This window comes from Onthophagus taurus, chromosome 3, assembly GCF_036711975.1.
Source record: "Onthophagus taurus isolate NC chromosome 3, IU_Otau_3.0, whole genome shotgun sequence".
Taxonomy (NCBI): domain Eukaryota; kingdom Metazoa; phylum Arthropoda; class Insecta; order Coleoptera; family Scarabaeidae; genus Onthophagus; species Onthophagus taurus.
In genome coordinates, this window is record NC_091968.1 from 6,614,107 (window position 1) to 6,902,464 (window position 288,358).

The window sequence follows — 288,358 nt, forward strand, 5'->3', positions numbered from 1 at the left end:
GTCTTACTTTTAGTAAACACCGCTACTCTAGTTGGTATTCTAATTCCACAATTAAAGTAATTAAGGAAAAATTAAAGTTTCATAAAAAATGGAAAAGTAACATCTTTTCATCTTTCTTTCAAAGTATTACGTATTTCTAAGGCATTAAGCCCGAGTGATTATAAATCATACTTAATCAACATGCAATCTATTTTGATGGATTTTCCATCGCAACTGTGGTACTATGCCATAAAAAACGTTGTGGCAACAGTTTTCCTGCTCCTATGAAACACCATGACAATTTGGTAAAAATATCCAAACTGTTCTTCTTTAGTTCGGTTTGATTGAGGGTGGACTTCAGCAACAACCACGTTCTACTCTAAACTGCAGTTACCAACCTTGGTTCTCAATCGAGGATGTGGCGCAGACCCTCACTCGAATTGATAACAAGATGAGTTCAGGTCCTGACGGGTTGCTCTTCATTATCTTTAGTCGCTCATTGACTCAATCAGTATTACCATTAGAGTGGAAAAAAGCGTATGTACTTCGCATCTATAAGAGTGGAAGTAGAAATTGTGTTTCAAATTACCGCCCTATTTCTATTCTTCCTAGTCTATCTAAGATTTTGGAAAAAAATGTTTATGATAAATTATACCGTTCAATACAACCATTTATTATGCAGCCGCAACATGATTTTCTTCGTGGCCGATCTGATACTAGATAGTATCAGGTTTAGCCATGCGTCTGAAGATTAGCACTATCACTAGAAGTAACACAAGACCTAGAACTAGAATCATTCGGGTTTAGCCGTCTTGAGAGACGTGTGGCTAAATCCGAATGTTTCTCGTTCTCGGTCTAGTGTTGTCCTCCTACCTCCTACACATACCGGAAATAAGGGACACGATCATGCGGACAGGTTGGCGAAACGGGCGGCTAAGAAGTTACTGGTCTCCCCTGAACCGTTTGTACCTCTAACTTTTAATACAGCATCAAAGCTGATCAACTCCATCTCCTATCGAACTTTTTGCGATAAATGGGATGAGACTGCAGAGGAGATCTACTCAGTTCCTGAGAAAATCAAAAAGTGACTTGAGGCTCGTCACCCACTTCCTGACCGGACACTGTAAGTTACGTAAGCACAAGGATATGAAATGGAAGACGAGACGGTAAATCATATTCCACCTCGCGTACTTAAGGGAATCCATTTTTGGCGTACCATGGCCTCAAATTTCGGATATAAAAAACATACCCTTGTGTTCTACATTAACGTTCATTAAGACATTGGGCTGGTTTTCTGACCCCTGAATGAACTGTAAATTGTGAGGATGTACAAGGGCCTAAATGCTGTGAAGGAATTAACCCCCACGCACAGTATTAGAAAGTTATGAATATCTGGCCAAAAATCTAATTACAACTAAATGAAGTTGAAAATGTTTAATTCCATTATAATGTCTCCTTAATGGTTAGCTAGGATTTATTTCATCTATAGTGCTTAGAACAAAATTTAGGATTTTGAAACGAATATTTGAATACAAAAGCGAAACAAAGGTTTTGTTGTGGGTTGGGTTGGATGTTTAAGCTAATGTAACTCCGAAAACATGGCACATTTATTTCATGTACCCTAACAATAAGTAATATATACAGTGTGTCCTAGGATAGATGTTACAAGAGGTATAGTGACTTAAAATTTTTTGAATTAATGAATTTTATTTTAAGGCTGAGTAATTAAGCCCTGCTTGGTGTGGAGAGAATTTTAAGTATATTTTCATATTTTGAAAATCAACTCGGTCTTGATAGTGAAGCAAAAATTATTTTGAGTTCAGGTAAAGTAAGCTTTTTGTTCGTGATATGGCAACATATCATTTAGAAAAGTTGTTCAGAGTGAGAAATCATGGCACTATGCAAAATTTCAGAAAGATCTACCTACATTGATTAAACCACCATATTTTAGATGAGGTCATAGTGAAGAAAAAAAGAACAATGAAAAATGCCATGAAAAAAAAATGACTTAAGTAGTCGCAAATATTGACCAATAAATTGTATTATCCCTCAGTTTTAGTTCACATTTCAATTACTATACAATATTTATGTTATTTAAACTAAAATGTGATGGTTCAACCAAAGTAGATAGATCCTTCTGAAATTTTATATAGGACCATAATTTCTCATTATGCACAACTTTTCTTAATAAAATTTTTCCGTATCATGAACAAAAAGATTACTTCACCTAAACTAAAAGTAGTTTTCGATTCATTGTCAAGGCCGCCTTTGTTTAAAACATTTGTTTAAATATGATAATATTCTTAAAATTCTCTTCACACCAAGCAGGGCTTAATTCCTTAGCCATAAAATAAATTTCAAAAATTTTTAAGTCGCTACCTCTTGTAACATCTATCCTGGGACACACTGTATAGTTCGTTTTTTTTCTATAATACTTTTCAATGTAAATTTTTTGGGGTTTCTGTTGGTATTATCTAGGACCCTTATAAAATTTATGCTGTTTTCCTGGTTTTTAGTAACATTTTCAGTAACTAAATAGTTGAGGTTAAAATACTAATACATTTTTAGATAAATACGATTTTAACGAAGTCCATATTTATTGTAAAAACATGCTGCAAAGTAATTAAATAGAACAGAACACCTTTTCTAGGTAAATAAATAACAAATAAACACTCCACAACATTTTGTATGCACCTTTACTTTTTGAATAACGAAAGCTCAAACGTCAGTGTGACACATCTATTTCAAAACATGATAAAACAAAACTCCCTCTTAATTTTGCCAACTTTACAACAATTTGACACGTATTATAGAAAAAAAATGAACTATACTTATATAATATACTATAATATATACAGGGTGTCTCACGTAACTAGTTCGTTAAAACTTTTTAAGGTTCCACTATTCATAGAGGTTTGAAATTTTGGTAGCATAGGTGGTTCATTTGGAACTTTCGATCTAAAACATTTTCAAGATGGCTGCCACTTCCGGTCTACCGGAAGTAGACCATAATTTCGTTATTTTAAATGGAATGCTACAGTTTTTATTACACTTTTTAATTGTACATAAAAAAATATATTGATGAAAATATGTTAAAAAACAATTAACGACAATTAAAAGAAAAAATTCTTGAATATCTATGTTATATTTTCTAACGCGCATTTTTTTGAGATAAAATTGAAATGTACAGGTGTCCCAAAATTGAGATACCATATGTTGACATTTTAAAATAGGAACCCCCATTTTTTTGTTGTATTTATGGATTCTACGTAACTTCTGAGTATTTTTCATGTAGCTGTCTTCGAGAAAATAGCAGTTAAAAAATACTGTTACTATGTTATTTGCAATAATAGAGTAAACTACGCTATTCTTTGTTCTGTGTTAATTTGTGACAAAAGTTCAATAATGTAATGATAACCATAAATTATGTTTTAACCCATAAGCAAATTTAGTATTGTAACATATTGTTTTAAATTTTTTTTATACCTATATTTATTTTTCTTCGGCGTCACTATGTTTTACAATTTCAATATTAGTTGTAATTGACGATAAAAAATTATTTCTTTCTTCATCATTTTCAAAGCAGAGGAGACTCATAAGTTCTTCAGAAAAATTTGTATTATTCCTTCATTTCTTGCTATGAAATGATGTTATAATTGGGTCTGAAGATAATAATAGTCTGTTTAAAATGTCTCTATTATTGTGTATTCTTGACATTTTTCTGGAAAAGTTCTCTCTATACCTTCTAAGGTCTTTACTTCGAGTTTCTTGCGCATCTTCTGAAAGTGGGCCAATCTGGATACTTAATGATTTTATTATTAAGAATTTTATGCACTACTACAGGCATATAATACCAATTATATAATAGAATTGTGTCGTTTGTAAAATTTTTAAATGCAGCAGTATTCATTTCTTGATAATAATTTTTGTGAAATAGGCATCTGGTTTGGCATTATAACGTGTCATTGATTTTCTTTTTTATTACTGTGTTGGGATAGGTATTTTTTAACTAAAAAAATACTTCGGACTTGTTTGGGAAGAAGGTTACAACATAATATCCGAATCGTGACTCTTTTTTTAAAGACGCACGGTTAAGCCCGAAAGCTTCTAGTTCTAGATCTCATAATAGAGTTAGTACTAATGTTTATTCATAAAAAATATTTATTCTGAAAAATTGTAAACGATTGATAGTTTCAAAACTGACTTTCAGTATTCACAGGCGAACATCCGTAGACACCATCCTGTATATTAGCCATTTTATTGAAAATGCGCAAATATGCGCAATTTATTTTTTTAGGAACGAAAAGTATAGGCTTGAAACTACATAAAAAACAAATTTCAACCTGGGATCTTGTGGGACTTTTTTTGTAGCTTAAATTTAAGTTTAGCATTGCAAATAAAATCTGTTTATGAACAGTGTTAAGAAAAAGATAAATAAATCCAGCATTCAAGAAGGTATTGCAGTGTTACATAAACAACACATACAGTATAAAATTATATAACTTTTAATATGTTTACAATCGTTTCTTAACATTAATCAAATGGTTTTGGAAATTGATATGCAAAATAAGTGTTAACTTTACATGTCATTTTTATCCAGAGTTGAAGTTAATAAAAAGTGGTTATTGCGGAGTAGCGAGTATTACTAGAAAATCAGTAAAATCATGTTCTGGCCGGTAATTTCAAACTTCCTAACACTGTGCCATGTGAAGCTACATACATGCATACAATACTGTGTCGAGTCTGCCACGAAATCTTATATGAACCATTTAATCCCAATTGCTTAGTTGTGGCACATAACAACCAGGAAGGACACTTGATCACCATGTTATAGTATTCATAGTATCTTGTACAGGGTGGTTAAAAGGTGCATTACCTTTTTTTCGCATTCAATGACAAGAAAGTGAACATTTTAAATTGTAAGCTCCATATTTTATTAGCCCACCAGAAAGGGAATTTGCCGGGAAATGCCGGAAACCGGCTATATTTTTATTAGGACATGATATTTTGACAGTTTTTCGTTTAATTTATTTTTACAATTAACTTTGATTGATAATCTTTTAGTTCACTATGTTTTATTTACCAGAAATAACAAATAGAAGAACAAATAAATGGATCAATGAAAACAAAAATTAGGTTTGTATAAAATATTTAATTCTTACCTTAATTTCAATCCTATCAGGGAGGTAGATTAAAAAATATTGGGCGTACCATATAAAATTTTCAGCTTTCTTGCCATTGAATATGGAGAAACGACAATTCAATTTTTGACCACCTGTATAAGATACTCTGATACAACATATGATAATCTATTTGATATCATCTGAAGAGTAATCTTACCAAGTTAGCGCGTTCTTGAATAAATATTGGCTGAGATATGGAGTTTTAAAAGCATGGTAAAATTTACCAAACAAAAACTTTAAATCAAAATAACTCGAAAACGAAAAATGTTAGGTACCAGTAACTTTTATCAAAGTCAACATATTTTTTATTGCAAAGGTGCAATAAAAACTATAGCATTCCATTTAAAATAACCAAGTTGAGGATTACTTCCGGGGGACCGGAAGTGGCCACCATCTTGAAAATACTTTAGAACGAAAGATCGAAAGATCGTTGATGTAATGGAAAGAAATAAAACGGGTGTTGCTGACTTTTTGGCGTACACGACCATAAGTGTTTCAACAACCACCACTGGTCACTAGAAGCTGAAAGTTTGGATGAATTTTATCCAATCACACTGTAGCCGCATCCTAAGCAATATGACACAGTCATAACTCAACTAATGCAGAAAGCCCTAGTACTTACCAGCGCTTGGTGGAGAAGCAATGGGCTCAGCATCAATCTAAACAAAATCGAAATAATCCCTTTTACTCGGAGAAGGAAGCTACAATTGAGAGCACCCTCCATTGAAGGCAGAATTATTAACCTCAAAATAGAAGTTAAATACCTAGCGTAGTAACACTAGACAATAAATTAAACTGGAACTCCCACATAGACAAAGTAAGGAAAAAGCCCATTATGGCTAACTAGATATGCCGCAGGCTCCTCGGAAGTCAAACCACGGTCTTAAATCACGAATGACTGATTGGGCCTACGTAGCAATGGTCGCCTATGCCTCACTGGTTTGGTGGCCAAACACAAATCATAAGACAGCACAACAACAGCTGGTACAAATCCAACGGTTAGCATGTCTTCATATAACAGGTGCAATGAGATCTTATCCGATCTCTGATATGTATATAAAAGGATCCAGCTTTAAGTGCCTTATTATTGGAAATATGCTTTTCACTTAAGCTGATGCAGGGCAGTGTTGCCACACAGAGTATTTTGTGTAAAAATACCGTACTTGTAACAAAAATTGTAGTGACACAAAAGGTTTTGCGAAATAAATGCTATAAAATAAACTGTGCAAACAAATAGGTAAAAACTTATTTTAATTAAAACAAACAATAACATCTTTTATGAAAACAAAATGACAAGTGTTGTACGATTTTAGAATCATGACTAAACAGGCCATCTTTTAGAATTAACTGCAAAGGGTGCTGTATTACTCCTTTTTTTAGAAATGGTGTGTCAAACTTAGTAGACATAAGTTTTTCAACCTCAATCAAACTAATATGTTTTTTTCGCAAAACTACCGACTTTTGTTATTTGATTTGTGACTTCTATACCATGGTATAGCATGGTTAATAAGGATTTCATTATTTGACCGTAGTACATAAAGATTTAACGATTTTTAGCATTTTCAGAAATATGTCTATTATCACTTAACTAAGAGACATGGAATTTTTTTCTTATTTTTGCCAGTTAGCCTCTCGCGTACTACGAGCTTGATCGAGATTCGGGACACCTGTATATGGTCACAAACGGAATATTATAAAATTTTAACACAGAATCAGAATGAACAATAGACAAGAAAATACAAGATATTATACGCCAATATAACAATATTTTTCTCATTGGTTATGTTAAAACAATGTGGTTCCCCGTATACTGATTGAATAGCATTTTACGCCACCTGTCATGACGCCGTCTAACGCTATCCTAAGTACAGTACGTATTTTTAAATTAAATTACAGATTTCTAAATTACCGTACATTTTTGTACGGTATTCACCTTTAGACCGTAACCGTACATTTAGGGGAATTACCGTACGTCTACGGTAATTACCGTACGTATGGGAACACTGATGCAGAGTAACCTCAGAGGACACGTCGAAATTTTCAAGGACCCATGTCTAAATCACTTGATTGAAAATAAAACGGTCCTTATACCCACAGAATACAATTTCGATCAGCCGTATAAGGTCTATATTTAGAAGCAGAGATGATTGGACGAAGGGTGGGCCTCAACTAAAAAGAGGAGAAATAATACAAAATGTTTTTTGTACTTTTAAACTGGTCTTTAATTAGATATAATTAGTTTCGGCTACAAGCCATCTTCAGTGACTAGTTTTTGGACACAATAATAGATTAAAATATCAATTTTACATTTTTTCTAAAGTTACAAATTAAAATAAAATATAAAAGTTTATAGTAAAGTTTACAATCACGTTAACATTTTAAAAACTGACTCTAAAAATACGAAGAACGTATTTAGAATGTATTTTATTTTTAGAGTCTCTGAAGATGGCTTGTAGCCGAAACTAGCAAGACTCAAGTTTATTATCTAATTAAAGACCAGTTTAGGAGTATAAAAAACATTTTATGTTATTTCTCCTCTTTTTGTTGAGGTTTACCCTTCGTCCAATAGATTTCGAATATAATTCTTTAAAAAGAGGTGCCCTTGCCTGGTAGACTTATGCTTCAAAGACAGTTGATTCCGGAGTAGGCATGGGCATTAGTGGACCAAATAGTAGCATTAAATTGCCCCTCAGTTTGGATATAACCATTTTTCAAGCAGAAGTACTTCCTATAAACTTCTGCACCGCTTTGTACCTACAAAAGCTACAGAAAGGTGCGTCCATAAAAATTTTCACAAACAGCCGGGCCGCTCTAAAGGCAATTCAGACCTACAGAGAGTATACCAGCAACTTGACAGAACTTGCTAGGGGCAATGATGTTACTCTATGGCGGGTTGCAGATCACAAAGACATTGAGGGCAATGAGAAGGCGGACAAGCTGGCCGAAGTGGCAGCGAAAACGTCCTTCATTGGACCCCAACTCGGTTGTGGACTGCAAAAAAGCCAGCTAAAACAAGTAATCAACAGTTGGGAGGCTTCAAAGTTACGCTGGAAAGAACTTCCAGGTCACAGACAAGCGAAGAGTGTGATAACTCCGTCGCAAAACAAAATCAAAGAGGTTTTTATGCCTTAGCAAAGGGGATCTAAGGACGCTCTCAGGTTTCCTGACCGGCTATGCGCCCCTAAAATACCACCTGTCCCACATTGGACAAGCTGAGGATCAATCTTGTCGACTGTGCAGTGACGAGTCAGAAACGGCTGAACATATACTGTGTAATTGCCAGAGGCCGCCTAAGACACAAAATTTTCGGTAAAGCTCTTTTGACCAAAGATGGGCGCTGGTTAAATACCCGGCGGGTAGGTATTTCTAAAATGGGTATTCATTCGGGTATTTACCCCGGCCCAGAGTAAATACTCAAACAGGGGATATAAAAGTGATACCAGTAAAAATATATCAGATTGAAGACGAGAATCATTAGACGAATCTGTCGTAATTTAGATTAAATCAAGTTATTATGATTATTATCATCAAGCAGCCCTCTGCGTCCATTGTTTGACATAGACCTCCCCTATTCTGTTCCATTGGATTCTATTCTGTGCTGTCTGAATTCAATTGTTCGTCATTCTTTTGACGTCTACTTCGTCTGTTCGCTCGCGGTCTCCACTCAAGCAACCGTTTTGTCCACTGCTCATACTTCATTCGCGCGACATGGCCCGCCACTTACGCTTTGCCACAATGTTGACCACATCATTTACGCCAGTTCTTCTTCATAGGTCTTCATTTCGTATGTAGTCCCTCAGAGTTAGACCCAGGATCGACCTCTCCATCTAATTTTGTGTTACTTGAACCCTCCTGGCAGTGGCTACCGTTAATGTTAAAGTTTCGGAGCCTTATGTCATAACCGGAAACACGCATTGATTGAAAGCCTTTCTTGGCCTTTTCTCTTGAAGATGTCTCTAAGTTTCTCGTAGGCTGCCCATACGAAGCTCATAGCCAAGATATACATAGCTGTCAACCCTCTCAACCTCATTATCTCCAATGTTGATGTTAGAGCTGGGAACAAGATTTATTATAAATTTTGATTTCTCCTCGTTGATATTTAGCCCGACTCTTGCACACGCTTCCTTTAAGTGGTTCAGCATTAGTTTAATCTCTCCAATTACTTAAGCATTTGCAATCAATGTTTATGCCTTTTTGGGTCCAATCCAGTTGTTTAAATGCACTCTAAGGACTGTGATGATCAATTTCGGTTCAACAGTGTATCGCCTTGTTTTACTCATAACCAGTACTTTAGTACTTCTACTCTCTTCAGTGCTTTCATGCAATTTTACCGTCATTGTAGCATTCTTGTAGATGTTATAAATAAGTTTGGTATATCGATAATCGACTCTGCATTCTTGAAGTGCTTGCAAAATTGCCATCAACTCAATTTAAATTAAATTTTATAAATACCTCTAAATACCCATCTTGGGTATATATCCAGGAAATTTACCCTTGAAAATAAATACCCAGGTATTTAACAACACTGCTTTTAACACCTACCGACATAAAGGAACAAGATCTTGGAGCAATACTAAGGTTTATTAAGGACTTATATTAAGGACTTACATTTGCCCTAAACTTTTGGATGGCTAAAGTCCAATAGTACAATATTACTCCTTTAAAAACTAGGGGATGGAATTCAGAGTGAAACCAATCCTCAACAATTCTCTATAACAATTAGCTCGTTTGTTACATTTGCTTCAATTTGTTCCAAGATTTTCTGTTCAAGGTCAAATGCAGAAGTGCCTTGTAAATTTTCCTAAAGAACATTTTGAGCCTAAATATGTAGCCGTTCTTCTTTACAAGCTTTATGTACAAGGACCTGTTCAGTCCTAATTAAAAAGTCTGCATGTTGGCATGTTTTTTATACATATTATTCTTTCTGCGTCCCTAACCCGAAATTTTCTCTTTTTATTTCGATTGCATAATTTTAACTTCAATATTAAGTGTACCATTATAATCTAATTAAATATTGAATATATCAATCTAATTTCAATTAGAGAACAGCCTAAACTGTGTAACATGTTCAAACATGAACCATACCTTGTACTTACATATATTCCGATTATATTATTCATGTTATATTGATTAACTATACACTAGGTCGTATAATTTAAGTTAGTATAATTATTTGGTAATAAATTCTATTAATAAACAACAAAAATAATTAATAACAATAATTATTTATAGATTTTTATTCTAATTTGAATTTGTCAATAAACTTATTCATCGTGAAGATAGCTTTTATGTCCCTAAGTAAATTTCAATAAGAAATGGTTGTTTTAAAAGTTAATCAATATAATTATTAATGATTCATAATTCTATTATTAATTATTGTAATAAAAAATAGATTTTAATTTATTATGATAAATTTTACATCAATTTGATTTAATTTGTTGTCCATGAAGTTAGTTGCATAACGCTGTGTTTTCCCCTCGTTTAGTTTTCCTAAAAATCGTCAATTTGCCAAGGATATTCGTTCGCGAATTTAATCACATCTAAATAATTCATAAGTCTAAATCAGGATGAAATCTATTTATAAATAATCATTTAAGTTTATCACTTTTTTTACGCCCGCCGGGTTTTGAAGAGACATTGAGGTTATGTATAAACAAAAATTTCGCGATATCTAACCGAAACTTCGTGTACAGATAAATGTAGTGCCGATTACGTTGGTATTATTCGAAAATGAGTTATCAAGAGCCGAAAAGATTTATGTTTCATAAAAAATATACAAATAAAAAATCGCCATTGAAACATAAACCAGAAGTGGTGCCCCAAAGTCTTAATAGTTACATATGTTCAAAATGTAACCAATTCTATGATTTTCAATGTAAGTAAATTAAAAATAATCAATCAATAAACTAATTTTGTTCTCTTTGTTGCAGTATCAAGTAATAATACTTACATTGGTCGAGTGCCATTGTTGCTAAAATGCAAACACACCCTTTGTGAGGAGTGCATTTTATCATCAATGTTAAAAGATAAATTGGAATGTGTAGAATGTAACGATATAACCATTTTTAATGAAAAATACTCGAAGGATACTAAACTCCAAGATATTTTTCCTGTTAATTTTTACGTTTTCGGTATGGTTCTTTATTATCGTCGTTCAAGGGTTTTAAAACCAAGTTTTACATTTCGACCTGTCCAAACAGATAAAATGATCAACAATAGCCTTGAAGATGAGACTTCAATGATTTGTTGTCAACTTAATTGCACCAATTTTGTCGCTTTAAAATGTTTTGATTCTGATTATATGCTGTGTGAAACATGTTTGAAATTATCTCATAATTCTTCAGCTGAAGTAGAACATGATATGGTCGATTTGAAAAATTTCACTCCCGAATTACAAGAAAAGTGTTTAGAACATAAAAGCAATGTTTTAGAATTTGCTTGTAAACAGTGTGATTTAAAACTTTGCTGTTATTGCGTTTTAAATAAACATAGAGATCATGATTATCATCAACTTACCCAAATGGTAAGATTAAAAAATTATTTTTTAAATAAAAATTGTGTAAAAACTTATTATTTTGTATTTTATAGAATAATGAAGATTTGGGGAAAATTGAAGCTCTACTTGGTGAAATTGAAAATTCTTTGGGATATTTAAGAGCAACTGATAAGGTAGGTTTATTTTATTTCGATTTATTTTATAATCTTTTAAGTTAATTTACTAAGTTTCAAGTCAAGTGTGACTAGAAATAATTATACACACATTCTTACTGTCCATTGATACAAAAAAGAAAGAAAAACCGATTCGTCACCTTAAAAATATTAAATTATAAACTTAAGCTATCTTAAAACAATACTGATATATTTATGATGGCTTAGAGCTTTATAATGAATTAAACGATACTTAAAATTGAATAAAGGGGGTACTTAAAGATCTTGCTATCACATCACAATTAAAAAGTAATAAACAGTGTGGCAGAGAAATTATTTTTTTAATAATTTGATTTTAAAATTATAAATGAGTCTGCTCACACTAATTATTTTATTAAAACATTATTTTTCATAATCTACCATTTCTTGTTCTTTATTTTCTTCTTCTTTTAATCGCATATCTTGTTCTTGGTTTTTGAGTCTAAGCTGTTCCGCATCGTCTATTTCGATTTTTTCTGTTGTGGCATCTCCATTTTCCTTATCCATGCGTTCTTTATTTTTTTTGCGTTCTTTTTTCATTTTTTCTTCCATTTCTTGGAATTTCAAAGCTAAATATCTAAAAAGAACAATATCTTATCAGTGACCTTATTCATAAAATTGTTATGTTTTTGATAAAAATGAGTAAGACTCAACAATGCATTTTATACATTGTGTAAGTGGGGTTTCTCAACTTTTATCAAACGCAAACTTTTTCATTATTTTATATTTTATTATAAGAAGGACTATGTCATTGTGCTCTCGCGGTAGACCACACTGATATACTTCAGATTGAATTAATCGCTAAAACGACAGAAACGCTGCAGAATTACTGCATCCACTGTATTAGTTGTGTCAGCGATGGTTATCGCCTAATGATTCACACCGTCAATGGTAAACTCACTCTTTTCTTGATAGGGAATAAGACGACATTAAATTTAGGTCAAAATTGAAACTCGAAATTTGCAAATATTTGAGAAATGAATCAATTTGTATACCGGGTATTTCATATAACTCGCAATATATGAATGCAGTAACCATAGTTACGAAACTACTATGCACTTGCACTGCCCAACATAAAATGCAACATAGCTTAATAGTACAAGCATTGAGTAGTTTTGCAAAGGAAAAGTTTTGCTTGGAAAAAGGTAACGTCCTTATGATAGCCCTGAGTTTTCTGTCGTCTTAAGAGACGCACGACTAAACCCGAATGTTTCTGGTTCTAGGTCTTGTGTTAAGTCAAGTGGTAGTGCTAGTGCAACACTACAACTAACACTAGACCGAGAACTGGTAAAATTCGGGTTTAGCCGTCTTGAGAGACGTGCAGCTAAATCCGAATCTAGTTCTACGTCTTGTGTTGGTTCTAGTGATAGTGCTAGTGCAACACCAGAACTAACCCTAGACCTAGAACTAGAACCATTCGGATTTAGCCGCACGTCTTTCAAGACGGCTAAACCCGAATGATTCTTGTTCTAGGTCTTGTGTTGGTTCTAGTGATAGTGCAAAACTACAACTAACACTAAACCGAGAACTAGAAACATTCGGGTCTAGCCGCACGTCTCTCAAGACAGCTAAACCCGAATGATTCTAGTTCTAGGTCTTGTGTTAGTTCTAGTGATAGTGCTAGTGCAACACTAGAGCTAGAACTAGAACCATTCAGGTTTAACTGCTCGTCTCTCAAGACAGCTAAACCCGAATGATTCTAGTTCTAGGTCTTGTGATGGTTCTAGTGAGAGTGCAAAACTACAACTAATACTAGACCGAGAACTAGAAACATTCGGGTTTAGCCGCACGTCTCTCAAGACGGCTAAACCCAAATGATTCTAGTTCTAGGTCTTGTGTTAGTTCTAGTGATAGGTCTTGTGTTAGTTCTAGTGATAGTGCTAGTGCAATACTAGAGCTAGAACTAGAACCATTCGGGTTTAGCCGTCTTGAGAGACGTGCAGCTAAACCGGTGCTAGTGTAAAACTAGAACTAACACTAGACCTAGAACTAGAATCATTCGGATTTAGCCGCAGGTCTTAAAAGACGGCTAAACCCAATACTTTCTAGTTCTAGGTCTAGTGTTAGTTCTAGTTTTAGTGTAATAAAAATATTCAACATAGTGATATCTTATGCTAACTAGCGCTACCTACCACTGTCACTAGAACTTTAGCCGTCTTAGGAGACACACGGCTAAACGGAATGTTTCTAGTTCTAGTGTTAGTTCTAGTGCTAATGTTTGTCTAGTTTTATTTATTATTCAACGCTAGATTGTTGCATATTTTTATTTTGTTATAACGGCCACTGCGTTCCCCGTATTGAATAGTTATTTATTATACGAGGGAAAAAGTATTAGATTTTAGCTCGAGGATGTATTGTCAAACAAGAGACAAAAACCGACAGCTAAAATTTAATATTTTTCCCGTGTATAATACACTATTTTCTTTTGTGGCAGGAAAAACGACGATTTAATATTGAAAAATATATTAATACAATATATTATTATTAAAGTCAGAAAATGGTTGTACTTGTTGTACTTATAGCGACAATTAGACCTTTGCTAAGGAAATCTTTAAATATCTGTCAATTTAATCCTGTGATTTAATTTAAAAATTAATAACTTAGTGGTTGTTTAGTAGTTATTTTGAATAATATAAAGTTAAAAAATGTCTGATTCCGAGTTTTCTCTGACTCCACCGGAATTAGTACAAGCAGCGAAAGTTGCGTCACAAAAACTATTGCCATTCAAGATATTATTCAAGATTTATGGAATGGAAGATGAAAAAGACATGCAGTTCATTCACAACAACAAAAGCCATCAACAGTGTGGTCTAATTATTCAATGATTAAAAGTATGTTACAATCCAACAATAATGTAGACATTTCAAAATATTTCAAACTAATTACATTTCTGAAACAAAATAGGAAAGGTTACACGCCCAAGAAAGCTGCGATTTTTACGAGTACACAAATTAGTGATTTTTTAAATAATGCTCCCGATGAAGTTTATTTAATGGCCAAGGTTGTTGTTGAATTTCGGATTGCAGGAGCTTGTCGAATGTGTGAAATCAGCCTGGTAACATTAGATGATATTGAAAATTCGGGAACGTTATTAATTGTGAAACTTAAGCAAAGAAAGAATTATGTAAACAGGAGATTTGTAGTTACTGAAGAATACAGGTGCCCATTATGTATGGAATATAGTATATATCTCGGTAAATGTTGACTTTATAAAAAAACTTTTTATACAAAAGCTGTTCAATATGTTATTTGCCATAATAAGACAGCATTCAATTGTTTTTATTTCAGAAAACAAATCAGCACCGAATAACGCTAGAATTTTTTTAAATGGCAATGTACCCTTTCGTTAGGTTCATTTGACAGACATTTTCCTTCTCTCTACGATAACGTAAAATTGTAGTACCCTTACATTAGAAAATTTTTGAAAAAAATGTAAAAATTGTTTATTAAGAAAAATTAATCAATAACATTAATCTAGATATCCGATATCGTCAAGTACCTCGAATTATTACCGTAAATTAAATTTACATACAAAATAAAACAAATAAACGAAAAATTAGTGTACATTTCCAATAATTCGAGGTACTTCGAGGTACTTGACGATCTCGGATATCTAGATTAAACAATTTTACAATTATTGAAAAAAAATTTCTGATGTGAGAATATTAAAATTTTACGTCATTGTAAAGAGAAAAAAAATCTCTATCATATGAGCCTAAGAAAGGGTACATTGCCATTTAAAAAACTTCCAGTGTTATTCGTTGCTCATTTATTTTCTGAAATAAAAACAATTGAATGCTGTCTTATTATGGCCAATAAAATATTAAACAACTTTTGTATAAAATGTTTTTTTATAAAGTTGATACTTACCAAGATATATACTATATTCCATACATAATGGGCACCTGTATATTAAATTTTACCGAATGTACATACATAGCCCTTCGTCCAGCAGCAGCAAAGATGCATATCGCAATGGAAAATGTATCAATCAGGTTGTGGGTAAAAATTTGTTTTATAAGGTACCTTAAACAGTAGCTAATTTTCTTCAACTTGAAGTCTACTTGAACTCATATATACGATTTCGAAGATCGTCTGCTACACTTTTAGTTGAATCTGGGGGAGACTTGATGATACTAAAGAAACATGGCGGTCGCTAAAGGGTATGTAGATGAATCGGTAGCACACAGGGCAGAAATGTTTAGAATGTGTGGCAGTGCTGAAATAACACCCTTTTTGCGACCAGATACATCAACGGCAGTTGTGTCCATGGCAGAAAAAACAATATAATTTCAACACCAGAAACTATTCTACCGAATAGTTCAAGGAAGATATCATTCATGCAACACACATTTAATAATTTTAATAATAACAATGTTTATTGCCTCAAAAACAAATTAAGTATGTACATAAATATATACATTCATAACAAATACAGACAACAAGACAAACGGATCAATTTATCGCAATAAGCGATATTTTCCAAGAGTCCCAACTGGTAGCAGTGTATATGTGATTTTAAATAAATAAATTATGGCTACCAAAAAAGTAATACTAAATGATGTGTTAATAAAATTGAGCGTATGAGCATATTTGAGTTATGTAACGGATCGACAGTCAGTTACTACAAGGAAGGAAATAGACACAAAAAAAAGTGCAGTAAAAGATGAAAGACAGATTAGTAAAAGATCTGTGGTAGATTTCAGTACTATGGACTGGAAACATGAGTGTAGAGTTCGACATTGATCGAGTGGGCAAGTCATGTGATGCTAAAAAGTGAAAGGCATCTGACAAATAAGCAGGAATGCGGGTATGGACAATTTTGTCCAACATAGTAAGCATACGAAATGATGAAAAATTTACCGTATACAATTGTCTTGAATTCTTTCCAATTTCCCCCCTAAAGGCTGCGGACAGATCGGGATACTCAACATCGGCATAATCAATGTGTGGGAAAATGAGAGAATAACAAAGATTACGACCTACAACAGGAGGAAGGTAGCATCAAAGTTTTTTCAAAGTGTGGAAACAGAAGTGAACCCTCTTACAGACTTCCTGAACTTGTGGCCGCCAAGACATCGTCAAATCCATTACCACACCAAGATTTTTGACCGTATTAGAAAACGGAATAACGGTGTCGCCAAACCTCAGTTTCGAAGTTTCGGCGGGTAGTTAAGGAATTAAATTGTGGCAGCAAGGGGCGAGTGCCAAATGCAATGGCTTGCGTTTTACTTGGATTCAGGTTAAATCCATGACGTCTAGACCAGTCAAGTACACTAGAGAGATCGTTGTTAAGATGCAACAAAGCATCTGGGAGGTTGTTAACGGTTGACGAAATATAAAGTTGAAGGTAATCTGCATACAAATGATAGTTACACGAGATACCATCACTAATACTATTTATGAAAATTGAAAAGAGCCCAGTACACTGCCCTGGGGAACTCCACCTTTGATGTCAACAGGAGAAGAGAGTACAGATTCCACGCGGACACGTAAAGACCGATAGGAAAGGTAGGACTAGAACCAAGATACACAAGAAGAGACTTTACTAAAATCAAGTAACACTAGCAAGGTAACACAACGCTTATCACAAGCAGATCTAATATCATCGGTGATCTTAATCAGTGCTGTAGTAGTACCATGCCCCTCACGAAAACCAGACTGTAACTTGTTAATCAGATTAAACTCCTTAAGATATTTCTGAATCTGTAAATAAGCTAAACGTTCAATAGCTTTTGACAACTTAGATAAAATAGAAATGGTTCGAAAGTCACCAACATGGGATGGAGATTTAATTTTTAGGATAGGAATAATTGACGGAAATATAGACTGTTCAAAAGAACAGTTGAAAATATGTGTTAGGGGAGTAATAACTATATCCAGAACGGGCAAGAGGAATCTGAGTCCAATACCATCTGCTCCGACACTAGTGGACTTGGAGTAAGTTAAATAAAAAATTAAAGTTAATTTAATTTATTCTACCTGGTAACTATCCCCCTGATAAAGTTATCGGGAGGATAAATATATTCGCTGTTGTACAAACTGTTTTTGTGTGTAGGATTGCTATCAGCGAAATAAGAGTCGGTTGGTAGTAGTTTTTCCCCATATCTAGTGATTTGTGCCCTAGGCTGGTAACTCTAATGTCTTTCTTTGAAGTTTGAATTGTGATTTCGACAATAATACCAATTGTTTAAAAATTTTTCACGACAGACAACTGACAGTAGGGTTAACGGTTGATGTTATAGGTTAACCTATGCAGTAATCATACAAAGTTTTTATATAAAATCCTTGGTAACAGTAAATATCCGGCAGATAACTGTCTGATCGGCACCACTGAGTACCCGATAAGTTCATCGACATAAATATCCGTACATTGTAATATAGTACAAACTAAGTTATCGGCCAGATAACGCTGTCGGGAACTTTATTAAAATTATTTCATAAAAAGTGTCAACGTTTTTCCCGTTACAGAAAAAACTATATTTTTGTATATTGCATCTTAACTGAAATTCACTGTATATTATGTTATGCACAAAGTAGGTACAGATGTATACATTAACCTATAATTGTGTACACATGCAATATTGTTGGAAAATGTAAGTCTCATTTGTCACTATATGTACGTGTATTACCCAGAAAATGTACTCATTTATCTAAGCATCTTATTAAACGTTAGTACACATTGTCCGAAAAAACTATACAACTCACCAACACAAATTTAATTTGTTAAATAAATAAATTTATTTACCTATCAACTAAAGGTCCACTGTAATCTTCAGGAAATTTCGGAGAAAACGGTAAAATATACTTGTATAGTCTTTCGTTTAAAACATACAATTGTGGTGTTGTAGCACATTTAACGTTATACCACCAATCGCAAGTTAAAGCGACTTGACTGAAAATGGTTCCATTTGGACACAGAAATGATGCTTGCCCACCATTAAAATCGCAATAATGCCAAACCTAAATTAAAAAAAAATATTTAAAAATAGTTTATTTTAAACATTGAGTTTGTAAATAATTTCGTAAAAATGAATTTTGGGTTTTTGTAGTTTAATCAAATTACAAGTAACAAATTAATACGTACATGTTAAACGTATTAAATATTAAATAGCCCTTAAAATTAAAATCGCTTAATTAACTCTACATTCAGCTCGTTTATGAATAGTCCAGTTCTGAATGCGTAATGAACTTGACATTATTTCAAACTCTTTTACTGTCACGTTCTTTGTAACACCATCGCAGTGTTGAAATATTTATTTAAACCACTTTCATTATTTTAATTTTTTTCTAATTAGAGCTTTTTTTTTTACCAACCTGACAATTTGTATCCGGATCTCCAAAAAAACCTTTGTACCGTTGCGTTTTGCAATTAAATCTCGTTTGCGGGATGCTGCTTAGAGCGGGGTAATCAACTCCGGGAGTTCCGGGTGTCCCGCCTTCCGGCGTATTATCGGGGAAGTTTTGCACGATCGTTCCAGGTACTTTTTCAACCACCTGATTGTCATCGTTTTCGGGCAAATCCGGAACGACAATTGGTTTCTTCGAGAGCCTTTGGTGTTTTCTCAACGCATTTAAAATCTTAATTAACGTCTTTATACTGTTATCGATATTTTCGGGTGTTAAATTTTGGGGTAAAGCATTTACTTCTTGTAATTTTCGCAAAATGTAACCTAAATTTGGTTGACTTGTTTGAGGTGAGTGAATGGGTTGTTGAATTTGCTGCGGTTCATAATTTTTTTGTGGTGGTGGTTGTTGAACTTGTTGGAGATTGTGAAGCTCTTGATTTCTTTGTAATTCTTGATTTCTTAGTAATTCTTGATTCCTTTGTAATTCTTGATTTCTTTGTAATTCTTGTATTCGTTGTAATTCTTGATTTCTTTGTAATTCTTGATTTTGTTGATACTCTTGATGTTGTTGATTTGTTAACTTAGGATTGTTATAAACTGTATTATACGAAACATCATCAGTTGGTGGATCAATAATCGTTTTATATTCTGGATTATAAAGTTGATATTGTTGGTTAGTTTCAGGAATTTTTTGAATTACGATTTGCGGCGAATAGTTTTCTTGTTGCGTATCTTGAATCGCTAAATATTGATAATTGGGTTGGTTTTGATATTTTTTCTGTTCGTCTTCGGCGATGCGCTGCTGTTGATAATAAATCCTCTGTTGGTCCTCGTAGATCCTCAATTGCTCCTCAAACGTCCTTTGCTTTTCCAAGTCTTTGTACTGCGGGGCCCTCTGACCTATTATGATGATCGGCTTTCCCTGTCTAATTGGGACTTTTTGGGCAACGTTTTGCAGCTCCTCTCGAGGAAATTCAATGGGCCTTCCTGAATACGCAACTTGCTCTTTGACGTCCGTCGCGTATTGAGGCGTCGCGACGTTGCTGTACGTTTGAACTATCGGTTTCGAAGCTTGTGTCTTCTGTGTTTCTTGTACTGCAGGTACCAGGTACCTAATTAACGGTTGCCTGTCGTATTCGATATTGTCCTGTTGCGACCGCTGAGATTGTTGTTGTTGGTTCCTTTGTCGATTTTCCTGACGGAATTTCAAACGGGATAGTGTATCGTATATATCTGCATAGTTCGGCTGACGTTGATTCAAGTTCATAGGGATAAAAGGACCTGGTAAAGCGTTAGATTCCGTGAATGGATTATTTTGAGAATTTTGTGAATATTGGGATGTAGGTTGTTGTTGGTGAATCTTTGGGAAGGCAACTCGATATTTTTGAGGGGATTTTTGATGATTATTTTGATTAAAACTTTGTTGTAGGTAATAATTCATGTAGGGTAATAATCTTTTTTGTCTTTCTCCAGCTGGAAGGGTAATGTTAAATGTTTCTTTTAATTGTAGGCTTTTCATGGCTTTAGCCATTGGAGCTACGTTGGCATCGTGAGGCTTATCATGATGAATTGTTGTTATACACGAGATTTGTTGAAATAAACCTGAAACAAAGAAATAATAAAGTTGTGTTAACAAAATAATCTTTTTAAATCGAATTAATTGAGGGATATTTTAAATTGCGTAACCTAGGGGACCTAAATGCTCCCCCAAAGGGATGGTTTTTAAGTGAATTAGACTTGCTCGAGGTAACGGCTTCATCCAACACTGTGAAAGTGATAAAGTAAGGTCGTAACCGGACTCGATTGAATGTGTCGGTTTTCCCGGAGTTTTAACGACTCTTTCGCTGCACCGAAATACGGCCTCCTTCCGCACGTTATAAACTCATCTTGTTAGTTAATGGAAAGCGCCTACACGAGGTTCCACTCCAAGAATTACAAACAACAAATAAAACATATTTAAACAAAAATGATCGAATTCTCTTAAAACTTGCCGTTTGAATCAACTTTAATTTGTTCTAACTAGCTCTTCGGCCGTATTGTTTCAGTTAAATACGGAACAAGGTGGAAAGCGCTTAAAATGTTTATTGAGGTAACAGTTTGACGGTTTGCGTCGACCAATCCCCATTAATCAAATCAACACCTGCTGTTGACCGCCATCGTTGCAAATTAATAACAAACCCGGACCTGATCACGATCGTTCAGACCGCGTCCGAGCAAATACGACGACGTGCCTATTCGTCGGTGTACCGTTTCAACGCGTTACATCCGGTCGTGTGCCCAGCAAGCACGAACGGCTGTTGATTTACGAATTTATCTCACCTACAAAATACAGGTACGGGTTCAGATCAAAACATGAAAACCTCAAAAACAAATTTGCGTGTCATTAAAATCTTTTTTATGTTTTACAAATATTTAGACAAGTTTCGAGAATCGTTTTTTATTTTTCAAACCGATTTCATTTACAGTCAAACATCTTCAGGCGATATATTATGACTGATGTCATTTTCATCTAAATTTTGTTATGCTTTAAGATCTAATCTTAGGAATATCTTCCTGTGCTGGAATGTATTCTTGAAACGTTCAACATCTTGAGTGACAGATAGACTTGGTAGCTTAATAAACCTTTTAAAATAAAAATGTTAAAAATATCCATTTAGACATGATTTACAGTAATGACTCGATAATCCGGATCAATTAGAACAAGGTAATTCGGATTAAATGATATTTCGAATTACTGACATCATTCTTGTTATTTGAGGAAAGAAAAGAAAATGCAAAATTTATGCAACTACACGTGTTGTAATACCAATACTGTGATGTTGGTTGCATACTTGCAATGATGACGTCGAGTACGGTAATTAATTAATACACTGTATATACTATAAATAACAAAAATAAATTATAATTTAATGTTAATTTAAAAAATGTTTCTTATAGTAATACAACAAAGTGATGAACACTCGTTTTACAGAAAATCTGTAATTTTTGTTTGTTTCTTTTTTGGCTGTTGACTTCTTAGATAATTATGTAGCAATTATGTTTTGTTTTACTATGGCCAATGGCATCAAATCTTGCATTCTTCATCAGCTTCCCATTCTTCATTGCTATCTAAGCTTTTCCAAGATTTCTTAATTAAGGAAGATGTCGTTTTTTCCATGAAGCTTGAAGTAGGCATATAGATTCGTTAATCTTTAGATAAAATTGTTTTGTTGTTAAAATAGTGCCCTAGTACTATTTTTTTTTTGTTAGATCCTACCAAAATTTTATCTGGAAGAATTTTATAAAATAAAGCTAACTCGTCTGTTTTGTATATTTGATTAGAGCTTTAGTTTTCTTTTCTAATATGTTGAGCCAACTTTTTCTTAGTGTATTATTTGTTTATGAAGTATTTAAATCATTTTAATCGTAAACCACTTGTAGATTGTGCTACAATACACACTGTTGCTACAATTTGTAACATTTTATACCACCTCTGCCGAGATAGATTTCGGCTAAACCTAAAACGATGATTATATGATATTGTTTTATTAATGTGAGTTTGCTTATAACCTAGGAGCTTCAATTAATATCATATCTCCACAAAGTTAGTTGACATATTAAAGCGCCGAGGTCGCTTGCGGACGAGACGTTACAATTTATAACGTATTACATCATATCAGCCGAAATGAACCTCGGTTCAATGTAAGACGATTTATATGATATTGTTTTGTTAAGATGAGGTTGCTTAAAATCTACTCGCTTCAATTAATACTATATCACCGTTAAATTAGTTGATATATTAAAGCGCCGAGGTCGTTTGCGGGCGAGGTGCTACAATTTGTAACATTTTGTATCACCTCAGTCGAGATAGAGCTTGGCTAAACCTAAAACGATGATTATATGATATTGTTTTATTAATGTGAGGTTGCTTGTAACCTAGGAGCTTCAATTAATATCATATCTTCGTAAAATTAGTCGATATATTAAAGCGCCGAGGTCGCTTGCGGACGAGACGTTACAATTTATAACGTATTACATCATCTCACCCGCAATGAACCTCAGTTAAATGTAAAACGATTTGTATGATATTGTTTTATTAACATGAGGTTGCTTAAAATCTTCTCGCTTCAATTAATACTATATCATATTCATATCTTCGCAAAATTAGTCGATATATTAAAGCGCCGAGGTTGCTTGGGGGCGAGGCGGTACAATTTATCTCTATAATCAACAATAATCTACTGTAACGTTGATTATATGATATTGTTTTATTACTGTGGGTATCAAGTCCACAATATACACAATAATATAATTTATTTTGTTAATAACTATATTTTAACAACATTTGTGATTTGTAACAACATTATTTGTGATAATAATAAATTGATTAATAATAATTTCTATTGATATAATACTTTGAATTGATGAATGAATTAATTTGAAAGGACTGATAGATTGATAATAATAATTTTTATAATAATAATAATTTGTATAATAATAATAATTTTATATGGTAACGTGGTTTTGTTTGTACAGGGTGGGCCAATGTGGGTGTTGTTATTATAAACGAATAATGAGGATTTTTTGAAATCGCTAAAATTTGACTTTTTGGCTATAACTTAAAAACAAAAGAAGATAGAGATTTGCTCTTTGCGGGATTGGATTAGTCTCGGAAAAAAAGACCGAGACATGGCACCTACTTTTTTCGTATCTTTTATAGTTTTTGAGATAGCCTATAATAACACCCAAATTTGCCCACCCTGTACATGTCGTGCGCACAGCATGCTACAACCAGGGAATCAATGAATTTGACGTCGACCTCAACACACCTCTCGGAAGATCAAAAACATCGCACCACAACATCACCACACGACGAATTACTAACAATAATCCAAAATCTGACGTGTCAAGCACTTGTGACTACCATTACACAACAACAACAGCAACAAGACAACAGGACAAAAAATTTAGAAAATCAAATAAATTCTTTGACTACCCAATTTCAAAACATACCACCAAATACGTCGAAGAATTGTAATTGTAATTGTTTTCACAATTCTCGAGATAGACATCGTTCTTTATCACGTCACTCGCGGAATAGATCTAATTCTACGAGTTATTGGACTATTTGTTGGTATCACCGTAAATTTGGAGACAACGCAGTTAAATGCGAAGGAACATCTTACAAATTTTATATTCCTTCACCGACAAAAACAAAAATTTTCCATCGACATCAAAAAACTAATAAAGGTTTCAAAAGAAAAACAAGATTTTTCCAAATTCAAAATTTTGGCAAAAAATCAACCTCAATTTATGATAAATTCTGTCTGTTCGCGACTTTTCATTTTTGACACTCAAAATAACCTAAATTTTTTAATTGAGACTGGAGCTGACATTTCGGTTCTACCTCATAAATTATATTCGAAACGTAACCAAGATATAAACTCAAACTTTTCTGCCTCTAATGGTACTACAATTAGTACATACGGTAAAAAAATGCTTACAGTTTCATTAAATCTAAGAAGGAATTTCCCATTCGTATTTACCATAGCTAATGTTAGTAAACCAATGATCGGTGCGGATTTCCTTCATGCATTTGGTATCTTGGTGGATATAAAAAAGAAGCAATTGGTAGATTCGAAAATTAATTTGTTTTCAATCGGTTCCATTGTCAAAAATACTATTCCAACTCCCAAAATATTTTCTTTTGAAACCAAATATACAACCCTTTTGAAAAATTTTCCAAACCGGACTTTACAAAACCAGTTGGACATAACACTCGACACAGAATAGTTACCAACTCACAATTACCGTTTTGTCGTCCCAGACGTTTAAACGTGCACAAATACAACATCGCAAAGAAAGAATTCGAACAAATGGTGGCATTAGGAATCTGCCGACCTTCTTCTTCTTCTACAGCATCGCCAGCGACCATGTAGAGACTACCGACAACTCAACATCACAGTACCAAATCGTTATCCTCTTCCGCACATTCAAGATTTTAACTTACATTTACACAATTGCAAAATTTTTTCAAAATTAGATCTGACAAGAGCTTATCACCAAATTCCTGTAGAAGAAGACGATATTCCTAAAACGTATTCCGTTTCGGATATAATTTGTGAGGTAGAACCGAAATGTCAATAAAATAAAATAAAATAAAAAAAATCATGAAAGATAAACTGGGTTCTCGCAGTACAGGAAGTGAAAATGGTAACGATCAAGAGCGCCCGCCGCCTCCTAAAACGGAGCCTGAACACCCCTTAGTGATTCTGCGACTCACGCGCCCCCGGAAACACAATGGTATCATGGGCGATTGGATAGGTATCAAGCCGAGGAACGCCTTTGGGAGGAGAACCGATTGGGAAGTGATCTTGTAAGAGAAAGTGATCGTAAACCGGGATCGTACGTTTTATTTTATTTGATAAGAACTGGAATAAATCATTTTCAAATAACAGCGGTTTGTGATGATTTTTATATTGGGAGACGTCAATTTGATTCTTTAAATGATTTGATTGGGTATTACACACAATTTAGTGATTTATTAAAAAGGGAAAGATTAATTCATCCAGTTGCACCTCCGGAATCAGTTAACGATAAAAAGAGACTCGTTGCAATTCTTCCTTACACAAAAATTAACCGTACACATTTGTGTATAATAATTTGAATGACTTGAATATAATAATAATTGATTTTGTTTAGCAACACGATCTTGATTTTTTACATGTCGTGTGCACAGCATGCTACAATTACTCTGAGGTTGCATACATCCTAGACACGTTTAGTTTATTAAAAATATATAACAATCTAGTACTGAATAACAATTAAAACTAGAACTAAAAATATGCAATCTAGCGCTACCTAATACTGTCACTAGAACTAACACTCGACCTAGAACTAGAATCATTCGGGTTTAGCCGCACGTCTTAAAAGACGGCTAAACCCGAACGCTTCTAGTTCTAGGTCTAGTGTTAGTTCTAATTTTGGTTCAATGAAAATATGCGACATAGTGATATCTAGTCTAATTAGCGCTACCTAGCACTGTCACTAGAACTAACACTATTCCTAAAATTAAAAACATTCGGGTTTAGCGTCTTGTAAAACTGCTGTGTATTCTTGAAACGTTCAACCTCTTGACTGACAGACAGAATTGGAAAAGCTTTAGAAAGCTAGATAAGGTAGCTTACTAAACCTTATAAAATAAAAATTTTATCTGAAAGAATTTAATAAAATAAAGCTAACTCGTCTGTGTTGTATATTAGAGCTTTAGTTTTGTTTTCTAATATGTTGAGCCAACTTTTTTTTAGTGTATTATTTGTTTATGAAGTATTTAAAAACGTTTTAATAATAAGATTTACATAATAAGTTACGGTTGAATTGAATTAATTTTTTTATACCATCATTATAATCGTAAACCACTTGTAGATTGTGTTCGAAAACGTTAATACGATTCAGCAAGACCACAACGTGCCGGTTGAAACCGCGTGCGGTTTATCCTGCCTCCCCAGCCAAGAACCTCCTATTGAATTAAGGACAATTCCGAACAATTAATAGTTGTAATGAGTCCAAAGGCATGCGTCTGACAGTTAATCTCTCTTCTGGTCAATACCGCAATGCGAGCGTGCACGTGGCAACGGTATACAAATTTAAGATTTTCCAAATTAATTTAAACCGCCAATTAATACGAATTTAAAGTAAAAAAAAGATAAAATTTATTGTTTTTTCGTTAACGTTACGTTTATAACTTACATAACTTATACATGGCACGCATTAACCGTGTTTAAACTGACTTTCACCTACGATTTCGAATGTATCGTCCTTGTTGACGGACGTTTCGGATAAATTGACGCTGCAATAAAAGAACCGGAAGTTGATAAAGAAATTATTATCGAATACTGAAAGCTGATGTTGTGACCAATTCGTGATTGGGCTTTATTATAGAAATTTAGCCGTACTAGAAACCAAAACGTTTAAGTCTTAAATGGTTTCTTATAATAAGTAACAAAGAATTATGACACCATAAAAATATCCTATAAAGTTTTTTGTTACCTGTGAATGATTCTTTTATTATCTTTGTTTATTAACAAAATTAGTAAAAAAAAGTTTTTTAACCTCAAACTTTCGATTTATACAGTTATCATCAATTTTTACATAACTACATTCATGTCGTGCATGCAAACCAGGAATAACATAAAATATGTAGACCGTAACACATAAAGAGAAGTAATAGGCGTTACATCATCTCGGTATTTTTTCTTGGTATGTGTAACATTTCGTTTAAAGTCTAAAGCTTCTCGTTCGCCTAAGTAAATAGTTGATTTTCTGTATAAATTCCAATTAAGATTCTTTGCAATTTCGAAAGTGTTTGGTTTTAATTTTAATCGTGCTACCGCATCAATTTGAAAGAATCCGATTACAATTATTTCTCGTGTTAACATAATGTTGTAAGAATTAATCCTTGAATATGGAAACTATGTGTATTAATGATGTTGTTTCACACGCGTTTTAAACAAAAAAATTAATAATAACGGGTATAGGAGTAAAAGGGAAACCGTTAGTTTTAACGAAAAGTAAAAACGTTAAAAAAACTACCAAGTTTCTCCACCTGACCTTGTTGGAATTTCAAATAACATGTGAAATTGTTATTCGTTGTTGAATACTTCTTTGGCAAGGTACGATGGTGATAAAATCAAAGAAAGCTAAACGTTGAAATCGAAGAAAAGGTAATTATATTAGTAATAAAACATTTGAGGTGATTTAATTGCAAATTAATCGCTAATTACAGCACCATTTAGTTCTGCTAATAATAATATTAGTTTACCTGTTTATTATAATTAATATCCGGGATTTAAATTCGAAATACATTAATAACTAGAATAATGAGAAACAATTTGTTACAAGGTAATAAACCGACAAAGCGAAGGGTAATTAACAAAAGCGTTAAGAAATGTGTGTTACTCTGTGTGCAACCTAATTGCCGAAATTGCGGTGTTGTTAAGGTCAAGTTTTAAGAGTACAATGTTAGAGATTGTGTCAAAACAGAAATATGAACTCATTGTTGTCTTGTAAACAAAAACTTTCATTTCTTGTGTTGTATTTTTTCGCGAGCGAGACAATAACCCTATTAACCCAATGGACAATTCAATTCATATTTCGAAATTCCGTGAAATTACATGGATTAATTTGGGGAAACGTTTTTGATTCACTTCCCATTTTATAAAACTTTCGATTTAAAACTGTGTGGATAAATCATAAAGTTTTAGGTGTTTTTACAGCGAGTTGTAATTGAAATAATTGTTAATTTGATTTCAACATTCAGTTCTGTATCAATTTATCTATAAATTAATAATCTTTCAATTAGGTTGATGTCGGTTTTTTAATTAGGAATTAAAGTTGCTAAGATCTAGCAAGTTATTAACTGGATGAGGAATTTTTTTGTATTTAAAAAGAGCATCGTGCCAGAAAATTGTTTTCAGGATGCAGACACTTTTCATATTAACGAACATTCAGGTTTAGCCGTACATCTCTTAAGACGGCTAAACCTGAATGTTTTTAGTTTTAGATCTAATGTTAGTTCTAATGATAGTGTTACTTCTAGTTTTGTTTGTTATTCAGTGTTAGATTGTTGTATATTTTTCATTTGACTAACACTAAAACTAACACTCGACTTAGAACTAGCGCTATCGAGTGCTTAATAATGTTACCTAATACTGTCACTAGAACTAACACTCGACCTAGAACTAGAATCATTCAGGTTTAACCGCACGTCTCAAAAGACGGCTAAACCCGAATGCTTCTAGTTTTAGGTCTAGTGTTAGTTCTAGTTTTGATTCAATGAAAATATGCGATATGGTGATATCTAGTGCTGACTAGCGCTACCTAGAACTAACACTATTCCTAGAACTAGAACCATTCTGGATTAGACGTGCGTCTCGTAAAACGCTGAAACTCGAATGTTATGATTTATATGATATTGTTTTGTTAATGTGAGATTGGTTGTAACCTAGGAGCTTCAATTAATATCATATCTCCGCAAAATTAGTTGATATATTAAAACGCCGAGGTCGCTTGCGGGCGAGGCGCTACAATTTGTAACATTTTATACCACCTCAGCCGAGATAAAGCTCGGCTAAACCTAAAACGATGATTATATGATATTGTTTTATTAATGTGAGGTTGCTTGTAACCTAGGAGCTTCAATTAATATCATATCTCCACAAAATTAGTTGATATATTAAAGCGCCGAGGTCGTTTGCGGGCGAGGCGGTACAATTTATAACGTATTACATCATCTCAGCCGAAATGAACCTCGGTTAGATGTAAAACGATTTATATGACATTGTTTTGTTAAGATGAGGTTGCTTAAAATCTACTCGCTTCAATTAATACTATATCCCCGTTAAATTAGTTAATATATTAAAGCGCCGAGGCCGTTTGCGGACGAGGCGCTACAATTTGTAACATTTTATACCACTTCAGCCGAGATAAAGCTCTGGTAAACCTAAAACGATAGTTATATGATATTGTTTTATTAATGTGAGGTTGCCTGTAACCTAGGAGCTTCAATTAATATCATATCTCCGACAAATTAGTTGATATACTAAAGCGCCGAGGTCGTTTGCGGGCGAGGCGGTACAATTTATAACGTATTACATCATCTCAGCCGAAATGAACCTCGGTTAAATGTAAAACGATTTATATGATATTGTTTTGTTAAGATGAGGTTGTTTAAAATCTACTTGTTTCAATTAATACTACAGTGTGTCTCTAAAGTAACGGATATAGGTTATAAAATCATTATAAGCGGTTTATGAAAGAAACCCTGAAAGCGGTCTAAAAATTTAAATTTTTTTGCTACTTTTTTTTCAAATGGCAATCCCCCATTTTTATTACGGAGTATGAAAGAGAATTCTTTACTCTAGTACAGTTAATATTAATATTGGTTACATAAGAAAATTTTCGAAAAAAATTACTTTAAAGTTTAATTACTTCAAATTGGTTTGACATAAAAAATAGCAGTAGCCATGAATATCAATCGGTTTAATTATACAGTGCGCGACAAAATTATGGAACATATTCAATAAATTGATAACAAATTTTTTTTGCAAAAATGCCGAAACGGGTCAATTTTGGTTAATCATAACACACATTATGACACCATATTCACTTCCTGATAATCATTTTTTTATGAGTTATGACGTCATCGACATTTTTTTTAAATGGCACCATATGCATTTGTTTACAGAATCTGAAAGGATATTTTTTTTCTGCGACCAACGATGTAAATATCGATATGGGTTACATAAGGAAAATTTTGAGAAAATTAGCTTTAAAGGTACAAGTTTTATTTCTTTTTGTGAACGTAAAAATAGCCTTACACATGGGTAACCATGGAAACGCTTTGTTTGGTTTTAATAATGTCTATTCAAAAACGTCAAAATTAGTTTAGTGAGTGTTTAATTGAATTGAAACAATTTTTATAGCGATTAATTCGTGTATTTTTGGATTGTTTTCTGTGTTGTAATTGTTTGTTTGCATTTTTTTTTTCTGTTTTATGTTGTTTAGTTTTGTATTAGTTATTTTACAAATTTTATTTTTTTTTCGAACAAAAATATAGTATTACCCTTGCGTAACCATGTACGTTGTCATGGTTCTTTAATTTTTTATTCTCTATTAAAAAACACTAATAATTTAAGTTTTAATGTGCAACATTTTAAGTTTTAATATTTAAAGTTATTTAATGTCCGTAGAATATGAATTATGTTATAAAAAAGAAATAAATTCTGATTCTAATCATTTAATCAATTGTTCGAAATGCCCTCCACCCACTTCTTGACAATAAGCAAACCTATTCATACATTCTTTTAAAGTATTATAAATAAATTGCGGACTAATATTACGAATTTCAGCGCTAATACAATTTTTTAATGCGTCTACATTGAGTGGTTTCTCAGCGTACACTTTTGATTTTAGATAACCCCATAGAAAAAAATCAAGGGGTGTAAGATCTGGGGATCTGGGGGGCCATTCTATCGGCCCCCGTCTGCCAATCCACCGCTCAGGGAAACTATTATTCAGAAATTCGCGAACAGGATGTGCAAAGTGCGGAGGTGCACCATCCTGCTGAAACCAAATATTGTCGTCCAGTAAGTTGGGGTTATTATTATTTGGGAATGCTTCTAAAAGGACAGGCATCAGTTCATTCCTCAAAAACTCCAGATATCGTTGACCTGTCAGAATTTGTTCAAAGAAGAAAGGGCCAATGATTTTATTGTGAATTATGCCTGCCCATACATTCACTTTTTGAGGGTATGTACCTCGCTTATCCAATGAGGATTTTCGTTACTCCAGTATCTGCAATTTTGTCGGTTTACTGTGCCATTCAGGCAAAATGTAGCTTCATCCGAAAATAAAACGTTGTAAATAAAGAGTGGATTACGGTCACATCGATTCTGCATAATTTCACAGAATTCCATGCGGCGATCTGTGTCATCTTCATTGAGTTCTTGCACTAACTGCACTTTGTAGGGATGGTACCTCTCTGCTCGTAGCACACGTAGTACAGATCGCTGAGAAACTTGATGATCCGTTGCAATTTGTCTCGAATTACTATGGGGATCATCTTCAACAGCTAACAAAATATTAAGTTTCACATTTTCGTTGATTTTAGGACGCCCAGCATGTGCAATGTGCTTAACATGTCCAGTTTCTCTAAATTTCTTGTCAATTTTGCTAACTGTTGATCTACTAATAACTCTGTCAGGGTACTTTGCATTAAACAAATTGCATACCTCTTGTTGTGTTCGGGTTTTATCTCCACATCCAATAAGAATTAAAATTTCTATGCGTTGGGTTTCACTTAAATGAGCCATAATTATTTTAAAATAAATACGTAACAACAAATGCTCAAAAATAAAAACAAAACAGTAACAAATATTGAACAAAACTGGACTAATGAACACAGAACACGGCAAAAAATAACAACAAATAACAATCTCAATCAGAATATAACGCAAAATAACTAATACAAAACTAAACAATATAAAACAGAAAAAAAATACAAACAAACAATTACAACACAGAAAACAATGCAAAAATACAGGAATTAATCGCTATAAAAATTGTTTCAATTCAATTAAACACTCACAAAACTAATTTTGACGTTTTTGAATAGACATTATTAAAACCAAACAAAGCGTTTCCGTGGTTACCCATGGGTAATGCTATTTTTACGTTCAGAAAAAAAAATAAAATTTGTACCTTTAAAGCTAATTTTCTCAAAATTTTCCTTATGTAACCCATATCGATATTTACATCGTTAGTCGCAGAGAAATATATACTTTCAGATTTTGTAAAGAAATGCATATGGTGCCATTTAAAAAAATTGTCGATGACGTCATAACTCATAAAAAAATGATTATCAGGAAGTGAGTATGGTGTCATAATGTGTGTTATGATTAAAGACCGGATTTATAGAAAATATGCCTATGCTTAAAAATTAAGGCATGGAAAATCTGATTAGAAATCTATACGAATCAGATAAAAAGGAATATAATAACACCAAGCTTTTTACGCATTTTTTGCTTTTTTTGGTTTTTTATGCCTATTATTGTTTTTCATGCCTATTTAAAGCTTTTCTTTTCATTTTTCGGCTTTTTTCCAAAATTTATTTAGTTGCGAAAAAAAAATTTGTGACGCCACTGCATATTTGTTCCCTTATCGAATTCGTGCTATGTAATTCTCCGTGTATGCTGTCTGATGTGGGATTCCCCCTATTATTGATGGAGTCTTTAATTCTTTGTCATAAGTTGTACCCGTGACAAGCCCACCGTAGAAGAATAGATTAAAAATTACAAAGAATTGAAATATGAACGCAACCGCTTGTTTTGCCAAGCGTGTTCAAAAATCGTAAGTTATTTACACTTAAAATTATAATATGTATTGACACTGCATTTGCTTTAAAGATTAAATGTGACAAGAAATACTATATAATTCAACATGTTAAAACTTCATTGCATCAGAACAAACTAAAACTAATTGAAAGTCAAATCAAGAAACAACAATCAGTCCAGCTATGCAATCTGTGCCATCAACTTCCGATTATATTGAACAATCAAAATTCATTTTTGATCTTTGCAAAACTCTGATTAAAGCAAATATTCCTATTTACAAATTAAAAAACGAACATTTCAAAACATTTTTGGAAACATATTGCTCAATGCACGTTCCTGATGAAAGCCATCTCCGCAAAAATTATATTAATTCGGTGTACAAAGAGGTTAGCTAGGAAATAAAAAATATTATCGGAAATAATTATATATGGATATGTGTAGACGAAACAACAGATGTATGTGGACGATGCGTGGCAAATTTAATACTTGGAGTGTTAATACTCCAATCTGCCTGAACTAACCTGTTAATACTTTTGCATCATAGAAATATATATATATATGTCTTTTCAAGTCTTTTCAAAATTTTACAATTTATCAAATATCAACAACGAAATCGAACTATGGAAAAAACTATGGCAAGATAAACCTGACTCAAAAGAATTAAGTGTTGTGGATGTCATAAAAGATGCCGACATTTTTTCCCTGAAACGAGAGAATCCTTTATAATTTTGGTCACTTTACCCTGCACGACATATACTGTTGAACGATCTTTTAGCAGCTTGAGGACAATAAAACCTGGCTTAGAAGCACTATCGCAGAATGTCGTCTCAATGATCTTCCCATGATGAGTGTGTATGGGAAGCATATTTTTGAAAACTTTGAGGGTTTTATTAATAATCTGGTTGACAAATTCGCGAAGAAGCCACGAAAATTATGTTTTAAATAATTTGGTGTTATTTTTCAAATTTTTGTCGTGCCCCCCCCCCCCTGGCCGACTGGCTGGCGACGCCCTTGGCTACAGCTAGTAATGCAATACAAGATTTCCAAGCTGTACTAAAAGAAGTAGAATTACAAAATAATTTGGCATTTATAAAAACCAATTATAGTTATGTAAGTGACTCTATAAAGTCGCTTGAGAAGCAGGATTTGCCTTTAGTTAATGCACTGAACAATTTCGAGACAGCACATCTATTGTACCAGGAGCACTATATTGGCCAAATAATCATAAATAAACAACGTCTTGTGCAAAAATGAAGGATTCAATACATTACAAAAAATTGCATCCATTTTAATGGGTGAAATTGTTGCTAATTTTATTATGAATTCCGCATTAATTTTAAAATACAAATATGCACCAATTACAAGTGTCGACGTAGAGAGAAGTTTTTCGGCTTATAAGAATATGTTAAGTGATAGGAGACGTTTACAATGGAACATTTAGAACATTTAATAATTAGTTGTTTTCGGGATTAGTAGTTTTTTAATAAGAAAACTAGATTTGAAAATATATTTTGAATAGTATATAACAATTTATGTTTTCTAGATTATAAGGTTTAGTAGTTTTTACAAAAATTTGTTCAGAAATGTTTATTTAGTAAAAATAAAATGTTATAACATTATTAGTCTTTATGCTTATTTTATACCTTATTTAAAAAAAAATGCTTTTTAAAGCTTTTATTATAAAAATTGAATGCCTTTTTAGGTGCCTTTTTCTGCGTTTTTGGTGCTTTTTAGTCCGGTCTCTAGTTATGATTAACCAAAATTGACCCGTTTCGGCATTTTTGCAAAAAAAAATTTGTTATCAATTTATTGAATATGTTCCATAATTTTGCCGCGCACTGTATGTAAATAAAAAATAAAATTAATAAATTTAATGAATAAATGAAAAATTTTAATTAAGTTAAGTGTTCAAATTGTGCACCATAGGCAGCTTGACAGTAACCTAAACGGTTTTTAAATTCTTTTTGACTATTCTCTAAGATATTAGGAGTTATTCGCTGAACTTCTTCCCGGATTCTGATTTTTAGTTCATCCCAAAGTATTTGGTCTAGTGGTAGAAACTTTACTCTTCAGATATCCACAAAGGAAGAAGTTCAACAGAGTCAAATCATGTGATCTTGCAGGCTATTCAATTGGCCCTCTTCTCCCAATCCATTGGTTGGGAAATAATTGATTTAAATATGCACGAACAGGAACCGCATAGTGTGGCGGCGCGCCATCTTATTGGAAGAACAATTGCCGTCGAAATCGAGTTGGATCACACTGAGAAAAATGATATGGAAAATTGAACTAAATCACTTTAGTTGTTAGACAAATAGTGATTTTTGCTAGAAAATTTATTCATTTACCTAACGTAATTTAGCTGACGTATACAATTCTAATTAGTCAAATTTATGATAGTTAATTTATCTATTTATTGAGGAGATATAACTAATTTTTAGAAAAAGAAACTACATCGTGGAAGCTGGTTGATAAGTCTAGTTGTTGAGTAGTTTAGTTACCTAAAGTAGTCTAAAGTCTGAATATTTATGTACATTTAACAATGAAATATTTTACCTAAATGGACAAATGTACTATTATTAAATACTTTATTTAATATTTTATTCATCGTTACATCGATCGTTTATAGAAAATATTTCTTAATACAAAAAAATTAGGTAAGACGTCTATATTTAAGTAATAAAGCTATCTACTACCATTAATAATAAAAATAATATTAATAATAAAAACATGTATTAATATTATATAATGAAACTAATTTGATTAGGTATTTATAAAATATATTTTTCGATCATTTATCTATCTTAAATTATCCAAATAGAATTAGTTTTTATAACTAGTAGTAGCAGTTAGCTAATTTTTGACTAAAAATTCTAGGTAATATGACTAAATTTTAGGTAGTTTTCCCACATTATTTTTTTCAGTGCAACATTATCGGGAAATCTGCCCGTTATGGAAGGAATGAGATCTGTTTGTAGAAAATCTAAATATCTTTCTCCAGTTAAGGTTCCTTCAAAAAAAAAGCAAGGGCCTAGGATAGTATGCCATACTATTCCGCAGCACACATTAATCTTTTGCGGATATTGGGTATGCGATTCTCTTGCCTAATGTGGATTTTGGGTAGCCCAATACCGACATTTTTGCCTGTTAACTTGCTCACTCAATGTAAATGTTGCCTCATCGGAAAAAATTATGTTTTTAGCGAAATCTTCGTCGTCGTTGCACAATTGTTGCAACTGCTCACAAAATTGCGATCTTCTATCAAAATCATCTTCATTGAGCTCGTGAATGAGGTTTACCTTATAGGGATGATATTTTGCGGTTTTTAATATTTTGTGAACCGTTGTTTTATTAATGGTTAAATGGTGTTCTTACCCATAACAACGTTATATTGAACCTCATCTGAAACATTTGGTCGGCTAGACTTCGAGAGATCCCGTACATGCCCAAAATTTTTAAATTTAGTGACAATGCGGCTTACCGTATTTTGGCTTATGGGTTCATGATCAGGATATGTTGTATTGAAGAGCTCTACTACTTCTTTTTGAGATCGAGTTCGATCTCCAATTCCCATCAAACACAGAATTTCTATTTTTTTCCGCTCGGTCAAATGTACCATTTTAATAAATTAAAACGAAAACAAATAAAAGTAAACAATAAAAAAAAATTAACTCAAAAATGATGTAAGAACAGTTTAAATCAGTGCTATAAGAAACAACAAGCTTTACCAAATCAGTGTTTGACACTTATAAAACTTAGAGAATTGTTTAAAATGATTGGTTACCATAGTTACTCATGGCTACTGTTATTTTTATCATGTCAAGCAAATTTGAAATAATTAAACTTTCAAATAATTTTTCCCGAAAATTTTCTTATGTAATGAATATTAATATTGACTGTGCTAGATTCAACAAAACATCCTCTTTCATATACCGCAATAAGAAAGGGATTTTTCCATAAACCGTTCATAATGATTTTATCGCCTATATCCGTTACTTTACGGACAGACTGTGTATCTCCGTTAAATTAGTTGATATATTAAAGCGTCGAGGTCGTTCGCGGGCGAGGCGCTACAATTTGTAACATTTTATATCACCTCAGCCGAGATAGAGCTCGGCTAAACCTAAAACGATGATTATATGATATTGTTTTATTAATGTGAGGTTACTTGTAACCTAGGAGCTTCAATTAATATCATATCTCCACAAAATTAGTTGACAAAATAAAGCACCGAGGTCGCTGCCGGGCGAGGCGTTACAATTTATAACGTATTACATCATCTCAGCCGAAATGAACCTCGGTTAAACGTAAAACGACTTATATGATATGGTTTTATTAAGATGAGGTTGCTTAAAATCTACTCGCTGCCATTAATACAATATCTCCATTAAATTAGTTGATATATTAAAGCGCTGAGGTCGTTCGCGGGCGAGGCGCTACAATTTGTAACATTTTATATCACCTCAGCCGAGATAGAGCTCGGCTAAACCTAAAACGATGATTATATGATATTGTTTTATTAATGTGAGGTTGCTTGTAACCTAGGAGCTTCAATTAATATCATATCTTCGCATGATTAGTCGATATATTAAAGAGCCGGGGCGAGGTGCTACAATTTATCTGTATAATCAACAGTAATCTACTATAACGTTAATTGTACGATATTGTTTTATTACTCTGGGGTTGCATATATCCTAGACACTTTTAGTACATTTGGGTTTAGTTACTAAAACCAAATGTTTCTAGTTCTAGGCCTAATGTTAGTTCTAGTTTTAGTTCAATAAAAATATGCAACATAATGATATCTAGTACTAACCAACGCTGCATAACAGTGCCACTAGTACTAACATTATGCCTAGAACTAGAAACACTCGAGTTTAGCCGTGCGTCTCTTAAGACGGCTAAAGCCGAATGTTTCTAGTTCTATGAATAGTGTTAGTTCTAGCCGTCTTTTGAGACGTACGGCTAAACTCAAATGTTTCTAGTTCTAGGCCTAGTGTTAGTTCTAGTTTTAGTTCAATAAAAATATGCAACATAATGATATCTAGTACTAACCAACGCTGCATAACAGTGCCACTAGTACTAACATTATGCCTAGAACTAGAAATACTCGAGTTTAGCCGTGCGTCTCTTAAGACGGCTAAACCCGAATGTTTCTAGTTCTATGAATAGTGTTAGTTCTACTTTTAGTGCAATAAAAATATTCAACAATCTAGCACTGACTAACAACTAATACTAGAAGTAACACTAGACCTAGAACTAGAAACATTCGGGTTTAGCCTTCTTAAGAGACGCTGGGCTAAACCCGAATGTTTCTAGTTCTAGATCTAGTGTTGGTTCTAGTTGTTATTTAGATTGTTGTATATTTTTTATTAAATTCAAACTAGAACTAGCACTAAAAGTTTTGTATTTAGCCGTACATCTTCAGCCATTCGCACAAACCGATTTTTTAAGAAAAAAGTTTTTTGGACAAGTTTTGAAATTTTTGAAATTACATAACATTTAACATTTAATTTAAAATTTAAATTGAAAGTTACATTTAAATCGAACGATGATCTCTCAGTTAAAAATGTCAACCCACATCGTTTAGTAAGAGCCATATGATGGTGTATAAAATTTTACTGCATAGGTGAAAGTTGTTGGGTCTATTCAAGTTTAAGGTTGCGCATAAATTTAAGGATATTTTTTTCTCCTTGTACAATATTTTGTTGATTGGACTATAAACCGAACGATGATGAATCAGAAATGATATTTTCACGCGTCAGTTGGCATACGGGTCTGTATTCCGAGTTTCCCCACGATTTTCCAATCACGTTTTAAACGGCGTACGTTACAAGGCGTGGTCGGAAAGTGGTAGCCGGCAACTAATCTGAAAGTAATTTCTAATTTTTTTGTTTTCTAGATCGCGTTGCAAGTTTCTGATTTTCAAGTTCATTGCCGTTTATGTTTTCCGATGGAAGTTTCTCTTCTAATCGATTATTTAAACCAATTTAAATTCATTCAAGTCGTTATAGTTAATTTCGACCATCGCCGTTTTACTTTCAAAACGTCATCCGGATCGGACCCATAGAATGGAGGCCCTTTCCATTTGGATCACGTTTTAGAATGGTCATAATGGGTCGCATTCACAGTTTGAACGAGTAAATAACGTTCCGGGGATTGTACGGTTGCATAAAAGGTAGTTTTATACAAGGCCGTAAACCCACAGTTGGTTAGTTACATAAATACGATTTTGCGTTCTCTTTTATGGTGTTCCTCAATTTTATTTAGTTTGAGTATAATTCGTCTTTTTCGTGTTATGAATCTTTATCTCGGAGTTTTGTTATGACAACCAAGAATGCGCTTCTTGGGTGGCTGTAACGTGTACCGTCCAATTCTCTTTAAAAGCAATAAAGGGGATTGCTCTCTAGCTGTTACTGTTAGAGTTCGTTTGGAAAATCGTATGTTATTCTAAATTTGTCGGGTTTTATAAAAGGTTTTTGTGTTGTTTGAGTGGAAAAATATATATTTTGAGTGATATGGTTGATTTATTAATGTCTCTTAGATTGGGATTTTAAATTGTAAAAAAAATCTTAATCGCAAAGTTTCTAATAAAAATCATATTGGTACCACGATATATTTGTAACGTATTATGCAGGTCTTGATAGCACATATTAATAATTTCCACATTAACTTCGTTGATTTCACTTTCTGTTACAATTTAAGTCTGTAATTTTTTTCTAGTAACTACTCATCTTCTTAAATCTTAAATCCAGTTCATTATAAATAATGATCATGTAAAACGATTAATATGGGCAGCAGGTGTTTAAAAACTTAACAGATGGCATATACAAAGTTTGTGTACTAAAATTTTGTAGGAGTAGATGGCTAAAAAAGATTTTTATTAAGAACTTTATCGTTTTCGTTGGCCTCTTTTGAAGGCACCTTATTTATTATTTTAAATGTAGGTATTTTTATTTTCCTAAATAAAACTTACCTAATAAAATTACACACAAGGTTAAGACATTAAATAAGTCAGTGTAACACGATCGATTCGTTTTAGTCCACATTTTGAACTCAATAACGCACTAAATAAATCACTCACTTCAACTAGTTACTCGATTCGTTACGTTTTTAATCGGGTCTCATGTTACAGACGAGTTTTATTACAACTGGTACGACATAGTTTTCTCGTTGGTGTTGGTTTTACTTCTCTGGTCGTTGGTACACTGAAGCCACATCAAGGCACCGTCCGGAAGAAGTAGTACCATGTTGAAAGCCACCAACTACCATTTGGTATTTTACTCCTACTACTTAATACATAATTTTTATGAATGTGTAAAGATGTAAATCTTATTTTGACTTAATTTAGACATACAAATTATTTCTTTTCCCATAAAATTAATGTGTTAAACATTTTCCTCTAAATCAGCATATAAAAAAATATATAATAAGTGTCTTTGTTGTTAGAAAGTGATTTTAAAAGTAACTTCCGGTTATACACTGTTAAGTAGAAGACAAAGGAAAACACTTAATAACCTAGTGAAAGATACAATTCCGTGTGAATCCGTAACATTGTCGATTTCATCCTTTCACTTATGCAAAAACTACCGGACGAAAGAATCCCAAAAAAATCCTTTTCTTTCTTTGTTTTGCTTTCATTGCTAAAATCCTTTCAAAACAGATCGGAACAGTTTATCTTCATGTAACTCCTCGTGAATCTATCGTCACGATTTCTAATAAATTGCGCAAATTGCGGAAGAGATTTGATTATTTTTCGGGTTTCTAACTTATATTTTCAATTAGAACAAAGATCTTTGCCGAGAATATAATTTTCGAACTTGAACTGAAACGAGGACAACTCCTCGTCTTAAGTAAACTTGTCGTGTAGAAGGTCGCTTTTCTACTCTTCTTATAAAGAAACTGTTACACGTCTTCTTGCAGAATTACGAGGTAACCGGTTAGCAACTCTGCCAAAAATTATTATCTTCCAACAAATTAGTCTGCTTGAAAAATTACTTTGCAGAAGAAATAGCTTTTTAAATGAAAATTTATTTTCATCGTTATCGTTTCAACTGGAGTGGAACCTGTCGTGTTTGATAAAAAATTATCCATCGGAAATGTAGAAATAGTTTCCCTCAAGTTTACGTAACTTGAATTTACGTTATAATCCAACTGGAACGGGTCTTTTTAAAATTAATGATATTCGCGGTACATCTGTTGGTCGTCAAACTTAACGTTTTCTAAAATGTTTTTTTTCTTCTTGACTAAAGGAATTTTATGACTTCCTTTTATTCGTACATTTACTTTATTTTCCAATTTACAATACTTTAGCGATCATTTTCAATTTATAATATAATACATTTATTTGTTTACTTGCTGTATACTTCACTTGCTCAGAGGTACCGGGTATTTCATATAATTCCCAATATACAGTACGCGCGTAATGTATGGAAGCATGAAGAAATCTTTAATGACTTGATCAATTTGAACAAAAATTTGTGTGTATAGCTTACATAACTTTGCATTTGAATTTAAATTTTCTATAAAATCTTTTTCTTTTAAATGAGACACTGTATATTTTTAAATTTTATAAAAGATATTTTTATTACCTATTCAGTGATATATTTGTATACCTAGGGTTGTAAATGTAATTGCTTAGAAATTACGATTTACAATTACCATGAAAGAACAATAAATCTGAAACAGAAACAAAGTACATGGTATCATAAGTTACATAAACACAATAGAACAAAAAGAACTAAAAACACACTAAAAGAAATTTTCAATATGATTTCCTTGTCTCTGAAAACAGAAACCAATTCAGAGCAAAACCTCACTTAAAACATTTTGAATGGTTCCTGGTGATATAAGCGCTATTTCTTCTGTAATTCGATCCTTTAGTTGTTTTATGTTTTGCGGCCTATTCACGTAAATTTTACCTTTTAAATAATCCAGTGGTGTTAAGCCGGGAGATCTATTTTGCAGTGTCTAGAAAGTCACGGACATCTCGTAAATAATGAGGGGTTCCATCTTGTTGAAACCAAAACAGTCATATCATCTGGAAAGCGTCTGGCTAATTCCGGAATTAATTCTAATTCCAAAAATGCCCAGTACTGTTCCCCAGTTAGGGTAGCCTTTGAAAGAATAAGGTTCAATAATTTTATAATTGGAAATTCTTACCTATACATTAACTTTTTGACGATACTGTGTATGTGTCTCCATCTTCCAGCGAGGATTTTCGTTTGACCAATATCTGCAGTTCTGCCTGTTGACTGTACCATTTCAAAAGAAAGTTGGGTTATCGTTTAATCGATCCAATATTGTCTCGTAAAACTACATACTCCAATCTGGATCATCTTCTTTCAATTTTTGAACAAATTGTACTTTATAAGCCACTATGTTTTCCGCTGATGGGTTGGGTGAATTTGCAGAGTATTTCGTCTCGGTTTTCGTAGATGGTACCATTGACCGTTCAATGGTCTTCGGTGGCCAGGGTGTTTTACCTTGGTTCTCTGCTGACGCAGTCCTTAATGTTTTGACCCATCTTGCTTTTTGAGGAAGTTTGCTGTCGAACTTGTGATCCCACTTTTTCTTATTTTTTCAAAATCCTTACTCGAAGGTAGTTTTCCAAGCGTGTGGAAGACAGCTTTTTTCGTTCCAATATTTAAATCCGGGAATAGACAGTTGGTATCTAATTACTATCCTCTCGTCTATTCTCAAGGTTTTTGAAAAAATCGTTTACGATTACTTTAACCACTCTATTGCTCACTCTCTCATTACTGAACAACGTGGTTTCTTGCCTGGACGATCGGTTGAGTCTAACTTAGTGTCTTATGTTAACTTTATTCATTCTGTGATTCTTAAATGAGGACTCACAGGTTGACGCAATTTATACCGATTACTCTAAAGCCTTCGACAAGATTGACTATGGAATTCTTATACGAAAGCCGTCCTCCTTTAACATTCCTGCCGGCATTGTACGTTGGATAATGTCATATCTATCGGACAGAAGTCAGGCAATTAAGTTGGGTAGCTTTCTACAAGACTATAAACCCATCTCATCTGATGTACCTCAGGGAAGTCACCTTGGGCCTACATTATTTCTAATTTACATAAACGACATTTCTTCTTGCTTTAAATTTTCCAAATTCCTGCTCTATGCGGATGATAATAAAATATTTATCAGAGTCAGCTCTAGTCATGACTGCCTGAAGCTCCTTTATTTGAACTATGACTAATGCCAAAAAAAAGGTTACATGGAAACGCTATCCCATTAATTTTGATTACAACTTTAATGGTAGATCTATTATCTCTACTTAGAGAGTGAAGGATCTTGGCATTATACTTGATGCCAAATTGAGATATCTTAATTAGTGACACTTAATAATGTGAAGCTTCACATTGAATTCAAGGTGGCGAAAGCCCTGTATAACCTAGGGTTTGTTATCGGAATAAGTAGATACTTTACCAATTTTGCAAGTATTAAATCCCTTTATATGACATTTGTTAATAGCGTATTATCCTATGGTTCTATAGTGTGGAATCCTATGTATGCGGTGTATCGTGATCGCCTATCGTATCTGCGATTACGATAGGCGTTGCGTAGTCTTCAACTTATTGTCTCTGCAGCAACGTCGAATTGTTTCTGACTTGATCTTCCTTTTCAAACTTGTTAATGGCATGCTGGATACCCCCCGAACACCAACCTTTATCAAAACTCGCCATTAGTTCGAATTCTTAATTCCTGTAACCAGGGCTTCAACCATGTATATTATGTAACACTTTTTTTTTGTATTAATTTTTCGTTATTATCAGGATGTTTTGTTGAGGATATTCTCCCTATATGCATCCCGAATATGTAATAAATAAATAAGGATGCCATTTTTCTTTCTTAAGGATCTTGCGTAAGGAACTTTGCCTAATTTTATTCTCTATGGCAACTACTCTGCTAGGCTTATGAGGATCTTCAATCACAGACAATAAAACGTTTGCACTTCTTTTGTTTGGTACAAGATGGCGACCACTTTTCGAGCGATCACGTGTATGCCCAATTTCCTCAAATTTTTTTATGATCTTAAATACAGTACCACGTCCTATAGGCGTACTGTCTTCATACTTATTATTAAACATTTCGCAAACCTACTCATGTGTACGAGTTCTGCAACCATGAGATCAGGTTAAAAAATAACAAAATAAATTAAGTTTCTAATTTTACTTGTCACCGTATCCTTTCATTATTACAATTTCAATTCTTTGACGTTCTGTTAAATGTGCCATATCCTTCTTTATCTTGTTTCTGGTTCTAGATCTAGAGTGCTAGTGCAAAACTCGAACTAACACAAGACCGAGAACTAGAAACATTCGGATTTAGCCGCACGTCTCTCAAGACGGCTAAACCCGAATGATTGTAGTTCTAGGTCTTAGGTTAGTTCTAGTGATAGTGCTAGTATAAAACTAGAACTAACACTAGACCTAGAACTAGAAACATTCGGGTTTAGCCGAGCGCTCTGAAGACGCATGGTTAAACTCATGGAAACCGATACTTTCTAGTTTAGTTAGTTCTAGTTTTAGTGCAATAAAAGTATGCAACATAGTGATATCTTATGCTAACTAGCGCTACCTATATTTTTGTACAGGGTGTCCAAATTTCGATGGGTTTGCGGGGTATCTCAGTTATTATGAAAGATAGAAAGTTGCGGCTTTCGCGAACCTGAGCTACTTTTTTGTGAAACTTACAATGGCGCAAACCAAATTTTCATAGCCCTCTTCGTTTTTGATATACAGAGAGTGTTTAAAATTTACGATTTTCAGACACCTCCTGTATCTCTAAGGCTATTGACCTAGGAGACCTGGGGAGCCAATGCAGGAAAGTTTGAACGGCAAAAAGCTGTTTATAATCGTATTTTGTCCTCCTTAGATTTCTTTAACTAACAACCTATTTCCTGCACTGACGCTAAGTCTTAGAGGCCTATTCTGTTTAGAAGAAGTTGAGTTACTTATAGCACACATAAGCCACATAGTCTCAAAAGGTGAATGAAATTTAGTTGCTGCACTGCATAGCTGGAAACATCAGTTGATGTATATTTTAGCTCATTTTTTTCCAAAAAAAGTTTTGAATCAAACATGTCATAAGAAACAGCTGGATTTTCTTTGAAAAAAAAATCATAACTTTTCCGGATCATGAAACTAAATCGCCTTCGAACTCATTTCTTCCTCATTTCTCAATTTCAATAAATTCAATAATGTCCCTTCTTATTGACGTTATGTCATTGTCGCAATGTATCGTTTCTCCATTGTTCTTTAAGCAGTATACACTACTTTTTGAGCTCTTTCTGAACTGCATTTAACTCTACCATAACCCAGATATGTCTTTCACTAGTCCCTCCCCTATTATTATGGAAAATATTAACTTGCGTTCTTCATCCTCCTTTCTTTCCAGTCCACGCATACAAATCGCCGTATTTTGACGTTTATCAGCATACCAAATCCTGATACAATTTAGGAAATCATATAAAAAGTCATATTTTAGTTTTTCGTTCTTGACATAGTCTTAACATAGATTCCCACTTGAAATGGAATTCACATATAGAATACGTTACAAAAAAGTTAGTCACAGCAACCTACCTCATCAGAAGAATAAGGATTATCTCAACCCATGAAGCTGCTAGAACCGCCTACTTTAGTCCCTTTAATTCCATACTTCAATATGGCATTGAGGTGTGGGGATCATCGCCTCAAACTTCCAAGCTCTTAATCCAGCAAAAGAAAGCCCTTACAGCTTTGGCGTGTGCAGGACTGCGAGATAGCTACAGAAGCATATTTAAAGCGATGCAAATATTAACTGTCGCTAGCGTCTACATACTGGCGGCAGTTACCCTTCTGCATAAGAACAAAATGAGATATTCATCTCATAGTGATATCCACCAACATGACACTAGGATCGTCATTCCACAACACCGCATCAAAAGAGCACTAATTATATGTGCATAAAATTATATAATAAATTGCCACCAGCCTATTCTGAGATGCCGTTGGCCATCTTCAGAAGAAAACTGAAGTGATTGTTACTACAATACTCCTTCTACTCAATAAAGGAATAGTTAAATTGCATTTTTTATTGATTATTATTATTTTCTTGTATTGTTGACTATTGTACGCACATTTCTTTGCGACAAATAACCATTATCATTATAGTTTAACTCTAGCAATATTATTTGGCGCAAGAACTTTATGTTGTTCGATGTTTCGAAGTGAATAGCAACTAAGATGTTAGATAAGTTTGCTCCATGTCGTGTTGTTTTGTTTGCTCTGTGATTAAAGTTTTAAGCTTAACTTTAACATTTTAAGAAAATTTCCAAGAAAAAAACTTTAAACTTAAAAATACAAAATTATATAAAATTTTGTATAAAATAAACTCATTGTAAAATAAATGGAGGAAAATTGATTTTATTAAAGAAAACCTTCTTTATTATTAGAAAAGCATTCTGCATAAGAAATTTTATTCTCACCATTTTTTACAGCTTCCTCTTACTTTATCATTTATTTACTTAATTTTCCATTCTAAACCATTTGTATTGGTCGTTTATGAACTTAACTTGAAAATTATGTAGATTGGCAGAGAAAATCCCTTCCGTAGTTAAATGACGTAACATTTGCGGTCTGCAAAGTTTGAAAGGCAACAGGATAAAACGGAATAGTCCTCATATACCAAGTAGTAATCGACATTTAACAATAAATTTTCACTTTCTAAACTAGAATTTACCGCCCGATCGAGCCGTGCACCCGAGATACTCTACAATAAGCGTACAAAAAAACTTTTGCCACGTACCCGCGATGTGCCTTATAATAATTTCTTAAAAAGTTTGATTATAGGGAAAAGTTCAAAGTTGAAAAACTCGCTGGCGTTTTCTTAACTCATTACCTTTTCAATTTAACTTGACAATCTTCTCGTCGGTTGTAATTGAAAAATTGATGAACGATTAACTTAAAAAGGTACTAGATGTAATTAATTGCTTTTATATCAAGATTTTTTTTTAGAAATTGGATGATATCTTTTAAGAAGCTTGCGTTATTTTTATATAAATAAAACTTTCGCAAACGACCTTTATTTTTATTTCTTTTTCTAACCAATTTGAATAAATTTTTACATACATCCTGTTTGTGGAGTGGATATAATCCGGTCTATTTATTATAGTATCGGATTTCGTAAGATTTTTGAATCAACAAAAAGGTGAAGTCGATTAAATTCCGTTTCTAATTTGAATTTATCTGTTAGAAATTACAAAAATAACTGTAAACGAGGTTGCCTATATTCACGTTAATTAATTATTTTTTGAAAAGAATTTTTCCTGTTGAATTGATATCGAAAATATTAATCTAAAATCTCGATTTAAATTACATTAAGAGACGTCGACTATTAACAAGCAAATAACTAGCAATATCCAGCATTCCGGAAAACTTGAAAAAAAGAGGGTTGAGATTTGGAGTTGTACGCTATTGCGGCAGATAATTTGAGTTCGTAAATTAAATTCTTTCTATATTTCCCACGAGGATATTACTATTCTCGTATACATACGATAATATTAATTTTTGAATTCTCATACACACTCCTAACTCACACGTCTTGAATAACTATTGTCTACAAACTCTAACAAGGTCCTGCGAATGGCCTTTGCTTGGACCCAGAACTAGCGTAGTTCGGTGTATTCGTGAAGCTTTAATCAAACTTAATTGTTTGAATTGACGCCCGCCGACGACGGGATATAAACTTCCGCGTGCGAATCCGATCTGTTTGCGATCTGTAATGAGCTCGGGCGGCTCTCTCGTCGGTTTGGTGTTATTTATCTTTGAATAGTAGTAATCATGATTGTTGTTGGTCCACGATATGGTTTCGTTTCCCCTTAAGTGAATAATTGATTAAGTTTACCAATCTGTGAAAATAATTAAAAAGGGGTTTTAATTTACATTGATTTAAATCATGAAAATTTAAACGAAAATTTAATAGGAAAATTATGAGAAACACATTTGTTTTACTTAAATAACATTTCCATTAACTGAAAGATTTTAATCTATTTGGCTAAGTTAACGGTTCGAAATTGAATAAAACCTGATTTAAATGTTTTAATGAAGAAAAAGGTCATTTAGATTAAAATACGTGGAAAAAAAGTGTTTTAAGGATTAACCTTAATAACATTTTTTATAAAAGATTTTAATTTTATTTTCACCTTAATAAATAAATTAACTGACTTTCACACTCATTTATTATAGATTGTGCGGAATTATTATATTATTTTGAAATTGCAGTAAAGCTTCGCTAATCTGAATAAATTAAAACCAGCTCAATTCAGATTATAGAAGCATGCGGATTATTAAAGTCATATTTAAATATTTTCAAAAAAAGTCTTATAATAGTTATTTATATTACAAGTGGGCTAGAAACATAATTACAGTACGAGTGTGGAGAATTGCACGTGTAATCACACGAGTACTGTAATTATGCTCTAGCCCACGTGTGATATACAGCATTTTATCTACGACTGCTAAAAATTACTAAAAATCAATTTCTTTAAAAAAGTCTATTTGACATTTATAAAAATATTTTGAAATGATTGTTGACAATTTTGAATTGTCAGTTTCAACAGCATGTTTACTCATCTGGAATAAGTGTTTTGAAATGTAAAAACATAACAATTAATGTTTATAATAAATAGTATTGTTTCTCTGTAAGTAGATAGCACTTTTTCTTTTGTATTGTTGCTCGTTTCAATAAATTAAGTCTGTTCTGATTAGGTTAAAAATGCGTTACGTAATGAAACCAGTGCGGTAATGAACTTCATTACGTAACTCAAATCGCCTCATATGAGTGCGGTAATGATGACTTATCCAAGCAGTCGTAGATAATAGTATATTAAAAAACAAGTTTCGTAAGACACGCTTGAAATGCACGAATTCAAGTTGAAAAACGACTGGCGAAGCCACGAGTTTTTTAATGAATGAGTGCTTTAAGTCTTATGAAACGTGTTTTTTATGCTACTTTTTGTAATTCGCGTTTTTATACTTTTTTAAACAAAAATAAAGTAAATTTTGGCAATGTAGGGAAATAGGTATGTAGCAGTTGGTAACACCGGAACACTTGAAAATAGAAATTTTGAATTGACAATTAGAAACTGTCAAAACACAAAATATATTCACTTGAAAAAAATGTTTGATGTACACCTCCCAAAATAAGAGAAATTGCTCAGAGTAAATCAGAGTCATCATTGTGGACCTTGCATTCGATGCTAAGAACGTGTTTAAACATCCATAGACAAAAATTGTCACATTGACAACTAGAAAAATTAATGACCCAATGTCACCAACTTGAACTGGTTCCATAAAATGTTACTAAAATCTCATTACAGCATCGGATGCTGTAAGGAGTCTCATTACAGCACCCGTTTGAGTATTGTTATAGCTTCCATTACCGCAGCGAATTACAAAAAATTTATTTATAGATTTATTGTACTAGATAATGTGCGCAATAGATATTTTATATAGTTTATTTAGTTTGTTTGTTGCATGCAGTCTTGTTTAAATTTCATCGCGCGTTGCCGAAGAATTCTAAGGGTTGTTACGGTATTTAAATCAACTGCATTATCCTCCGCTCATTGAATATATGTACTGAAGCTTTTAATAGCTTCCTCATATTTCACTTTTAATTCGTTTTCGTTTGTCCCAGCGTCTTCATGGAGAGAACTGCCGTCGCTGCCGTCACTATCCAGCGGAACATGATCATTATCACCAACAATCTAATCGTTAACTTCTGATTGTGAAGGATGATGATCATTGTTATTTGCTGGAGCATAACACCAATTTCTTTTAATTTTTGTTCATCTTGCTCTGTTTTTTGAACCGACATCCATTTATTTTTTAGAATTGACAATAGAATGTCGTCTTCCTCATCTAATTGTCCAAATACAGTGAAATTCCCCTAATTCGAATCACTAAGGGAGCGGAAAAAAAAATTAGAAATGTCGTACCAGTATGCAACCAATATCACAGTATTGGTATTGCAATACGCGATTTGCGTATTTGGTTGCATACTTGCAATGATGACGTTGATTATGATGATTAATTGACACAGTGTATATTTAAAACAGAAACCTTAATACTATTGTAAGTAGAAAATTAATCAAATTTTTTAAAGTAATCCGTAATTTTCTTTTGGCTTAAAGTGGACAACCGCTCTTTGTCGAAAAAATCTTCTATTAAATGTAAAGAATTATGAATATTATCTGCAACATTCTCTCTTGATAATACAAAGGTTTCAAGCTTTTTAAGAGAGGAATAAGCTTAATTAAAAGTTCGAACCATACAATCACCCAAATAAAAAAAAAAATTACTTACAGAACCGATTCGAATATAAAATATTTTATTCTTTAGTAAATTCGACTTATAGAAGTAAAAGTTGAAGAAATTTCATAGTAGTTCAGTTCGAGTTACAGAGAAATTCGAGTTAATGAAATTCTACTTAGAGAGATAAGAACACATTTGAAACCTAGTCAAACGCTTTAGCTTACGAAAATTATTCAACTTAGAGGATAATTCGAGATATAGAAGTTCGAGTTAGGGGAATTTCACTGTACATTTCTCGAACATTTTGCTATTAAATAACACATCATCCTTAATAGAAATGTTTTTTTAATTCCTTTTAAATATCGTCTTCCTCTATAGATAGAACGTGTTCTAAGAGACTTTTCTGGTAATACACTTTGGTTAAATGAATTGCATTCTGATCCATAGGTTGGATAAGTGGAGTACAATTGGGTGGCAGAAACATTGTTATAATTTCACCATCATCGCTTATTAGTTCGGTTTAAGATGCATGACTTGGCACATTGTCGATTAACAAAATTGGTTTACCACTCAGATTATTTTCTGCTTGGAATTATCTAACTTGTGTAACGAAAGACTCGTGAAACTATTTCACAAAAAGAACTGAGATCATCCAAGCATATTAATTCCGATTAGCGAATCTGTTACCAATTCGGATTACAAAGGACATAATACAAATTTTACGTTTTCTAATTTTGTTTGGATTACAAGGGAATTAGGATTTGGGGATGTTCGAATTAGTGGAGCTTTACTGTAGTTTATTTAAGATCTTTACTCTCTCGTTTTGACATAGAATACATTCCTCATGATACCAGCCTCAACTGACGATTTCGTGTTGATATATCAAATCCAGTCTCTTATAATAAGACATTTATTTCCAACCCGCAGAGGTCGCTTGAGGGCTAGAATCTTCTAAGTAAACGATTTCGTGTTGATATATCAAATCCAGCGCCTCGCCCGCAAACGACCTCGGCGATTTGAGGCGAAATCGTTCCTTATACAGGGTGTTTCATGAGGAATGGTACATACGTTAATATGTTATAGATTTGTTCATTTTAAGCAGGAAAGTTCCTACAAATATGTACTCAATGCTCAAAAGTAACAGATACAGCCAGTTCGAATATCCCACCGCCTAACTCGATGCACTTGGCTGATCTCTTGAGGATATCACGCACTGTGCTGCGTAATTTATCCTGATGTGCCTTGATTCGTGCAGCACTGGCCGTAATACGAGCGATTAGCTCATCACGCGTTTTACTTTTACTTGATAAACATCGCTTTTCAGCCATCCCCACATTCTCCTGGCAAAGTCTGTTGGTTCAATGTGTTGTACTGGTTGAACGCAATGTTCTCCATAGCTCCCTTGCGACTTACAGATTCTACTACTCTATCTTTACCAAACACCAACACCAAACTTTTTTCTGGATTCAAAATTAATGAATGCTTTGTTGCGTAATCTGACAGACGCAGCAGATCCTCGTTAATACTAGCTACTACTGTGCCTAACTGGTCTCTAGGAAAATTAAGGTAGACTTGAGTATCATCGGCGCATTGGTGAACATCAGAAAATTTAAAACACTTGGGTAGCAAGAACGTATAGATACACAAAAGTAATGGTCCTAATACGGAACCCTGGGGAACACTCCTTATCACATCTGAAAAACCAGAATACTCACCATTCAACTTCACACATTGTCTACGATTGGTTGAGTAGCAATACATCATCTCAACAAACGACTCATCACAACCAACATGTCGAAGAACTGCCAACAATACACGATGGTTGACAGTATCAAACGCTTTGCTAAAGTCCAAAAGAACCAATATGCTGAGATCATTGTCAGCTTTTACTCTTATAAGGTCATCCGTAACATGTAATAAAGCAGTTGTACAGCTCCGACCAGGGACGAACCCAGATTGACAATCAGGCAGAATATTATTAAGGTTCAAATGTTCTCTCAACTGATCACCTATAATCTTTTCCAATATTTTACTGAGAGCAGGTAGTATACTTATAGAACGCAGATCTTTATAAGCTGTTGGCGAAGAATTTTTTGGTAGTGGAAGCACGAACTCTATGCAACTGTTCATTATATGTGTGATATAAGGAAGTATACGAGAAAGCATCATCCCAATAATCTCAATGGAAATGCCATCTGACCCAACAGATTTGCTTTTTATACTTTGTATTATTTTTCGCATCATGTATAAACGAATGCCAGCCTAAAGTTCATACCTATATTGTCAAATGCGGTATTATTGTGATTATCAATGAGTTCATCCTCACCATTCTCATCATTATTTATGATAGGGACACCATCAAGAAAAGCGGCATTAATTTCAGAAGCATTCATTAAAGTGATTGGTATTTGACTTTGATTATTTCGCACAGCATTAATGGATCGAATAGCACTCCATAATTTACCACCACTGGTCTGATTGTGAGAGTGCAGATATTCAATATAGGCCTTCTTTTCATTACGTAACGCAAGTGTTGTATAATTCCTTAACTGTTTGTAATAATCCCAATGAGCAGCAATTTTAGTTTTTCTAAACCTCGCCTTAGCTTTATTTCCCAAATTCTGTAATAATCTGATATTATCTGTCAACCACGGCATCCTCGGCCTAGTAATCAGTGCCGTCTTTACCGGTGCATGTAAATTAAACAAATCTAAGACTGTTTGGTTAAAAAAGTTTACTTTATGTTCAACATCAAAGTGTTTATTTAAGTCTTTTATAAAAATACGTTTAGTCTCAAACCGCCGAGGTCGCTTGCGGGCGAGGCGCTACAATCCTCTAAAAGTGACGATTTCGTGATTGATATTGTCTTATTACAATATGTAGATATTATTATGAATTCAAATTTAATTTACAAATTAAAAATTTTATTAATATATTATTAAAAACAAAACAAATTAATAAATATCAATAAAATAATGTTATTTTTTTTGGCAATTGTATTTATTAAATTAATCTATTGAAATATTATGCAGAAAATGTTTAACAATAAAGAGTTGAGATATATTTAGGATACAAAGGGACGTCGGGGAATAATAAATGCCTATTTGTTTTTCCGCATTATAGTAATTATTAGTAAAAGTTGTAAATTATGCAGTGAATACCGTTCGGACAATAGATTTTGCCAAAGTCAACGAGTTTTAGTGCGCCACCAGGATATCCTACTGGATTCGCATTACATGATTAACGATCCGGGCTTTAATTTATGGGTAAGCCTACGCCTAAACAGCAAAACGGGCAGCAACAAGTGGGGATTTTCAGCCTCTATTAAATACGAATTCCGAAAATTTACATGAAAACGTTTTAAATTGCAAATTGATACTGGATATTTATTCATTTTTTTTTCGTTTGCCAAAATAGAAATCCAGTTTTGCGATGATGATCAAAATTCATACCGCATCATCATCATCTGTATTGTATTAATTATCGCCCGGATTGAATCCGTGCCGTTTATGCCGCTAATAAATTATTAATACAGCGGATTAATCGCGACTGATTTCACTGACAATTCGCCAATCAATAATTAACGGTATTGTTATAGTTGTTTATACTCGTGTTATATGTAAATTTTGAATATTTAATTACACGTGTTGATTTAATTATATATGGTTATTAAAATTACATTAGAAAAACATGAAACAATTACAAATAATCAAAAAATCATTACACTAAACTCCTTTTTCTTAAACTCGTTTAAATTATTTAAAACTGTTTTTAAAAGTGGGTTTCAACTCGGTAAATAACAGATTACAGGAGGTTAATAGTTAATTTTGATTTCTAATCGATATCGCAGAAGGGGGGATTTTTCAATTTGAACTTTAACTTTAAAGTTATTAGTTTTAAATATAACAAAGTAAAACACTTAATAATAAGATTTTTTGGTTTAATAGTTATTTATATTACAAGTGGGTTAGAAACATAATCACACGAGTACTGTAATTATGCTCTAACCCACGTGTGATATACAACATTTTATCTACGACTGCTAAAAATTACTTAAAAATCAATTTCTTTAAAAAGGTCTATTTCGACATTAATAAAAATATTTTGAAATGATTGTTGACAATTTTAAATTAATGTCAGTTTCAACAACATGTTTACTCATTTGGAATAAGTGTTTCGAGATGTAAAAAATAAATAGTATTGTTTCTCTTTAAATAGGTAGCACTTTTCTTTTGTATTGTTGCTCGATTCAATAAATTAAGCCTGTTCTGATTGGGCTAAAATGTGTTATGTAATGAAACCAGTGCGGTAATGAACTTCATTACGTAACTCAAATGAGTGTAGTAATGATGACTTATCCAATCAGTCGTAGATAAATATTTTTTTTTGTAATATGAAATTATTATTTGTGATGAAGATAAACTAACTAACAAATCGACCACCTGTGGGTTTTGAAGCATTGTGATTCGGGTTGGAGAGGTCAATATGCGGGTGAGCGCGACTCGAGGGAAATTACATAAAATCTCAAATCGAATTTGTGCAGTGGTGAATTTGTACGAGGGACGTGATCGGCGTCGGATGACGTACCGACGATATTGTAATCACGACGTGCCGAGTGTAAACAGACCAGTAATTATGTCCCACAGGTGAGACCCCCGTCGTCAAGATCGGAATCCGACGACATAATCTATTGGGAGAATTAAAATTCGAATCAACAATAAAAAGTAAATTTTATCTCTGATTAGAAAACATGGTAATTTGAATTGAGAAAAGGAATATAAAGAAATTACACTAATTTTAAAGATATTTAAAATTAAAATTTATTTTTTGCTAAATTAAATTTCTAATTAAAAATTTAATCAAGTACTTCCCGGATAATAAATTGCTTTTTTGTTAATTAATTGTGAGATGCAATAATTATTAAAGGTTGTATGATGTAATTAAAATCTCCATTGAAACTTAATATTGTGTAAAAACTTTCAAAACTTAATAATAATCTTTTTTTTTCCTCCTAAGGTCATATATTTTAATTAATTTTTAACTACAATCAATTTGCGTCCTATAAAATGCCAGAACATGCTATCTATCAGTTAACTGTTTATAAAAAAGAATGTTCATAAATAATAATGTTCAATTTATATTTGGTTATTTAAAGATAATGAAAATATTACTTTAAAAAGTTTCCTAATAAACTTTCAGACAGTTGAATCGTACAAAGCTTTGTAAACCACGCGCACAAAATTTAATAGCAGTGTAAACATTTATAATAAAGTTAAAATTTAGTTACAAAATAATGACGTATTAATTAAAAGTATACAAACATCGATTAATAACTCGAAAATTTTAACGCGAACTACATGATTTCTACTTTACTAGCAAAGTAATGTTTTATGGAAAGTGTACTATTACAGTGTTGTTAATCATCAAATTTTCATCAACTGTAAAAATATCACTCTCACTATTCAAGTACTTACTACTTAAGGCTCTGTTTGTCTCTAATTGTTATTTTTTATTAATAATATATATTATTTCCATAATATGGAAATATTTAACCGTCGAGCGGGCGCGCTGTTATAAAATTTATGATAATTTTTGTTTTTATAATATATCTCCTTATATTATACATTTGAAAGGATTTAACGCTAAAGTATTCATGTAACTATGTACAGTATTGGGAAAAAGTAGAGCAACTTTTAATTTTTTTATATTAAATTTTAAATTTATGTTTTTCGTCAGGTTTTACATTACTATGACGACGTGTATTATGTAGTAATTGTAGCCGAAATTTAACAAAGATAGCTTTATTTTTATAGAAATTAAACAGAATTGTAAAAGTTGAGTTGGAAGAAAATAGAACAACTTAGCAATTTATAGGTAAATAACAGTTAAATTTATTAAAAAGCAAAGATTTTTTTAGTACTTAATACCTTTATACAATCTCTTTTATTATTAATGTCATCGTGATACCCTCGTGACATGAGTGTATTAAATTATTTATTTACACATACGGGGGTAGCAACAGGACACAGTCCCACATAAAAGCTACTCCACTGTAATACATTTTATATACAATAAATTGTATGAACACAAAATTGAAAATTGATCAATTAATTAATTAATGGCCTTAAGCATATGTGATCAAATCAATTCAAGGCAGAACTCAAGCCGCTGCAACGAGATAGTACTCAAAATCACACAAATGGCAGGGCGAGCTCGGCATTACGAATAATTTGATTTAATTTATCAATGGTTTATCCGATATTAATATATCCGATATAATAATAGCGAACAATTCGTCACCATTGCTGTACGATTTAAATTTTGCAATTTCTATGGAGTTTTCTTTCTACTGCTTTTCCCCAGTATCTATATTTCTAAGCCTTGTAGAGCAAAAACAAATGATAGCGATATCATAGAATATTAAATTTTCAACAATTTTTATCCTTGCATATTTTCTGTGCGAGTTATATTTTGCGATTTCTATAGAACGATGTCAACATTTCGTTCTACCAAAATTGGTTTATTAGTTTTTCTACAATATCTATGTTCCTAAGGTTCGCAGAGCAAAAACAAAGAAAGCAATATTATAGAACATTAAATTTGCCATAACTTTTATCATTACATATTTTCTATACGAATCATATTTTCCGACTTCTATGGGACGTTGACAACATCCCGCTCTGTCAAAATTGGCGGAGTACTTTTTCCACAATATGTAGGTTCCTAAGCCTTGTTGAGTAAAGACAAAAGAGAGCGATATTATAGAATATTAAATTTACCACAACTTTTATCAATACATGTTTTTTGTACGAGTTATATTTTGCAATTTCTATGGAGTGTTGTCAACATTCCGTTCTGCCAAAATCGGCTTACTGTTTTTTCCCCAGTATCTATATTTCTAAGCCTTGTAGAGCAAAAACAAATGAGAACGATATGATAGAATATTAAATTTTCAACAATTTTTATACTTGCATATTTTCTGTACGAGTTATATTTTGCGATTTCTATAGTATGTTGTAAACATTTCGTTCTACCAAAATTGGTTTATTAGTTTTTCCACAATATCTACGTACCTAAGGTTCTCAGAGCAAAAACAAAAGAAAGTAATATTTTAAAATATTAAATTTCCCATAAATTTTATCATTACATGTTTTCCATACAAGTCATATTTTCCGACTTCTATGGGACGTTGTCAACATTCCCTTCTGCCAACACTTGTACGTGTTGATACCTCCAAATTGTGTGTTTCTTGTAAGTCCTCAGCCTTAATTTTAGCTGAAGAATAAAATTAATATTTTTTAGCTGTTCTTACAATTATTCTATCAAGGTATTCATTGGTTTTTTTGGGACGTCCAGACATTTTTTCTTCAAGTCTACAAGTTCCGTCTCACGATATTGTTTAATAATTCGCTATAGTACACATTTGTGCAAAGAGAATTTGTGAGCGATATCACATTGTTTAACATGGTTTTTAAAATCATTAATAACCATTTCTTTCACCGTTTTACAAACAGCTCTACAACACGAGGTATGTTTAAGATTGGTCTTATCGAATGTATCTTATCAAAAACTCGTTCTTATTTGCCATATGTTTGTATTTCTTAGCAAAGTTGTTTTACTTTTTTCCAACCCAAGTTTTATAATTTTATTTTATTTCTAATAAAATAAGGCTGGTTTATTGTAGGCTAGCTAAAACTAGAACTAACCCTAGAACTAGAATCATTTGGGTTTAGCCGTTTTGACAGACGTGCGGCTAAATCCGAATGCTTCTAGTTCTAGATCTAGTGTTAGTTCTAGTTTTACACTAGCACTATCACTAGAACTAACACAATACCTAGAACTAGACTCATTAGGATTTAGCCGTCTTGAGAGACGCACTGCTAAACCCGAATGTTTCTAGTTCTAGTGTTAGTTCTAGTTTTAGTTCAATAAAAATACGCAACATAGTGATTTCTTATGCTAACTAGAGCTACCTACCATTGTCACTAGAACTAACACAAGACCTAGAACTAGAATCATTCGGGTTTAGCCGTCTTGAGAGACGCGCGGTTAAATCCGAATGCTTCTAGTTCTAGATCTAGTGTTAGTTCTAGTTTTACACTAGCACTATCACTAGATAGAACTTCATTAGGATTTAGCCGTCTTGAGAGACGCACTGCTAAACCCGAATGTTTCTAGGTGTAGTATTAATACTAGTTTTAATTGTTATTCAGCGTTTGACTGTGGGACATTTTTATTGAACGAAAAGTAGAACAGAGATCCAGAATTAGAAACATTCGGGTTTAGCCGTGCGTATCTTAAGACGGACGAAAACTCAACATTGTCTCAACACCTTTTTCCAAGCAATACTTTTCCAAAACTATTTCCTAAACTCGCAAATATTTTTATAATTTGAAAAAGAACTCTCCACATCACACGATGTAATGGAAGCATACTTCATGGAAGCTATATTTGCAGAATTCATATCATTAAGATCTTCATCCTCTCCTCACAAAACTCCACAAATCTTTTTCATTTTCTTATATCCAGGATTTCGAAGTAGCACGCTTTCCAATTTTGCGTTTATTTTACTACCTATGGCGCTAGGAACTAAATTTTAAACTTTAAATGTTCTGTTACTTCTCCTAATATTTTAAAACTGTCAATTAAAGACATTTGATCAGTTTCTAACTTCTTAATTGTCTTAACTGTCTTAAAATATTCTTATCTGAAACATACTGTTTACACGTTTTTAGTGCTGCATTAATCCATGTGCCCCATCTAGTAATTATTGGCTAAGGCGGTGGAAACCTTTAAAAAAGCTTTTTTGCTATTATTTAGTCTATTGTTAGTTTATTTACTGCTGAATATTCTAAACGTACTAATTCAGCTAAGCTAAAAATACTTCTAAAGCCTGTCCTGCTTTAATCATATACGCTGCAGCATCAGACACCATTAACTTTAATCGTTATCTGAAAACGAACAATTGTCGCGTGATTAGTTTTATCCAAAGACATGGTATTTATTAAATACGATACTGGAGGATCCGAGTTACTTGACATTCCAACTAGCATATTAGCAACATAACGTACACATGCATCTGTCGTTTCATCAACTTGAATATAAATATTTCTATTGCAAAGATTTTCTCTAATGCTTGTTAAACATTCGTGATAACTGATAACATTTACCTAAATAGTTTTTAGGCATAATTTTCCTATTTGTTCCGTGGTATATTTGATTGGGCCATACGCTGCATAAATCGAAAAAAAAAAAACGCATTTCCAGCGATCTATTGTGATGATCCAGGTAGTAATTCATTAACTTTGGTTTAATTTGCCACATGCTCTTTTTTCCGATTCTTGATGGAAAGTTGTTTATAAATGCATATCAATTTAATATTTTTGATTACATGCCACCTTAAATATCAACCAGTTATAGAAAAAAAGCAATATCTTCAAACTTTAATTTGTACGTACTTGTTTGGAATAGGCGTTGCAAAAAACAACTTTCTCGTCAGTCACTAGATAGTTAGATATTTTTATCTACTTCCTAAGCAATTCGGTCTTAGAAGAACCCACTTTTGGCATTATAATTTATTGATTTTTTTAACACTAACTTAACCGATAATGGGTAAAAACTATACACACTAACTTGAAATGATTTAGAGGTTATGTTACGGAAATTGGCTGGGAACCACACAGTTAAAATTATGTTGTAAAGCAGATTACTGCCGCAGTGTTAACCCTGTCTACTAGATACCGCCAGTATCAAATGAACTGCTGTTATTTTATTATTGAAATATGGACAAAACATGCGTTCAAATGAAATTACATGCGATTATATCGAACTGTATGGATAACTAAATTTATGTACGATAAAAATGCAAAATATGAAGTTATATGAAAAGCATATAAATCCGGTCTCTAGTTATAACACGTTTCCTTTCCTTTCTGAAATTGTACTGCAGATTTGACGTCTAAATTCTAACTTTTGTGGATAGGAAGTTGTTAGAACCTCTGCTTGTAATCTTTGATGAACACCAGCACCAAATTTGACAACTTTAAGTTGTGTTTTTGTTATATGTTTGTTATTGTTGTGGCATATTTTAGAATGTCCAACCACTTTTTGGATATGTCTTACTTTTAGTAAACATTAGCAGCTATATCACTGATTTGGTGCTGCATTCGTTTTTTCTAGATATGTATTACTGGCCCAAGGTCTCCTTCTTTTTTTGCCTCCATGTATTTCTCTAGTCTTTTCCTTTTTCATTCGTTTTCTAAAGTTACTTCATACAGTAACATTGCAATAGCTGGCACCGTGAAGCCCATGGAAAGCAAATTTTAGCAGTTGCTCTTTATGGTGGCAATATTCGTTACGAATGGACCAATAATTTTGAAATGGGAAAAAGGCATTTTTTGGTGCAGCAGACTTAAACAACTTCGAGGAGCGGAAACGTGCTTGTATTTCTGCTAGGGATGTTTTGCAAAAGAATATAGACGACATAATAACGTGTAACCCGACTTACTTTTGGCCAGAAGAACTCATAGGATTGACTTGACCATTCGGGATGAATCTGTCTTTTTTGATACATAGTGCCAAAGCTAATATTTGAGAGACATTGGAGATTTGCTTAATCAAAACATAGTGACGATAAGGTCCTCATTTTCCAGCTATGTTTATATCAACTCATCTGCTTTCTATCTTTTTTTTTATATAAGTAGTAATTGACATTCTTAAATATTCTTGAAAATTCCTGAAAGTGAGCGTAAATCTCTGAATAGTCTTGGAATCTTTATAAATGATATAAACATTTTTTATAATAGATTTTTCGTTTCACCTTGCTTTAATTGTTTCTTACAGTAACTAGTGTTGCAGAAAGCATGTTTTTAATTAAGTAAATAATTTGAATTAACACTTTGAGAATGAAAAATATTTTCATTGAGAGTTAAGAGTGTAATATGGGTTGCCTATTCACATAGAAAAAAAATCTCTTTGATTTTGAAATAAATTCTCTTTATTTTCAATAATGAATTAACAAAACATCTTTGTATTTGTGAAAATTTATTAAAATCCTTTTTTAACGTAAACTATTTACAAAAAAGATCTTATGATCAGTTAGTTCTACTTATAATAATGCTCAGCATTAATAAATTATTAACAAAATAAATGTTTACGTCCTTGTGGTATACCAAATAATGTATAAGTAATATAAGAAAAGGAACTAAATACTATTTAATAGAATCTTTTTTATTATATTTTAACTTTGTTGCTAATTTTTTAATTAGTATTCATCATTGAAAATCTCTTCTAAAAGTTGCTTAGTTATTGTTCTATGTGGTCTTGTTGGATCAAGTTTCGGCCTTCCATACAACCTGCTGTTGATCACATACAACCTGAAACGAAAACGAGATCCGTTAAAAACTGGCGTGAATTGGGTCAAAGCCTTGCCTCAAGGCGATTTCTTCATGTACACATACCGCAAGAAATCTTGATACTCTTTATATAAAATAGTGTCAGATTTCGAATTAAATTAATTTCCGATCATTATTATTTAATTAACTTTATAATATGAATACAATTTCATATAAATATAAAAATTTTAGATGTATCAGATGGTTTTTCTATTTTACCTTGGACTTAAATCGCATCTTACATTGAACCACCAATCACAAACAAATACAGCTTGACTGAATTGCGTTCCGTTGGGACACAAAAACGTTGTTTGTCTGCCATCGATGTCGCAGTAATGCCATGTTTGGCAACGAGTGTCCGGATCGGCATAGAATCCGGGATAAGGTTGATCATCGCAATAAAAGCTGGTGTAAGGTACTGTGCCTAAAACTGGATAATCCGTTCCTGGACGACCTGAAAATTAATTAAAATATTGTAATTAATGCGGTGAAAACCTTTAAATGGGTTAAAAAACGACATAAAAAAATGGATGAATGAATGTATGAGTTCATACATAATTAATTTCGATTTTTTACCATTGACGAAAAATTGTGGAAATAAAACTGAATCGTTTGGCGTTTTCAGTAGATGGATGGGTTTGTGTAGATTCGCTTTTTACATTATTTATTGGTCGAAATTTTCCAATATTTTGTAAGCTTTAAGAAGAATTTTTAACAAATAATACTTATTTAAACTTTTAATTAATCGTTAATATTTCTTTATGGATTGAAATAGAAATTTGTGCTTGAATTATTTAAAAAAAAACGTAACTAAAACAAAAAAAAATACTGTGTGAGTTTGAATTGTGTATGTATCGGGTTAATTCCATACGAAATTATTCACACAACCCGAAATTCGGTTCACATTTGACTTGCGTTTATAATTTACGGGGGGGCATAATGCAACAAATAAACCGGACGGGCAGAGGGCCTGGGGCGAAGTTTAGGTTTGAATTTCCGCGAGAGCGCACGATTGTGCAAGCGCGTCGTTCGTTCGGGCGGAAAAATTCGCAAAACCAGCCAAATTACCCGTGAACCGCGCGATTTTTAATGCACTCACCGACTGCTCTCCGCGGAAAATATTCCGATCCAATCCGAATAACTTCAAAGGGGGCGCGCGATGACAACAAAAAAAAGTTGCAGTAATCGAAAAGCGAATTAAACATACCTCGCAATCTCTACAACTAAAATCTGATGCGAAACTCTGCGTCCGTTCGTTCGGTCGCGGGTAATTCGTTCGCACGTGAAACGCGCCGTGGGAATCGTGTGATACACCCTGATTTATGCATCTGTTAGTTTGGTTGGTTTCCGCATCTTTATCCCTCTACAACGTATACAATTCGAATTTCTAACTGTTGCTCATTTTGATTTGATAGACTCGATGTTGAAGTAGGGAAATAATTTTTCAAATGAAAAATTTATCTTTATTGAATGTCATCCTTTTATAATTGGTTAAATTGAGAATTCTAAAACATGTTTTAGAAATAAACATACATAAACAGAGCAACCATGCACGTGCAGAATTTGCATCTTAAAGAAAGCTGTGTAAATGTCTTTTTACAAAAGAGAGAAAACTTTGTTATGAGACGTTTATGAATAACTATGTAGGATATGTCCCTTCCTAACACCGTTCCTCAGTGAACTATTTCCTTTAGCTGGGCATTCTACGGAAGTTGCAGTTTGCAAAACTGACCTTAAGGCAGTTTGCAGTTGAATTCCCAAGATAGATGGCCATTTATTGTCGCCAACAAAAGAAACAACTCTTATAAACTTTTTACAATTTAACAAATCAAAATCATGCTTTAGCAAATTAATATCAAAAATTTAACAAATTAAAATTTCATCTTCGCTCCTTTTTTGTTTTGGTGACTTTTTCGGTGTTAACCGTGGCATTTCCATAATGCGACTGAGTTCGTATGCTCTTGATATTAGTCCGTGTAAAGCCATACTTCCTTGTATATCTCCTTCATTCTCTTCCATTCTTGTCGGTCCAAAGCTACCCTGTGCCATGTTACTCCTCTTAAACTCATCTTCCCAGCTGGCAGTTGGTCTTCCTTTTCTTCTCTTTTTGTCTATTGGGTACCATTCTAAGATTTTCTTGGTCCATCTCTCATCTTGTACTCTTATAATATGACCCGCCCAATTCCATTTTCGATCCAATACTATTCTTCCAATATCCTCGATGTTTGACTTTTCCCTTATCGATTCTTTTGTTTTTTTATCTATCTTCGTAATCAGTGTTGTTAAATACCCGGGTATTTATTTTTAAGGGTAAATATCCTGGATATATACCCGTGGGTATTTACCCAAGATGGGTATTTTGAGGTATTTATAAATTTAATTTAAATTGAGTTGATGGCAGTTTTGCAAGCACTTCAAAAATGCAGAGTCACTTATCGACATACCAAACTTATTTATAACATCTACAAGAATGCTACAATGACTGTAAAATTGCATGAAAGTACTGAAGAGAGTAAAAGTAGTAAAGTACTGATGGTGAGCAAAACAAGGCGGGACACTGTTGAACTCAAATTGTTCATCACAGTTCTCAGAGTGCATTTAAACAACTGGATTGGACCCAAAAAGGCATAAACATTGATTGCAAATGCTTAAATAATTTGCGCTACGCGGACAATATAGTTCTTATATCGGATAGCCTTGGAGAGATTAAACTAATGATGAACGACTTAAAGGAGGTGTGTGCAAGAGTCGTGCTAAATATCAACAAGGAGAAATCAATCAAATAATGAGATTGAGAGGGTTCACAGCTATGTATATCTTGGCTATGAGGTTCGTGTATCGAGAGATAATCAAACAAGCGAACTAAACAGAAGAATCTTAGAGACATCTTCAAGAGAAAAAGCCAAGAAAGGCTTTCAATCAATGCTTGTTTCCGGTTATGACATAAGGCTCCGAAACTTTAACATTAACGGTAACCACAGCCAGGAGGGTCCAAGTAGCGCAAAGATAGATGGAGAGGTCGATCCTGGGTCTAACTCTGAGGGACTACATACGAAATGAAGACCTATGAACAAGAACGGTCATGTGATGCGAATCAAGAATGAGCAGTGGACAAAACGGTTGCTCGAGTTGCAAGACCGCGAGCGAACGGACGAAGTGGACGTCAAAAGAATGACCAACAATTGGATTCAAACAGCATAGAATAGGGAAGGTCTATGTCCAACAATGGACGCAGAGGGCTACTTGGTGATAATAATCATAATAACTTGATCTAATCTAAATTACGGCAGATTCGTCTTTGATTGTTGACAATTCCTCGTCTTCCTCTTCATTTTTATTGGAATCGATATATTTTTACTGGTATTACTTTTATACCCACTGTTTGGGTATTTACCCTGGGCCGGGGTAAATACCCGGATAAATACCCATTTTAGAAATACCTACCCGCCAGGTATCTACCCAGCGCCCATCACTGTTCGTAATGCCAATCATCCTTCTATGCATTGCCCTTGCTGTTACCCTAATCTTTTTAATTGTTTTGTTTGTTAATATCCATGTCTCGCATCCATAAATCATGACGGGGAGGACACACATTTCCCACAATTTTTTCTTTTTCTCCATTTCTATGTTTGATTTCCATATATTTTTGTATTTATTAAACATTTGCCATCCCATTGCCATTCTCCGTGTTATTTCTTCTCCTGTGTTTTTAGTTGTAATCTTTTGTCCTAGATATACGAAATTTTTGTTCACAATTTACGTACATTGCTTTTGTCTTGCTCATATTTATCTCCAGACCAGTTTGCTTCCAGCATTTTTCTTACTTCCGTTTCGTTTCTTCCTATAAGTACATCATCTGCAAACTTTAGCCTGTTCAACCATTGCCCATTTATTTTCATTCCCAGGTCTTTCCATTTTTATTCTACAAACATTGTTTCCAATACTGCATTGAATAGCTTTGCAGAAGTCACATCACCTTGCTTCAGTCCATTTCCTAGAGTTATCGTCCTTTTATTATTGTTCATTTCAACGTTTAGTTTTGAGGTTTTGTATATATAGTTTAATATACGAATATACTGATCTTCCATACCAAACGTTTGTATGACCTGTAAGATTGTTTGTGTTCTTACATTGTCAAACGCTTTCTCAAAGTCTACAAATAATAAGAGCATTGGGAAGTCATAATCATTCGATTTTTTCATCAGTTGCTGCACGACTAATGCTGAATTCCCAAAACAGTTCGAAATAAACTTACATTTTTCCTTGAACATTTTGTTACCTTAGTTATTTATAGAAAATATAATGTATTTTTTGTGCCCCTAAGCTTGTAACTAAGTAACTAACTTGGGTTGTAGCCCAAAACGATTGTAATCTTGGCGAGTTGTTCCAAACTGTCTAAGAATGTGTCTAAATGAAGTCATCCTGAGTAATTCCGAAAAACCTTCGAAGATAAGTAAGATAATCGTCATCACAAGAATACGTCAGCTATCTGTAGTAAGCAGAGTCCCTTATTTAAGTAATCTTCTGCATATCGTTTATTATAAATATTAAATAGGGTTTGGTATATTTTGGTATATATTGTAGAATCAATTTCCTTTTTCATCACATCATTTAAAACTTTTCCATCAGTAAGCCATATACTTAGATCAAGCCAGGTGATTGTTTCTAAAATATTGCACAATTTAGATCACATGCTCTTTGACTTTAGTTACTTCAAGGTCTTTGCAACGCAAATTTAGAAACTGAGCTGAGCATCTATAAGTTATAACAAAACCACTAAAGCATAACCTTCTGATCTATGTCTTCTCATACTTCTCATATTCGCAGCATATCCCTCACAAATGACGTTACATTACGATCATATTTCGCTTTATAAACTGAAATTATTCCATAAGCAATTTTTGTTAAGTAATCGCACTATAGGGTTATTACGTACATTAGACAAACCATCAACTGATATGTTTACGTTACATCTAAAAAGACTTCCAAAACACTTTATTTTTTCTTCCTCATAAATGACCCTGAATGATGCGTTCGTATTTACGTGAAAATGTCAAAACCAAAGTTAAAGATATTTGAAAAACTCAAAAAAATCAAAGATTTTTGATAAAAATAAATAAATCGTGATTTTTGCCCACTCTGGTTGTAGCCCAAAAAGATTAGATACAGATAGTCTTGGAGAGTTGTTCCAACAATTTAACAATAAGAACGGTTCCAAGTGTTGATAGCGTAAAATGTGTCTAAATGAGCTCATCCTGAGTAATTCCAAGAAACCTTCGAAAATAAGTAATATAATCGTCTTAAAAAGATTACGTCAACTATCTGGAGTAAGCAGAGTCCTTTAAACTCAATCGGAGATAATGACAAAATGACAGGTCTCGATTTAATGTCTCTAGGTTCGCCAGAGGGATATTCTTTAGTAGTGCAAGTCATTCCCAACAGTTTTGTCCATTTGGCAAGCTCTCCTAGATTGACTCATTCGCTGCTGATTCTTTTCGGCATTCACATCGTGCTGGACACGGTATTAAATATTTGAATCCTCGATTTGGACTTTCCAAACTACAGTGTATTAATGATAACTACCGGTGACCACAGAATATTAATTTTTTGTGGAAGAGATTCTGGGCTATCTTTTCCACAAACATGAAAAATCATTGCGAATTGGGTTGATAACTTTAAAACAACATATCAAGCAATAAGAAAGAAAGGCCAACCTTGAAGATTTGCTCGAGGCTATGGTGTCAGTCTTTTACTTTACAATCAAACAATAAAAAGAATTTTGAAACCTGGGGATTGCGCTGTTCAAATACATATTTGACAAATAAGAAGAGACAAACTCAGACAAATTCGTCTCTCTTTTCCCTCTTCTTGTCCAAACCATATAAATAAAAACAAAAAGAAAACAATACTCAGGAATTATTAAGTTTATAGTAATTTTCTGGCTTTTTCCACTTTTCATTTGTTTTCATTTGCACACATTGGAGTGGACGAACCCAAATGTTGTGAACAAACAATACATAAAAATTGTTTTAAAGTTAGAAGAAATTTCTCATTATCAGGAAGGTTTTTTTTTGTGAAATCCACAATTGTAAAGCAGTAGCAATGGATATAACTTCCTTGCAGAAAATGGTTCCCTTTTCGCCTCTAGCTTAACTATTAGTGGTAGTAATCCAGTATTAGCATACGTTTAACTAAGTGTGTTCATAGCTTCGTCTTTCTCTTCCATCGTCAATTTATATTTTATTTTAGTTACATCAAATTGTAAAATAAATACAATTAAATGGTAAGGCGTAAGTGCCTGTTTATAAAATTTCTGATAAACTTGTATTTGAGACAGTGATAATTACAATTTTTCGTCAAATGAGCTTCCCAATTTTTTCCACTCTTCTATAACATCATATAGAGAAGCACCTTTTTTGCAATTTGTCAAGTCCCCGCCATATTGGCTTTAAGATATTTAAGTAATCTTCTATAGATCGTTTGGGATCAATATTAGATAGTTTTTGGTATATATATATCTTCACATACTTTTGACAGTTTTTTCCATTAACTTACATGTATTTGCAGACAAACTACCATACTGTTCCACTTCACATCGTTTAAAACTTTTCTATCAGGATATACAAGCCATACTTGGATCTAGCCAGGTGATTGTTTCTAAAATATTGCACAATTTGGATCACATGCTCTTTGACTTTAGTTACTTCAAGATCCTCGCAACGCAAATTTAGAAACTGAGCTGAGCATCTATAAGCTTAAGCTTTTGATCTATGTTTTCTCATACTTGTCATATTTGCAGAATATTTTGAAAATCTTGATTTAAAAAAAAAAATCAAAGATTTGTAACAACTCTCCAAGACTACAATATGGTTGTTGCCCAAAATGATTGTAGTCTTGGAGAGTTATTCCAAACTGTCTAAGAACTGTTCCAATTGTTGATATCGTAAAATGTGTCTAAACGAGCTCATCCTGAGTAATTCCGAGAAATCTTCGAAAATAAGTAACATAATCGTCATAAAAAGAATACGTCAGTTATCTGGAGTAAGCAGAGTCCTTTAAACTGAATCGCAGATAATGACAAAATGACAGGTTCGAGTTAATGTCTCTAGGTTCGCCAGGGGGATATTCTTCAGTAGAGCAAGTCATTCCCAACAATTTTATCCATTTGGCAAGCTCTCCTAGATTGACTCATTCGATCCTGATTCTTTTCGGCATTCACATCGTGCTGGACACTTTATTAAATAGTTGAATCCTCGATTTGGACTTTCCAAACTACAGTGTATCAATGATAACTACCGGTGACCAAAGAATATTAACATACAAGATACAGATCGTATAATGAGGAAGAAAGGTCAACCAATAAGAATTTTGAAACTTGAAAATTTAACTGTTTAAATACATTTTTAACAGATAGAAAGAGACAAATTCGTCTCTTTTCCCTCTCCTTGTCCAAACTCTATATATATGTAGTCTATATCTTACTGTAAAAGCCCGAATTACAGTAAATCTTAGGTTTAGCTAATAAATCTTAAGATTTACCAACATGAGAGTTTGGTACATGTTAAGTTTTACCAATAATCGTTCGTAAATGTTGGTTTTTTAAATATACTACTATCATTTATTTTAGTAATTTATTACTAATCAAATCTTCACATTGCTTAAATTATTATCTATCATTCGGTATTTTTTTTAAACATTTTCAAAATACTTTTTACAAGTAAAAATAAATAAACGTAACGCAGTATTATTCTTATTATTTGGTATTTTAAACAAATTAAAAGAGAGCAAATAGTAAATTAACAATTATTAATAGTAAAAAAAACATTTTACTTGTTACAACACGGAGAGGGTTACAATTACAAAGTAGTCCTGATGACTTGCAAGCGCATTACTTTGATACGCATTTTTTGAGGCAGTTAAATTTTTTGAATCTTTGTCCTCCGGTCATAGAGGTTTATCTTCAACAATTTCTTCTATCTTTATAAAGTCTTCAGACCATGTGGTAAACTTCTTAGTATGAAGCTGCTTTAGTACTCTAATTTTCGTACCCAGTTACTAAAGCTAGTTGTTTTTTACATCTACCACATCTGCAATCATGCTTTTTGGGTCAGTTTTAGCTCTGTCAATGTCAGGTACTTTCAGACTTACATTTTAGCTAACTTTCACATTTGGATATTTATTTGCTGGCGTTGCTTTCATTTCTTCACCTTGGTTTTCCAAATTGAATTTTACATTTTTTCTTATTGCCAGGATAGATACTGCTTGATCTTACTAGTTCAAGCATGTCTCTAGGTATTGCTGACGTTGTAATGCCTATTTTCATGGGACTACCAAACATTATTTCGTAGGTGGAACATTTCATACCATCGTGATATGCTCTATTTTTCATTGTCTGGATGAATTTCAAACCCTCTGACCACTTTGTTAACTGGATTGTGTCCATCCATGTGCACAACATATTTTCGATATCTTGATTGTCCCGCTCTACTGATCCTTGAGTCTGACTGTGTCTGGGATTCCCATGTACTATTTTAACGTTCGGCTACATAGAGCATAAACTTTCAATAACTTGGTTACAAAATTCTCCACCATTATCGGAATGAAGGATGTTCGGAGCTCCAAAAGTGAGTTCATTTCACTATGAAGTATAGGCTTGATGACAATGCCCTTTTAAACAGAAGACTTTGACTTATGTTTTTTTTTTGACAAGGTTGGCATAGTTACAAATATATCATCATAGCCTCTATTGCCGCTCTATAGCCTAATTGACGGTAAATTTTTATACTTGCGGTTACATTCCATTTACTTCAGTCCGAGATTTCATCCGTTCCTCCTGTTGGTTCCCTTTGGAAAGGAGCAGACGTTTCGCCAAGATCTCACCGACCACAGCATCACATACTTCTCCATCCATGAAGCACTACGCATTAATATATTTGTTCTTGTATATATAAATATTGTTATCGTTCTTGCTTGCTACAAGCCCGTCCATTATTTCATAAAATATCTTTTTTACACTCGTTTTGATTGATAAGTTACTTTCAGACAGTGAAGACACTCACATCTATCGAATTAATGTCACTTTTGATTCATAAATTACTTTCGGACATCAAAAAGCCTGTAGACTGTCCCCCAGTACTAGAATATGCACCGAACACTTCTACACGTGTCTATTTTTCGACATTTACCGTATATCTGCGGTAAAACCTAAGATTTACCGAATTAATGGTGGTAAAAGTTCGAAATGAATGATGATCACAAAACATTGCGGACTTTTACCATGCAAAGTTGGTAAATGTAACGTTTTACTGGAAAATCTTTGGATTTACCGTAGTTCGTAAGATATACACACATTTAATGTCTACAACAGTGTTAACAAATTTATGTGGTTTTTATTGAAGACTGCTGCAATGTAGGTTCACTCTTCTCAAATCTCTTCATATTGGTTGAAAATAATTTGTATCATTGTTGGTAGCAGGAATCTAGCAAACCAAGAATCTTTTACAAAAGGACAATTTTTATATCCGTGTTTCCCACATATCTAAACATTTATATGTTTGGAATTTTTTGATTAATTCAAAAATCTTCTTATCTTTTTGGCGAATTTTGATTTACAACTTGTAGTTTGTTATCTGTAACTTCCCCAATAATTAAGTCATTAATTACCATTAAAAAAAACTTACTTAACACCAAATAATCCTTTCAACCCAACCCATTATTGCAGTCCAATTTATTATCTATTACAACATCGTTTTATTTTTCTTTCCGTATAGAGAAAGCATTATTAGAGCTATAGAAAGTGTAAATTACAACTTGTCAGTACATTGATATAATCTTGATAAATTCTGAGATAGAACTAATCTCTTAAGAAATACACCAGAAGATAATAAATATAAAAATAAATGGTATTTTTTTAATTTTAGTTTAATTCGTTATTTTTTAATTACTTTTAAAGAAAAGAAAAAAAGTATTTAAGACGTTCTAAAATTTATAATTACACCTGATGAAGTGAAAGTCAGAAATCCTTTCTTGTATAGTGTATAATCATCTCCAATGATTACTTTTTTTCTTTTTTAAAGATTTTAAAGATGCATTATTTATTCAAAGTTATTCGAATGGTCCTAACTGAAGGTTAAGAGTCGAGAGAAGTAATTAAATCCCGCCTCGTCCATCTTTCACCTAACATAACAGGATATAACTTATCTACGCATTCACAGAACGGACGAAGAGAATGTCCGATGTGAAAAAAAAAAAAAACTTAAAGGATTTTCTGTATGCGTACCAAACATTTTACGAGTTAACAATCATTCAACAACCTTGTTCCCAATTTTTATATCACATAATCTTAAACTTTGACTATGTTGTTTTAAGAAATATAAATTTTCTTACCTGGTATTGATTTTCCCAATTCTAAATATTCCACAACCGAAGGACTCAAAAATCCGGGTGGTAGAAAGTTTGTACTTAAAGGATTGTTTCGTTCATCGTATTCATCTTGTTCCACTTCGTTTTCAGGCGGAGGTGGTGCTCTGGGTCTTTTTATCCTTGACTTTTGTTCCAAACCATCTGAAATAAAATTATAAAATTAACTAAACAATAAAAGGATAGATAAGAAACGAACAATAAAATTGTAAAACAATTCATTATCCTTGTCCTTTTACAAAGAAATCACGACTTCAATCCTAAAGAGTTTTAAGATAGATGTTAATAGAAGCACGGAAAAGGGTACCGTGTATGTGTCTTTGAATTTATTTTGCCTTTTATTGCGTTTACAAGTTACCTTCATCTCTATCTCGTATTTCGCCTCTTACCACTTTCTCATATACAACACAACAACCGCAAGTTTTCACCCGTTTGATTACGAGACGCTTTTGAAATTGTTTAATTGACGATGTAAATGGGAATGAAACACAAAGACAATCGCTGAAAAACATTGAAATCTAAGTTTATTTATTAACAATTGGTTTTCTTAATGATTTCAATTTGTTTTGTTCAAGTTTTCATTGAGAATAAAACTTTTTTTATGGTGCGAAACGAGCATTGCTCGATAAATAGCGAGATTATGCAAGCGTTAAATAATTAGCACACACACGTGCTCCACTTGGTTTAATAATAATTTCTACAGACCACAATAGTTTTTTTAAAAGGTAATTCGCTTTTAGATCGCGTGAGAAAACATTTTCTCTTTATCCTTTTTGGGCTTAGGTATTTTCTGCTATGGGTGTTGGTTAATTTGTTTGTTATAATAAAGCCGGTTCTTATTTATGAATTGGGTTCAATGGTAAAATGGACATTGAGGAAATCGAATGGTTTACGGTTGGGTTGGGTTGGGCAGAGAATAGTTCTTCGGACGAGCTACTTTCACCCGAGTGCCATTAGATGCGTGTGAACTTTATAGTCGACATCTTCTTGCGCAACCAGATTTATGTAGTTCGTAAAATAACTCTAACATAAACTTGTTTTTTTCTTTTTCTTAAAAGTTACTTTTAATTTACTTCATTCGTAAAAGTCAAGAAAATGTGTCTTTGACATCAAATTATTTTTGTTGGCATCTTTGGCAATGAAATTATGATTTTGATTATACTGATTTCAATGGATAACCATCATCAGGAATTCACAAGTTCATCATTTTTGCCACAATGATTCTCTGAAAACTTTTCACTCTTTTTTTATGATCCTATTATTCCCAAACGGCGTCAAATCACTTGATTAATTCTGATTGAGGGGTTGAGGTGAGTCATGCTCTAATTCTATGTAGACAAAAACATTCTCTCTTTAAGAAGAACGAATTTCTGTTACTAACATGGCCAAGTTAAAATCACGGCCATGGCAATGAATTTATTGAAAAGATAATTTTTTGCGATTACTGATCAACCATGATTTGTGGTTTGTGAGCCAAGCTCATCGACAATAACTGGGCTGTTAATTTGGTTTCCAAATGGTTCAGAGTATGTTATTTATTACACTATCATAGTTCTATGTCATAGATTTATTATCAAATATTTGTAATATAAAGTGTAATGAAAAAATATTACGGAAAATATGTTGTCGATTTACACTTCGTAATATATTTGATCATATTATTATACAAAATGGATAAACAACAGTTTTTAGATGTTGATACCTGTTTGAGTTCAATAATTACAATATGTTTATTGTTGAAAATGCAACGTAAAAAGAAGGAAAAACGGGTAGGGGAGAGAAACCTAAAAACGAGAGCCTTTGGTAGCAAATCGTAATAATTTGGAAATTGAAAATCATTTATTGAGAGAACTGAAAAGTGAAGACCCAAAACATTACGAGAATTATTTAAGAATGGATGAGAAAAGCTTAAACTACGTGCCAAAAAATTGCAACACGTCGCAAGAGCTCACTCACAAAGCTGAATTATAAGTAATTTGTATATATTTCAATAGTAAATCATAACAATTGAAAACAAAAATACCAACAATTTATGTCAATAAAATGTTACATCGCCACGACTGTTTATGCAGTGTCTAACTCTGCGAGACATGCTATAAATGAAATGTCAATGGTATCTTGCGGAATCTCATCCCAGCCTTCCTGTAGATGACGACGCAGTTACTGCAAGATGTTTGCCGCTTTTAGTAACGCTTTATATAGCGACCCATCATATCCCACACATGCTTGATCGTGTTTAAATCCGGAAAGCGAACGATTCTTCCAGGGGAGAATTTCTACTCCTTCTTCGTGTAGGAAGTTCTGACAGATGCGGGCATTATCCTGCTGGAACATGTTGTCAGGGTGTTAGTTTAGCCCGGGTTTTACAAAGAGTTGTGCAATGAAACTGTTAGAGATGACAACTAAAGCTGACTTATACTCCAACGATATGGCACTCTAGAAAAATCTAAACTGAGCTGGTCGTCACGGAATCTTTTTACCATTACCAGTAGATCATTTTATGACAAACAGAACCACAAACAGAAAGAAGGTCGGTATGAGTGGAGGTTAAAAGAATGATACTTAGATACTTGATTACTAGAATGATAATATGATGAAATTAGTAGGCACACAGTTCTCCGCTACAGTATCTGTCTCAAATCTCTCATCCAGTCAACACCAATTGCAGGCTAAAAACGAAATCTGTTTCTAAGACTTATTTGTCTTCACGTTCCTTAGTCGCTCGATGACGTCTGTTTCCAGGACGACGATCTTGGTTATGTTCTTCAGACCACGTGTCCATGCTCGAAGCACTGTTGAAACCTACCTCAAGATACGCCCTCTTTCAGTCAGATAACTGGTTAAATCGCGGTCTTCTACTAATTCTAGACATTGCTCAATAATCGAAAAAGCAAGGTTCACTCGCCAAATGGCATTTATTTTGTGGTGCAGTTTTTAACTTTTCTGGCACAGCTTGTCTATTTCACAACAAAGACCAAATAATATCTTGCAATTCTTTGCGTATCGATTGATGTTTTTATCACCGACTTTTTACATGCATCCAGTTGTTTTGTTTGTTTTTGGCACGTAGTGTATATAAATTGGTTGCACAGAAAAATACTTATTTAAGAAACAGTATAAGTGTGGAAGGCCATCTTATTGTAACACTTGGATTTTTAGCAACTGGTAAATCTTATCTTAGTCCGTTGTTCTTAGCTTAATCCATTGATTTTTTTCTTTACGTCTGTTCTTGTACAACCTTCAACAATATCATTACTATCAACTATCAGCAATCAAGTGATAAACAAGTAAACGTTTGTTTCTATATTTATTATAGTCATTACTGTTGATATTCGGAAATTAATAATTTAGTGGCAGTACTATCCATCAAAATTTGTCAGACGCTATTTTGGTTCCAAATATTATAAAATGTTCTGCTGGCGAGAACATATGGTCATAGATATATGATCATATTTGATCTATTATAGTATTTGGTACATTACATTGTAATATTTTTCATCAAATATACAGGGTATAGGTTATGAATACAACTAAATTTGAATATGTGGATCCATAATTTTAACCAGTGTGACGAATAAATAAAATCCAAAAGAAATGTTTTATAATTGATTTTATTTTAAATATTAGATCAACCTGACATGTTTCGGTCACTATTGGACGATCATTGAAAAAATGATGACATTTTTTTAACGTAATTACTTCATTTTCTTCGTGGCATTTTAAAGTTTACATATATTTCTGCTAGCAGCAACATTGTTTCATGTTAAGTTTCCTCGTATATCACTTTTATATTTAACGATACCTCCGATGATGGTCCAATAATGACCGAAACATGTCAAGTTGATCTAATATTTAAAATAAAACCAGTTGTAAAACATTTCTTTTGGAAAAGATTTAAAAAAGACCACTTTTTCCTCCGTAAATGTTCTATTTCTATACCTACTCTTGAGGTAAATCTTTTAACATTCGACACCGGTTTTTCTTTTGTGTTTTACGTATAGTTTGCATAGTTTGCGTTTTTCATGGTTTTTGTTGTGGTTTTTTGTAGATATGATTATGATTAAGAGTAACAAAGTTGTTGACTGAAGATGGGAGTTGATCCCGAAACGTTTCTAACCGTTTAATATAGAACATTTACAGAGGAAAAAGTGGTCTTTTTTAAACCTTTTATGTAACAACACCTCTAGTTTAATTTATCGTTTTATTTCTTTTGGATTTTATTTACAACTAAATTTGTTTATCTAACCGTATAAGCTGTAAACTGATTGCGTTAATAGTTCCTGAGATATGTAATTGTTTTTCCAAAATATCTCCGTTACAGGATCTTTTTAAAAACGATGCAAAAGTGACATTTTTACCGATTTTGCCCTTAAATTATGCCAGATAATAGCCAAAGCCAGTAGATAGATGATAGTATCCAAAGATATTAGATACAATTGTTCAAAAAATTTAATAAATTTTGATGTTTTGCAAATGAATTTTTTATAAGATTTTAAATGGAACATTATGTACTGGTTGAATTGCTCATCAAGTTCCCTTTAATTAATGATAAGTATGTTATATGTCTAACTTTAGTAGTTTTTCTGATATTTAAAATTTAAAGAAAAATGTTTAATAAAATATGCCATTATTGACCGTATTATCAGTAATAAAATGTACAATAAAAAAAATAATAAATGAATAAAATGTAATATATTACATTCTGTCTATTTTTATCAATTTTTTTGTTCTTTCTTTTTTGTTTGTCTCTCATTTGTAAAACAGTACTTTAATTAGCAGATTTAACTTTAATTAAACAATAAATTCCTTTCTTATTTAATAAACTATTTAAAGCAAATGCAGAAACAAATTATGAACACTTACTAAACATTGCACAACAAGTAGTTATTAATTAAATTAACAGGCAAACTGACTTTAAGATGAACATAAATAATGAGTTATTAAAATGTTAATTAAATTTTCATAAAACGAATGTTGAAATTTATGCAAAATATTATTTTTGATAAGTAAATAATCAAAAAGTGATAAAAATACAGCGTAAAATTAAATGGCAGAACAGTTGCATATTAGATTACTTATACTTTTTTAAATTCGTAATTTTATGATATTTATTAAGTAATTGTATTAAAATTTGGCAGGTGGTAGCAAAATTCCTTTAAAATATAACATATTAATCAAACAAAAACAGAAAGAACAAAGAAAAACTGACAAGAATAGATAAAATTTAATATTAAGTACAATAGTAACATATTTTATTAAACATTTTTCTTTAAATTGCGAATATCACGAAAACTACTAAAATTGGACATGTGATATACTTAGAACTTGTTGGACAATTCAATTAACATATAATATACAGGCTGTGTATATTGTAATAATGTATCTAATATCTTTGGACACTATCATCTACCTACAAGCTTTGACTATTTTCCGACATAGTTTAATGGCAAGATGAGTAAAAATGTCTTTTTTACATCGTTTTTAAAAACATCCTGCAACGGGCATATTTTGGAAAACCAATTGAATATCTCAGGAAGTATTAACGCTGTTAGTCAGTAACATATACTGTCATATACGGTTGGATAACCAAATTTAATTATATTCATAATATAGTAAAATATACAGCCTGTTTCAGAGTAAGCGCCTTATTTTTTTTAGCCACACTATTGGTACTACTTGCAAAATATTTGGTAGTTATATGTTTTAGGACATTCTCTACACGATGGTGATACCAGATTTTCAATTGGACGAATTATTTCAAAATAAATGGGCGTTCCATTTAAACAAATTTACATACCCGCCGTCACGGCCAAATGCAACAGCCTGTATAAATGAAAATAATTTTACGTTATAGAAGGTGGCGAATCATACAACTTTGGTTTAAAACATGTTTTTCAATACAGGCCTTATATATTTTTTAAGCTTTTAATGGGATGTTGCTTTTGTTTTGAATGGGATACTCATTTAAAAAATCTGAAAATCTGAAAAAATTTTCAGCCAGATACTGACATCTTAATCCATTGATTTTCTTCTTCACATCTGTTGCACAACCTTCAACAATGTCACTTAGAGCCTCAGCAATTGATTGATGAACAAGTAAACGTTTGTTTCTGATTTTATAGTCATTACTTTTGACATTGTACAACATTTTATAACGCTTCATACTCGAAAATTAATTTTGTAGTAGCTACTGTCCACTGAAACTTATTATTTTGGTTCCAAATATCATATCGTTCTGTTGACGAGAACATATGGTCACAGACATATGATCATATTTAAACTATTATACAGGTGCGGCAACATAACTTCCTTTTTTCAAAACTTAATATAATCTATTGTATGAATCAGAAAATTTGTATTTGTTTTTTATAATGTAGGCATATACATAAAATTTGGTTTCACACAGTTTTGAAGATCAAATCAGGTCCCCCACTATCCATACACTCAGTAAACCGATTTCTGAAATTTGTCATTACTCTTGCCAGTATAGCAGGGGTTATTGGCAATTTCATTATTTTATCATCGATGCTCTTGAACTGTGCGCCGTTGCACCGCCTTGTTGGAACCAAATGTCCAACTCATCTAGCCGTGGTGATCGCAACACTAAAGCTCTCACTGCCTCAATGTTCTCAGGTGCTCTAATGAGATTCCAGTACTTCGTCTTGTCGGACTTGCAGTTTATCAACGTAATGACCCACGTAACAATTGATTGCCGATCCGGAACAGGGGCCAACGGGGCTAAATTAAAGCGATTCCGAAAGGTCCACTGGGTTGCGATTACAGAATATCCACTCGAAAAGTAGGCCTCAACGGAAAACGCACGCTCTTCACTGTTCCAACGCATGATGGCGCCTGAACTTTGTCAGAACAAAACTTTATAATCCACCCTCTCGAACGAGACCACAGGCGCTCCGCTACGACATCAACCGACTAAATGGCGCACATTTCGAAAAAGGAAGTTATGTTGCCGCACCCTGTAATATTTGGTATATTACACTGTAATATTTTTCATCAAAGATATATGATAGAATAGATCTATGACATAAAACTATGATAGTGTAATACCGGCCTTATCATGGCACACTTTACCTATGGAAAATAATTCACAGTTGTGATATAACAAGCAACAGCCTCCACAATGGCTTATGGACAACCCCATTTCTCGAAATTATGCACCAAAGTTTTTGAAGCTTTTAAGCTTTAGAAATGGATTATGATCTTCATTGGTCGCAATGTTCTGGATTCATTTTTTAAGAAATATGAAAGATCATAAGATAGGGATGACGGTCATTTTAATAGTGGCTTCAATTGATATATAACCTGCATCTTGTAACCCTCATAAAGTGCATGAACATAATTCCAATAACTTCTCTGGTATTTCAATAAGTTTGCACAATCTCTAAACGTTAGTACGTCTTGAATGATATTGAATTGTCTCATCTTTTTATTTATTTTTCTTTTTTTTTGTAATAAAAAGAAGATTTCAAACAAATCGCTTTTAGTGTCGTGTGAAAAATGTTAAAAGAAGAATTACGTAAAGCTTTATCTACGTATAGGGAGATAGTGGGTCTCTTTCAGATGGACACGTTTCCATTTGGGGATATTCTCAAGCGGTAGAAATCGTTGTAGACAATTTCCAGATGAAAGGCATCAGGGAAACGGGAATAAATGATGATGCATAAATTTCAAACGCGACGACCTCTCATCGCATCTGCTGAAACGTAATTAGTTGGTCGATTCGGATAAAGTTTTATTACACGCGTAGGGATGCTAAATTTTCAAACATCGCCTGAGTCGCTCAACGGGATAATTATGAACTTTTCGTTTGATGATGACAAAAAAATCGAAAATAATTAAACATATTATTAGTAAAAATTTGATATTTACGGATTTATTTGAAAATACAAAAAAAATCGTTGTTGCATAGTCGATAATAAAAAAATAAAAAGAATTGCAGCCGTTAACCCAGATTTCTTTTCCAACGAAATGTACAAAGACCATTGTTTATTTAAAAGTTCACGAGTGCAACTGCGGTGATTCAAGAGAATTTTACACATGATAAACGAGAGAATTGATGCAATTCTAATTTAATTATTAATCCTATTAAAAAAGTAAACTGAAATTTTTATTAAAAAATATTTATTTAAATTTGTTTCAAATTAAGACCAAAAGGACATCATGTTTTCGCTGATTTAGAGCTTAGATTGTACATTTATTAATTACGAATTCTGGTTGGTGGCGGCGATGTTCAAACAGGCGTCGAACGCAGACCGGTGAAAAGCTGGGGGACCTAAAAGGGGGCTCTCCATTTACCAGTAGGAAGAGCGGTCGAACATAATTAAATTTTTAGCCACCTTAGCGCACCAGTGCGTTTGGCGTGTCTTAATTGGCTAACTAATTGTTACCTCAAACCTTTTCCTAAGCGCCGCGGCAGGGGTTTCCGATTTGCAAACGGGGTAACGCAACTAACGGTCACCACCCTTCCCGTGCTTTCAAAAGACCGCCCAAAAAACAAAACTACCCCTACTAATTACCGACGTTACTTACTTGACCCGTTTGATATTATTCCGAGTATTTTTCAATTATCTCTTGTTGCGTGGGATTCTTTTATGTTCTTTTAAGTTAATTAAATTATTTTGTATGGAGAAAAAGTAATTAACTATTTATAGGGGAGTTTTATTTGATTCTTATTGGAATACAATGTGGGAATGAGAATGAAATTTTTGTATTGTAGCTTGCGAAACACCTGGCAAAATGTTGTACACTTTGAAATTAATTGCTGGTTCCTGACTCTGATTCTAGCTCTGCTGGTGATACTGAAATGTTCTCGTTTTTACATCATTCAATTAATTCAAGCTAATGTACTAAAACATCTTTGACGCATCGATGACGACTCTTTTGACGTCCAAGTACTTGTATTGTTTTGCCTGTCATAAAATTATTTACATTGCCAAATTTCTACTTCTATGAATCTATTTGATAATTCTTTAAGATTTGTAAGGATTTCCTGAAATATCTAAAAAAATTTTTTGGGATATATTAGGATATATTTTACCTAAAAAGAAAGTTATTAAAGACATCTGTGGTTTTCTCAAATCTTTTTGCATTAGCAGTGCGCATCTTTTTCACGTGTACAGGGTGTCCAAATTTCGATGGGTTTGCAGGGTATCTCAGTTATTATGAAAGATAGAAAGTTGCGGCTTTCGCGAACCTGAGCTACTTTTTTGTGAAACTTACAATGGCGCAAACCAAATTTTTATAGCCCTCTTCGTTTTTGATATAAAGGGAGTGTTTGAAATTTGCGATTTTCAGACACCTCCTGTCCTGTATCTCGGCTATCTGGAAACTTAGTAGGAAAGTAAAAACGGGTTCTAATAGATTATTTCACGTGGAATCCAATGGTGCACGTAGAATTTTTCTAGTCATCACGGTGTTTGAGTTATAAAGACAACTCAAATACTGAATACTCAACTTCTAAAATACTTAACTCTTTATTTATAACTCAAAAACCGTGATGACTAGAAAAATTCTACGTGCACCATTGGATTCTACGTGAAAAAATCTATTAGAACCTGTTTTTACATTTCCGGGTAGCCGGGACACGGATTTCTGAAAATCGTAAATTTTGAAACACTCCCTGTATATCAAAAACGAAAAGGGCTATGAAAATTTGGTTTGCGCCATTGGAAGTTTCACAAAAAAGTAGCTCAGGTTCGGGAAAGCCGCAACTTTCTATCCTTCATAATAACTGAGATAACCTGCAAACCCATCGAAATTTGGACACCCTGTACACCGCTGGAAATTGCATCATCATTGATGAATGATGGTCCAAACAGCCTCAGTGATTACATGAACTGTGTAAAATTGAATGTTAAGTCGTTTGTACTGTTTTTTACGAATGAATTAAAGATATTTAATACTATAATGCAACTCAATAATAGTCAGTCAGAAGATTATTATGGTATGTTAACGAGCATTTTAAAATTTATTGCTTACATCATTGTTGAACCATTAATCATTGTTATTAACAAATGTGTTCAACAGTTCATTTTCCCTAATGAGCTAAAAATTGCGAGAATATCTCCTATATACAAGAAAGGTGATGTAAATGATTCTAACAATTTTCGGCCAATAGCTACAGTACCGCTCAGAAGTATATAATAATTTGGTTTTTCCCACATAACTTTTCTAATACTGGATGAATCTTCACACAATTTTTAGACTATGCATAACGAGTGAATACAATTATATTATAGTCCAGAGCAGTGGTTCCCAAAGTGGTTCCTACGGACCCCTTGGGGTCCCTGTAAGTTCTCAGGGGGTCCGTAGCAAAATAAAATTAATTCGGGGGTTCGTAGCTAGCGTTGGGGGGTCCGCAAAAAGTCAGTTGTTGTAGTATATGTAAGTCTGTGAAGTGTATTAAGAACTAAATTTGTAAGATAGTATAGCGCGTATATAAGATTTGTAAAGGACAAAAAAATATTTCAAGAATTATGATTTGTGAAATGTTTGGAAACTGATACAAAAGATGAAATTATATTTAAGGAATTAAATATTTTTTTGAAGCAAAAGCTATTCCTTTGTGTAATATCATCTGCGTTGCTACTGATGGTCCTCCGGCAATGGTAGGACGCCATCGAGGTTTTCTTAAAACAAGCAGTACCGAATATATTAACAGTACATTGTGTCATTCATCGACAACATTTAGTAGCAAAAAATCTTACATCGCTCACTGAATTATATGATTAGAGCAGTTAATAAAATCAAAAAGAATGCGAGATTATTTGCTCAACTTTGCCTGGAGAATAATGAAGGTAACACTCGTTTGCTACTGAACACAGAAGTACGTTGGTTGTCTAGAAGTGTATGTTTGAATAGATTTTACTCACTTTTTGATTACGTTTTAGAATTCTTTGAAACTGAAGACAATGATCTGCGACTTAATTTATTTCATTCAAGAAATGATATGTTTACCAAATTTAACGAAATCAATTTGAAGCTGCAAGGCGATTGGTTGAATTAAATAAAAACAAAAAGTGTAATATCTGCATTCGTAAAAAAACTTTTTTTTATAAAGAAAAGTTTGGAAGAGGAGAATTCTCTTAATTTCCAAAACCTTTTTAGTTACAAAATCGTGATGTTGATTTGCTTGTATATTGTCAGCACTTGGGGGCACTTCACTTAGATTTCAAAAAAAGATTTGAAGACATTCTTCATTTGGTTATTACCGATTGGGTGTTGGACCCTTTTACATACAAATCAACTAGCTCTGTGTTTATTCATTAGCAACTTATCGAGCTAAGTACAAACGAAGAATTAAAACCAATGTTTGTTGACGGATATGAAAAATGTTGGTTCCAAAAACAGATACCAACTTTATATCCCGAAGTATAGGACACTGCGGAAAAGTTTTTAGTAGCTTTTTCGTCTTCGTAGTTAATGGAACGTAGATTTAGTGCGGTTATGAACCTGATTACGAAAAAAAGAAACCGACTTGATGTTAGTGCTCGTAGTGACTTGCGGCTATTGCTTACAAATATAGAGCCAAACATAAACAATTTGATCACAACTCATCAGGCTCACCCATTACCATGACCACTGCATTCCGGTAAAAATAGTTTTAGTAGCACGGAACTGACAAGGGGGTCCACGATCACATTTTGGCTCAAGAAGGGGTGCGTAGCCATAATAAGTTTGGGAACCGCTGTTCCAGAGGATACAATATATGCTAAAGCATAGAGGCATGACAAATTTCGGCCTTAGAAATAACTTTTATTTTAATTTTTTGTTTCGCGTTATTTTCACGTGATATTTTCTGAAAGTTATGAAATATTATTCTTAAGAATGAGTAAAAAGAAAGAAGTTCGAGATTTGTCGGAATCGACGCAGAAGGCCATCATATAGGGTGCTCGACAAGGATGCACACAGATCCAGCTTACCACGCAGATATCATCGGTATTAAAGACGTGGTTGATACTTGGTTGCTTCGTGATGAAGAAACTAAAATGATAGACCTCAAATCACCGGCTGGAGGACAAGAACGGTGTAATGCTGTGCAGAGCGAACACACGGCTCACGACGGTGTACATTAGAGGAGAATTGTGATGTTCTGCGCAGCGCCAACCGTCTACATCGACGGTCAAGAGGAGGCTGAAGAATGCAGCACTCATTGGTCGACGTCCGATAAAGAAACCACTCGTTTCAGCTAAGAACAGGAAGGTACGCGTGGAGTAGGCGAATGCACCCCTCAACTGCACCCATCAGCAGTAGGAGAACGTCCCTGTGAAGCGACGAGAGCAAGTTCCTGCTATTCGGAACTTATGGCATAACGCATACGTCATTCTTTGGGCACTCGCTTCGATCCCAAGTACCTGCTTCTCACGATGAAGCATGTCGGTGGTTCCCGTCATGGTGTGGGGGTGCTTCGGCGCTGCTATCACCGGCCCTCTGGTTCGCATCACGGGCACCATGAACCGCCAAAAGTACAGGGACTGTCTGCAAGATGATATGCTTCCTTGGCCACGCAAAAACATGGACCGGTGTTGGCTATTTCAGCAAGACAATGATCCCAAGCACACATCCAAGAATGTCCAACTGGATCGCGCAGCGTTGAGTGGCGGTATTGGACTGGTGCAGCCAGAGCCCGGATCTCAACATCTTCAAACCACTGTGGGACACTCTTTGACACAAGTTGACGGGCATTCGGACCACTTCCGCCGACGAAAAGCTCCAACAGCTGCAGGCGAAGTGGGTGAAGGTCGACCAGTCCACTATCGCTGCATTGATCGATTCCATGCCCAAGAGGATGGGTTATCCAACCAAGTACTAGGTTGCTCTACATGGCTGATTGCCGTTCACGATTGTTATGTTGATATTTCTTGAGTTATGATTTATTTTTGTTAACATCGCTTTATAGCGTATTTTCGTATTTTAATAAAAATAATTTTTTAATAACTCAAAGTTGAAACGGATTCTTCTACACAAATCTATGTCAAAAAAGTTATGTGGGAAAAACCAAATTATCAATTACTTTATTTGGTACTGTATCTTACCAATAATGCCAAAACTTTTTGAGCATGTGTTGAAATCGCGGCTTCTTGATTATTTGTACAAGGAAGATGTTTTCAGTAAGCATCAATATGGCTATGTAAGGAAATCCTCAACAACTAAAGCTCTAATTGATCTACATGACCAAATCATTGATGGTTTTAATGAGTCAAAAAAAAATTCGGCACTAATGTTGGACCTTACAAAGGCATTTGATTGTGTGAATCATAAGATACTGTTAAAGAAACTGGAATATTATGGCATCAGACATCCTACGATAACAGTGTTTCAATCGTACCTAGAAAATCGAAGACAGGTGGTCCAAGTTGGTAATAATAGATCGACCATAAGAAGGGTGGAAATCGGTGTACCGCAGGGATCCATTTTGAGTCCAATTTTATTCCTTTTATATGTGGAAATCTTCCGGAAACTCTGAACATGTGTAAGACGATAATGTATGCAGATGACACAACATTGATAAATATATCTAGTACAGTTGAAGAGCTACACGAAAATAAAGGTCCCAGTCAAAAGGTTGCATCAGATTGGTTTAAAACGAACAAACTTAAGCTGAATGAAAATAAGACACAAAAAATTGATTTTAATACTAAAACAAATAATAACGTCTCGGCAGTTAAGTTACTGGGGCTGTAGTTTGAAAACTCTTTGAAATGGAATCTACAAGTGGATGTAATAGGAAAGAAGCTTAGCTCAGTAGTTTACCAACTTAGAACACTTATAAGCCTAACAGATTTGTAAACAATAATGGTGGTATATTACTCGAGTTTCTAGAGTGTGATGTCATATAACATTCTGTTTTGGGGAAGTTCACCAGGAGCAGAGCGTATACTCTTAATTCAGGAAAAAAGCAGTAAGAACGCTATTCAAAAGTTGTAGGCCACTTCTTATAAAATCAAAAATAATGCCCGTTTACTCGTTGTACATTTATAAATGTTTGATGTTCGTAAAAGAAAATCTGAATGGTATATTATGCCGAGAGGAGTTACATAAGTACAGTACGAGAAATCAAAAATTGTTACAAATCCCTTACCATAGGTTCTCGACATGCCAACAATCTGTTTACTACCAAGAAATACGATTTTATAATAAATTGCGGGAGGACACAAAATCCCTTTCACGAGAACAATTTAAACATGTCCTAAAATTATGAATTCACGGATAAGCCATTTGTAATTGTCACTTATTGAAATTGTAAACGTACTCTTGACGACTGGTAACTTTATGTTTTTTTTTTTTGGAATAAATTATTATTATTATTATAAATAAGATCAAGTTCTCCATTGACAGTAAGCAACATTTCCAAACTACGATTAGTAGTACATAGCTTTCTGCAAAAAGTATTTATTAATCTATAAGCAGATCTAGTACTGTATTAACAGTATCTAGTCTTCATCCAACCTTATTCAGTATATGAGGAGTCTTTTGTGAGCCAACAAATAACGTTCGTGTCAAACTAATTTCAGATTAGGGATTTAGTATGTCTAAAAATGTTTGCTTTTTGACAATTTAAACATGTTCTTGACCACAATTGTACAATGTGTTAATTAATTATCGGAGCCGACGTCATCATTACAAGTATGCAACCAATGTCACAGTATTGGAATTGCAATACGCGATTTGCGTATTTGGTTGCATATTTGCAATGATGACGTACGATAATTAATTAACACAGTGTATGTCTTAATTCATATGTGGATAAAAAATCGAATGGATAGTCTTTTTAACTCCCGGAAGCGCAAATTATGAAATAATATCAAAAATAATTTTTCAACATTTTTCTGGTACATACATTTTTACAATGTTTATAGAAGTTTCGCACAAGCGTTGCGTTTTGAGCTGATTTAAAGTATTTAAAAATTGTTTTTCTAAAAAATGGTTCAATTGTTTGTCCTTGCCTTGTTCGTATTGTAGTGATTGTATATCCGGGAATGAGTCAACGAAATCAACATTTATTCGAGATAGAGTATCCGCTACTTAATATACCTAATATTTGAAGTATATTTTGCAATAAAGTTTAAATAACGCGCTTGATGTGCAGTTTTTTCTGTTTTAGAAAAAATAGCATTTATTAAATGCTTGTGGTCAGTGTAGACCACAAATTTATTTCCGTCCAGATAATGTAAAAAAAATTTAATGGCAGAATAAATCGTTTAGAATTCTTTGTCGAATGTTGAATATTTTATTTGACTTGGACAGAGATTTTTTGAGAAAAAACCTAAAGGTTGCGCTCTGTTGTTTACGGTTTGTGAAAGAACTGCTCCTATAGCTGTGTTAGAAGCGTCTGTAGTTAGTGATAGTGTGGCGTGTGGTGAAGGGTGTCCAAAAATGGTTGATTGAGCTAATTTTTCTTTTAAGGTTATAAAAGCTTTGTCATGTGCAAGTACTGATAAATGTTTCTTTTTTTGTATTAAGAGTATTGGCAAGATAAATCTATGATAAAAATTTATCATTGCCAAAAATCTTTGTAGATCTTTAAGCGTTTTTGGTTTTTGGAAATTTTGAAATTGCTACCTCGTTTATTTTTTCCTGGCATATGTCAAGGACCTTGAATATTATAGCTTTTTCACTACTTCCAGTTTTTGAATCTGATTCTTAGATTTTCTTTATTTTCACTGCCGTTCTTTTGGATCACGTGTTCTATGGTGCGCAGGAGTTCGACGTTTCGGAAAGAAAATCATATGATAATCCACTTCACTCCATGATGCAAAATATTGAATAATTGCAGGATATAAATAAATTTGTTACATGAAAGAAAGAACTTTTAAAATTTTAGTTCCCTTAAAAGATCTTGACTTCTGGTTTTCCAGTCATTGTAAACTTGTTCAGATCTAGTACTCTATTAGCAGTATTTGTTCTTCATCCAACCTTATTCAGTCTTCTATGAGGAGTCTCTTATGAGCCAACGAATAACGTTCGTGTCAGACTAAGTACTTAATTTCAGGTTAGTTTTTACGATTCCTAGTTTTTTTCTATTTGGATTATTTGGGGCTACCTCCTTTATTTTTTCTTGACACATGTCAAGGACCTTGAATATTATAGCTTTTCACTACGTCCAGTTTTTGGATCTGACTCTTAGATTTTCTTTATTTTTACTGCCGTTCTTTTGGATCACATTCTATTTCGACGTTTCGAAAATAAAATCACATGATAATCCACTTCAGTCCATCAGGTAAAATTTTGAAGAATTGTAGGAATTACATGAAACGAAGGACTTAGAAAACTTGAGTTCCCTTAAAAGATCTTGACTTCTGGTTTTCCAGTCATTGTAAGTTTGTTCCAAAGCAGATTTAGTACTGTATTAGCCTTATTCAGTAGTCAGTCTTCTGGCTGAACCTCGCCCTTCATCGATTATGTTACTCTAATTGTGTTTGGTTTAGAGAGAAATACAGACCTTTATTATTCAGTCTTCTATGAGGAGTCTCTTGTGTGCCAACAAATAACGTTCGTGTCAGATTAAGTGGTTAATTACAGGTTAGTTTCCACGATTTCTAGTTTTTTTTTTCTATCTGGATTGTTTAGGACTACCTCCTTTATTTTTTCCTGACATATGTCAAGGACCTTGAATATTATAGCTTTTTCACTACTTCCAGTTTTTGGATGTGCCTCTTAGATTTTCTTTATTTTTATTGCCGTTATTCTGGATCACGTGGTCTATGGTGCACAGAAGTTTCTGGACTGACATTCTATTTCGACGTTTTGGAAAGAAAATCACATGATAATCCACTTCAATCCATTATGCAAAACTTTGAAGAATTGTAAGAATTACATGAAACAAAGGAGTTAGAAAACGTAATTAAAAGATCTTGACTTATAGTTTTGCAGTTATTGTAAATTTGTTCCAATGCAGATTTAGTACTCTAGTACCAGTATCTAGTCTTCATCCAACCTTATTCAGTCTTCTATAAGGAGTGTCTGGTGAACCAACAATTAACATTCGTGTCAGACTAAGTGGTTCATTTCAGGTTAGTTTCTACGATTCCTAGTTTTATTTCTATTTGGATTCTTTGGGGCTACCTCCTTGATGTTTTCTATGGTGTGCAGGAGTTTCTGGACTAACATTCTATTTCGACGTTTTGGAAAGAAAATCACATGATTATCTACTTCACTCCATCATGCAAAATTTTGAATAATTGTAGTAATTATATGAAAAGATCTTGATTTCTGGTTTTCCAGTCATTGTAAACATCCGAATAATTATTTTATGATAACCACTTTCTTTGTTGTACTTGTGATGAGGCGAGTGTTTTTAAAGGCATCTTCCAGAAAAGGTGAGATCATTTGGGGTTGGTGCAGAATCTATTATTCCATTTGGCACAAATGCAAATAAATGAATCACAAATGAATGATGAAATCACTGCTTCGAAGAAGTTCATTAACAATTCTTCTTTGAAACATAGATGTGTTGAATGCGAAGATAAATAGGTATTTCTTGTGAGTGAAATGTATTCTGAAGCTTTTTCAATAAAAATTTAATTTCAAATGTTAATAATTAAAAATTAAATAATATTTTGCAGAAATTATTATGGAACAAGAACCCATAAACACTCAAAATCATCTCCTTTATCTGCCCACTTCGCAGATTACATTTCTTCTTGTAGCAAAAGCTGATTCAGTAAAATTTTTACATCCATTAGCTAATCATAACTCTTGATGCCCCATCTCAACCCAATTTTACAATCATTAAATTTTATTAATAAAAAATTAATTAATTAATTTTAGTTACAATTTTTTAAAGCAAAATTATTTTGTTGAAAATTTTGAAAGGAAATTATTGAAAACTCGTTACAGCTAAATTATAAAACACAGGATAGAAAGGGAATTTAATTAATTTTGTAAAAAGAGTTGTGCTGCCACCATATAGATTTAAATAAAAAAAGGAAAACAAGATTTATGTGATTATTCGACGTTTATTGGATTCTCTAGGTTACCTTAAAAGAATTTTACATTTTTAAATTTCGTAATCAATTTATTGAGAATTCTACGAATTTTATCAAACTTTTTTCCTACCTCATTTGGTTTTCGCAACCAAACCGGAATCATAATCAGGCATAATCATTGCTTCAATGTCAATCTTTTAATCTACATACACAAAAAAATGATCTCAAAGGATTTATGTCAGGGTCTTTTCCGTCTTGATTTCCCACCTACTACACTAACAATTAAAAATTATACCCAAATCGATGGATTGACCTTAGTACTTAACATTTGTAACAATTTAAAGAGATGTAATGATAAAAAATCTACGTCTAGAAAAGATTATCTAGATTTATTTGTATTTTCCTGCTTTTAATTGAGCCAATGTAAGAGATAATTGAGATTAAAAGATCTAATTAAATTCATTGCGCGTAAGCGTTTTCTAATAACTCTTTTTTTGCGTAATGAGTCATTGTTTAATCGCCGGTTCTTGATCAACAAATAATAATCGAAGAATGCATAATAAGAAAATTGCGCTGGTTTACCACAAACAATTTTATTTTGCACGTCACGGACTTGACATTTTCTATTCTTAGATGAGTTAAGATGAATCTAATAACTACTTTCATTCATTAATTTATTTAAAAAAATTTATTAATGAATCTATTTGTTTAGATTAAATTTGAAGATTTTTAAATCAATTTTTTATTTGTGGTTAATTTTATTATTACCTGTACAAAAAATGTATCCTAAGGCAAACATAACACAGCACAAAACGCACACATACTTATCCATTGTTTTCTTATACGACTATGTTCGTGCATCTCGCAGAGAGACTGCGTTTCTTCTTTTCAGCAAAGGTGGGGCTCCCCCTCTAAATCCTTCTCTTCTCGGGTGTCTCTTGAGGTTGTTTGGATGGGGACACCAAGTTGCAACATTATATGACTTTAATTTTTATCTTTAACTTAATTAAATTAAAATAATTAATAAACAATTTTTTTTTTACAGAAAATTACTTCATATCTTAACCGAACATCGAAGGATTTGGATTCGAAATCGAACGAAATTAAAACAAACTTATCAATTGAAATAAGCAGGCATTTTGAAAATTTCCACGCAAAACTTCAAAGAATCGAAACGAATCTTCACGAGCAATTAGAGCAACATAAAACGTCGAAAAAGAAATCGTTAATTATTACTCGAGAGAAGGTCCAGCAAAATTTAACCTTTTTAACCAAATTATCTAATTGTGCCAAACAGTTACTCAACAAAGAAGATGTTAAATACGACGTCGAATTTATTATTAAAAATTTAATGTTGGCTTTAAAAGTGAAGTGCCATTTGATGCAGCAAGAAGTTGACGACCACATAAAAATTGATTTTGGATCTGCCATCCATGACATAGACGACTCTTACCATTTTCAACGCGACCAAAAAAACGAATTCTTTCTTATCCATACTCAAGATTTACCCGAAGAATACAAACTTAACGATGCCATTTCTTTGGATTCTATTTCAAGTCAATCTACATCATTAACAAATGGTAAAAAAGTTAATTTATACAGTAAAACCTCGATATAACGGATTAATACGGGGAAGGGAGTATTCATTCATATACAGGGTGTTTAGAAATCTTAATGTTAAAATGTTGTATAAAACAAATTTTTTTTTTTTCTGTCACCTACAAATTTGGTGTGACAGCTACCTATGATTTTACTGTATTTTTCGCTAATATTACTCGAATTGCATCAAGTTATTCTTTAAAACAGTGTCAAATTGTGAGTTTAACATACATAAGATAATCGTTGTTAGTTTCTCAACATGTAAAGGAAGTGTATTAATCATCTTAACAATTTTTCCCACATATCTGGTGAACTGACTTTGAAAAACCAGCGACGAAATTTCACTGAACTAGTGAAGCAGTGTTATTATTATTATTGAAAAAAAGAGCGCTTCGACGTCATAGGCCATTAGCACTTACAATAATTTCACTCAGGATCACATAGTAGCACATTAAGAGTATTCAAAGTTGGTCGAATAGTTGTATGTCTTTAAAATATTTGATCAGATTCAATGAGTTTTCATAGGCAGACTCTATGCTTGTTATATTATAAATATTTCTTGCTTGTTCACATAATGTACATTCTAAAATGATGTGTTCTAAAGTGAGTTCCCTACTACAATTTGAACAACGATGTATGGCCAATACGCAATCACTTAGTTTCACTTGTTCTGACCTGCTTAATTCCCTTTCGGAACTTATTCTATAGACATGGAGTTTGATTTTTCTCAAGAAACTTATAAATCAAGGATCTTACATGTTTTGCAATATCTTTATGTCTGCAAAAGTTCACATCCATTGTTACTTTGTCTGCAGCCTCGGATGCTGCATAATCAGCACGTTCATTCCCCCCAATTCCAACGTGACTTGGCACCCATATAAAAATAACTTTATGATTTTGTTTTGTAATGCTATCTAGTGTGCCTAAGATTTGTTGTAGCATTGCTTCTTTTGTGTACAGGTTTTGTAAGGATTTAATACTACCAAGCGAATCACTTATTATTAGAAAATTGCGGTTATTGAGGTTCATATTTATGTATAGTAGTGCTTGGAATATTGCATATAACTCTGCAAGAAATATTGAGGAACATGGTTGAAGCGTCCAGGAATGTTCTGTATTATCGACTGATATTGCACTACCAACACCGTTTTCTTTTTTTGATCCATCAGTGTAAACACAAAAGGCATCAGGATAAGTATGCACTATGTCGTGAAAATCAGCAAGAAACATTGCATGGGGGGCGTTTGATTTTGAAAATTTAGTGAGTTCCAACCTAGCTTCAATGGAATTCAACAACCATGTAGGCACTTCAGAATATTGGTAGGTAACTACCTGAGGTGTGAAGCAGTGTTATCGTGTTAATTTTGGTTTCTCTGTGACTCATCAAGATATCATGATTTTGACAGCCTGTAGATCACGTATCTTATTGCTACTTTTGCTCAAAACATACTATGAAATATGCAAATGTACATTCTGCATCACGACCACTTCGTCATAGTGCTGATTTACCTCTACCAAATCAGACAAATGATTCAGAAAATGATGTCATCGATTTACCTTCATTTAGTGCAATTGAAGATGAAATTCATGATCCCACATAGGTTGGATCATGAAGGTAAGGAACATCATTTCCTAATTCAAGCTGATCTTAACAATCTGGTGCGCGACTTAAAATTATCAAAAAAGCAATCTGAATTATTAGGATCCAGATTGCATCCCTATACCAAGGTGTGTCTTTTTCGTAGCTGTGACGAAGAATTAACAAAATAATTCTCACAATAAGAAAATTTTGTGTATTGCAATGACACTACTTCGGTTATGCACTTGCTAGATATTAAATTTGAACCACAAGTAAAGAATCTTACAGGTTGGGCAAAAGGAACGCGATATATGGCTTTTGAAAACCCCATGATTTGGACAGGGCCTGTAGATCACATATCTGATTGCTACTTTTGCTTGACTAATATAAATGGAATGAATACGGCGTTAAAACATACTGTGAAATATGCAAATATACATTCTGCATCACGACCACTTCGTCATAGTGCTGATTTACCTGCAATGCCAAATCAGACAAATCACGCAGAAAATGATGTCATCGATTACTTTCATGTAGTGCAATTGAAGATGAAATTCATTATCCAGCCTATGTGCCTGTAGGTAAGAAACATCAATTCCAAACTCAAGCTGATCTTAACGACTTAAAATTGTCAAAAAAGCAGTCTGAAGTATTAGGATTCAGATTGAAAGAATGGAATTTGCTTCATCCCGATATTAAGGTCTGTTTCGTAGTAGTGACAAAGAACTAACAAAATACTTCTGCAAGAAAAAAATTTAGTGTATTGCAATAATGTTAGTTCGGTCATAAACTTGCTAGATATTGAATTTGAATCACAAGATTGGCGCTTAATTATAGACTCGTCAAAAAGCTGTATTTCTGCAAAATGGAAATAGATTACTCTCTGTTCCGGTAGCGTATGCTTCTGGTATGAAAGAAACTTACGAAAACATGAAATTGCTACTAGAAAAAATTCAGTATAATCATTTTTAATTTAAACTATGTGGTGATTTCAAAGTTATTGCTTTACTTTTCGGATTGCAGAAAGACTGGCTAAAGCCTCCCTCCTAGGAATAAAAATGTTATCCAACCTCCTCTTGTCGAGCCCACCATAGTACTTCTGCCACCACTACATATAAAACTAGGCCTGATAAAAAATTTTTGTCAAAGCCATGGATCGCAACGGTTCAGGTTTTATGTACTTGAAAGAAAAGTTTCCTAAAGTTAGTGACGCTAAAATAAAGGAAGGAATTTTCGTCGGACACCAGATCAGGGGAATTGTTCAAAGATAACATATTCGAAAAAAAGTTGAGTCCGTTAGAGAAATCTGCTTGGAAAAGTTTTAAAAATGTCGTGCAACCAAGATGTTGAGCAACGAAAAGGCAAGTAACAACTACAAAGTTCTGATAGAAGAACTACTTTCGACTTATCAAGCATTGGGTTGTAATATGTCACTCGAAATTCACTTTTTACACTCTCACCTCGACTTCTTTCCCGAAAACCTAAGAGGCGTCAGCGACGAACATGGAGAAAGATTCCATCAGGATATTTCCAGCGTGGAAAAACGATACCAAGCCAAATAGAGTCCTCGCATGTTGAGCGACTTTTGTTAGACGCTTGCAAGAGCCAAATACTCCAGAAAATCATAATTTTTAGTTTTAAAAAACATATTTTCAAGTTGCAGTTCATGAAAAATCTTAGTAACAAGAAAAATATGGGTGCCAAAATTTTTCTACATCTATTTTCCACCTTAGGAAGTTTAAATAAAATCAGCAAAACCTGGTTTCCAGAGAATTACGAATTGACAGAAATGTTTAGTTTCCTAATTTTCTGTTCTAAATAACAAGGAATGCGTTGCAATTCAAATTAAGTTGATCAGAAACACTGTTCAACCCAAAAATTGCAAAAATTCCCCAAAAACTGGTGTCTTCTGCGTCTAAGTTAACTGATGCTGCTTCCTCGATATATTTCGCTACTCTTGTCCGTTGGTGAACCGTGAAGTGTCCCTCTCTAAATCCGTACTGGATGTTTGGGATTATTTTGAGGAGGCTTAACTCTTCTTGTAATCGATGATGGATGACTCGTTCGAATAGCTTAGATAAGGATGAGAGGAAATTGATTGGGCGATAATTAGCTGGATCCGTATTGATTTTGCCTGGCTTTCTGAACATTAAGATTTGCGCTTTTTTCCATACTACCGGAAAGTAGCCAATTTCCAGACAGCGATTAAAAATTCCTGTGATGTGACTCAGCAGTTTCTCCGGAAGGTGTTTTATTACTATATTAGGTATCTGATCTAGGCCTAGGGCTTTTTTAATGTCGAGGTTTGCTATTTCTATCTTTAGTTCTTCTACTGAGATTCTGTCGGTCTCGGTAGTTGCTGAAGTTAGTAGTGCGATTCATTATATTGTTGGATTGTGGTAATGTGACGAATATTCTCATTATTGATATTCGGTCGAAAACATTCTTCCAGATATTTCGCAAAGGTGTTAGCTTTGTCTTCGTCCGAGAATACTGGTGTTTCATTGTCTAATAGGGTAGGTATTTCTTCATATGTCCGCGTATATTGCTTCAAAACTTTCGATGAGTTTTCTATAATTGTTGATTCTATAAGCATCTAGTCTATTCAATGTAGTTTTTATTTCTGGGTTACGCGTCTGTTGCCATTCTCGGCGAACCCTCCGTTTTTCCTTGATTAGTTCTAAGATGTTTTTAGGGGGAAGGTTGTAATTACTTGTGGGATTCCTTTTGAAGGGTTTCGCTGCTTCCTTAATCTTTAAAGTCAGCGAGCGGATTTTTGCGTCTAACTCGTTCGGAGTAGCTGATGTTGGTAAGTTAAATTCTTGATTATTCAGTGAGTCTCCAAACTCTGCTCAGTTGATGAATCCAACGATCAGCTGGAATTTTAGGTCTGTATTCAGGTTGCTTTGCAAGGGTGGTGATTACTGGCAAATGATCCGAGTTTAACTCGCTGATTACACACAGATTTAACTGGCTGGTAAAATTTTTGGTTATTACTATATCTATAATATCGGGTTGATAGTCGCTTCTATATGGAAAGTAGGTAAAATCGATTGGGCAGTGCACTTGAAAAGCGTGCTTAGTTGCTAATAATTTCATGTTCAGTCCCGATGGATTATCTGCTCTGCATCCTCAGAGTTTATTCTTGCTGTTAAGATCTCCTATAAGTAGGGTAGGTATAGAGCTACTCAACATTGAACTTATGTCAAATTCTAGTAGTTTTTTTGCTTAGGTTGTTTGTATCCACATATGATATTAACTGGAGTTGAGTTGTTTGTTTGGATTGCTATTACGTTACTTCAATAGCGGTGGTTTCACAGCTAAATTGATGGTGTTGAATTTGTCTTTTAATTATAATCGCCACCCCTTCGGCAGCTGTGGCGGAAGGCCTATCTGCTCTATATACATTATATCCTGCTATTCGGAAAGTCTCACTTTTAGCTAGGTGTGTTTCCGTGATACAAGCTCCATCAATCTGATAGCGAGCCAAAAACGCAATAAGAAGAGTTCGTTGTTTTTTAATACCATTGGCTCTGAAATTCAGGATGGTTAGGTCGTGTATATTTGTTAGATTAATCGTGAATTAAATGTGGGAGTGAATGGTTAATTACCAATGTTTTGATTTGTGGTATTAGGGATACAAGGAAATCTTTAAGATAGGGGAGGATGGTAGATAGGAGAGGTGCCTGTGATTCTGAGGATTGTTGTTGGTTTGGTTGATTCTCTACTTGACCTGGAGCAGGCGTGCTTTTTACTGTCGATGCGTAGGTCCTGATATTAGCCTTTCTTTGAGATATTGCTTGTGAGCTTTGGGTTCTTTGCGTAAGATGGACTGAAGTTGTTGGACGATGGTGTGTGTTCGGATATTCGATGTGAATTTTACAGCCTCGATAGCTTGCTGGATGATTTTGGCTACAATTGGCACACTTTGGTGGATCAGCTTGACGTTTTTTGCAATTAGTGTCGTGATTTTTTCCGCATTTGACGCACCTGGGGCTCGTTGAGCAGTTATTTTTCGTATGTCCATATCGTTGGCACATATGGCATTGAGGAATCTTTTGGGAATTCCTCCTGGCTTCGACTGTGATGATTGCGTTGGAGATTTCCTTAACTTGATAGATTTCTTTGGCGTTCTCTGTGGTTTCTAGATCTGCTGCGCATAAAGGTATGGGGTATTTCGACTTATTGAGCAATCTCGTGACTCTTATAGCTGGTAGGTTTAGTTGATTCAATTCGGATTTGATTTCTTTATCGGATATTGATATCGAGACATTGCGTAAGATCACAGAAACAGGTTTACTGGCGGGCTCTTGATAGGTATGGAACGGAATTTTGTTTTCTTTCTAGAATTTGGTGACTGCTCTGTAATCATCAGGTATTTGAATTTTTGTATGTAGTAGTGAAACTGTGTTTTGTGTTCGCTTTTAAGTCAATAACTAGTTGCTGGTGGTTTAAGGCACTATGGTTAAAAATAGGGGGAATTTTTTGGTTTTTATTTTCCTCTTTATTATTAAGGTTGTTTGAAGCCGAAGTACTAGGTTCATTGCTCTCATCAGAAACATCCACTAAGGCGGCATATTTATTTTGAGATAGAAGCGTTGTGGGATCCCATGAGTACCTCTTGTTGATTTCCTTGATGGGAGGAGATAAATGATCGGAGGTCCTTTTGTTGTTCATAGAGAATAACGAAGCCTTTAAGAGGCTTCGAAATGTTTATAACTGCAATAAGTTGTTTATCGAAAAATTCCAATGGGAGTATAAAAACCGGTGCATAAACACGTCGCGCTAGACCTGTTCGGAAACGCGTCCGACTGTGATAAATGCCCGGTCGAGACTAGTGTTAGTTCTACATAGTAACAGTGCTAGTGTAAAACTAGAACTGACACTAGACCTAGAACTAAAATCATTCGGATTTAGCCGCACGTCTCTAAAGACGTCTAAACCCGAATGATTTTAGTTCTTGGTATAGTGTCAGTTCCACATAGTAACAAAGCTAGTGTATAACTAGAACTAACACTATACCTAGAACGAGAATCATTCGGGTTTAGCCGCACGTCTCAATAGACTGCTAAACCCGTATGATTCTCGCTCTAGGTATAGTGTTAGTTCTACATAGTAACAGTGCAAGTGTAAAACTAGAACTAACTCTAGACCTACAAAGTTTCTAGTTCTAGGTCTAGTGTTAGTTCTAGTTTTACACTAGCACTGTTACTATCCTTAATTTATACATCATATAGACAACTCGGGGAATACCTCGAATTTATCTATAAACACATAATAGAGCAACTTTTGAAATAACCCTAGTTGGTTTCTATCTATGAACGCTAACATTTATATTTAAATATACTGATGTATTCAATAGATAATATTAATAGTACGACTTAAATATATTTTGTCCGTTCTAACGACGCGACGTCTGTTATATCGAAGTTTTACTGTACTTTAATGACTTAATAATTTTTGAATTTTAATTTAGACGACACCATCGATGAAGAATCCATAAAAAACACATCATTAGGAGAAAACGATTTATCAACTTCCACTAAAAAAAGTGATATTACATCGAAATATGCCATTTTAAAACGAGATCACTCAAACTCCTCAAGTTTGAGCTTTAGCCAAAAGTCGAGAAAATCTAGTGTGAGTTCATTGGAATCAATAGATGATCAAATGAGTTTTAATACAAAGAGTTTATCGATGAGTTGCGAGAAAATTCCAGATTTACTAGCGGGAAATAAAGAACAAGTTACCGTTACCCATATTAACAGTCCAAGTTCGTTTTACGTGCATTTCATTAAGTCGCGAAATACTTTTAACGAATTAACACGCGTTGTTAGCAAGTATGCTAAAGGAACATGTATAAAAGTCGAACCTGAATTGAGTAAGTATAAAAAATGAATTAAGAAATGAATGAAGATTTAATTGATTAATTAATCAATTTTTAAGATGAAATTTATTTGGTAAAATTTTCCGACCCAAATCATACAAAATGGTATCGCGGTCGAATTACGGAAATTGATAAAATCTCCGATAAATACACTGTATTCTTTATTGATTACGGAAACACTTCCGTTGTATCAAAAAAATGGTAAATTAAATTAAATTAAATTAACCGAATTTATTCTTTATAAACAATTTATATTTGCAGGATCAGATATCTTCCACCAAAATTAATGAAATTCCCGCCATTAGCAATTCATTGTAAATTTTCTGAATTATACCCTTTAGAATCATTTTGGAATATAAACGCGCTATCTTTGATGGCCGATATCGTGAATAACGAAATATTATTGATGATTATTATTAAGAACTCTTTGGATGCGTTGGAAGTTGATTTAATTACTTTGGATGGAACCACTTCCGTTCGAGAAGCTTTGATTTTTAGTAGAGAAGCTGTCCCGATTTTAAATTCAAATCATCTTGTTTTAGAAGCGAAAAAGGTAATTATTAAAAATTGCATGAAATGTTTCATAATATTTTTATTCACTCGATTTAATATTATTAATTTGATATTGTACCGGAAATTTCATATATAGCTCGCAATATATGAATGCAGTAACCATAATTATGAAACTACACTTGCACTGTCCCACATAAAACACAACATAGCTTAATAGTACAGGCATTGGGTAGCTTTGCTTGGAAACCCCGAATGTTTCTGGTTCTAGGTCTAGTGTTAGTTCTACTTTTCGTTCAAAATTGGAACTAGCACTAGATATAGAACTAGAATCATTCTGGTTTAGCCGTACGTGACTCAGTATGGCTAAACCTAAATGATTAGTGCTAGGTTTTGTGTTAGTTCTAGTGATAGTGTAAAACTAGAACTAACACTAGACCTAGCACGGCTAAACCCAAAACTTTCTAGTTCTAGGTCTAGTGTTAGTTCTAGTTTTAATTATTATTAAGCGCTAAATTGTTTATTAGTAGAACTAACACTAGACCTAGAACTAGAAACATTCGGATTTAGCCCCACGTTTGTCAAGACGGCTAAACCCGAATGATTCTAGTTCTAGGTCTTCTGTTAGTTCTAGTGATAGTGCTAGTGTAAAATTAGAACTAACACTAGACCGAGAACTAGAAACATTCGGATTTAGCCGCACGTCTCTCAAGATGGCAAAACCCAAATGATTCTAGTTCTAGGTCTTGTGGTACTTCCAGTGATAGTGCTAGTGTAAAAAAGAACTAACACTAGACCGAGAACTAAAAACATTCGAATTTAGCCGCACGTCTCTCAAGACTGCTAAATCCGAATGATTCTAGTTCTAGGTCTTGTGTTAGTTCTAATAATAATAATTTAATCGTCACTAAGATTTACAATAATAATACAAAAATATACATTATTATTAATAATAATAAATGCCTTTATTAGTGACCCTGAATGTATTACAGAATAAATCAAATTAAACTACCCAAAATAAACTAATCCAAAAACTACATCACATTCAAAATTAAATCATTCAAATTTAAAACTATTCAAAACTAAACTATATAAGTTACAATAAGGGCCCAAATGGTGCGATATCAGGCGCGGTGCCTGATTTTCGTATCGAACCACGAGGAAAACAAAAATAAAAATAAAAAAAAATATATATAATAATAAAATATAATAATAATAAACTATTGCGTGAGAAGTAAAAGCTGCCTGTAACGCCGCCAAAGTGATGATTAGGGCCCGGAACTTTTGTAACGGTACGATACGATTTACCCCCTCCACTTGTTCTCCTAGAAAATGATCGGTTGTTATTGACGACCGACGATCGGTTTTTTATTGCGCATCAATGTCAACATTGTCAACTGTCAGTACGATTTCACTGTTGTCCAAATGTGCAGTATTCGACGCTTTTCATCCGCATAATTTCGTCAAATTTGCTATTTATCTTTCTTTAGTTACCTTTAATTGGAAGTTGGAGTTCTGTTTGAGTTCGTATTATTGTTTTTTTTTAAGAATTGTTTTAGTTTCCCTTTGTGGTAAAATTGTTGTTCGGATTTGAGAATTGTTCAACAAATTGCCCAAAACAATATACCTTTAACTCTTAAGGAAAAATATGGTTCAATAGCTCAGTATTTTATTTATGCTCCATTTACAAGTTGTGGTGTTGAAAGATTATTTTCTAGGTACAAACTCATTTTAACGTCAACTAGAACGTCATTTACAGAAGAAAATTTAGGGATGGTTGTTTCAATATGCGTTAACAGCAATTTTTTTATATCCGTATCCGATTTGTGATTGATATTACAAATCGGATCATGTTTTTTTGAATTAAAGTTATAAAATATATTTTTTTTTAATATTTTCAAATCGTACTGACAGTTGACACTGACGTGTAATAAACCGGTCGTCAACAACAACCGATGAGGTGAGTTGACTTGACGCCACCGACTTGTATTCTAGGAGAACAAGTGGTGGGGGTAAATCGTATCGTTCCGTTACAAAAGTTCCGTGCCCTAGTGATGATACTCTTAATTTTTTAAATGCTGATGGAATGTCATTATATACCTGCTGAACCGTATAGGAAAATGATCGCGTATATAGAGTTAACCTATGTTTCGGTATAACAAGACGTGATTTCCTCCTAATGTTCACATTATGAACGTCCGTGCGATGCCTAATTCTGCTATGCAAGTAAGATGGCCTTCCACTGCAGAGCAGTTTGTGTATTAAACAAGCCGTATGTAGTCGCCTCCTGTTAGCCATGTTCAACCAGTTAGCCATAGACAAGGTATTTGAGATCTTCGCGTACTTCCTAACCCCATATATGTATCGCAGACATGAGTTTTAAATTAACTGAACTCTCCTCGATGTTGCTACAGTCAAGCAAGGTCCATAAAGTACATCGCAAAAGTTAAAATTTGATAATATTAATGCTTCACATAACATCTTTTTTATATCGCGCGGCAACAAACCGCGAGCAGGATACAGCGCTTTGAGTCCTACCACAGACTTCCTAATCAGACCGCTGACGTGAGCATCAAATCGCAGAGCAGGATCAAGCACCACTTCCAGACTCTTAGCCTCAGATCCCATCTGGAGCACGGTACTGTTAATGGAGATTTTACCATAGAGGTTATTTGCAATAGCCTCTCTCCTGCCACTAGGCCCGAACAACAAAATTTGAGATTTGCTAGGATTAAGGTTTAAACAATGCTTAAAGGCCCTATCCGTAATTATACGTAGGTTATCATTGAGCATGCCAACCACGCTTGAAGTATCTTTGAGACTGAAAGTATGATATATTTGAGAGTCATCTGCATATAAATGGTAATTACCGGTTATATTCCGGAAAAGTTGAGATGTATATATGATAAAAAGAAGCGGTCCATATATACTCCCCTGAGGTACTCCCCTAGAAACTCCAAATTCACCGTCAAAATCAATTACCGTATTACCACTATAAAAATTCTTTATAACATTAACACTTGGTTGACAAAAAGATCAATTTATCGGCAGAGGCGATGTTTTCAAAAAGACCCAACCGTCAATGTATGTATGAATTAAGATAAATAATTAATATGCCAACTATGGGAAAAAAACAAAAACAAAAAATATAAGTCTGCATACAATTCTGTGGGTATATTATTCCACAGAGTTATAGTTTGCACAGTGAACTTGAGTGAGACATCAGACTGTGCTCTAGTACGGAGACCGCGAGATGCCATGGACTAAAATGCAGTGAACAGGTAAATTGGAGGTTGAGAGGAAAGTATCTTGTATAATGTATGTAATTAAAATGCGTAAGGATTTACGCTTCTCAACGGTAAGCATCTTGAGATAATTACGATATGGTGTAACATGGTCATACTTTCTAAGGTCGAAAATAAAGCGCAGACAATTATTTTGTAACCTCTCTAATTTGTTACGGAGACTAATCGGGAGGTCTGAGTTCACGACATCGGCATAGTCAAATAGAAGAGAATTAAAGAGTAGCAGAGGTTGCGACGAACAATAGGTGGAAGGAAACAGCCAAGTTTGCGTAGGGAGTAGACAGAAATAAACCTTCCTGCAGACAGACTCAACCTGGGGCTGCTAGGACAATGCAGAATCCATCATCACCGCCAAGCTTTTAACTGTTTGGTAGAATTGTATGATGTTACCATCAAGTGTCAGATGGGTGTTATTGATGGAGTAAAATTTGGTTAGCAATGGTCTTGATCCGAAAGCAATAGCTTGAGTCTCTGCTATATTCAAATTCAAGCCATAGCATCTAAACCAGTCTAGAACACTAGTAAGATCCTTATTAAGCCGCATTACCGCTGCTGGAAGTTCATCCACAGCTACAGATGTATAAATTTGGAGGTCGTCTGCATATTGGTGAAAGTTGCACTTAATTATCTTAGTAATGCAATTGATGAAGACAGAAAAAAGAAGTGAACCCAAAACAGTGCCCTGAGACACACCGCAACGGCTTGTAAATACAGACGAGGAAGATGAACGCAAGGCATGATTAGAAAGGTATGATTGAAACCAAGCGATACAGCTCGGCGAAAAACCTACAGAAGATAGAATTGTCATCAACAAGCTATGATCAACAATAAGGTCAAACGCCGGTCATCACAACCAGGTCTAATATCATCAGTCATCAGTAATTTTGATAAGTGCCGGTGTCGTGCTATGACCTGGCCGGAAACCAGATTGAAAATCAGTGATAATCAAAATACCGCTGTGCCTGCATATACACCAAGCGCTCAAGTACCAGCACCAGCACTAGTGGAACGAGAATGTCTAAAAACCTGGCGGACTTGGAATTCGTCAAACAACTCCAAGGAAAACCTGGAACTAATATTAGCGGAGCCAGTAATGGCGAGAATTGTTGATACCTTAATTGAATCGTCGAGTGAGGGAGATTCGGCAAAATAACTAGCCAGAGAATCACTATCAAAACCATGGTAAGAAGGAGATTCAACTACACCAAGAGAACGCATGGTTTTCCAGAAAGCATTGGACGTAGCATTGGAAATTTCCGATAAATATACAATTTTTTTAAATTCTTACAACGGTGGTTGCAGCGGTTACGTAAAGCACGGTAGCTTTCTCAATTAGCATTGATCGGATATTCTTCTCAACCCGAATCTTGCAAAAAAATCAGCAAAACCTGGTTTTCAGAGAATTACAAATTGACAAAGATGTTTTTTTCCCGCTTTGCTGTTCTAAATAATAAGGAATGTGATACAACCCAAATTAAACTGATCAGAAATTCTGTTCAACACAAATCTTGCAAAAAAAATCCTGCAAAACCTGGTTTCCAGAAAAATACAAATTGAAAAAATATTTTTTTTCCTTATTTGCTGATTTAAATAACAAGGAATGCGTTGCAATTCAAATGAAGTTGATCAGAAACACTGTTCAACCCAAAAATTGCAAAAATTCCTCAAAAACCAGTGTCTTCTGCGCCTAAGTTTCCTTATGCTGCTTTGACTATTCATCCAATGAACTTTAGTGTGATTCTTTGTTTTCTGATGTTTGGGATCAATTGTACAAGATAAATAGAGGTTCGTCCAGTGACGTTGTTTTAACGTCAGCGCTGGCTGGTGGTCTAGCAGGATCTGGAACAACACTTTTTGTATGATAAGTTTGTATTCCTGGTCGAGTTTGAACATCAAAGATGTTATTTACTTTTATAATAATAATTAAATAATTTATAACTGTGCTGCAGCTCTTTCCATTCCTCTTATGAAAATTTTTAATTTGTCCATCACTACTGGAGTCTTTCCCTTGGCGTGGAAACGCGCGAATATTGTACCGGTCTACAAATCTGGTCAAGAACTGCCGTCCAATTTCTATTTTGCCCTTAATTGGAAAGGTATTTGAAAGGTTGAAGTAACACGGTATTTATCCTGCCCGCTCTGTCGAGACGAACATGCTCGAGTATGTTGACGTTCTGTACTTTTCCATGGACAACAACATCCAAGTAGACGCGGTATACACGGACTTTAGCAAAGCATTTGACAAGTTAGATCATAACTTGTTATGCGATAAATTGTATCGCGCTGGTGTTACTGCATATTTGCTGGACTGATTTACCTCTTACGTCTCGGGACGGACTCTTGTCGTGCGGTTTGGTGGATTTTGTTCACGTGCCTTGTCAATCTCTTCTGGTGTACCTCAAGGCAGCCACCTGGGGCCTCTGTTGTTCCTTCTTTACATTAACGACATCTTTGGCTCCTTTTCCCATTGCCGCTTGCTCATGTATGCTGACTTAAATTCCTTCTCCCTATTTATAGTATAAATGATTGCGCCAAATTGCAGAGTGACTTTGACGATCTATGCAGGTTCTGTTCTGATGACTGTCTTGTTTTAAATATCTCTAAGACCTAGAACTGGAATCATTCGGGTTTAGCCGTCTTATGAGACGTGCGGCTAAACCCAAATGTTTCTAGTTCTAGGTCTAGTGTTAGTTCTAGTTTTAGTGCAATTAAAATATGCAACATAGTGATATTTTATGCTAACTAGCGTTACCTACCACTATTACTAAAACCAACATTACACCTAGAACTAGAAACATTCCCATTCTAGGTGACACAAATTATATTGACATGTTGCATTTTATGTTGCTCAAAGTAAGTAGGTACGCCCTAGTTTCTATCGAAATATGTTTTTATATATTGCATCTTAAGTGAAATTCATTGTATGTTATCTTAATGTACCATAATTAAATTAAAATACACTAATTTCAATTTTATTTATAGGAAATGGGTATTTCTTTTAAACCGAAAAATGATATTATTTTCCCGCAAGGCAAATTTAACCAATATGAATCTCATAAAGTTATTATTACTCATGTTGAATCTCTTTCCGAAATTTATTTAATTATGGTGAGTTTATTATTAAGTTTATATTCATTTATTAACATTTAGTTTTAGGCGGAATCTCATAGACCGTTTAATGATTTAAAAAAAGAAATGAATAAGACCTATTTAGGTGCTAAAAAGGGATTTGTTTATTCCATGGAAGTTGGTAAGCTTTCATATTTAATTATAAAACGATTACACAATTAATTTTGATTTTTCTTTAGGAATGTACGTTGCGGTGTCGATTATAGAAAAAGAATCAATAGTGAATTGGTACCGAGCAAAAATCACCCAAGCGCCAGAATCTCGTAGCACAGTAATCGTGAAATTGATCGATGTTGGTGTAACCGTAGCGATTCAATGGGAAAACATAAGGAAATTAAATGATACTTTCTACAAAACGAACGCATTGGCTTTTCAAGTTGCGTTAATCGACGTAAACAATTTCACCGATGATAATACGTCGACTGAGAAAATCACCAAGTTCTTCCAACGTTATGTACAAAAAGGAATTGTTTTAGAAATGATTGTCCAGGAAAATGACGTCGTACCTAAAATTGTTTTGGTCGAAACTTCCGATGACACCAAATTTTGCGTTAATGGAAAGCTGGTTGCTGAAGATTGTGCAATAGGAACTGGAAAATAGTAAGTCTATAAATAATAAGATTATAGTACAGGGTCTGTTACGACGAGCTGAGTCTATATGTAGAAAAACACTGGTACTATTTTTGTGAAAATTTGCATATAGGGTTTATATTTTTCAGTTTGTATTTTCAGTTTTCTCCAACTTCCGGTTATACCGGAAATGGACTCCAACTTCGTTATTTTAAATTAAATGTACGAGATCCTCGATAAATTTTAATATAATTTGATAAAAGTCGTCATATGTCTAGAGTGCACCATTTTTGAATTATTTTAGTTTTTTCGAAAATTTTGACAGATGCAGCACTTCACAATGGGCGCGTTCACCAGAGAATTCCGTTTACGTTGGCAAATGCAAACGGGTTACATTTGCGGTGGTGATTTGGTGAACGGCCAATTTTTCTATAGACATATGGTTTGATAACAACAGATGGCGCTTTAATGACATTTATTTATAATTTTAATTAATTTATAGGTACATATCGCTCAATTTATCATGAAATTCTTCATTTTCAAAGATAGTATACACCAACCCATTAAATAAATAATTTCGGGCTTCTGCCATTCTTTTTTGTTGATTTTAAATTTAAGATGACACAAACACCAAACACCATTTGCGATTGCTAACGGAAAAATCATACGATTGATAAAATGGCGTTTGAAGTTAGGGTTGCCAACAGTTTGGTCTCCGTTTGCAAACGTTGACAGTTGGTGAACGCGCCCAATACAAATAAGTTTTCAATTTTTTCATTCACCAGCGTATTGTACGCTGAAAAATAAGGAAACTTTGTCATCCCTATATTTAAAATGTACAGTGTGGTAATTAATTATCGTACTCAACGTCATCATTGCAAGTATGCAACCAATATCACAGTATTGATATTGGCATACTTGCAATGATGACGTCGGGTACGATAATTAATTAATACAGTGTATGGTTTTCGTGGAAATTTAAACAATAGTTATTTGTATTATAAGTAATACAAATAACTATTGTATAAGTAATCATGCCTACTAAACGATAAAACAAAAATGTCTACGTCAGGACAATAACGATTATACGTATTTTTAATACGAGATAACGGCGAATTAAAATACGCATTAGTGCTAGAACTGGGCAATCTAAATAAACACTGAAAGAACAGCATATCAGCGTTCGCAAACCGAAGACGGTGCACCTCTGCTCGTACGAACAGCATGGTAAGTTAAATTTGTGAGCCAAATACCAATATAAATTATTTTATTTCAATTCTTTTCTTCTTTAATGTTAAATATCTTCGAATCTACTAAGTTTTGAAATCAATGTTAATTAGGGAAGTTGTGCTTTTGATACTCTCACATCTAATAAAAAGTTCGTAATGAAGAGAAAGTTTTTTGTGACGCAGCGCCATCTTTATTTCTGTATAATGAATAATAACAATACTTAAGAACTAAAGTCATTTATGTGCTCTAACAACAACGTCTTACAAAACTAAGATATCGCAACCTACTGCAGAGATGCTTTGCCTAGGAGTTTTAAGTGAAGCACTATTGAGTCCGATGCCATACCCCAAAATAGAATGCTTTGGAAATTTGCAAAATAAGCCATCCTCGTTGCTTCGTGAGTTGCAATCATTTTTATTCTCCTAATTGCGTATATTGCAACGGTTAATTTGATAGCTATATCCGATGTACAGGTATCCCGAAACTCAACCTGTTCTGGTAAAAATAAGAAAAAAAAACTATGTCTCTTAGTTAAGTGGTAATAGACATATTTTTGAAAATATTAAAAATCGTTCCCGTACATCATGTATGTATGTATGTATGTAGGAAAGCGGAGGGTATGCTACGCATACAGCACCCAGGTCCCAACGGGCCCCTTGTACGTCCTCCTACACTCTCTCCGGCTACATCAACCAGCTTAATGTCAAAAATGACATTTAAATGACATCTTAAAGGTTAAGTTTATAATTTTCTTACAGTTTGACATTCCAAATGATATGTCAACCTCAATTTTTGCTATCAATTGACGTTCTAACTGTCAAATTTAACGATTTTGCATCACGAAAAGATTTTAATGTCAAAAATGACATTTAAATGACATCTTAAAGATTAAGTTTATAATTTTCTTACAGTTTGACATACTAAATGACATCTATTCCTTCTTTTCTGCAACCAATTGACATTCTAACTGTCAAATTTGATCATTATTCATCACAAAAAAATATTAATGTCAACAATGACATCTTAAAGATTAAGTTTACAATTTTCTTACAGTTTGACATTCCAAATGATATGTCAACCTCAATTTTTGCTACCAATTGACGTTCTAACTGTCAAATTTAATGATTTTGCATCACAAAAAGATTTTAATGTCAAAAATGACATTTAAATGATATCTTAAAGATTAAGTTTATAATTTTCTTACAGTTTGACATACTAAATGACATCTATTCCTTCTTTTCTGCAACCAATTGACATTCTAACTGTCAAATTTGATCATTTTTCATCACAAACAAATATTAATGTCAAAAATGACATCTTAAAGATTAAGTTTACAATTTTCAAACATTTTGACATTCCAAATGATATGTCAACCTCAATTTTTGCTACCAATTGACGTTTTAACTGTCAAATTTAATGATTTTGCATCACGAAAAGATTTTAATGTCAAAACTGACATCTTAAAGATTAAGTTTACAATTTTCTTACAGTTTGACATTCCAAATGATATGTCAACCTCAATTTTTGCTACCAATTGACGTTCTAACTGTCAAATTTAATGATTTTGCATCACAAAAAGATTTTAATGTCAAAAATGACATTTAAATGATATCTTAAAGATTAAGTTTATAATTTTCTCACAGTTTGACATACTAAATGACATCTATTCCTTCTTTTCTGCAACCAATTGACATTCTCACTGTCAAATTTGATCATTTTTCATCACAAACAAATATTAATGTCAAAAATGACATCTTAAAGATTAAGTTTACAATTTTCAAACATTTTGACATTCCAAATGATATGTCAACCTCAATTTTTGCTACCAATTGACGTTTTAACTGTCAAATTTAATGATTTGGCATCACGAAAAGATTTTAATGTCAAAAATGACATTTAAATGACATCTTAAAGATTAAGTTTATAATTTTCTTACAGTTTGACATACTAAATGACATCTATTCCTTCTTTTCTGCAACCAATTGACATTCTAACTGTCAAATTTGATCATTTTTCATCACAAAAAAATATTAATGTCAAAAATGACATCTTAAAGATTAAGTTTACAATTTTCTTACAGTTTGACATTCCAAATGATATGTCAACCTCAATTTTTGCTACCAATTGACGTTCTAATTGTCAAATTTAATGATTTTGCATCACGAAAAGATTTTAATGTCAAAAATGACATTTAAATGACATCTTAAAGATTAAGTTTCTAATTTTTTTACAGTTTGACATACTAAATGACATCTATTCCTCCTTTTCTGCACCCAATTGACATTATAACTGTCAAATTTGATTATTTTTCATCACAAAAAAATATTAATGTCAAAAATGACATCTTAAAGATTAAGTTTACAATTTTCTTACAGTTTGACATTCCAAATGATATGTCAACCTCAATTTTTGCTACCAATTGACGTTCTAACTGTTAAATTTAATGATTTTGCATCACGAAAAGATTTTAATGTCAAAAATGACATTTAAATGACATCTTAAAGATTAAGTTTATAATTTTTTTACAGTTTGACATACTAAATCACATCTATTCCTTCTTTTCTGCAACCAATTGACATTCTAACTGTCAAATTTGATCATTTTTCATCACAAAAAAATATTAATGTCAAAAATGACATCTTAAAGATTAAGTTTACAATTTTCTTACAGTTTGACATTCCTAATGATATGTCAACCTCAATTTTTGCTACCAATTGACGTTCTAACTGTCAAATTTAATGATTTTGCATCACAAGAAGATTTTAATGTCAAAAATGACATTTAAATGACATCTTAAAGATTAAGTTTATAATTTTCTTACAGTTTGACATACTAAATGATATCTATTCCTTCTTTTCTGCAACCAACTGACATTCTAACTGTCAAATTTGATCATTTTTCATCACAAAAAAATATTAATGTCAAAAATGACATCTTAAAAATTAAGTTTACAATTTTCTTACAGTTTGACATTCCAAATGATATGTCAACCTCAATTTTTGCTACCAATTGACGTTCTAACTGTCAAATTTAATGATTTTGATCACGAAAAGATTTTAATGTCAAAAATGACATTTAAATGATATCTTAAAGATTAAGTTTATAATTTTCTTACAATTTGACATACTAAATGACATCTATTCCTTCTTCTCTGCAACCAATTAACATTCTAACTGTCAAATTTGATCATTTTTCATCACAAAAAAATATTAATGTCAAAAATGACATCTTAAAGATTAAGTTTACAATTTTCTTACAGTTTGACATTCCAAATGATATGCCAACCTCAATTTTTGCTACCAATTGACGTTCTAACTGTCAAATTTAATGATTTTGCATCACAAAAAGATTTTAATGTCAAAAATGACATTTAAATGATATCTTAAAGATTAAGTTTATAATTTTCTTACAGTTTGACATACTAAATGACATCTATTCCTTCTTTTCTGCAACCAATTGACATTCTAACTGTCAAATTTGATCATTTTTCATCACAAACAAATATTAATGTCAAAAATAACATCTTAAAGATTAAGTTTACAATTTTCTTACAGTTTGACATTCCAAATGATATGTCAACCTCAATTTTAGCTACCAATTGACGTTCTAACTGTCAAATTTAATGATTTTGCATCACGAAAAGATTTTAATGTCAAAAATGGCATCTGAAAGATTAAGTTTATAATTTTCTTACAGTTTGACATTCCAAATGATATGTCAACCTCAATTTTTGCTACCAATTGACGTTCTAACTGTCAAATTTAATGATTTTGCATCACGAAAAGATTTTAATGTCAAAAATGACATTTAAATGACATCTTAAAGATTAAGTTTATAATTTTTTTACAGTTTGACATACTAAACGACATCTATTCCTTCTTTTCTGCAACCAATTGACATTCTAACTGTCAAATTTGATCATTTTTCATCACAAAAAAATATTAATTGCAAAAATGACATCTTAAAGATTAAGTTTATAATTTTCTTACAGTTTGACATTCCAAATGATATGTCAACCTCAATTTTTGCTACCAATTGACGTTCTAACTAAAAGATTTTAATGACATTTAAATGACATCTTAAAGATTAAGTTTACAATTTTGTTACAATTTGACATACTAAATGACATCTACTCCTTCTTTTCTGTAACCAATTGACGTTCTAACTGTCAAATTTGATCATTTTTCATTACAAAAAGATTTTAATCTCAAAAATGACATGTTAAAAATTAAGTTTACAATTTTGTTACAGTTTGACATACTAAATAACATTTACTCCTTCTTTTCTGTAACCAATTGACGTTCTAACTGTCAAATTTGATCATTTTTCATTACAAAAAGATTTTAATCTCAAAAATGACATTTAAATGACATGTTAAAAATTTACTTTACAGTTTTGTTACAGTTTGACATACTAAATGACATCTACTCCTTCTTTTCTGTAACCAATTGACGTTCTAACTGTCAAATTTGATCATTTTTCATTACAAAAAGATTTTAATGTCAAAAATGACATTTAAATGACATGTTCAAAATTTACTTTACAATTTTGTTACAGTTTGACATTCTAAATGACATCTAGTCCTTCTTTTCTGTAGCCAATTGACATTCTAACTGTCAAATTTGATCATTTTTCATTACAAAAAGATTTTAATCTCAAAAATGACATGTTAAAAATTAAGTTTACAATTTTGTTACAGTTTGACATTCTAAATGACATCTAGTCCTTCTTTTCTGTAGCCAATTGACATTCTAACTGTCAAATTTGATCATTTTTCACCATAAAAAGATTTTAATGTCAAAAATGACATATAAATGACATCTTAAACTTTAAATTTACAATTTTCTTTCAGAACAATATTGTACTGTGCTATTACCGATTTTGAGTAATAAACTCCTAAAATACTTATAGATATGTTATAACCAGTATTTCTAGATATTCTTTGAAGTATTAAGAATTACATAACTGAGTAATTACTTAAAATACTTACAAATTTATTAACGTTATAATTTTAATATATTAGCCAGTAGTTTTCCATATACATATAGACTCGACTCGTCGTGATAGATTCTGTATAAGCTCCCTATTTAATTTTTTATTTCTAGTGGTTATGAAATATCATTTAAAGGAGAAGACCAACAAAATTTCACCGTCGAAATGATGAAAATGATTCAATCGAGTCAATCAAACGATTCCTCGGATTCTCACGATTCAACACTAGACGGTTACAACAATCAAACTTTACAAATTGAAGTCGAAATCGTCTCCGTGGAAACCCCCAGTTTAATTTATCTCAAAATTTTGCAGAACGAACGTAAATTCAAAGAACTTCACGCTGCAATGCAAGCTTGTTACGACAGCAGTACCGCATGGCCCATCGAAAAATGGGCTCCAAAACAATTAGTTGCCGTCAAATACAACGGGGAATATCTCCGCGGGATTGTCCGCGAAGAAGTCGCCGAAAACAAATATTTAGTTTCACTAAAAGATATTCGAAAAGACGTCGAAATCGAAGCTAAAGATATGATGATGTTGTATAAAAACTTTACTAAATGCCCCGAATTAATTACAAGGTGTCATTTAGCTAACATAATCCCCGCGGGGGGTTCAGAAAAGTGGTCCGCGATGGCGTGCGAGTTATTAGAAGAAACTTTAAAAGGGAAATCAAAAATTTATTTGATTAAAGTGGGGAAAATCGATATGAATACGAGATCTTTACCCGTTTTGCTTTGGTACAAACAATATTTTCCTGGGTCTGCTTTAGAAGAATCGAAAACGGTTATGTACTCCATAAACAAAGTTTTATTAAAAAACGGTTTAGCTTTAAAAACGAACACAATCAAAGAAAGTTTACCATCCCCAGAAAAAATAATCCGCACCGACTCCATCGATAAAAAATTTTGGGATTGGCCCTCACCCGTTTTAATCCAAGACGACCACATCGTAGCGATTCCTTCTTGCGTTAACAGCTCAGGTCAAATTTATATTCACGATGTACGCGATGAAACCGCTTTAACCGAGATGTCAAAAAAGTTATTAAATTATTTTAAAGACACCGAAGTCGATAATAAATTAGAAGATTGGAAAGTCGGAGATATCTGCATCGCTAAATACTTCTTAAACGAAGGGTGGTATCGCGCTAAAGTCGTCGCGATCAACCAAAACACCGTGAGCGTTGTCATGGTCGATTATGGAAACGAAGAAGATTTAAACCCCATCGATTTACGAAAAGAAATCTTATTCGATAACGTCCCAATTTACGCCTCAATCGTTTATCTTCAAGATTTAAACCCTTTAAATGACGTTTGGGATAAAGACGATTTAGACATCCTCCACGGTGCAATCGTCGATAAAGAAATTGATGTTTATTTCACGAAAGGACACAACATCAGAAATCCATCCCCCGTTTTAATGTCTTTTAAAGGTATCAACGTTAACGACTTTATGATGACGAAATGCAAACATTTACAAAAATCAACCGTAAATGAAACAGAAATAAATTCGTTTCTTACAAATAGTGATTGCGAATGCGATTCTGATTCGCCATCCGTTGTGCTTCTTCCCAATGATGAAACCGATAAAGAAAGCGAAAAAGACGAAGAAATAATTAAAATTACTCGAGAAATTAATACGTTTGAGGAAACGCTCAAAAAAGAATTCAAAAATAAGGAGGAATTAATTAATGAAACAAATAATGAAATCAAATTTAAAATAGAAAATATTTCAAATAAGTCATCGTTTGAAATTGTAATAATAAATCTTTTCGATTACAACCAAATCATTTTTGAACAAGCGAATTACGAACACACAAATTTGGAACAATTCGAAGCTATGGAAAAAGATATCCAATCTAATTCGCAATCATTAAAACCTTTAGAAAATATCATTTTGGACGCGCCGTGTATCGTAAAATACAGCCAAGATAATCAATATTATCGGTGTAAAATTTTGGGAATCCGTAAAGATGACGTTTTAGTTTGGTTTGTGGATTACGGTAATTTTGAGTACGTCCTAAAAAGTGAATTAAAAGAGATTAAAATGGATTGGTTGGATTATCCGATTCAGCAACATTTCGCGGAAATCGCCGACGTTAAGTTCGAGAATGCGGCTAAAAAGGAAGAATTTAAAGAGTTTTTGGCGAAATTTTATTCCGAAATATTGTTGGCGGAAGTGGCGATGAGGGAGCCGCTTAAAGTGAAACTTTTTGATACGAAAACGCGCGAATTGATTTATCAACAATTTATTAATTGATTTATTTTTTTATTTTAAGCTTTATTTTATTATAAATGTTTTTTTTTAAACAAAAATTGTTTGGTAGGATAGAGTTAGAATTGTATCAGATATTAGTAAAGTCAAATGTTATTGCATAAATTATGCCATAGTAGGACATTTGACAATTAAGTTTAAATTTGATATTTTATTATTAATTTAGGTTTAGATACAGTTAATTTCTTTCGTTTAAGAATGTAAGTAATAATTTGGTTGTTTTAATAAATTGTAAGACTTTTGTTAGAAAATAATTTTGAATTGGTTAATAAATAAAAATTTTAAATAAAAACTCATCTTTATTTATATTAAATTTTAATCTATAACAACTTAGAAAAAAGATGAAAATATTTTACGTATTTAATACATGTTCTCGACCTTAAAAAAATCACAGAAGAAAAAAATTAAAATTAACACACTAGTTTCTTTTATCAACATCATTTTTTTGAACTCAATTTTTATGCCATTTCTAAGTCTTTTATAAAGTTATAAATTCATTTTTGTACATTTTTAACACAACAAAATTAACTAATTTATATTAATTAATTAAATTAATTAATCCCATTTAACCCTCTCAATTTCTTACGTATAAAATACGGCATGAACCTCTCCTCGCGATCTCTTTCACCGACATCCTCTTCTTCCTTAAAACTCGAACTATTCGTCGATTTTAAATGCTCCGGTATTATTCGATCTTTGACGTAAATTAATCTTGTGTCTAAAACTTCACAGTCAATTTGCATTAAAGGAATCGTATTTGAAGCATTCGAATTTGAATCTACAAAAAAAATAAATATTAAATAAATATAAAATCGATATAATGGACTAATACTGCAAAAGGAGTGACAGTTCGAAGGCCCGTTCGTGACGTCACGCATAGATGAGCAACTACTATTTGACACTTTGAATAATTAGCAAATGCTTAATTTGTTAGTTCTAATTTTAATTCAATAAACTAACGCCGAATAACAATTAAAACTGTTATCGGATTCAAAAGTTTTTGCCCCTCACTTTGAACTTGAATAACAAAAAAACTACTTCATAAAAAAAATCGAGCTGGACGCGAAATTTAATTCTTTATAATGTGTGGTAATTTCAAATTTTGTCTCCCACTCGTATAGTAATTATCATAGCTATAATGAAAAAATGTACGCGATTTCGGACGATCGGCGAAAAAGACATTGTGATTTTTTTACACGGGAACGGTTCATTCTAAAAATTCTAAATTTCGACCACACATTGCCTAAAAAGTACTAAATATGGCAGTATTTTTATTTTTTCTGATCAATTTAAAAAAAAAATTACATTATATGAAATAATGACATCTCGATAACGCGTTATTGTACGATATTGACGCTAACATAGTTCTAACCGCCTGATGAAATTGAATAAAATAGAACACTAGACTAGAAAGTTTCGGGTTTAGCCGTGCGTCTGGAGACAACAAGTTGACAGCCTATAAACGATATTACAGGGTTCCAGATGTAGTAGCTCATGCTGCCAACAAGTTGGCAGGCTCTACACTATAGAACAGAAGCTCTGAGATACAATAACTTATACTGCCAACAAGTTGGCAGCCTATAAGTGAAGTTACACGGTTGCAGATGTTTTAGCTCATGCTGCCAACAAGTTGGCAGTCTATAAACGAAGTTACAGGGTTCCAAATATAGTAGCTCATGCTGTCAACAAGTTGTCAGGCTCTACACTATAGAACAGAAGCTCTGAGATACAACAACTTATACTGCCAACAAGTTGGCAGCTTATTAACGAAGTTATAAGCTTTCAGATGTAATAGCTCATGCTGCCAACAAGTTGGCAGTCTATAAGCGAAGTTACAGGGTTCCAAATATAGTAGCTCATGCTGCCAACAAGTTGGCAAGCTCTACACTATAGAACAGAAGCTCTGAGATACAATAACTTATACTGCCAACAAGTTGGCAGCCTATAAATGAAGTTACACGGTTGCAGATGTAGTAGCTCATGCTGCCAACAAGTTGGCAGACTATACACTGTAGAACAGAAGCTTTGAGATGCTATAGCTCATGCTGCCAACAAGTTGGCAGGCTCTACACTGTAGAACAGAAGTTCTGCGATACAATAGCTTATGCTGCCAACAAAATGGCAGCTTATTAACGAAGTTATAAGCTTTCAGATGTAATAGCTCATGCTGCCAACAAGTTGGCAGCCTATAAGCGAAGTTACAGGGTTCCAAATGTAATAGCTCATGCTGCCAACAAGTTGGCAGGCTCTACACTATAGAACAGAAGCTCTGAGATACAATAACTTATACTGCCATTAAGTTGGCAGCCTATAAGTGAAGTTACACGGTTGCAGATGTAGTAGCTCATGCTGCCAACAAGTTGGTAAGCTATACAGTGTAGAACAGAAGCTTTGAGATGCAATAGCTCATGCTGCCAACAAGTTGGCAGGCTCTACACTGTAGAACAGAAGTTCTGCGATACAATAGCTTATGCTGTCAACAAGTTGGCAGCCTATAAATGAAGTTACAAGGTTCCAGATGTAGTAGCTCAAGCTGCCAACAAGTTGGCAGGCTATACACTGTAGCAGAGAAGCTTCTGGTGGTTTTTATGTCTTCATTGCAGTAATATAACGAACAAAGACGAAATTGTAAACAGATAGTTTACCAACCCCAAACTCTGGCGTGAGCTGTTCAGGTCCGCATTAACGGAAATTACAAAAACATAATATTTAAAAACTTAAATACCATTACTTTGTGTGAAAATACAACAATTTATTTAAATCTATCTAAAAAGTACATCTTTTTAAATAATTTATGATTATAATTATACAGGGTGTCACACAAAAAACGCCCCAAGCTGTAACTCTGTCATTTACATTCCGATTTTCATGAGCGGGTTATCAAATGAAATGGTTTCATGAATACTATACTATGATTCATGCTACAAATAAACTTTTTCCAACGCCATCTTCAATTTCTAGCGATTGTCAACATTTGATTTTCAAATTGCTCGGTATGTTTTTCTTCACGCTATTGGATAGAGTTTTTTTTTTCTGAATCCATTAATGTACAATACATCAACATTAATTGTAATTGTAGCATAGAAAAACATTAAAATAGTTTCTGAACATTCTCTTAAAGTCACTTGTGTTATACTGTAGTGTGCCATGGGATAAATGAAAAACCAACTTGTAAGTATCATTTACAACTGCTTGGGCATTGAAATAGCATTTAATGACTGTTATCAGTTTTGCGTGTTATTTTTTTCCATGGCACACTGCAGTATTACAGAAGTGACTAAGACAATGTTCGGAAAATGTTTTAATTGTTTTTCTCTGCTAAAATTACAATTAATGTTAATGTATTGTACATCAATGGGCTCAGAAAACAATTTCTATCCCATAACGTGAAGAAAAACATACCGAGCAATTTGAAAATCAAAAGTTGATAATCGGTTGAAATCGAAGATGGCGTTGGAAAAAGCTTATTTGTAGCATGAATCATAGCATTCATCAAACCATTTCATTTGTTGCCTCGTTCATAAAAATCGGAAGGTAAATGACAGGTGTCTTTTTTCTGCTAAAATTACATTCAAAGTGGATGTATTGCACATCAGTGGATTCAGAAAAACAATCTCTATCTAATGACGTGAAGACAAATATATGGAGCAATTTGAAAAACAAAACTTAATTATCGCTTAAAATTGAAGATGGCCTTGAAAAAAATTTATTACCATAGTATTCATCAAACCATTTCATTTGATGTCTCGGTCATGAAAATCAGAATATAAATGACAGAGTTACAGCTTGGGGCGTTTTTTGTGTGACACCCTGTATAACTTATTATCTTTTCACACTAATTCTAAAATAACTATAAAAAATATATGTTTTCATTTTTATATTATTAATTAATACTTGATTTTTTTTGTAATATCATTTAAGTATAAGTAAATTTATATTCTTTACTACATTTCTGTTTTATTTTGTTGGATTTAAAATAAAATAAAAAAAGAAGTGCGTCCCTGGACCTAGTTCGCTAGGAGGACTTATCATAAATCACGTCCAGGTACTTTTTCAAGGTGATAATTACTGCCATTACTATTTCTGAGGGTCATAAAAACCACCAGAAATATCGAAAACTATACAGGATTTCGCTATACACTGTAGAACAGAAGATCTGTGATGCAATAGCTCATGCTGCCAACAAGTTGGCAGGCTTTACACTATAAAACTGAAGTTCTGAGATATAATAGCTCATGCTGCCAACAAGTTGGAAGCCAATAAGCGAGGTTATAGTCTTCCACAAGGCGATCGGTTTTTATGACTCTGTCACTTTCCTACTGTAGTTGTAAAACGAACAAAGCTGGGGTTGAAACAGGTAGTTTCCCATTGTAGAATGCTGGGATTCCTCACTCAGGGCCGCATTAAAGAACACACTTTATAGTTTCCGATATTTCTGGTGGTTTTTATGTTGTAAACAGGTAGTTTACGAACCCAAAACACTGGCGTGAGTTGTTCAGATCCGCATTAAGGAAAATTACAACAACATAATATTCAAAAACTGAAATACCATTACTTTGTGTGAAAATACAACAATTTAATCAAAATTTGTATTTTTCGAATGTAAACAATAATTAGTACGCTAAATACTGTTTAAGAGTTTTTAATTTAAAATAAAATAAAAAAAGAAGTGCGTCCCTGGATCTAGTTCGCTAGGAGGGCCTATCATAAATCACGTACAGGTACTTTTTCAGGGTGATAATTACTGCCACTACTGTTTCTGAGGGTCATAAAAACCACCAGAAATATCAGAAACTATACTTGCAAATTATAGAAAAAGAATAGGGTGTAAGTACGAAGGCTTTCACGGCCGGTGTGAATTAAACTAAAATTAGAACTAACACTAGAAACTTTCGGAACTAGAAACCCGAAAGTTTCTAGTATTAGTTCTAATTTTAGTTTAAGAATAGGGTGATATACATATACTCATTATTCTCTTATTATATAAATGCCGGGTTTATACAGAATTTAGCAGTAACTTTAAATTTAAAGATTTAGATTTGAGCATTTTATTTAGCTTTAAGAAAAAAATTTATTTTTACAGAGTTTAAGATTTACAGAATCGCAACCTCAAGAAACAAAATATTACTGGTTTTTGTGTTGATATTTTCTACCAATATCTTATCTTTATGTTCAGAACATATTTTATCATAAATATATCGGTAGTTCTCAACAATTTTAGTTAATTTTTCATCGTATTCACTCATTTTGTTGGCACAGAAATAAACAACAGTTGAGGTTAGGTTATAACGCGCTATTTACACCGGCCGATCATTGGATACAGCTGATTGAGGTCGTCTTGCGCATGTATGATGCTGTAAATTTAGAAAAGTTGACCAACTTTATGTTTACAGCTAAATCTTACAGCTTTGTATAAACGATACATGGGGTTTCAATACATTTAACTCTTACAGCTAAATTTTTAAATTGTAATTGGCTTTTGTTGTGTTTCTAATATTAAGTATATATTTTCTCCAAGAAATGTTTTGAGAAAGCATGCATGTCTACTCACAAAAAGGGCAGAGGATAATTAGATTCTTTAAAGTTTTGTTATTCTATTATTTAGACATTCCTTAAAGTAAATTTTTTCCAAGACTTTTTTATTAAATTTTAGTTTAAAAAAATTTGAGTTCGACTGTCTTTGTCTGACTGTCATAAATCTTTTCAGGTACTCGAGCGGGCAAAAATCACCCTGGCTTTTATTTATGATTGTCATAAAAACCGATCTGGATGTGGAAGAGTATACAAGGTTCCAGATGTAGTAGCTCAAGCTGACAAAAAGTTAGCAGGATATACACTGTAGAACAGAAGATCTGAGATGCAATAGCTCATGCTGCCAACAAGTTGGCAGGCTATACACAGCAGAACAGAAGATCTGAGATGCAATAGCTCATGCTGCCAACAAGTTGGCAGGCTATACACAGCAGAACAGAAGATCTGAAATGCAATAGCTCATGCTGCCACCAAGTTGGCAGCCTATAAGCGAAGTTACAAGGTTCCAGATGTAGTAGCTCATGCTGCCAACAAGTTGTCAGGCTATAAACTGTAGAACAGAAGCTCTGAGATGCAATAGCTCCTGCTGCCAACACGTTGGCAGGCTCTACGCTGTAGAACAGCAGTTTTGAGAGACAATAGCTCATGCTGCCAACAAGTTGGCAGCCTATAAGTGAAGTTGCAGGGTTCCAGATGTAGTAGCTCATGCTGCCAACAAGTTCGCAGGCTATGAGTGAAGTTACAGAGTTCCTGATGTAGTAGCTCATGCTGCCAACACGTTGGCAGGCAATACACTGTAAAATAGAAATTCTGAGATGCAATAGCTCGTGCTGTCCACAAGTTGGCAGCCTATAAGCAAAGTTACAAGCTTCAAGATGAAGTAGCTCATGCTGCAAACAAGTTGGCAGGCGGTCAGTAAACTGTTAATTGTAGATTCGGCTGATGATGAGTTCTTAATAAACTCGAAACCGGTACCGTTAAAATAAATTAATAAAAGCAAGTAAAGACTTTTCTCAAAATATTTTCTCACATATTATTATGTTTAACTTGCAACATGGATTCAAACGATTATTATTATTAAATCGATAATATTAATAGTATTTTGTCCATTATATCATGTTAGAGTAATTTATAAATATTTACCATTTGAGATCATCATTGAAGGCATAATAAGCGACATTTTCGGGCGAGAAGTTTTGTTGTAATTCAAAGCAGGTAAAAGCATATGATCGGGGCTGAAAGAAACGACGTAGAAAGTGTCATCTTTTCTATTAATAGCCTCGAAAAATTCCGAGTAAAGCGAATCGATGTTTGGGACGAAAACTTGAAGTTCGCTATCCGTGTTTGGAACTTGTTGCATCTTCCTCGATTTTTTCCCCAAACGGTAATAAATTGGGGATAAAATCGGTGAATTTAATTTTATCGGTTTTTTCGATTTCTTTTCTTTTTCTTTCGTCGTTGGCGGCTTTTCTTTCGTGAAAGCGTCGATTTCTTCCGACATATTGTAAGGTTTTCCTATCCAACTAATTAAATGAAATTAAATTAATTAAATGAAATAAAATTAAAAAGATTTATCTTACCGATGTAATTCTAAAGCTAATCGAACATTTTCACTTTGATTTATGTAGATGGGACACATTGGTAACTCTTGCGAATGATTATTATTATTGCTACTATTATTATTATTGTTGGAAGTGGTGCTGTTTGAAATTTCTTCGTCGGACCATAATAATGATCTTCGATGACGATCAAAAATAGGAGAAACTTCATTATGTGTTTTAATTGAGCTACTTACTGGGTTTCTAAAACAAAAATTTTTTCTTTAACCTTCGAGCGGGCGCACCATTTTCGTTTTTATAATATATCTCCTTATATTGCATTTGAAAGGATTAACGCTAAAGTATTCATGTAACTATGTATTTTGAACATGATGCAAAAAAAAAATGTAAAAGAAATATATTGACGTTGTCTTTATGGCAAAAAAAGTTATAAAAGATTTTTTGAAACACATTTTTGAAAAATACAGGTCCGTAATGACAATTTTGTCGGAATCGAAATTTTTTTTCATCTTTTCAATATTTCAATCTTTTCGGTTTTTCGTGAGTTTATAGAAATATTCAATATATTCAAAGGCTTAAGACGGCTAAACCTGAATGTTTCTAGTTCTAAGTCTAATGTTAGTTCTAATGACAGTGGTAGGTATTTTACATAATGTATTGTGTTATATGATGTAATATTACACAAGAGAACTATTTCTTTTGGTGTGCACATGCATCACCTGCAAACATGGTGCACCTAAGCTTGTAATCGCTGCAACAAATGCACAACTCAAGAGTTCGTTCCAGATTATCCATGCTAACTACTGTGTAACAGCAATTTTGTTATTTTCTTATTATACATTGTGAAAAGGTAAGTTAGTGTGTGCAATTTTGATTTGTACTTTGGTAAGGTTGTTATATTTTATAGAATCATTATATATTTATTATACAGGGTGATTCATTAGCTCTATGACAAACTTTGGCAGATGAAAGGTGATGCGATTCTAAGGAAAAAATGTTATATGAATATGGGTCCGATTCATTTTGGTTAAAGAGTTACAAGCCTTTGAAAATTTTACACAGTTTAATAGGCAAATGAAAATGTAACATAAAAAATAAGTTTAAAAATTACAAAAATTGTTCGAAATGTCCGCCTTCAGCTTAAATGCACTCTTCACATCGACGAAGTAAAGATCGCAACAATAATTATGAAACACAAATACAGAGTTGGCTGTGATAACAAAACTGAGTTCTTTATGTCAAACATTTCAATTTACTCTATTCTGTGTGTTTCAAAGTTTATAATTGTCAGAGTTTTGATCGAAAACGAAAATGCATCATGTATTTACGACTGAAGAATATGCAGATATTATTTTTGTATACGGGCTTTGTAACGGAAACGCTCGGCAAGCAGCAAGAGAATACCTTCGTAGGTTTCCAAATAGACATCAACCTGCCCATACAGTGTTTAGTGCATCATTTCGCAGACTGAGAGAAACAGGTAACCCCGCTCCACTACATTCCGTTCGTCCCCATGATGTGAATATACAAAATGAAGAACGTGTTATTGATTTAGTACTTGACGACCCTTCAATTAGTACTCGGCATATAGCGAGCATGTTACAAGTATCCCAAAGTTGAATCGAGAAATGTTACATCCGTTTCATCGCCAAAATGTTCAAGCATTACATCCTGGAGATACTGAGCAACGCTTAGCATTTTGACACTGGATTATTCAGCAACATGCTCAAAATAATAACTTCATTTCCCAAGTTCTGTGGTCTGATGAAGCGTGTTTCACTAGGGACGGCATAAATAATTATCATAACGAACATGTGTGGTCCTTGCAAAATCCACATGCAATTAGACCAGGAAGATTTCAGCAACGGTTTAGTGTAAACGTTTGGGGTGGCATTTTTAACAATTTTTTGCTACCTGTATGGGTGATAAATGAACGCTTAAATGCAAATATGTACAGAAATTTCTTGGGACATAACCTTTTCGATTTTATCGACGACGTACCACTTAACATCGTTCAAAATATGTGGTATCAGCACGATGGTGCACCACCACATTGAGGAAGAGAAGTCATCGCTTGGGTACATGAACATTTTCCAAACAAATGGATTGGCAATGGAGGTCCAGTAGTCTGGCCACCACGATCCCCAGATCTAAATCCGCTGGATTATTATTTCTGGGGACACATGAAGCAGCTTGTGTACCATGTAGAAATTACTACCCGTCAGCAACTACTGGACAGAATTCAAGATGCAGCTAATAGCATACAGAATGATCCAAATATCATACGTCGTGTGATAGAATCTTTACTTCGTCGATGTGAGGCGTGCATTCAAGCTGAAGGCGGACATTTCGAACAATTTTTGTAATTTTTAAACTTATTTTTTATGTTACATTTTCATTTGCCTATTAAACTGTGTAAAATTTTCAAAGGCTTGTAACTCTTTAACCAAAATGAAGCGGACCTATATTCATATAACATTTTTTCGCATCACCTTTCATCTGCCCAAGTTTGTCATAGAGCTAATGAATCACCCTGTATATGATAAATTTTTAGTGCTATAAAATGGCGTCACGAAGATTTCTTACTGAAAAGGAGTTACAAAAGTATGTAAATGATATTATGACGGAAGAAAATGAAGAAGAAATTTAAAAGATGGCACAATAGATACAGAGAGTTCTGACGAAATTTTCGATGAAGACAGTAACGATAGCGTAAGAGACCATAACTACGTTTTTGGTTCTAAAGGGGTAGCTGATCATCATACTGTACCCGACTCAAGTAGTGAAGAGGAAAATCCTCAAAACAATCAACAGAATGCTGAAGTTGAAGAAGATATTTCAGAGTGGTCTCCGCACGTCAAAATTCTGAAGAGGTTGCCCTTTTCAGGATCAGTTCAAAATCATGCGCGGTCAACTGCTAAATATCATTTACAACAGATTCCTAGAAAGGAAAAGTGAATAATATGCAGGAAGAGGTGTCATAAATGTTATGAAATAAACAAGGAAGGATAGAGCACTGAAATAGCCAGAAAAAAGACAAAACAAGTGTATACCGAATGTTGCATATGCAAAAAACCATACTGCCTGGAATGTTTTAGTAAAACACATTAATTTTCTCTATATGCATTTTTTAGTTTACTTATTTCTTTCGTTTCTTTGAATGTTTTCAGTTACGAGTTTTGTTTTGCGTTAATCGAAATATGTATATATCGACAGGGTGATTTATAACATACGGAGCAGACTAAACGGGTAGGTACTAGAGGTAAAACTGAAAAGATTTTCTTAATAATGTTTTGTTAGAAGCTTAATAGTTACATAGATATCGCATGTTAATTTTTTAAATAATTTAATGTCCATTTTTGAAAACCGCTGATATTCAGTAAAGAATAATTAAAATACTTGTCCGTTGCTAAGTAACCAAATCAACTGGATTGGCAGCAATAAAAACATGGTAGCAGCAGTTCTCAATAAACAAACATCACCGTTTGAGCGTTTTAACAAATTTTTAAATAGCCGTAACTGCTATATTATAAAGATTTTATTATTTTTGTTAATTATGCATTGTTTAAGTAACCCCGAAATATTCGCAGTTTGAATTTAAACGTAGTGTAATACCGTATATGGTAAGAAATGGTCGGCCATTACTTCAACTTTAACGTTCTATATCTTTGTGATTATTAAGTTGTGGTCAAAATTTGATTAGGAAAACATCTTCAATTTGGCTCCTAGTACCTATCCTTTTAGTCTGAAATGATTTATTGATTTATATTTTTTGCGTTATGAAATTTTTGGCCCAATTTCTGGACGCCCAGTGCATCATATGGGATTCACTCACAATTAGTAATATGTTTGATATATATACAGGATGATTCAGTTTTTAATCAGGAAACTTTACTATATAAATATAAGGTCGCAACTCTTTTGTTTTCGAGCTATGAGCTGTCAAAGTTGAGCCACAAATTTACATTTTATTTTTTATTTCGGGTATAAGTAAACCATAGAATTTGAAATTTTGTATGTATGTACAGTAGGTTAATAATTTCAACCGTACATTAAACTTCCCTAGCGCCCTCTAAGGGGATGAAATTCACAACTCCTTTGATTTTTTTAGAACAACTTTTTAACGCCATGGAATATTACCATAAAAAAAATATGGGTTGTAAAGCTTCTTTAGTTTTTGCGTAAAAAAATAAAATATAAAGCCGTACGGCTCTCAAGACGGCTAAACCCGAATGATTCTAGTTCTAGGTCTTGTGTTAGTTCAAGTGATAGTGCTAGTGCAACACTAGAACTAACACTAGGCCTAGAACTAGAAACATTCGTATTTAGCCGCACGTCTCTCAAGACGGCTAAACTCGAATGATTCTAGTTCTAGATCTTGTGTTACTTCTAGTGGTAGTGATAGTGCAATACTAGAACTAACACTAGACTAAGAACTAGAAAGTTAAGACGCACGGCTAAACCCGATATTTTCTAATTCTAGTTAGTAAATCTAGTAACTAACTAATTGTAGATGCGCAGAAATGCTCAAGGATCAACAGATCTTGGGAAAAGAGGAGAGAATTCTTAACATGAACGAGATTCTGTACGAACCGAATATCTTGCAAGCAAAGGTGGAGGAGGTAATAGCATACTTAAAAAAAGGAAAATCTCCAGTATACAACGATTTAACACTTCTATTTTCTTACTCCAAACTTTTGTAAAATCTGAATCAACGTGGTCTCTACTTTCATTTCTATACATAAGAAGGGTGCACAACTATCCTACCATTTCCTTGATTTCGTACCCGAGTAAGATTCTGCTCCGAATTAATCTAGAAGTGTTTTGCTGAAGTTCAGCGACATTTCAAATATTTTGCAAAAGCACATAACCTATTTGTGCCGTAACCCAACCTCATCCTTACTTCTAAAAAATCTCGGTATAACCTCATTATCCATAAAAAAAAACGTTGCAACTCAGCCTGACGTTTTATAAGATTTTCATTTCATACACAATCACGTCACAATATCTCAAATCATCTTTAATTACAGAATGTTTAAATCCAACCTTATAAGCATGAATGTCTCAACCAGATCAGATTTTACTGCATACTGGAATCTCATCTGTACAGTATAGAGGTTACAACTCCGAGAAGAGTTTAGAAAATATGAGAAATAGTGTATTTCCAGATCATTACCAAAAGTAATACGATGAAAAAGCCTTGCTTTAGACCATACCTTATTATAAAAGTAAATATCATCCTTGATGTTCAAACTCGACGAGGAATACAAACTTATTATACTAGAAGTACCATACTTGAACTCGGTATTGTTCCAGATCCTGCTAGACCACCAGCCAGCGCTGACGTAAAAACAACGTCACTGGACTGACCTCTATTTATCTTGCACAACTGATCCCAAACATTAGAAAACAAAGAGTCACATTAAACTTCATTGGATCAATAGTCAAAGAAGCATCAGGAAACTTAGACGCAGACACCAGTTTTTGAGGAATTTTTGAGTTGAACAGTGTTTCTGATCAACGTAATTTGAATTGCAATGCATTCCTTGTTATTTAAATCAGCAAATAAGGAAAGAAAATATTTTTTTCAATTTGCATGTTTTTGAAAACCAAGTTTTGCAGGATTTTTTGGAAGATTTGGGTTGAACAGAATTTCTGATCAGTTTTATTTGGGTTGTATAGCATTCCTTATTATTTAGAACAGCAACCAGGAAACAAAACATTTCTGTCAATTTGTAATTCTGTGGAAACCAGGTTTTGCTGATTTTCTTTTGCAAGATTCGGGTTGAGAAGAATATTTGATCAATTTAATTTGAATCGCATCGCAATCATAGAACTAGTTAACATAGTTCTAGTTTTGCATTACCACTATCACTAGAAGTAACACAAGACCTAAAACTTGAATCATTCCGGTTTAGCCATATTGAGAAATGTGCAAGTTTTAGGTCTAGTGTTAGTTTTACTTTTATTTCTGTAAAAATAGACAACAATTTAGCGATTAATAACAATTAGAACTAGAACTAACACTAAACCTAGAACTACAAAGTGAAGACGCACGGTTAAACCCGATATTTTTGAGTTCTAGTTACTAAAAAATTCTAGATGCACAGAAATGCTCAAGGATCAACAGATCCTGGGGAAGGAGGAGAGAATTCTTAACATGAACTTCTGTACGAACCGGACATCTTGCAAGTAAAGGCAGAGGAGGTAACAGCATACTTAAAAAAAGGAAAATCCAGGATACAACGATATAATACTCCTATTTTTTTTACTCCTAACTTTTGCAAAATCTGAATCAACATGGCCCAAGGATTGGTCTGCCTCTATTTTCATTCCTATACATAAGAAGGGTGCAACTATCGTACTAATTTCTGGATTTCGTACCCGAGTAAGATTCTACTCCGAATTATTAATCTAGTAGTGTTTTGCTGAAGTACAGCGACTTTTAAAATATTTTGCAAAAGCACATAACTTATTTGTGCGGTAACTCAACCTCATCCTTATTTCTAAAAAATCTCGGTTTAACCTCATTATCCACAAAAAAAAGTTGCAACTCAGCCTGACATTTTATAAGATTTTCATTTTATACAAAATCATTCCAATCACGTCACAATGTTTCAAAGCAACTTTAATTCTAGAAAATGAGAGTGTCTCAACCAGATCAGATTTTATTGCATACTGTAATTTGATTTGTACAGTATAGAGGTTACAACTCCGAAGAAGAATTAAGAAATGTATTTTTTTGGAAACTGGGTTTTACAGGATTTTTTTTGCAAGATGTGGGTTGAACAGAATATCTGATCAGTTTACTTTGGGTTGTATCGCATTTCTTATTATTTAGAACAGCAAATCAGGAAACAAAACATTTCTGTCAATTTGTAATTCTCTGGAAACCAGGTTTTTGCTGATTTCTTTTTGCAAGATTCGGGTTGAGAAGAATATCCGATCAATTTAATTCGCATTCATGGAACTAGTTAACATAGTTCTAGTATTAGTTCTAGTTTTGCACTAGCACTATCACTAGAAGTAACACAAGACCTAGAACTTGAATCATTCTGGTTTAGCCATATTGAGAGACATGCGGCAAAATCCGAATGTTTCTAGTTCTTGGTCTAGTCTTAGTTCTAGTTTTGCACTATCACTATAAATAACACAAGACCTAGAACTACAATCATTGGGGTTTAGCCGTCTTGAGAGACGTGCGGCTAAATCCGAATGTTTCTAGTTCTAGGTCTAGTGTTAGTTCTACTTTTACACTAGCACAATCACTAGAACTAACACAATACCTAGATCTAGAATCATTTGGATTAATCCTAGTTTTAATTGTTATTCAGCGTTTGATTGTGGGATTGATTGTGATGACTAGAACTAACACTAGACCCAGAATAGGGTCTAAACATTCGGGTTTAGCCGTGCGTATCTCAAGACGGACGAAAACTTAAGATTGTCATAATGACGTCACCTTTTTCCAAGCAAAACTACCCAATGCCTGTACTATTAAGCTATACAGAGTGTCCCGTATCTTCCGCATCAGAGCATTATACGGTTGTAGGATACATTATTCTGAATACTTTATTTCTCTTTCCGTATCGAATCTATTGGTCAGTACACGTGAGAAACGTGTTATGAGCGGCGCGGAGCACCCATCGAGGGAGAGGCCGATTACGTGAATCTGATTTACGATCTGCTATTGGACGTCATTAAACAGTTCCGGTTATTATAAACATTTCGAAAAGAATTTGTAAGAAAAATTGCTTCAGAATAATGTATCCTACTACCATATAATGCTCTGATGAGGAAGATACGGGACAGCCTGTATTGCATTTTATGTGGGACAGTGCAAGTACACAGTAGTTTCATAACTATGGTTACTGTATTCATATTGCCACTTATATAAAATTTCCGGTATGTAGTTTGTAAATGTTGTTAGATTTCAAAAATTAATCGATTGATTTTATGTTTTTAACAATTATTTAATATAAATTAAATATTTTTACTCTAGCAAAATGTATTTTAACAGTTTTATTAAAAATAACGTAATTAATACGGACCTGATGTCATAAAATTTATGACACGCGCCCGCTCGTGTTATAAAATCGGCTCGAAGGTTAATGAATTAAATAAAAAAAAAATGAATTTGACTTACCGTATATAATCAAGATTAAATCCTAAAGTGAATATAAACGCGCAAAGAACTAATGTTTTAGTAATCGTTTTTTGTTGAACATGTCCATTAATACCATTTAATTTACAAAATTTAATTAATTTTTCTTTCAATTGAGCGTTTTCTTTCTTTAAACTTTCATTTTCACTTGAAAGATCTTGCACCTTTTTCTCCAACGATAACAAATACTCCTTCTTTTTTTTCCTCGACAAATTCGCCGATTCCCGATTTTTAATCATCCTCTGTTGCCTCTTTAACGCCTTACTATCCAAACCGTCATTTATAACGATCGGAAAATACGTGTGATTTCCATTATTTAAATTCGTTAAACCATTTACTTGTTGCATTGGAACGGTTTGGACGTTTTCCAAAACAACCACGTTAACATTTTGAGTTTGATTAACAACTTTCGGTTTCTTAACGGGAACATCGTCAATAATAAACGTAGTTGAAGGTGATTTAATTTTATTTTTAGTAATTTTCGGGATAGGTACTTTTAAAACTGCGTTTGTGTTATCGTTGAATTCGTAGGAATTCGGCGAAATCGGTGGGGTATCAATAATAATCTCTTCTTTAATGTTTCTTTCATTTTGAGATGTTGAGCTGCTACTCGAAGGTGTTGGGCTGTCGGATTTAGGGGAATAAGATGGGTATTCGATTTTCACGTCGGCTTGTAAGTTTGGAAACGAATCTAAACTCCACGTTTTTTGGGTGAAATCGTATTTTTTTAACTCGTCGATTTCATCGTTTATATCGTATTTTGAGACGGGGGGAGTTACTTCGGATAGAATTTCATCGGGCGTTCGATCCAGCAGGGAACTTAATACTCCTAAATCGTCGTTGGGATTTAAAAGCGATGGGATGTCTAATTCTGATGAAAGAGCTTGGAGAAAATCTTCATCTGAATGGAAATCTAAATCTAAAAAATAAAAATAAATATTTTAATGTTTATTTACAAAACTGATTAGAATGTATTTAGAGGTTTAAATACGTGTTTACAGTTGTAAAGTTAAGAATCAAGTTCATGATCTTTTCAAGGTTACTTTTTTATCTGGATTTATTTTTAAATAATTTTTTTACATAAATTAATTTGAAGTTGATTTTTATTGATTTCAGTAATGCTGAAAACTGATGGAAATAACTTGTGAAAATGTTGATAGTTACAATGTAAAGGCTGTCCCAAATTAAGCAATCTCCGAAACTAAAAGAGATATAAAAAAAAGTAGCTGACATGTCATGATTTCGTTTTTCGAGAAGCTGCTAATGTCGAAAACTACAAACAGCTATCGTCTTTTGTTTACATCCCATCGGCAAAAACTGAAAAATTTGACCCGATGCGTATAATTTATTTTGCCTGTTCTACGCAGTTTCAGCAAAGTATCAAAGAATGCGTTTTAACATAGTAAGATTTGAAAAAAATTAGCAATGACTCCAGAAAAAAAGAGTTGAGTTAGGTTAGTTTTATTTACAAATGTCAATCAAATGTCTATTTTCTGACAAAAATATTAGGTAATGTTAGGATAAGTCAATTTTCTTTTGAACCTTTATTATACTGTGAAGAAATTCCAATTTAAAGCGTGAAGGACTGAAAAAATATTGGGTAAGGTTAGTTTTGTTTACGGCTGTCAATCAGTAACAGAACGTTTGATAACGTTAATTTTTCATAATTGTCGAAATTCATAGTTCTATTCAATTTTGTTATACTTTGATACAATTTAACATTGACCTAAGCGTAGTATGAACAAGTTGGCAGCCTATAAACAAAGTTACAGGCTTCCAGGTGTAGCAGCTCATGCTGCCAACAAGTTGGCAGGCGGTGCGCTGCAAAACAAAAGCTCTGAGATGCAATAGGTCATGCTGCTAACAAGTCGGCAGGTTCTACACTGTAGAACAGAAGCTCTGAGATACAATAGCTCATGCTGCCAACAAGTTGGCAGCCTATAAGCGAAGTTATAGGGTTCCAGATGTAGTAGCTCAAGCTGCCAACAAGTTGGCAGGCTCTACACTGTAGAACAGAAGCTCTGAGATACAATAGCTCATGCTGCCAACAAGTTGGCAGCCTATAAGCGAAGTTACAGGATTTCAGATGTAGTAGGTCATGCTGCCAACAAGTTGGCAGCTTATAAACAAAGTTACAAGATTTCAGATGTAATAGCTCATGCTGCCAACAAGTTGGCAGGCTCTACACTGTAGAACAGAAGCTCTGAGATACAATAGCTCATGCTGCCAACAAGTTGGCAGCCTATAAGCGAAGTTACAGGGTTCCAGATGTAGTAGCTCAAGGTGCCAACAAGTTGACAGGCTATACACTATAGAACAGAAGCTCTGAGATGCAATAACTCATACTGCCAACAAGTTGGCAGGCTCTACGCTGTAGAACAGAAGTTCTAAGATACAATAGGTCATACAGCCAACAAGTTGGCAGCCTGTAAACGAAGTTACAGGGTTCTAGATATAGTAACTCATGCTGCCAACAAGTGGGCAGGCGGTACGCTGCAGAACAGAAGCTCTGAAAAATTCCAATTAAAGCGTGAAGGAATGTTACGATAGATCAGGTTTGTTTTGAAACCCTAATTATAGCGTGAAGGACTGAAAAAATATTGGGTAAGGTTAGTTTTGTTTACGGCTGTCAATTAGTAACAGAACATTTGGTAACTTTAATTTTTCATAATTTTCGAAATTTCATAGTTCTATTCAGTTTTGTTATACTTTGAAACAATTTAACATTGACCTAAGCGTAGTATGAACAAGTTGGCAGCCTATAAACAAAGTTACAGGCTTCCAGGTGTAGTAGCTCACGCTGCCAACAAGTTGGCAGGCGGTACTCTGCAGAACAGAAGCTCTGAGATGCAATAGGTCATACTGCTAACAAGTTGGCAGGCTCTACACTGTAGAACAGAAGCTCTGACATACAATAGCTCATGCTGCCAACAAGTTGGCAGCCTATAAGCGAAGTTACAGGGTTCCAGATGTAGTAGCTCAAGCTGCCAACAAGTTGGTAGGCTCTACACTGTAAAACAGAAGCTCTGAGATACAATAGCTCATGCTGCCAACAAGTTGGCAGCCTATAAGCGAAGTTACAGAGTTTCAGATGTAGTAGGTCATGCTGCCAACAAGTTGGCAGCTTATAAACAAAGTTACAAGATTCGAGATGTAATAGCTGATACTGCCAACAAGTTGGCAGGCTCTACACTGTAGAACAGAAGCTCTGAGATAGAATAGCTGATGATACCAACAAGTTGGCAGCCTATAAGCGAAGTTACAGGGTTCCAGATGTAGTAGCTCAAGTTGCCAACAAGTTGGCAGGCTCTACACTGTAGAACAGAAGCTCTGAGATACAATAGCTCATGCTGCCAACAAGTTGGCAGCCTATAAGCCAAGTTACAGGGTTCCAGATGTAGTAGCTCAAGCTGCCAACAAGTTGGCGGGCTCTACACTGTAGAACAGAAGCTCTGGGATACAATAGCTCATGCTGCCAACAAGTTGGCAGCCTATAAGCGAAGTTACAGGGTTTCAGATGTAGTAGGTCATGCTGCCAACAAGTTGGCAGCTTATAAACAAAGTTACAAGATTTCAGATGTAATAGCTCATGCTGCCAACAAGTTGGCAGGCCCTACACTGTAGAATAGAAGCTCTGAGATACAATAGCTCATGCTGCCAACAAGTTGGCAGCCTATAAGCGAAGTACAGGGTTCCAGATGTAGTAGCTCAAGCTGCCAACAAGTTGGCAGGCTATACACTATAGAACAGAAGCTCTGAGATGCAATAACTCATGCTGCCAACAAGTTGGCAGGCTCTACGCTGTAAAACAGAGGTTCTGAAAAATTCCAATTAAAGCGTGAAGGAATGTTACGATAGGTCAGGTTTGTTTTGAAACCCTAATTATAGCGTGAAGGACTGAAAAAATATTGGGTAAGGTTAGTTTTGTTTACGGCTGTCAATTAGTAACAGAACATTTGGTAACTTTAATTTTTCATAATTTTCGAAATTTCATAGTTCTATTCAGTTTTGTTATACTTTGAAACAATTTAACACTGACATAAGCGTAGTATGAACAAGTTGGCAGCCTATAAACAAAGTTATAGGCTTCCAGGTGTAGTAGCTCATGCTGTCAACAAGTTGGCAGGCGGTACGCTGCAGAACAAAAGCTCTGAGATGCAATAGGTCATGCTGCTAACAAGTCGGCAGACTCTACACTGAAGAACAGAAGCTTTGAGATACAATAGCTCATGCTGCCAAGAATTTGGCAGCCTATAAGCGAAGTTACAGGGTTCCAGATGTAGTCGCTCAAGCTGCTAACAAGTTGGCAGGCTCCACACTGTAGAACAGAAGCTCTGAGATACAATAGCTCATGCCGCCAACAAGTTGGCAGCCTATAAGTGAAGTTACAGGGTTTCAGATGTAGTAGGTCATGCTTATAAACAAAGTTACAAGATTCCAGATGTAATAGCTCATGCTGCCAACCAGTTGGCAAGCTCTACACTGTAGAACAGAAGCTCTGAGATACAATAACTTATGCTGCCAACAACTTGTAGCCTTTCACTACATCTTTAACAATCTATGTGTACTAGAATTTACATCAGAACTTGAATACCAAGAGAAATTAAACTTTTTAGCTTTGGAAATAAAAAGAGATCGCAATCACGAATGTCTTAAATTTTTTATTTTTAAATTCTCTTTTAACTGTTTAAGGCTCGTTACTACCATCTTCTGGTTATGCTATCTATGGGATTATTACCAGAGTTACCGCTATTTTACGCGTTTTGATTGGCTAGTAGATGGGTTTATCTATAAGATAAATTTAACTAAAAGATGGTAGTAATGGACCTAAGTCATTAACACGCCAATTTTAGATTCATGTTTAACAGAATGCTAAATATGCCTCTGGAAGAGAAAAGTATTGTAGACGAGATCTATAAAATATTAAAAATAGGTCCAAACAATGACTTCAGTTTAGCTGATATACAAAAAATTTTCGTCAATAAACTTATCTATCGTAATGTAAAGTCCAAAAGTCAATATCTGGCCATACCATACAATCCATTACTGGAATCTGAATTCAAGAACAATTTGAAAAAATACAACATTACGCCTGCGTTCAAATCAGGCAAAAAATCTAAGGTGATGAGAGTTAGAGCACGAAAACATCTTACTAAGGATTCAAACACTTTCTTCAAACACCTGAAAGAACACTCTGCAGACATTGAAAACATAAGATTACTAAAACATGTCAACAAATCCATGAAACTTGACCTACATGAAGAGTTCCTTATACATTTCAATAAAGAAAATACTAAAAAGCCACTATTAAATGACATCAACGGATTTTTTAACAAGAACAGATATTTCTTCAAATACATCAAAAATTAAACTCATTGCTAAAGTTTCTCTTTTCCAAATAAATTTCCACACATCATATTTCCTCCTTAATTTAAAAAAATGTAAATGAAATCTACAATTGCTTTAAGAACAATTTCCAGTTTTCTTTGTTGCCTTTTAACGTTATTTCCCTCTTATTTAATTCTGCTTGACCTTCAAATTTTCAAGTTTTCGTGATAATGAAAACAACAAGTTGGTAGCCTATAAGCGAAGTTACAGGGTTTCAGATGTAGTAGCTCATGCTGCCAACAAGTTGACAGCCTATAAACGAAATTACTGGGTTCCAGATGCTGCAAACAAGTTGACAGGCTATACACTGTAGAACAGAAGCTCTTTGATACAGTAGCACATGCTACCAACAAGTTGGCAGCCTATAAGCGATGTTATAGGGTTCCAGATGAAGTAGGTCATGCTGCCAACTTGTTGGCGGTTTATACACAAAGTTACAAGATTCCAGGTGTAGTAGCTCATGCACCCAACAAGTTGGCAGCTTATAAACAAAGTTACAGGGTTCCAGATGTAGGTAACCCATGCCGCCAACAAGTTGGCGGGCGGTACGCTGCAGAACAGAAGCTCTGAGATACAATAGCTCATGCCACCAACAAGTTGGCAGCCTATAAGCGAAGTTACAGGGTTCCAGATGTACTAGCTCATGCTGCCAATAAGTTAGCAGGATATACATGTGTAAAACAGAAGTTCTGAGATGCAATAGTTCATGCTGCCAACAAGTTGTAGCCCTTCACAACATATTTAACAATCTATGTGTACTAGAATTTACCACAGAACTTGAATTCCAAGGGAAATTAAACTTTTTAGATTTGGAAATAAAATGAGATCCCAATCACGAAAGTCTTAAATTTGATATTTTTTTAAAAAAGACCTACACTGACGTGACCATCCCAAAATTCTCTTTTAACTGAATATGCCTCTGGAAGAGAAAAATATTGTAGACGAGATCTACAGGGTGTTCCGGTGACTCGGAGAATAAAATTAACCTAATATACTAGAGCAAAAATGATGACGATTCGTGAAAAAAAATTATTATAAAAGTCTTCAAATGGCCAAGATATGGGCCATCAAAGTTCAGAAATTTTAACACATTTTTCTAAATACTTTCAATACCATTTATGGTAGAGCGTTGAAATTTAGTACAGGATAAACAAATATCAAGCAAAATCATTGAACCAATTTTGACTTTGATCGGGTGGCGGCAACCATGCTATACAGACTGTCCCTAAAATTTGTTTGTCCAGAACTTTTTTGTTCGCTCGTAACCCTACATTTATTTTTGTACTTTTTAATAGAAAATTTATTTTAGAAACTTTTATCACTCTTTGAAAATTTTGATAACATTGACCGTTTTCAAGTTATACGCGAAAACGATCAAAAGCTTCGATTTCAACGGTCATTTCAAACGGTACATACATCTATCACATCTATCACTGGAATCTAAATTCAAGAACAATTTGAAAAATACAACATTACACCTGCATTCAAATCAGGCAAAAAATCTCAGGTGAACTGAATAATAAACATAGATAGATAAACATGGACACCTGAAAGAACATGAGCACTCTGCAAACATTAAAAACATTAGATTACCAAAACTCAGTAGCTAGTAGCTCATGTTATATATCGCTCCTATAAGCGAAGTTACAGGGTTCCAGATGTAGTACCTTATGCTGCCAACAAGTTGACAGGTGCTACCCTGTAGAACAAAAGCTTTTGGATACAATAGCTCATGCTGCCAACAAGTTGACAGCCTATAAGCGATGTTACAGGGTTCTAGATGTAATAGCTCATGCTGCCAACAAGTTGACAGGCTATACCCTGTAGAATAGAAGCTTTGAGATGCAATAGCTCATGCTGCCAACAATTTGGCAGGTGCTACCCTGTAGAACAGAAGCTTTTGGATACAATAGCTCATGCTGCCAACAAGTTGGCAGCCTATAAGCGATGTTACAGGGTTCTAGCTGTAATAGCTCATGCTGCCAACAAGTTGACAGGCTATACACTGTAGAATAGAAGCTTTGAGATGCAATAGTTCATGCTGCCAACAATTTGGCAGGTGCTACCCTGTAGAACAGAAGCTTTTGGATACAATAGCTCATGCTGCCAACAAGTTGGCAGCCTATAAGCGATGTTACAGGGTTCTAGATGTAATAGCTCATGCTGCCAACAAGTTGACAGGCTATACCCTGTAGAATAGAAGCTTTGAGATGTAGTAGCTCATGCTGCCAACAAGTTGGCAGTCTATAAAAGAAATTACAAACTTCTAGACTAATTAACTCTTTAACAAAACTAGAACTTCTAGATTAGACTTCTTATATAGAAATAAGCTTCTAAAAAATTAACACTTTCAAAAACATTAAGATTGCTAGTAAAACTTCAATAACAGAAAAATATAGGCTTAAAGAATTAAGTTTATTCTATATCGTAGTAAAGTTGTAAACAATTTTTCAACAATTTAAATTATTTACCTTGATCCATATAACTTGCAATATTTCTAAAACATAACTAAAATACTTTTAACATAGATGAGTTAAAATGTGCATAAAACACATTGATTCTTAGATTCTACTTAGATAATTACTACAATTTTAAACAATATTTTATGCTTCAATTTAAGTTCTTTGACTAAAAATTAAAAATGTTTTATTAATTTAAAGTTTTCGCCAAAAATTAACATTCATGAGATGTGGACCAAAATAAAATCAAGTTCATAAACTTTTCAAGGTTATTTTTTTATATCCAAAGTTTATTTTTATTCCTTTTTAAAAACGAATTATTGTTTCCTGAAAAGAAAATCGAAAAAGGATTTATATATTATAATTATATTCCAATCATAACTCATCATTGATGAAATTATCAAAAAGAAGTTAATCATAAATATAAAAAACAACTCATAAATACATTCCTTATCTCATTTCTTAATAAAAATTTGAAATATTTATGGATTTTTTTAACCACCACGTGTTATCTCTCAACTATGTTAATTAAGGTTATAAGCTATAAATTAAAATAGTTGTTTTAACATTTTTTTTTCCTTACCATTCAAAAACTGATTATTTCCATTCTCTAAATCGTAAGCTTTGTAATCATATTCCTCGGTCGTGAGCATTTTTTTAACAAACCATAACCATAAGAGAAGCCGCCACAACTTACACTTTCATCAGAATCACTTTTATTTTGAGGACACACGCGTTTTTCTACCGGTTTGTTGGAGTTATTTGGATGTTAGACAAATCGATGACGTTTGTTTGGGTACACGTCAAAAAATAATGGGGAAATTTCATTTTTTATGGTTGGTTGTATAATTAGTATAGAATTTGGTTAATAGATGGAGGTAATTAATTAAATATTTTAAATTAATTCATAAATTGAAGGAAATCAATAAATTAATAAAAAAAAAGAAACTTAAATAATTTTGTCCGGTTACGGCCATGGATTAATTTTTAGAGCGTAATTGCAGTTAAAAATAAAATTCATTAATAATTGTAGGAATCCATGTTGCAAGCTTATTATACAGAATGTCCGTAAAGTAACGGATATAGGCGATAAAATCATTATAAATGGTTTATGGAAAAATCCTTGAAACGGGTCTAAAGATATAAATTCTTTGCAATTCCGCCACTTTTAAGCGAGTTATGACGTTATTGGTATTTTTATCAAATGGCAATCCTCCATTTTTATTATGGAATAAGAAAGAGGATTTTTTTCTGAATCTACTGATTCTACCAAAGTGTAACTACTTCAGATTTGTTGACATGATGAAAATAGCAGTAGCCCTGAGTAACTATGGTAACCAATTATTTTAAACAATTTCCTAAGTGTCAAAAACTGATTTAGTAAGTAGTTGACCTCTTTAATACAACATATCCTGATCGGCTACTCAATAGCCAAAGTATGGTGAACCTAGCTGTGACTAAATTTAAAAAGCATGGCCATCTCTCGAAGTCTGGCCTGCTAAATGTTTCAGGAGAAGTTCAACAAATCGTGGTTTTAGCTGGGCAAGAAAACCCTCATGTTACTGTAAGGAGTATTGGGTCTACATTGAATGGACAAGCAAATAGACAAAGTTGTCGGTATTGGGTTACCCAAAGTCCAAATTAGTCACGAAAGTCGCACACCCAATATCCGCAAAAGACTTGAGGAAACCTTAACTGGAAAGAGATGTTTATATTTTTTCAAAACGATGTCATTCCTTCCATCCCGATAATGTTGACACAACTCAATTCCAACGGCAGTCATTCCAACAACATGGCACGCTACCATACTTCAAGAAGCTTTACTAAATCAGTTTTTTATATGCTCTTTTTTTTTCTTGTTCTTCCTTAAAGTATCCTCTTAAAGTACTGAGGTATGATCGCCAGTTTCTCATTACATTTTTGCACATATTTAGTAATTTGGAAGGTTGTCGTTCCATCTTTCTCTAGATTTCTCGATGTTCCTTCGTTCTGATGATCAATGTCTCTCATCAATTCATTTCGTACAATCGATGAGCTTATTCCATTTAATATTTCTGTTTAATACCCAGTCATTAATTAACTTTCCTGTATGTTTGGCTGATGTTCTCGCTTTTTTCTCTATCCTGTCTAACTATTTTACACACTATTTTTATTTTCTGCAGTCTCTAGCGTTCTTTTTGTTTTGGATGTTTCGAGCCGGAATTTTGCTGCATAAGTTAAGTTTCTTGACTTCTATACATTTCGATGCCCAGCTATTTAAAGTTCATTCCCTAGTATATGATTTTATCATCGATCATAAACTTGCAACTTTATGCTGCTGATTTTATCAGATTCAATTTTTTGCTGTTTTATTAAACTGGTAACCTTTCGTCATAATCCTCGTTCTCCGCGACCGGCATAAAATATTACAAAAAATGTTTAAAAGTATTACCTTACAACTAACTATTTGAGGGAAGTTATAAATTAAAAACATGATAGGGATAATGATGATATACATGATAGGTATTGTACATGAATTCTGCAATTTGTTGTCTTGACAAAACATTCGATTTCTTAGGTTTATGGTTTTTATATTTTTGTTTTAAAAAAGCTTGCACTTTGCACTTTTCAACATTGAGTAAAATGTCAGGAGAACATCGTCGGAACACATGCCTGTGATTTTCTTAGTTTGAGACCAGTCCATAAGATTTCTGTATTGTTTTTCACACTTGCCCCGCGATTTGGATGGAAGAACACTTTCGGTAGCTGTTTTTTAAGGCTTATAGTAAAAAGTGTACGAATCCTACCCACTCTCCACTATATTGTACAGCCGGCTCTAAACTGTTTTTGTCAGGTGGATAGCTATCGGCTAAATAAGATTAGGTTGGTAGTACTTTTTCCTCATATCTAGTAATTTGTGCCTAATCCGAATGTTTCTAGTTCTTGGTCTAGTGTTAGTACTAGTGTTGCACTAGAACTAACACAAGTCATCATGTAGTCTAATGTTATTTCTACTAACAGTGCTAGTGTAAAACTAGAACTAACACTAGATGTAGAACTTTTATTTCAGTAAAAATAGACAACAATTTAGCGCTTACGATTTAGTACGTGCGGCTAAACCCGAATGTTTCTAGTTCTATGTTTAGTGTTAGTTCTAGTTTTACACTAGCACTATCACTAGAACTAATACAAGACCTAGAATTAGAATCATTCGGGTTTAGCCGTCTTGAGAGACGTGCGGCTAAACCCGAATATTTCTAGTTCTAGATCTGGTGTTAGTTCTAGTTTTACACTAACACTATCACTAGAACTAATACAAGACCTAGAACTAGAATCATTCGGGTTTAGCCGTCTTGAGAGATGTGCGGCTAAACACGAATATTTCTAGTTCTAGGTCTAGCGTTAGTTCTAGTTTTACACTAGCACTATCACTAGAGCTAATACATGACCTAGAACTAGAACCATTCGGGTTTAGCCGTCTTGAAAGACGTGCGGCTAAATCCGAATATTTCTAGTTCTAGGTCTACTGTTAGTTCTAGTTTTACACTAGCACTATCACTAGAGCTAATACATGACCTAGAACTAGAACCATTCGGGTTTAGCCGTCTTGAAAGACGTGCGGCTAAATCCGAATATTTCTAGTTCTAGGTCTACTGTTAGTTCTAGTATTACACTAGCACTATCACTAGAACTAACACTAGACCTAGAACTAGAATCATTCGGGTTTAGCCACCTTGAGAGACGTGGGAGTAAATCCGAATGTTTCTAAATCTAGTGTTAGTTCTAGTATTACACTAGCACTATCACTAGAACTAACCCAAGACCTAGAACTAGAATCATTCGGGTTAAGCCGTCTTGAGAGACGTGCGGCTAAATCCGAATGTTTCTAGTTCTCGGTCTAGTGTTAGTTCTAGTGGCAGTGGTAGGTAGCGCCAGTTAGCATAAGATATTACTATGTTGTATATTTTTATTGAACTAAAACTAGAGCGAGAACTGGAAACATTCGGGTTTAGTCGTAAAAAAAACTGTCAGTTGTCAATGTCAAGTTTAATTTTATTATTATATTCGTAATCTTCATAAAATAACCTTTAAGGTGAGTCCAAACTTGACGCATTTATCTCAAAAAACCAAAAAGTTCGAGCTTTCAACTTTTAATATTGACATATTTGTCAACTTCATAAAAAATCCTTTAAAATAAGTCCAAACTCAACATATTTAACTTTAATATTAACGTAAAAACATTCACTTCTGGTTTGAAACGTCAACGTCAATTTTGACATATTTGTCATCTTTATTAAAAGACGTTTAAAATGAGTCCAAAGATGCCGCACTTATCTCAAAAAACAAAAAAGTTAGAATAAAAAAACAAACTCTAAGTTAGCAAGAATGAAGATAGCAATTTAATTTTTAAATATTAATATCAACCTTAATTTTTAATTTTTTTTTATTATATTTTTGTTTTTGTGATAAATATTAAGACATTTTATAAAAATTAAGAATATGTCCAAATGACATTGACATTTCAAACCGGAAGTTGTTTATATCTCGAGTAATATTGGAATTAAACGTATCATGTTTGGACTCATTTCAAAGGTTTTTCACGACGATTACAAATATCTAAAAATTGATGTTGACATTCTTAACCGAAAGTTGACAATAACTTCATGAATATTGAAGATAAATATGTCGTGTTTGTACTCATTTTAAAGGATTTTTAATGAAGATTACAAATATGTCAAAATTGAGGTTGACATTTTAAACCTGAAGTTAGTTATTATACAGGGTGATTCACATAAGAACCGACACAAAGCAGGGACATGTAGAGGACAATAAATTAAAATGATTTAACGCAACTTATCTCTATACCAAGTTGTACCTCTGAGGAGTTATAGGCTTTCAAAGTTTTATCTTAAATTTTTAAAACATTGAATATCTTCATAATACATTAAGCTAGAAAAACCAAATTTGGTATACGTTATGAGTGTACCGAGGGTATTAATTGGTAGCAAGTTGAGATCAATTGAGGCATTTCAAAGGGTTTATTAAGGGTGATGGTTCCCTAAATTTTGGCAGATTTTTTTAACCTTTTCGTGGATTTAATACATTATTACCTCATTTCATGTGGAATTTAATTCTAAAACTTTTTATACTCTTACTATTTTTTAAAAAACATTGTCGTTTTCATAAAAAACTCAAAAAACTAAAGACGTGTATCTTGTTAATGCTACTTAAAATCATGGAAAATTCAGTAGTCGGCTGTGAAATTGTACGTAATTTGAGGAAAAAACTGTTTATTATGAACTAAAAAGACATCATCCATAAACAAATTTAGTTTAGGCATAATAATTTTCTAGTGATAAAGAGAAAATCCCCAAAATCTCAAAATTAACTACTTTTGGTTTTAAAATCGATCATAACTCAAGAATGAAAGGTAATGACGAAAAGTTTTTTAGGAATAAATTGTTTATTATGAACTAAAAAGATATTATTGATAAACAGATTTTGTTTAGATGTAATGATTTTCTAGTGATAAAGAGAAAATCCTCAAAATGTCAAAATTAAGTACTTTTGGTTTTAAAATCGCTCATAACTCAAGAATGAAAGGTGATGACGAAAAGTTTTTTTTGAAATAAATTGTTTATTATGAACTAAAAAGACATCATTCATAAACAGATTTGGTTTAGTTATAATGATTTTCTACTGATAAAGAAAAAATCACCAAAATGTCAAAATTGAGTACTTTTGGTATTAAAATTGATCATAACTCAAGGATGAAAGGTGATGGAGAAAAGTTTTTTAGAAATAAATTGTTTATTATGAGCTAAAAAAACATCATCCATAAACAAATTTAGTTTAGGTATAATGATTTTCTAGTGATAAAGAAAAAATCACCAAAATGTTAAAATTGAGTACTTTTGGTATTAAAATAGATCATAACTGAAAAATTAAAGGTGATGGTGAAAAGTTTATTTGAAATAAATTGTTTATTATGAACTAAAAGGACATTACTCATAAACAGATTTGGTTTAGTTATAATGATTTTCTAATGATAAAAAGAGAAAATCATCGAAATATCACAATTGAGTACTTTTGGTGTTAAAATCGATCATAACTCAAGAATGAAAGGTGATGGAGAAAAGATGGAGAAAACCTTGTCGTCAAATAACTTTATAACCTATTTGTCAAGTTTGACTTACAATTTCATAGCCGACTACTAAATTTTCTCTTATTTTAAGTAACATTACGAAATACGTGTCTTTAGTTATTTAAGTTTTTTGTGAAAACGACAAAGTTTTTTAAAAAATAATAAGAGTAAGAAAAATTTTAGAATTAAATTCTACATGAAATGAAGTAGTAATGTATTAAATCCGCCAAAAGGTTAAAAGAATTTGTCAAAATTTAGGGTACCATCACCCTTAATCAACCCTATGAAATGCCTCAATTGAGTTCAATTTGCTATCAATTAATACCCTTGGTACACTCATAACGTATACCAAATTTGGTTTTTCTAGCTTAATGTATTACGAAGATATTGAACTTTTTAAAAATTTAAGACTCAACTTTGAAGGCCTATAACTCCTAAGGTGTACAACTTAGTATAGAGGTAAGTTACGTTAAATCATCTTAATTTATTGTCCTCTACATGTTCCTGCTCTGTGTCGATTCTTATGTGAATCACCTGTATAATAGAAGTTTTATAACTGAAGTTAATCTTGTGTTAGTCACTTTTCCGCACTTTCTTTTTATTTTTACCGTGTTTTTGGGTCATTTCACTTTGATTAAAAAGAATCGTCGATGATGATTCTTGATTTTTTCCCAAGTTTCTTAATATTTCTTTTGTTAAAAAAGAGCGTTCTTAAATTTTAACCTATAAACTTGTAACATTTCGTCTTTAATTTCATTTTACAACTTTTTAAAGTTAAATTTTGGAAACTAGTAACTAATAATCTGATTTCGACTTTGATATGTGCTTTTTTTTAACAAAACAAAAAGAAATATTAAGAAACTTGTTTGTAAAATGAATAAGATGTGAGATGTTAATCTATTCGTAGAGTCTCTGAAGATGGCCAAGGGCCGAAACTGGTTAGACTTAAATTCTATATAAAATAAAAACCAGTTTAAAGGTACAAAAAAATCAAACTTGGATTATTTTCTTCAAAAATTTTTACTCGAATCATAATCATTTTGTCTCTAGTTTTAGTGATTAAATTTATGTCACGACTCACGACTTACAAAAACACCTGTATAATGTTTTTCTCAACATTATTCATTTGTCCCTTAGTCAAGTGATGTATAACGTGGTCCAATCCAATTAGCGTTTGCGGTCCCTAACGTGTTATGTCACGCCGCGGGCCATAAACCCCTTCATTACGCCCTTAATACATAAGGTTCGTTTCAACCGCACAAATTTGACTCGTCGTGTACGCGTACACGACTAGTACAGGACTTTTTTCTGCGCATGTTCGTCCGTGGACATGTTCGTGTACGCGTACATTTCGTCAACGCTGTTGGAACGGTTTGAAATTTCTATGTACGTTTTATATCCAACCCTGCCGATAGTTAGCGCTGCAGCTACAATTTACCATTTCAAACGAAATCCATTTACTCATTTTTTTAACAATAATGAACTAAAGTAGCATTAATTAGAAATGTAAAAAAACGTAATAACCCTTATTAGAAAAATGAAATAAAAATATGCATGTTTTTACACTTTTTTGATTAATTTGTCTATGAAACTTATCATAAAACATACATATGAAATAGAAGTTCTTAAAAATTTGTTAAACAAAACACCAGAAACATGTAAAAGAGTAGAGAATAATCCAAATGGACCAAATGGAAATGGACCCCAACTTCGTTATTTTAACAATTTTTATTGAATTTTCGAGATCCCCGCCAAATTTTAATACAATTTGATAAAGTCATCATATGTCTAGAGTACACCATTTTTCAATTATTTCAGTAATTTCGAAAATTTGGGCAGATACAACCCTTCACAATAAAAATAATTTTTCGAAATGACACTCAAGTCCGGCCAAATATTCCCAAAGTTTGCACAGAGACGACCCATAGCTTACATAATAGTTGAAAAGCAACCCCGAAATTAGGGTTGCCATTTAAAAAAATTAAGTTTTCGACTTTTCGAAATTCGGGGAAAATTTCTGACCAATCTGTATATATTTTTAAAAAACTTTTCAAGCGTTATGTAAAGTATGGGTCCTCTCTGTGCAAACCCTGAAAATATTTGGCCGGACTCGAGTGTAATTTCGAAAAATTACTTTTATTGTAAAAGGTTGCATCTGCCATAATTTTCGAAAAAACTGAAATAATCCATAAATGGTGCACTCTAGACATATGATGATTTATATTATTTAGTGGGGATTTCGAAAATTCAATAAAAATTGGTACATTCCATTTAAAATAACGAAGTTGGAGTCCATTTCCGGTATAACCGGAAGTTGGAGAACACTGAAAATATTTTAGCTAAAACGAGCATCTCGGATAAACGCTATATGCAAATTTTCAGAGAAATAGTGCCAGTAGTTTGCCACATAGATATAGACTCAGCTCGTCGTGACAGACCCGCTTGATGGTAAAGATACCCATAAGAGATACAAACAGACCGGCTGCACAATTGGAAATGAGTTATGCTCTGTTATGCGCAAGCGCTAAAGAACGTGACAAACCGTACATCGTAGAAACCAGGTACGCATTTGACTTGTCGCGGACGCGTACAGCTCTGTTCAGATTTAATGCGAATCGGCCGCTGTTAGCTCCGACATGATGCTGGTACTGGAAGAAGACGGAGACATCTTTTGTTTCTATTCAATTCGGTTTCTGAGACTAAAGGAAGAGGGTAAAACCCAGGTAAAACCGTCCCAGTTTGAAGTGGGCCGAAAAATGGATCACCCTTTTATTAAATGTGTTAATTTTATTTTATTTTAAATCTTTTTTGATATTTTTAAGTACAGCAAATACACGATTTTTTATATGTTCCTCTAATAAATGATTTTAGAGTATTTCCATAAATAAAACGTCAGATAAAATTCATTCATGACCGGGCTGTAAAAAACCCCTAATTACGGAGCAATTGGCTACAACACGGTTACGATTTGCCCGTGAATCTCTTGAGTATAATTGGGAACCAGTCATCTTCACAGACGAAAACACCTTCTGTTCGTCGGACGACCAACCGAAATTATAGCGAAGACATGGAACCCGGTATGATGCTAATCATGTTCAACCAAATACAAGAAGTGGACACATTTCCTTGGGTTATTGGAGATGGATGAGCATTCATGGACCGGGAGAACTGACCGAAATTAAAGGAAGATTTAATTCGATTTAATACATTCGAGTACTGGAGGATGTTTTGATACCACCAGTAAGAACCTGTATCCAGAAGGGATCATCACGATAGTCCAAGACAATTCGCCCGTGCATTCTTCAAGAATTGTTCATGATTGGTTAGACGATCATAATGACGTTAGGCGAATACCCTAGCCAGTGTGGTCACCGGATCTAACCGGATCAGTTCAATAAAAATGCCAATTTTCCTTTTCGCAACGTGTATAATCTGCGCCGCAACATTACAGTTGTGTGGGAATTGTTCGCGGCAAGGATGTATGCGAAAGATTAGTAAATTCGATGTCCACCAGATTGCAATGTTGCATAGAGAATAATGGGTATTATACAAAATACTGATATTTGATGGTATAATGGACTGTATGAAATTCTCCCCAATTCGATTATTATAATATTTATTATATTTTATATACAGGGTGGTTCAGTTTTTAATCGGGAAACTTTACTAGGACGTAGTACTTGCCAAAATAACACAAGTTTTTTATATAAACATAGGGTCGCAACTCTTTTGTTTTCGAGCTATGAGCGATCAAAGTTGAGCTAAAAATTTACATTTTATTATTTATTTCGGCTATAAGTAAACCGAAGAATTTGAAATTTGGTATGTATTTACTACTGGTTAACATCTTGTTTTCTAGCATACCTTAAGCTTCCCTAGCGCCCTCTAAGGGGATGAAATTCACCACCCCTTGGTTCTTTTTAGAAGAACTTTTTAACGCCATGGAGTATTAACATAAAAAAATATTGGTTATAAAGCTCATTCTTTAATGGTACTTTTTTGTCTCTTTAGTTTTTTTCCTAAAATTGATAGTTTTTGTGTAAAAAAATGGAATGTCGTGCCATGTACCGCCATGCTTAGCTAAAATTACTCTAAAAGTTGGCTTTGATTTTCAAAAAACAATTTATGTTTGTATTGAGACGAGCTGTTAGTTACGTTAAATCCTGTTAATTGTTGACAATTATTGAAAATATTTCTTGATTGTTATTAAGTAAAAGTATCATTATTTTTTTATTGTTGATCATTGTTTAAAAAACTACGAAAAATTGATCATGCCACGATTATTTTTGACAGAAGAATACGCAGACATTCATTTTATTTATGGTTTTTGTGATGGAAATGCGGAAGCGGCATCTAGAGAATACGCTAGAAGGTTTCCTAATAGAAGATGTCCTGATCCTCAGGTATTTATCAATACACATCAACGTTTTCGACAATATGGTTTAAATACCCAGCAAGTACGAAATAATCAAAATAACAGAAACCAAAGAGCAATTTTAAACCTTTTTGATAATGACAGCACATTAAGCAGTCGCATAGCTGCTAGACTACTTCAAGCTCAAAATTTACGAGTCTCAAGAAGTACAATTTTACGAACTCTGAAGAAGGACCACAGGAAACCCTATCGTTTTCAACCTGTACAAAATTTAAGACCTGAAGATGGTCCTAAAAGAGTAACTTTCTGTAGGTGGTTTGTACAGTCTGTTGAACGTGACCAAAATTTTTGTAAGAAGATTTTGTGGACAGATGAAGCCACGTTTACAAGAAGGGGTGTCGTAAATTACCATAACTTACATAGTTGGGAGCATGAAAATCCCCATGCAATACGTCCAAAAACCTACCAAACAGACTTTAGTTTTAATGTGTGGATGGGTGTCATTAATAATAACCTCTGTGGGCCTTATTTTTTGCCACCTCGTTTGAACGCAACGACGTTTTTAAATTTTTTGCAAAACGATTTGGCGGAATGTTTATCGGACGTTCCTCTAGGTGATCTGGAGCAACATTGGCTTCAGATGGATGGGGCACCATCGCATTACAGCGCTAACGTACGTGCATGGTCATAGACGGATAGGACGACTAGGTCCTGTCAATTATCAAGAGGCAAACCGAGGTCCCGTTGCCTGGCCACCAAGGTCTCCTGATCTTAACGTTTTAGATTTTTTTGTGTGGGGCTATATGAAAAATCTAGTTTACGCCGCTCCAATAAACACTCGGGAAGAACTGTTGGGAAAAATAAAAGACGCTGCTAACACTTTAAGGAACAATCCGTTTCAAATATTAGCAGCAGTTAATTCTGTTGTTACAAGATGCCAAAAATGCATTGATAACAATGGCATGCATTTTGAACAATTTTTAAATTAATTGTGTTTATTTTTGTAATGAGTTTTTTTGATAAATTTGTTTCATTTTGACTCTTAATTAGTTTTCTGTTTGTTTTTTAACATTTTACTCTTGTAATTTCCATTTTTTTAGTATACTATTTAATTTATTATTAAATGTTACTTATCTTTTGAATGATTATTTTAACTTAAATTTAATTAAATTTTTTATTACTTTAATGAGAAAACAAGTCAAGAGACGAAATCGTAAATAATTTGTGTTATTGTGTTAGCCCAAAATCCTGGTAAGTTTACATCTTCCATAGTCAACTTAAAATTTTGTTTTTTATTTGTAGGTAGCGCTTTGCCGCGCAATGTAACATATTTTATTTTTTTACGCAAAAACTATCAATTTTAAGAGAAAAACTAAAGAGACAAAAAAGAACCACTAAAGAATGAGCTGTACAACCCATATTTTTCTATGTTAATATTGCATTGCGTTAAAAAGTTCTTCTAAAAAGAACCAAGGGGGTGGTGAATTTCATCCCCTTAGAGGGCGCTAGGGAAGCTTAAGGTATGCTAGAAAACAAGATGTTAACCAGTAGTAAATACATACCAAATTTCAAATTCTTCGGTTTACTTATAGCCGAAATAAATAATAAAATGTAAATTTTTAGCTCAACTTTGATCGCTCATAGCTCGAAAACAAAAGAGTTGCGATCCTATGTTTATATAAAAAACTTGTGTTATTTTGGCAAGTACTACGTCCTAGTAAAGTTTCCCGATTAAAAACTGAACCACCCTGTATATAATAATATATTATATTTTTTGTTATATAGAAGTATTATATATTTTTTTTTGATTTTATTATATTAAAATGGTTTGCGATATATTTCAATATATGTATAGTTTATATATTACTTATTATCAATATATCATTTTCATTTCTTTTGAGGTTAGTCTCATCCTTCCACTGTATTATCAAAGTAATACAGTAATTATTAGTAATTATTTTCATTTACTACAGGAATTGTGTAAAGTAAATGAATTGCTTATACCTATTTATTTTCTTAATTATTCTTTGTGATTCAGTCATCTTGGCCATAAATCACACCACCCCGCTTGCCTGTTCGGAACTTTTACAAAACTACAGAGCAGGTAAAACCAAATTGAATGCCTCGTCAACGTAGGTCGTTTCTAGCACAATTTTATGCCTCTACGAGCGGCTCTTTTCGCATTATATCTGAACAGAACTGTACATGAACGCGTCCGACGGTCGTTGGAACTCGTGACAACTTGTCGCCGACCAGTCCGCGGCACGTCCACGGATCGGATGGAACAGCACTTTTCAACTGCGCAGGCTGGTGACTGTCAATTGGCAGTCAAAAGTGCGGTTGGAACGAACCTATAAATAACTACAAATTTAGAAATTATTGAATCATTATAAATTGTCATTTGAATCAATAGGAGCTAAGAATATGGATTAAAATCAATGTTATTCAAATTGAATTGATTTTTATGTATTTATTCGATTCCTTTTTTTAATTTTTCATTTCTATTGTACATAAATATCATATATACCATTTTTCTCATAATTAATTAATTATTAAACTTACAGGTTTTTCTTTTTTAACCAATTACATTTCATTACCATTTTCTTTCCTCTTTTAATTTTTAACAAACAAGCGCTATATAAAAAGGGAATTAAACATATACGTCAGTACTTTGAGATCGATCGAAATAGATTTTACAAAAAAAAATTAATATTAAAAACTCATTAAAAAAAGGGATAAGGTCGTTGTCTCTGCCCCTATTTTCATCATTTTTTAATTTAAAAATAGAACACGATTAAGTACTTTTTAAAAAGGGTTTTTTTCGGAAAACACAACGCTTATAATAAAGTTAAAAGATAAGAAAAAATTGCGACGATGCCCTTTTTCTACATTTTTTTTTTGTCAGTATTTTTCTCTACAGCTTTACACACAATAATTACGAGTTGTTTTTATATTTTAATTTATGTGAACACAAAGAAACCTTAAGGACAACCCAAAAAAGAAAAAAAAAAAATATAACAAAGATTAATTTTTAATTTTACGGTGTGATATGTTAATTATAATTAATTAAGATGTTATATTGCACACTTTTTAACTCTAACCTTATTTTATCATCTCATCTTTGTTAAATTTTTTTTATACAAAAAAATCTTAAATTTATTACATTATACGAGCAGAGTTATTACAAAATAATAATTAAATGGTACTTAAATTAGAAGTTTGGGATTTCATTACAACGCACTGGGATTGGTTGCTTTATTTTTCACTTCTATCATTTTTCATTTAATTAATAAATATAAACTCACAAGATTCGTTTATTAACACTAATCACATATTTATAAAGTATTATGTACACTTTTTTCTTTTTCGCCTTATTTATTTTTCTAATCGACGCATTATTATTATTATTTTTTTTTGGTTTTTTTAATATATTTTTAACTTTTCTTTAAGTAGAAAATGTATGAAAAATTTTGAATTCGATTCATCTAAGTTTATTATGCGCTTTTTATGTGTTGAATGTTAATTTTAAATGATTTGATTTAAATTAATTAATTTTGAGTTAATTTACACTAGCTTTGAGTTCATTTATATTAATGTGAGGTTCATAAATTTTGCTGTAACGAAAATAGAAAAAAAATTAAATCACAAAATTAATTAATAAAAATATTCAATGTATGTGATCAATCTTTATTTGTTATATTTAATTATAACGTTAAAAAAATTGCAACCCACTTTTGTGGCTAAAAAAGTTTTTGTAAGAACCTACGAGTTATCTCATAGTTGGCAGTCAACGTGTTAATAAATAAATAGATCTAATTTAAATTTGATGTATCTGATTCAAACGTAAATTTAAGTGATAAATGCTTATTAAACAATGTAAGGTTATGGTTAAATAAGCAAAGATTTGGATATGTTGAGACTTTGTCAGAGATAATTTCGAATAATAGTGTATGCAACCTGGTTGAGTTGGGTTGGTTCAAACCTAGATTAAAGAAACTTTTGTTGCTGCTATCCATCAATCAGATAACACCACTCTAGCTTCCATGGGTATCATCAATCTGATGATATTACTCATGCCACTAACAAATTGGTAGCCTACAAGGGAAGTTACAAGCTTCTATACAGGGTGTATCAGCGAGACCGGTCATTACACGTTCTTGAGGTTCTGGCCAAAACAAAAATTGGAAAATTCAGACTTAAGTATTATCAATTACGTTCTCTTCGACTAAAATATTTTTAGATTTCTAGCACTTCCGGTCATATCAGAAGTCGCCACCTACTTTATTTTTTTAAATGGAACATCCTGTATATTTTTACATATTTGAATTTGTCTGTTTTGAACGTTTATAAATAACTGTACTTTTTGCAATTTGATTCGGTCGTTCTCGAGTTATTCGAATTTTTCTAGAAAAATCTGTTCCAGCGGACATTTGTTCAAAAAATCATAGAACACTCGATTTTTGAGATATCAATTTAGGGTTCAGAACATGCTTAAACAACATGATGGAGTTGAAGACACCGAAGACGACTAAGTAATAAAATATGGGGGTGAAGTTATGGTACTTCCAAATTTCGAAAAGTTAACGTGCCATAGTAAAGTGACCAAACGTTCTAGACAGCCGTTCTCGGCACCAAAACTTACTCCATCATGTTGTTTAAGCATGTTCTGAATCCTAAATTGATATGCCAAAAATCGAGTGTTCTCTGATTTTTTGAACGAATATCTGCTGGAGAAGATTTTTCTAGAAAAATTCGAATAACTCGAGAACGGCCAAATCAAATTGCAAAAAGTAAAGTTATTTATAAACCTTGAAAGCAGACAAATCCAAATATGTAAGAATATACAGGGTGTTCCATTTAAAAAAATAAAGTAGGTGGCGACTTCCGGTATAACCGGAAGTGCAAGAAATCTGAATATATTTTAGTCGTCAGTTACGTTCTCAACTGATAATACTTAAGTCTGAATTCTCAAATTTTTATTTTGGCCCCAGAACATCTAATGACCGGTCTCGTTGAGACACCCTGTATATAGTAACTCATGCTGCCAACAAGTTGGCAGTGTATAAACGATGTTGTAAACTTTCAGAACAGAAGATGTTGGATGTAATAACTCATGCTGCCAACAAGTTGGCAGACTCTGCTTTATAAAACAGAAGCTCTGGGATGTAACAGCTCATACTGCTAACAAGTTGACCGACTCTGCTTTATAGAATAAAATCGCTGAAATACAATAGCTCATACTGCCAACAAGTTAGCAGCCTATAAACGAAGTTGCAAGCTTCTAGATGCAGTAACACATGCTGCCAACAAGTTGGCAGCCTATAAACGAAGTTGTAAGCTTTCAAATGTAGTAGCTCATGTTGCCAACAAGTTGGCAGGCTATAAAAAAAGTTATAAGGTTTAAGATGTAGTATTCTTATTGTTTTTTCTTTTACAATTTTCTTAAGGTGGCAAAATTGGTGAAGATGGAATTGATATAAAGAATTCTAAAGTCTTAGAATTATTAGCTACTATTATTGGTTATTTAAACACTATTCCATGAATGAAAATTTTGGTAAATAAAAAATATGTTCAATGATTCGTTATTAATTTTCCTCTCATTTTGTATTGGTCGCTCGGAAATCTCATCAAGGTCTTATATATCTTTCATCCAAAGTATCCCTTATTAAAATTTATTGCTTCGTTACATATTAACGTTCCTTAATGCCTTCTATGACTACAGCAGAAGCTCTGCGATGGAATAGCACATGCTGCTTTCATGTTCGAAGGCTTTACGATATAGAATAGTATCGCTGAGATACAGTAGGTCATGCTGCCAACAAGTCTATAAGAGATGTTGCAAGCTTCTAGATGTAGTAACTCATTCTGCCTATAAGCGAAGAAGAAGAAGCTCTGGGATGTAATAGCTCATACTGCCAACAAGTTGGTAGCTTAAAAACGAAGTTACAAGCTTCCAGATGTAGTAGCTCATGCTGCCAACAAGTTGGCAGCCTATAAGAAAAGTTATAAGCTTCCAGATGTAGTATTCTTATTGTGTTTTCTTTTACAATTTTCTTAAGGTGGCAAAATTGGTGGTAAAAAGATGGAATTCATATAAAGAATTCTATTGTCTTAGAATTATATACTACTATTATTGGCTACTTAAACACTATTCCATCAATGAAAATTTTGGTAAATAAAAAATATGTTCAATGATACTACAAGTTGGCAGGCTCTTCGTTATAGCACAGAAGCTCTGGGATGTTAATGCTCATACTGCCAACAAGTTGGCAGTCTATTAAGGATGTTGCAAGCTTCTAGATGTAGTAACTCATTCTGCCAACTTGTTGGCAGCCTATAAACGAGGTTATAAGCTTTCAGATGCAGTAGCTCATGCTGCCAACAAGTTGGCAGGCTCTTCGTTATAGAACAGAACTTCTGGAATGCAATAGCTCATGCAGCCAACAAGTTGGCAGCCCACAAGGAAAGTTGTAAGCTTGTAGATGTAGTATTCTTATTGTTTTTTTTACATTTTTCTTAAGGTGGCAAAATTAGTGAAGAGGAAGTTCATGTAAAGAATTTTAAAGTCTTAGAATTATTAGCTACTATTATTGGCTATTTAAACACTATTCCATGAATGAAAATTTTGGTAAATACAAAATATGTTCAATATCTTATTAATTTTCCTCTCAACTTGTATTGGTGGCTTGGATATCTCATCAAGGTTTTATATCTTCCATCCAAAGTATTCATTATTAAAACAAGTTGGCTATCTATAAGGGACGTTGTAAGCTTCTAGATGTAGTAACTCATGCTGTCAACAAGTTGGCAGCCTATAAGTTATAAGCTTCCAGATGTAGTATTCTTATTGTTTTTTTTTTACAATTTTCTTAAGGTGGCAAAATTGGTGAAGATGAATTTTATATAAAGAATTCTAAAGTCTTAGAATTATTAGCCACTATTATTAACAATTTAAACACTATTCCATGAATGAAAATTTTGGTAAATAAAAAATAAGTTCAATGATACCTTATTAATTTTGCTCTCAACTTGTATTGGTGGCTTGGGTTAGGTTAGGTTGGGTTGGATATCTCATCAAGGTCTTATATCTTCCATCCAAAGCATCCATTATTAAAATTTGTTGATCCGTTACATATTAACGTTCGTTAATTTCTTCTATGATTTGAGCAGAAGCTCTGAGATGCAACAGCACATGTTGCTTTCATGTTGGAAGGGTTTACAATATAGAATAGAAACGCTGAAATACAATAACTCATGCTGCCAACAAGTTGGCAGTCTATAAGAGATGTTGCAAGCGTCTAGATATAGTATCTCATGCTGCCAACAAGTTGGCTACCTATAAACGAAGTTATAAGCTTTCAGATGCTCATGCTGCCAACAAGTTGGCAGGCTTTTCGATATAGAACAGAAGCTCAGGGATGTAATAGCTGATGGTGCCAACAAGTTGGTAACTTATAAGGGATGTTGTAGACTTCCAGATGTAGTAGCTCAGGCTGCCAAAAAGTTGGCAGCCGATAAGAAAAGTTATAAGCTTCCAGATATAATATTCTCATTGTTTTTTCTTACAATTTTCTTAAGGTGGCAAAATTGGTGAAGATGCAGCTCATATAAAGAATTCTTACGTCTTAGAATTATTAGCTACTATTATTGGCTGTTTAAACACTATTTCATGAATGAAAATGTTGATAAATAAAAGATATAATTAATAAATGCTTTTTTAAACGAAGTTATAAGCTTTCATATACTAGCTCATGTTATCATCAAGTTGGCAGGCTTTTCGATATAAAACAGAAGCTCTGTGATGTAACAGCTCATGATGCCAACAAGTTGGCAGCCTATTAACGAAATAACAAACTTTCAGATGTAGTAGCTCATGCTGCCAACAAGTTGGCAGCTTATAAGGAATGTTGTAGGCTTCCAGATATATTAGTCCTTTTCGTTATAGAACAAAAGCTCTGGGATGTAATAGCTCATGCTGCCAACAAGTTGGCAGTATATTAACGAAATTACGAGTTTCCAGATGTAGTAGCTCATGTTGCCAATAAATTGGTAGGCTTTTCGTTATAAAACAGAAGTTCTGGGATGTAACAGCTCATGATGCCAACAAGTTGGCAGCCTATTAACGAAATAACAAACTTTCAGATGTAGTAGCTCATGCTGCCAACAAGTTGGCAGCTTATAAGGAATGTTGTAGGCTTCCAGATATATTAGCTCATGCTGCCAACAAGTTGGCAGCCTTTTCGTTATAGAACAAAAGCTCTGGGATGTAATAGCTCATGCTGCCACACGTTGGCAGTTTATTAACGAAATTACGAGTTTCCAGATGTAGTAGCTCATGTTGCCAATAAATTGGTAGGCTTTTCGTTATAAAACAGAAGTTTTGGGATGTAACAGCTCATGATGCCAACAAGTTGGCAGCCTATTAACGAAATAACAAACTTTCAGATTTAGTAGCTCATGCTGCCAACAAGTTGGCAGCTTATAAGGGATGTTGTAGGCTTCCAGATATATTAGCTCATGCTGCCAACAAGTTGGCAGCCTTTTCGTTATGGAACAGAAACTCTGGGATGTAATAGCTCATGCTGCCAACAAGTTGGCAGTTTATTAACGAAATTACAAGCTTCCAGATGTAGTAGCTCATGCTACCAACAAGTTGGCAGGCTTTTCGTTATAGAACAGAAGCTCTGGGATGTAATAGCTCATGCTGCCAACAAGTTGGCAGCCTTTTCGTTATAGAACAGAAGCTCTGGGGTGTAGTAGCTCATGCTGCCAACAAGTTGGCAGTTTATTAACGAAATTACAAGCTTCCAGATGAAGTAGCTCATGCTGCCAACAATTTGGCAGACTTTTCGTTGTAGAACAGAAGCTCTGGGATGTAATAGCTCATGCTGCCAACAAGTTGGCAGCCTATAAAAAAAGTTAATAAGCTTCCAGATGTGGTATTCTTTTCTTTTTTTTTTTTTTACAATTTTCTTAAGGTTTCAAAATTGGTGAAGATGAAGTTCATATAAAGAATTCTAAAATCTTAGAATTATTAGCTACTATTTAAATGGCTATTTAAATTCTATGAATGAAAATTTTGGAAAATAAAAAATACCTTATTAATTTTCCCCTCAACTTGTATTGGTAGCTCAGGAGTCTCATCAAGGTGTTATATTATCCATCAAAACTATCCATTATTAAAATTTGTTGCTTCGTTACATATTAATGGTCGTTAATATCTCAAATCTTGCGTTTAAGTGGAACTATAAGACATACAAACTATAATCAATAAATAAAATATAAAGATTGATCACATATGGTTTACAATAAAAACATTTGTGAATTTTCTTACATAATTATTTTGTTATGACTATAAAGTTATTGTAGAGCTTGATTAATTTTTAACTTTTAAATTTTTCTTTTAGTAATCGTGTAAAAAAATAAAATGTACTTTTGAATATTCTGATGATTATTATTATTATTAATTAATTATTATTAAATTTTTCTTTGTGTATTTTGTTCGTTTATATAATTTTTTACATCCTTGGCCGAGTTTATTTTATAATTTTTAAAATTATCTTCATCATCGCTTTTTTTCCAAAATTTTTTGAAAACGATTGTCAAGAAAATTTCTATTGTTATCAAAAGAAATGTTTTATTTAAAAAATAATTTTGGGAACATGTCCACGACGAACGACACCAAAAATAAAAAAAAAAAATGAAAGGAATATCACAATTAAAAAAGAATATATTAAATATATATCACACATTTGGGGTTGTTGATGAGTTTTTAAATAGTTTATATTAATTAATTACCGCGTATCTCGTTTCCAATAACAAAAAAATAATTATTAAATTAATAAAGTCCCGTTGGTTTTGGTTAGCGTTCGTCGCGAAATTTGCCCCCCGTTTCATCATTTTTTCTAACACATAGAGCAAATAATTATAGTTATTATAGCGTTAAAGACTACAAAAAAAAACACATCATTCATTTACGACTATTTTAAATATAAAAACTAGAAACACTTCACTTTTTGTATGTTTGTTTTTTAATGTGTTTGTAATTTTTTAAATGTGTTTGCAAGTTTTTTCTGGCTGTGTTTTAAATTTATTACTTTCTTAATTATGTTTTTCGATTTCCTAAGTTTCCCAAAAAAAAGAAAAAGAAAATTAAATAAAATGTTTGTTTTCCTGTTTTAATATTCCAATTTTTTTCCCCCGATTTTCCGTAAAACTTCTCAACCATCTCATATTTCAAGAAAAAAACCATTTTAAAATTTATCATTTCAATTTTTAACCAGTTTTTACAAATTATTTAAATCTAAAATCTTATTTCCATTTTTTTTTTCCGTTTCGTTTTAATTTCATTTCCTTAAAACTTTATTATGTTGTTGCACTTTTTGTAGAAAGAATTCGTTTTTTCCGATATTTCAAAAATTAATTATTATTTAATTAATTAATTAATTAACCAAGAGTCCTCTCTCTATTCAGACGACGATCGTTCGCGAAAATGTCAGGTACCACAACTGCTCTGCGATTTCAATCCAAAGCAAGAAGAGAAACGACGACACGACGTATTAAGAATAAGAAGAAGGATTTTTTTAATGGGCTATGGGATCCTACCTTTAATTATTTAGTTGTTACTATTGTTATTTTTTTCCAGCGGCTGCTCCATAGAGAGACGACCTTTCTACTCGATCTATTTTTTTTTACTTATTTAAAAGAAAATCTTAAAACTTGCTGTTTTTTTTTGTTGCTGTTAGAGGTGTTTTTTTTTCTTGCTTGTTGTTTGCACTTTTTGTCACAGTTGCTGTTTGTTGTTAATTAAGAGATATAAGCTGCGCTCGACGTACTTCTCCCCGATTATTTTGGAGACGCTACGAGCCAGGTACGTAGGTTGTTGTTGGTTTTGATGTTGATGACACGACACGGCGAAGGCGATTATGGTTAATAGTAACTAGATTTAGCTGTTTGCTACCTAAGACAAAAATAATAAATTAACTAAAAATGATTAAGTTAGTACTTAATTCTAAAATTAAGAGTAGCCCAGAATATATGCATTGCTATACAGACAGGGTGTCTCGTATCTTCCGCATCAGAGCATTATACGGTTATAGGATACATTATTCTGAAGCGATCTTTCTAATAAAAGTTTTCCGAAATGTTTATAATAACCGCATCGGGAACTATATATCCAATAGCGGATTCACGAAGTCACGGAAAAGTTTATTTCTCTTTCCGTGTCAAATCTATTGGTAAGTACACATGCGAAACTAGTTTAGAACGGCGCGGAGTGCGGGAAGTTAGCCCCCCATTTTTTTATTTTTAAATTTTTTATTGTTGTTCTAGATTGTTCTAGAGTTGTTCTACATTGTTCCAAAGCGGCAAATCGAAAAAATAAAAACTCCGCGAGAAAACCGAAAAAACTGGTTTTTTGGCTAGCCCCCCATTTCTGGAAAAATCAAATTTTCTTTGTTGTTCTGGGTTGTTCTAGTTGTTCTAGTTATTGTTCTAGAAAATCAAAATTGTGGGATACAGCATTACGAAGTTATAACTAAAAATAGGTTTGGCCGCCGAAATGTCTAGTTGATTGCTGTGACCATAGTTTTTCTATTATCAATTCCATATTACAAATATATACTTATTATAGCTAACGAAATCTGGAACAGCTATTATTTTCACTAGAACAACTCTCTAAAGGGCACTTTACTCTTTGCAAATTAAAGTTTTTGGAAGTTTCAGTCAGTAATTCTTGTGTCAGCGGTTTTATATTACACAATAAGAATTAAAAAACATAGAACAATCTAAAATAACTCAAACTTTGCCGATTCAAATTGTTCCAGATGTGTTTTACGTTTAACACGGACATTAATTTTGCAAAATCACATATTTTTTGTTGCTCTAAATTGTTCTTGTTGTTCTAATTACTTAAAATGTTTATTTAATCACTGCGGCATTAGTTCTTTTAAACTTTCATATTAAAAATTAGTACTTACAACAATTAAAACAATTCAGAACAGCTGTTATTTTCACTAGAAAACCCTTAAATTTCAGTTGTTGTGATATCGGACAGGTTTTGTTGAATCAGTGAACCCAATCTTTAATATAATAATAGTTTTAAAAAACTAAAAAAATATGGAATAATCTGACCATCCTAATTTTCTAAAAATCACAAGTTTAACCTTTCTCTTTAAACTTATAATAGTAAAACATAAGATGCGATTTAAAGTGTATTTTATTTTGTATAAACTAAGTAATAAATTAATAAATAAACTAAACTAACAAATAAAACAATAACTATTCGATCAGTATTACTATATCAGTACAATAACTTATTCTAAGGTAAACTATAACTAAATAAACTAAATTATGTAAATAAACTAATATCATGGAATAATACGGTTACATCACTTTGCTCATTTATAAACATATATGCACATTTGTGCATTTATTTCAGCAGTCATTAAATAATATCCAATTGGCATTGTTGGGCACAAATGCCGGGTAGTGTTCTACATCATTCAAAGATTGAGTACCTTCGTAACTGATGATACTATTGATTACTGAAATTGAGTAATAACTCAATTTTGTTTTATTGTTCTCTCCATTCGTTGTTTCTATAAACAACATCTCTCCATATTGAAGGCTAATGCTTCCGTCACAACCACATTTTTTGCAATTGTTGCTTAGAGTTTGCATGTAGTTTTCTATTACTTGCTTTAGCTGTGCATAGCCAAATATTGTTACGGTGTCAATGTCGATTGGTAAAATTATGTTTTTATGGAAAGTAACGTTTAAACAATTATTGCAGTTTTTAGTCCTACAATAACTAAATTCTTCTTTAAATAGTTGTGTGCAAAGAAACGCAATATTTGAAAAAGCATTCACTATTATCACGCCAGCAATATTCTGGTTACCAAAATAATTTATTCCTGTTAATAGTTCAGCTCTTTTTTTATATGTTGCTTTACTAGAACCGGTTTTAAAAAATAATTTTAGGAAACTAAAGCAATCTGTGCAAACATTCCCAACATGATTTTTAAATGAATTGTGTGTACGGGCAAATGCTAAACTATAAAATATACTGTCGAATCTGCAAGTATTTTGAAGAATATATTTTTTATTTTTTATTGAAATAGTTATTAATGAAACTTACTTATGAACTTATGAAAGAATTACTAACTGAAACTTCCAAAAATTTTAATTTTCAAAGAGTAAAGTGTTCTTTATAGAGTTGTTCTAGTGAAAATATTAGCTGTTCCAGATTGCTTAGGTATAATAAGTATATATTTGTGATATGGAACTGAAAATAGAAAAACTATGGTCACAGCAATCAACTAGACATTTTGGCAGCCCAACCTATTTTTAGTTATAACTTCGTAATGCTGTATCCCATAATTTTGATTTTCTAGAACAGTAACTAGAACAACCCAGAACAACAGAGAAAATCTGATTTTTCCAAAAATGGGGGGGTTAGTAAAAAAACCTGTTTTTTTTTGGTTTTTCTCGCAGAGTTTTTATTTTTGCTATTTGCCGCTTTGGAGCAATATATAACAACTCTAGAACAATCTAGAACAACAATGAAAAATTTAAAAATAAAAAAATCGGGAGTTAACTTCCCGCACTCCATTACCCCCGCAATTTACAACTCCAGAACAAAGTCTATATCCTCGCAAGTATCATCAGCTACGAAGTTACTCACTCTTTGAGTGATGTAAGACACTACACGACATTTATGCCCAACAATGCTAATTGGTTATTATTTAATAATTTAAGAAAAAAATCCATACTAGTTGAAGAAGCAACAGAAATAAATGCACAAATGTGCATATATGTGTGCAAATGAGTTCCGTGATATTAGTCTATTTAGATGATTTAATTTATTTAGTTATACTTTACATTAGAATAAGTTCTTGTACAGTTTTTGTGAAAGAATAGTTATTGTTTTGTTAATTTAGTTTATTTATTAATTTATTACTTTGTTTTACAAAATAAAAAACACTTTAAATCGCAACTTATGTTTTATTATTATAAGTTTAAAGAGAAAAGTGATTTTTAGGAAATTAGATGGTCAGATTATTCCATATTTTTTAATTTTTTAAAACTATTATTATATTAAAGGTTGGGTTCACTGATTCAACAAAACCTGTCCGATATCACAACAACTCAAATTTAAGGTTTTTCTAGTAAAAATAACAGCTGTTCTGAATTGTTTTAATTGTTGTAAGTACTAATTTTTAATATGAATCTTTAAAAGAACTAAAGCCGCAGTGATTAAATAAACATTTTAAGTACCTAGAACAACAAGAATAATTTAGAGCAACAAAAAATATGTGATTTTGCAAAATTAATGTCCGTGTTAAACGTAAAACACATCTAGAACAATTTGAATAGGCAAAGTTTGAGTTATTTTAGATTGTTCTATGTTTTTTAATTCTCATTGTGTAATATAAAACCGCTGACACAAGAATTACTGACTGAAACTTCCAAAAACTTTAATTTTCAAAGAGTAAAGTGCCCTTTAGAGAGTTGTTCTAGTGAAAATAATAGCTGTTCCAGATTGCGTTAGCTATAATAAGTATATATTTGTAATATGGAATTGATAATAGAAAAACTATGGTCACAGCAATCAACTAGACATTTCGGCGGCCAAACCTATTTTTAGCTATAACTTCGTAATGCTGTAACCCATAATTTTGAGTTTCTAGAACAATAACTAGAACAACTAGAACATCCCAGAACAACAAAGAAAATTTGATTTTTCCAAAAATGGGGGGCTAGCCAAAAAACAAGTTTTTTTGATTTTCTCGCGGAGTTCTTATTTTTTCGATCTACCGCTTTGGAACAATGTAGAACAACTCTAGAACAATCTAGAACAACAATAAAAAATTTAAAAATCAAAAAATGGGGGGCTAACTTCCCGCACTCAACGGCGCGCCGTTCTAAAGAGGAGTATTTGTACCGAAAACCCGACTTTCTACTATTCATAACCGTTTAGTTCAGCCGCGGAAAACCGCAGATGCAGAAGTTATTTATACTTATGTTTTTGTGTGCGCACATGTTACATAGAACGTAAATACAAACAATTTCGTAGAAGCGTTCGGTTTTACCTGTACCTTAAATAAAATAAAAGTCATTATGAATGCCTGAAGAATTAAATCTATTGTGTACTCAAGTACTGGTTTCGGGAAATTCCCGTCTTCAAGTTATCGCTGTGTGAACAGACAAAAATGTTTTGTACCTTAAATGTTTTGGCATAATGAAAGGAAACTGAGCTTTATTATTGTTATTAAAAATATAGCCGGTTATAAATAAGGCATGGTAGAATTACCTGATTAACAAAAACATAGCCTTGTAACGCAAAAAAACGTAAAATGTTTAAGATTTTAATGAATATGTATATTTCAGAAAATTGTGCTGAACTAGCATATACTAGAAGAGAATTACATGAAATCATGAAAGAATGCCCACAAAACAATTTTGCAAGTAAATTATTGTACCTTGAAAACTTTTTAATGAACAAAACTTCTAAAAAGGACAAGAAATTTAAACAAACATGATCTATATTGAAGGCTAAGTTTAAGACACACATAAAAAAGAAAGCAGTTTTATGAAAATTAATGAAAACTGGCTTAATGGTTTGTTTAAAGTACCTGTTGGAGATACGCGGCGGGGGCGTCCTACAAAACTCTTCAGTGACTGCAGCGAAAGTGTCAAGAGGAGGAAATGTAAACAGTTACGTGAAAAATATGATACGCCCGAGCTAACTTTCGCAGCTCAAATGAAATTTCGTGATGTCGGTAACCTTGCAGCTGCCAAAGTGGTGAAAGATATAGATACGTCACCAACGCGAGGGAGAAAATATGCAACAGCCTACGCGGATAAAGACAGATCAAAAGAAATTTCGCAGTTGTCACATATAAAAGCATTGTCGATGTTTGTAGATGCCGACCTTTCAAAGAGACAATACGAAATCGTTAGAGGAAGCTGTAAAAAATTGTATCCCGGTTATAGCGCACTAGTCAGGGCGAAAAAGGATTGCTATCCCGAAAAAGGTGAAATAATCGTAACAGAGACATCAGCAGAAGTTAAACTGCAGCAGTTGTTGGACCACACCTCAAAACGTCTCTACGTATATCTGCAAGATGTATTTGATAATTTAACCATAGAGGAAAGAGAAAACGTAGAAATAATATATAAATGGAGCTGTGATGGATTCAAACAAGCACAGTACAGGGTGTCCAAATTTCGATGGGTTTGCAGGGTATCTCAGTTATTATGAAAGATAGAAAGTTGCGGCTTTCGCGAACCTGAGCTACTTTTTTGTGAAACATACAATGGGGCAAACCAAATTTTCATAGCCCTCTTCGTTTTTGATATACAGGAAGTGTTTGAAATTTCCGATTTTTAGACACCTCCTGTATCTCGGCTATCCGGAAACTCAGTAAAAAACTAAAAACGGGTTCTAATAGATTTTTTCACGTGGAATCCAATGGTGCACGTAGAATTTTTCTAGTCATCACGGTTTTTGAGTTATAAACACAACCCAAATACTGAATACTCAACTTCTAAAATACTTAACTCTTTATAACTCAAAAACCGGGATGACTAGAAAAATTCTACGTGCACCATTGGATTCTACGTGAAAAAATCTATTAGGGCCCGTTTTTACGTTTTCGGATAGCCGAAATACAGGAGGTGTCTGAAAATCGTAATTTTTGAAACACTCCCTGTATATCAAAAACGAAGAGGGCTATGAAAATTTGGTTTGCGCCATTGTAAGTTTCACAAAAAAGTAGCTCAGGTTCGCGAAAGCCGCAACTTTCTATCTTTCATAATAACTGAGATACCCTGCAAACCCATCGAAATTTGGACACCTGTACAAAAAGATATTTTTGTATCAAGCTAGATAGCTGAGCTACAAATTTTTTTTTATTCGTTTTAAAAAGAATTAAATTTAAAATTTGTTATAAACAGAATTTTTTCACATTTGATTACTCTTAGTACTTTTAGGCCCACTTTTACCACCTCCTGATAAATTTATCCGATAGATAAATCCAGAGCGCGTAAAATAGCCGTAACCGTGGTAATAATCCCTTAGATAGCTTAACCAGAAGATGGTAGTAACAAGCCTTAGCCAATGAGAGCGCTTAAAACCGCCGTAACCATGGCAACTATCCTCTAGATAGTTTATCAGGAGGATGGTAAAAGTGGGCTTTAGGCTCGTTACTACCATCTTCTGGTTAAGCTATCTAAGGGATTATTACTATGGTTACGGCTATTTCACGCGCTCTGATTGGCTAGTAGATGTGTTTATCTATAAGATAAATTTAACTAAAAGATGGTGGTAATGGACCTTAATCATGTAAAGCCGCCGTTAGAGGATACATTGAAGTTTTAAAGCCAATCTAAATAAGCATCAAGAAGTTAATTAAAAAAAACGGTCATTTGAACTTTTGCTTAAAACCACATGCATTCTGCACTTTTTTGGCAATTTCAATTTTACGATTCTGGTCGAGATGAAACACGCATCAATCGATCTGAGCAACATAAAACGCTGTTAAGAAAGCCAGGATTACCAGAACAGAAAAAATTGAGACTCGACAAGATTTCTTCGAAGAAGGAAAATGGTTTGCTGAAAATTTGGTTTGCGCCATTGTAAGTTTCACAAAAAAGTAGCTCAGGTTCGCGAAAGCCGCAACTTTCTATCTTTCATAATAACTGAGATACCCTGCAAACCCATCGAAATTTGGACACCCTGTACAAACAAAAACACGCATTTGTTACAGATTCTGATGCCAACGTCTTTCAAAGTTCTGTGGTACCCTTAAAGATGGTATCCAATGGAAATAAATTAGTGTGGCTCAATCCTACGCATTCATCACCTAGGTACTGTAGACCAATAAGAGTCAGGTTCGTAAAAGAAACACCTGACATTACAAATGAAGAAATCAATTATATTGAAAGCCAAATAAATTGTTTGCAAAATACAGAATTTTATGCACAAAGTGGAAACAAAGTAATAATAAAACATCGTTTGGTGCTTACAATGATCGATGCAAAAGTTTGTAATGCTGTAACACATACAACATCATCTATGCGTTGTTATATATGTGGAGCAACATCCAAGGATTTTAACAACCTTTCACAGAAGAATCCAATACGATCGGAGTCATTAAAGTTCGGCCTATCAGTACTACATGCACGTATTCGATTTTTTGAAACTATACTACACCTGTCATATAAACTGCCATTAAAGAAATGGCAAGCTCGAACTAAAGAAGAAAAGAGCATGGTGAGCGAAAGAAAAAAAAATCTACAGGAAGCCTTTAGAGAACAGATGGGCCTTATTGTCGACGTACCCACACAAGGAAGTGGAAATAGTAATGATGGGAACACAAGCAGGCGGTTCTTTAAAGATTACGAAAAATCTGCAGAAATCACAGGTGTCAGTAAAGACCTTATCCTACGGTTCAAAATAATTTTAGAGGTGATATCCAGTGGACATAAAATTAATGTACCCAAATTCCAAGAATTTGCATTCGAGACAGCACAAATGTACAGGGTGTCCCAATTTCGATGTCCGCATAGGCTATCTCCGAAACTAAAAGAGATAGAAAAAAAGTAGCTTACATGTCATGATCTCGTTTTTTGAGAAAATGTTAATGCCGAAAACTCCGAACAGCTATCGTCTTTTGTTTTCGCCCTATCGGCAAAAACTGAAAATTTTGCAAAAACGACAATCGCGAATATCTCACTTATTATCAAAGATGGAGTATTATAAATAAAACATTATATGGGCAACTTTTTACGAAGAATTCAATGGCGTAGGTAGAATTTTTTTCCCATCTTTTATTTTCGAGATTTTAGGCGTAACTTTATTTTTTTAAATGGAAACCATAGTTGGCTGTGACCTAAAATAATTTGTTATTTTCTTCTGATAACAAATATATATAGTTTGTGGGGTATATTTCTTATGGTTATTGAATAATTAACAAAAATTCATTTTGTTCCATCTAAAACTAATGTATGTATTTAAAAGTTAATGTTGCTATGGTGATAACCATACATACTATGATGGAACATAATGTGTCAAATAATTGCCAAAGTTTGTATTTAAAAATTCGATAACAACTCTGGCATTATGTGCTGATACGATGCACCAGCATGTTAAGTATCAAAGTATAACAAAAGTGAATAAAACTACAATGAATTTCGAAAATTATGAAAAATGTTACATGATAGAATGCTATATGTTATCAGATAAGAATGCGACGTTAGCCGCGGAATTTTATTTCACAAGATATCCAGAAAGAAGACAACCGCACGTAAGAACCTTCAACCGGTTAGCAAAAAATTTAATAGATATTTGGTCCTTCCCCAAACCACATACAAAAACATACCAAAATGACCTGCAAGAGAAATTGCAACAAGACGTCTCACCCAAAAGCCGCTGCTCCCGAATATGAAAGAAAAATAAGTATAAATCATACAAAGCGGGGCTAACTCATCATTTACGTGCCGGAGATGTCAATCGAAGATTAGAATTTTGTAGATGATATGTAAAAAAATTAAATAATCTGCTGTTTGTTCAAAATGTTATCTGGACCGATGAAGTCTCTGAGTGTTCAAAGAAGATTGGGGTTCAATGTATGGTGTGCCCTTTTAGATAATAGAATTTTGGCATATAGTATCTACCATAAAAACTTAAACTCAGGGAAATACCTCAATATATTAAGGCAGCACATTGAGTCTTTGGTCAACAATTTGCCACTAAATATGTCTCAAATGATATATTTTCAATATGACGGAGCACCAGCACATAATGCCAGAGTTGTTAGTGAATTTTTAAATACTACTACAAACTCAAGGACAGTAGAATCTAACAGGACTGCTACATCCATTGTTGTGACAGCCTACCCGCAAACTACGTCACACCATTTTCCACGCCCAGCTGTTGTTATGGTCTATGCGTTTGCTATGTGTTTTTAGAGGTTATATCCTAGACGTATTCATATTAGTTTTGAAGTTTTATGTTTTTAGATGTATTAATGTCTATCACATAACCTCTAAAAATATAGACAGTTACCAGGCGTGGCAAATAGTGTGACGTAGAGTGCGGACAACCAACCCGTAGTCGACTACAAAAATACAATGGACGTAGCAGTCTTGTTAGATTCTACTGACCTTGCTACAAACTTTGGCAATAATTGGAAACAATGCTTTCCCTCATGGTATGGTTATCACCATAACAACATTAAGTTTTAAATACATACTATAGTTTTAGAAAGAACAAAAAAAATTGGTACATTATATTACATCATAGTATGTATGGTTATCACCATAGCAACATTAACTTTTAAATACATACATTAGATTTAGATGGAACAAAATGAATTTTTGTTAATTATTCAATAACTATAAGAAATATACCCCACAAACTATATATATTTGTTATCAGAAGGAAATAACAAATTATTTTAGGTCATAGCCAACTATGGTTTCCATTTAAAAAAATAAAGTTACGTCTAAAATCTCGAAAATAAAAGATGAGAAAAAAATTCTACCTACGCCACTGAATTCTTCGTAAAAAATTGCCCATATAATGTTTTATTTATAATACTCCATCTTTGATAATAAGTGAGATATTCGCGATTGTCGTTTTCGCAAAGTTTTCAGTTTTTGCCGATAGGGCGAAAACAAAAGACGATAGCTGTTCGGAGCTTTCGGCATTAGCATTTTCTCGAAAAACGAGATCATGACATGTAAGCTACTTTTTTTCTATCTCTTTTAGTTTCGGAGGTAGCCTATGCGGACATCGAAATTGGGACACCCTGTACGTCGACTTGTATGGGTGGTATCCGATGACTCCAACAGTGCATAAAATCCTTTTACATGCTCCACAAGTTATAGAACAAGCGCTGTTACCAATAGGTCAACTGTCAGAAGAGGCCGCTGAAGCCCGTAATAAACATTTCCGATTATATCGGGAAAATTACGCTAGGAAATTTTCACGACAGGTTTGCAATGAAGACGTACTCCATCGCCTACTGTTAACACAGGACCCACTAATATCTTCTCTGAGACTAATTCCACGAAAACGGACTGAACCTTTTTTAATGCAAACGTTAGAAATGTTACTTCCACTAGAAGCATATCAGTCAGATGAAGCGAGCGAAGATGAATCGAGCGAAGATGAATCGAGCGAAGATGAATCGAGCGAAGATAAATCGAGCGAAGATGAATCGAGCAAGGATGAAGCGAGCTAGGATAAAGATTGAGTTATATCATTAATTAAACTTACAACGTTACAAAAAAAGACAATAAACGTATTGGTTTTTAAATGTTTAATCTAATTCTTTAATTCAAAAGTATTTAAGTGAAAAGATTTGTAAATATACTTCCACTAAACTTATAATACAAAATATTTACTTTTTATCACTGATTAATAGACAATGTGTTACTTTTTTTGTAAGTCTTTGCATTTTTATAAGTTACTCCACCCCTCAAAGGGGGGTGTGGGTGGAAATGTAAAACTACACTACATATGCTATATATAATATAACAAAACCCAAGGACAGTAGAATCTACCAGGACTGCTACATCCATTGTATTTTTGTAGTCCACTACTGGTTGGTTGCCCGCACTCTACGTCACACTATTTGCCACGCCTGGTAACTGTCTGTCTTTTTAGAGGTTATATGATAGACATTAATACGTCTAAAAACATAAAACTTCAAATATAATATGATTAAGTCTAGGATCTCTAAAAACACAGCAAACGCATAGACCATAACAACAGCTGGGCGTGGAAAATGGTGTGACGTAGTTTGCGGGCAGGGTGTCACAACAATGGATGCAGCAGTCCTGTTAGATTCTACTGTCCTTGAACAAAACCAAATTTTATGAAACCAGATGTGTTAGACCAATGGTGTAATTAAACGCGAGTTTTCGGTACAAATACTCCACTGTGGCGGCGCGGTGTATCGGACGGGGGGTGAGACCGATCGCTTGAGTGTGATTTACGATCTTCGAAGGCGTTTGCCTTAGCTTTTGATTAATCGCTATTTGACGAACTTTAAACAGTTCCTAGTTATTATAAACATTTCGGAAAAATTTTATTAGAAAGATCGCTTCAGAATAATGTATCCTACAACCGTATAATGCTCTGATGCGGAAGATACTGGATGACCAACCTATAAATACTAAGCTGAAAGAGCTGCACAAATCAAGAATGAAGACGTCCGATATCGTACGAACGACTGGTTTCATGAAACAAACCGTTTACGATGACGTCAAATATTACAAAGATACTGGACGGAGTGCGGGGCATCCCCGAAAAGGTTATCCAATCACTGCCATGATTCCGAAGAATGTGCAGAAAGTCTGTTGTCGAGTTTTAAGAGACGTGCTTGTGCCGCGGGTGGCAGAACACTTAGGGCAAGGATGGACGAATTCGACAATCGCCATTTGCGAAGACCTGTTTGCTAGTTTTTGGGGCAGACGTTTGGCCGGATGATTCACACAACCTCATCCTAATGGATTACTGCGTTTGATCCATCTTAGAGCAATAAGTCTCAGGAACACGATACGTTATCACTGTAGAAGCACTCAAAACAGCTCTGATACGCGCTTGGAACGAGATTACAGTATTGGAAGAGTAGATTATAAATGGATACAGTTTTCATCTTCTAATGGCAATATTAATGAAGCGGAGATCCTTTGGCAACTATCAAACAGTTAAAAAATGTGAATTCAGGTCACACACAAAATCTTTGCCTAAATCGGACATCAACCCAGGACACTTATTATTTGTTGAACGAGTGAGTTAAGACTGTGTTAAGACACTGTTACATTGCATTAACCGTAATCTGTAATCAAATAGTGTAATATCATAATACCTCAGCAGGTGCTAAATTGTTAGGTTATGTGGTATTGTATTTAGTGACTTGAGGCTGCAGTTATTTATCGAAAGGAAAAATTTATTTATTGATATCACGGGAAGAAAACAAACAAATAGGTAACTATCTTAAAATGTTTGATTATAACAAAAATACGGACAAATCGGTCTGTAAATCACCCTGAGGCAAAAGAGCGGCAAGCTTACGCCACAGAAGGTAGAACCCGAACCAACACCAGGAATTTCCGGAACCGCCAAGGACCCCAAGAAGGGTACAGGTAAGGTTACCTCCGAAAAAAAGGGTAAAGGCAAAACTGCTGCTCCCAAAATTGCACCCGCCAAACAATAATGGCGGGAGTAGGCTTCATCCAGGCCAACATCCAACACTGTAAAAGCGCCTCCGACGTGCTGGTCAAGGGCTTCCACAGCCCCAACATACATGTTGCGTTGATCCAAGAGCTATATGTATATGGAGGAATAGTCAGAAGACTATCAACAAAGGCAGGTAAGTTAATTTATCACAGAGGAGGTTTAACCCAGTTTATCTCTAGGGGCCTGGTTGCAATGTCAGCGGTACTGCCGACGCCGGGAGGTAAGCAAGAGGCGATTATAGCCTCAGCATACTTCCCTAGTGAATCAGACGATCCACCGCCACAAGAGGTGAAAGACCTCATTGACTACTGCAATAAGAGGGGAAATAACTCCTCCTGGGCTGCGATGCGAACACAGATCATCTCGTATGGAACAGCTCAGACACAAACAAAAGGGGTGAGTACCTTTACCAATACTTACAAAGTACAAATTTAGATATCCTCAACAGAGCTAGACATAAGCCTAGCCACGCCTCGCCGCAGTTCGCAAATCGCAAACTGGCATGCTCACTTTAGCGGATCACAAGCATATTCGCTTTGTCATTGTAGCAGACATGACAAAACAAACAGAATTCAGAATCCCCTCACTCACTGATTGGTGCTCTTTTTGTTGACACATCAGCGAAGAGGTCGATGAAATCAAAACAAACGTTGAAAGCAGAGAAGATCTCGAAATAGCCTCTTTTCAACTAAACAATCTCATACATAGTGCATATGTATCAAGCTGTCCAAAAAAACACAAAAGAGCACAATTCAATGTGTCTTGGTGGAATAAGGCCATTGAAAAACAGCGAGTCATGGTTAGAAGACTATATAATAAAGTCAGGAATTCCAAACTCGAACAAACATGGGACCTCTATAGGAAAGTCCTAACGGAATATAACTTATATTAGCATAAGATTTTGGCAAAAGATCACAACACTGATCTAGGTCACCTATGCAAACAAGATGGTAAATACACTGAGGATGCTAAGGAATTGTTGGAACTCCTACTGAGTACACACTTTCCTTCCTCAAAAGTCTGCCCCCACACAGATGCCGACCCTGAAGTAATCGACATAACCCGTCCATCAGGTAGGGTTCGCAGCACAGCTGGGAACATTTCCACACCCAACAGAGTAAGGTGGGCTATTTCTAATTTCAAGCCCCTAAAATCGCCTGGAGGAGATGGAGTCTGCCTATTTTTCTGCAAAAAAGCTTAGAAGACCTTCTCCCAGTAATAATATCCCTATATATAGCTAGCTACAACTTTAGCTATATACCCACTCTATGGAGGAAAGTAAAGGTGGTTTTCATACCTAAATGGTTCAAACGCAGATCCCAAGACATACAGACCAATTAGCCTAACTTCATTTCTTCGCAAAGGGATGGAAAATGTAATTGATCATTACCTTAGGAATGAAGTGCTTGTCACTAATCCACGCTTTCCGAATCAACATACTTACCAGTAAGTAAAATCAACAATTACTGCTCTCCATGCTTTGACTAGCACTTTAGAGGAGGCAATTACAACCAAAGAGATAGCCCTATGTGCTTTCATAGACATAGAGGGTGCGTTTGATAACACCTCATATGAATCCATAGAGAAGGCTCTAAACGTAAAAGATATATACCCGTCGGCAATCAAGTGGTGTATAGCTATGTTGAAAAGTCGGCAGATCACAGAATAGTATTCCTGATATTTAGAATTTAAAGAAAAATGTATAATAAAATATGCCATTATGGTACTTGATATTATATTTTTCTATTTTTATCAGTTAGGCAAAATCAGCAAAAACGTCATTTTTACATCGGTTTTATAAAGATCCTGCAATAGGCACATTTTGGAAGCACAATTGAATATCTCAGGAACTATGAAGATCTGTGAAATAGTAACATATACGGTTGCATAAACAAATTCAGTTAGTATTCAAAATAGTGTTCATAATATGATAAAATATACAGAATGTTCTTTTTTAAAAAGTTACATACTCTGTGTTACGCTTAAATAGAACATACTATACAGGGTGATTCAAAAAACTGCAGACAGACTTCTAGAGTAGGTAATACAAGAAAAATTGAAATGAATAGTTTTAATATATATCGGGTCGCAAATGTGGTTAAACATTATCTGCAATAAAAAACCCTTTTTTCCTTTTGTTTCTGTCAAACGGGCAGTATTTTTGTGTGAAGTGATCAATTATCTATCAATTGGTCTCTAACAAAACTTTGATCAAAGCAACAGTTTTTAAGAAAAACACGTTTGTAGAAAATTGGGGAATCCAATCAAAAACTGTTGCTTTAATCAAAGTTTGTAAGCAGAGACGGATTTCTAAATAGGCTAGGTAGGCTGTAGCCTACGGCGGCAAATTTTCGAATGCCAGTAAAATTTTACTTTTAGACGGTCAACATAATATAATATCGGAAACTTTAGCATCTTTCAAATTAATTTGGATGATTGTAGAGGTCAGTCGTACGATAATGCTGCGAACATGTCGGGACTTTATACCGGCCTCCAAGCATGAATTAAGAATATAAACAAATATGCGGAATTTATACCCTGTTCAGCTCATTCTCTAAACCTAGTTGGAACGTCGGCAGCTAATTGTTGTAATGAATCAAAAACTTATTTTTTGTAATTCGCTACGGTAATGGAAGCTATAACAGTACTCAAACGGGTGCTGTAATGAGACTCCTTACAGCATCCGATGCTGTAATGAGATTTTAGTAACATTTTATGGAACCAGTTCAAGTTGGTGACATTGGGTCATTAATTTTTCTAGTTGTCAATGTGACAATTTTTGTCTATGGATGTTTAAACACGTTCTTAGCATCGAATACAAGGTCAACAATGATGAGGACATTGACTCAGAGCAATTTCTCTTATTTTGGGAGGTGTACATCAAAATTTTTTTTCAGGTGAATATATTTTGTGTTTTGACAGTTTCTAATTGTCAATTCAAAGTTTCTATTTTCAAGTGTTCCGGTGTTACCAACTGCTATATACCTATTTCCCTACATTGCCAAAATTTACTTTATTTTTGTTAAAAAAAAGTATAAAAACGCGAATTACAAAAAATAGCATAAAAAACACGTTTCATAAGACTTAAAGCACTCATTCATTAAAAAATTCGTGGCTTCGCCACTCGTTTTTCAACTTGAATTCGTGCATTTCAAGCGTGTCTTACGAAACTTGCTTTTTAATATACTATTACGTTTCTACAAGATATCTACAATTTCTTTTCGGCATCTACGGTACGTTGGGAGAAATTGAAGAAGAATGATGTAAAAACAACACCAAAAAGTCTGTCGTCCACGAGACGGTCATGCAGAGATCATGCCTGCAAGGCTTTAATGAAGTCTTGGAAATGTATTTACAATACTCTGGAAACTATTTCCAATGACAGTTTAGAGAAGGGGATTTCGAAGGCAGAAGCAGCGGGACTAATTAAAAAGATGGCCAGATTAGAAATTGCGTTCATGACTGTTTTTTGGAGCACTGTTCTCAATCGTATGAATATAGTAAGTAAAAAACTACAGCAGGAAGACGCAGATATTGGATTGATCATCGATTTGTATAAATCCCTGATTGCATTTATTTCATCTTGCCGCGAAAACTTTAAAATCTATGAAGAGGAGGCCAAAGAAATTAAATGGTACACAGAATTACACCGCAAGCGAAAAACGTGCCAGAAAAAGAAAGTGACATTATGATGAAGACGACGATAATGAAGCAGTTCTGTTCGCTGCTAGGGATGATTTCAAAATAAACGAATTTCTTATAATTGTGGATCGATTAATTTCGGAATTAGACCGTCGAAAATGTATGTACGATAAAGTATTAGAAATTTTTTACGTTCTGTTTAAATTTCGCGAACAAGCAGTTGAAGAAATAAAGAATGAAGCATTAAAATTATGTAAAATTTATTCACAGGATATTTCAGATGATTTTATTGAAGAGATGTTACATGTTAAAGAGTATTTAATACAAGAAGCCAAAAAACATGTAAATATCAACAACATGTGCAACTGCATCAGGAATCAGAATCTGCTTAAGAATTTACAAATCAATGGCAGTAAGCAATTGCTCTTCTGAACGGTCGTTCTCATGCTTGAAACGAATAAAAACATACTTACGTTCAACTATGACCGAAAATAGATTAAACGATGGAGCAATTTTATCAATTCAATCGGAAACTGCAAATTCGATATCATGTGATGATGTAATCAAAATTTTCGTTGAAAACAAATTCAGGCGAAATTTGAGTGAAGTTTTTGTTGTTTTTTTATTTGACTTTAATACATGTTTGCACAACTTTCGCAGTTTTTATTTCATTTCCTACTTTTAGTTCTGTTACGGATATTCATAGGCAGCGAGTTCGTTCAGCCTATGCATATGCCTAGGCGGCACATTTGTAAATCCGCCACTGTTTGTAAGAGACCACTTGATTGATCACTTTACGCGAAAATACTGCCCGTTTGACAAAATTAGCAGTGGCTAATTTGGTTAAAAAAGGGCTTTTCATTGCAGATAATGTTTAATTTTAAAGAAACTTTGACCCGCTATATCTCGTTAAGGAAGCATTTGCGACCCCCATGTATATTAAGACTTTTCATCTTAATTTTTTATGTATTACCTGCCCTAGAAGTCTATCAGCGGTTTTTTGAATCACCCTGTATAAGCCATTGATAGTTTGCGTGTTAATTTTGGTACGTTTGTTCACAGTTTTTTGCCTGTAGAAGAAACGTAGAACTGTAGAAGATCGCTACACCCAATAACCTTATCATAGTTGTCAATTTTTTGCGATCAAAAAACTCCATCTAACGTATTCCATAATTCAACTAGCACACAATATACAGGCTGTTCCATTTAAAAAACTTAAGAAAAAGCCATTTGAAAAACATCAAAAGTAATTGAGCTTTTTAAACACCTTGTATAGTGTATCTTTGAATACTATCATCTACCTACTGGCTTTGACTAATGTCTGTCGTAGTTTCAAGGCAAAATCGGAAAAAATGTTTTTACATCGTTTTCAAAAAGATCCTGTAATAGGAACATTTTGGAAGAACAATTGAATATCTCAGGAACTATGAACGCTGTTAAATAGTAACATATACAGTTGTATAAACAAATTTAGTTGTATTCATAATATGATTAAATATACAGGTGTTCCATTTAAATAAATTTACGTACTCTCCATTATGCTTAAATGCAACATCCTGTATAAGTCAAAACAACTTTTGTATAAAATATTTTTGTTTTTCAAATGGTTTAGTAACTAATAACTCACTCTGTAGATACAGGCTAATTTATTAGCTCACCATCAAAGCTTGACATATGATAGCTAATCCAATAACCAAAACTTTAAAGTGTTATAATTTCGTAAATAATTTGAATAGGACATATATTCATTAACTTTTTTTTTTGGTAATTGGATTAGCTATCATATGTCAAAGTTTGATGGTGAGCTAATAAATCAGCCTGTATAGCTTGTAAGGCAACTGTAAAACTGATCTAGACTTGTGCTTTTAAATCTCGTTATGGTCCACATGAAAATGAACTGTAGAAGCAATGCAATAATTGATAATAATGAGAGATTGCCAGTTCTAGCTGAATATAAGCACATTGACCACATTTTTGTACATAAACCCACAACTGATTCATTAATATTGAAACGCAGCTCTCTTTGGGAAAGGCGAACAACTACGAAATGAGTTCTTAAAACCCCAAGTACTGAGCGAAAATGTGAGACATTCTGTCCAAGCCAACGCAAGATCAAAAGGGTGGTTTTTCTAATAAGAGGATACTAGAAACACAATACCAACACAATTGCAGATTCTTTTAGGTTTTTTGTTTTATTTATCTTTTTACTTGTAGTTTTAGAACCGTACAGAAAAAGAAAATAAGTACTTTTTTGAAAGATCTGTTCGAATTGCCAAACCCTCAAAAATGGTAAATCAGTTAATAATAAGTCATATATTACACAAGATTAATATGACATTATTAATGTATAGGTTAGTGCAAAAATTGAATTATTAATTAATTAATGACTCAAATTAATTTGATTACCTGTGAGTAATAACTCCATTCATTGGCGTAGAGATGGTTGGTATCATTTCGAGTTCAACGAGCAACGGAAAATGATCGGAAAATATATGAGGATGTGGACAGCCAACAATTTTGTGCTCCCTAAGCCACTCGGCCGAGTGTGGACCCAGTAAACCCAACGGAGTCATACTATTCTTCGAATAAAAGATATAATCAATTATACCTTTAAAATCGTACCTAAAAAAATAATTTATAATAAAATAAATCACATCAAAGAAAGTGAAAAAAAATCTTACGTATAATTAGTAAATGGCATAATATCCTCACTATAAGCTGATGCCAATTTAAACGAATGTGTAAATTCGTTTGGTTTGTCACAACTAAGCACCTTTTCCAAACACTGTTTGTAGCTGAAATCTTTAAAGTCTCGATGATCTTGAGATACCCGCCCGGAATTTAAAAATTCGACAACACCCGAATCGGGTAACGAATTAAAATCGCCGCAAAGTACGAGCTGGATATTTTGGGGCTCGACGGTTACGCCCAGGCCGTTCGCCTCTTTCAGCCGGAGCGTCGCCGCCGATTTTTCCAAGATCGTCTTCAGCTCGTTGCTCAACATCATCGTTTGAATTAATTTAACGTCGCAAAATTCCGGGTCCCAATGTATATGAGCCGTACAAACTAAAACTGGTTGTTGAGCTATTATCGAATCAGATGGTGCTAAAAAAAAAACACGAATTTAAAAGAAAATTGGTTTCATAATTAATTCCCTTGATTACCGTTTTCCCAAGCGGCTTCTGTTGTTTGTAATAAAGCCGCTAAACCAATATTATCTTTAGGCATTACCCTATTTAACATATGTTCTAAACCGTCGGCGTTCGCCATTGCTAATTGATTAAACTCAACCAAATGTTCCTTAATAAGTGTAAACTTTGAGGTGCGATAAAACACGGCGCAACCGTCGACGTATTTCCTTTCATTTTCTGCCATGGTTTTAGCACGGGATTTAGGCGAATAAATCCCGGCGTAACCATCTTGCTTCAATTCCGGTAAGAAAAAATTATAAAACTGGTCCATTTCGACTTCTTGTAAATTAATAATATCTGCACTATAATGACGGATCTCTTCCATAATTCCTTTTTTCCTATAATCCCAATTTAAGGCCCAACTTGGACAGTAACTGTACATTTGTCTTGTTGCGTATTTGTCGCATAAAACGTTGTAACACATCACTGTGAATATACCTATAATATAAAACAATTTATAATGTTGAATCCAAACAAAAAAGAGCACTCTTTTATAGTGCTGTTTCTTGTACGCCGTTGGGTTGAAGATAAATCTTAGTTGATAATTCAAGAAAGAGATCTTGAGTACACAACGCGATTTAAACTATTAAATAAATACAACTCAAAATCGTTTGGAGTAAAACCCAGATTAAATCGAACGAAATAAGAAAATAAATTTAATAGAAATATCACGACGACGTTTATAAAATAAAATCATTTTAAAAGCACTTACACGTCGGACGATTTCTCGTTGGTCGTGTAAGCGGTATCCATGGTCGTTGTGGTGGAGCAGGTGTTGTAACTGCAATAAAGAGAAATAACATTAATCAATACATTAGGAAATAAATAAAGAGCGAGGTGTCATCAAGTTATAAATTTACCGAAACCGCAAACGGAGAGTGGCTGATTGAAAATGTTATGATTCGCTTTGTATTAATACAAAGGGACACTCTGTTGTGTTCTTTGCGGGTTCATAAACCTATTCATCGTCAACGCCTTAAAAGAAAACGAGAAAAAAAGGAGTGTAATGCACAACTTGTGCATTGTCATCTACATGGGTCACGCCCTTTTGGGTACGGGGGCCGATTCGAAATGGGGAACACACCTATGGATGATAATCCGTAATCTACATACAATGGGATCGGAGTACGACGACGACGCGTAATTTAATCTTCGTATGATCACTTGACTTCTCTTCCTGAATTAAAATAGGGCGTAATCATAGTGATAAACGATATAGGAAGGAAATGTTGAAATCAATTTCAGCTTTTTTTAACCTTCAAGAGGGCACGCCCGATTTTATAACACGAGCGGGCGCGTGTCATAAATTTGATGACATCAGGTAACACATTTTGATAGAGTAAAAATATTTAATTTATATTAAACAATTGAAGGGTTCAGGGGAAAAACGTGATAAGTCCAATATTTCATTAATTGATCTAAATGATTGAATCTTGTAGTAAAAATTACGACCTACAAGATGATCAATGAGTTTTAGATGAAAACATGTTTAGTCTTGAGATATTCACAAAATAAGTTTAGATGTACAGGGGAAAAACATGGTAAGTCCATCTAAAACAGTATAAAAAACCGTTAAGTCCAAAAAAAAACATAATTCTTTGTGGTTAATAGTATCCCAAGATATGTTAGCAGACTTTTTTAGTCCATTTAAACGAATAAAAAATATACAATGACAACAATATTTAGGTTGGTATTACTTGTCATTTATTAAATTTTTAGTTGACAGTGACAGTCGGTAAACGTAATTCAAAACGATTTAAATACTTTAATAAAATTGTAATAATTGCAGAAAAAATATAATGTGTATTGTTAATATTATTGTTGCAACAAAACGTATTCTTTTTCGCCTTGACGTCGTAATCAACACGTTGTTAGTAACAATATAGTAGTTCTGTGGTTTTTGTGTTGTATAATATCTCAAAATGTCTGAAAGTCCATCTGTAGGTTTGTGAAGATGATAGCGGTGGATGTAAAGAGTTGAAGACAAAGAAAAGAAAAATATTTGGAAGAATTACTGAGGTCGGTAAGAAATTGCGGTTACAAACCCATGGAACAGGAAGAGCCTGCACATGCAAGAAAAAATGTTTTGAACAACTATTATCTAAAAAAAGTACAGAAAAAATTATTAATCATTTCAATAAATTAAAGTCAAATGACGAACAAAATTTGCATTTGGCAGGATTAATATCTATATTGCCAATTCGGCGAAGAAGGAACAGAAAACTGAAAGCAGAAGTGTTATTTCGGGAAGCTAGTTACTGTTATAAAGTCCGCGTAGTCATGGTTGAAAATGTGGAAGAAAAAGTTGTCTGTAAGATAGCATTTATGGCTCTGCATGGTATAGGGAGATCAAAAGTCGATTATATACTAGCATCGTTAAAAAATTACGGAACAGCACCAAAGGATAAGAGAGGCAAACACAAAAATCGCCCCAACAAAATTTCTGAAGAGGTGAAGAGTGCTGTTCATGTGCTCATATTAAATCTCTGAAAGGAAGATCTAGTCACTACAGTTTGCACGATTCCACTAAGACATATCTGCCGAAGAATTAAACATCAAAAAGTTGCTTTTGATGTTTAAAGAAATTCATGGCGAACTGAAGATTTCTTATGAAACATATAGAACAATCTTCAACAATGACTTCAACATAGCGTTTGGTTACCCACGTACCGATACGTGTAGCAACTGTGATGAGTTTGCAGCAAGAAAGTTTACTATTACAAATAAGCAATGAAACGGATAAGGAAAAACATTTAACACTTAAAACTGAAGTCGATCGCATAGCAATAGAAAATAAACTTTATCTTTTAAACGCAGATACCTTTTATAGAAAAAAGCGAAATTCTAGGAAGTCGTGTAAGAAATCTGAAACTAGCAATCTGCTTAGATTTTGGTAAAAATTTGCCAGTCCCCAATATACCGACCAATGATGTTTATTATAAACGACAACTTTCTGTATTTGCTTTCAATATCCATATATTGTCAACTGGTGAAAGCGTGTTTTACGTCTACCCAGAAACTGTTGGTAAAAAAGGTAGCGATGATGTTTGCTCCTTACTTCACCACTTTATATATAACATTTTAGACACTAAAGTGAAAGAGCTTGAGATATTTTGTGACTCTTGTGGTGGCCAAAACAAAAATGTGACAATGTTTCGTTTTTTACATCACGTTAGTACACGAAGAACACAAATTGACATAATTGAAAATGACATTTCCCATAAGGGGACACTCATACCTAGAGTGTGATAAGAACATGGCTCTTGTGAATCAAAAGATTAGGGTGGAACATGCCGATGAAATAGCTGGAAGTATTTAAAAATGCACGGAGGAAGCCATTTCCCTTTCATGTAATTCCAGTTCAGCAAAATTTCTTTCGAAGCTGAACCGTTTACTAGGACGCTCTTTATAAAAAAAATTACCGTTTAAATCAAGACCCGTCAGAATTATAGATATTAACCAGGAAGATTCTGATGTTATACGGTACAAAACTGCCTATAATGGTCCTTGGTTCAGTGAATCACTGAAAACTTCTAAAAGGAAACGTTCTAAATCATCTCAACAATTACGTCCAAACGAATTCTCATTACCACAGCATTTATACGATCGTATGTTTAAATTCACTATAACTTAGAAATTTCTATTCTTCCTTCCAATCTCGGCCGAAAAATATCAAAAGTTACAGTTCCTCAAAAGGTTTTGTGGCGATAAAGCTGCCGAATATTTTTATTCTTTAACACATAAATAAGAACATTTATTTGTTACAGATTTCGTTAATAAAATTGATTTTGATACTTTAAATAATGTAGTTATATTTTTTGTTTGTTTTATAAGCACCTGTGTTTGTTATTGCATTGATCTATCCTCAAATATTAAATTTTTTTCCATTAACTTTTCTTTGGTAAAGAGCAAAAAGATGATAAGTGTGGGACTTACCGTTTTCTTGCATTGCAATTCTATTTGTTACCCTAGTCTGACTTTATTTACGCGTAGAACGCAAATATTTAAGAATTATTGTGTTCACAGAATCAATAAAATAAATTCGAATATTAATTACCATAGCAAAATCGAAGAATTACTCCCATCGGCCCAGAAAAAATCTGGTAACTTTAAAATAGTTCTCTTATGAAATTACGCATTTCTGACTTATCACGTTTTTCCCCTGGACCCTTCAATTATTAAAAACATAAAATGAAAGCAATGGGAATCAATTAATTTTTGAAATCTAACAACATTTACAAACCGGACATTTCATATAAGTCGCAATATATGAATACAATAACCATAGTTATGAAAGTACTGTGCACTTGCACTGTCCCACATAAAATGCAACATAGCTTAATAGTACAGGAAATGGGTAGTTTTGCAAAGGAAAGATTTTGCTTGGAAAACCCGAATGTTTCTGGTTCTAGGTCTAGTGTTAGTTCTACTTTTCGTTCAATAAAAATATCTCACAATCAAACGCTGAATAACAATTAAAACTAGGATTAATACTAGACCTAGAAACATTCGGGTTTAGCAGTGCGTCTCTCAAGACGGCTAAACCCGAATGATTCTAGTTCTAAGTATTGTGTTAGTTCTAGTGATAGTGCTAGTGTAAAACTAGAACTAACACTAGACCTAGAACTAGAAATTATATAGTTCTTATAGTTTTTATATACAACTATATATATAATATACAGTGTGTCCCAGGATAGAAGTTACAAGAGGTATAATGACTTAAACATTTTTGAATTTTATTTTAAGGCTGAGGAATTAAGCCCTGTTTGGTGTGGAGAGAATTTTAAGTATATTTTCATATTTTGAAAATCAACTCGGTCTTGATAGGGAAGCAAAAACTATTTTTAGTTCAGGTAAAGTAAGCTTTTTGTTCATGATACGGCAAAATATCATTAAGAAAACTTGTTCAGAGTGAGAAATTATGGCACTATGCAAAATTTCAGAAAGATCTAGATCATTGATTAAACCACCATATTTTAGATTAGATCAGAGTGAAGAAAAAAAAACAATGAAAACTGCCATGAAAAAAAAATGACTTGAGTAGTCGGAAATATTGACAAATAAATTGTATTATCCCTCAGTTTTAGTTCACATTTCACTTACTAATAATATTTATGTTATTTAAACTAAAATGTAATGGTTCAACCAAAGTAGATAGATCCTTCTGAAATTTTGTATAGGACCATAATTTATCATTTTGAACAACTTTTCTTAATAAAATTTTTCCGTATCATCGATTTACTATCAAAACCGCCTTTGTTTTCAAAATAGGAAAATAATCTTAAAATTCTCTTCACACTAAGCAAGGCTTAATTCCTTACCCTTCAAAAAAATTCAAAAAAAAATTCAAAAATTTTTAAGTGTCTCTGACTCTTGTAGATGACTCTTGTAACATCTATCCTGGGACACACTGTATATAACAATATATATTTATATATAGTTTTTAACTTTTATTGTTCACAATAACATACATCATTATTGTTTGATATATTTCAATATGTATTCTTTTCATAATTTTTGTTTTAATGACGTCGTGGGTTTCTTTTTAACTATTTGACAGTAAGTTAATGATTGTAATATTTTTATTATGTTTCTCATTATATTTAATTGATCGTAATGTAATTATTTTTACGTAGATTCGGATGATGATGGGCTAAGCTCGAAACCGGTTCCGAATAAATTGATATTAAGCAAGTAAGAAGTTTTTTTTATATAGTTTAAATTTTAGAACTAGAAAGTTTCGAGACATTATACTTCATTGGATCAACAGTCAAAGAAGCATCAGGAAACTTAGACGCAGAAGACACCAGTTTTTGAGGAATTTTAGCAATTCTTAAATCAGCAAATAAGAAAAGAAAAAATTTTTTTCAATTTGCATTTTTTTGGAAACCAGGTTTGCAGGATTTTGTTGCAAGATTTGGGTTGAACAGAATTTCTGATCAGTTTAATTTGGGTTGTATAGCATTCTTTATTATTTAGAACAGCAAATCAGGAAACAAAACATTTAATTATCCTAAATATCCGATCAATTTAATTTGGTTCGCATTCGTAGAACTAGTTAACATAGTTCTAGTGTTAGTTCTAGTTTTGCACTAGCACTATGGCCAGAACTAAAACGAGACCTAGAACTAGAATCATTTCCGTTTAGCTTGTTGAGAAATGCTTGCCTTAAGGCCCGTACAGACACGTTTAGTAATTTAGTCGAGTAGCGAGTAGCCACTTACCACTGGAACGTTTAGTAGATTGCAAATGTCCACATTTAATACGCTCAAGACACTTTAGTGGTACTCACGATGAACAGACCACGTCATCGCGCTCAATACAATTGCTAATTCACTAAACTAAATTTATGCGTCCGCACGTGTTTAGTAGTAGTTGTGAATAGTGGGGGTAAGCTACTCGACCGAAAAAATAGAATCAAATGGATCTACTTGACTAAATCGTTTTAGTAAACTACTCGACTAAATAGTACTGTCCGCACATAGCGAGTTACTAAATTACTCGCTACCCGACTAAATTACTAAACGTGTCTATACGGGCCTTTACTTGAGAAATGTGCGGCTAAACCTGAATGTTTCTAGGTCTAGTGTTAGTTCTACTTTTGTTTCAGTAAAAATTGACAACAATTTAGTGTTTAATAACAATTAGAACTAGAACGAAACCCGTTATTTTCTATAGTCTGTTTTTAAACTAGGAGGAATGAATTCGAAAGTCAGATTTACACTAGGAAATATCACCAGAAAATATCACTAGATATTTTAGCGGTAAATTTAAATTAATAATTATTATTATTTATTTTATTACTTATTAGTGTATTTATTTTCGTTTGTTATTGTCAACACTAAACATACAAATTAACATTGAAGTTATGAGTAAATACAAAGAAAATAAAATAAAATTTATATAGAACTAATAAAATATATAAGTACATTGTTATAATGTTTTTTTATAGATACATGTAGCAAAATCAACAGTATACCGTGTGGTGAAGGAATATAAAGAATATAAAGATACCGGAACGTTACGAGTCCCAAACAGCTAGGTGGGAGACTTGGAATTATTACGGAGCTTGATGATACCTAATCGTCAAATTCAAAATCAAAATTGAGTGTTTCTGATCAACTTAATTTGAATTGCAACGCATTCCTTGTCATTTAAATCAGCAAATAAGGAAAGAAAATATATTTTTCAATTTTCCAGTTTTGCAGGATTTTTTTGCAAGATTAGTGTTGAATAGAATTTCTGATCAGTTTAATTTGGCTTGTATAGTATTTCTTATTATTCAGAACAACAAATCAGGAAACAAAACATTTCTGTCAATTTGTAATTCTCTGGAAACCAGATTTTGCTGATCTTTTTTTTGCAACATTCGGGTTGAGAAGAATATCCGATCAATTTAATTTGGGTCACATTCATAGAACTAGTTAACATTTCTAGTTTTGCACTAGCACTATCGCCAGAACCAATGAAGTTTAATGACCCGAAACATTCTTGTTCTAGGTCTAGTGTTAGTTGAAGTGATAATGCTAGTGCAATACTAGAACTAACACTGGACCTAGAACTAGAAACATTCAGGTTTAGCCGCATGGCTCTCAAGAGGACTAAACCCAAATGATTCTAGGTCTTGCGTTAGTTCTAGTGATAGTGCTAGTGTAAAACTAGTGTAAAACTAGTGTAAAACGATCCGAAACCTTCATGTATGACTCAAAACCTTTTTATGATACATTTATATCCCTTAATACATCCCATAATATAAATACGGCCTTATAAATCAGCAATTAATGTATAAATTATTTGTATTTTATAACTTTTTTGCCATAAAGATAGCGTCAATATATTTTTTTTACATCATGTTCAAAATACATAGTTACATGAATACTTTAGCGTTAAATCCTTTCAAATAGAGATGGGTCAACTCGATTTATCAAACCGAGTTAACTCGAGTTGAAGTTATTTCAAGTTAATTCGAGTTAGACTGTTACTAACTCGAGTTAGGTTTACACTTTGCGCGACCACCAGTGATACGGTGCCTGCGGTTCGACATCGTCCTTAAAACAAACTGAAAAGAACATTTTAATCAAACCGCCTTTGTCGCTACCACCGGGTTCTTCTTCATCTCTTGATGTTGGACCTCCAATAAAACGATTCAAGCAAACTCGCTTTAACATACCAGATTTCTTCAAAAAAATTTGCAGAAATCTGGAGATGATGCGTTGATTCAAATGATAGTTCTGGATTGTCGAAAATAAAGGTTTGCGCAAATACACCAAAATATTAAATACCGATCATGAATTGCCTTCGAGGAAAAAATTGACTCAGATGTTGGAAGAAAAGTATAACCAAAAAACTTCTGACTTGATTTATCAAACGAGCAGTGTATATCATAAAACTACAAAATTTTATGTTAACAGTACAAAAAGCTTCAAAATTATCAAGAAATTTAACGAAATAAGAATTTAACTTTCAACACCCTGTGCCTTGAAAACCACCGACATTTGTATAAGAGATGTTAGGTTAAATCCTCATATTTTAGTGTCTAGTGTCTCCGGTATTCGGGTTTCCCATTCTTTCTGGCTCACCCTGTATATTGAATTACCATACATAGACAGAAAACAAGATCCCCTCCAATTCTGGAGTAAAAAAAGTCTATTTCCGAACACTGTTTTCTAAAGCGGGTATTTTTTATTGACTTACACATCCATCAATTCAAACTAGTGCGCGGTTTGCGAATTTACAGATTTTAGATTTTTGCTACCAACTCGGTTTGAACTCGGTTAATTCAGTTTGGCGAAAATCCGAGTTGGCCCATCGCTACTTTCAAATGCATAATATAAGGAAATACAGGGGGTGATTCTCAACCTATACGCATAAATTTGGGGATTTATTCCTCATGACAAATAAGGAGTAATAGGATAAGAAAATTGTAGCAAAAGTTTTTTAGTTTCCTAGATATTCATGAAATTTACTTTCAAATCAAGAATACATATTCTATGTTGTTTCTAATATTTTCTATGCACAATTGGGCTCGCTGAATCCACGATGTCCCACTAGCGTGACCTAAACCAAGCTGTTGGCGGATTGTCTCAATAGCAGTTTGTATCTGATTTCGTAATCCTTGCTCAGTATTAACTTCCTCAGTGTAAATGCCTGTGTTAAAAACTATATGACAACATGCTCAGTATCAGCCAAGAGGGCAGCATCATCTGCATAGCACACAATCTTGATTTTGTAATCGTTCATACTTTACATTACATACCTTGTAATGTTTGCCCTGTCCTAATTCTTTTATTCTTACTTTGTCGAACGTTTTGATTAGATCAGCGAAACAGAGGAAGGCTGCCTGACGTTTTTTCCCCGGAGTTTTATCTGATTCTTTTCGATGTTCTCAACATTTTCCTCAACATTGTGTGATCTGTACTAGGGTTGCGCATCGAACATTCGATGGCCGCTAACATCGATGCCGAGAAAAAAAACACCGATGTTTTGACATCGATATTACTATTACGATGTTTTTCTCATATCGATCTGGATATTTCGATGGTATACATAAATATTAAACTTTATTTCCAAAAATAAATCAGAAAATTAATAAATTAATCCTCAGGGATGTACCACGCCATCTAACTGTCTGTAGCGCTTTTAGCAACGAGTATATCTGTAGTAGAAGTCATAATTTCGGGATTTCCAGGTCTGATGTTCTGGGAATTACCTACGAAACTACGCACCTATTACCTTTGTTCACCCTGCCTTTGTTTCTTTTACAATCTGGCGTTATTGGTTGTAGTGTTCAGATATAAAGTTCAGTTAATTGCCCTCCCTGTGACAGATACATAGTTATATTAATAGTAACAATAAAATATTGTTTCTATTTTATGCTACTAGGGTAAGTAATAGTTCACTATTTCGCTTTATTATAAAAAAATATAATAATAATAATAAATTAATTTTTAAGACAAACATTTTGTAATGGCTCCTAAAAGGAAAAGTGAAGTATGGCAATTTTTTCAAAAAAACCAGGACGGTACCGCCACGTGTCGATTATGTGGAAAACAATTAGCAATATTGTATTGCTACTATATATTAGTAGCAATACTCATCACATCAATCAAGTAGAAATTAATAAGTACTTTGAGATATTAATACTTTTTCGAGCACAAGCGCTAAAGCAGCGAAAGTAACAAACGCGATCATTTTTATGATTTGCAAGGATTGTCAGTCAATATCAATTGTTGATAATGATGGTTTTAAACAAGTCCTCAGAATAATAGCCCCACATTATACCATTCCTCATAGATCCACAATTACAAGAATGATTGATTCAAAATATGAAGTTCTTTCAAAAGTTATTAAAGAACTTGCTAATCTAAAAAATATTACCTTTACCACAGATGTGTGGACTGACACGATGCAAGCAAGAAGCTTTCTAGAGATTACAGTACATTATGTCAAAGGTAATCTCTTAATTCTATAATGTTATGCGTACAACAATTAGAGGAGCGTCACACTGGAGAATACTTATCAAAAATATTGACAGATACCTGTGAAAATTGAGGAATTTACAAAGAACATGTAACAGCCGTTGTTACGGATAATGCAGCAAATGTGGTTTTAGTTGTGGAGTTGGCTTTTACTAAAGCCAAACATATTAATTGCTTTGCACACACTTTAAGTTTAGTAGCAGAGAAATCTGTAAATTCTGTTGCAAAATTTGTCCATATTTTGAATAAAGTCAAACAAATTGTGACGTGGTTCAAACACAACGTAGTTGCCAACGACGATTTACGTAAGATGTCACAAAATACAAAATTAATTCAAGAATGCCCAACTCGTTGGAACTCTAAGTTCTACATTATAGAACGCTTTTTACAACTACATAAAGAAGTCAACGAAATTTTAATACGCCATACATCAGCTCCGCCAATGGTTAGTGCACTCGAAATTTTGCAGCTAAAAGAAACAATGGAAATTTTAAGGCCATTAGAATCAACATCCACAGAGTGTTGTGGTGAAAAATACTTAACCTCCAGTATGGTTATTCCCATGGTACATTGTATGGTAAAAAAGATTTCCTCATTAAATTATGAAGATCCTGTTTCAATTGCTTTGAAATATGCAGTATTAAAGGAATGTACGAAAAGGTTCGGACAAATGGAAAACGTTAATTTTCTCGCATTGTCTACGTTGTTGGATCCTAGATTTAAAAAAATGAAAAAGTTGAAGTTGTACTGTACTTCAAGAGCCCCGTGTGTGAAATAAACAAAAATCCACTCGAAATATGAAGAAACCTAGAATATGCATATCCAACAATTAGCAAGATAGCAAATAAATATCTTTCTACGGTGGCAACATCTGTTCCCTCTGATCGACTTTTTTCCAAGGCTGGTCAAGCACTTACTTAGCAACGAAATAGATTAAAAGGTGCAAGATTGTCTAAATTGTTGTTTCTACAGACTTTAGACAAAAAGATATGGGACTTATAATTATTTTACTATAAGTATTAGATTAGATTATAACTAAGTATTAGATTAGAGTAATATAGTTGGCTTAAGACATGCCAAAAATAGTATCAGATTTAATTGTTTTATGGAATAAATATTTGACAGGTTGCGATTGGTGTAAACCCAATAAATAATTAATTTCTCTACGTCGCCATCTAGAAATCTAATTCTATTCTTTTCATTTTTGTCCCGACCCAACCCGATCCTGTTCGACCAATATTATATATTATACTGCGTTTATAATAATAATTAATATTTATTTTATTTATTTATTTTAACATAAATATACTCCTGTGCATGAACCTTGTGTTTTATTCTCATCTTTGCAATAATGTTTTACTTTGAAACCGATTTTTTCGAAACATCGATGTTTTCTATCCGATCATCGATCATCGATATGACATCGATATCAGATATTCAAACTTAACATGCGTGCTAACATCGATGTTTTTCTTTCGATGCGCAACCCTAATCTGTACATGTGATTCTTGATCTCGTTACTAAATTTCGCCATGCATCATTTGTATACTCAACTCTTGCATTCAGAAGGACGTGAGCAAACGACACACTCAAATGTATGTAAACATTTTTTTGCAAAAGATGAAATAAGTATGCTGGTATCAGTTCTAAACAGTATAGTTTGGTGTTGCGGTGTAGGATGATTTCCGGAAGCAAAGACTACTTTGTACACTTTGGAGATAATATGATAGCGCGGCCTAAACCAGGGTGTTGGCGGATTATCTCGGCAGCAGTTTATATCTGATTTCGCAATTCTTGCCCAGTATTAACTTGGGTAACGTACACTATGTTTTTTAAGTGGCCCCAAAAATAAATATCAAGAGGATTGAGGGCGGGCGATCGAGATGGGACAGGCCAATGGACTACCTCTACCTGTCCTTCTTCCGGGAAGCATCTTATCTAGATGTCGCCGCATATATCAGATACCTATGAAACTAAAAATCTTTTACTACAATTTTTTTCACCTATTACCCATTATTTGTCTCGAGGAACAAATCCCCAAGTTTATGCGTATAGGTTGAGAGTCACCCTGTATATTACAAAAACGAAATTTGTCATAAATTTTATGACAACGTACCCGCTCGAATGTTAATTTACAATTATTTTCTTCAATTACTTGGTCATTTAATCAATAATTAATTTAATTTCAATTAAATGATAATCTTCTAATTCTTTCATTACGTTCTGGTTCTTTTTGTTTTCTTCCGGGTAACGCTTAAGTCCCCTTTGCAACCGCGTCTAATCTAAATCATCGTTGTGTCCATAGCAGAATCAAAAACCCATTGGATTCGATTCGATTAGAAGATTGTGGTATCCAGACCATTACGAATCGCGCTTCGTTTGGTTTTCGATGATGCATTATTAAGAGTGCCTTTTACGGAATACATATCTAAACAACGATCAGGTGTGTTAACTTTTTAATTACATTTTATCATTTTCTCTTTCTTCGTTTTGGTTTTTGGTTCGGCTCGAGAAAATCATCCAATCGTGTATTGGATTAATTTGTGGATAATAAATAAATTACCGAACCCAACCTATATCATAAATAATTCAATGGTGACGACTATTGTGCAACATTTACAGTTACAAGAGTTGGTCTCTGTAAATCTATCCTTTATGCATCTTTTCACGCGGTTTCGGTCGCTCATTGTGTCGCCCACTATGTCACATTATACCGTTAATAAGGGATTGTTCGAGAAAAAAATTTTACAAAATAAATAAAACCCAAAAATTATACGGATGTTATATGAACATAAAAGTCAATGGCAAGGATTTGAATTGTGTAATAATTGCAAATTGAAAATAATAGTTACGGTACATAAGAGGCATTGAAATCGAACGGTTTATTCTAAAAGGTTAAAGTTTTACGCTATTGCATTCTTCGTTCTATCTTTATAAGTTGACGTGTTATTGAGTTAAATGTGTTTAACCGCGTGACGACGATGCAATGGCTGTTGGTTTTTATTTTATGATGGAAGGAGTTTTTAATCTCATTAAGGAGAGATCAGTGTTTTCACTTCCCCTCACTTATACTTATGTACCCATGGGAAAGAAAAATGAAGATTGCGTCTGGATAGAAAGTCAGTCTCCGCTTACTTCTTGGAAACATTCGTGAAAGGCGAGTGTTCTTCAACAGAAACGTCCTTTTTCTTTTTTGAAAATAAAGATTTTCATTTGAATTTATTAAAGTACTTTCAAATAAACACATTTATTTCAAAATTATCACTAATAGTTAACATAAATCTGCAGTAAAATCACCTATTCATGAGGAAATAGATTTAAAAAAGTTAATTCCTTATTTAAGATTCTAAGTAGAAATATTTCATTTTAAAACATGATTAATAACAAATTCAAGTTAAGGAACCCCGGAGGAAGCTTGTATACAAGTTTTAATCCTAATGGCAGAAAGAATCAGAATTGAAAAGAATGGAAGAAATGGTCCTCTAACAAGTCAACAACCCATTTTGATGAAAAGTGTGGTTACGAAACCTGAAATGCAGCTTTGAAGTGGATGCTACCTTGGTAACAAAAACGAAAAAAAAATATGAGATAGATACATCAAAATTCATAAATTATAACTGTTTAACAGGATAATGCAAGGAGCAAGATCTAAGAAAACTCCGAAAGTGAGATGGGAGGATGTGAGGGACAAAAACGCCAAAGATATACTTGGGTACCAGAAACTGAAGAAGGATGACCGTGGACAGAGACAGTTTTACGACTTCTTATGTACTCTTAATTCAAATCTATTTGATACATTTTTATTTTATTTGCTACATTATATGGGGGCGGAAGCATATGACATTTTATGTAACAAAATGGCTCCACAAGACCCTGACACAAAAAATACGATGAAATTGTGGAAATGCTAAATCTTTCTACTCACCGGCCCTACTGGAAGTTGCAGCAATCTTTCGATTTCGATCCCAGAAACAAAAGGAGGGAGAAACGATTCAATAATTTTGCCATGCTCAACAAAAGCTGAGTATAAATTCGGAGTTCGGTGACTACTTGGAAAAAGCAGTACGAAATCAGTTGATGTTTCGTCTTCTTTCAAAGAGAATTTAAGCCCGGCTTATGGAAACCAAGGTCTGTCCCTAGAAATTTTAACAAGTATAGACACTATCGAGAAGCACGTTATCCAACTACACGGCGAAGCTACAATCCTGACAGAAGTCAAAGCAGTGAAGGAACAGAAACAAATTACAAAATCACATAATAAGTTGAAATTCTAAAATAAACACAAATATTGTAAAGTAGATAATACTAATAAATCCAATATTGCATGTTACAGGCGTGGGTGAACATTTGGCAACAAAATGTTCATTTAACTTAAATATATAGTATTCGAAATGTGGTAAGAAAGGTCACCTGCGCAAGGTCTGCAAGGCGAAGGTGAAGCTAGTCGAGGAAGTATGTCAAATTAAAACAGAAGATGTACATTACAGAGATAAATACCGTATCCAGATACCTTTCGGAAAGAAGCTGGTGAATTTCGAGATTGAGTCTCATTTTGCAATACAAGCTTAAAAGTGGTAGGCTATGCAACGGTTAAAGTGAATTATAATAACTTGTATACTTGAATGTCTATCTGACGTAAGACAATAAAGAGCCTTTGCTAGGAAGAGAATGGATTCGCCAACTTAACTTACTACAATTTAGTAATGTCAATAAAGTAGCAAATATACGGGTCAAAAATTAACGGTTTAACAGCAAAGTTACATTTAAAGGAAAATGCCCAAATTACACCCAAATTCATTAAAGCTCGTAGAGTTCCTTCTAAATTCTTACCATTAGTAGAGCAACAATTAGATAGATTGGAACAACAGGATATCCTTGAAAAAGTTAATGGTTCGGAATGGGCTACACCTGTCGTACAGGTGTTGAAAGCTAACCACAAAATTAGGTTGTGTGGGGATTTTAAAGTTATAATTAACCCTAATCTTGTAGTAGATGAACATCCCTTACCCACCATTGACGAATTGTTTTCTGACATGGCTGGTGGTATTTCATTCATAAAAATAGATCTTTATAATGCACCTTTTAACATTAAATACACATAAAGGGATATACAGATGTAACAGATTGCTATACGGTGTGGCAGCGGCCCCAGCTATCTGGTAACGTTCTATGGAAGCCATATTGCAAGGTATTCCAGGAGTTACTGTTTTTTTGGACGACATAAAAATTACTGGGAAAACGCAAGAACAACATTTACAAACTCTACAAGAAGTTTGTAAATGATTAAATCAGTTTTTCAAAGACGTGTATTACAGTTACATTATAACCAAAAGCGGTATAGAGAAATCACTTGAAAAAATTGAGGCAATTAACAAAATGCCTCGACCGACTAATATACAAGAGATTAGAGCCTTTATCGGGTTGATTAATTATTATGGAAGATACATTCCTAATTTAAGTTCAATTCTGTATCCATTATTACAGAAAAATACAGTTTTTAAATGGACTATACAATGTCAACAAAGTTTTGATAATGCAAAGGAAAATTTTCAAAGTCCTAAATTTCTAGTACATTTTAAACCAAAATTGACAATTACAGTAGCAACAGATGCTAGTCCGTATGGTGTGGAGGCAGTACTCTCACATATTTACCCAAACGGCGAAGAAAGAGTAATTCAGTACGGTTCTCAAATCCTTTCAGAGACGCAAAGAAAGTACTCTTAAATAGATAAAAAGGATTATGCAATAATTTTTGCAGTAAAAAAGTTCCATCAATATCTGTATGGAAACACATTTACACTTCAAATGTTTTTACCAACGAAAAGCTTGCCTATTTACTCTGCAATGAGAATGCAACACTATGCACTATATTCACAAGGTTTTAATTACGATATTAAATATAGAAATACTAAAGATCATGTTAATATAGATTGTTTATCACGACTACCTATTAAACAAAATTCGACAGATTGTGATGTCATAGATGTTTTTCAAATTCAGACCATAGAAACTTTACTAGTCATATTAGAAAAACTTGCGCTTACGAAACTTAAAAAGGTAGTCAATTACAAAAAATTATAACAAAATTACACGGAGTTCAGGGTTCAAATATGAGCCGTTTAAGAAACGTGGTAAAAATTGTGACAATAAAAACATTAATAAAGGTTGCTGAGAGTATCTTTACACCCCATACAAACACAACAATTACACTTCGCAATGTTTTTACCACTTGTCAATTAAGAAATGAGTATCTAATGGATTTCAACCGGAAATGGAATTCTCGTTAATTGAGATCAATTATCTTCGCAATGAAACTTTACTGGACGTGTTATACTGCCTCCTCAATAATTTACTTTTATAGCTTTATACTTTCTTGTTATTGGGGGAACTCTGAAAAATACTTAGCATAATGAAATGCTTCAATTTATCAGCTTTTCCTTAAACTTCTTTCTTAAAATCCTACTCTTCCGAGATACTAAGCACTATCTGCATAAACAAAGAGAAACCAAATCATCCTGTATCCTTAACCGTCTTGATTTTACAGTTTTAAATCATACGTAAAGGATGATTCAAATAATTCAAGTTAAATACAAAGAAGTTTACTTTTAGGTATATGAAATTCAGTATATAAAACATTCGGATTTAGCCGCATGTCTCGCAAGACGGCTAAACATCAATGATTCTAATTCTAGGTCTTGTGTTCCTTCTAGTGATAGTGATAGTGTAAAACTAGAACTAACACTAGGCCTAGAACTAGAAACATTCGGATTTAGCCGCACGTCTCTCAAGATGGCTAAACCCGAATGATTCTAGTTATAGATCTTGTGTTGGTTCTAGTGATAGTGCTGGTGTAAAACTAGAACTAACACTAGACCAAGAAGTAGAAACATTCGAGTTTAGCCGCACGTCTCTAAGATGGCTAAACCCGAATGATTCTAGTTCTAGATCTTGTGTTGGTTCTAGTGATAGTGCTGGTGTAAAACTAACACTAGACCAAGAACTAGAAACATTCGAGTTTAGCCGCACGTCTCTCAAGACGGCTAAACCAGAATGATTCTATTTCTAGATCTTGTGTTAATTCTAGTGATAGTGTAAAACTAGAACTAACACTAGACCAAGAACTAGAAACATTCGAGTTTAGCCGCACGTCTCTCAAGACGGCTAAACCCGAATGAGTCTAGTTCCTAGGTCTGGTGATAATTCTAGTTTTAATTCAATACAAATACCACTTGTCAATTAAGAGATGATCGCGAATTTTCCTCAATTTGTTATTATCTAATGGATTTCGACCGGAAATGGAATTCTCGTTAATTGAGAGACGTTACTGGAGGTGTTATACTGCCTCCTCAATTATTTACTTTAGCTTTGTTCGTTCGGACTGCACTACTTCCACTAAACAGTTTAGTGCAGATGTTGTGTATTCGTTGGGCCATGCGCAGTGCAATTTCGTGCAACCGGTGCAAGTTAGTACAGATTTTGTTGCACCTGGTTTCGATTAAGTTCAATAAGTGCAGTGTAATTCAGTGTACCTAAATTGGCGGAATATTTGGAAGCGTGTTTTGTAATAATTAATATTAATATTAAGAAATGAAACCTTATAATAATTAATAGTTGTTGTATTAGAGAACACAGTACATTGAATCCCAGTAGAGGCAGCAGAAAATGCACAAGATAGATTAAATCGGGGCGAACGATATAGATTCGCGTACAGCTTGAAAACGAAAGCAGCTATCGAAATGTGGAAAATGTAAACTGATATTCATTTTTAAAGAGCTTTTCATTGATATATCACACATATCCGAAGGATTCAGGGAATAACTAACTTTTTACCTCAGTGCAATAATTTCTTGTGGTTGTAATCACGTGCTTGACAACGCTATAAAAACATTTATTAAAAAAAACATTCTGCGATGATTTCATTTTCCGCGACTATTTCGCTGACAATCTCCTATTCGTCCATTTCAAATATTATACACTTTTTTTGATAAAAATCTGTTCGTTGCGACCACGCTTTACACACTTTTCTGACCAGCACTCAGTTGACAAGTCATTGCACTTACTTACACTTGATTACACTATGACGTCATACTAGTGCCATGTAGTGCAGAGTAGTGCAGTCCCAACGAACAAAGCTTTTATTAGTTATTATACTTTCTTGTTACTAGAGTAACTCTGAAAAAAACTTTGCATAATGAAATGCTTCAATTTATCACCTTTTCCTTAAACTTCTTTCTTAAAATCCTACTCTCCCAAGCTACTAAGCACCATCTGCCATCTTTTCATTTTGTCCTTAATCTCACGATGATCTCATTTACTCTGTTGTGCAGATTCTGCTTTCTTACTTTGATTTAAGACATATCGATTTAGGCATCTTCAAATCTGATTTACTGACAGTTTTTATGTTTTATAATCATTATAGAAACATTTTTGCCTTTATTTCTTATCATATACGTGTAGTCTTAGACAAAGGAATGGGATAAAACTCTCATTCACGATTTAGAACGGAGAAAGTGACGATCATAGTCATTCAGTGATGTGGTAAGTTGCAATTGGGAAGACATAGAGATTGGATTCAACCACCTTAATCTGTTATTTAGTGTCCAGAGCTAAATTACGCAATCAAGACTGGACTGATCAAAAGTAACGATTGGTCTGCAGTGGCAATTTTCTGCCAAATTCAATAAAATAAAAAAAATTGATTGAGATGGGTAACTCTTTATCCAGAAACCATTTTCGTAAGCCAAAACAAACGAAATGAAACCATCAATGTAATAATTATCTACCATTGGGTACACTGACAAATCGTTTATAATGCGATGATTCAATCTTGTGGTTTCGAACGATCTTGTGAGTAATCCAGGAAGGAGAGTTACGTTACGAGTTTTCGGATAAATGCCTCTAAAATTAATTCCACGTTTTATGGCACGATGATATATAATCCCGTTGTACCGTCAATCAAAAGGTAACAGTAAGGAGAGCGCGTTTTGTTCCGACCGTGATGGAACCGAATTTCGTCGATTTCTCGTATACAGATAAAGACCATGTTACAATTTCAAAATGGTAATAACGTTAGACGGGGTCTTTCGTAACAGTTAAGTTTCGGTACTTCTGGTACTACCGTTTAGCGAAGACGGTAAACGCCATGAACACGGTTTCCACACAGAAAGTGACAGTTCGAATAATAATAACAGTTCTGCCTCGGGGGATATGACTCGGGGCGCTTAATAGAAGAAGCAAAACGGTTCGTTCGCATTATTCGATCAAATGATATAATAGAAAACGATCGAGAAACGATCCGCAAAGAACAGTGGAATTGTATATTGTCGATTTCCGTTATGGGATCGTAAAAAAATTTTATTTGATCTAGAAAAACCGTTTTTGCGTTTAATATCGATGATAAAAGAAATTTAGGAGTTGGAAGAGAAATCAACGGTTACAGGCTAAGAAAGTACAGTATTAGTTTTATGGCCGAAAACCGCACAAGAGAGCAATGCGGAACGAGTCGTCTTCTTCTTCTGCCGTAGATGGAGGAACTTTCTATGCGGTAGAAGTGAAACCAGACTGTTTGGCGTGACTGAACAAGGTTGGAAAAATCCAACTGTAATGAGAAAACGTCTCTTAACACTTTCTACTTTTATCGTTTCCTGTATTGTTTTGTAAGAAACCATTTTGGGTATTGTCTTGCCACCTCTTCATTTTCAAAGTGGCTTTTTCCTCTTTTGGCAAAAACAATTCTATTCATTTCAAAATATTCTTTAATTAATGTTTATTTACAACCGTAATTGAAAGAAGAAACAATAACAACCCGATTAACCGTTAAACAATTAAGTTAAGTATCATTTCTTGTTTACTTCAATTCTAGTCCAAAATAATTTAATAAATTAGCAACAATTGGAGCGTTGATTCTGTGGGATATGCAATGATTTAGAAAGTTTAATAGAAAGAGAAGAAACGGTGTGACTCCGGGTTCCCATGGTACGCTTGACCAGCTGAAAAGAAGAAGCGTATAACAATGTCAAGAAAGAAAAGAAAAGGGACGACTGGGGTAAGCAAGCGTGTAATGCGATAACCGCGAATTAGTCTCGTTTAATATTGATACGAAACGAGGTGGTCGCGTAATGACATAATTCTAGAACGAATTAAGTAGAGCGAGCTTAAAAAATGTTTTCTATAAGACAATCGTATTATTCCGTAACGATGGTGTTGTCATAATCAGTTTTTGTGTTTGTTAAAACAACACAATGCGTTCTAAAAAATCAAAAATTAATTGCCAAATTCGTTCCAAATACAATATCGTTGTTGATATCAGAAATGAAAAATCTTATAAAACTTTTCTTCTCACTGAAAGTCGATAGAAATTTAATTACGCAACTTGAAAACCTTTAGTTACACGTTTAAGCAATCGACAACGGCGACCTTATTAAGTCCAAGAGATTTCTATTAGGAAATAAAAGATGATAGCAACGTACATATCGTGACAACGATACACCAATAACTCAAACGCTCGTTAACTTTTAAATCGCTTGCTTGAATCTGCTGGGATTCGCAGACAACCGGGACGACAACGACCGCACGACGCTTGCCGCTGCGGTTACTTTGCTCAACGTTTTTCCTCAACGTCGTCGAAACATTACGTAACGTCCAACTAACCGACCTAACCGAACACTTTCACCTGCGCGCCCGTCTTTTCAAGGATCCCAACGGCTCGCAGGCTTAACCTGGGCTGGGAGAGCCTAAGCTGCTCCCGCGAGCGAAATTCTTCAACCGTTAACCTTGATGGAACTCTAAAAAAGGAAATTGCAGGTGTTTATTCACAATTATTATGACATATTCGGTTCTTTAATAAAATGATCGGTTTCTATTAATAAAACGTTTTGAACTTGATTAGCAAATGTTATCGTCTTAGGTTGAATACATTTATAGTTTTTCCATAGTATTTAGACATTTACAGTTTTTCCATAGTATTTAGACATTTTTAGACTTTTCAATCCTTCAGTATTAGAAACCAACCAAAATTTTGCTTCAATTCGTTTCAGATATATCATTAAAGCAACGTTAGTTATAAACTTACAAGAATTTATGGAGTCAAAGAGGAGAAGACTCCAGAAATGGACTTCTGCTCCAGAAACGAACTAATAATAAACAACATATTGGTACTTCCTATTGAACTTGATTAGCAAATGTAATCGTCTTAGGTTGAATACATTTATAGTTTTTCCATAGTATTTAGACATTTTTAGACTTTTCAATCCTTCATTATTAGAAACCAACCAAAATTTTGCTTCAATTCGTTTCAGATATATCATTAAAGCAATGTTAGACACAAACTTACAAGAATTTATGAAGTCAAAGAGGAGAGGACTCCAGAAATGGACTTCTGCTCCAGAAACGAACTAATAATAAACAACATATTGGTACTTCCTATTGAACTTGATTAGCAAATGTAATCGTCTTAGGTTGAAGACATTTATAGCTTTTCCATACAGTGAAGTCAAGAAGTTGGCATGTGGAGTGCTGACGATCTTCGGGTCGACATATTCGTTTGAGCAAGCGTTCTCTTGCATTAATATAATAAAAAGTAAAGTTAGAAGTCAACTAACAAATAAAAATCTAGAGTCGTGCTTGAAACTTAAAACAACAAGTTAATCTGCATCAAGAAGATGTGTGTCGTAGTTAGTTTATAATACACGACGTTCTTCCAGGGATGCAGATTCTTTGAGTTTGATAACATATCCGTCACAAGTGTCACAAGTATCAATCCCTGGTTCTTTGAAGGATAAATTAAATTTCGAATTGAAAATTACATTATACAACCACTGCTTGGGAATATCTTTTTTAGAATTAAGAGAGACTTATAGTTTTTCCATAGTATTTAGAATTTTAAATCCTTCAATATTAGAAACCAACCTGAATTTTACTTCAATTAGTTTCAGATATATCATTAAAGCAACGTTAGATACAAACTTACAAGAATTTATGGAGTCAAAGAGGAGAGGACTCCAGAAATGGACTTCTGCTCCAAAAACGAACTAATAATAAACACCATATAGGTACTCCCTCCCATATAAAGAACAACACAAGTATACCTTTAACAACAGCAGAGGCCAGAGATCAATGATATACGACATAATTATAAATCGAGCAATACTGACAACCTTGATAATGTAAGATCTTATTAGAACAACCCCGATAATTCGAAAAGCCCTCCCAACTTATTGGAAAATATAGCCTAAAATCACTGATATCCAAAAGCACAAACAACTATATTAAGAATTAAGTGTGAGGATCAATCTTGCTGGATTTGCAACGATAAGTCAGAGACTACTGAACATATTCTATATGACTGCGTCAGAAAGGTTTGCCTCACACCTACTGACATAAAGGAACGAGTCCTTGCAGCAATAATTTAAAAAATGATCGGTTTGTATTAATAAAACTTGTTGAACTTGATTAGCAAATGTAATCGTCTTAGGTTGAAGAGATTCCATAGTATTTAGAATTTTAAATCCTTCAATATTAGAAACAATCCTGAATTTTACTTCAATTATTCAGATATATCATTAAAGCAACGTTAGATACAAACTTACAAGACTTTATGAAGTCAAAGAGGAGAGGGCTCCAGAAATGGAGCTGCTAAGGAAGGTATTTTACCTTCTAATCGAAGAACTACAAAGTTTGATTCTAATAAGTCTTTATGTATAAATGGCGTTCTTGAGTTATGGTGAAAGGTCATGGTCTGTCCAAGATTTGCTAATGTTTCTCGTAAACTAATCAGTAAAGGATAAGTATCAATACTACTGAACATATTCTATATGACTACGTCAGAAAGGTTTGCCTCACACCTACTGACATAAAGGAACGAGACCTTCCAGCAATAATTTAAAAGATGATCGGTTTCTACTAATAAAACTTGTTGAACTTGATTAGCAAATGTAATCGTCTTAGGTTGAAGAGATTTATAGTTTTTCCGTAGTATTTAGAATACTACTACTATGTGATTTGCTAAAAAATTCATCGGGGAGTCGTAATGGTTGACTAAAAACTAGCTATGCAGGTGAACAACCAAAATTTTCTTTTAAACAAGATCTGAGAGCAAGTAGAACAATTGGAAGATCATGTTTCCAACGATCTAAGCTTCCTCTAGCAATAAGTGCGGTTTTCAAAGTTCTTTCAAAGATGATATGCTTCTGTCAATCTTGTAAAAAGTTCAATTATAGTAAAAATGTACGTTGAAGGGCTTTAAGTCAATATGAATATGTTCAAACCGGCCACTTGGAATGTTGAACTGTTAGAAAGGTGATTTTGTATGTTTGTTTATTCTAGAAGTTTGACATTTGATACAAGATTTTGTCTAGTGATAAATATCAGAATTCGTTCTTAGCCAGAAAAATCCAAATTTTACAACATTTTGCGATAATCGTATTCCAGGATGTGAAATATGAAAATTTGAAAAGATTGTTGAACGTAATGAGATTGGTACATAAATGCGTGGTAGAGGACGAGAAATTTCACACCACAGTTTTATATTTGAAAGTGAAATTTGCTCCTCTGATAAAATAAATTCTGCAGTCTTATTAATTTGCTTGTTTAGGAGAAATTGAAGTTGTGAATCACAATCCTGTTCTGATTTTAAAGTTTCAACATCAGAATAAGGTAAGTTAACAGCATCGATATCTAAACGATATAATGTATCAGCTACAATGTTGGATTTTCCTTTAATGTATCTAATATCAGATGTGAATTGTGCTATTAATTTAAATAACATGATTGTCTAGACGATTTTTTTGTTTGCGAAAATATAGAATGTATTAAAGGTCACCAATTTATAGCCTTTAGAGTATGGCTTAAGCACACTGATAATTCAAAAAGCCCTCCAAATTCATTGTTACTACTGACATAAAGGAACGAGACCTTGGAGCAATATTAAGGTTCATCAAACGTCTAGATTTGCTCTAAACCTTTGGAGTGCGTAAATTACAATATATCTTATAGGTCGTGACGAGAAGGGCTGCTCCCCTCAGCCCGGCAGCAACAAAGAAAAAAGTCTAAGAAGGAACTGAATGTGGAGATAACTTGGCAGACCAAAAATGAATCACGAGGCAGCAAAGGAAGCCATCGGTAAGAAAACGTTGCTAATTTTACGTAATAAGAGATGAATGATGAAGCAGCTTCTGGAATAAAAAGAATCAAAATAAATTCCTAAAAGATTCCTACTTATTATTAAGATTAATAGAACACCAATAAGAAGAAATGTCGATCAATATAATTTTTTTTGTTGAAAAATTAGAATGTTAAGCATATGGAAGACGAAGAATATTCATTCGGAATGATTACTACCTTTTACTGATGAACTACTTTCATCGAAATTGACGCACGTCTTTCGTCAACACATTTGCTGGGAATCGTGCCACATAGCGTGTTCGTAACAATACTCCACCATCGTTAACGAAGACGTTCTCCTATAAGAAGTTCCCCGGATCTAGACTTAATTACGTATTAATCTTTTCCACTCTCTCAATCTCCTCATGTGTGTATCAACACAACAACGCATGTATCAATTACCAAGGTATAAAACACAAAGGGTTTCTCTTCTTTTTCTTCGTGCGCGTGCTACACAAACCGTAACGTATTCATTATCGTCATCCTGGCATGAATAAGTGGGTTGAAATTCGTGAATATAAACAAAGAAAAACCAGATCATCCTGTGTCCTTAACCGTCTTGATTTTACAGTTTTAAATCATGCGTAAGGATGATTCAAATGATTCAAGTTAAATACAAGAAAGTTTATTTTTAGGTATATAAAACATTCGAATTTAGCCGCATGACTCTCAAGATGGCTAAACCCAAATGATTCTAGTTCTAGATCTTGTGTTAGTTCTAGTGATAGTGCTAATGTAAAACTAGAACACTAGACCGAGAACTAGAAACATTCAGCAGTATCGATCGGGCATTTATCACGGTCGGACGCGTCTTTATACTCCCATTGCAATTTTTCAACAAGTGCTTTTCGATAAACAACGTGCAAACTTATTGCAATTATAAACATTTTTAAGCCCCTTAAGGGATTCGTTATTCTCTATAAACAACAAAAGAACCTCCGATCATGTATCTCCTCCCATCAAGGAAACCAACAAGAGGTACTCATGGGATCCTTCTATCTCAAAATAAATATGCCGCCTTAGAGGTTGTTTCTGATGAGAGCAACGAACCTAGTACTTCGGCTTCAAACAACCCTAATAATAAAGAGGAAAATAAAAACCAAAAAATTTCCCCTATTTTTATCCATAGTGCCCTAAACCACCAGCAGCTAATTACTGATTTAAAAGCAAACACAAAACATAGTTTCACTACTACATACAAAAATTCAAATACCAAAGTAAACCTAACCCATGCTGATGATTACAGAGCGGTCACAAAATTCTACAAAGAAAACAAAATCCCTCCGTTCTATACCTATCAAGATCCCTCCAGTAAACTTCTTTCTGTGATCTTTAGCAATGTCCCGATATCAATATCCAATCAAGAAATCAAATCCAAATTGAATCAACTAAACCTACCAGTCATAAGAGTCACGAGATTGCTCAATAAGTCGAAATACCTCATACCTTTATGCGTAGCAGACCTAGAAACCACAGAGAACGCCAAAGAAATCTATCAAGTCAAGGAAATCTCCAACGCAATCGTCACAGTCGAAGCCAGGAGGAATTCCCAAAAGATTCCTCAATACCATAACTGCAAACGATATGGACATGCTTAATGAGCCCTAGGTGCGTCAAATGCGGTGAAAATCACAACCACACTAATTGCAAAAAATTCATCCAGCTCAAAGCACGCTTGCTCCAGCTCAAGCAGGGAATCAACCAAACCAACAACAATTGCAGGCACCTCTCCTATCTTAAAGATTTCCTTGTTTCCCTAATACCACAAATCAAAACATTCGTAATTAACCATTTACTCCCACATTTAATTCACGACTAATCTAACAAACATACATAACCTAATCATCCTGAAATTCTGAGTTAGACGTAAAAATCTGCTCACTGACTTCAAAGATTAAGGAAGCAACGTCTCTCCAACGAAACTCTTCAAAAGGAATCCTACAAGCAATTACAACCTTCCCCCTAAAAACATCTTAGACCTAATCAAGGAAAAACGGAGGGTTCGCCGAGAATGGCAACAGACGCGTAACCCAGAAATAAAAACTACACTGAATAGACTAATTCATACAATTTCTCAGGAACTAGATGCTTATAGAATCAACAATTACAGAAAACTCATCGAAAGATTTGAAGTAAATGATCCGGGCTTGAGGAAGACCACTAGGAAAATAACGCGGACATATCCACCTATCCTATTAGTGAATGAAATATCAGTATTCTCGGACGAAGACAAAGCAAACACCTTTGCGGAATATCTGGAAGAATGTGTTCGACCGAATATGAATAATGAGAATATTCGTCACATTACCACAATCCAACAATATAATGAATCCCATCTACTAACTTCAGCAACTACCGAGACCAACAGAATCTCGACTATTGAGTCACATCACAGGAATTTTGAATCACTGTCTGGAAATTGGCTACTTTCCGGTAGTATGGAAAAAAGCGCAAATCCGAATGTTCAGAAAGCCATGCAAAATCAATACGGACCCAATTATCGCTCAATCAGTCTCCTCTCATCCGTATCTAAGCTATTCGAACGAGTCATCCATCATCGATTACAAGAAGAGTTAAGCCTCCTCAAAATAATCCCAAACATCCAGTACGGATTTAGAGAGGGACACTTCACGGTTCACCAACGGACAAGAGTAGCGAAATATATCGAGGAAGCAGCATCAGTTAACTTAGACGCAGAAGACACCAGTTTTTGGGGAATTTTTGCAATTTTTGGGTTGAACAGTGTTTCTGATCAACTTAATTTGAATTGCAACGCATTCCTTGTTATTTAGAACAGAAAATTAGGAAACTAAACATTTCTGTCAATTCGTAATTCTCTGGAAACCAGGTTTTGCTGATTTTATTTAAACTTCCTAAGGTGGAAAATAGATGTAGAAAAATTTTGGCACCCATATTTTTCTTGTTACTAAGATTTTTCATGAACTGCAACTTGAAAATATGTTTTTTAAAACTAAAAATTATGATTTTCTGGAGTATTTGGCTCTTGCAAGCGTCTAACAAAAGTCGCTCAACATGCGAGGACTCTATTTGGCTTGGTATCGTTTTTCCACGCTGGAAATATCCTGATGGAATCTTTCTCCATGTTCGTCGCTGACGCCTCTTAGGTTTTCAGGAAAGAAGTCGAGGTGAGAGTGTAAAAAGTGAATTTCGAGTGACATATTACAACCCAATGCTTGATAAGTCGAAAGTAGTTCTTCTATCAGAACTTTGTAGTTGTTACTTGCCTTTTCGTTGCTCAACATCTTGGTTGCACGACATTTTTAAAACTTTTCCAAGCAGATTTCTCTAACGGACTCAACTTTTTTTCGAATATGTTATCTTTGAACAATTCCCCTGATCTGGTGTCCAACGAAAATTCCTTCCTTTATTTTAGCGTCACTAACTTTAGGAAACTTTTCTTTCAAGTACATAAAACCTGAACCGTTGCGATCCATGGCTTTGACAAAAATTTTTTATCAGGCCTAGTTTTATATGTAGTGGTGGCAGAAGTACTATGGTGGGCTCGACAAGAGGAGGTTGGATAACATTTTTATTCCTAGGAGGGAGGCTTTAGCCAGTCTTTCTGCAATCCGAAAAGTAAAGCAATAACTTTGAAATCACCACATAGTTTAAATTAAAAATGATTATACTGAATTTTTTCTAGTAGCAATTTCATGTTTTCGTAAGTTTCTTTCATACCAGAAGCATACGCTACCGGAACAGAGAGTAATCTATTTCCATTTTGCAGAAATACAGCTTTTTGACGAGTCTATAATTAAGCGCCAATCTTGTGATTCAAATTCAATATCTAGCAAGTTTATGACCGAACTAACATTATTGCAATACACTAAATTTTTTTCTTGCAGAAGTATTTTGTTAGTTCTTTGTCACTACTACGAAACAGACCTTAATATCGGGATGAAGCAAATTCCATTCTTTCAATCTGAATCCTAATACTTCAGACTGCTTTTTTGACAATCTCGACTATTGAGTCACATCACAGGAATTTTGAATCACTGTCTGGAAATTGGCTACTTTCCGGTAGTATGGAAAAAAGCGCAAATCCGAATGTTCAGAAAGCCATGCAAAATCAATACGGACCCAATTATCGCTCAATCAGTCTCCTCTCATCCGTATCTAAGCTATTCGAACGAGTCATCCATCATCGACTACAAGAAGAGTTAAGCCTCCTCAAAATAATCCCAAACATCCAGTACGAATTTAGAGAGGGACACTCCACGGTTCACCAACTGGCAAGAGTAGCGAAATATATCGAGGAAGGGTTCGAGGCTAAAAAGTTTACATCTGTTGTTTCGCTGGATGTGGCAAGGGCCTTTGATACAGTCTGGATGGAAGGATTAAAAAACAAGCTCAATCAAACGGGGTTAACTATTTACTTGCCATTCCGTCACCATCAATGGATACTTCTCCAGCACTCAAAGAATACTTGCAGGCATCCTACAAGGTAGTAGTTTATCCCCTGCTCTGTTCAACATCTTTATGCATGATATCCCGACCGACGTAAAATTCGAAATGGCTATGTTTGCGGATGACATGTTAATAATGGGACAAAACGGCATCCTTATTGATGCTATTGAGACACGTCAAAGGTCAGTGGACAAAATCCAGAAATAGTTATCAAAATGGGCCAATCTGCTCAATGCCAGACCAAAATTTTTTCGCTAAGTTCTTATCGAAATGCTCCTTACATTATTATAAACGATCAAGAAAAATCAGTGGAAAGCAAAACCGCCTCACTTGGAAACTCCACATAAACTCAAAGGTCAACCAATGATATGCCACGCTTCGCCAGTTATATCCTCTGACCAATAGAAAATCACCACTGCGAACTGAGTGCACTCTACTTCTTTACAAAGCCCTCATCAGGCCACTCAAACTTCACACATCAACTTCAAACATGAGAAAAATTCAAACCCTAGAAAATAATCTTCTGCGGATTTCCGTGAACGCGCCGTGGTTTGTAAAAAACGAGGAGCTCCATGAAGACTTAAATGTCCCAACTATCAGCGAATTTATTAAAAAACAACTAAAAAGTTTTTTGACAATATCAGTAAGTGCTCTATTGCGGTTCAGCATCAAGTTGGTCGCCAACAAATCCACACGCGTTTAAAGAGGAAGACCTAATAGCATCCGATTCGGACTAGCATTTCACAGTTCGGAAGTTACATATTTTGTAATCCATAGTATTTATATGTAATTATTTCTTTTTTGTATCTACGCAACAACGAAAAACATGGTAATTGTTGAACTGGTTTTGACATAAATGAATCGGATTTAGCCGCACGTCTGTCAAGACGGCTAAACCCGAATGATTCTAGTTCTAGGTCTTGTGTTAGTTATAGTGTTAGTTCTAGTTTTAATTCAATACAAATATGCAACATAGTGATATCTTATGTTTACTAGCGCTACCTATGATTGTCACTGGAACCAACATTAGACCTAAAACTGGAAACATTCATACATGTTGCATTTTATGTGGTACGCCTTAGTTTCTATGGAAATATATTTTTATACAGGTGTATCTAAATTGATGCGAAAGATTTTAAGGGGTGATTTTTCAGCGAATATTAAGGGGTGTCTTTCATATAACATTTTGGTCAAAACCACTTCTCCTCCAAGTTACAGCCTTTTCAAATTAGGGGAAAAATAGTTTTTCTTTATTAAATCCACTATGGAGGAATTTGGAAGGATGAAATTTGGCAGATAACTGTTGCTCATAAAATAACATTTTTTATAATACGAAAATGTTGTTAGAAGGAGCTGGAAAAAATCAACCCCTATAATACTTTGCATCAGAACTTTTTAATGCGTCTACATTTTTCTATTTAAAAACTTGATTTAAATAGAGGGAATCATCAATGTGCAACTTTTTTGTCTCTTGTCATTTTCTCTTAAAATTGTTAGTTTGATCACAAAAAATAAAATAATACATAGGCTAAAGTAAATTAATTCAGAGATTGGTTATTATTAGTCAAAAAAATGAACTTATGTCAAATTGAATTCAGTATTATTTTATTTTTTGTGATCAAACTAACAATTTCTCAGGAGAAATATTATTATTAATTTTCGTTAAAAAATCACCCCTTAAAATCTTGCGCATCAATTTAGATACACCCTGTATATAGCATTTTAAGTGAAATTCACTATATAATATATTATGTTACATATCGCAGCGTATTTAAATTGAATAGTATATACCTTAACCTAAATCCTTATTGGATAAAACGACGGGTTGTTAAAGAATAATTTAACAATAGGAAGTTGAGAAATACCGGCGCGAAGATGAGGGACAAGTACATCAGATTTCAAAGTAAGTTTCCCAACAAGGAAAAATCAAACTTCTTTTCCCCTTAAGCAATCTCCTTTCTCGATACCCAACAAAGGAAAAAATAATAAATATTATTAGACTCTACAACTATATAACCTTCGCGATCCATATAATTTCCCGAAGAGGCCTTGAATTTCGTACGATCAGAGAATAATTTCAAGGTTTGCTATTCCTTTTACGGCCAGATAACCAAACCAATCGAGTCATTATATTTGTGTATCACGTATTTTTAACCATCAAACGGATTCCGACAAAGGAATTACTATTCTTCAATATTCAAACGCGGTGATGAAAAGCGAGAGTGGCAGTCCTTTTGATGTTACAGACCTTTAAATGTCAGCTTACGCACTCCAGTCGTCGTACACAGTAAATTATGCAGGAATTCGTTCGGCCGCGTTTAAACGCGCAAGTTTTCCAAACCTAAAACGTGTCTTGAACAAATTGCGTTTACGATAATCGCTCGTGGTACTTTTAACCTAGTTTTAAACTGTTGTTTAACAGTTTGTACTTCCGTTGAAAATAAAAAAAAAATAATAGTAACAAGAAACGTCGTCAACTTGACCTCAGTTAAAAGACCTGTCGCGCAATTTCTGCTCGTCGAGATGTTATTTTTTGCCCGGTGTCGAGTCATTAAGGTGTGCCAGCATTATCGTGTAAGGTGAGCAGCAGCGCCGAGATATACCTTTAAGCCGTCCGCAGCGATAAATTAGCGCATTCTATGCCGTGGGTTTTCGCAATTGAGCAACTAACACCGCGAGTACCTTGGGAACTATTACTTCTCGGTGGTAGTTGTGTGGTTTGTTTCAATACCAGAAGGTATTGAAACTTACTATTGACCAACGTCACAGTTAAAAAGAAAAAAAAGTGTAATTGAAAGAATTAGCTGCAGAAAAACACAAGTTGATTTAAAAAAATAAATAGTTAAGAGTTCGTATGGGTATGGTAGTTGTTAGATCGAGTTTGTTCGAAGTGAAATCGAGAGATTTAGTTTCACTGACGCAGCGAAAACCGCAAGCGTAGCGGAGCTTTTATTATAAAGGAGGAACCCGTTACAGTTACGACCGTTTTCAGGAAAAACGTTAAAGGTGACTCATTGATGGGGGTCAAATCATTTTTACATTTCTGCTAAACGTTCGATTCGGATAACGGAACGTTTCATTTTCGATGTTTGTTTTCATTAATTTTAACGAACACTTTCTATAAAAGGTGCAGTGCCAAGGATATTTTTAAAAAATACCTGTTTTTGGATTGCAGTTCACCTTTTCCTTTGTTAAAATATTTTGGTGTGTGATTCAATAAAAAGCGTTCATTGACCTTTAAATAATAATGTAAGGAATTCTAAGAATATCAATAACATCATAAATTTCTTCTTCCTTCTTCTCTACTTCCTCATTTTAAGGCCTTTGCCTTGTACTCTATAATCTAGAGACGTGGCTGGAATGATGAATTCTAGTCCAGGAAGTTTGTTTGATCTTGCCTTATTATTCCTTGCAATTTTCGGCAATCTGCGCGACGTCTGGACACTGCAGAATCCTCTGATATCTTCGTTTCTCTTATGGTACCCCTGCTATGAATGGTAGGATCCTCATCTCTGCTGTTCGAATAAATTTTACTTTTTATTTAAAAGATCTCACTTTCTATTATTAAAAAAATGAAGAATAGGTCGATTTTCCTTTTTGAGTGAATCTCGAAGAAAGTGTTTAAACAACTCAAACAACGAGAATTCCGTCTATTTTTAAGAACACAATAACACTTAATAACATTATACCAGTTATAATTTCTTTTGGATGAATAAAATTTCTCCACGTTTATTTTAATTTATTTTACTTACACATTTCGATCCTTGTGAGTCATCTTCAGAGGATTCATCAAATTTATGCACATATTAATAGCATGTCAAAGTTTCGCATTTCCGTGCATTAATGAGGTCGAATTGGGAAAGAAATCTAAAAATAAGTTATATTGCGAAAAATTTATGTACTATTGTTATTGCCAATAAATATTTTATTATGAATGATTAAGAAAATGTCTTGTTAATTTTATGGAATATGTTATAACAGCTATAGCTAACCATGTTAGTTCCCACTTATTGTAAAAGTGTTCAAATTCCTCAAAGTTTAAAAACATTTCTATTAAAACAACTTTTTTTCTTGCGACTTATTCATAATCTAGTTTCGTTGCAAAAGCTCCTAAATAATATTTCTAGTTTTTTTTTATCAAGGCACGCAACTCAACAAATTCGTGCTCTTAACATAATTTAACTGAAAGTGTTGTGTCATGAAAACCGAAAACTTTTTGTCCTCAAGCAATTGAAATTGCCTTTACAACCCGGAACACAACCTTTAAAAGTAGGACAATGAATTAAATATTGCAATGGCTTTCCAACAATTATAAATAATGAATGTAATAATATAATAATGTAATAACATCTAACAAAACCTAATGATTATTAATGTTCGGTATCAACATGTTCTTATGATATAGTTTACACAGGAACACTATTTGTGTATGAAATGTCCAAATGATGTGAAAAGCCCAATTCGAAATAGATCAGCATCAACATTATCATCAATAACCTCAATAATAGCTTTGCAGCGTTTGAAACAATTTGTTAACATTACTGATTATTGCACTTTTAGGAAAACTTGAATAGTAAATTGGCTAACGCAATTTTTGCGTCTGGAACATCCTTCTCCATTATAGAGCATCCACTGTGGAAAGGTTTTTTAACACTTTAAGACCAGCTTATACATTACCTTCCCGAAAATGTGTTTCAACAACATATCTAGATCATGACTACGCTTTATTAAAATCAAAATCTGATCTACAACATTCCGACAACCTTAATCTGCAATGTGATGGGTGGAGCAATATTAGGAATGAAGCCATCATAAATTTAATAGTAACAAAGCCAGAATATTTAGCTGATAAATTAAGCGAGGTAATTGAAAAATATGGACCTGAAAAGTTTTTTTTGTGTAATAAGGGATAACGCTGCAACTATGCAAAAATCTTTCAAATATGTCCAAGAAAAATATAGTCATATAATTACATTAGGATATCTAACACATACTTTTCACATAAGTACGAAGGCTTTCACGGCCGGTGTGAATTAAACTAAGATTAGAACTAAAACTAGAACTAACACTAGAAACTTTCGGGTTTTGCCGTGCGTCTTTTAATAAAAGGTTTGACGTTTCGGATGCCATGTTGCAACCTTCTTCAGAAACTGGTTCGAAGTGACGAGATCCAAAATCGGTAACTATATATAAGTCGGAAAACCTAATTAATAATCAGTTAACGCTAATTACAAACTAATTAATAACTAATTGCGTCGCGTCCGGTGTGAAGCGGGAAGAGGTCTTCGTGTTCACCACCATCTTCCATATTCTGCGAAGCTCCCAGCCATCCTCTCTGTTGACATTATTTTTATGTCGGTGGATCTCTATGGCTTCTCTTGTCAGTCTTTGGTAGTATCTGTTGTCCCTAGCCAGCACCTTTGTTCACCATGGACACAGAAACTGCCAAAAAACTACCTTTCCTAGATGTGTTGGTCACCAGGACGACAAATGGAGATATAGAACTTGGTGTATACCGAAAGAAGACCCATACCAACAGGTATTTATAGGCATGTTCACATTATCATCCCCAACAGAACAGAAGAGGTCCGTGATCCGTACATTATTTCAGCGAGCAGCGAGACTATGTGAAGGAGAGAACTTGAAGAAGGAGCAACACTTTCTACGAGGCGTGCTGCAGAAGAATGGGTACACTTCGAGGGACATCAACCAGACCATCAAGCAGCGAAAGCAGAAAGAGGACACGGTAAGTACAAAAACCACTTGGATTTATCTGTCTTCCCTATGTTTCAGGTGTAACGGAACGAATTGCTAGGCACCTCAAGAAGAACGACATCGTAGTGCGGTACGGCACGGTCAACAGAATTCGGAACACACTCCCGATAGCCAAGGACAAACTAACTCCATTAAAAGGAGCAGGAGTCTATAGACTATCGTGTAGTTGCGGGAAGGTTTATGTTGGCCAAACTGGACGCAACGTCGAGTGCCGCATCAAGGAGCATGAGAGGGATGTAAGGCTGAAGAAGATCCAGCAGTCGGCGGTTGCGGAACATTGCCATGCAGAGGAGCACCGAATAGACTTCGAACAAACAAAGGTGCTGGCTAGGGATAACAGATACTACCAAAGACTGACAAGAGAAGCCATAGAGATCCACCGACATAAAAATAACGTCAACAGAGAGGATGGCTGGGAGCTTAGCAGAACATGGAAGATGGTGGTGAACACGAAGACCTCTTCTCGCCTCACACCGGACGCGACGCAATTAGTTATTAATTAGCGTTAACTGATTATTAATTAGTTTTTCCGACTTATATATAGTTACCGATTTTTGATCTCGTCACTTCGAACCAGTTTTTGAAGAAGGTTGCAACATGACATCTGAAACGTCAAACCTTTTATTAAAAGACGCACTGCAAAACCAGAAAGTTTCTAGTTTTAGTTCTAATCTTAGTTTAACATACTTTTCATTTAGTGTGCCGGTATATACTAAAATGTGATTGTATTCAAGAATTCATGAACACTGTGATCGCAATTCGAATCACCGTCCATGTTTCAAATGCCTTATTTATAGAAATTGATAAAGAAAGAAAAGTGCAGTTGGGGTAGTTCTCTCGCCTGCCTCGAATCCTTAAAAAAATCAAAAATGTCATTTCAATACCTAGCTCTAAAAGAAGAATTACTACCTGCACATATGAAAAGAAATTTATTAGATGAGTTAACATTTTGGCCTAAAATTGACACCATTATTCGAATACTGAAACCAATTATGATCTCTATGACAAGCATGCCCCACTGAGATGACGCAGGGTGAGACATCTGCCCGCACCGTCTGCCCGCACTGACATCACTGATGAGGGAGCGTAACCGTGCAAAGTTATTATTTAAACGTATTCCAAACACTATTAATCGTGAAAACTATAGGATCTTGCGTAACCGTTGCAATCACCAATGTAGAAATGCCAAAAAATTTTATGTCTACCGGAGACTATCCAAGAATCCGAGGACGTTTTGGAGGTTAATGCGTTCCTTAGGGGCGGTTGAGTCTCCCTCTGTTCGGGCTGCTTGTGTTGTGGATTCATTGGCGAGGTTTTTTGCTGATCCTCCTCTGCTCATTAGTGGTGGGATTAGGATGACTACTATTTCTGAAATTCTTGCCTCATCTAAATCCTCCTCTTTCTCCTGGTCACAGCGTCAGAAGTCCGCGATGCCTTGAATCACTCGAGGTCTACTAGTGTGGGAGCTGATGGAGTTGGTCTCAAACTTCTTCCTATATTGGATATCGTTCTTACTCCTGTTACCCACATTTTTAACTTCTCCTTTGAACGATCCTCATTCCCTTCAATCTGGAAGGTTGCTCATGTTGTCTTTATAAATAAATCCAAGACTCCCTCAAGTTTAAATAATTTTCGCCCTATCTCCATTTCATCTGTTCTATCCAAAACTCTCGAGCGCCTTGTTTATCTACAAGTTCAAGAGTATTTTACAAGAATTTAACTTGCACAACGAGTTTCAATCGGGTTTTCGTAAGGGTCATAGCACGACAACAGCGCTTATTAAGATTACAGATGACATTAGGTATGCTTGCGACAATCGTTGTGTTACCATCCTTGTACTACTTGATTTCAGCAAGGCGTTCGATTCGGTTAATCACGATCTTTTGTTAGCGTCACTAGCTGCCCTTGGATTTACCTCTTCATGTTTATCTTGGTTTCAATCTTACCTTTCCTGTCGTTCCTTGTGTGTGCGTGCTGATTCTGCGCTCTCATCTGCTTGTGATATTAAATGTGGTGTACCCCAGGGTCCGTTGCTCATTTCGATTTTTATTAATGCCGTCACCCACTGCATTTTTTGTAATTATCACGATGACCTCCAAATTTACACTACGACAACTATTGAAAATTTTCCGGAAGCAATTACACGTCTTAATCATCATCATTCTAATATTTTGTATTGGTCCAAACGTTATGGCCTTAAATTAAATACTGCTAAAACTCAAGCAATTGCGTTTGGCAGTCGACTTTTACTGGCAAAGCTGAATGATTTTTCATCCATTCACTTAATGCTTGACGGAGACATTATTCAGCTGTCAGACACGGTTAGAAACCTTAGAAACCCCTTGGGGTGGTTATGGATTCTACAATGTGTTGGAAACCTCAAATTCAATCCGTCTGCAGAAAGGTCTATCATTGTTTCCACTCATTGAAAAGTCTCCGTTGCTTCCTTCCTCCCATGAACCATCGTAATCTTTGTTTTTCCCTGATTTTCCCTCATATAGATTATGCTGACACGGCATATCCTGATCTTTCGGTAACACTACAAAACAAACTACAAAGACTTCAAAACAACTACATACGGTGTATCTTTGATCTCGAGAGATCTCAACACATAATTCCATACCGTAATTATTTGCAGATATTAAGCTGTCAGAACCGTAGATGTTATAGATGTTATATACTGTTCTTCACAATCAAACACCAAGGTATCTGTATTGTATATTTCAACGCTTGTCGTCGCATGGTTTACCCACTAGATCTTAGACAGATTCTGTGCTTATGTTCCCGACCCATACCGAGATTTACCATAAATCGTTTACTGTGCAGGCGATAACCCTTTGGAATAGTCTGCCTACTGAGATCCGTAATATTCTTCACCTTGTGACATTTAAAAAATGTTGCCAATATTTTGAAATCATTTGTAGAGAGGAAAGAGCGTACTTTGAAGCTACTCTATTTTGCAGCTTCATTACTAGCAATAAAGCATATAGCATTAAAATGTTAGGGCAGATTTAGCAAATTACCGCTCAAAGCACAAATTATGATCCAAAAGCTTCCTCTGGAGTTTTGACTCTACATCTTCAATTTCTTGTGTGGTACAAAGTGTTATCTAAAGTTGCTATAAGAATTTTAACTGCACCAGTTGCATCGGTAGAAACTGAAAGATCATTTAAAACTTTTTCGTGCATTCATCATAAAAGACGAAACAGATTGACAACCGAAAGAGCTGGAAAGATTACGTACATAGCTCACAACTGGAAAATCAAATTCGAATGCAATAAGTCGGAAGAACAACCAAACCCAACCATTTCATATTCTGCTGATTCTGCGCAACTTTCTAGTGATGAAGATGATAGCGTTGATCTAGAAATTCAAAGTTCGATTTCTGAAAGTGATTCAGATACAGATTCATTTCAAAGTGCAAACATCCAGATGGACAAGTTATGGATAAGTTAAGTTACGACATCGACTCGTTGTTTTTGTTTGGATTTATTTTTAAACAGTCTAATTTAACAACAATTTGTATCTTGATAGCCAACTCAACCTAACGTAAATTTGAATATACCGGGCACCCTTACTATGCAGGAAAATGATACTTATGGATAGAATTGTCATTTTTATACTAAACAATGTAAAGATGGTAAATAAAACTGTCAGCTAAAAATATATGAAATATAGAAATCTAAATTACACTTAACCGCAAAATTAATGCACCACTCTGACTTTTGGCTTTATTTCGAGAAATATATATTTCCGATTTATTAATATTAGTTATAATAATTTGTTCATTATTACGCATTTTTTGTATAGGATTTGTCGGTCTTCTTTATTTAATTTTGAAATCATAGCAGCTTTTCAGGGGGGGCTTGTTTTTTAAGTAAATAAGTCTAAAATAAAAGTAGGCATTGCTTTTTAATTGTTTTACCAATTGATAAGATAAATGTCATTCGTGCAATACATAATGGAGCATGCTAGACGAAATTTAAATCGTGATGAATGTGTTCAAATTGTAAGTTTGTCTAATGAAGGACTAACAAATCGCTAACTTGGTAGAAAGTTTAGTATGGCCCATACAACGGTCGGTAGGGTTCTGCAAAGAATTATAGAGACCAACGATTATGCTAGACGACGTGGCCAAGTTAAGCCACGAGTTACAAATGCGGTGGAGGATAGATTTTGGATGCTTAGAGCACTTAGGGAACGGTTCGCTACTGCACGAAGCCTCCAAATACAACTAAGCGAGGTTCATGGCACTGCTGTTATAATAATATCTTTATTTCCGAAAAACAGCCTGTAGTCAGGCATGGAAATACACGTGAATATAAGTTACATCAATAATACTACTCATGTACAGGGTGTCCAAATTTCGATGGGTTTGCAGGGTATCTCAGTTATAATGAAGGATAGAAAGTTGCGGCTTACGCGAACCTGAGCTACTTTTTTGTGAAACTTACAATGACGCAAACCAAATTTTCATAGCCCTTTTCGTTTTTGATATACAAGGAGTGTTTCAAAATTTACGATTTTCAGAAATCCCTGTATCTCGGCTACCCGGAAATGTAAAAACAGGTTCTAATAGATTTTTTCACGTAGAATCCAATGGTGCACGTAGAATTTTTCTAGTCATCACGGTTTTTGAGTTATAAAGAGTTAAGTATTTTAGAAGTTGAGTATTCAGTATTTGAGTTGTGTTTATAACTCAAACACCGTGATGACTAGAAAAATTCTACGTGCACCATTGGATTCCACATGAAATAATCTATTAGAACCCGTTTTTACTTTTTTACTAAGTTTCCGGATAGTCGAGATACAGGAGGTGTCTGAAAATCGCAAATTGCAAACACTCCCTGTATATCAAAAACGAAGAGGGCTATGAAAATTTGGTTTGCGCCATTGTAAGTTTCACAAAAAAGTAGCTCAGGTTCGCGAAAGCCGCAACTTTCTATCTTTCATAATAACTGAGATGCCCTGCAAATAAAGTAAATGTTAGTCAAGATACCATAAGAAGAAGACTTCGTACTCAAAATTTACGACCTCGGGCAGCAGCTACTGGTCCTAGATTATCTGCAAACCACCGAAGAAACAGATTGGGTTTTGCAAGAAGGCACGTGGATTGGGAAATCCATCATTAGGAGCAAATGTTATTTATGGATGAGTCACGGTTTTGCCTTGTAAGTTCTGATCGTCGTCCAAGAGTGTACAATAAACCAAATGAAAGATATTCCACATGTAACATTCAAGAAACCACATTATACGGAGGCGGTTCAGTGATGGTATGGGATGGAATATCTTTAAGAATTCGCACGGAACTTATTATCGTTGATGGTGGACGTCTGAATTCTGAACGATACATAATAGACATTTTAGAACCTTTTGTGATACCTTTTGCACCTTACATTGGCGATGGTTTCATTCTTATGCAGGATAATGCGAGGCCACATGCGGCACATGTTGTTACTGAATATTTAAATTATGTTTGGGAAACCCATCATTAGGAGCAGGTGTTATTTATGGATGAGTCACGGTTTTGCCTTGTAAGTTCTGATCGTCATCCAAGAGTGTACAAAAAACCAAATGCAAGATATTCCACATGTAACATTCAAGAAACCACATTATACGGAGGCGGTTCAGTGATGGTATGGGATGGAATATCTTTAAGAGCTCGCACGGAACTTTTTATCGTTGATGGTGGACGTCTGAATTCTAAACGATACATAACAGACATTTTAGAACCTTTTGCACCTTACATTGGCGATAATACGATTCTTATGCGGGTTAATACGAGGCCACATGCGGCACATATTGTTACTGAATATTTAAATTATATTAATATGCAATGGCCAGCCTGTAGTCCAAACCTAAACCCAATCGAGCATCTTTGGGATATAATGGAACGGAGGATTAGAAGTTAGCATCCACCACCTAACAGCTTAGACGAGCTGCGACAAAGTCTTATTCGCATATGGGAAGATATCCCTCAAGAAACTATCAAATCTCTAATTCAAAGTATGTCACGACGATGTCAGGCTACAATAACAGTCAGAGGAGGTAACACTATACCTTTTACAGTATGATTTCACACTTATGAAATATGATTTCACACTAGCGAAAACAGATTTCATACAAATGAAATTTGATTTCACACTAACGAAAACAGAATTCACACAAATGAAATTTGATTTCACACTAGCGAAAACAGATTTCATACAAATGAAATTTGATTTCACACTAACGAAAACAGAATTCACACAAATAAAATTTGATTTCACACTAGCGAAAACAGATTTCATACAAATGAAATTTGATTTCAAACCAATGAAAACAGATTTCACAATTAATAATTAATAATTAGATATTGGTTTCATTAATATTTAAATAAATATTTGGCAAATATCATTTTTAATTTTGAATGAAAATTATTTGACATTTTGTGACAATCATAAAAATATATCATAAGTTTTGATTTTACATTTGCAATGTCTCGTGTTAAATATAATAAAATATCAATTAGTGATAGAGAAAGAATTATAAAAGCACACGAAGAAGGCAAAGATTGGCGAGCTACAGCTACAGCTTTAGGAGTGAACGTTCGTACTGCTTATGAATGGTTGAAAAAAGATCAATCACTTCCAAAAAAGAAAGGTGGTAATGCTTCTTCCAAAAAGACCGCCGCAATTTCCGATGCATTGGTTAGATGGATTGAGGAAGATTCTACAATAACATTGAAAGGCTTATGTGATCATGTTAGCAATGAATTTCAAGTTAACGTTTGCCAAAACACAATGAAAAACTGGTTGGACGGGCAATTATTTTCACTTAAGGCACTAAGACCACAAATAGTAAATATGAATAATGAGGAAAACAAAGTCAAGCGTAAAGAGTATGTAAACCAAATATTACAAAGTCGAGCAAATGGTAGAACTCTTATTTGGATCGATGAAACAAATTTTAATTTATATTGTCGGCGAAAAGAAGGTAGATCCAAAATAGGTCATAAAGCACACGTAATTCTTCCGGCTTGTAAAGGAAGCAATTTACATTGCATTGGGGCAATGAGTGCGATGCGAATTATCTCATTTGAACATAGAAGAGGATCCTACAAAGCTCACGACTGTAAACAATGGCTGCGTCGCTTAATAGCAACTTGCACTGCGGATGGCATCGAGAAGCCAACATTTATTATTGATAATGCTCCTGTACATTCAAATCTTGAATCTGAACTTGAACCCGAAGAAGATATAGAAATAGTACGCCTTGCTCCATATTCTTATTTACTAAATCCGATTGAGTTGTTATGGAGTAGTTTCAAATCTTCCGTAAAAGTGCAAATGCAAGAAAGAATGCAAGAAATATTGAATTACAGACGCGTTAATAATCAAGGGTTAACACTTCATGAATATAGAATGCGCATCTTAGAAGAAATTTCAGATAGAGCAATTCAAGAAGTTCAACAACAACACTTACTAAGATATTCGAATCATGTAGAACGTTATTATGCAGCAGCACTACAACAAGAAAACATTCAAGAAATATAATTAATAATTTATTGGTTGCTAGATTGGTTGTTAAATTTAATTTAATAATTTTTTGTTATAAATAATGTTCTAATTAAATATTTAAATACTGTGAAATCTGTTTTCATTGGTTTGAAATAAAATTTCATTTGTATGAATTCTGTTTTCGTTAGTGTGAAATCATATTTCATTTGTATGAAATCTGTTTTCGTTAGTGAGAAATCAAATTTCATTTGTATGAAATCTGTTTTCGTTAGTGTGAAATCAAATTTCATTTGCATGTAATCTGTTTTCGCTAGTGCGAAATCAAATTTCATTTGCATGTAATCTGTTTTCGCTAGTGCGAAATCATATTTCATAAGTGTGAAATCATACTGTAAAAGGTATAGTTACTGATAACCTAAATACGGTTCAAAAGAAGTTCTTTGTGTTCGTAATTTTTTTCAAGTTTATTTAATACAATTCATTTAAGTCAAACTTATTGTTATTATCGAAATAATTCTGTTTATGTATTCTATTCTTAATATGTTTTTCAAAATGTATGATAATTTTGACTTTAATTATAATAAATCGAAATATATACCTAATCAACAAAATTTTTGTACTATAATAATATTTTGATGTTTGTTGATTTTTGTGTAAACCACACATACTGCGAAACACGCAGTACACACATCAAAGAAACCGACACGATTTGTACCTACTATCTCTTTCTATTTTTATGGTTTTCAAATTCCAGTCGCTCGTAAAACGTTCTGTCTACTAAACTCTTAAAGATCATTCTGTTTGTGTCTGTTGTTTTACAACATATATATTTAGAATTTATAACAATAACGGTTTTACCATTAAATTTTACGAAGTATGTTGAGAAGTACGCAAATGTAAACTCAGCATTTTGAGGTACACGATAACAATTAAAATGTTGAAGTAATGTTGTCGATTGTTAAGGAAATACAAGGTTGTGTTGTTACTTGAGTTGTAATCTGGTGCGGCTCAAAAACAGAAATAATTAGTTTAAATTAAGTGTAATTATCCTTTTCTAATTTTGCACGAAATTATCTAAAATTTCGATATTGAGAAATGGTAGGAAAAAACGGTATTTTATAAAAACTCAGATTATAATCTACTCTTTAAAGAGATCATTTGTATTTGTGTCCCTTTTTTTCTTATTAATCAGTAATGATATAAATAACATCGAATCTTGTTGTAAAATTTCATATATTCAATATTATTTAGAAGTTGTAGGAGATTAACTTTTCACTTTCAAATATCTTTCCATGTAAAGACATAATTCACATTGTTCCCTTTTAAAAGACATTTTCTTCATTGTAAGCTTCCATAAAAAGTAAACCAGCATTCATCCGCGTACGACAACATTAAAAGATTTTAACAACCTTAATTATATACAATAAAAATTTGAGCAAAAAAGTTTCTTTCAACCTAATTTTTGTTGATGATAGGGCGTCAATTTCAGAAACTCTTAAGATAGGTAAGTAAGCACTCCACAGACCGTATCGTATCATTTCCTTGCTGACCAAGTAATTGGAGAAAGCCGGCAACGCCAAAATTGCCGGTCGCAAAGTCAGTAAGAGCGGAAGAGGGCGCCGCCGACGCGGCTCTTGATTATCGGGACGTGAAGACCGAAATTAGAAAGCGACAAACGAACCGGCCCATTGTCTTTTGCCTCGCTTCTTTTCTCGGACGGCTTCCGAAAAGCGGTCGATTGTTCTCTCCAGTAATTAAACGGTCGTTGAAAATATGCCGTCAACGACGTCGTCGCAGGATGCAATTAACACTTTGTTCTGGTCTGGTGGCGATTTTGTAGGCGTGGTCAATTTTATGTCGTTATACGTTTTCGCATAACTATTTTAGCTTTACCGTCCTACTTCTCAAGAAAACCACTTTCATAGCACACAAGAAATTATCTCATTTAATTTTTAGATTTCTCCAAGTTAGTCTACTAAAACTTGAACTGCACATACGAGATGATGTTGGTAAGTGAAGAGTTATAGATTTCATTATTTGTTAAGGAGCATCAAAGCGGGTGCCAACACGGTTGGACAGCCGTCTCACCTTGTAAAGCGGACGATTCAATAATGCGATTACCTTAATTGGAAACACCCGTATATGGCCATTGTCCTGCCATAAATTACCGCTCCCTCAAAGCGTATTGAGTCTATGTACTGGTCATTTTTACCGAAAAGAGGACATTCCTTACGCGTACAGTAGCAATAAAACAATCATTGAAGGACACTTGTTCATATATTTGTCGTTTAATATACACAAATATTTGATTTATCGTTGTAATTTACAACAATATAAACTTATTGATCTATATACAATGAAGAAAATGAAAATACATAATCAAAAACTAAATATAATAGCGATTAAAACATCTAAAACGATGTTCTAGAAGATTAAAGACACAAAATGGTTTTAAAACGTTTAAAATATAAAGTTTGAGATCAATCGTAGAATAAACATGATCGTATCTGTTTTTAAATTACTAAGATAGCAAAAATAAAGTAGAAAAACGAATAGTGATATGAAAAGATGGTTTTAAATTAAGAGCAAACTACCGCTTGACTCAATTGTCGTGCAGTTAATGATGATTTGATTAAATAATCGGAACCGCCGGAGACCATAATAACCGGCTGACATCGTTAAATACTGACCCAGATTATTAATGACCACATGTGATACGAATCTCGGACGCGCAGAGAACATATCACCTGCCATCAACCGACTATGATGAGCAATTTTACCGTTTGCCATGAAACCGCAGCCTATAAGCTAACTCATTTAATATTCAGTTTCTGGTCTACGTTATTACCTCAAACGATCAAAAAGTAAAAAAAAAAATTAAGAACAAAATAACAGACATTTTTTTAATAAAATAAAACAATATTATTTAATTTCTTGAACGACAGTCGAAAAAAACTTAATCTCCAAGTCTCTGTGTTGCCCATTCATTGACGTCACAATTTCCGTTGACACTTCTAAATCTCTGGAAACTCTTGGACTTGACGATGGCGACGTAACCCCATCATCCAACGAAAGCGACGATAAACTATCAACTAAAGATGATTGCGAATCAACACTTACACTTGATTCTAATCGTCGATAAGAACAGTATTTATCATATTGTTTTTCCCAAACTTCTTTGTTGTCTTTTAATAAATAATCACTTTTATTAAAATCATCAATTTTATTAAAATCATCATTTTTTATTTCACTTCCGAAAAAATCCCAAATCCCAACGGGTTCACAATATTTACATTGACAACATGTGCTTGAAGTCGGTTCCGATTGATTTCCATTCAAATCGAAATCGTCCAAGTCGTCAAAAGAATGTTGAAGATTCGGCACTTCTTCGCGTTCTTCAAAAACGAAGGGAGGACCACCCATGGAAGTGGAATTCTGATGATGATGATGATAAATAGAATAAATAGGTGCTTGAAGAAAATATGGCATTATCCTCGTTTGCGTTGAAACCGGTGTAGATTGAATAAAAGGACCATTAAAAACATGAGGCTTCCTATCTTTTTTACGTCGTTTCCTCGGTTTGATGATCCTCGGAAGACAAGTATTATCCGAACTTGCGTTAACTGATGAGCTTGATGTGGAAGAGGAATCACTCGTTACACTCAAAGAATCCATTCCTCCACTATTATTATTATTATTACTATCCTGCTTAAGACTATTACAGTAATTTTCCTTTCTATTCTTGCGGTAACTTTGTTGGGGGACGTTCGAAGTCGGGTTCGTATTCAAAATAAGTGGTACACCGTGAACAGCTAAAACACTGCTTTTACTCCTGGTGTTGGTGTTTCTACCCGCCGAAGACGTCGGATACACCAAAGGAATCCCTCCGAAAACATCCGGACACCTTTGGTACCTCTCAAAATTCTTTTTTTCACCTCCCGTTGAATACTTTTTTCTTCCCGATCCATGATGGTTATTATTCGAAGAAATCAAACACGCGCCTATATATTTCTCCACTTCTAACACTCCTGAAGAAGCCGGACTCATTTCGAAACAGCACGTGGTGCGCGAAACAAGATTTCGAAACTGCAGGGAAGACTTCGTCGACGGGCTGACGAAGGAAAACTAAACAGAAAGTCTGCGAGGATCGTCTGGTCGTCCACCACCAAGGTATCAAAAGATAGAGAAGAGGAAGAGAGAGTGAGAGCTATGGTGGAGAGAGGTCTATTGCCCCACTGTATACGACGACGATGTCTGGCTCCACGGCTGGTTAGGTACCACTAGTACAGTATAATAGTAACCCAGTTCCGTGCCGGACGGCTCTTTACGTTTCTCTTGGCTGCTTTCTGCTCCTGCTGGTGGCGGGCGATCGAAAGAGACTGGTAGACGCTCGCCTACGCTAAGATGTGGGTCAATATGCCGCGGTTCGATTGTTTTTGTAGAAGACGAGGATTCAAGAATGGAATATGATTATTTAGAAATCCATGGAGATTTTTTTTTCTTCTAATCTAATTAGAATAAGTATGGTATATTGAACATGTACTCATTTTTTATTGAATTATTCGGAGTAATGTCTAATCCTTATATAAATTTGCCATTTTTAAATCAATTCTTAGGAGTCAACAGAATACTACATTTGCTCATGTAGTGGTGTGATTGCTTTTCTTTCATAAAGACTTTATTTAATTGTGACTTTTAGACAATCCTATTCGCAAGAATCTTAAACTCAGAGATATCTTACAAGAGTGGCAAAACTCGGTTGGAATTACAGACATACTTTTGAGTTGCGTTGTAGCCTTCGGCAAATTCTTGTAATAATGCATTTATTTTGCAAAGAGAAAAAGAAATTCTACAAAAAAATTAAATCAATACATTAATTTTCATCACAAAACATATTCTTTCTGGAAAGCGGCGCAGTTCGGTCGATCACCGCTTTTCAACTACACCAAAAAAGAAAATAAAAAACAATAGCAACAAAAAGAAAACAACAGCACTCAAAAACTTAACACCAGAAACCTGCACATACTTCAACACTAACCAAATAATAAACAAATGAAGAGAAAAAGAAAGGTTGTCGTCCTTGTCTTCGATAAGATGAAAATGTGAATGCGATAAACCACTACATCTCAACCTAAGCAAGACAAATGCCTAAAGTATTTCCGTTTAAATGTGTGCAGACGATCTCACATCTAACGGCATATTATTGTTTATTTTAGGAATTTGATATGAAAACGATTTCTTAATGAGCTGAAGACTATGTATCGCCGCTGTCAATAATTAACCCAAAGCTTTTTACTACTTTCTTAAGAGGGACATGTGTATTATCTACACAAATTTTAAGTTGAGCAAGTATATTTTGTTTTTGCCAGTGAGGTGCATAGAGAATCATTTCAGATTTCGCAGGATTCATCCAAAGACTAAGACGTCTAGAGCAATCGGCCACACATTGCAGATATTCATAAACACATTCACAAGCAATTCGCATATCGTTCCGCCGAAATGAATAATACAACTGGGTATCATCAGTATACAAGTGAGATTTACAATATTTTATGTATGTAATAAACTGACTCGTATATATAGTATAAAAGAGGTCCAAGTACCGAACCTTGCGGAAGTCCTGATGACAAATAGAGAGCATCTGAGGATTTATCTTCAACAATTACCAACAAACTTCAAAATAGAAAACAACAAATCGTGGTTAAAGGTATCAAAGGCTTTTGAAAAGCCCAAAAGGCATAATAACGTCGCATTTTCCCGGTTTAGGCCAACAACAATATCATCAACAATATGAAGTAGCGCACTGGTACAGCTATATCCAGGCCGAAAGCCTGATTGTGTCTCTAGCAATTTTTCTGGAATTTTTTCACCTTAGACAAAACTGGAAGAATACTTACAGGCCTTAAATGAGCAAACTCAGTAGGATTGCTAGTTTTCACCAGTGGTTTAACCAAGCACACTTCCATACGTCTGAGAATACGTCATGGTTTATACAAGTATTAAGTATATGTATCAAATAATCTATAGTGTGTAATGCAATATTTAGATTATTTTTATACGTTGCAGGCCGTGAAAACGGTGTCGGCTCTGGTTAATGATTGTAAGAAAACATTAAGCACACTGAGTTGTCATAACAGAGTTTCTCTGATCTGGGTCACTCCGGGGTTGCTGGCAATGAAGCGGCAGATAAGCTAGCAAGAGAGGGTAGCGCTAAGCGTTTGTGGCGCCGGAACCAGCAGTTGGTGTATCATTTGCGATGGCCAAATATAGGATTAGACTGTGGGCTGAAGAGAGACTTCTCCTACTGTGGACCAGTTCTCCTGGAATGGGACATGCTAAGGTGTTTATTAACATCGCCACTGTCAGACCTGGGAATATTTTAGGACTTGCCCGTAGCAACATAAAAGTTCTAATGGGTGCCTTTACTGGGCACTGCGGATTAAAAGCACACCTTAACTTGTTGGGTTTAGTCGACGATGTTGAATGCCGACTATGTGCGGAGGAAACAGAGACGGTTGAGCATGTTTTATGCCACTGCTCCGCCGTTAACCGTATCAGATTCTCGATTTTTGGGTCGCAGTTTATCTCCTCAAAGGATCTGAATGACCTTTCACCGAGTTACCTATTATGTATTAATGTTCGTTAAGAGCATTGGATTGCAAGGTGAAATTTGATAACGATATCTATCGGGGTACAACAGATCCTTAGGGTCGCGGTGCATGGTTGGTTTGTCCTCCTATCCGATATGTAGTCTATGTACTGTAATGCAGATTATCAATATCTGCAGCATTACTTTTAATTGAAGAAATTGTAGTAATAACATCACACTCCGTAACCGAACTAAATGTTGGCTGAAGTATATTATTTAGGTAAAGGAGGTATCACGGTGGATTTTGAATTATGTACACCTAATGACCTTAAGGTTCGCCAAGTGTTTTTGTTTACCTCTTGCATCCGATGCTCCAGAAAGGCCTTTTCTCCCATCTATTGCTGAATTGGTAATGTTCCTCATATCCTTATAGTATTGCCAAGCCACCTTGGACTTAACACGTTAAGCATGGGTGTAGAGTAAATTTTTCATTCACTAAGGACGGCAAACTATTTTGATAGTATTTCATTTGAAAAAAGTTTATAATAAATGTTTTACATACTTTCAAACATTTAAATGCAGTTTTAGTTACTTAAATTATGAGGCATCACGTGTATACCTCACCGTTTATAAACTAAATTTTTTTCAATAAGACGCGTGATACGTCGTGATGTCACGTTTTTCAAGTTTTTATACATATTACTTTGTAAGCTATTTATCGAGCGTTGTGTTATAGAAGTAGTGCCGGTTACGGAATACACATATATTATTTCAACCCTAATCAAAATGAGTAACTTCGAACGCGAACAACTTCGGTTACAAAAATTATGGGACGATTTAATGTCTGATAATGACGATAGTCACAGCGAATTCGGCGATACGTATTTATCGAACGAGTATGAACCCAGTTCTAGTGACACCACTAGTGCCAATGAAATAAGTGTATCAACAAAACGTCGCAAGGTAGATATCGTTCAAGTGAAGCCGTGAACGAAGAAGTGGTAGTAACGGCTTCTGAAAATACCATAAATTGGGACCTGTTGATGGTACTTCATTGAAACAGTTTGATTTTGTAGTAGATCAAACTGGTATCAAACCAGAACTTTACGAACATTATATCAACAAGGAGCCGAATGACTGTTTCAAAATATTTATTACCGATAAAATAATTCATTATATAGCGGAGCAGACGAATCTGTATGCTGAGCACACTTTGTGTAATAAAAGTAAACCATAGGCCATGTGAAAGATTGGGTGCCTACTAATAATAAAGAAATGGAAATTTTTTAGGTATTATCGTGTGGATGAGCCTAATGCAGTTGCTACGTCTAAAGGCTTATGGAGTATCAATATACCATATTCCAATAATGTGAAAAATGTGATGCCAAGAAATCGATTTGAAACAGCTATTGCAGATGTGGCATTTCAACAATAATGAAGATGCAAGTTTTTCTAATGATAGACTAAGAAAGTTGACACCTTTGATGAAAAAATAGCAGAGAGATTTCAAGAAGTTCTTACTCCCGACTCCTTGGGCGTCTAAGGTTCAAACAGTACATTAAAAACAAGAGACTTAAATTTGGCATAAAGGTATACAAGTTATGCATCACACGTGGATATACATATGATTTCCAGGTGTACTGTGGAAAAGATGACCAAGGAGATGGCAATGCTTCTTCAAATGTTGTTTTATCATTACTACAGAACCTTCTAGATTCCGGAAGAACAGTCTATACCGATAACTATTACACCAGCGTTTATTTACCCAGAAGACTGCTTGAAATGCATACACATCTTGTAGGAACCGTAAGAGCAAACAGAAAATTAAATTCAAAAGAAGTTTTGAATAAAAAAACTAAAAAAACATGAAATGATAGCCCAAGAAAGCACTTGTGGTATTGTTACCTTCCAAGATATGTTACCTTCCAAGATTTTAACTATATTATTGAAGTTTTTTAATTTTTTGATATTGTTAAATTTAATTTTTTGTTTGTAAATTAAGTTGAAAGAAATTTAGATCCATTCCTAAACCCCACCTACTAACATAATATTTTTCCATTATATTGTATAATATTCTAAGTACTGAAGATGAAACATTAGTTTCGAAACATGTCTGCTTGAATTGAATTAAACATTTTAGTATTTCTCAAAAAGTTTTTACTTTTACCTACATCATATTTTCTTATATTGACTTATCTACTGATCTACAAGTAACCTGCCTGCGGAGCCTGACGAAACAAACAACTTACATAAATCGGAAGAACACAAGAGAAATCGATGTGTGGTTTGCTATTCTAACAATAGAGAACAGTTCGGTAGAAATGTAGCTCAAAATAAAGCAACCAGAAACAAGTACTGTCCAACTTGTAATAAGAATGACTGTGTTCCATGTTTTTTTCTATTCATAATGCAAAGAAAATTTAAAAATAACATCGCTCGGGTATTGTTCTAGTTTTATTTACAAATTATATTTACTTTTTCTCTCAAAAATAAATAATTATTTTCTAATATTTATTATTTTGCAGTTTTGGCATAAATCCTCATAAAATACACTATAATTATGAAACATGTATAAATATTCGAGAACAGGTAATATAAATTGTTTGTATAGCGGTGGATTTTGAATGTCTATTTATTCAACATTGTAGTGAGGCAAATAGAAAAGTCAAGCCGTCTTTTTGAACTGAGGCTATACCACACCATGCCGAACGTGTTAAAACATCTGGCCAATCTGAGTGCTGCGAGGTTCTATGAGGATCGTTTTAAGAACCAGTTCGATGAAAAAAATGAAATAATGTTTGTAAATGATCTCTAAACATTTCTACGTAATACTTGGATACCTTTCAATGTAAAAAAAAAAGTTTAAAAAACATTACATTTATATATTTTGCACTTTACCAGATTGGAGAAAGGATTTACTCCTTGATAACATCGATGAAAAACATACATGAAACCGCTGAATATAAACGAAAGTATTTTAGCCGACGATTGCAATCAATAAACACCAGACAAACCACCAATAAATTGACGCTATAAGACTTTCTCTTATAACATCCATTCCGATAAGAAACCCGTTGCAACGAGACCATTTCAATCGTCCGATTACAAATAAGCACCAAATCGGACGTTATCTCAACTCTTGTACGAATGGGACAAGAGGAAGAAGGCACTGGAGGCGTTCTCTCGCCTCGATGACCCGGTTGCTTGGCCCTAATGGTTACTGGGTCGCTATCGGGGTCACGCCATCACCTCCGGTAAGGAACAACATCGTCATCGTAGTCAGCAGCAGCATCCGTCTCGACGCTGCTAGCCATAGAACAACGAAGAAGAAACGTGTTCGGTTGTTGAAGAAGCGTGTGCGAACAGCGCTTCTTTCTCAACTCTCCGAGTCGGGACGGAGGTGACGATTGGGGTCTAATGGAGGCGGAAATTAAGCTTCGGGGTCAGATTTCTCGAGCCCGGTTTGGAGTTAACTCTTAAAACAGTGTTTAAGGTCTTAAGCCTGCCGGCTATGACCTCTACTACTCTACGCGAAAACGGAGATCGACCCAGAATCGACATCATAAAATGTTCAATATCCGTATTAGGGAAGCTTTAAAGTCGATCAAGACATGTATAGAAGATGATTATAAAGAATATGTAGATTAAATAAATCCCTTATGTATAATAACTAAACTACAAAAATACATATAATATAGTAGTTATTTATTCTTAAAAAAAGTATGTCACTTTTTACTCACACAAATCTTATTGCACAATTTCCTCTTTTTAGCTGAGTGGGTAGAATACTATTTAACATCCACTAATAATTTTATTCGTGCAACCTTCGCATCCAACGCATTGTACTCTTTTTTAAACAGGTGTTTAAATAATATAACACCTTGGTCTTGGTTAATTTTTTCGCTAAACCATACAGAGTTAAATTCAATATTGGTGTTCGAAAATGTATTATGCGACGAGATGTTTTCTATGTAAACAGGATCTAAAGGAGACGGTATACATGATTCTCGATCCACTTTAACGGCGCGTTTGAAAACGAGGAAAGAAAGAAAGAAACAAAGACGGAACGATTTACAGTGTATAGGTTGTGGTTCGAGACGGTTCGCGTGCGTGTACAAATGTAGGTTAGGAGTCTTGTATTAATCGAATCCTGTCGATTTGTTTTTCGTAGAAATGTCCGGAGACAACGACTTTTTCGTCGTCTGAGCGTAGTCGCTTTCTACTTTATTATGCACGACGCGGCGGCAATAAATGAAATTTCACTCGGAGGAGTTTCGCGGGAAACCGCTTTTGTGGATCGTACAAAAACGCGGACCCAGTTTTTACTTTTCAATCTGTAACGGGCAGGCAAAAGCGTGACCGATGGGGTTTTCAATTGGTTACGGGAGAAATTTTCGGCGTCGTTTCTATTTCACTATCAACGTAACACGGCTTTGTCGTAGATAGACAAAGAAAAAGATCGCTTTTATGAACTTGAACTTGGGTCACTATCTTTTTTTTTAATACGGCTTTCTAAATTGGAAAGTCGCTATCAGAGAATAAGTCTTGGAACAGGTTCTACTAAATAAGAAAGAAAGAACCTCCTATGACCCCCAAGTTTGACATTGACCTATATCTCTTTCAAGACTTCTTTTCTAATTATAAACCTCTACACATACCGTCAATAAGTTAATCGAGAATTCTTAACCAGCTTACCTAAAACAAAAAGAAAAAAATAATTAAAATTACGAAACATGACACTTAAGATTTACAGTTAAGAAATAACATAATCAACAAAAAATGAAGAGATGCAAATTTCCTCAACAGCGCATAATGTCTTTCTGTGACATTAGATACTTAGGAGTTGCGACATGGTAAATTACAGAGGCTGATCGGGGAAGGATTTACGAGGAGGAACTCACTCAACCATTCCGCGCGGGGGCCTTTCACTCCGGGGCCTAAAGGAGAGTCCGTTACACCTCGCGCTGTATGTAATTTTGAACAGCGGTATCTATTTCTTTCAATTTTCAAGACGCGGCACGACGCAAAATTAACGTCTGCTCCGAAACGGGCTCCAACCGTAGATCTCTAATCGTGCAAGAAAATCCTTCTTAACCTATTCGTAAACTCCCTATTGAAAACTGGACGCGGTCTCTCGTCTTTCACGAGAACAATATAATGAATATTATCTAAACGAAACTTGCACGAAATTGATCTTAAAGTTTCAAGCGAAATTGTATGTTATTTTAATAAAGATAATAAGTATAATTTATTTTTCATAAAAATCATCTAGGGTTGCCAACATGATTATGTTCACCTGGAGACTCCTCCACATAGAAAACTCTATCTAGAAACAACTTTGAATTTGTTTCTGATGAAGATTGCAACATGGCATCCGAAACGTCAAACACTTTTTCAAAAGACGCACGGCTTAACCCGAAAGTTTCTAGTTCTAAGTCTAGTGTTACTTCTAGTGATAGTGCTACTATTATTTCTAGTTTTAGTTTAATTAACACCGGCCTTGAAAGCCTTCGTACTTAACTAACATATAATTATGAAGTCATTATAATAATGCAGAAAGTAGTGAGTGTCAGATTTTAGAATTCTTAGTTGCGGATGATGGATAACTAAACTTAGTTAGTAAAGTTCCTAATTCTAACGAAAGCGTGTACAGCAGTATTTTATTGCCGAGTATTACCTCATCCAGTGAAGAAGCTGCTATTTCTTTACATAAAAATCAAACTTCCTTAGCTACCACGACTGCAATGACACCAAAACATTTCAAGAATACTTTACATACAAGAAAAACTAAAGGTAATGCAGCTATTAGGAATTTTGTTGATACTCTGGATACTCATGAAGAAATAGAATTAAATAATTGTTTGGCAAAGTTTATTTTTGGTTGCAATCTTTCAATTAGTATTGTTGAGTCATAACATTTTAAAAATTTTGTGAACAAGTTACGACCCGCTTATAGGCTTTAGAACAACTTTATTTACAGCTTTGCTGGACAATATTTACAAATAGAGCATAACTGAAGCTTCTAAGTTTGTTACAAGTGAATCTGGTGATGAATGTTATTTCTAGTGACAGTGTAAGTGTAAAGCTAGAACTAACACTAGACCTAGAACTAGAAAGTTTCGGGTTTAGCCGTGCGTCTTCAGAGTGTTAGTTCTAGTTTTAATTGTTATACAGCTCTAGATTGTTGTATATTTTTATTGAATTAAAAAGTAGAACGAACACTGGCTACGAACTAGAATCATTCGGTTTTAACCGTCAAATGCCAAATGATTATTGATGGATGCAAAAATATGTCCAGTAATACAAAGCTCATGACCAGAGCCCGGACAGTTTAGGAAAAGTGCGCCCCTCTCCACGAAACGAATTCCATGACAACGACGTAAGTACGTTGTTGTCACTTTTGACACCTTTTAAGTTACTCTTCAAAATTGAATTTCGAAGAGCGATGAGCGTACCAGGAGCGTACCTTAGCGAAGAACTTGCAGTGCAACATTAATTAATGAATTAATAAAAATAATATAAAAATACGCACTGAATTATTCATTTTTGGTTTTATTAAATTTATAATTAATAAATTAATTATAAATTATAATTTATTTTGTGACATAAGGTATGACGTATCCGACAGCTTCGCACACTTCGATTGAATATTGAGACTGGAGTGGGAGGCGTTTTAGGATAATTTTCCTAAACTGTCCGGGCTCTGCTCATGACCTACGTCGAAGTAATACAAAGCAGTTGTTTGCATTTTGCATAATACTAATGGAAACAAAGCCTTCGTTAATACATGGGATATATTAGAGGAGTCGGAAACAGGTGAAAAAATTTCGGAAATAGTAATTTCTGCCATTAAATTAACCGAAGAAACTTTCAATGCAGAAGTAAATGCCATTGTATCAGATAATGCCTCTGAAATGGTGAAAATGAGTGGTATGTTAAAACATGTTGTCTGGCACAGCACTTGCAGCAGTCATACAGCTAACTTACTTGCAAAAAGTGTACTCAATAAAATTCTAACAAATAACGTTACAAGCATTTTACGGGAGTTCAAAAATGTTGATGTGGAAACAAAAATTATTGAAAAAGGTGATCATAAGATGAAATTACCTTGCGATACTCGTTGGTACTCCTATAGGGATGCTTGTTTCATTTTTTTTAAATCTCCCCTATATGAAAGCTGTTGTTGCCGATGTAAAAGGAAAAACTTTAAAATCTGTATTAAATCTATACAACGAAGAATTCATAGAAAACGTTAAAAGTTAAATACAACTACTAGATCCCATCTGCAAATTAATTAACACTTGCCAAAGTGCATCTTGTTCCTGAGGAATATCAAGAGCAATTTCGAGACAAATTAAACAAAAGAAAAGATATGGGTCTTAATATACATGGTGTTTCATAACATATGCGCAGGACTTCAGGATGTGATAGCTTGTCCAAAAATTTGAAAAAAGTTTGTATCAACTTATCCTCTAAAATGCACCATTTTCGAGTTACAGAGTGTTGAAATTTAATTTAAAAAAATCGTTTGTTGCGAATATCTCCGGAACCATTTATAGTACAGAAAACAGCTTTTGTAAGCATTTTCTACTCATAATAAGCTAAGTTTTGGAGAGAAAAAATTGTTTTAAAGTCATAATTGGTGAAGATTTTGAAGGGGTGGTGGTTGTTTTTCTCCTCAACTTCTACGCCACTGAAAAAAGTACACTTTTGTGACCCAATTTTGCCCATTTGAACCGGGGACCAATTTTTGAGACAAACTATTACATCCTGAAGTCCTGCGCATATTTACATCCTGCACCCGGTTACGATAATAAAAAATTGTCAACTGAGCAAGTCCGCAAAATTAATCTATTTTTATTAGAGAATTTGAGTGCTGAATGACTAGAAAGTTTAGATGATTTTACACAACGTCAAAGCATTTTCCAAATTCTTTTGGAAAAGGCAATTTTTAAACCACTTGTGTTTTGGAATATACCAAACGTACACCATCCAGTGCTTTCTAAATTGGAAATCAAGCTGTTGTCAATTTCCGCATCGCCTGCTCAACTTGAAAGAGTTTTTTCTAAATGACCACTCATACACACAATTTTACGCAATAGACTAAGTTTTGAAAGGTCGAAAAAAAATTAATGGCCGTTTATTACAACCTAAACCTTCATACCTACTGCAAAGTTACAACAATTGTAACTATTGTCTAAACGTTGATTAATAAAATTTATTCCGAATTTGCCTACAATCTTGTTTTGATTTTTTTAATTTGGAATATTCTCCAATGATTAAGAAAGTTCCCACTAGATGGTTGTTCCTCTAAAGCTATTGACAGAGTATTGTCATCATGGCCTGCAATCAAGCAGTATTATCTAAATCAGGGACAATTGCGATGTTTTAATTTGGAAATTCATCCAGCCTCAAGAGAATGAATTGGAAGATGATTTAACATCACTATCTTTACTCGAACTTTCCCTCTATTTCATTGCTCATTACCTTGCTTTCATGACTGAATCAATCTTATTAATAGAGGCACGACGAAACTGCAACAGAACGTCATGATATTATGGTGACGGTTACAAATACGTTGAAAACTCGATTACAAGACAATTCTTTTGGCAGTCAGGTACGGTTGTATCAGTCACTTTAAACAAAAAGATCAAAACAAATTTATATTCGGGGCTAGAGAAGTTTATGAACGCACTTTGAAATATATTAAAAATATTATGACTTAAAAAATTCTACTTTTAAATATCTGTCTCCTCTTAATATAAAAAAGAAGAAAATTGCCTCTATTTTAAACATAAACATTAATGAGGAATTGTACGATGAAATTGGTGGAATTGGGCAATATACAGGGCTTCCCAAAACTCCCGGGACGGAGCTTTAAGTTTTAAACGAGTGAAGAAAATAATTTGAAAATTTGGGGATCACTAAAGGGTCATAAAAACTACATTCTTAGATAGTTTAGAACTTCCATGCAATGTGGGATTTTTTAGGGAATCTCCACCCCTACATTTTTAAAGGTAATGAAAAAGAAACCCATGAACCAAAACCCGATATCTTAATTCTTTCAAGAATTATGAGGGGTTGACTACCAAATGGGAATTGAACGAAGGTGACTTCGAAAGAAGGAATTCTGTGAAATAGCACGTGAAAAATGTGATGTTGACAGAAATTTTCTTTTGAACGTTGTTTTTTCTGATGAGGCTACTTTCTCCTTAATGGTAAGATTAATAGGCACAATTGCCGTTATTGGAGTGACGAAAATGCACGTTTAATAAGAGAAGGTCGTACTCAGAGACCGTAGAAAATTAATGTATGGGCTGGTATTATGGGAGAGAATGTAATTAGTCCATTTTTTATTAATGGAAATTTGGACGGAGATAGATATCTGCAACTGTAAGAAAATCAAGTGGTTCCAAGTGTACGTGCCATATGCCCTAATGGTATTGACAATAAGTGACTCCAACAAGAGTGTGGTCCTCCACATTTTAGTCGCGCAATCCGAGACTTTTTAAGCCGTACGTTTCTAAAGCGTTGAATTGGTAGTAGAGGTGAAATTGAGTGGCCACCACGATCTTCTGATCTAACAATACTCGATTTTTTCTTTTGCGGATTTTTGAAAGTAGAGTGTATGCAACAAAACTAGAATCAATCAAGATTGTTGGTAAACCACTGTCTATTCCAATTAGCAACGCTTTTGTGGAACGGATGTTTTCAATAATGGAATCGTTTTAGACACCTGATAGAAATAGAATGAGTTTAAATCTAGTAAATGCAGAAATCGGTATACGTATAAAGTTTGATATGGACTGTAATAAATTCTATCAATATTTAAAACTGCCAGCATGCTGTGCAATCTTACTATTATAAAAATGTAGACCGAGATTTAGTACCCTCACAATCCACTGGATGACGTTGTAAACTGAATTTGCAGCAATCTGCATTATTTACACAAACAAAGCGCTTGTAACCATAGAAAAATTTATGTATAACGTCAAACTCAGAGGTGAAAGCAAACGTCACATTTTTGTTTTGTCGTTTAGTGTGATAATTGGTGATAACCCTATTGTATAAGCAAATTTTCTTCCTTACGTTCTTTTAGCTTAGTGTTTTATATCCTTTAGTTAAGTATTTAAATAAGTTAGGGCCACTTATACCACCAATCCAATAGATAAATTGGCGCTTTTTGCCAATAAGAGCAATATACGTTAAAAATTATGAATATTATCTTGGAAAAACTTTAAATTCATATTTATTTGGAATTATTTATTTGGAAAATGCACTTGACCTCTTCAAAATAAAGTAATAGTATAAACCGGTATAGAAATACCTATATTTAAATTTCGCGCTTTAACCTATTTAGTTCCCTCACAATCCCCTTGGGACCGCTTGTACCGAAAAATAGTGGGGAGATGACCTTCTATATACATAAATTTTTCTATGACTGCCAGAACAAAAACAAATAGTGAAAAGAGCACAAAGTGACAAGAAATATAACTTTAGAAAATTAATACAATTAGTATTATAATTTAAGATTTTTGTCGTTCTTCGTTTTGTAGTATACCTCATTTTTATAATTTAAAAATTGTTTTTGTTATATTTTATAAATAGTTTGTATTTATACAATATGCCATAGTAAATTTTAAGGCACTTCTTTTTCTCGGGTTTGTTTTATTTTTGTAAGTATTTTCTCCGGTTTGCCTATCCAACCATGTTGGTAACCCTAAATTTAATCATCTTCATTATATAGGTGCAAATCTCAGCGCAACACTAGTTTGACTTATGTAACGCACCTTTTTTAAGGCAGCTAATGACAGTCCATGATATTGCATTATGTTAAATAATTCCAAGACTGTTTGTAGCGTGCTGTGGCAGCAGCTCCATTTAAAAACATAAAATTATAATTCATTTGTTATTATTTTTATATTTGCCACACAATTGTTTTTGAAGCAAACATAACAGACGCAAAATAAAAGTCTGCCAAAAGTTAATTTTATAATTATTGTATTATTATGTTGGCTAATACGATTTTACTCGTATGCCCTTTGGCCTCCGTAATGCTGCTCAGACCTTTCAGAGATTCATAAATGAAGTTCAACTTCTCAACTTCTTATTCGTTTATTTAGATGACATTCTCATTGCAAGTCATAACGAAGAAGAACATTATGTACATCTCGAGAAGTTATTTGAACGGTTAAGTACATTCAATATCAACATCCAACCATCTAAATGTGTTTTTGGAGTTACTTCCATTGATTTTCTTGGCCATCATATCACTAGCGATGGTATTCAACCTTCTAAGTCTAGGATTGATGCTATTTCAAAATTTCCCAAACCAAAAACATTGAAGGAACTACAAAGATTTTTGGGCATGATTAATTTTTATCATAGATTTTTACCGAACATTTCTAATATTTTATCACCCCTTCATAATCTTTCATCATCGCTTTATTCAATTAAACAAAAATTAATAACATCTTGGTCAGATGAACATGAAATTTCCTTCGCAACAGCTAAAGATCTTCTAACGAAATCTACCGTTCTGGCTCATCCATCTCCTCACGCTTCGCTGTTACTTACCACAGACGCTTCTAATACAGGTATAGGAGCAGTTCTGAGCCAAATTATTGATGAAACACCGCAACCATTAGCATTTTATTCACATAAACTTTCTCCAAGTCAAGTTAAATATTCAACGTTCGACAGAGAACTATTGGCAATATATTCTGCCATAAAATTTTTTAATCATTTCCTACACGGAAACAATTTTACAGTTTTCACCGACCACAAACCTATAACTACGGCAATATGTTCATCAACAGAAAAAACACCACGACAAACCAGGTACCTAAATTACATAACACAATATACATCCGATGTGAGATACATTAAGGGAAATTCCAATATTGTTGCAGACGCTTTGTCCAGGACAAATATTGAATCCCTAAATTCTCAGTACCCCGACACACTTACACTTTACAAAGCTCAAGTCACAGATATCGAATTGTCGAACCTACTACATAAACAATTTTCTCACACTCACACTACAACACCCTATCAGTTATTGCTACAACCCACAACGCTAATATCAACGGAATCTCCGCGAATCTACATTCCGCAGCAATTTAGAGAAATAGTTATACAAAATTTTCATGGTTTATCTCACCCTGGCATTCGAGCAACCATTCATTTAATAAAAACAAAATTCTTTTGGCCTCATATGTCAAAACAAATTCGTATTTGGACAAAATCATGTTTACAATGCCAGAAAGTTAAGATACAAAGGCACACAAAATCGCCAATTCTCAAAATCAAAGTTCCAAAAGTTCGATTTGAACACATTCACATTGATTTGGTTGGCCCACTTGTTCCATCTCTTGGATGTACTTATCTGCTCACAGTCATTGAGCGTTTCACACGGTGGCCAGAGGCTTTTCCTCTAAAAGATATCTCTGCAGCCTCTATTGCAGATACTCTTTTCAGGCATTACTTCAGCCGTTTCGGTATTCCTACCATGATCACTCACGATCAAGGACGACAATTCGAATCACTATTATTTTCAAAATTCCAATTATTTTTAGGTACTCATCAAATACACACATCTGCTTATCACCCACAAAGTAACGGTATGATTGAACGATTTCACCGTACTTTGAAATCAGCGATTATTGCTCGAGGTAATTCTTCTAGATGGAACAATGACTTGCCTTTGATTCTCCTAGGTCTCAGGTCATCCCTAAAGGAGGATTTAGGTTACTCATCCGCTGAATTGGTTTATGGTCAGCAACTCAGATTACCAGGAGAATTTTTCTTACCTACCGAACCATCAATTGAAACTGAACCATTATTATCACGTTTAAAATCATCTTTTGCTGACATTAAACCAGTTCAGTCAACTATACATTCCAGCCAAAAACCTTTTGTTCACAAAGAATTATTCAGGTCAAACTTTGTATTTGTTAAAATTACTGGAATTAAACCTACGTTGTCTCCTAGGTACGAAGGTCCCTTCAGAGTGTTGAAGAGATTTTCAAAATTTTTCGTGGTATTGAAAGACAGTAAAGAAATAAATGTAAGCCTCGATTTGCTGAAACCGGCTTTCTTTCTGAACGAAAACGTTTCTCCTGAAGTCAACAATTTAATAATTAATAAAACTAAAAAAGTACATTTTAAATTTTAATTCAAATTTTTGACTAAATGTTTTCCCTCTTTCTGTTCTTTCTTTATAGGAGGGGAAGTGGATGTAGCGTGCTGTGGCAGCAGCTCCATTTAAAAACATAAAATTATAATTCATTTGTTATTATTTTTATATTTGCCACACAATTGTTTTTGAAGCAAACATAATAGACGCAAAATAAAAGTCTGCCAAAAGTTAATTTTATAATTATTGTATTATTATGTTGGCTAATACCTCATAGCCACACTGTTGAAGCATTGTTGTTAGAAATTCTTTTTTTCATAGCATTGCATCCCAAAATACTTTTAGTTCTTTTCTCAACATTTGAAAAAGGTTACCTTTCGAACTGAAAAGTCACGAATTTCCTTCATGACACTGATTGTTAGAAAACATCACAGAGTTATAATTAAAAATTAAAATAATTTTCTTGGTTTTACTTCAATGATTTCAGAACAAATTTCTTGTTTGAAATTTATTAAAGATAAAGATATTTGTTTGAACTGTTGATGATGGTCGAGTTTGTGAAACCGTAAATTAGCGGACGTCGCTTGGTATAAAGAGATAACGATCTGGAGCGGTAAGTCGATAGGTTTTGTAACGGTTCGAGGGGCCCCGAACAATAGGAGACTATCGCTCCTCGAAAGACACCGCCTTTTTCGCTTAGTACTCCGCCCCAATCCGCGGCGGCCGGAACGAACGGGACACAATCGGATCCGCAAAAATGCTAATGGCACAAATAACTGGACCGCTTATGCTAATAGGTTATGGTTGTGTTACGGTTCCCATTCTTTTCCGTTACTCCTTTTTTCATCACCTCCTTTAAATCCATCCACACTCTTTTCAACCTCAACCAAAGAAAAAAGTTAAACTTTTTTTGCACTTTTTTCTCTAAGTCTTTGGTTCGATGTCAAAAGGAGTATGAGTGTGTGGTTCTCTCTCGCTTACCGGAGAGTGGAGTGTATGATATTCTTGGTACTCTTCTTGGTCACGGGTCGCTATCGGATGTAGACTACAATGGATCGTTTATAATTTGGACTAAACGGCGCGCGATCGCAAGCGCTATCCCGTGCGCATCTCGTAATTTAAAACGTGCAATTTTAAACGTTAAAAAAATCGGCGAGCGAACAATGTGTCGTTACGCGTGGAAAAATCGGGGACGGTCGTGTTCCCCGGGTCTATTGTTTCTCGACGGTATCCCCATTTATCCTTTTGGGCGTAAATTTTCGTTTTATTACAATACCCGAGCTAAATATAAAATTTACTTTATGGAATTCACATATACACATACAAATAAATCAATAAGACTAACAACTAATAAAACATAATTATCTTAAAAGCAACTCAACAAACAAAATCATCATCCTTGATTTATCATTGGCAGCAATTTATGTGTTGCGATTTCTACCTCGCTTAAAACGTAGTAAATAGAAACAGCATAAAACTCTTTTAGATTCTTGGAGAAAAAGAAACTCTAGTAACTCAAGTCTTGTTAAGATTTTCTCAGAAAGTCGAGACAATCTCTACACAAGAGACAACACAAAATTGACTGTTGTAACACTAAGACCCTTTCCCATTTTTTTCTTCCTCTTTATTAATGCAGTCGGTCCACGTCTCTAAATCCAAAAGATAAGTCTCCGAGAAAGCCTCCTAATAAAAAGGCGACTTCTCGATTCCGCCGGTTCCCGGGGCACACAGCACCGTGGGACCGACCTTCTAAGGTACTTTGTATGAAGAGGCCTTCCTCTTAATCTGATACTTCTATCGCGTCGGTTCGGGGTCGCTATATTAAACCGTCGCTTTGTTTGCGGTTTCTTAGAAATTTTCTCTACTACGACCGTACTTCTTTCTGTCGTAGCCGTCGATAAGTCACCATCGTCACGTCCAAAGTGGTAATATTTCTAACCGTACTAAACTAAGCCATCAATGAAATCTTCATTAGGAGCTGCGCTGTCTTGGACAATTAACTAGACCGACTGTTTAGGGCCCATTAGCGGTCCGACTCGAAAAAACACAATAGGTCTTAACAGTTCTAATTGTGTTACAAGCTCTTAAATTCCCGCAATCCGACCCGGATTACCATCGCTTCAAATCAACCATTTTAAGCTTGTACCATTTAGATGTGTATGTGAATGTTTTAAGAGGAAACGATTATGAATGGTGATTTCTTTAAAATTATAGAAAGGCTAGTAAACGAGCGCGTGCGTGGAAATCGGGCTAAAGCGGCGATCCATCAACGAGATCATCTCGGTTCGACTAACCGAGTTAACGTTCTGAAGAGAAAGTGGCGACAATTTAAAAGGCGCAGCCGCGTGGGTACGCATTCGCGCCGAAGAGGACGCACACGGCACACTTCCCGTGATTTCTACGCCCTCGATTTTTGGAGAAATTCGACCATTTTCTTTCTTTTTACTAACGAACATTATAATAATCATTATTATTATCGTATCACTAAATTACACACTAATAACAAGACTAGAAACTTTAAATAAAGAGAAAACGATGACGTATTCTAATTCTAAAATTGGTAATAATAAGACGCAAAAACACTCCCTTCTCCAAACTTTTCAAGATTTATACAAAATAGCACATACCAGTGCAGGAATCGTTGATGAATCACAACATAGAGTTATACAAGAACCTGGATATTGTGAAATCTGTCATGATCCTAAAACTTCAGTGAGCTATACACGTAGTACGAATGGATGGAAAACTGCCCAAAAACATACTAAAGCGAAGATAGACCTCGCACCTGATAGTAAGATAACATAAAGAGGGATGCTTTGGAATTGCTTGGAGTGAGGAGTTGGCGACCGGCTCTGAGGAGTAGTTCTTGGAGGCAAAAAATGAAGGAAGTAAGTCTGGGTTGTAGCACCACTGGAAGAAGAAGAAGATTATTAAAGCAGGCCAGTACTTATGACTTAGACTAATTGGACCGCGTTATACATCACTTGAGTAAGCGACACTTTATCGTTTTTAGAGATTTACATGCTCTCTGGTAGGTAAAGGTGTAACTTATCTTAGAAAAAATGCAGATACCGAAAGACCTAAAATACCATTTATTTTAAAGGATAAAGCTAAGCGACAATCACGTTATACGATTTCAAGTCCGATTTGCACTATACGTCTAAGAACCGACTTAGATACGACACTTAAATACACCAAGAAATTTTACAATAGAAAAAATAGATGAACCTACAATTTCGGACTAGTATCGTTTTCTAGATTTTAGTATAAAATTAAAAGTTTATCAAACTGCAATAACTTTTGAACGTATTGCTCGATTTGAATAAGGTTTTTTTTATTTGAAAGATCTACCCTTTGTCAATATTTCTGTAGGTGTCTTCCCCATTTTGGCGCTCTTAAATTTCAGCAGTGGTGACTAACGCTAATGCGTGTTTTCCTTCATATACTTTGAAGCTTGATGTGGGGTGCACCGACAAAAGAAAATAATTTTAACCATAAGGAGTTTGTAGTCTCGTCTTTTCTGATCACTTCTGGTTTTTTGTTCAAGTTACTATTGTTGTTAACACCAAAGGTAGAAGCTGTAAAAATAACGCACCTTGTTCGGCAGCGTCATCAGAAATTAAAGTAAGTCATGGATGTCGATGAAATTTAATTTTATTAAACTATGACACGTAAATCAAACAGAATGTTAATAACGGGTATTTTCGCCCCTCGCTTGAACGGTATCCCTCATCAGGTTTTGAATTTCATTTTGGGGAATCTGGTTCCACTCTTCTTCTAGCGCTATTCTCGCATATCCCACATGTGTTCTATGGGGTTTAAATCAGGGCTACGTGCAGGCCATTCCATTCTGCTGATATCAAATCATCCAGGTATTGGGACACTATGCGGGCTGTATAGGAGCGTGCATTATCGTGCATGAACAAGAACTTGTCGCCTTTATTGGTCTTTCCTTATTGGAATTTCTTCAATATACCGATCCGCGTTTAGATTGCCGTTGATAAAGCAAAGCTCCGTACGTAGCTCCTCCCTGGTATTGTACTCTTTCAGAGACGTTGCACTGAGCATAACGCTCTTCTGCTCTTCTCCAAACTCTCTCTCGACCATCTAGAATCTAGAGAGTACAAGCCAAACCTCGACTCATCCGAGAATAGTACGTTTCGTCATTGGTCCACTGAATATGATATCGTGCAAATTGTAATCGAGCAACACGATGTTCTCAAAGCAACTGGACCAGTTGCAGGTCTCTGTGATCTCAACTCCACTTCTTCAAATCTCCTGCTTACTGTGCGTTCACTCACGTTCATCTGACGCACTTGCTCCAAACGATTTCTTATCTCAACTGCTGTGGTATGTCAATTTCGTAATACGGTCGTTACAATATATCGATCATCTCGGGGTTGAGTGGTGCGTCTTCTTCCTGACCCAGGCTGTCTGATAAAGTGCCAGTCTGCTGAAATCTTTGAATGGCGCGAGAAACTGTACTCTGTATCGCGCAAAGAACACGAGCAACATAACGAGTGCTACGTCCATCTTCCACCAAAGCCACTGCCTGAGCAACTTGTGCAAGACGTAAAGGCATTTTTCTTGTTTAGCACCACCTTGTTAACGTCGTATAACGCATTAAACGTCACTGAAATGTTTTCGTCAAATTCAACTTTTAATTTTGACATATTTGTCAACTTCATAAAAAATCCTGTAAAATAAGTCCAAACTCGACATATTTAACTTTAGTATTAATGGAAATACAATCCCTTCGGGTTTGAAACGTCAACGTCAATTTTGACATATTTGTCATCTTCATTAAAAAAACCTTTAAAATGCGTCCAAAGATGACGCACTTATCTCAAAGGACAAAAAAGTTACAATAAAAAACATTAACCCAAAGTTAGCAACAATGAAGTTAGCAATTCAATTCGTAAATATTAATACCAACCTTAATTTTTTATTTTTATTATATTTTTGTTCTTAAAAAATTAAGAATATGTCAAAATGACGTTGACATTTCAAACCGGAAGTCTTAACCGGAAGTTGACCAATATATCTATTAATATTGAAGATAAATGTGACGTGTTTGTACTCATTTTAAAGGATTTTTAATGGAGATTACAAATATGTCAAAATTGAGGTTGGCATTTTAAACCTGAAGTTAGTTATCATATAATAGAAGTTTTATAACTGAAGTTAATCTAGTGTTAAACACTTTTTCGCAATTTTTTTTTGTAAACTTGTTACAATTCGCCCTTAATTTCATTTTACAACTTTTTAAACTTTAATTTTGTAAATTAGTAACTACTAATAATCTGATTTCGACTTTGATATGTGATCTTTTTTAACAAAAGAAAAAGAAACATTCAGAAACTTTCTTGTAAAATGGATAAGATGAGAGTTGTTAATCCAACTAAAGTCCAATCCAACTAACCCAACAATGGACAAGGGCCGAAACTAGTTAGACATAAATTCTATATAAAATAAAAACCAGTTTAAAAGTACAAAATCAAACTCTATATTATTTTCTTCCAAACATTTTGACACGGATCATCATTTTAACTCTAGTATTTGTTGTTAAATTTATGCCACGACTTACAGAAACCCCCTGTATAATCGTAAAACGTACCAAGCGGCTTCTGTGCTTATGATAGCTGTCTCATCAGTGTTCTGTGATAAAAATAGATATACACCAAACAATTTTCAATAGTTTCAGCCTGTCTATTCTGAGAACTCTTATATTTTTAGAGAGATGAAAACGAAAATCTCGTTTTTCTCAACATTGTTCATTTGGCGCTTAGTCAAGTGATGCATATTCAAGATAAAGTTATCCAGGTTTTCTGTTTTACTTGATGCTACAATTAAAGTAATTAAAAGCCTTTCAAACCAACTAAGCTGTATTGGATAGTTTTCTGCTATGCACTGCTGCAGTTGATCCTCAAAGTTCCTTATCCCTTTCTCACACAGGTTGATGTCAATTTCCCTAACTTGTGCTGCGATAGCTTTTTTCAACTCTTGGAGAGTTCTAGGTTTGTCAACGTAGACCTTCGCCTTTAGGTGTCCACATAAAAAACAATCAGGAGCACATCACCGAAACGGAAGATTACTTGTCCAGGAAAAAGGCGACGAACAACTTCCTTGAGGCTCTGGCTGTATATGCTGTGGCACCATATTGTTGGAACCAAACTTTCTTATGTTAATTCTCCCTCGACGCAATTCTGGGATCAAAAAGTTTTCAAACATGAAAACGTATCTCTCGGAAGTTACAGTTACAGTAGCCCCTTGGCATCTTCGAAAAAATAAGGTCCAATCAATCCAAGACGGCTTACAGCACACCAAACGATGACTTTCTCACTGTGAAGAGGGCGTTAATGCACTTCACGAGGGTTTTTTGGTGCCCAATATCGGAAGTTCTGTTTATTAACAGAACAGTTCAAATGAAAATGAACCTCATCAATCATCATTATTACTGATTCATCAGCAGAAATCATTTTCGTTTTTTTCAGCGAACTGCAGCAATTGTGTAAAATCTCCTTCTTTCAGTTGTTGGATAACTATAAGCTTATAGGGGTGAAAACGAAAGTGTTGGTGTAAAATTTTGCGAAGTGTTCGACTTGAACACTTAAATAAGCTGCAGCACTCATTCAGAGTGCTGCAGTTCACTGTAGACATACAATTACTGCTTGTCTAACCCTTTCTACGAAGCCAAGTGTCCCTACATTTCGAGGACTACTACTATAAAAACAAGCTATACTATTAAAAACCAATTGTTTGAATCATTCGATAGTTTGAATCATTCATTTACTATTTATTCGATAATTAAATTAATTTGAAAGTTATTGAGACTAATATACAATGAGACATTGGTAATTAGTCGCTGGGGGAAATATGAATCATTTGGGGGAATTGAAAACTATTAGGACGTGTTGGATATAGTTGAGAGCTATTCAAAGAAATCGCTGAATTTACACTCACCAGTTCTTATTGAATTTGGAGGTGAGATTTAGAGAATATTTTAATTTTTGTAAAGTTATAGCTAAACATAGAGTAGAAATTTGTTGCCATAACTAAGAAACTATTGCGCCTATAGCGTTTACTCAAAATTATACGTTCAATTTCTTACCACTCAAAGCGCTACAGATTCTTAATAGGCCAATCCGCTAGATGGAGGGTTAAAACTATTAAAAACTAATTTTATTGAATGAATCGACCACAGCAATCTAGCGGTACGATCTCCTAAGAAACTGTAGCGCCTTTAGCAAGATTAAGTTAAACTCATAATTTCGCCTTACGCCATTTCTATTTGCTTTGTGATTCGAATACAAGAAAATTGATTTCCTTGTTTAGAATGTATACAAGTCCGGTATTATTCGAAAATTTACAGATAATAAAGTATCTTTTAGAAAAAAGTGAAAAGATAAAAAAATAAAGATTAAGGACAAAAGTGGCACATATTTGTTAAGAATTTGAAAGTAATAAATAAAATAAAACATCCGTTTGGTACAACCTTTGTAACAGAAGCGATCATTTATTTTGCAGGCACAACTGAAAATACCTGTTGTCCCGAACTTGATATAGAGGCGACATAACGAAATTTATGCGCTTTAGATCCACCATATTGGTGCTATTCTTAAATTATTCTTTGACAGCTTTGTATTTGTACCGTTTTTAGTATATTTCAAGTTTCATTGTGATTTATTATTGTAGTTTATTCTAGATTTAACAAATTTTTTTAAGACTCTTATTTAAATCAATTACAAATTTATTTCTATACATTTTCTTGTATCTGAATATCTGATAATGAAAATCGAATAAAACCAAGTTAATATCCACACATACACACCGTCCAAATGGCATTCCCACCTTTGTGTCGCACTCCTGACGCCCTTCCAGATGCTATCCGGACTCGGACAATGCCTGTCTCGTTACCGACCACTTTAATAAGCGTCGATTATGTATGTTCCGAGAAGGGGACGCATTGTGTACAACTCCGGTTTGCATACAATTTTTATTTTGCCACTTCGTACTTTTCACCAACAGAATAAACGGATAAAGAGAATTGAATAAAAATTTAACTAATAAACCTCCAGTCTCTTCCCTCTATGCTTGAATTCTTCATATTCAATCATTCATCATCATTACATTCAATCGTTAAACAACTTTTTCTTTTTCCAACCCCGTATTATACAGTTTATTATACACATAACACGTGATCTATTCCAATTTCCCGTTTACCGTTTTATCTCCGCCCACTTTGGATCGGCGCAGCTGAGTAACTGCGCGGGCGGCCGTGACTCGACAGACGGCAATTAGCTAGTCTTTTGTTTTCAAACCCAACCCCATTACTCCGGTTTTCCTCATCTTTTTTTTTTTGCATCTTCACCTCTTATTATTCACTTCCTCTGCGTGTGTGTTCTCGGTTAACCACGCGAAACCAAGGAAGGGGAGGGAAGGGATGGTTTTTAATTTATTTTCCGATTCGCGCTACTTGGTACCGTGGCGCTCGGGGGCGCCATGCCGTCCCAGCCAAACGTACCAAACAGATGGCCGAAGATTACCGGGACCACGAACGGTAACTGTACCGGAGTCGGACCACGCCGGATTAATTGAGGAAGTCGGCTGTGTAATCGCGTTTTAATACGTTTCACGGTTCGCGGGGAAATTGCGACCCGAAGACTGGGGCGTATTACACGGCAAAGGAGTTGAATTATGGTCAACCACCAATCGCACCTTGTCACGATCTCAACAGATTTAACGGAAAAATTTATTACTTCGTATTTGTTTGTTATTATCAACACTAATAATTAATCCTTTATTGCCTAATTAATTCATACAAGACATATACGGCTCGTCACATTCTAAACATATAATAGGTACAATAATACAATTTAGTACATTTGTATTAAAACCCACCATTCAGTAGCAAACATTTCACTTTTTTTTTAATATCTTCTGTGTCTCATTAGTTTGATATTTTCTGGTAATTTATTACATTATACAGATGAACTCCAATATAGTTGATGTCCATGTTAAGTTGTTGTTAAGTTTTCGGTAAATAATAATAATAATAATGTTTATTAATCGGTTATTAATAATGTACAAATAGAAAAAATAATAATAAAATTATAAAAAGGCAGTTCCGATTAAAGAGGGTCATGTCAGGTCGACCAAGTGACCAAGGCCCCTTTGTCGCACTCAAAAATTAACAAACTTAAAATACACAATAAGAAGCATACTTACATATAACAAGTATATATATACAGGGTGTTTCATGGAGTTCTCCCGGCACTAATGGAGCATGTTGTTTAGGTGATTTGTAATAAAAAAAGTTCATATGAACATATGTCCGATTGAGTATGCTGATATGGTAATAAATTGTGATAGAAACGATACTGCGACGTTATCCAAATCGGCGTGTTCCATCGCCGAAGACTTTTAGTAGTACCTTCCAAGCTCTCTGAGAAACTGGTTTACTTCCGAGCGTTCATATGCAGTATGAACGAGCAACACAACAGAATGTTGCAGAGGAAAAGAACATCCTTGACATTGTCGAGCGCAATGCCTGCATTAGTACGCGACGGATATCCATACGTTTAGGGATTCCCAATACCAGGGTATGGAGACCATTAAAAAGAAATCTGCTGCATGCGTATCATCTACAGGATGTTCAACATCTGAAGCCAGAAGACTTCCCTAGGCGTTTGGCATTTTGTCAGTGGTTAAATAATAATCGGAACTTATACCGTTACATTTTATTTACGGATGAGTCACAATTTACTCGAGATGGCATAAATAACATCCATAATTTGCATAAATGGTCGGACATTAACCCGCATGCTACCATAGAAAGTAATTTTCAAAGCAGATTTAGCATTAATCTGTGGTGCGGAATGTTGTACGATCAACTTATAGGACCATTTATTTTTGAAGATCGTCTTACCGGACAAAGGTACTTGCAATTTTTGGAAGAAAAACCTCCGCGTTTACTGTGGGATGTACCCCTAGCAAGACGATTAAGAATGTATTTGCAACACGACGGAGCTCCTTCTCATTTTTACCGTAGAGTCACCGATCATCTAAATGAACGCTGGATCGGTCGAGGTGGACCGCACGTTTGGCCAGCCAGATCTCCAGATCTCAATCCTCTGGATTATAACATGTGGGGTTGGATGAAAGATTTAGTATATCAAGAAAAAGTAGACATACGTGAGGCTTTAATCCAAAGAATTTTTGACGCTGCAACGCAAATAAAGGAGCATCGTGAAAAGATAAAAAATGCAACGCGAGCCGTTCACAGGCGTGCAGATAAGTGTATTGAAGTAGGAGGTGGAATTTTCGAAAATGTTTAAAATTAATAAATTATTTTTTCAAATTATAACAAAAAGTAACATTATCGCAATTACTCTATTTTTAAATGCATAAGTGTAGCTGAATAAATAAAGTGAATTGTCTTGCTCAATGCTTTTTTTTTGGTCAAACATGACGGTAACCTAAATAAGTACTTTATTTTACTAATGCAGTCATAGCACACTTACCCTTTGAGCCCCGCGTTGGGCCGTAACGCCATAATTTTTAAATATTATTTTCAAATTCATATAACTCAATAAGTGAAGTGAATCGGACATATGTTCATATGAACTTTTTTATTACAAATCACCTAAACAACATACTCCATTAGTGTCGGGAGAACTTCATGAAACACCTGTATACATATACAGTGCTAGCGTAAAGTAACCCCCCCCCCTTTTTAACTTCCGAACAGATTGAGATATCAATATGAGCAAAAAAACGTCAGATTCTATATTTTATCAGCACAAATATTTTCTTATGGAAAATTTTGCTATCACTTTTAGTTTTTCCGGAAAATGCATCCACTTTGTTTTTTTTAAATGGAACACCCAGTATATTATGGTATCTGCCGAAAGATGAAACCAATACGAATCCAACGGTACCTCACAATCAAATATCGGTTTATTAGTTTTTCGCATAAAAATTAAACAAAATGCGGAATTTCGCCGGAAAAACCAACGTATCTTCGTCGACTACCTGTCGAAATGCAATCGGCCAGTTAAATGGTGGACGGTAGGTAAACGGTAGGTATACGCTCGAGCTAAGACGGATTTAAAATTGATAGTTCCCTTACTTATTTTTGAAGTATATTAAATTTATGAATTAATCATATTTTAAACTGAGATTAGAACTAAAACTAGAACTAACACTAGAAACTTTCGGGTTTTGCCGTGCGTCTTTTAATAAAAGGTTTGACGTTTCGGATGCCATGTTGCAACCTTCTTCAGAAACTGGTTCGAAGTGTTTAATTCACACCGGCCGTGAAAGCCTTCGTACTTATATTATTAATCATATTTTATTAAAAAATATTTATAAAGAAAAAAATCAAAGTCAATATAAGAAATGAAATTTTTTTATTAAAGATTTTGACGTATTGGTTGAAAAATTGGCTTAGTGTTGTTATTGAATAATAAAAGAATTTTTTATTTATTAAGAACAAACATTTTTGTAGTGTTTCCTCTCTCACACGGCTTAACATGTGATGATCAATATTTTGGCAGACGTCAATAATTTTTTGTTTTAAATCCTCAATACTGCCCAGCGAAATTTTATATACCTTGGATTTTAAATAACACCATAAAAAGAAATCTAAATGTGTCAGATCTGATGATCTTGCTGGCCATTCAATCGGCCCACGTCGGCCGATCCACCGTCCATTAAAATTTGTATCAAGATAATTTCGTACCATTGCCGCATAATGTGGAGGAGCCATTTCAAAATCGTCAGGATTCTGGTGTACAATTTGCAAAAGACTTGGATTAATATCTTCTTCTTATAATCTTAAATACAATTCCGGTCTAATTTTCGGTTAGGAATATTGGTCCCACGATGTGATTTCCCAATATGCCTGTCCAAACATTTATTTTCTTGGGAAATTGAGTGTTAACTTCACGATATTCATGTGGATTAAAATCACTCTAATAACGTATATTTTGCCGATGCAATTTTCCATCCAAAAAGAAAGTACATTCATCACTGAAACAAATCTAAAAATATTTTCATGCTGTTGTTGGACCCACATCACACGTTGATGCGATAGCAGCAGACGACATCATGCACGCATTCTGTTAACATCTGCACTTGTGTGTCTTCAGAAATCGAACGACGACCAGTTCTTTTGCGGTATTCGAGGCTTCCAGTTTCCAAAAACTTATTTACAAGTTCTCTTAAATATTTTCGACTAATTGGATGTTCAGGAAATCGTTCATTAAATTGTCGCTCTGTTTCATGTACATTTCTGTCAGCACGAGCGAATATTAAAATTCCTCCGATTTTGTGCTCTAAACTCCTTCTAGCCATTTTGATCTCGCCTTTCTTTGGTTATACTTGGTCGGGTAGAATTCCAAGATAGAAATGAAGGACAATATTTGCATGCTGCCTTAAATACAAAATTTCAAGGTACCTAGAAACTTTAAAATTGTTGTTATGACAATTTTTTCTTAGAAGTTTTAAGAAGAAATTTCTTTTTATCCTTTTCTTGCATTGATTGTTTCATAAAAACATTCTAAAAGAATTGCCGATTTCAACCCTGCTTAACCCGAGCGTAGACCGACCTTTAACTGACCGTCCACCATTTATCTGGCCCATTGTATCTCGACAGGTAGTCAACGAAGATACGTTGGTTTTTCCGGCGAAATTTCGCATTTTGTTTAATATTTATGCAAAAAACTAATAAACCGATATTTGATTGTGAGGTATCGTTGGATTCGTATTGTTTTATTCTTTCGGAAGATACCATAATATACTGGGTGTTCCATTTAAAAAAACAAAGTTGATCCATTTTCCGGAAAAACTAAAAGTGATAGCAAAATTTTCCATAAGAAAATATTTGAGCTGATAAAATATAGAAACTGTTCAGAAGTTAAACAGGGGGGGGGGTTACTTTACGCTAGCACTGTATATACAGCCTGATTCAGAGTAAGCGCCTTATTTTTTTTTAGCCACACTATGGGTACTACTTTCAAAATATTTGGCAGTAATATGTTTCAGGACATTCTCTACACGATGGTGATATCACATTTTCAATTGGACGAATTATTTCAAAATGGCGACTGTCAACTTTTTTTTTTAAATGGAATGCCAAAATTTTTTTTTATTATTGAGATCCTAAAAACATTCTTTATACGAATAGTATTATGTTTTTCTTAAAAATTCATTTCTTTCCCCATCAAAAAGCACACATTTTAATCTAGTAGCGCATGAACGTTTTACACTCGATGTTATTTTTGTCCAAATATCAAGTAGCGCTAGACACAAAAGAAACAATTAAACTTTATTTTCTAATAAACATCTACTTAGTTAGTTATAAAAGAAATGTTTCATGCGCTACTTCATTAAAATGTTAGGTTGCTTTTTGATGGGGAAAGAAATGAATTTTTAAGAAAAACTAAATACTATCGTAAAAAGAATGTTTTTAGGATCTCAAAAATAAAAAAAAAATTTTGCATTCCATTTAAAAAAAAAAGTTGACAGTCGCCTTTTTGAAATAATTCGTCCAATTGAAAGTATGATATCACCATCGTTTAGAGAATGTAAAACATATTACTGCCAAATATTTTGAAAGTAGTACCCATAGTGTGGCTAAAAAAAAATAAGGCGCTTACTCTGAATCAGGCTGTATATATCTCAACCTCTGCCAGCCCCCAATCCTCCCCCTAAGCTATGAAACCACTTCAAAATAAACAAAGAAGAAGAGTGCTCAGTCAACTTGCCGCTCACATAAATAAGCCCTAACCCTTGCCTTAAAGGAAATCAGAGAAAGACTCTTGAAGGAATCAGGTAGCCAATTGTATGATTTAGGTATACAATACGAAAACCTGCGTTTGAAAATTTCTAAGCGGTGGTGAGGTATCGTTAGCGTATGTTTATGCCTAATATTAATATTATGGATATCTGTGCGAAATCTAATTTTATCATAAAGGTATGGCGGATTTTTGTGTAAGATAATATTGTGGTAGAGACACAAGCAGTGAAGAGTTCTACGCCGTGTCATGATCAGCCAACCAGCCCATGCCAGCATATGTGAAATACGCCCCCTTCTACGGATACCATATATAAATCGCAGACAAGTGTTTTGTAAGTTTTGAATTTTAGCAGTGATAACGCTGTCAAGGCAGGTGATATATTACGTCACCGTAATTGAAGATGGACAACACCAAGGCATCACACAGATGCGTTCTAAGGTTCTGGTTCAAAATATATCTGTTGTTGTAAAGCAACCTTTGTGTAGGGTAAGCTCTCCGTAGAAGGGATCGAACATGCCCATCAAAGCGAAGGCGCTCATCGAAACAGATACCAAAATTTTTTACATTTTCCCCAAAGCTAAGACGACTTCCACCCATCACAAAACTGCAAGTTATTTTTTACAAACTCAGATGAAGCTCTATCCCCAAAAACCATAACCGATGACTTACTAGAATGAATCCGTAGACAAAGCTTGCCAGCAAGTCCTTCGACTTTAACTAAGTCATGATTAATTTTGCTTTCAGCGTCTTCCATATCACACAGTTTAAAGGAGTAGAGCAGTTGAGTATCATCGGCATAAAGGTACGGCATACAGTGATCCAAAATACTAGCGAACCCAATCGTAGATATCAGCTATAACAGAGGACCCAAAATACAGCCCTGTGGGACACCCGATATAACATCAGCGGTATTGGATGTAAAACCATTAAGTTTAACTAACTGCTTTCGTCCAGACAAATAACTTTGTACTAAATGAATCGAACCTAAAGATAAGCCTATATAATGGAGCGCAGCCACTAGAGTATCATGATGTATTCTATCAAAGCCTTAGAAAATCCAAAAGTGTTAAGATAGTAATCCGTTTGTCGTCAATTGCTTTGAAGATTTCATCTGTCACACCCAGAAGCGTAGTAGCGCTACTAAATCCCGGACGAAAGCCAGACTGACAACTGGGCAACACATTATAATCATCAAGATGACAGCGAAGTCTGACCCTCTCACAAACCTTGGATAATATAGGCTATATACTAATTGGCCCCAAGTCTCCCAATTCATGCGGATTTGGGGTTTTTGGAATTGGGTCACCAGGGCGACCTTCCAAATATCAGGGAGCACAGAACATTCAATGGAATAGTTAATTATATCACACAAGAAGAGCAAAATTACAGGACAACACAATAAAAGCATTTTAACACTTCCGCCATCCATACCAACAGAGTTTGATTTGATTCCACATAGAATATTGAAAATTTCAGTTTCACTTGTAAGAGAAAATATTAGTTTTTCTGTAACTTGTGGAAGTATATTATTCCAATAAAAGTCAATCAACTCAGCACCTCCCGTTGAATTAGTTTGAGTGCTGAGAAGGAAATTATTAATAGTATCAGCATCAAAACCAGTATCAGTCAATACTGGAGTTTTATTTTTGACAACACCCAATTTCTTAAAACTCATCCAAAGATCACGAGATGATCGCTCCTGAAACAATGTGTTTAAGAACACCCGTTTTTCTCTCAGAATGGCCGAGTTAGTGTAATTACGTAGTTGTTTATAATACTGGAAGTGATTGGGACACCTGCTCTGGCGAAATCTACTATAAGCCTGATCACGAAATCTTATAAAGAGCTTGATGTTAGCAGTCACCCAAGGGCAATAATTTTTACGGATGGAAACAGTACGCAAGGGCGCATGACGATTAAAAAGATTATGAATTGAATTAATAAAAAAGGCCACCAGTATCCGGCACCAGGGTACTGACAGCACATCCGCAGAAAACATGTCAAAATTAAGGTGTTTAAAATTACGAAATGTTAGTTTCGGGTATAAATTTTTTAATGTTCCATGCATCCCGAGATCAACGAACACCAAATTATGATCTGCAATATCATGAATAGGTTAAACACCGCTATCTTCAACAACTGCATCCTCAAAAACTATAACATGATCTATTAATGTAGCGGAACTGTGGGTTAATCTTGTCGGATCGGTTATAATTTGACGAAGATTATAAGTGATGTTTAGGTGGTCGAAACACTACTGCGTTTCTAGTTTCTTAATATTGAATCCTTTCTCCCATTGTTCCTTTCTCTCGTGTACGTACATAATACACACAAATACACCGTGTTAATTAATTATCGTACCTGACGTCATCATTGCAAGTATGCAACCAATATCGCGATTTGCGTATTGCAATACCAATACTGTGATATTGGTTGCATACTTGCAATAATGACGTTGGGTACGATAATTAATTAACACACTGTATACAGGTTAGGTTTCTCACCCTATACGCATAAACTTGCGAGATTTATTCTTCATGACAAATAATGACTAATAGGTGAAAAAAATTGTAGCAAACGTTTTTTAGTTTCCTAGATATTCGTGAAATTTACTTTCAATAAAGAATACATAAAACATGTTAAAATAACATCATAGCAAGTGTTCGAAGTTATTGCTATATTTTCTACACACAATTGCGCTTGCCGAATCCGCGATCTTCCAGAAGTGAGTAATATGAGGCTCCAAGGCCCAATAATCCAGTTACATGTGAAAATCGCTTCGTCCGTAACTATTAGTACAGTTTGGCGATTTTTAGGATGATCCACTGGGAGTAGGGCTTGTACACGTTGCACGTGATATGGATAGATTTGGTTGTGCCTCAATATTCGCCAAATTGTAGATTAAAGTTACCCCTTCTAACTAATATTAATTGTCTTAAGACAATTAACAAAATCAAACATATCACCTTAGTAAATAAAGATTTATTACCTACTTTATCCAAGAAAGGGTGAAATGAATATTAACTTAAATTATAAATTGTAGATTGTGATACCCCATGTTGCCCTGCAAGTATCCTAGTACTTAGGTCAGGCTGCTTTTTAACGACATTCAAAATCTCCTCCTCGACATTAACAATGTATAAAGGTTTAATTGCTCCACCATTTTGGACAAGCCTCGGTCGATATGTCTCTGGAAACCTTTCTGCTTAGAGACGAGCCGCAAGCACAGAATTTTGCAGTGATTCCCCGTATGCTAGTATCGTATGACCATGAGTTAACCGTTAGAGAAATTGTGCGCCATAATTGTTATAAGCTTTAAATGTTATTACACAATTTAAATGTCACAATGACAGAAGCGCACTTAAACAATAGTTGTCAAATTGCTAAAAAATATATTTCCACAGCTTTCCTTAGAATTTAATTTGTAAAGAGCTCTTACTGCTTCTTTTTGCTTTATAAATATATTTCGTGCATGAGGAGAAGCACCTTACAGAAGGATTCCGTATGTTGCAGCAGAAAAATAAGCCTGGCGAGCCGCTTCATACGTTGCTAATGATAATTTAATTCACTGGACATATACTGGGACATTGTTTTGAAAGATAAGGGTCATAAGGGTATTATCTAATACAATTCCCAGAAATTTTACGGTTTCTCTTTCTCTTTCAAGTCGCGTACAAAACCTAATAATCTGTGTTTTCTCTCTATTTAGCATAACTTTATTGCTAGTAAACCAAATTTCTGCATCTTGCATTGAGATTACAGTTTTTCTGTCTACACCTTCTTCTGTAATATTGTAATTTAAAAATGATGTGCCATCAGCATATTGTAGTGTAATTGCTGCCTATACGTATCTACCGGAAGTAGACCATAACTTCGTTATTTTAAATGGAATGCTATAGTTTTTATTACACCTTTTAATTGTACGTAAAAAAAAGTTGACTTTCATAAAAGTTAATGGTACCTAGCGTCTTTCGATTTCGAGTTACTTTGATTGTACGTTTTTTTTTGCAAATTTCACCGTGCTCTTTAAAACCCCATATCCCAGCCAACGTTCATTCAAAAAAGCTCTAAATTGGCACGATTACTTTTCAGATGCTGTCAAATAGATTGTCATTTATCGTATCAGAATATCTTATACAGGATCTAAAAGGTAATTGTAATAAAAACTTCTTATTTGCTTACATTATTTTATATGATACTAGTTTCACGCAATGAACCTGCCCATCTTCAGCCAAATCTATACAATATTACATCGAAATTAGCGATCAAGCAGAAACCGAGCACAAATGAACAAAAGAAAACAAAATAAAACAAAACACTTACTGTCAACAACAAACTAAATGTAAGAATATGTTGCTCAAAGTCATAACTACTGAATCAACATTGACAATTAAATACATTAAACCAAAACTGAATACACGTTAATTTATAAAGATAGATTTAGCTGAAGATGAGCAGGTTCATTGCCCGAAACTAGTACCGTATAAAATAATATAAGCAAGTAAGAAGCTTTTATTACAATTACCTTTTACATTGATTGAAAACTTGCAACATGGATACATTTACTAAAACTTATACAGGATGGTCAAAATTTGAATTACCGTTTCTCCATATTCAACCGCAAGAAAGTCGAAAATTTTAAATGGAAATTTTATTAGCCTATCCAAAACGGAATTTAATTCTCTACAATTTATCTATAAACATTCCTATGCCTATTTATTGTAGTTTCTCTCATATTGGGAAATTTATCAAAACATCCAGGAAATGCAGGAAACAGTTTTTCGTTTAATTTATTTCTATTATTTGTACTATTAACTACGATTGATAATCTTTTAGTTTACTAGCTTTTACTTACAAAAAATAAACAAAAGATCAAATAAATGAAAAAATTAATGCCAAAAATTAGATTTAGATAAAAATATGAATTTATAATATAAATTTATTATTAAATTGAATTTGGAAATGCAATAAAATATTTATTTCATTATCACTGGTGACCAGAATTATGCGGTTTCTTTTGGTCTCGATATGTTCAGAACTAAGAAAATCTTTATCAATTTATTGAAATTTTTCCTCTTGATAGGCGTTAGGTTTGTTGTGCATCTCTCATTAAATGTTCGACACGTCCTGTCCAAAAGTTTGTTACATTCGCCATCAATACAAAATAAATATCAAATATCGGCGTTGGAATAATCTACCATCATGTTCAATGACTTACAACAGTCGTCAAATGTAACTAATGACAACAATAATACTAATATGGACCAAAAACTGTCAAAATTCCATGGCTTTCTAATAAAAAAAACTTGCAATCCGTGCATGTTTTGATAAAATCCCCAATATAAGGGAAACTACAATAAATAGGTATAGGAATGTTTATAGATAATTTGTAGAGAATTAAATTCTCTTTCTGGTAGGCTAAAAAAATATGGCGTTCCATTTAAAATTTTCGACTTTCTCGCCATTGAATATGGAGAAACAGTAATTCAATTTTTGACCTTCCTATATAAGATACTCCGATACAACAAATGACAATCTATTTGACAGCATCTGAAGAGTAATCGTGCCAATGTAGATCTTTTGTGAATGAACGTTGGCTGAGATATGGGGTTTTAAAGAGCATGTTGAAATTTACCAAAAAAAGCTTAAAACCAAAATAACTCGAAAACGAAAAACGCTATGTACCAATAACTTTTATCAAAGTCAACCTATTTTTTTACGTACAATTAAACGGTGTTATAAAAACTATAGCATTCCATTTAAAATAACGAAGTTATGGTCTACTTCCGGTAGACAGGAAGTGGCGGCCATCTTGAAAATATTTTAGATCGAAAGTTCTGAATGAACAACCCATGCTACCAAAATTTCAAATCTCTACGAATAGTGGAACCTGAAAAAGTTCTAACGAACCAGTTGCGTGAGACAGCCTGTATAGCAAAGGACCAAGCACTGAATCCTGCGGAACACCCACACACACCACGCTTTCACTGGATCTTTCATTGCTCCACTCAGTATATTCTGTACTATCTGCTAGATATGATTCCATTATTTTATTGGCAACGCCTCTTATTCCATAGTAGCTTAACTTTCCCAACAGTATCTTGTGGTCAACTGTATCGAACGCCTTAGTTTTTATCAAAAAGCTTCTAATATAAATTCGATAATGGTTGCCCCTGTAGTTATCGTCGATCTTTGTCTGAGGAAGCAGTGGTGATTTTCGTTCCACATGCTGTTGCTATCAAAGTATTTTCCCATATCTTTGATAGTGCAGGAAGAACTGAAACAGCTCTATAATTCTTAGAATCGTTTTATACCACTTTTATAGATGGGAGCAATTCTAGCTTTTTTCTAGGATCAGGAAATTTCCATCTAAAAAAGTACTACTAATCATAATGGAAACCGCATCAGCTATAGTATAACTATTTTCAATATTTTCACGGAAAAACCATACGCATCGGGTGTATATTTTTCATTTTATGAGCTATCTACATTACTTCTTCTTTAGTTGTAGGTTGAAGAAATAATGAATGTCGTGTAATGTAGTAAGATATGTTTTGGAGCAAGCTATATGGACAACTTGCCTGACGAATCATTGCTGATCGAAAGAAGTCGTTCAACTCTTCTACCGTGATGTTACCATCTTTCGAGATGATTTGCGTTCTGTCACTTTCTCTTTTATAAGAGTCGTTTCACCTATCCGGGGACACCCTGTATACAGTGCGTTTCAAAAGTAAGGGATAAATTCGATAAAATTATTATAAACAATTTATGAAAAAATCGTTGAAACGGGTCTAAAGATTTAAATTTTTTAAACGAGTTATGACGTCATCGAAGTTTTTTTTTTAAATGGAACACCCCATTTTTTATATCAGAATTTGAAAGAGATTTTTTTTCTGAATTATGTATAATAAATATTAATATCGGTTACATAAGAAAATTTTCGAGAAAAATTAATTTAAAGTTTCATTATTGCCCATTCATTTGATATAAAAAATAGTAGTAGCCGTGCGTAACCATGGCAACCAAATGTTTGTTACCGAATGCATTTGCTTCAAATATTAGAAATATGTTGTATTAATTTTTAGTTATAATTTACAGGAAACTGTAAATTTAATTTCTTTGACGACCTTAAAAAAAAAGTTTATTTTTAGATATATAGACCTGTCAAAGCCTATATTTTTGTAATCACAAAAAAATAACGAATTTAATAAGCGAATAATCAGTGGTTGTTTCTATTTAAAAAAAACGAAAATTGTCATGATATCTCAAAATCTAAAACCGAGAAATTTTTTTTTGGCTACGTCATCAAATTCTCTGTAAAAAAGTGTCCATATAATGTCTTAGTTATAATACTCCACCTATAATAATAACTAAGATAATTGCAATTGTTGGTTTTACGATATTTTCAGTTTTGGCCTGTAGGGGAAAAACAAAGGACGATAGCGCTTTGAGGTTTTCGGCATTAGCAGTTTCTCGAAAAACGAGATCATGATATGTAAGCTACTTTTTTTCTAAGTCTTGTAGTTTCTGAGGTAGAATATTCAGACATCGAATTTGAATCACCCTGTACTTAGTAGAGCTTGTTAGACAGAATGGGAAATGAATCAACATGTTTCCAAATTCTGGAAATAATTTTCTTGAAAACTTTTGAAAGTACTAGCAGAATACTAACAAGTCTGAAATCGTTCAAATTCTTAAAACTGCTCTTCTTAGGTACCGGAATAACCGAAGCTATCTTCCACAAATCAAGATATACACCATGTTCTAGACAAAAATTGAAAATGTGTCATAACTAGGGAAGCACAGCAGATCAGCAACATTTGCCTACTTATATTGCCACAACCAACAGCATTTGGTTTTATACAGTTCAACCAGTGCCGGCGCTAGCAAATGAAGCGCCAGGGTGCGGGAACCGGTGTGGCGCCCCCCCACCAAGCATTGCGGGGGAAAAATTAATTTTAGTTTAATAAAATTAAAAAATGCATTTTAATTAAAAAAAAATATATAAACAAAGAAATATAAATAAACTTAGAAAAGACTGGAATAATCATAATCCATACTTGAGCAAAAATTTAAGAATTACACGGGTGAAAAACCAAACTTAAGGGAATAGTCGGGAATACTCTGGTCAGAAGGTTAATTTGCAAGAAAAAGTCTGAAATTGCAATAGTTATAAACTAGACTAGACAGGAATTACATTGTTCAAAGTCCACATGAAGTCTGAAATTACTGTTCAGAGAAAACAAAATATTGATTATAAACCAAACATGATTTTTCATGGCAATACTTATGTGTTCAATAAAAGAATGCGAAGAATATGAACAAGAAACCAATGGACTTGTCTTGTTATTGCACAGGACAGGAAATCACCAATACGGAAACTTTGCCAATGCAGGATAAGCACAAAAGCAAAGCAACAGCTGCAGAAATGAGGTACCGGGTGGTATAAGATCCGTATAGATAATAAGAGGCTCCCAAAAAGATGATGATAGACACCCAGAAAGAAGTTGCTGTCAGTATCAAGAACAAAACATACATAACGTTGGCAGAAGACTAGATACTGTTTCTAAAAAACTAAATACTGCTCTCTGAAGACTAGATACTGCTCTGGAAGATTAAATACTGCTTTCTGAAGACTAGATACTGCCGACAGGTCGAAATACAGCGTCTGGAACACTAAATACTGCTTTCTAAAGACTAAAATTGCTTTGTGGAGACTAAATACTGCTTTCTGAAGACTAGATACTGCTGACAGGTCTAAGTACTGCAAAAGAAAGATAAGATATTGTTGGAGAAAACATACATAACGTTGGCAGAAGACTAGATACTGCTTCTAGAAGAGTAAATACTGCTTTTTGAAGACTAGATACTTTCAACAGGTCTACTAATACAGCGTCTGGAACACTAAATACTGCCTTCTAAAGACTAAAATTGCTTTGTGGGGACTAAATACTGCTTTCTGAAGACTAGATACTGCTAACAGGTCTAAATACTGCAAAAGAAAGATAAAATATTTTGGAGAAAACATACATAACTTTGGCAGAAGACTAGATACTGCTTCTAGAAGACTAAATACTGCTTTCTGAAGACTAGATACTGCCGACAGGTCTAAATACAGCGTCTGGATCACTAAATACTGCTTTCTAAATACTAAAATTGCTTTGTGGAGACTAAATACTGCTCTCTGAAGACTAGCTACTGCTGACAGGTCTAAATACTGCAAAAGAAAGATAAGATATTGTTGGAGAAAACATTAAAAAGGCGCCGGCGCCCCCTTTTAGGCGGCGCCCGGGTGCAGTGCATCCCTTGCACACCCCGGTAGCGCCGCCTCTGAGTTCAACGAGTTAAGTACCTTTAATTCTGAAGCCATACTGAACGAGAGTTCGTGGTCAATACTTAATCAGCTCCTGATCGCCAATTCTATTATTTTGTGAAGAAACAAAAAAAATTTTTATACTTCAACGTCAGTAGAAACACTTAGGATCTCCTGCGAGCAATGCTAAACTTGTTGAACATATTGCAAAGCTGTTGGGCATTATTCTCTAGTGGTAATTCAATTAGTTGAAACATTTTCGCAATTGCTTGTGTATTGCCTTGCAATATTCAGTGCAAAGAGCAATGAGGAGGTGGCCAATGACCATATTCTATCATATGCTAAATATAACTGCTGTAAATGCATGAGTATTGTACAACAGCACGAATCCAGACGCAATAAAAGATAAAAAAACATGGCAGACGACATTTTATAAGAACTGTAGCTTTCATAGAGGAATACAAACATTACAGGAACCAGTGAAACACAATTTGAAATACCTAGTACATCAAGGTAGTCCAATAGTGCTACTGTTACTCCTAAGAAAAACTGCTGACAAATGTGTTCAGAAAAACTGTAAACAATTTATATGTAGCGATCATAGTGTTATAGTTTTACCCAGTAATCAATCATGCACATTAAGTTTTAACTTATATGTATGTACTCCAAAGGTTAATAAATGAATTTAGTTCCAATTCTCTGCTCCAACCAGCTGCAAAGAACACTTTATCACTTAATTTTATTATAATAAGTTAATTTTTCTACACTTCGCTAATTTCTTCCTGACTTCACTGTTTCATAAATGCACTACATAATCACTTACACTTCACAACTTTGGTTCATAATTTGCTGTTGAAACACACTTTATTGAAACACAAACACAACTTATAAAGCCAATTTTAAAGAATTTATCCGTTTCTGTGTAACAAATTACTTTTTTATATATATAATGCCTTTCAATAATTATTTGAATGTATAGGCAGCCAATTATGCACCATATTATTCTTCTAAATTAAATTAAAAATATTTTTTTAAAGTTGTAATAGCAAATAATTGATGCACCAATGCCAAACAACTGCAAAAATTTGTTAGAGACATTGTTAAACTCGTAAATTGTAAAGAAAAATCTCTTCATTTCTGTTAACTACTAAAATTTAATAAAAATCAAATATCTTACCTTGTAAATTATCCAGCATAAATGTTAATAATTTGGGTATTCCATTAGGTTCCGTATAAAGCGTCATTATATCCTTACTCAAGGGGTTCCCTTGTAAACCAAGTACAATCAGGTTAAACAACTTTCCTAGTTCATACGGCAGGATTCTCAAACAATTGTGATTCAAAAGTAATTCCCTTAAAAATAGAAGAAAAAGAATTTTTTAAGGCAACCCTTAAAATAACTTAAAAAGGAAATAACGTGAAAAACTTGTTTTTAGGATCACTTTAATAAGGATCTTTAACTTACTGTATCTTTGAGAGGATAATAAAAGGAGGTACACAATGCGAGAAGCTCAGGTGGCCGGTAGTAATGGGATAATGCGGGGATCCAGGTACATATGCGGAGGGGCGAGCAGTTTGTTGAATTGGATTTACACTAAAAATATATTTAGGATTGTGATATAATCTTTGCTGATTCATTTATAATTATTAGGAATATTTAAATAGGAAATGATTTACCTTAAATGTATGAGGTCTCCAAGTTCGGCGGGCAACGAGCGCAGTTTATTATGGGATAGGTCGAGCGTACGCAAATTAATTAACTGACATATGGTGGGCGGAAGTCTCTGGAGATGATTATTTTTCAAATAAAGGGCGGTAAGGTACTGGAGATGAAACAGATTGGGACTTAGATTCCTTATGGTGCCTGTTATCTCGAGTTCCGTCCAAAAAGACTTCTTCCCGGCCGCCAGATCCTCCGGGGACATGATAGTGTGCACCCGCCGACCCGATCCATTGTTGTCAAACTTCTCTTTGGGAGTACGGGGCATAATATATCCTAAAACGTTTAGACACGCGGTGAGTTTTTGGTGGTTTTTCATGGTTTAATAAAACACTGGAATTTTGACAGCCAAAAAATGATAAACAACAGACACTAAAGTAAATTAGACAGGCACTAATAGATTTTTGTTTTCCCCTGTATAGTTTTAATTTTTTTAAACGCCCCTCTAGGAACGTTTTGCAGTTCCTACCCTGGGGCCCCGCTCGGCCAACCGATCTATTTTTCTCCTTATTTCATCTTAACCTTTTAAATTAATAATTGTTTACAGACTAAATAAAAGTGCAATATGACTAAAAAAATATTTCGATCGCAATCCTTCAGGACCAGCATTTGATTACGTGATTATAACCGATTCACTTCCTAATTTTAACTCACCTTCATCTACTCCTGAATTCGTGTATTATAGAAGGAGATCAAGCGAAAATTCGTCAATGTCACTGGTTTCGCTGAACTGTCTTGTTCGCCATAAAAAACGCTTTGACGAGGCAGGGAATTTTCGAGAGATAACAAGAAATTCCCTAGAACATTCTCAATTACCTATCAATATTTTAATTTTAACTTTTCCGTTTTAATTAAAATCGTTAGTTTATTCATCCTTATAACGTTTTTCATCTTTATTATTTTATTAAATTAATTTTTAACACGTTTATTTATTCTTAACAACAAAAATAAATTGACATTTCAGACAGCTGTTTCAAGAATACCAACACTAAAATAAAAATTTATCCTAGATTTTTTTTGTTATCTTTTGACAACTAAATATCGGTTGGTATCACTAGAATTTCAATTTGATTCAAAATTAATTTAATATAATTTCATATTTATCACCAAAATTTAATCATTTTAATTAGTTCTTTAGTTTTATATTAATAATGATAGCTCAACTAAGAAATGTAATATTTAAAGAAAATAACCTAATTCTTAATAAATGTCAATTATTTCTTATTCTATTTATTCCTCATGGCAAATAAGGACTAATGGATGAAGAAAATTGTAGCAAAAGCTTTTTGTTTTCTATATATTCCACAAATTTACTTCGAAATCAAGAATACATATGAACATTTAGAGCTAACATCACAACAATGATATCCAAAGTCCTTCAGATGACTGCTTAATGTAATGGAGAGAATCTCTCGATAAACGCGCGAAAGAAAATCGTTGTGCCCTTCACCAGGAGACGAAAGTTGGATGGACTAATCCGCCCAGATGAAGAAATTCCTCTCTTAAAGGAAATCAAATATCCAGGTGTAATCCTAGACAAAACCCTCCCAATTTTGCACAAAGCTAGACTATCCTTGTGGACGTTGTGGAAAAAATTGGGGTCTTACCCCTGAAAAACTCTACTGGTTTTGCTTGGCCTATCTCCTTTGTCTTTACAAATGTATAGAGAAAGTGGCTAGACCTACCATTTACAGATTTAAGAAATATGCTCAAAACTGTCCCGACATGTCCTACCAATAGGCTGAGGAAGACATTATAATCACTGATACTGTGCTATCAATGCCATCAAATTTGGAGGGATCACTATCAGTGATTAATGCTCGATACCAGATTGTACTGCAGCGAGAAATTATTTTCCAACTTTAAAAATAAAAGTCTAATTCTCAATGCAGTAAACGATTTCTCGCAAAACTGTAACTCGTCGCGTAATATACATACAAAGTTGCCGTTTCTTTTCGTTACAGTTTGACGAGTCAACAGATATTGTTAATACTGCACAATTAATTGTTTTTATAAGAATGGTTTTATGCAAATTTTTAACAATACTTCCGATAAAGGGAGCAATGCGAGGTCCAGATATGATGACAACTTTTATGCCAAAAAAACAAATTTGCCTTTGAATAAATTGATTGTGTCTACTGACGGAGCATCTTCAATGATTGGTAGAAATCATGGATTTTAGCCCTTTGCAAACAAAATGAACAGTAGTGTATTGATTACATAATATATCATTTCCTTGTATAATTCATAATAATGCCTTATGTGCAAAAATATTGGATGTTAAATTTTGAAATTTATTTAATTATTTGTTGATACAAAACGAATCGAACAAAACGTCAGACATACATAACATAATATAATACAATGATACAATAACAATATCAGGATTACATCAAGAAAAATTGAGATGCACACAATTTGTATATTCATTCGACTGAATAAAAGCAATGTCTAATATTCATGGCTTTGACATGTTTATAAAATTTTTGTGTGTTTAAAAGTTTTACATGGTTTGGCAGTCTATTGTACAGCTTTGTCCCCGATACTCAATACCCTGCTGTGTGACTTTCAATCTGTGCGCAGCATTTTCTAAAAGTTCTCTCTTTCTCGTATTATACTCATATAACTGAGAGTTGGTTCGAAATTTGCCTTTACATAAACTAAACAAGCTAAAAGGTATGTACCCGGAATGGTAAGTATATTATGATTTATAAAGGAGGGTTTACAACTATCTGTGGATTTCAAACCGTCAAGTGCAGCACACAACGTTTCTGCAGAACATATTCCATGAACATATTTCCTCATTGCAGAGAGTTCCCCACACCGACCGACCGACCTATGTCTTTCAGAGATATATGATTTTATGAGCTTGTGTGGAATTCCTCTCACCCCGTAATATTGCAGCTTGTGCAACAATATGCCATGATCCACAGCGTCGAAAGCTCGGCTTAGGTCACAACAAATCATTTTAAATTTTTCAAATTTATAGTGTGCTTCAATTACATCATTTATTTTTTATTATATTGAGATTATATGAGATTAAAAATATTATGGATGTAGCAGTGAAAATTACTAATTCGATAAGAGCGCGAAGTTTAAGTAGGCGTCTATTCCGTAGTCAACTTGAAAATAGTGACTTGGAATATGAAGAATACTTCTTTTTTGTCATGTTAGGTGGCTCAGTCGGAAGCTTTTTGGAAAGACTTCTAAATCTTTTGCCTTTGAGGCATTATTGCATTTTTGGACACATTGGGAGAAAAACATGAACTATTGGAAAACTATGGGTAAAAAACATTGCATTTCTTACGGATTTTATAGGTCATTACAACTCGCTTAATTTACAATTACAAGGAAAAAGAAAAAATATTATTGAGTTGTTTAGTTCGGTAAATGCTTTTAAAGCAAAATTAAAACTTTTTGCTTCACAATTAAAAAGGCAAAATATAAATATTTTCTATATTTAGAAAACCATATTAAACTTAGTGGTGAATGTAATATTAATGTTTTGTTCAGAACTAGAAAATTTTAATCAAGAATTTGCAAATCTCAATAACCTTCAAGCGATTTTTGAATTTATTTTATTTCCTTTTGAAGAATTCGATAACCAGAATATTTCATCAAATCTAGCTCATACTTTTCAATTGAATTCATCGGCTCTACAGTTAGAAATTTTAACAATACAATTAGATATCATTGTAAAAGCACGTGCAAATGAAAATTATTTTTGGAATTTATTACCAGAAGAAAAATATCCATTATTGAGATCGGTGGCAATCAGGATATTTTAATTTTTTGTTTCCACTTATCTATGTAAAACAGTATTTCTCAAATGAAAAACATCAAACTGAAGGCCACTTAATGGCAAAAAGACATCTTTTCATTTTGCTACACCTATGGTTTGGAGAGAACTTGCAAATCATACTGATAACTGTTACTTTGGTCTTGCTGTGTGCAAGATTTTGTATCCAAACATTCTTTCAGCGTTGTGCCCTGTTCCTCATGGAACTGATTTACCTCTACCTTGTCCTCCACCTATATTTGAAAACATTTTAGATGATGTTGATCAGTTGTTTGTGAAGGTACTTACGAGCCCACCTACAATGAGCCAAAACTCTTCACGCAGTCGGAACTAAACGATTTAGCCTTCCAAAGGATTCGACCAAGGTTGAAAGAAAAGCATTTGTTGGCTCCTGGAACATCTTTCTCTTGGTACAGAAATAGAGAAAAAGAATTTGAGCCTTTTTCTCTCGAGAGAGTGACCTTGCGTTTTGTACTAATGTTCCTGGGTTGATGTTGATGGAGACATTGAATATAAATACGACCCCGGAGAATGGAGTCTTTTCATTGATTCCTCTAAAAGAACCCTGAAACCTGTTCTTCTCCACAATGGCAACCAATATGCATCTGTACCAGTAGGACATTGAGTTCATTTGCAAGAATGTTATGAGAACCTCGAATTGGTACTTAACAAGCTTAAGTACTCTGATCATAAATGGACTATTTGCAGAGATTTGAAAGTGATCTCTATGTTACTAATTGTAAGCCAACAGAGTGGCTACATAAAGTTCCCCTGCGAAACAACACTATGTTAAAAAAGAATGGCCAGGAGGAAAAACTTTGGTTTAAGAACGTTGAGAAAGAGAGTGTAGTAGATCGTAAAAAGATTTTTTTTCCGCCACTTCACATCAAGTTGAGACTGATGAAACAATTCGTCAAAGCATTGCCTAAAGGAGAGTGTTTCAGATATCTCTGTGAGCAGTTCCTGGCCTCTCTGGCAAATCTTAAAGAAGGGGTATTTGTTGGTCCTGATATAAGAAAACTTATGGATGAAAACTTCGAGTTGAAAGTGGAAGACCAGGAAAGGAAAGCATGGAAGTCTTTTAAACAAGTGTTAACTGGTTTCCTAGGAAATAAAAAAGAGCCAAACTACAATATTGTTGCCAATCTATTAAATAAATATAAACTGTTGGGCTGCAACATGAGTACTATGTTCCGGAAAATCTTGGAGCAGTAACTGAGGAACAAGGAGAACGGTTCCACCAAGATATAAAAGGAATGGAACGCAGATATCAAGGGCGCTGGAACGTTAACATCCTCAACCCCACAGCAGGAAAAGTATCAAACGGAGTTTTGAAGGAGAAAGAAAAAGTTACTACAAAGACTTATAAATTTGTTATAGTAAAGCCTTATTAACTTTTCTTCCTCTATTTTTAAGATTTACCCTTGTATAAAGTAATTTTAATAACAGGTAGATAAATAATATCGATTTTATGAGTTTCCCTAAAAGTTTTACCTCATTTTGTAAACAAACCTTACGTGATAGAAACTACATACAAATCAGTTATTAAAACTAAAACATTAAAAAAAAAATGTCTTAAAGTTGCGTAAAACAAAGCGTTTGCCTCCTCCGTGGCTCAATAACAAGATCAGAGATCTTATGCGTAAACGCAACGTGGCTAAGGTCCTTCTTCGCCGAAACGCTTCCTATATTAATAGAGAAAACTACCGCGTTCTACAGAACCTCTGTAACCACCGATGCAGAAATGCCAAAAAACTTACATTTATCAGAAGTTATCTTATACAACACTAAAAACGTTTTGGAAGACCATGCGTTCTCTTGGCGTTATTGAAACTCCTTCCTCCCATAGCTTTAATTGTAATTCTTTTCATTACTCTTGACGAGTCAATCAAGAAATTTACATTGCTCACTATCAGTGGTTCTGCTCTCCCCAATTGTCGGTTTTCCTTCACCATGTTAGATGAGTCTTAGGTTAGGGACGCTCTTGCAAAAACGCGCTCTACAAGTGTCGGTGCTGACGATGTTAGTGTTAGGCAACTCCTTCCCATCTTGCACATAATTACTCCACCATTGCTTCATATCGTTAATTTGTCTAGAGAGTCTTCGACCTTTCCTGCAATTTGGAAACAGACCCAAGATTAAGTGCCCTACTCGCCTAAGTGATTTTCGGCCAATATCGATACTTTCCGTATTATCTAAGGCACTTAAACGCTTAGTGTACAATCAAGCGCAGGATTACCTTGATGAGCATAAACTAATTACAGACTATCAATCTGGTTTCAGACCAGGCCACAGTACCACATCGGCACTCATCAAGGTTACTGATGATATGAAGCGTAACTGTGACGATCCACGAATAACCTTGTTAGTTTACCTGGGCTTTAGCAAAGCATTTGATGCTGTAGACCAGAGGTCGGCAACAGGCGGACCGCGGTCCGTATACGGACCGGGGAAGTTCGAATCTCGGACCGCCAAATATTCTTAAATACAGCTTGTCAAATCTAGGAAGAGACGTGGAAATGTAAGAAATAAGAACCGCCTTGGATGCGCAGTAATCCGTTAAGTCACACTCCTCACACACTTCATTTTTACGAAGTATTTGGAGGTGTTCACTTCGAATGACCTGCATAGGAAAATAATTATTCCATGAGCGTGCAGTCGCTGCGTATGGTCCATCCTCTTTGCTCCGAATGCGATCTCACTCCCCTCAGTGCGCAACTCGCTATCCGTTATCTGGCTAATAAAGGAAGAAGTAACCTCCTTCTTGCAAACCTTGGATACGCAGGGAGCAAAGAAGCACTTAGAGTTCATAACAAACCAGCGTAATATGCTAACTGTGGCTTTTCTGAAGGATATTCTGAAATATTTAAATGCGCTCAACATAGAGTTACAAGGGAATGGGAAATTAATATGTGATCTGATACAAAGCGTGTCTGCTTTTCGTCGTAAGCTAGATATTTTTGAAAAAGATATTGCAAGGCACGAATTTATTCATTTCCCAACAATTCTTGAGTATAAAAAAGAGAACTCTGAAGAAGACGTTGCAGTGTTTGTAAGATTTCTGTCCGATCTAAGGGACGAATTTGCTACAAGATTTCAAGACTTTGCAGAAATTGAAAAGCTGTCTCAATTCCTAAAATTTCCTTATCAAGTTGATGCATCGGCAGAATGGACTGATGTGGCTGCTAAGTTGTTCAGCGTTTCAAAGTCTTCACTTCAAGTGGAGATAATCGACTTGCAAGAAGATATTTCTTTGCAAATGTATAAAACTGTATCCACTGAAGAATTTTGGGGTAAACATGTTTCAGAAAAATATGAAAATTGTAAGAAAGTAGCTATCAATCTGGCCACTATGTTTGGTTCGACATATATATGCGAATCGTCGTTCTCGAAAATGAATTTTTCGAAGAACACATATCGGTCAAGGTTGACGGACGACCACCTCGAAGACATACTTCGCATTTGCTGTACCCCTCGTACACTGAACTTTAAAAAACTGGCCCAAGACCGTCGTTGTAATTTCTCACATTGAATATATTACAATATTAACTGAGAACTACTTGGTTTACCCTTTTTTTGGAAACTAACTCGACTTGAAAACAAAATAAAAAACAGTACCTTTTAATTATTAGCTTTTTTCTGGACCTCCATAAAAAAATTTACACCGAATCCGGACTCCACTGAAAACTACTTGCCGACCCCTGCTGTAGACCATAGCCTACTGGTGCCGTCTCTATTTGCTATGGGCTTTGCCCCTGAGCGCGTTACTTGGTTTAGGTCATACCTTCCTCAACGTTCCTTTTGTGTGCGTGACACATCATCTTCTTCTGTGTTTCAAAGTCATAGTGGGGTGCCTCAGGGGAGTGTATTGGTCCAATACTCTTTTCAATTTTTATAAACAGTGTTACCAAATTCATTTCATGCAACTATCATTTATATGCGGATGATCTTCAAATTAACAAATTACATCAACAACTGTGAATGAGCTCCCGGTATCCATGGTGCGACTTAATGATGATCTGTCCAGGACGAAACGTTTTGGCCTGAGTTTGAATATTGCCAAGACGCAAGCTATGGCATTCGGTTCAAAACCTTTACTTGCAAAATTTTACTCTTTCAATGATACGCAACTGATACTTGGTGGCAATGTTATACATTTCACCAACACGGTCATAAACTTGGGAATGACAATGGACTCAGCGCTGTCAAATTCAGTCTGTCTGTAGGAAGATCTATTTTTGTTTTCATTCTTTGCGTAAACTTGGTTGATTCCTTCCCCTTGCTCTCCGTCGTAATCTTTGTTACTCATCAATACTGCTCCACATAGATTATACTGATGCGGTGTATCCCGACCTGGCAATTACCCTCCGTAACAAATTGGAAAGGTTGCAGAACAATTGTTTACGCTTTATTTTTTACCTAGGTAGCTACGACCATGTTACGCAATATCGTGATTATGTTCGAATGTTGACTGTCGAAAAGTGCAGATCCTTCCGTATACTGACTACACTATATAAGATACTTTCTTCTCGGACCCAAACAAATTTATTTTGTGAAAACGTAATGGTAATAATTGGAAATAATGGAAAAAATCAGACTAGTTGCCGGAAGTGTCCACCTTGTGATTCGACACACGCTTCCACACTCCGAGCTGAAGATCTTATTCTTTCAAAAATCCTGCGCACAACCAGTGGTACTTTATCTAACAAGGTGTTCAAATAATTCATTAAAAAATTAAGCTAAGACTGGCAATTTAGTCTATTTGGTAGTCTAAAAGGACCAATGAAGATTAATTGAAAACTCATGCTAAACATTTATTATTAGAATGGCGTGATAATTTTCATCGCTTCATAAATGATTATTGTGGAAGTTAACTATTCCTCGTCTCGTAAACGAGGCTTCATCTGTGAATATGATATTCGTGAAGAAATTAGTATTCTCTGCAAGTTTGCCAAGCAGTCATCGTGACCATCTAGTCTTGGTGGGTAATCTTGCGGTAGTAAATGTTGAAGACAGTTGACTGATACTTAACATATTATTTTCTATTGCTTTCAGATTCCGCAGTTCTAGTATAACGCCGTCGTCCAGAATTAATTTTGGTTGGTTTTCCTGCTTCTCTTAATCTTCTATCGATATTATCAAACATTTGCCGATTTGGTGTTCTTCATGCAGCAAACATTTCCTTGTATCGCCTAAATGCATCACGTGAAAAGAAATTCGCAACCTCATAACATAAATGCATATTGAAATGAATATTCGTACCTTAATTAATAGTAATTCTTACTGTTATCGAAATACAAGTAATTGCAAAATATCCGTAAAAATGACAAAAAGTATTAAAGAATTGGATTAACAAATTTTCTACAAACGCGTTTTTCTTAAAAACTGCTGCTTTAATCAAAATTTTGTAAGAGACCAATTTGATAGATATTTGATCATTTTACACAAAAATACTGCCCGTTTGACAAAATTAGCAGTGACGTAGAAAGTAGAAGTACGAAGGCTTTCCCGGCCGGTTTGAATTAAACTAAAATTAGAACTAAAACTAGAAACTTTCGGGTTTTGCCGTGCGTCTTTCAAGAAAAGGTTTGACGTTTCAGATGCCATGTTGCAACCTTCTCAAACTGGTTCGAAGTGACGCACAAAACCCGAAAGTTTCTAGTGTTAGTTCTAATTTTAGTTTAACGTAGAAAGTATTAAAAAAAAGGGTTTTTTTTATTGCAGATTAAGAAACTTTGACGCCCTATGCCTAAATATTTAAAAAAAACGGGGTTTTTATTGCAGATTAAGGAACTTCGAGACTATGTATATTAAGACTATTCATCTTAATTTTGCATGTATTACCAGCTCTAGAAGTCTGTCAGCGGTTTTTTGAATCATCCTGTATGTTGCTCTTGTATTAACTATGTGGCAATAAACTTATTATTAATAAAACAATTTAAAAAAAAATTTTTGTTGCAGGCCTGTGTTATTTGTCTTGAGGAATAAATCTCCAAGTTTATGTGTATAGGTTGAGAATCACCTGTAGAATGGATTTTGATAAATTTAGATTAATAAGACGAAAATAAAATTCTTTATACATACGGGGGCCATACATTGAAAAAGAAGTTGATAGTTATTAAACAGTTTGTTAAACTTTGGTATAACTGGTAACAACAGGTTTTTCCAATATTAAACGTCTTCTTATTGATTCCATGAAACATTTCCCTTTAATATTGAAATCAATTCGTACCAATTTTTTTTTTTCATCATTTCATCGCTTTTTTGTCCTTTCTCTTCTTACCATTTATTGTACGATAAATTTTGTTGCAAAATTTTCCTATTTTCCCTAAATGTGAAAAATCAAAATTCAAACTAAAACAAATAAAACCCCAATAATAATTTTTTTGGTATTTTTTATTTTGATTTATTATTTATTGACCTTAAAAATTAAAAGCACATACTCACATAGTTCTTAAAGGGGGGATTTCGAGGGGGGTTACCGCAGCAGGCGGGTCTTAATAAGATTCAGAGAGCGAAATCGCGATTAATTACGGTCAATCGGTTTCGTGCTCATTCACATTCGTTCAATCCTAAAAATTATAATGAATAAAAAAAACAAGGAGAAACGATAAGACGCGTGTCGTCGAGGGGAATAAGACCTCGCCGGTTGCGGCAACAACCGAACGTACCTAAAATTATAGAAATACGAGTTATACAAGAGGTCGAAGGTCGATCGCCGTCCCCCAAATAAAAAATAAATCGTGCGTCGCGGCTATGGGGAGTCCAAACTGGCGAACGTCCTAACATCCCCAAAGTTTCCCCAAATTTACGGGGATTAGATGATGGATATGAACCAATGGTTTGTTTGTTGGTGGTGATAAGACCGAAATTCGGACGAGCGGGTCCGATTGGGTCAAAATAAAACGTGTGTTTTTCTCTTTTTATTCTTAACTAATCGTTTTATAAGACAATAACAAAAAGAAACAAGAAACGATTAAAGGAGTTATGTAAATCACAATGACACGTTTCTTTTAATTCATTTTCGGTTGTTTTAATGCACTGATTATGTATTACGTTATAAGAGGGATAAATTGAAAATAAAATAAAATTAGGTTATTTTTAAGTTAGGTTGTCGATTGCACGTCGAAGAAAAAAATACGATTTTACGAAATGTTAATGACGTGATATCGGTTGCTTATGTTCCAAAGATCCTGTTTTGTATTTTTTATACTGGCCCAACAAAGTCATCATCAAAAAATTAACTAAAAAATATTTATTTTTAATTTGAAAACATAGCCAATATTAAAATACAAAAAAAGAAGAAACAATTAGAAAAATAACATCACAGTTTGTTGCATCAGAAAGCGTCATCTTAACTAAATCTATTTTATTTCTTTTATTATTTAAATACAAGTTGATTCATAATCCTATTCTTTTGAATCCCTGTATATAACAATAAAGATAACGCCATCCCTTTTTTTATTTTACGGACCATAGCAACCGAATTCTCACCAATCTACAACAATAATATTAAACTGCCACTGTTATTTTGGAATGAAAAACTCGTTTAATTTCTTTTTCACTTCTTTATCGACGCGAAAGTCACATGGACTATTTTTTTTTCTAGTTTTTTTTTTAATTTTTTGGATTTCTCAACAAGAGATAGAGACGACGACAAACTGAAAATTAAAAAAAAAAATATTAAAACAGAAGAAACGCAACGAACGGCTATAGAGATTGAGGCACTAAGATACACGAGTTCTTTTTTTAGTGTTTTTTTTTGTTTAAGAGTAGAAAACTCCAACTTTTTCGCTTGTTCGAAAAGATGACGACCAAAAAAAATATATATAATTAACGAACAAAAAAAAAGTACATGCACGCGCATTAGACGTTTTTTTCCTTCCGTGTTCCTTTTAACTTAAAAAAAATAATCAGAATGACTCTTCAAAATTGGCACGTGTGATTAACCGTCCTCTTTTGGGGGTGTGAACCAACCTTAAAACAAAAATAATTTTAATAAGATTTTTGATTACTATTGATTTGCTTTTTTTTAATGTTGGTTTGCTTACCATTTTTTTCGTGAATTTGTACAAGTGACTTAAAGCTCTGTTGGGCCCTCGCCAGACTGTATTGTCCTTGGGAGCACACTTTTGGCGCCCCAAATTGGATTCTCGCTTTTCCTTTGACCAGAGTCGCTGAAATTTGCATTATAACGGCTTCTACTGTGTACGCACTCGACCATCCTTGTTTAGTTAATAATTCCATACATATCGCTCCGCCCACCAATACATAACCACCTTAAATTAGATCAACATATTTAATTGTAATGTTTCTAGTGATTTGATAAACAATTTGTTATTACAATAAAATTTTTCCCAAGAATTATTGAGTATGTATCTTATACAATTGTAAGTTATTGTACAGTAAATTTCACTTAAGGGGTAATGCTACCTTGTAATTTTTTATTGGCTTAAATGCTTCCTTGACTATTCAACAATGATATTTTTGATAGAAAATATCGATTTTTTGAGTAGTCACATAGAAAACAGAACTCGAGTCCTTCTGTTTTCGTTAAGTGTGTAATGTCTAGTTAAGTAGATAGTTTAAATAATAGTAAATGTTAAAGAAGTTTGATAAGTTATTGATTTGTTAATTTTTAAAAATAAAAAAAAAATTTGGCCATTCGGCTGATGATCACCTAATGTAAAGGTCGAAACCGGTACCGAGGAAATTTATAAAATAAAGCAGGAAAGAAGTTTTTTAAAGAAATACCCGCGGATTAGGAGGCAAAGGAAAATTAACAGGAAAATTAATTGATGAACTTTCCTTATATTATGGATTGAGTATTCGCAGAAATTGCGATTCAGTGAAGGACATGAAAAAAGAGATCTGGGCTACTTTGTATCATAAAATTTCAACGTTGGTGCTGACTCGTGGTGTTCCTGGCAAAAAGCGTACGCTTTTTCAAAAATCGATGAGTACACTCACAAGTCAGCAATCGGCAATGTTTTCAACGCAGTGAAACCTGTGTACGAAGAACTATCAAGGGAAGATCTTTTGACAAGATGTTTAGGGCGATATACGCAAAACAGCAATGAAAGTTACAACGCCGCGTTATGGTCTATCGCACCAAAAACTATTCATAGTGGCAAGAAAGTGACATTGCGTCTGATATAGCTGCTTGCAATTTTAATGACGGTCTTACAAGCATTATGGAAATAGTGCAAGCATTGAAATTAACAATTGGAAGATCGTGCTTCGACTTTTGTCATGGAACGGATTTAAATCGCATTGCTCGCGCTGAGCGCTCCATGACTGCTGAGGCTAAAGAAGCTCGTAGAAGCCTACTGTCAGACAGAAAAGCTGCAGAAGATGAAAATAAGCTTCAGGAAGGACAGCAGGAATCGCTAATAGATGTATCTAGAAAAAATATACAATTTTTTACATTCGAAAACTTTAAACGCGTTTTTCTGGAAACTATATTTTTCAAATCTGTGCACACGATAACTTCCACATTTTTCAACGGATTTTCAAAATTTTTTTTTTGTACTCATAGCATCTAGATACCTATTTCCCGCGCAGAGAGGACGTGCGAGAAACGCGTTTTCCCGCACAAATGCTTTTTGTTACCGCAACTAACAGGAATATTTAATGACCAAATGTGCATGTTTATAAGAAAAGGTTAATAAGAACGTTTTATACATTCGTGTACAGATAACACAGTTTTAAAATATTTAAAAAAATCTATAAAAATCAATTTGCAATCAATAAAATCAATATTGACGTTTTGAATTTCGGTTGATTTTTTCCTGTCAAAAACCCCACATGCAACTCATATCGTCACAAAAAAAAATGCGTTTCCCGCACGTCCTCTCTGTGCGGGAAATAGGTATCTAGATGCTATTTGTACAAAAATAACTATTTCAAAACTTTATATTATCTTATTCTAGGTAAGTACGTAGCCGTTTTTCGATATGTCTCAGATTCTCTGTTTTACAACCATTTTTATGTACATTTTTTATCGATAAATACGACATTTCTTGTAAAATCGTCACCATTTCGTCAAAAATGAATATTTTTTGACCCTGTTGACACAGTTTGACCCTGCACGATTTGCAAGCCTAACATTACCGGTATCTAGCGGGTGCAATTTTAATAACTGTTAATAAATAAAATATGTATTTAAAACTAGAAAAGTGGCTTATTCAGACCCTGCTACCCGTTTTTAGAAAACTTCTTTCGTCTGAATGCAAACAAATTTTAAAAATACCTATTATTTTCGGGTCTTCAAGGTGGCATACCCCCTTAATATCTCCTGGACCATTCAACCGATTTGAATATTTTTGGTGTTGTTTGAAAGAGCATTTTATGCTCTTTTAAAAGATAGTTCGGTTCAGTAAGACCGTTTGATTTAACACAAATAAATTAGAGGGCGTTATTTGCAGCGATTACATATATTTGTGATTTTTGAAAAAAAGTTAAATGGAACGGTACTATTTACTTCACAGATCCTTAGTCACCCTAAAATTTACTAAATATTAGTGAAAACCGCATCTCTATATCGCCATCCGTTCTCGAATTATAGAAGAAAATGTTAAAAACTCGAGTGCCATCAATCGGATCCAGTTACTTCATCGAGAAAAACAAATCACATAACCATGGTAACAGTAAACATGTCATTTACTAACGCGGAAGCGTATGATAATTTATTTTCAATGTTTCGAATATGATGCAACTGCATGGCAAAAATGTGCAATGTAATTACGACGAAGACAAAGAAAGACATTTTTCTCTAGAAGTGTTTTTAAAATTGGCTTAGCAATTACGGGAAACTGGCAACGTGTAACATTCACACATCTCTATGAATTCATAAATCACATTGGTGGGCAATGCGATCCCACATAATCTGGGAACCCCGAAAACAATTGTAAACAAGATTCCTCAAGAGAATAATATGTATCTCCATCACATTGTTTTACATCAAACCTTAACAGATACCGATTATGATAAGAGACTCAACTATTATGATTGACATTTAAATATGATTCGGGCAAATCCAAACCATTTATAACAAATGCTATGGATGCATGAAGCATCTTTCAACAAGCTGGTGTAAACTTGCATAGTATACATTCTTTTCTTTATCTATGGGGAAGACTAAACGACCTGACTTTTCAAGAAAAACCAATAACCAGGGAAAATATGACAAAATATTAAATGCTATTAGAAACGTGTCCAGGACTGAGACTTAAACAGCGTGTTTTTTCCGTCGAAACTAGATTAAACAAATGCATCGACGTTTATGGAGGGCATTTTGAACATTTGTGAGCTATTTTTGCCAAAAATTTAAGTAATTCTAATTACTGTGGTTTATTTTGTTTTATTATCATTGTTGATGTTTCATTGATCCGTTTTGTACAAATAGTTTTGAACAAGTTCTCAGCTTGGATAAAGTGTCTTTTAAAGGTTCTAGGTAATAGCATTTTTGTGCTCTCTTATTTGTTTGATAAGGTAACTTCATCCGATTAAGATATACGAATTTTTAACGTTTTCTTCTATAATTCGAGAATGGATGGAGATATCGAGATGCGGTTTTCACTAATATTTAGCAAATTTTATGGTGACTAAGAATCTCTGAAGTAAATAGCACCGTTCCATTTAACTTTTCTTCCAAAATCACAAAAATATGTAATCGCTGCAGATAACGCCATCTAGCTTATTTGTTTTAAACCAAACGGTCTTATTGAAAATATCTTTTAAAAGAGCATAAAATGCTCTTTCAAACAACACCGAAAATATTCAAATCGGTTGAATGGTCCAAGAGATATTAAAATGTAAACATTAGAAAACGCATTGGCCTCCCCCTTCCTTATTATAACAGATATGAAAAATATCGCAAAACAAGAGCGATGCGGTATTATCCAAGGTACTAAATGATGTTGTCAAAGTAATAGCTCGTCGTCTAACTTTCCGAGATAGCGGGAATTTTATGTTTCTCTATGTCAGTTACATCCCAGCGGTCGAATTACGAACTTCAAAATAATTTCCGGCTATTTCTCTTGCCCACATTACCTATAAGGATTTTTTCCGAAACCTCTAGTCCCTACCGTTATCGAGATACAACCGCTCCGTATCCTTAACGGGACATACCGTATGTAAACAGTTGTCCAAAAATTAATAAAAAGGAATAAATGGAAAAAAATTTTACGCTTTCATGGATTTGCCGTTATCCGTGTTTCAAAAGAGTTATGACTGTTTGTTCTTTCTCGATGAAAAATTCTGCTCAGCAAGATGTTGATAATGGCGAAAATAATGGAATCACCGTCTCACTTGATGGATTCTGGCGCTAAAGAGGATTCTCATAACTTTTCGAAATTGTTTCGTTGATAGGATGGTACAGTGGAAAATTACTTGCTGTTATGGTGAAAAGTAAATTTTGTAAGGCATGCTTGACATGGAAAAGTAAGAACAAAATCCAAATGTACAGAGAGGGCAAATTTGGGTGTTATTATAGGCTATCTCAGAAACTATAAGAGATATGAAAAAAGTAGGTGCCATGTCCCGGTCTCCTTTTTCGAGACTAATCCAATCCCGCAAATACCAAACCTCTATCTTCTTTTATTTTTAAGTTATAGCCAAAAACTTGATGATTTTTGAGATATAACACAAAGTTGTATTTTTTTAAATACAAACTATACTTTGTTATACCGTTACTGAAAAGAGCATATTTTTAGCTTTCCAGTGATGTATCGTGTGTATAAATTTAAGCGATTTCAAAAAATGCTTATATTTCGATTATTTTTGAAATTAGAAAAATGGGGTTAATACATTCTTAAGACACTTTTTTGAGTAGAATATACCGCCGTTGAAAAATTTTAAACATAGCTGATAATTTTTTGAGATATAACATAAAGTTGTATTTTTTTAAATACAAACTATAGTTGATTATGATGGTTACTGAAAAGAGCATATTTTTAGCTTTCCAATGATGTATCGCACGCATAGTGTATTTGCAGAAAATAAGCGTTATTTTTCAATTCTAAAATATTAAAAAATTAAAGTTCAAATTTTTAATTATAGTGCGAGGAAAGCGCTAAATGCCACTTAGTTACTCATTTCATTCTTTAGGCTATAACTTAAAAACAAAAGAAGATAGAGGTTTGGTGTTTACGGGATTGGATTAGTCTCGAAAAAAGACATTTTTCATATCTCTTATAGTTTCTGAGATAGCCCATAATAACACACCCAGATATGATTTTAGGGATTGGTGTGTCGTATCACGTTCAGAAAAGAATGGGACACGGTTCCGAAATACAGTGAAGACTAAAAAATTGGGCGGCAGAGGTAAATTAACAGTCAAGTTGATTGATGAACTTACAATTTATAATGGACTTGCCATACGGAGACACTGCAACTCTATTGAGGATATGAAAAAAGCTATTTGGGACACAAGATCGCGGTGTGCTTGGCAATTACGAAAAGTAGTTACAGGAGATAAAATTAATCACGAACATGATGAACACGGCAATGGCAACTGAAGTTTTTGAGGGAATAAAACCTATTTACATAGAGTTGAGCAGCGATGAGTTGCTAACGCGTTGCTTAGGTGGGTTTACTCAAAACTCTAACGAAAGTTTAAACGCAATGGTATGGTCGGTCAATGGCTCCAAAAACTGTTTCCAGTTGCAAAGTTATCCTTGATATTGCTGTAAGTCTATAATAGTCTATAATATGAAGAATAATGAAAGTTATGAATCAACTTGGTATAATAATTGGACTTAATTGATATAACTTTTACTCTGAATCAGATACCACCCGCATCGGGCGATCTAAACGCTGCCTGATTAAAGGGGCAAAAGAAGCTCATAAAGCAGCTGTATCGTCGAAAAAGGATCAGGAACAGAAGGATGTTAATGTTGAATGTCAACTGTACAGGGTGTCCAAATTTCGATGGGTTTGCAGGGTATCTCAGTTATTATGAAAGATAGAAAGTTGCGGCTTTCGCGAACCTGAGCTACATTTTTGTGAAACTTACAATGGCGCAAACCAAATTTTCATAGTCCTCTTCGTTTTTGATATACAGGGAGTGTTTGAAATTTACGATTTTCAGACACCTCCTGTATCTCGGCTATCCGGAAACTTAGTAAAAAAGTAAAAACAGGTTCTAATAGATTTTTTCACGTAGAATCCAATGGTGCACGTAGAATTTTTCTAGTCATCACGGTTTTTGAGTTATAAACACAACTCAAATACTGAATACTCAACTTCTAAAATACTTAACTCTTTATAACTCAAAAACCTTGATGACTAGAAAAATTCTACGTGCACCATTGGATTCTACGTGAAACAATCTATTAGAACCCATTTTTACGTTTCCGGATAGCCGACATACAGGGGTGTCTGAAAATCGTAAATTTTGAAACACTCCCTGTATATCAAAAACGAAGAGGGCTATGAAAATTTGGTTTGCACCATTGTAAGTTTCACAAAAAAGTAGCTCAGGTTCGCGAAAGCCGCAACTTTCTACCTTTCATAATAACTGAGATACCCTGCAAACCCATCGAAATTTGGACACCCTGTACTGCCCAGATGTTGTAGATTGAAGATAAGCAATAAAATTCTTTAAAATTTGAATATTTGGATCTTTTAAGGCGTTTTTCTCAAAATGACGTTTTTCGAAACGGGCGACCAACTAACGGCCAAATTTTTACTACAAATTTCTAATGATATTCCCAAGTGAAGTAGATACGTTGGATTTTTTCAATTGATTCAAATAAAGGGATTTTATAACCTGATTGTTTAATAACTCGATTTTGTTAAAACTTGTTACAACAAAATGTTTTAAAAAATGGATAACTTTAGTCCTAATTAAGTTGGAATAACTTAGACTTCAATTAAAGATCATTTTTTGTGGATTATCAATGATTAATTTCGTTTCTTCAATATTTGTTGCATAACAGATATGATTTTTATAATAAAAGGAACTCAACTCAATTTTGCTAAAACTTGTGACAACAAAGTTTTTTATAAAATTAATAACTTTAGTCCTAATTAAATTGGAATAACCGACTTAGGCTTCAATTATAGATCAAACTCTGTGGATTATCTATGATTAATTTCGCTGCTTCAATATTTGTTGCTCAAGAGATATGATTTTTATAACTAAAAGGAACTCAACTAGATTTTGTTAAAACTTGTTACTATATTTTTAAAAAAATTGAAAACGTTAGTCCTAATTACGATGGAATAACCGACTTAGGCTTCAATTAAAGATCATTCTTTGTGGATTATCTATGATTAATTTCGTTTCTTCAATATTTGTTGCTCAAGAGATATGATTTTTATAACTAAAAGGAACTCAACTCAATTTTGTTAAAACTTGTTACAACAAAATTTTTTAAAACATTGATAACTTTAGTCACACTATTAACAAAATGTTCGGAATTCATTAAATGAAATGTTTTTTAATAGTTGGGTTGGGAGACAAGGACCAATTTCATGGCTTGCAAGAGGTCCTGATTTGATGATCCTTGATTTTTATGTGTGGGGTCACATGAAAGAAAGACGCTAGGATGAATTAATAGAAAAATTAAAAATTAAGCATCTGTTTTAAAAACGCAAATTACAAACAAGATGACAATATCGGAAATCAGGAAATGGGCTTGTATTAGAAATAGAAATTCAGTTTTTGAAGCGAACTTATAGTTTTTTAGATAGAATTAGACGACGCGTTATTACCTTTGTGTACTTTATTTTGTTTATGTTAATGTGACACATAAAATTGCTTAATTTTTATGGTTCTTTGAATAATGGTTCCTTTTAGTTCCAATAAAGTAAGTAGTGGAGTAATCAATTCCTAGTTTTACTAATTTTTACAGCTAGCAAAAATTGTATTCGCTCCAATTTTTATCCTATAAAATATTTGTTTACTCAATGATTGATAGTTATTAATGATATTAAATATCAACCTCAGGATTTATTGTATTCATGATTTAACATTTTTTAGTTATAATAAAAAGTAGGCGTAATCGATTTTGTATTTTATTAACTTTGCGTAAGTGTTCAAAATTATACATGCTTCAATCCTTATCTTATTATTAGCTAATTGGAACAGCATTTAGCCCTAGTTAATACCTCATTTGAAAGGTTATAAAACAGAGTTTTTAAAATGCTTTGTACGCCAAATGTATTATTAAAATTTTGAAATGGTTGCTCATGAAAAACCAAGTTGTTTAAGAATTAACTTAAGTCACGAAACACTTTTCATTGCATTTTTAAACAATCGAAATATTTAAAATATTTTTCAACTTAGAATGTGTATTAGAATGTAGTCTAACCAGAGAAGTCGATATATTTCCAAAGAAACTATTGCTAATCTCTAAATTCCAATATTTGTAGGATTATGTACTAAAAATGTACAAAAACCAAAGGATTGAAATAATTCCTAATCTATTCACCTTTCTATAAGGCATATTTGGCTTAATCAATTGCAAATGAGTTCTATAATAACGCATTTCACCCTGAATATTGCAAGTTATATGAATTTCCCGGTATGTTGTAAAATATGAAGGACTAAAACAACGTCGAGCTCTTAAATATATGATGCTAATCAAGGAACACTTCCTTTCCTCGTATTAATCCGTTATATCGAAGTTTTATTGTATTTCGAATTTATTATTATTTTTATTTACCTGATATGATGGGATGAACAACTCTAACAAACGGTGGTTCGAATGGATAAGTATCCTTGAATAACATATTGAGTAAAATAGCGTCCTTGCCTTCTTTTTCTTTAAGGAGGGCTAAGTCATGGCTCAACGGGCTATCGGGGTCTACGGCGAGTAAACGGACGTTCCACTCATACAGTGAATCGTTAACCAATTCAATTTGATACATTTTATTTTTAAAAGTGTCTGAACGATAAATATCCCTAAGCTCTTTCATTAATCGGTCTGTGGCTTGTACTGAACCGGATACAGATCCCTAAAAAAAATAATTAAATCCATCAATAAATACGTTCAATTACTTTGTTTTTAAACATCCAAAGTTGACTAACATTTACCTGTAAATAATCCCTTCTTTGATTCTGTCTGAGACGTTCAAGCGTCGCCAAATGTTCAACTCCCATTTCGTCCGTTTTCGATCGTCCATCTTCCATTTCCATGGCGAGTTCTTCATCTTCGTCACTTTCTTCTGCTTCTTGGTCACTATCTCCTAATTCTGCGTCTGCTTCACTGTCTAATCCTTCATCTTCCATTTGTTCAACACCACTACTTATTCTATTTAATAAAAGACAAAAATTAAATCACAAAATAAATAATAATGAAGAAATGAAAAATGGGTAGCTTAAAAATAAGGCTGAACAATATTTTAAAAAGTAGTAAGGTTTATTTTTAGATCAGTTTCAATAATTTTAGAGAGATAACTTTAAAACAGGTTTTCATAAAATCAATTTTATGTTTTCGCATAAATCAAAGTTTAATTTAAACTTTGAAATGTTTGAATTTCTTTTACAAAAAATAAATTCCAGGAATACAAAAATCAATTCAATACAAAATTTTCCAAAATTACTTTGATGAATCATACCTTATCACACTAATAAATTTTTTTCAAACGAAACACAAAACTAATCGGTATTTTTAGACAAAACAAATCGTTTACGACACGTAAACACTTTTTAAATACTCAAACCTATTTTTAGGTTATTCTTAAATATTTTGATACCTCCAGCCGAGATTTCAATTAATTCAACAAGGCTCTAATCATTGCTAATAATATTTGATTAATTCGGTTTGTAATGATTAAAAAAAGATTTTTGTATTTCATTCAATTCAAACAATTATCTAAGTAATAATGTTTAAAAATAACAAAGTTTACAATAAATTTTCAAACAATCCACCATTGTTTTGTGAGCACAATCGGTTATTCTTTAATGTAATTCCTATTGCTTGTAGTAATATTTTATCAGTTTTGTAAAAATTTTTGGGACAACAAAAGATAAAAAACATTTCTTTATCTGCTGAGAATAATCAAGAGTGTAGACCACAACTACCATAAAATGTCTCTAAAGGATTTTTATGTACGTTAATTTAAACGAAAATGATAAAACAGAGGTGGAGAAAAAATTCAGATTAAAATATAATTCGATAAATTAATGATATTTATCGTGTTGTTCTTTTAATAACAACCTAGAATGGGAACACGATTTCGTTTTTAAACCGATAGAAAAGAATTTGATACGTGGTGATACATCGAAAAAAAAAATTGGATTGTAAACAATGATACATAAACAATGAAATATACGTGGAATAATTTTATTGGCTTTCACCGAAATTTTAGTGGATTAAAAATTCTTGGTAAAACCACATTAATTGTTTACGATTGCTTTCACAAGTTTGAAGGAACTCTTGATAACCAAAAGTAAAAGTTATAATGATAACTTTTAATGTTCACATTTCCCAGAGCATACTTAATAGTAGCTTAATCCTTAAAATTTTTGTCGTTGCAATTACGTACACAAGCATTCAAAAAATATCCTTGAAAACTTGGGATATCCTGTATTTTGAATAAATTATTCAATAGCAACGAAAAATAAAGTTTTTAATCCCAGAATTAATACAAAAAATCAAATGGAAGAGAATTTCTGATTTTAGAAAGTATGTACTCAAACAACATAAGTGATGGCTCATTCAATAGCACTTGTAAAAATTGGGAAGATTTTCGCAAAACATGTTGATAAACCATCTTTATGACGTTGGAGTCGTTGGCAA

The 288,358-nt window shown here is 33.9% G+C and overlaps 7 protein-coding genes and 1 long non-coding RNA gene across 13 annotated transcripts in view; 2 read left to right on the top strand and 6 right to left on the bottom strand.

Annotated features, from left to right (window-relative positions):
• The first annotated feature begins 10,599 nt into the window (after positions 1-10,599).
• LOC111413462 (tudor domain-containing protein qin) lies at positions 10,600-115,288 on the top strand. The gene is made up of 11 exons (XM_023044447.2): positions 10,600-11,037; positions 11,093-11,685; positions 11,751-11,831; positions 91,188-91,722; positions 98,797-99,201; positions 99,267-99,408; positions 99,469-99,760; positions 106,005-106,130; positions 106,179-106,272; positions 106,331-106,751; positions 113,057-115,288. Exons 1-11 carry the CDS (start codon positions 10,893-10,895, stop codon positions 115,200-115,202), a joined length of 4,980 nt encoding a protein of 1,659 aa, XP_022900215.2. The 5' UTR covers positions 10,600-10,892; the 3' UTR covers positions 115,203-115,288.
• LOC111413463 (transcription factor SPT20 homolog) lies at positions 11,961-40,279 on the bottom strand. Its single transcript, XM_023044449.2, has 4 exons — positions 40,046-40,279; positions 19,167-20,800; positions 18,598-18,812; positions 11,961-12,426 (listed from the first exon to the last, which is right to left on the bottom strand). Exons 1-4 carry the CDS (start codon positions 40,116-40,118, stop codon positions 12,213-12,215), a joined length of 2,136 nt encoding a protein of 711 aa, XP_022900217.2. The 5' UTR covers positions 40,119-40,279; the 3' UTR covers positions 11,961-12,212.
• On the bottom strand, positions 61,594-91,027 carry LOC111413464 (uncharacterized). Its single transcript, XM_023044450.2, has 4 exons — positions 90,911-91,027; positions 72,165-72,341; positions 61,998-62,232; positions 61,594-61,760 (listed from the first exon to the last, which is right to left on the bottom strand). The coding sequence occupies exons 1-4, from the start codon at positions 90,972-90,974 to the stop codon at positions 61,649-61,651; spliced, it is 588 nt and encodes a 195-aa protein (XP_022900218.1). The 5' UTR covers positions 90,975-91,027; the 3' UTR covers positions 61,594-61,648.
• Positions 115,289-115,683: 395 nt separating the features above from the next.
• LOC111413440 (bZIP_ATF6 domain-containing protein ATf6) lies at positions 115,684-139,124 on the bottom strand. The gene is made up of 5 exons (XM_023044417.2): positions 138,903-139,124; positions 130,455-131,391; positions 122,330-122,551; positions 121,893-122,272; positions 115,684-115,995 (listed from the first exon to the last, which is right to left on the bottom strand). Exons 1-5 carry the CDS (start codon positions 138,970-138,972, stop codon positions 115,769-115,771), a joined length of 1,836 nt encoding a protein of 611 aa, XP_022900185.1. The 5' UTR covers positions 138,973-139,124; the 3' UTR covers positions 115,684-115,768.
• Positions 139,125-151,273: 12,149 nt separating this feature from the next.
• Positions 151,274-266,782, bottom strand: LOC111413443 (CCR4-NOT transcription complex subunit 6-like twin). 5 transcript variants are annotated; one of them, XR_011639928.1, is made up of 9 exons: positions 265,765-266,185; positions 265,553-265,681; positions 265,265-265,440; positions 179,618-179,686; positions 178,879-179,343; positions 178,396-178,819; positions 178,121-178,336; positions 159,424-159,778; positions 151,274-159,331 (listed from the first exon to the last, which is right to left on the bottom strand). XR_011639928.1 is itself a non-coding variant. In XM_023044423.2 (9 exons), the coding sequence occupies exons 2-9, from the start codon at positions 266,073-266,075 to the stop codon at positions 159,775-159,777; spliced, it is 1,794 nt and encodes a 597-aa protein (XP_022900191.2). In that variant the 5' UTR covers positions 266,076-266,083; positions 266,462-266,782; the 3' UTR covers positions 151,274-159,774. The 5 variants fall into 5 exon arrangements, 4 of the variants coding, with proteins under 4 accessions (XP_022900191.2, XP_022900192.2, XP_071050926.1 ...); XM_023044423.2 differs by adding an exon at positions 266,462-266,782 and having other exon boundaries at positions 151,274-159,778; positions 265,765-266,083; XM_023044424.2 differs by lacking the exon at positions 265,553-265,681 and adding an exon at positions 266,462-266,782 and having other exon boundaries at positions 151,274-159,778; positions 265,765-266,083.
• LOC139429425 (uncharacterized) lies at positions 213,391-214,344 on the top strand. The gene is made up of 3 exons (XR_011640073.1): positions 213,391-213,510; positions 213,583-214,237; positions 214,291-214,344. It is a non-coding gene; the product is annotated as an uncharacterized lncRNA (long non-coding RNA).
• On the bottom strand, positions 223,504-225,868 carry LOC139429317 (uncharacterized). The gene has a single exon (XM_071194988.1). It carries the CDS (start codon positions 225,290-225,292, stop codon positions 224,168-224,170), a length of 1,125 nt encoding a protein of 374 aa, XP_071051089.1. The 5' UTR covers positions 225,293-225,868; the 3' UTR covers positions 223,504-224,167.
• A 10,717-nt stretch (positions 266,783-277,499) lies between the features above and the next one.
• The window catches only part of LOC111413442 (ubiquitin-conjugating enzyme E2 Q1), an 18,436-nt gene continuing 7,577 nt past the window's right edge, over positions 277,500-288,358 (bottom strand). Inside the window, exons 3-6 of one of the 2 annotated variants that reach the window (XM_023044422.2) lie at positions 286,651-286,867; positions 286,280-286,571; positions 277,658-277,885; positions 277,500-277,583 (exon numbers count right to left, since the gene is read on the bottom strand). In XM_023044422.2, the coding sequence (XP_022900190.1) occupies positions 277,552-277,583; positions 277,658-277,885; positions 286,280-286,571; positions 286,651-286,867 (769 nt within the window). In that variant the 3' untranslated portion in view covers positions 277,500-277,551. Of the gene's footprint in view, positions 277,584-277,657; positions 277,886-286,279; positions 286,572-286,644; positions 286,868-288,358 lie in introns of both variants that reach the window. The other variant, XM_023044421.2, reaches the window with a different exon arrangement.

Coding starts and splice junctions, on each gene's coding strand:
- LOC111413462 (XM_023044447.2), top strand. CDS start 10,893: ATGAGTTATCAAGAGCCGAAAAGATTTATGTTTCATAAAAAATATACA. Junction 99,409..99,468: donor TCCGTTGTATCAAAAAAATG/GTAAATTAAATT, acceptor TTATATTTGCAG/GATCAGATATCTTCCACCAA. Junction 106,752..113,056: donor GCAATAGGAACTGGAAAATA/GTAAGTCTATAA, acceptor TTTTATTTCTAG/TGGTTATGAAATATCATTTA.
- LOC111413463 (XM_023044449.2), bottom strand. CDS start 40,118: ATGTGGACTAAAACGAATCGATCGTGTTACACTGACTTATTTAATGTC. Junction 20,801..40,045: donor CTTGTGTGTAATTTTATTAG/GTAAGTTTTATT, acceptor TCTTTGTTTCAG/GTTTATTTCAACAAATCTCG. Junction 12,427..18,597: donor AGTGGACCTTTAGTTGATAG/GTAAATAAATTT, acceptor TGTTCTTTTTAG/ATATTTAGCTTTGAAATTCC.
- LOC111413464 (XM_023044450.2), bottom strand. CDS start 90,974: ATGGATAAGTATGTGTGCGTTTTGTGCTGTGTTATGTTTGCCTTAGGA. Junction 72,342..90,910: donor AGGATACATTTTTTGTACAG/GTAATAATAAAA, acceptor ATTTTATTTCAG/ATGGTTTGGAACAAAAGTCA. Junction 61,761..61,997: donor AGATGCGATTTAAGTCCAAG/GTAAAATAGAAA, acceptor TTTTCGTTTCAG/GTTGTATGTGATCAACAGCA.
- LOC111413440 (XM_023044417.2), bottom strand. CDS start 138,972: ATGCTCACGACCGAGGAATATGATTACAAAGCTTACGATTTAGAGAAT. Junction 131,392..138,902: donor AAATAATCAGTTTTTGAATG/GTAAGGAAAAAA, acceptor TTTATTTTTTAG/ATTTAGATTTCCATTCAGAT. Junction 122,273..122,329: donor TTAGCTTTAGAATTACATCG/GTAAGATAAATC, acceptor TCATTTAATTAG/TTGGATAGGAAAACCTTACA.
- LOC139429317 (XM_071194988.1), bottom strand. CDS start 225,292: ATGAGTCCGGCTTCTTCAGGAGTGTTAGAAGTGGAGAAATATATAGGC.
- LOC111413443 (XM_071194825.1), bottom strand. CDS start 266,126: ATGAAAAACCACCAAAAACTCACCGCGTGTCTAAACGTTTTAGGATAT. Junction 179,344..179,617: donor AACGAGAAATCGTCCGACGT/GTAAGTGCTTTT, acceptor TTTATATTATAG/GTATATTCACAGTGATGTGT. Junction 178,337..178,395: donor ATGCCATTTACTAATTATAC/GTAAGATTTTTT, acceptor TTATTTTTTTAG/GTACGATTTTAAAGGTATAA.